We start from the raw sequence: 259,295 nt of genomic DNA, 5'->3' as shown, positions 1-259,295 counted from the left end.
GCAAAGGCGTGATCAAGCCTCAGGAAACCCCCTGTTCCCGAGCATCTAACCCCAAAACCAGAGTCTGTTTTATGCTCTCACCTATAACCGTTTCTCTCAGAGAAGGAGTAAACGTGCAGCTCCAAGGCGATAAAAATTCTTGGGCGTGACAAGAGTGTTTCAGCTTACGGACTCCTCTGAAGGTTATCTAGCCCACCTGTATAGGTTCGTCCGGCCACATGTGATTGTTTACAGCCTCCCAACCTGAGAGGCATGAGATGTTTTAGACTTATTAAAGGCGAATTCTTTTGGGGAGTTAGAAATTATTAGTATAATGGGTTGGTTAGGAATTATATTGGTGAAGGGTTCTTCATTTGTTGTGTCAATAATTGCTGCTAATTCCCTGCTCTGGGTGGGACAAGGATGTCTCAGGTCAAACCTCTCTGCTGACAGACTAGCTTGTGTGACAGGATTATCCATACTCCTGCCACATGATTGTTTACTACCTCTCAACCATAAACAGCAGAGAGAGTTTTGGAGTATTTTGAGAGTCTTAATTAGCATAGGGCTTTTCTCATTGTTGAGCCAATGATTGCCACCAGGCCTCCATATCCTTAGGCACCTGGGAATATATTAATCAATGTATTTGGAATATAGCAAAGGAAATATAGTAGTTTTTGATGTTAGCGATACTAGACTTTTTGAGTTAATGGATTTTCTCTTTTGTAGTAGATCACTGTACTTTGTTATATATCACTGTGTCCTTGCTATGTAAAAATGTAACTTTATCATATCTTAAGACTAAATAGATCTTAAGGGGAGCATTGGTGAAAGGATTTTCATTTGTTGGGCTGATGTTTGCTGCTAAATCTCCATGTTCCCTACCCTTATAATGAATATAACTAACATATAGAAGAAATAAGTATTAACCTTTAAGCATATAGGAGAAATAAGTATTAACCTTTAAGACTAATCATGTTAACCTTGGGTTAAATAAATTACTTTCTTGATTGTAACTCACTACACCCTCACCCTATAGGAATGCAACTTTATTTGGAGGGTGGTTCCTGGTTTAAGAAAAAACACCCTTGGAAGAAATAAGTTTTTTGGTTATCAGAAAGAAAGGATCATAAAATGTCAGCAGGTCTCACTCATGGCCAGAAGATGATGTACCTTTTTTATACATTTATGTGAAGCACCTGATTTTGATAAAGGTCAGGACTGCTGACCCCCACGTGACTCTGTATTCCTCCCTATGTGTAACAAAAGGTATATAAGCAAACTCAAAAATAAAGAAATCGGATCAGTTTCCGGAAAGACTGATTCCCCCATGTTGCTTCTTTCTTGCTCCCGTTTTTCTGGCTGAATTCCCATCTGGAGCATGGATGCTATTCCACGTAATCCAAATTATTCAGCCTCTTTTTCTCCACTAATCTTCCTACTACACTATCCATTTCTAATCTCTCTATACCTGTGATTAAATATGTATTTTTCCAAAGACGCCGACTCCGTCCCCACCTTCGAATCACCCTGGATCCACCAGGGCTGGACCCCGGCATGCAGCCCCGCTTGTCTAAGATGCAAGAGATGCTACTAACTTTGTAGTTGTAAGGATTAACACATGCAGGGCCTGGCAGAAAGAGATGTTCAGCAAATAACAGTTTTCTCTCTTTTAAGACTTTTGTCTCAGAAGGGGAATTCAGGCACAAAGGAGTAAATTAGGAACATTATGAAAAGGAAAGGGGTATCTATAGCTAGAAATTCACCTGAATTCCTGATTTTCTAAGACTCCAGGGAAAGGAGAAAATTAGATTCAGAACTGAGAAATGTGGAAGTGTGTGGCGGTTCTGTGGCCCCAACGACAAAAAGTCATTTAGAAGGGTACAGGGGCAGGATGCCCAGGGGCGCAGGGACGTGCTGCAGTCCATGGACTTCGCTGCACTACTGAGCGACTGAACTGAAGGGCAGAGAGTCAGGTGTTACCTAGAGAACAAAGACACTCTTGCCTACCTACTCATCAGTGCTTGAAATCGCTAAGAACAGGAAGCCTTTTATTCGAGTACTAGCATCTGGGAAATATCTTGCATATACTAGACCTCCAGTAAGCATTTGTTGAATTGGATTAGAACTGAAGCAGAGAGGGCAAACAGCCCTGGGAGAGGCAACACACTGACCTGACTCACTCAAGGGTGATGCCAGTTTCTCTTGTGAAAGTAGGCTTTGGGTATCAAAAGGAAATTTTGGCTTCCAAAAGGAAAGGGGCTCTACCGTTGAGAGACAACAAAATGAGGGTTGTGAAGACTACATTGCTTGGTAGCCAACTTCAACTGAAACCATCCTCATTTCATGATTTTTAAGTATTTTGTTCCAGTTCTTTCAAGAAGTGCACGATAGAGTCCTTTTCTTTCCAACCATAGCAGAGAACATATCATGAGTCCCTTTATGACAGTTAATTTAATTATCCTTTGTCTTCACTCTGTATAAAAAAGAGAGAGAAGATCCTTTCTGGTTGCTATTCCCAGAGATAACCCCGATCATGTGTAAATGTATGCAGCTGGCCTGGGTTTATTGTCGAGTTCGCTCCCAGGAACACGCTTCCAATGGGGAATCACCACCAACTGCAGTGTCCTTGGAGCACATACATTCCTGAGACTTCTTGTTGAATATTAAAACATGAATTTCTCATTGTTAAGGAATCATTCCGATGATGCGTTTTCGTTACTGCTATCTAGAGGCTTGTCTATCTGTATTTCAGAAGGAAAGCCATTTTCTCCCTTAATGCACTGGAATGTCCACTTTTCTTACTGACTTCCTTCTTTTTGTCTTACCTTGTCAGCTCAAAACTAAGACATGCTTTGCTGCAATAACTATTCATAGCCTATTTTTCTATTCGTCTCTTTAATTCCCTATATTACGCAGGTGGCTTTTATCCTTCTACTTTTATTTCATGGTTTAATCAAGCCTGTTTTTAACTAGATGAGTTTGAAGCTCTTTGGAAATAGAGACACAAATGAAATAAGCTATATATTATTATATACCATAATATATAGCCTAATACATATGCTCTATATGGGCTTCCCAGGTGGAGCTAGCAGTTAAAGAACCCACCTGCCAATGCAGGAGACATAAGAGATGCGGGTTCGATCTCTGGGTCAGGAAGATGCCCTGGAGAAGGAAATGGCATCCAACTCTAGACCTCTTGCCTGGAGAATCCCCTAGTCAGAGGACCCTGGTGGGCTACAGTCCGTAGTGTCACAGAGAATCAGATATGACCCAAGGCTTTTATTCTTCTCTTATTTAATGGTTTAATCAAGCCTATTTTTAATTAGATGAGTTTGAAGCTCCTTGGAAAAAGAGATACAAATGAAATAAGCTATATATTATTACATACCATAATATGTTATTACACACCATAATATATAGTCCAATACATATACTGTGTAGTTGATTGTATGTTATTACTTATTATTTTAAAACATTGTATTATTACATTTACACTTAATCTATATCTTTATAGATTACCATTGCTTTCATAATTTAGAGAATTTATGTTTTTCTGGCCATGCTCAGCTTTATGAATGAAAATTATCCAGTGAATGTAATGGAGACACCAAGAGGTAAAGGCCAAGATAATCTTTTCCCATTCAGTGGCTAATTATAAACATATTTTCATCTTTAATGTCCCTGAAGGATAAAAATGAAGGACATTTTTTAGGGGATTTTTTTAAGGTGTACCCTTCAGGGCAGAGAAAAGAAATGGAATTAAATGATGCTGGTTTTCATTTCAAAAGAAAATCCCCTAGGTTTTGGTGGGAACCTTGGGAATTTGAGCTATTGACTATATCTTAACCATTCTCCAATCAAAATACTGTAGCTTATTCATTTATCTAATAAATAGATGAAAAAATGGAACTTTAGAACTTGATGGTATTAAATGTTATGAAGTAATGGACTAATTTGCTGTTTGTCACTAGAGGGGGCTTTAGGAAAGTTTTAAACTGCGTCTCTGTGAGGAGGACAGCCAACCCACAGGAGACAATATTAACTTACAAATCTTACTCAAGGAGTGTAAGGAGTGAAAAGCATTTTGAAACGTGACTCGGAGGTAGAACTTCTCCAATAGTAGTGGCATGCATACCGAATTCTTTCCTGAGCACAGAAAGAAATTATTGTATTATCTAAGGGCCCTTCATGAATAAGAAACTGTCATCATCGTCAACCTATAACTTGATTTTTCTTAATTTATTTGTTAAAGCTAGAGAGAACAGTGACGACCATAATTCTCAATAAAGCAACATGACCCTAACAGAAAATAAAAAAGACAGGAAAGGGTGATAATAGGATAAACTGATCCCAAAAGACCATTTTGAGTTCCCGTGGGAAAAAGAACTCTGATATCTGAACACAAATATCAGCTTGTCCATAGAAAATTATTCTCAATTGTGTAACACTACACAGAGGTCACTGCACTTTTTATTATGCTCCATTCCACACTTAAGTTTTTATTTTCCTTACAGTTTATTTATTTTTAAAAGGTTTTTTTTTAAAGCTGATTCATGTATTTTACTGTTGGGTGTACTAGGTCTTTTTTGCCGCGGGCAGCCTTTCTCTCGTTGTGGGCGGGGGGCGGGGTGGCGGGGCTGCTCTCTGGCTGCGGCGCGGACGTCTCCTTGCGGTGCCTTCTCTTGTTGCAGCGCGTGGCTCAGTAGTTAGGGGCATAGACTTAGTTGCTCTGCGGGATGTGGCATGTGGCATGTGGGATCTTCCTAAACCAGGGGTTGAACCTGCACTGGCAGGTGGATTCTTAGCCACTGGACCACCAAGGAACTCCCTTCCTACAGTTTAAAAGAGCACAGGATTATGACTCTGGGGGGAGCTTAGCTGATTTCTTGCTACTAAGAAAAGAATCACTCGTAGAAGTGCATGTATTAAGCCCACTAGTAACTGTCATACGTCTCCATGTCTCCCAGGTGTGTTCCTTAAATCTTTTCATCCAATTAAGAGAAGTCTCCATGAACAGAACTTAATCATTCTGTGGTTACTAGGTAGGCTGTCCCTATAGCTTAAGAAGAGCATTTTCTCTCTTTTTCCACTGCCAGTCAGTTGCCACAATACATCAAAGATGATGCTTGACCTAAAGGTTTGGTTATCTCCACTTAATGCATTCTCTGTTTATAAGTGTCTTCAGTATTAAAAAGAAAGCAAAGCAAAAAGCATAACTGATGTGTTACTTTACCCTGATATTATTTTTTTCACTTAAAAAAATAGAGTCTGAAGTTTTAATGATTAGTGGATTTCTGGGAAGCTGCAATAAAGCTCCTCTAGGTGTACCTATGAATCACGAATAGCCACATGCAATCAAATAAAAAACCCTGAGTTTGTAAGCCACCAATGACAACCATCCCTTTTTAACGCCCTAAGGGATCTAATCTCCACTCGAAAGAAAATTAAGGACAGAAATGAAGGACATTCAGGACTATTTAAATTTAGACTGCATTAATTACTGCTTTATACTATTTGAGCAAGTAAGCAAACCTCTGGGAGATAGTGGAGGACAGAGGAACCTGGCATGCTGCAGTCCATGGGGTTGCAGAGTCAGACACGACTTAGCGACTGAACGATAATGAAGCTTAGATGCTGGAGATGAGACTGGGTTGCTGACTCCCCCAGACATGGTCAGTCTCTGCCTTTATTGACTGAAATATGGGTTTCTCTAACCTTCTCTGAGTCCTTTCATTTCCTATCTGCAACAATTTTTCAGTGTTCACTGTTTCATGTTTTTTTTTTTTTAAATCTAACTTTTCCAACAGTATGAAAATACATAATGAAAACAGCTCTTGTTACCTAATATTAAGTGTCCACTGAAATGTGTACCCATAGGAAACTTCAAATTAAAGAAAAGCGTTGTGAGTTAAAAAATATGTCCAGGAGACACAGCCTACAGTGAAGGCACAGTCTAGAAACTTTGGTCATGGTCTGGGCACAGAATGATTTCCTCCATATCATTTATAACATGCAGAGTAGATCCTTATATAGGATAACTGGACAAATAAGCTAAAGAACAGTGACGCTCTGAGCCTTATTAATTTACTTTCTAAACAAGGCTAACAGTAAACAAATACTTTCCCTTGTACGTCAGAAAATGTAGGGACCAGAAGGATGCCAGTAATCACCAAGCCAAAATCTTCATCTTGCAGAAAAGACTGCTGGAGCCCAGAGCACACCCTCAGCCCACACGACTCAGCTTTCTGACTCCCAATTTAGTGCTCATCCCACTAAGTCAGGAAACAGGCAGGGAGACAATTATCTCAGTGACATTTCATCATGTATGTTTAGTGTCTATGCATGTACCACCCCATAAAACAGAAATCTTATTTTACTGTGCAATCATGGACACATAAAATGGAAAAGGTAAATGAGAATTTGCTTAATTCCTTTGTCATAGGCAAACCTCTTTTTAAGCTGAGAGAAATATGTATAAAGTCATACATTTTTCTAAAAGACCAACTTATATGATTCTTTCAGAATGAGAGCAAGCCCAGTTGAGCCCAGTTTTTCTCCTGCCCTAGAGATGAGCATGAAAAGGCAAAAGATAAGGACACTGAAAGATGAACTCACCAGGTCAGTAGGTGCCTAATATGCTAAGGGAGATCAGTGGAGAAATAACTCCAGAAAGAATGAAGAGATGGAGCCAAAGCAAAAACAACACCCAGTTGTGGACGGGACTGGTGAAGGAAGCAAAGTCCAGTGCCGTAAAGAGCAATCTTGCATAGGAGCCTGGAATGTTAGGTCCATGAATCAAGGCAAGTTAAAGTGAAGTGGCTCAGTCGTGTCAGACTTTTTGCGACCCCATGGACTGCAGCCTCCCAGGTTCCTTCATCCATGGGATTTTCCAGGCAAGACTACTGGAGTGGGCTGCCATTTGGAGGTGGTCAAATAGGAGACGGCAAGAGTGAACATCAACATTTTAGGAATCAGTGAACTAAAATGGACCTGAATGGGTGAATTTAACTCAGATGACCATTATAACTACTGCTGTGGGCAAGAATCCCTTAGAAGAAATGGAGTAGCCATCATAGTCAACAAACGAGTCTGAAATGCAGTACTTGGATGCAGTCTCAAAAACAACAGAATGATCTCTGCTCGTTTCCAAGGCAAACCATTCAATATCATGGTAATCCAAGTCTGTGCCCCAACCAGTAATTCTGAAGAAGCTAAAGTTGAATGGTTCTAGGAACACTTACAAGACCTCCTAGAACTAATACACAAAAAAGATATCCTTTTCATTATAGGGGACTGGAATGCAAAAGTAGGAAGTCAAGAGATACCTGGAGTAACAGGCAAATTTGACCTTGGAGTAGCAAATGAAGCAGGGCAAAGGCTAACAGAGTTTTGCCAAGAGACTGCACTGGTCATAGCAACACCCTCTTCCAACAACAGAAGACTCTACACATGGACATCACCAGATGGTCAGTACCAAAATCAGATTGATTACATTCTTTGCAGCCAAAGATGGGGAAGCTCTATATAGTTAGCAAAAACAAGACCAGGAGCTGACTGTGGCTCAGATCATGAATTCCTTATTGCCAAATTCAGACTTCAATTGAAGAAAGTGGGGAAAATCACGAGACCATTCAGGTATGACCTAAATCAAATCCCTTATGATTATACAGTGGAAGTGGCAAATAGATTCAAGGGATTAGATTTGATAGATAGAGTGTCTGAAGAACTATGGACAGAAGTTCATGACACTTTACAAGAGGCATTGATCAAGACCATCCCCAAGAGAAAGGAATGCAAAAAGGCAAAACTGTTGTCTGAGGAGACCTTATAGATAGCTGTGAAAAGAAGAGAAGCGAAAGGCAAAGGAGAAAAGGAAAGATATAAGCATCTGAATGCAGAGTTTCAAAGAATAGCAAGAAGAGATAAAAAAATCTTCCTTAGTGATCAATGCAAAGAAATAGAGGAAAATAATAGAATGGGAAAGACTAGAGATCTCTTCAAGAAAATTAGAGATACCAAGGGAACATTTCATGCAAAGATGGACTCAATAAAGGACAGAAATGGTATGGACCTAACAGAAGCAGAAATATTAAGAAGAGGTGGCAAGAATACAGAGAAGAACTATACAAAAAAGATCTTCACCACCCAGATAACCACGATGGTGTGATTGCTCACCTAAAGCCAGACAACACAGAATGTGAAGTCAAGTGGGTCTTAGGAAGCATCACTATGAACAAAGCTAGTGGAGGTGATGGAATTCCAGTTGAACTATTTCAAATCCTGAAAGATGATGCGTGAAAGTGCTGCAGTCAATATGCTGGCAAATTTGGAAAACTCAGCAGTGGCCACAGGATTGGAAAAGGTCAGTTTTCATTCCAATCCCAAAGAAGAGTAATGCCAAAGAATGCTCAAACTACCAAACAATTGCACTCATCTCACATGCTAGCAAAGTAATGCTCAAAATTCTCCAAGCCAGGCTTCAACAGTACATGAACCATGAACTTTCAGATGTTCAAGCTGGATTTAGAAAACGCAGAGGAACCAGAGATAAAACTGCCAACATGTGTTGGATTATCGAAAAAGCAAGAGAGTTCCAGAAAAGCATCTACTTCTGCTTTATTGACTACACCAAAGCCTTTGACTATGTGAATCACAACAGACTGTAGGAAATTCCGAAAGAGATGGGAATACCAGGCCACCTGACCTGCCTCTTGAGAAATCTGTATGCAGGTCAAGAAGCAACAGTTAAAACCAGACATGGAACAACAGACTGGCTCCAAATCGGGAAAGGAGTACGTCAAGGCTGTATATTGTCACCCTGCTTATTTAACTTCTATGCAGAGTACATCACGTGAAATGCTGGGCTGGATGAAGCGCAAGCTGGAATCAAGATTGCCGGGAGAAATACCAATAACCCCAGATACTCAGATGACACCACCCTTATGGCAGAAAGCGAAGAAGAACTAAAGATCCTTTTGATGAAAATGAAAGAGAGAATGAAAAAGGTGGATAAAGCTCAACATTCAGAAAACAAAGATCATGGCATCTGGTCCCATCACTTCATGGCAAATAGATGGGGAAACAAATGGAAACAGTGACAGACTTTATTTTTGGGGCTCCAAAATCACTGCAGATGATGACTGCAGCCATGAAATTCAAAGGTTTTTGCTCCTTGGAAGAAAAGCTATGACCAACCTAAATGACATATTAAAAAGCAGACATTACTTTGTCAACAAAGGTCCATCTAGTCAAAGCTACGGTTTTTCCAGTAGTCATGTATGGATGTGTGAGTTGGACTATAAAGAAAGCTGAGCTCCAAAAAATGGATGCTTTTGAACTGTGGTGTTGGAGAAGACTCTTGTGAATCTGTTGGGCAGCAAGGAGATCCAACAAGGAAATGAGTCCTGAATATTCATTGGAAAGACTGATGCTGAAGCTGAAACTCCAATCTTTTGGCCACCTGATGTGAAGAACAGACTCATTTAAAAAGACCCTGATCCTGGGAAAGACTGAAGGCAGGAGGAGAAGGGGACAACAGAGGATGAGATGGTTAGATGGCATCACCGCCTCAATGGGCATGAGTTTGAGTAAGCTCGTGGATTTGGTGATGGACAGGGAGGCCTGGCACGGTGCAGTCCATGGGATGGCAAGGTTCAGACACGACTGAGCTACTAAACTGAATTGAACTGAGAAATGATCACTATACCATAATCCAGAAATAATCTGTCATTCACATTGAGTTTGGGAGCATTTTTCATTGGAGAATTAACCCCTCAGAAGGAGCAGCTTCTCTGGACTTCCCTGGTGATCCAGTGGTTAGGAATCCATCTGCCAATGCAGGGGACATGGGTTTAATCCCTGGTCTTGGAGCATCACACATGCTGGGAGGTAACTAAGCCCATGCGCCTCAACCGCTGAAGCCTGTGCATATAGAGCCCATGCTCTGCAACCAGAATGTGTGTGTGTGTGTGTGTGTGTTCAGCCATGTTTGACTCTTTGTGACCCCTTGGACTGTAGCCCACCAGGCTCCTCTGTCCATGGAAGGTTCCAGCAAGAATACTGGAGTGGGTTTCCATTTCCTCTCCCAGGGGATTTTCCCCACCCAGGGATCTAACCCATGTCTCCTGCGTCTCCTGCATTGTCAAGTGGATTCTTTACTGCTGAGCCACCTGGGAAGTCCAATACATATGACAAAATTTCGGTTAAAGTGTAAAAGAGAAGAGAGGCATGCAACACTAGGGATGTGTCCTTAAAGCTAGAAGTATGTCTTTCTTTTTCTCTTTCCTCCTTCCTCCGGGCTGGAAAGTGGATGTGATGGCAGGTCGTGCAGCAGCCATCTCAGACCATGAAGTGGCCCTGGGGATGAAGGCAGTGCTCAGCATAGCAACAAGTTAGAAGGATCCGGAGACCTTGATACCGTGGAGCTTCGTATCAATCCCGGAGTAGAGTCCAACCCTAGTAGAGTCCAACCCTGGGGTCACACTTTCATAAAAGTAAAAACTAAACTTCTGCAATTGTTTTTTTGGCTATGCTGTGTAGCATGTGGGGTCTTAGTTCCCTGACCAGGGATTCGACTCGTGCTCCTTGCAGTGGAAGCATGCAATTGGCTGCCAGGGAAGTGCCCGCATTTTCTATTCCTCACTATTATACATAATCCTAACCCAACATACGGAGAAGGCAATGGCACCCCACTCCAGTACTCTTGCCTGGAAAATCCCATGGACAGAGGAGCCTGGTAGGCTGCAGTCCATGGGGTCACAAAGAGTCAGACACGACGGAGCAACTTCACTTTCACTTTTCACTTTCATGCATTGGAGAAGGAAATGGCAACCCACTCCGGTGTTCTTGCCTGGAGAATCCCAGGGACGGGGGAGCCTGGTGGGCCACTGTCTATGGGATCGCACAGAGTCGGACACGACTGAAGCAACTTAGCAGCAGTAGCAGCAGCAACCAACATAGTCAGAATTTTTGTAGACTTCAAACTACACTGTAGAAATGGACACTTCTAGAAAGTAACTTTTTTGGCCACTTGGAATAGACAATCCAAAATATCTCCCCAAATTAGAAATTACAATAGATTTTTTTTTTACTGTTCTATATGGGTATTCTCATTATTTATAATAATAGCAACTTGAGAACTAACTTGAAATAAATCAAACTCATATTCAAATTTTATGTAAAGGTTGCCTTTCCCCACAGTATTGTCTGTTCTTGGCATTATGCCGAATAATTGTTCTAACAATTCTAAAAATTTCGCTTACAATAGCATGAAAATATTACAGGTTGAAGACTTACGAGATGGAAATCCTTGGGGTGCATGGTGCTGACTGGTTGTATGAACTTGTATGTGATACCTCCCTGAGCTTCTCTGAGCCTCAGTTTCTTGACCTTTAAAATAAAAGAGTCAAAATGCGATAAATGTTACTTCCAGTCCCTATTTGGTGAAAAACACCATGTATTTTCAAAAAGTAGCCTTTTCCTGGTGTTCTGATAAAGACCAAATTGCTAAAACTTTGGAGTTATTTTAGAACCCATGCTATCAAGCTGCTTATGGAAGATGGCAGATTTAGTGTTAGTGATTTCACTGGTATTTTGATCTTAGAAAATTATTCATGGTCTTAAATTATGTTTAAGCACACAGATTGTTGACACTAGCATCTTAAAAAAAATTGAAAAGTTTCAGGGTGAGGGAGTAAATTATTCTGCCTGGTATCTTCTTGACTGACTGGAGTGAGGCATCTTATATTAAACTGAAAAGAAATTGATTTCTTTTATCTTCTTCTCTGTTAAATATGTTTTTACATATTCCCTATACCATACTTCGGTATCCTCTAGTGGTTACAGTCTAAATCAGAAGTCAGGAAGGCCTGTGGTCAGTGGACAGTTGACGTAATGTGTGAGGATGATAGGCTCTTGGCCACAGGAACTGCTTTCTTTTCAACCACAGACATGATCAAAGGCATCTCCCAGCTGCACAGCACACATTAGCACCAGTTGGCATTTTGTTGTTCAGCTGAGAAGTTGTGTCGAACTCTTTGCGACCCCATGTCCTGCAGCATGCCAGACTCTTCTGTCCTACGCAGTCTCCCAGAGTTTGCTCAAATTCATCTCCATTGAGTCGGTGATAGTATCTAATCATCTCATCCTCTGCCACCCTCTTCTTTTGGCTTCAGTCTTTCTCAGCATCAGGGTCTTTTCCAGTGAGTCATTTCCTCACATCTGGTGGCCAAAGTTTTGGAGCTTCAGCATCAGTCCTTCCAATGAACATTCAGGGTTGATTTCCTTTAGGATTACTTCCTTTGATCTGCTTGCAGCCCAAGGGACTCTTAAGTCTTCTCCAGCACCACAATTCGAAAGTACCAATTGGAAAAAAAAAAAAAAAAGTACCAGTCGCTAAGTCATGATCTTTAGGTGTTGGAGGCCAAACCTGGCTGCTCATTAGCAATCTCCTGGGGAGCTTTTGAAAAATACTAATACCTAGGCCTCCCTCATAACAATTCTAATTTAATTCAATCAGGGTTGGGCTTGGTTGTTGATACACTCCAAAATTTTATACTTTGATCTTTGTTAAAACACTAGGAAAAAGCTACTTTTTAAAAATACATGGTGGGGACTGGATGAATTGGGAGATTGGAATTGACATATATACACTACTATGTATAAAATAGTTAACTAATGAGAACCTACTGTGTCTAATACTCAACACACTGTAGTGACCTAAATGGGAGGGGAGTCTGAAAAAGAGGGAACATATGTAAACATATAGCTGATTCACTTTGCTGTACAGCAGAAATTAACACAACATTGTAAAGCAACTCTACTCCAGTTAGAACAAATTAAGGGGTTTCACTGGCGGTTCAGTGGTTAGGACTCTAAGCTTCCACTGTGGGGCCTGGTTCAGTTGATCCCTGGTCAGGGAATGAAGGTCCTGCAGGCTCTGCAGTGTGGCCAAAAAGAGAGAAAAACCTTAACCATGCTTCTCAGGCATCTTCTGAGTTTAAAGATGAAGATACGGAGGCACGGACTATTCATTTTCTATAAATCAAATAAGAGCCATCTCTGGCATGGCAAATCAGTTCTGCTTGACTCAAACGCGTTCCTCTCTCATTAGGCAACTTATCCTTGAAGCCATGTTTTCCCAAGTAATTTGTAAGCCTATCGAGGGACAGGACTGTACCTTTTATGTTTGTCTTAATTCCAAGGTAGAGAGGAGGTTTGATGCCTTTGTATTCCCAGCACCCAGCGGAATGCCTCCTTCAGGGAACGTGTCCAACATGCATTTATTTGTTGGTTAGGATGGCATTTCTTTCTGCAACAATGCATGTTCTTCTCCATCTTCATAATGCCTTTTCCAATGTTCCTCCCTATCATGCTCAGGGTCAGTTATTAGAGAGCAAACAAGCAAACAGACAGGGAGGTCAAAGAAAAGGTGACCAGACAGGAGGTCAGAACAGGCCCGTTCAGAGCGAGCATGACGTCCTCTTTCTCTGGGCTCCTCCATGCTGTGATAGTCAGGGTAAGATAACTACTATAAGAAAACCGTCATCCCCTTCCTCCCACAGTTCAGGGGCCCTGGCAAATAGATGGGGAAACCGTGGAAACCGTGGCAGGCTTTATTTTTGGGGCTCCCAAATCACTGCAGATGGTAACTGTAGCCATGAAATACAAAGATGCTTGCTTCTTGGAAGGAAAGTTATGACCAACCTAGACAGCATGTTAAAAAGCAGAGACATTACTTTGTCAACAAAGGTCCATCTAGTCAAGACTATGGTTTTTCCAGTGGTCATGTATGGATGTGAGAGTTGGACCATAAAGAAGGCTGAGCACTGAAGAGTTGATGCTTTTGAACTGTGGTGTTGGAAAAGACTCTCGCGAGTCCCTTCAACTGCAAGGAAATCCAACCAGTTCATCCTAAAGGAAATTAGTCCTGAATATTCATTGGAAGGACTGATGTCGAAGCTGAAACTCCAATACTTTGGCCACTTGATGCCAAGAACCGACTCAACTGAAAGACCCTGATGATTGAAACCTGGAAGATTGAAGGCGGGAGGAGAAGGGGATGACAGAGGATGAGATGGTTGGATGGCATCACCGACTCGATAGACATGAGTTTGGGTAAACTCTGGGATTTGGTGATGGACAGGGAGGCCTGGCATGCTGCAGTCCGTGGGGTCGTAGAGTTGGACATGACTGAGTGACTGAACTAAACTGGTATTATAGATGTTTATATTTCCTTTTCGTAAATTCCAGTTGACAAGGGTCTTGGTATTAGCCAGCTGATCTTCAAACAATCGTTCAAGGCTCTGGCTCTGGAGGGGGTGTCACCATTTCCCCCACATGACTTCACGGTCACTTGGGCACAGCTCTCCAGCTGGCTGATGGGAGAAGAGAGAGGAGGATTATCCACGGAACATTTTGGGAGCCAGGACCGGAAGTGGTCCTCATAGCTTCCTTTCACATTCCATCCGGTTCTCAAGGGAGGCTAAGAAGCTGAGTCTGCCTCTGTGTACAGGAGGAAGAGGTTATGGATTTGGTTGTACACTTGGATATATATATTTAAATATTTACTTCTTTTGGTTGCACTGGGTCTTTGCTGCTGCACCTGGGCTCTGTCTAATTGTGGTGAGCGAGCTTCCGGTTAAGGTGGCTTCTCTTGTTGCTGAACATGGGCTTCAGGGCGTGTGGCCTTCAGTAGTTGTGGTGCTTGGGCTCAGTTGCACCAAGGCAGGTGGAATCTTCCTGAACTGGGGATCAAATTTGTATCCCCTGCATTAGCAGACGGATTCTTCACTTTTGGGCCACCAGGGAAGACCTATGCTTGTACGTCAGTGCCCAAACAGGAAGTCATTTGTAGGGACGTGTTGGGCTGGCTGAAATGATCGCAGCAGCAACTTCTAAAAGCAGAACTTTGGGCAGCCAGTCCGCCCTCCTCCGCACTAGCCAGAGAGAATGTCTCCCCTCTTAGCTGCTGCTCTCTCGTGTCATCTTTTGCTTTGCCCTCCCCCTGAGCAGTGACTGACAACAAACGCACGGGCATAAACAGACGTAAAAGAGAACAAAGCACCCATGTTCCGACAAACCCCAGCTGTCAGGACACATCTCTAATACCCCAAGCACTGATCCCAAGTGTGCCTTAGAACTGATCTCTTTAAGATAAATCAAGCCAGAATGCACTTAACATTCATCATCTCCGGCTTTTATGTCGCTCTGTAGTATGAGTTCTGCGGCATTTTGTCAGACCCTTTGTTGTTGAGTAATAACACTTTTGTTTGGGGAAAAAAGATGGCAAATGAGAAAGAAGAGCATGGGTCTATTGCAGCAAATATTATCGGCCCACTTTTATTTCTGGGATGGGCTATCATTGTGTGTCCTTATGCCATGGTGCTCTCGCTCACATAGAAAGGCTAATCTTAGAGGGGGGTAGGCCACTCACCAACGACACTTGTCATATCCAAGAACCTAGAAAAACCACAGGAACTGATTAAAATCAACATTTCTGCAGCTTATCCAAGGCACATGGAACACTTAGTCACTGTCTGGAAATATAGCCCAGCTTTATACACTAGGTGAGGTTTCTGTGAACTTCGCAATGGAAATGTGTATCTCTTTCCAGCTGTTGCTTGAGGATATTTAATCTGCAGAAACAGTTGAATTGCAGCTTGTCCTATATTTACCCAAATTAAAAAGCTGTTTCACACTATGTGAAATATTATTTCTTTGCAAGAATGGTTATGAAGAGTCAAGATCCCAGACCATCGTGAGTGCATCAGGCACTGACTTTTGGACCTGTTGACCACAAGTGAATGTAAGCAGTCAGAATTCAGCAACTTTGTGGTCCTCAGCCGTTGCTCATATTCTTTGTTAGCTCTCAGAACTAGTAACTAAGCTGGAGTAAGGGTGGTTGAGATGTGCCATTCTGAATTAACACTGAGCTGTAGAAAATGTGATAGAAGATATTAGTTACCCATGGCTAGTGGTGATTCTCGGAGAAGGCGATGGCACCCCACTCCAGTACTCTTGCTTGGAAAATCCCATGGATGGAGGAGCCTGGTAGGCTGCAGTCCATGGGGTTGTGAAGAGTCAGACATGACTGAGCGACTTTACTTTCACTTTTCACTTTCATGCATTGGAGAAGGAAATGGCAACCCACTCCAGTGTTCTTGCCTGGAGAATTCCAGGGATGGGGGAGCCTGGTGGGCTGCCATCTATGGGGTCGCACAGAGTCGGACACGACTGAAGCTGCCAGGCAACTGTCATATGGTAGAACCTCCCCGTCTACAGTGAGAACGTTTTAACCCTCCTGGACAAATAGGCAGGCAGATGGGGAGGGTCAGGGACATTATTTGTTGAGCATCTATAATCCATAAAGCGCCACTTTGAGTCCTAAGGGAATGATGCAAGGTGGTGATCGGGGTGGGTGGAGGAGGAAAAGGGCTTGACCTGAGTTATCAGGAGATATGACTTAAAATTCTTTTTATGTGAAAATGGTCTCTCCTGCACTTCCCACTCCTGCCTCAGCATAGACTGTATATTCCTGAAGGACAGGAACCCCAATAATATACAGCATGATAAAACCCTCAGCTTTCTAGTCAGATTACTCGCTCTGATTCTACATTTATTTAACTTTTCTGAACCTCCATATTTTTACTCTATAAAATGATCACTAAAACAAGCATCTGAAAAGGTTGTTTTCATAGACATTAGGCACTCACGGTTAGCTTCTCTTCCCCTGCGTTCTTGCTTATAATAGATGCTTAATAGAGAAATTAATTGAAGACATTCTGTATAATTATAGGGTGTTTAAACTGGAAGAACATTTCAAAATCATCTAGGCATCTAGATTTTAATTATATTTTTCCTTTTCTTCGATTTATGAATTGATGAGAGAAGAGCTGTTATCATCAACATGTAATAACATTGCGCCTACTAGATAGGAAAAGAGATATCCAATAGGATATTCCAATAGGAAAAGAATGAGATATCCAATATTGGTGAGGGTGTAGAGAAGCTTTACCCACATGCTTTGTTTATGTATACAATTTTCCAGGGTGCCGTCCTCACGATATGGACCAAACATTTAAACATGTACATATACCCTTTGACTTAGCAATTTCACATCTAGAAATTTATCCCGTGGAGATAATTGATCAGTAGCACAAAGATTTCATTGTAGTGTTGCTCATAAGAGAAAAATGCTGGACACACTAAATACTCCTAACTAGGGTGTTAGTTACATTAATCTGGGTATATCTCTGTGGTAGAATATCTGACAAATCTATACTAATCAGTATGGAGAGATCTTCACAGTGAATTGAGTGGGAAAGCAGGTCACAAAACATCATCCAGAATGCTCTTTATTCATATACATTTATTAAGGCATGCACGTATCCGTGCACAGAGGGATGTTGGGGGAGGGTCACCGCAGTTTTAAACAGTTACCTCTGTGTGTTGGGCTACTTTTTACTCTCTTCCTTTCTAAAATGCGTGGATTGTCTACTTGAGCATGTGTTTTGCAATCAGAAAAAAATCATAAAGCTATTTTCAGTTTGAAACAAAAGTCAGAAAAATAAATATTCCTTCATGTTCCACCAGTTAATCATGCTGCTTTGTGGATGCCACTGGGCAGAACTGAATTTTGTTTTTATTATTTAGCTAACTGCCAGACCGCTTGTTTTCTTCTCAGTTTCTCCATTTCCCATTTTGGAAGTTCTAGGACTTCCCATAGATCCTTTTTTTGGAATAAGGCAGTAAGTAAATAAATAAGTAAATAAAAACCACTCTGTCTCTCCCTAATTTTAAAGCTTATCCTGTCATAAATCCATTTTTCCCCCTAAATAAAAGCAGATGGTTGACCCTCCTATAGTGTAAATCTGTCGAGGGACAACCAAACAAAGCAGATTTCCTGTCTTGTGATTAAAGAATTTTAAGGACTGCCGGGTAAGATGCAGGACGTATACTGTGTACTGGTTGCCATGGTTTCAACTGAGGATGGGCTATTTAAGCTTATCCTTAATTTGGATAGACAGGAATCTCAGCTTTGTAGGGTTAAAAATGGTGCAAAGGCATGGCTATATTTAGATTGAATGGGAGCCTGACTGTAGTAACGGCTAAAAAAGTGGTCTCCATCTTTAACCCTTTGGCTACCAAACTGGAAAAAAAAGTGAATTGAATTTTCTTCAGAAAATAAAGCCGGCATGACAGAGAGAAGGCTAGTGTTTAAATATGTAGCATTTTTGAACTAACACCCTGATATTAAAAAAAAAAACCCTTCACTTAAAAGGCCTGTTTTAAGCTTGAAAATGAGCTAATCGATTCCCATGACACTTTTACGCTTGAAGGATTCTAGACTGTAACCAATTAAACATTTTTAGCAACTAATTTCTTTTTCTGTTTGCAAATAGCACTTGGGAGCAAACAGGCAGTGAAGCCTTAATAGTTTATCCTTGGTTCTGTTACCCATATTATTTCATGTAGCATGCTATGTGTTATTAAAAAAATGTATCAAGGGTTTTAACACTGAAATTAAAGGAAACTATAAAGGCATGTACTAATTTCAACTGAAGAGTCCCACCCCTCTTTTTGGAAACCACAGAGGCTCTTTATGGGCACCTGGTAGTTTGGAAAGTCCATCCAGATCAGAATCAGAAAACAGAGTTCCGGTTCCAGTCCTGCCCCTGGCTGGCTCTGGGATTTGGGGCAAATCAATCATTTAATCTGCCTGGCCTCAGTTTCCTTAACTGTCAACTCTTCCCTTTTGAGGATACTTCAGTCAGATGAGTTGTCTACTTAAAACTTTTTTCTTTTTAAATAATCACTTTATGGTTTCTTTAAATAAAACCCATGTGGAAGCTGATTGTGAAAACCAGAGAAGTGGGGTTAGTTGTTACTTGTTAATGTTGGTCCCGCCCTTCACATATTAAGTAGCAGCCCCAGGCCCCTAGGGCTTCCTAGAGCACCATTTGAGAACCACTGATCTGCATATCAAAGATATATTAAAGATAAACTTTCATATCTTATTCAATTTTAAAACTCAGGTTATGGTTCTGAGAAATCTCAAAAAATAATGTCATAAATTTTTAGAAGGTTAGACTCTCCATCCTACACCAACAAAAATAAAGCCTAGCAACTTCCAAAAGACAGGAATTATGATTTTTAGCATTATGGGTTATAAGCACCATGGTCTTGATTTTCCTGATACTTGACCTTCAGGGACACGGATGTGAGTCCTCTCCCCAAGGTTTATTTATTATTTTGTTGTTGTTCAGTCTCCAGGTCATGTCCAGCTCTGTGAGCCCGTGGACTGCAGCATGCCAGGCTCCCCAGTCCTTCACCGTTTCCCAGGGTTTGCTCAGATTCATGGCCTTTGAGTTGGTGACGCCATCCAACCATCTCATCCTGTGCTACTCCCTTCTCCTTTTGCCTTCAATCCTTCCCAGCATCAGGGTCTTTTCCAATGAGTCGGCTCTTCCCATCAGGTGGCCAAAGTATTGGAGTTTCACCTTCAGCATCAGTCCTTTCAATGAATATTCACCGTTGGTTTCCTTTAGGATGGACTGACTTGATCTTGCAATCCAAGGGGCTCTCAAGAGTCTTCTCCAGCACCACAATTTGAAAGCATCAATTATTTGATGCTCAGCCTTCTTCATGGACCAACTCTCATATCTGTATATGACTACTAGAAAAGCCATAGTTTTGATTATATGGAGTTTTATCAGCTTTTTAATATGTTGTCTAGGTTTGTCATAGCTTTCCTTCCAAGGAGCTAGGGTCTTATCAATTCCACGACTGCAGTCACCATCTGCAGTGATTTTTGAACCCAAGGAAAGAAAATCTGTCACTGCTTCCATTTTCCCCCCATATATTTGCCATGAAGTGATAGGACTGGATGCCATGATCTTAGTTTTTTAATGCTGTTTCAGGCCAGCTTTTTCACTCTCCTCTTTTACCCTCATCAAGAGGCTCTTTAGTTCTTCTTCACTTTCTGCCATTAGAATGGTATCATCTGCGTACTTGAGGTTGTTGAATATTTCTCCCAGCAATCTTGAGTCTAGTTTGTGATTCGTCGCTTCATCTAGTCCAGCATTTCACATGATATACTCTGTATATAAGTTAAATGAGCAGGATGACAATACGCATCCTTGTCATACACTTTTCCCAATTTTGAACCATCAGTTGTTTCATGTCTGGTTCTAACTGTTGCTTCTTGTCCTGCATACAGGTTTCTCAGGAGACAGGTAAGGTGGTCTGGTATTGCCATCTCTTTAAGAATTTTCTACATTTAGGTGTGATCCACACAGTCAAAGGCTTTAGCATAGTCAATGAAGCAGAAGTAGATGTTCTTCTGGAATTCTCTTGCTTTTTCTGTGATCCAACTGGATGTTGGTGATTTGATCTCTGGTTCCTCTGCCTTTTCTACATCCAGCTTGAACATCTGGAAGTTCATGGTTCATGTACTGTTGAAGCCTGGCTTGGAGAATTTTGAACATTACTAGCTTGAGAAGTGAGTGCAATTGTGTGGTAGTTTGAGCATTGTTTGGTGTTGCCTTTCTTTGGGATTGGAATGAAAACTGACCTTTTCCAGTCCTGTGGTCACTGCTGAGTTTTCCAAATTTGCTGGCATATTGAGTGCAGTACTTTAACAGCATCATTTTTAAGGATTTGAAATAGCTCAGCTGGAATTCCATCACCTCCAACAGCTTTGTTCACAGTGATTCTTCCTAAGGCCGACCTGACTTTGCACTCCAAGATGTCTGGCTCACAGAAGTAGAGGTTTTGGTAGAATGCCCTTGCTTTCTCTATGATCCAGTGAATGTTGGCAATTTGACCTCTGGTTCCTCTGCCTTTTCTAAAACCAGCTGTACATCTGGAAGTTCTCTGTTCACATACTGCTGAAGCCTAACCTGAAGGATTTTGAGCATAACCTTACTGAATGCGAAACGGGTGCAATTCTTAACTTACAAGAAAGTGATCAGCTGCTTGATGCATTCCCTTTGCTCTGTGTGTGTTTATTTTGATGCGTAAATATCTAGCCATTAACTCATCGTTTCATAATTTAAAAGTTTTTATATTCTTTTAGACTTTTTTATGGCTTTGGATAGCCCACCAACTCCATTATTCTGAACAACAGAATGCAGCTTTTAGGGGTAATGTGATTATTCTCAGTGTTAATCCAACCTCTGTCTGTATTTATGCAGAACTCTTTTGCTTTTATTTAGAGAGGACGTTGCAATGCTGAGAAAAGCTCTGGTTGGAGGAAAGACTTGAGGGCTCCTGTGGAGGAAGTTGGAGTTTGGACTCCAGAATGATTTTTATTAAAACCTGATAAAAATGATTTTTATTCCATTTCTACTAAACATAGATCACTACTGGGAAATAGTATGAAAAAGGACAGCAGATCTCAGAATTTCAGTATTTCAGACAAGATTTCAGGATCAACAATGAAGAGTTTATCTGATGCTTGTCTTAATGTCTCTTAATAGCTGTAATCTGCCTAGGAATCAAGTGTGGTACAATCTGCAGCTGAAAGTGTGGGTGCTTCCAGGTGCTGTGCTCCACAGATACAATAAAGCTGAGTAAAAGTACTGTGATTTATAGTGTGATCTCTATGAGAAAAATATATTGTACTTAAAACTAACATTTGCACTGTACTTCCAAAACCACTCTACAAACTATTTATAGGGAAATCACATCAACCACCCACCACGAACAGAGCAACTATGTTAACACTGAAAGTCAACTGATAAAACATCAAGGGAATTGGTAATGGAAGGAAATAGGCTGGAAATGACAGGCTGGAGACTTAACTTCCATTTTTAAATTTTTAACCTTTAAGGTGTATTTTGTATTCAGAGAAATGCACATAAATGTCACCTAGCTGAATGTTCACAAATGTAACATACTTGTGTAACTAGTACTCATAAGGAAACAGAATAGTCCCGAAAACCCCCAAGTCTTCAAGTCACTGCCTTTCTTCCAGGTCACTTTAACAGCCTCATTTTTTAGGATTTGAAAAAAGCTGCTATCTTGTCTTCTAACGTAGATTAGTTTAGGGTGGTCTTGACTTGTCTGTAAATGAAATGATACAATATGCGCTCTTTTGTGGCTGGGGTCTTTCATTTAACTTTATGTTTCTGACACTCAGTCCGTGTTCACTCCGCTGTAGAGTACTAAATTGTGAAGCTGTACGGTGTATTGATCCATCCCACTGTTGGTGGGCATTTCGATAGTGTTTGGGTTTTGACTGCTATCGACCCTGCTTCTAATGAACGTTGCTTTTACATAGACATGTAATTTTGTGTATTTGTCTTCGACTATGCAGGATCTTCACTGCTGCGAGAGCTTTTGCTCTGGTTGTGGCAAGCAAGGGCTCTTCTCTAGCTGCAGTGTGCGGGCTCCTCATTGTGGTGGCTTCTGCTGTTGTGGAACACAGGCCCTAGGGCGCCTGGGCTTCAAGAGTTGTGGGTCCCAGGCAGGCTTACTTGCGCCAATGCCTGTGGGATCTCCCAGATCAAACCCGTGTCTCCCAGATTTTCAGGTGAATTATTTACCACTGAGCCACCAGGGAAGGCCCTAATGAACATTCTTGATCATATCTTTTGAGTATACATTTAAGAGTGAAATTGCCATGTCATAGGACAAGCACATAATAGGTACTGCTAACTAATTTTCCAAATGGTTGTACCAGTTTGCACTCTCAACTCTGTGTGTGTATGTGTTAAGCCATTTCAGTCCTGTCCAACTCTTTGTGACCCAACTGACTGCAGTCCGCCAGGCTCCTCTGTCCATGGGATTCTCCAGGCAAGAATACTGGAGTGGGTTGCCATGCCCCCCTCCAGGGCATCTTCCCAACAGTAACTGATGAGAATCCTGGTGGCTGTCTTTTGGTATTTTTTGTTATTTGTTACTTCTGGTGGGTGAGTAGTGGTATCACATTATGCTTTTAATCTGCATTTACTTGATGACTAAAATTTTGAGCACTCTTTCACATGAGTATCGGTCATTTTGATAGCTGCTTTTGTGAAATGTCAGTCCAGAGCTTTTGCCCAATTTCCAGTTGGATGTCTATCTTTTCTTATTGATTTGTAGGAGTTCCTTAAATCTACTGGATAATTTCTTGATTTTCTTAAGTACAATCTAATTTTTTAGTGTTCGTATTTATGCTAGGGATTTCTTTGTTTTCAGGTATTCTGTTTACTATGAATCTTAGACTGATGTTTATTAAGACCTGGAAATCTTCTAATGACACTTGGCTAGAAAAAGTAACCTTATTCCAGGGATGGAGTCCCAAAATGTGCATTTGTAGCATGGACTTGGAACCTCACCTGGAGCCTGCTACTAGTCAAGTGAGTTATTCTGCAAATGCCAGGTCGCTCTGGCCCTGTCTCCTCCCTTATAAAGGGTGCTGAAATCAGTGATGAATCCATAGATTTAAGAGTGAATGAGTCTAGGATTCACTCATAGACACTGGCTCCCAGGAGACATAGGCAAGGAAACAGTACTTGTATCTTCCGGCTAGCCTCAACCCCCCCCCCCCACCCCCACCCCGCCACACACACACAAAAGAAATAAAACAATAACTAAAACAAAATTCATCGCTTTTAATGACAGAAGACAAAACAAAACAAACCTCATTAGTTATCTTTGGAGTATGATAGGGAGCAATTCCTTATTCTGAAAACTGGCTCATAAAGAGAAAAAATTGAACACTTTTTGGCGGAGAGGTCCTCTCCTGCTTGGACCATCTGAAGGTCTGAAAGTGTTAGTCGTGTCCAACTCTTTGTGACCTCATGGAGCCCACCAACCTCCTCTGTCCATGGAATTCTCCATACCTCAAAGTAATTAAATACTTTATGAGGAAATGATCTTTATACAACAGTTTCAGCTAACAAATGCAAAAAGAGGAAAAGAATTAGAACATCATCATTTTGCAACCCCAAATGATCACTTGAGGCAATAATCACAAGTGAACAGAAAACAGAGGAAAGCTACTGGGGAACTTTATAAGGGGAAGATGAGGTTGATGACACCCAGAACCATTGATCAGTCTCACCGTCACCCAGAAAGACACGGGGGCATTAATGCGATGCAATGCAAATCCAAAACCTCACTTATGAAGTGTCCCTGCTGAAACCAGTGAAGCTGACTCTGCTCGAGATCTAATTTCTCATTTACAGGAAACAGGGGAGATAGGGAACTATTGACGACACTCCAGGAATGGACTAAAATCCAAGGAACTCGACTGTGCAAAAGACCTGACAAGGTTCCTTCAGCAGATAAATTAGGAGGAAAAAGCAAAGATGGAAGAGCACTCACAGACCAGGAGGTGAGGGATCTGTGAGCCACAGACCGAAGGCAGGCGTGCCTGGATCCTGTTTCAACAGGCCACCCGAGAAAAGCAACCGTGTATGAGACGGTTGGGGCAAATTCGAATATTGACTAGATATCTGATATTTTTAGGAATATTGTGACATATGGCATTTTGCTTATGTCAAAAAGGAGTCATCTTTTAGAGGTTTATTAGGAAGTATTTTTATTTTAATTTTTAAAATAATTTTGTTTAATTAGTTCACTATTTCTGGGTGTGCTGAGTCTCTGTTGCTTTGTGCGGGCTTTCTCGAGTTGTGGCCAGCAGGCGTCTCACTGCGTGGCTTTTTTGGTTGACTGCATGCTCTATGGGAGAGCAGGCTTTATTTGCTGCACGTGAGCTCAGTGGTCGAGTGGCCTGTGCGCTCCGGGGCGCATGCCCAGTGGTTACAGCGCGCAGGCCTAGCTGCTTCTCCGCACGTGGGATTTTCCCAGATCAGGGGCTGAACCGCTGACCCCTGACCTGCAAGGCAGACTCTTCTTAACCACTGGTTCACCAGGGAAGCCCCAGGAAGTATTTTTAGTTGGAATAATACAGTGCCTGGGATTTGCTTTCGAGCAGTTCCGCTGCAGAGGGGCGTGTGCAAGAGAATTAAGATGGGCTTGGGGAGCGTGAAGATGCATTGTATTACTCTCCCTGCTTCTGTGTTATCTTTGAACATTTCCATGATTAAACGTTTTTTCCTAAATGGGAAAGAGTAATGAACACTTTGACCTAATTGATGAAACTGTATGCTTATGTGTTTTTAAAATTAGTTTCTTGTTGCTCTCCTAACAAATTACCACAAGCTGGGTTGCAGCAACAGAAACGTCTTCTCACAGTTCTGGAGTCCAGACGTCTGAAATCCCGCAGGGCTGAGCCCCTCCCACCCCGACCCCACCCCCAGCACCGCTAATGGAGAATCTACCTTTTGTCCAGCTTCTGGTGGCTGGTAGACTTGCTTCCCTAGTGGCTCACATGGCAGAGAATCCACCTGCAATGCAGGAGACCTGGGTTCGATCCCTGGGTTGGGAAGATCCCCTGGAGAAGGAAATGGCAACCCACTCCAGGATTCTTGCCTGGAGAATCCCATGGACAGAGGAGCCTGGTGGGCTACAGTCCATGAGGTTGCAAAGAGCTGGACACGACTGGGTGACTGACACGCACAGCCATGCTCACCTGGTGGCTGCATCACTCAGGTGTCTGCAGGCACTGTCAAGGTGTCTTCCCTTCCATCTGTCGTCTCCCTCTGTGTGTGATTCGCTCAGTCGTGTCCAACTCTCTGTGACTCCAGAGACTACAGCCTGCCAGTCTCCTGTGTCCATGGAATTCTCTCTGCCCCACTCTTAAAAGGACAATTGTCATTGGATTTAGGGCCCTCCCAGATAACCTTGGATGATCACATCTCAAGATCTTAAATTACATTGGCAAATACCCTTTTCCCAAACAAGGTAGCATTCACAGATTCCTGATATTGCAACGTGAGCATATCTTTTTAGGAGTCACCATTCAACCGACTGCAGTGACATACTTCAATACAAACATTTGAAAACTAATAACCAAAATGGTGATTTAGTCTTTCTAAATTTGATATTAAAGAATAACTGTCAGAGTTATTCCTAATTTCAAATGTATGAGACACCCTTGATTTCTTCCCTTCTACCTTACCACACCGGTAAGTCTTGCTGTTTCTACTTCCAAAATGTAAATAAAATCTTTCTGTTTGTTTCCAACAACTCTCAATGATTTAATCTCATCTGTTCTACAGCAGTCTCCTTTCTGATCTTCAAGGTTTCTAATCTTGACTCATTTCATTTCATTCTTTACAGAGAAACCAAAGTAATTACAACAAATTACTCTATTACAAGAAAACAAAAACTTCACAAATCTAGTCATCGCCTCTTTGCTGTCTCTGAAAGGTGGTCCACTTCCCTGGTGGCTCAGAGGGTAAAGCGTCTGTCTACAGTGCGGGAGACCTGGGTTCGATCCCTGGGTAGGGAAGATCCGCTGAAGAAGGAAATAGCAATCCACTCCAGTACTATTGCTTGGAAAATTCCATGGACAGAGGAGCCTGGTAGGCTACAGTCCATGGGGTTGCAAAGAGTCGGACACGACTGAGCGACTTCACTTCACTTCTGAAAGGTCGTCCATTGCTTTCAGGGTAAAATCCAAAGTCTTCACTGAGGCTTCAAAGCTGGGAGTAATTCAGACCCCAACTGTTTGTCTATACTTGCCTGGGGCCATTCACTCTCTTGCCCACCCCCCCCCCCCCCCACACACACAAAGAATCAGTAACTCATTTTGAATACAGGTACATTATAAAAGGCTGAGCACCGAAAAATTGATGCCTTTGAACTGAGTCTTCTCCAGCAAGAAGACTCTTGAGAGTCCTTTGGACTGCAAAGAGACCAAACCAGTCCATCCTAAAGGAAATCAATCCTGAACATTCATTGGAAGGACTGACGCTGAAGCTGAAACTCAGCTTTGGGCACGTGATGAGAAGAACTGACTCATTGGAAAAAACTCTGATGCTGGGAAAGATTGAGGGAAGGAGGAGAAGGGGACGACAGAGGATGAGATGGTTGGATGGCATCTCGGACTCAATGAATATATGAGTTTGAGCAAGCTCCGGGAAGTAGTGAAGGACAAGTCTGGCATGCTGCAGTCCATGGGGTTACAAAGAGTCAGACACAACTGAGCGACTGAACAACAACATTCAGTTCAATTCAGTCGCTCAGTCGTGTCCGACTCTTTGCGACCCCTTGAATCGCAGCACGCCAGGCCTCCCTGTTCATCACAAACTCCCGGAGTTCACTCAGACTCAAGTCCATCGAGTCCGTGATGCCATCCAGCCATCTCATCCTCGGTCGTCCCCTTCTCCTCCTGCCCCCAATCCCTCCCAGCATCAGAGTCTTTGCCAATGAGTCAACTCTTCACATGAGGTGGCCAAAGGACTGGAGTTTCAGCTTAAGCATCATTCCCTCCAAAGAAGTCCCAGGGCTGATCTCCTTCAGAATGGACTGGTTGGATCTCCTTGCAGTCCAAGGGACTCTCAAGAGTCTTCTCCAACACCACAGTTCAAAAGCATCAATTCTTCGGCGCTCAGGTTTCTTCACAGTCGAACTCTCACATCCATACATGACCACAGGAAAAACCATAGCCTTGACTAGACGGACCTTAGTCGGCAAAGCAATGTCTCTGCTTTTGAATATACTATCTAGGTTGGTCATAACTTTTCTTCCAAGGAGTAAGCGTCTTTTAATTTCATGACTGCAGTCACCATCTGCAGTGATTTTGGAGCCCCACAAAACAAACTCTGACACTGTTTCCACTGTTTCCCCATCTATTTCCCATGAAGTTATGGGACTGGATGCCATGATCTTCGTTTTCTGAATGTTGAACTTGAAGCCAACTTTTTCGCTCTCCTCTTTCACTTTCATCAAGAGGCTTTTTAGCTCCTCTTCACTTTCTGCCATAAGGGTGGTGTTATCTGCATATCTGAGGTTATTGATATTTCTCCCGGCAATCTTGATTCCAGCTTGTGTTTCTTCCAGTCCAGCGTTTCTCATGATGTATTCTTTACAGAAGTTAAATAAGCAGGGTGACAATATACAGCCTTGACATACTCCTTTTCTTATTTGGAACCAGTCTGTTGTTCCATGTCCAGTTCTAACTGTTGCCTCCTGACCTGCATACAGATTTCCCAAGAGGCAGGTTAGGTGGTCTAGTATTCCCATCTCTTTCAGAATTTTCCACAGTTTATTGTGATCCACACAGTCAAAGGCTTTGGCATAATCAATAAAGCAGAAATAGATGTTTTTCTGGAACTCTCTTGCTTTTTCCATGATCCAGCGGGTGTTGTCAATTTGTTCTCTGGTTCCTCTGCCTTTTCTAAAACCAGCTTGAACATCAGGGAGCTCACGGTTCATGTATTGCTGAAGCCTGGCTTGGAGAATTTTGAGCATTACTTTATTAGCATGTGAGATGAGTGCAATTGTGCGGTAGTTGGAGCATTCTTTGGCGTTGCCTTTCTTTGGGATTGGAATGAAAACTGACCTTTTCCAGTCCTGTGGCCACTGCTGAGTTTTCCAAATTTGCTAGCATATTGAGTGGAGCACTTTCACAGCATCATCTTTCAGGATTTGAAACAGCTCAACTGGAATTCCATCACCTCCACTAGCTTTGTTCGTGGTGATGCTTTCCAAGGCCCACCTGACTTCACTTTCCAAGATGTCTGGCTCTAGATTAGTGATCACATCATCATGATCATCTGGGTCGTGAAGATCTTTTTTGTACAGTTCTTCCGTGTATTCTTGCCACCTCTTCTTAATATCTTCTGCTTTTGTTAGGTCCAGACCATTTCTGTCCTTTATCGAGCCCATCTTTGCATGAAATGTTCCCTTGGTATCTCTAATTTTCTTGAAGAGATCTCTAGTCTTTCCCATTCTGTAGTTTTCCTCTATTTCTCTGCATTGATCGTTGAAGAAGGCTTTCTTATCTCTTCTTGCTATTCTTTGGAACTCTGCATTCAGATGCTTATATCTTTTCTTTTCTCCTTTGCTCTTCACCTCTCTTCTTTTCACAGCTATTTGTAAGGCCTCCCCAGACAGCCATTTTGCTTTTTTGCATTTCTTTTCCATGGGAATGGTCTTGATCCCTGTCTCCTGTACAATGTCATGAACCTCATCCCATAGTTCATCAGGCACTCTATCTGTCAGATCTAGGCCCTTAAATCTATTTCTCACTTCCACTGTATAATCATAAGGGATTTGATTTAGGTCATACCTGAATGGTTTAGCGGTTTTCCCTACTTTCTTCAATTTAAGTCTGAATATGGCAATAAGGAGTTCATGATCTGAGCCCCAGTCAGCTCCTGGTCTTGTTTTTGTTGACTGTGTAGAGCAACATTAGAACCCATGTAAACAACATGTAGACGCTCTCTCCCTATCTTCCCAACTACCTTAATCCTATAGGATTATGACATGTTGGTTGTGTCTTTTCAGAAAAAGGAGAGGACATAAACCAGCATGTCATTATTCAGTATATGCTTCTGTTGGTGTTCAGTTCCTCAGTCACGTCTGACTCTTTGAGAGCCCACGGACTGCAGCATGCCAGGCTTCCCTGTCCTTCACCATCTCCCAGAGCTTGCTCAGACTCATGTCCATCGAATCGGTGATGCCATCCAACCATCTCATCCTCTGTTGTCCCCTTCTCCTCCTGCCCTCAATCTTTCCCAGCATCAGGGTCTTTTCCAATGAGTTGGCTCTTCACTTCAGGTGGCCAAAGTATTGGAGCTTCAGCATCAGTCCTTCCAATGAATATTCAGGATTGATTTCCTTTAGGTTGGACTGGTTTGATCTCCTAGCATCCAAGAGACTCTCAGGAGTCTTCTCCAACATCACATTTCAAAATTATAATCTCTTTGGCACTCAGCCTTCTTTGTGGTCCAACTCTAACATCCATACATGACCACTGGAAAAACCATAGCTTTGACTACGTGGACCTTTGTTGGCAAGACAATGTCTCGGCTTTTTAATATGCTGCCTAGGATGGTCATAGCTTTTTTTCCAAGGATCAAGCGTCTTTTAATTTCATGACTGCAGTCACCATCTGCAGTGATTTTGGAGCCCCCCAAAATAAAGGCTCTGACTGTTTCCATTGTTTCCCATCTACTTGACACGAAGTGATGGGACTGGATGCCATGCTTATATATAATATATGCTTATATAACTTGCTTATATAACTGCTTTTCCTACATAACAATGAATTGAGAATCTGTTTTTATATTATTAAATATATAGCTTCATCATTATTTTTTAGGATTTGATCCATATTTCCAAATCGCCGTATCAAAGACTTGTACCAATTTACCAATACAGGAATGTGCTCTTGAGAGTCCCTTGAACTGCAAGGAGATTCAACCAGTCCATCCTAAAGGAAATCAGTCCTGGGTGTTCATTGGAAGGACTGATGTTGAAGCTGAAACTCCAATACTTTGACCACCTGATGTGAAGAGCTGACTCATTTGAAAAGACCCTGATGCTGGGAAAGATTGAGGGTGGGAGGAGAAGGGGACGACAGAGGATGAGATAGTTGGATGGTATCACTGACTCAATGGACATGAGTTTGGGTAAACTCCAGGATTTGGTGAAGGACAGGGAGGCCTGGCATGCTGTGGTTCATGGGGTCGCAAAGAGCTGGACACGACTGAGCTGAACTGAACTGAATGTGCTCATTTCCCCTTCATCCTTCGAAATCTTTTTAATCTCTGCCAACCCAAGGGATGGAAAACAGCATACCATTGTTTCAATTTACATTTCTTGGATGGCAGTGAAGTTGAGCTTTTTTGCTTCTGATACTCCTTACCTGTAGTTCTTCATAATTGTGCAGTTCAAAGTGTTTGCTTATATTTTAAACAGAAAAGGCAAATTTTCTAAGGAAGAGTTGTGTCAGTCTTTCAGCATGCACTGTAACAGCTCTATTATCATGCCGTGGTTAGAGTTCTATCAACCCCTTGATAAAAATGTTCACTCTTTTGTATTATCTGAGAATAGAGCCTGGACTTTATAGCTGTCACCAGAGGAGTCTTTATTTTCTTCTTGTAAGATATGAGTCGTAGAAAATCACCCATGATCAGTTTTAAAGCTTGTTGCTTGTATTTTCTGAAATATATATGGGGAAATAAAGAGGGAAGTTCAAATTTAGTATCTAAGTTTCAGACTGTGGTCCAGTAATTTACACTTGCCAGTGTCTGGAGTTTTGATCACCCTTAGGTTTCAGATTGGAGTTCAAATAACTTTATGCATCAGAATATCCAGTAATTATTTTTCCTGTTATGTTAATTTTGGAGAAAAATCAGAGGAAAGCATAGGGAAACAGTATCTGGCATTGCCACCCATTCTCTACATTATTTTTGGACATTCTCTTTGCTGTTGTGTCTCTGAAAAAAGGACGAGCAGTGTCTCACAGCACCTTGTCTGATGCGGCCCTCTAAATTTTCAGATGCACCACAAGCTTGTCTGTGGGGTGACACCAGGCATTGCGGCTTCCCCAGTGACTCAGCGGTAAAGAATCCACCTGCAGCGCAGGAGACACAGGAGACACGGATTCGATCCCTGGGTTGGGAAGATCCCTGGAGGAGGGCATGGAAACCCACTCCAGTATTCTCTCCTTGGGAATCCCATGGACAGAGGAGCCTGGTGGGCTACAGTCCATAGGGTTGCACAGAGTCGGACACGACTGAAACGTCTTCGTACGTACACACACACCAGGCATTACAGCAACAGTACTTTTGACTGTCCAAGGTCCTGAAATCTCACACGTTTTTATTCTACAATCTTGTTTATTATTTTGAACTCCAAGTGACCAGACATCATTTCCTTATTGTTATGCTCTCTTTGAGCAAGCTCCAGGAGATGGTGAAGGACAGGGAAGCCTGGCGTGCTGGAGTCCATGGGGTCACAAAGAGTTGGACACAACTTAGCAACTGAAAAACAGCAACATATCCTCTCTTATGTATGTTTAAAGTGAGTGCATTTGAATGTGGGTCAATGGACTGAACAGAGCATTTTTATATGTGATAGAGTGCCGTATGTTTTAAAAGCTACTCTTCTAAAAATAAATAGACAAATCATCAAAGCAAGCCAACATGCTTACGGTTGTGACTGTGAGACCAAGTAACCTAGACAAACCCGAAAGCATAAACGAGGGACTTCCCTGGCAGTCCAGTTGCTAAGACTCTGTGTTTCCACTTCAGGGGGCATAGGTTCGATGCCTGGTCAGGGAACCAAGATCCTGCATGCTGCATGGCATGGCTAAAAATAAAGCCCAGAAAAACTGCCCCCAAAACCATCAACCAATATGATCCAAACCACAGTGACTCTTTGTGACTGTTTGGACTGTAACATACCAGGTCCTTAGTCCATGGGATTCTGCAGGCAAAGACACTGGAGTGGGCGGCCATGCCTTCCTCCAGGGGATCTTCCCAACCCAGGGATCCAACCTGTGTCTCCTCCATTGGCAGGCAGGTTCTTTACCTGCTGAACCATCAGTCAATCCCTTAGAGACCTAATTGCAAATGGAAATTCTAAAGAAAGAGGTGATCAGATCAGATCATCAGGATTATGAATATAATGTATATTAATATATAGTATAATTATATCATATAGTATATGCCACACTATATGCTATACTTATCTCAAAAATCTGTAAGATACGAGAGACACATGGAAATAATGTTTTCGTGGCGAATATGAAGGCCCAGTCTACAGGAGGAGCCATTTCATGGGAAGGAATGGTGATACTGGAAAGACACTCAGTTTGTACTTTTTTGTTAAAATCTAATCTTTACCCCAAACAAAGGTCAGCCGTGGTCAGATATATGGCTCATGTTCATCTGTGACGGGAGGGGGAAAGCCAAGCCAGACCAAGAGGGGAAGCGTCAGTATCTATTGAATGACTGAGAACTCTAGGTAGCTTCATGAAATAGGCTCAGTGTAGGTAGAAAAATAAAATGAGAAAAGATGGTTCCCTCCTTTGTTAAAGAGATGGCACGTGCATATAGAAAGAAAGCTCAGGGTTCAATACTTTCACTGAACAATAGAAGCTCAGAAAGGCTAAGTGACTTGCTCAAGTGTGAAAGTGAAAGTGAAGTTGTTTAGTTGTGTCCGACTCTTTGCGACCCCATGGACTGTAGCCTACAAGGTTCCTCAGTCCAAGGGATTTTCCAGGCAATAGTCCTGGAGTGGGTTGCCATTTCCTTCTCCAGGGGATTTTCCCAACCCTGGGATCGAACCCTGGTTTCCTGCATTGTAGACAGACGCTTTACTGTCTGAGCCACCAGGGAAACTCCATGCTAGAGTTAGACACGGAAAACCAGAGAAATTGGGCAATAAATAAATGAAAGGATGATAAAGCTAATGGTATGGGGAGGAACTGTGCATGAAGAGACACACGCCTGGTTTGATAAAAGTGTTAAGGAGAAAAGACGACTGACCAAAGGCATGACGAGGACAGAGGTGATGATAGCTCCAAAGTTACCCATACGAAGGAAGCCCGGCAAAGCGCATGCAAGCATCTGGGGGCCAGTCAGAGAGAAGGCTTGCTGAAGGTGTTCAGCAAATAAACGACAAGGGTCTCACAAGTGCTTGATTAACCAGAACGCTCCTGAAATGAGGAGCTTCGGGTAACCGACATTTCTGACATGCGGCCGTGTGTGTGTTTCCCACAGTGCCCAGCCGCCCCCAGGTTGAAGCATTTCTCAGGTCGGCTAGTCCATTTCATGCGCCCCTTGAGGCCTGCTCAGGGTGTTTCTGATCCTGTGTCGACTCTGTCATGGACTAGCTGCTCGGAGTCTGGCGATTCATCTCACCTCTCAGGGCCTGATCAGTGTCTGTAAAACAAAGCATTCCAGGACATCAAAGACTTCCAGACTTCGCATGAAAGAATCACCAGGGGCTCTTAGTAAAGAAAGAAATCCCGCGGCCTTAGGCCTACTGAAACAGGGTCTCAAGAAGCAGCAGTTGGTCCTTGGACTCTGCTTCACGTCATCTGGAAAGTTGGGAGGCTTTCACCATATGATCTCTATAAAATCCCTTCTACTACTGATGGCATTCTACAATTCAGCTTTGTCACGGAAAGAAGCTCAAAGTTTCTAAAGCAACTGCATCTCTGTTTGGTGGACTGGGATCCCGGCAAATATCATATACATGACAAGGATCTGTAGCTTTCCATGGAAAAAGAGCTGGAGAATGGATAAATGCACTAACTGCAGGTTACTCTCTTGAATGTAAAATTTAATAGATGAGCTCTCTGATGTCACCTTTTAAAATTCTATTTGCCAGAAAAATAGTCAATGTGTCTGTATTACAAATAAAATCCTGCCACCAAAGAGGAAAATAATAGATGATGCTATCTTATAAGGAGAGAGTAGAGTAGCAGAAAACAAAACATCCCTGTAAACGTATGAGCTTCATATCATCTCAGGAGCTTTCCCAATAAAAGAATAAGTCACCCAGCTGGTCAGAGGTGGAGCATGGATTTTTCTCCCTAATATTTTAGAATTAAATTTATAATCTCCATCACTCATGGGTCAAAAGCAGCAGAGGCATCACTGTAATATTAAGTTCAAACCTAATTTTATTGATTTCAAGAAAGAACATGGTTGTGATGTTGCAAAGCCATGACATTTTGGTCTTCCTCTGAGAAAAATAAGGGAAACGAGAAGCGGGAAATGTTCAAAGACAAACATAATAATACATTTTATCCTACAAAACAAATCTAAAATTAATTTTAATTCATAAATGACAAAGTACTTAAAAATTTCCCCTGAACTGATCTGGAATCAGTGGAACCCATCCCTACTCCTGCTCGTTTATCCATCTATGTATCTTCTGTAAAGAACAGAAGCATGCGGTGGTGTGGTTTGTGCACCGTGTATGGGCACCCGGCTGATGGGTGGGTGGGGACGGAAACCCACTCCAAGTTCTGGACATACTGGGCTTCCTGGTGCCGGTGTGTCCTCCCCAGCCTCCACCCTCCACCCCTAAGGAGTGCCTTCTGGCTTGAACAAAGGCACTGTCTGCAAATCAAGCCTGTGACATGGTGCTTTTTCCACTGGAGGGAGTAGCTTTCCTTTAGCTGCCATATCACTGCAGATGGTGACTGCAACCATGAAATTCAAAGATGCTTGCTCCTTGGAAGAAGAGCTATGACTGACCTAGACAGTGTATTGAAAAGCAGAGACATTACTTTGTTGACAACGGTCCGTCTAGTCAAGGCTATTGTTTTACCAATGTCATGTATGGATGGGAGAGCTGGACCATAAAGAAAGCTGAGCACCGAAGAATTGATGCTTTTGAACTGTGGTGTTGGAGAAGACTCTTGAGAGTCCCTTGGTCTGCAAGGAGATCCAACCAGTCCATCCTAAAGGAGATCAATCCTGAATAATCATTGGAAGGACTGATGTCAAAGCTGAAACTCTAGTACTTTGGCCACCTGATGCGAAGAGCCAACTCACTAGAAAAGACCCTGATGCTGGGAAAGACTGAGGGCATGAGGAGAAGGGGGCGACAGAAGATGAGATGGTTGGATGGCATCACCGACTCATGAGTTTGGGCAAACTCTGGGAGCTGGTGAAGGACAGGGAAGCCTGGCGTGCTGTAGTCCATGGGGTCACAAAGAGTCTGGGATGACTGAGTGACTGAACAGCAATAACAACAAGTTGCCATAGAGGCCAGGAGGGGCCTTGTGCATGTAGGCTAGTGACCATTTGGATAGAAGTGTCCACCTAGACTTGCAATGACTTGTTTATATACTGAAAGTGAAAGTGAAGTCACTCAGTCGTGTCCCACTCTTTGTGACCCCATCGACTGTGGCCTACGAGACTCCTCCATCCATGGCATTTTCTGGGCAAGAGTACTGGAGTGGGTTGCCATTTCCTTTTCCAGGGGATCTTCCCGACCCAGGGATAGAACCCCGGTCTCCCTCATTGTGGGCTTTACCATCTGAGCGAACAGGGAAGCCCTAGCAAATGAAATATTTGACTGGTCCAGGGTGTTGCTGGGAGCAGATTTAACCTGGTAAGTTCTGACAAGCCCAGACTTTACTATGGAATGATTAGTGGCGCTCAATCCTCAGTCACTCAGTCATGTTCAACTTTGCAATTCTGTGAACTGTAGCCCGCCAGGCTCCTCTGTTCATGGAATTTTCCAGGCAAGAATACTGGGGCAGTTTGCCGTTTCCTACTCCAGGGGATCTTCCTGACTCAGAGACTGAATCCACATCTCTTGTGTCTCCTGCATTGACTGGCAGATTATTTACCACTGAGCTACCTGGGAAGCCTGTTATGATGAATAATGGGGTAATAATTGATGGAGGTTTTCTAAAAATGCTGAATTCTAACTAAAGGTTATGCTGCTGCTGCTGCTGCTAAGTCACTTCAGTCATGTCCGACTCTGTGCAACCCCAGAGACGGCAGCCCACCAGGCTCCCCCATTCCTGGGATTCACCAGGCAAGAACACTGGAGTGGGTTGCCATTTCCTTCTCCAATGCATGGAAGTGAAAAGTGAAAGTGAAGTCACTCAGTCATGTCCGACTCTCAGCGACCCCATGGACTGCAGCCTTCCAGGCTCCTCCGTCCATGGGATTTTTCAGGCAAGAGTACTGGAGTGGGGTGCCATTGCCTTCTGATCACTCAGCATTTTGAAACCTGGTAATACAGCCCTTTGGATTCCCTTACTGAAAAAATAATACCCCATATTTGGAAATGAAAAAAAATGATCTTCTATAAAAGATACAATAAGACTCCTAGAAATAGTTGTCAGCTTAACTTTAACTTTAATTCCTGATGAAGAGAGTGGTGTAGATCATTAATTATTTCACAGGTCCAAGTGGGTCCATATTTCAATGTGTGTCAGTAACATTAGAGGGCTATTTTAAATAGCATAATATCAGAATCTAAATATAGGAATACTGCATAAATTGGAAAGAGATCCTCTTTCTATAATCAGCATTATTAATCAACCACTGGAAGAGAAGAATGGCCCAGCAATATCATGTGGTCGTGGAGAACTGGGTAAGACCTAGCAAAGTCAAAGTAATACTAACAAGACTGCTTATCTGACTGAATTCTTCAAGATGGCCATGTGCCTGCTGTGATTGGGTGTGATTTCAGAGTCAAAATAAAGGCTTTCCCACCTCCTTCTGGAGAAGGCAATGGCACCCCACTCCAGTACTCTTGCCTGGAAAATCTCATGGACGGGGGAGCCTGGTAGGCTGCAGTCCATGGGGTCGCTATGAGTTGGATACGACTGAGCAACTTCACTTTCACTTTTCACTTTCATGCATTGGAGAAGGAAATAGCAATCCACTCCAGTGTTCTTGCCTGGAGAATCCCAGGGATGGGGGAGCCTGGTGGGCTGCCGTCTCTGGGGTTGCACAGAGTTGGACATGACTGAAGGGACTTAGCAGCAGCCACCTCCTTCCCTGCAGGTTTCCCTGGTGGCTCAGAGGTTAAAGCGTCTGCCTGCAATGCAGGAGACATGTGTTTGATCCCTGGGTCGGGAAGATCCCCTGGAGAAGGAAATGGCAACCCACTCCAGTACTCTTGCCTGGAGAATCCCATGGACGGAGGAGCCTGGTGGGCCACAGTCCACGGGGTCGCAAAGAGTCGGATACGACTGAGCGACTTCACTTCCCTTCTCACTGGCTTCCCTGGTGGCTCAGACAGTGCAGGAGACTCAGGTTTGATCCCTGGGTCGGGAAGATCCCCTGGAGAAGGAAATGGCAACCCACTCCAGGGTTCTTGCCTGGAGAATCCCATGGATGGAGGAGCCTGGTAGGCCACAGTCCACGAGGTCACAAAGAGTCGGACACGACTAAGCAGCTGCTACTTTCACTTTCCTTGCTCACTTCTTCCCCAACAGTTCATTTCTTTGATGATTCTAATGGTCTAAGATTCATATTCACTATTTTGGCTTAAAGGTTCACCTAGTGTTGAAATGCAAATGCTTCTGGGGTGGGAAGAACATCCTTCAGTTCTTTCAGAGGAGAGAGAGCACACTTTGGTAAGGCGGAGAATGCAAGAGACCCAGAAGGTGGGTAGATGCCAAGGAGATGGGAACAGGTAGAGACAGTTTCAGCTGCAATTTCAAGTAGAATTGACTCTACTCCGGAGATCAAAGTAACTTTATGTAATTAGTTCTGCGTAAGGAATGGTACTTGAATTTAGAAATGAGTGGAGGCCAAGTTCAATTTCTACCTTCTCTAACAAGGCACATTTACTTGGACAGGCCACTAGCCTTTCCAAGCTCCCACTTCCTCCTTGACAAAATATTTAGGCACCTAATGCATGTCCGGCATTGTTTTAAATGAAATCATGATGATAATAGGAACCATTTTCTAGGATTGTTATGAGAAATAAATGGAGTGATCTTTCAAAGTGCTCGCTGTGTGCTTGACATAGAAGTAGAAAAACTGTGGATCCAGGAATCGTAATAACGATCCCTTACATCTGTGAATTCTTGCACATTTCACAAAGCACTGTTATTATCTATTTTCCCCTTAAGCCACCCTGTAGGAACTACATTTGGTGTCGGACATTTAGTGTCCCATTTTACAGGTGAAGAGATGGAATGAAACTTGGCACAGTTCACTTGCTTACTTGTGCTTCCTACTGAAGAAGATTGGTGTTGGTTGGCCAAATATTTTGTATTAATACTTATTACTTATCCCTATTTTGTAGATGGAGAAACTCAGTAAGGCTTAGAGAGATATTGATTTTCTTTTCTGACACTTGTGGGAAAAAAGATGTTTTTAAGAAAAGTGAGTTGAACATCTTGGTAAAGGGGTAAAAAGAATGACTTGACATGAAGACAAGGTTGTTGGACAATTTGATCTCTAATAGATAAAAGTTATTGGGAGGGTCTTGCTGATCTTCACTTACGTACTGGAAGACTTAGGAAGGAAGAGATTTAGATTGGAAGCGAGAAAAGATTTGACTTCCCCAAAGCTGGCAGATTGGGGGGAAGTCTGTCAATACAGGATGCAGAATCTCTATCACTAGCTATATTCGGAAATCCTGTTGCTGATTAGTCACTCAGTTGTGTCCGACTCTTTGCACCTCTGCAGACTCCAGCGTGCCAGCCTCCCCGTCCTTTACGCTCTCCTTGAGTTTGCTCAAATTCATGTTCACTGAGTTGATGCTGCTGCTGAACCATCTCATCTTCTGCCCCTGCTTACCCCTTTAGCTTTCAATCTTTCCCAGCATCAGGGTCTTCACCAATGAGTGGCCAAAGTGTTGGAGCTTCAGCTTCAGCATCAGTGAACATTCAGGGTCGATTTCCTTTAGGACTGACTGGTTTCATCTCCTGCAGTCCAAGGGACTCTCAGGAGTCTTCTCCAACACCACAATTCGAAAGCATCAATTCTTTGGCGCTCAGCCTTCGGTATGGTCCGTTTCTCACATTGGTACATTGACTACTGGAAAAACCATAGCTTTGACTATGTGGACCTGATCTATAGAAGTCTTGGATGGTCATATAAACTGGAATCTTATTCAGAGGTGGAAAGGTGAACTAGGCAGTATCTTGCAATGACCTCTTCCAAATCTGGTTCTATGATTCATCAAACATTTAGATGACCTAGTGGTAGGAGAGGGAAATTCTAACATTACATTTGTTCCAATCATTTTCAACCAAACAAATACTTGTTTTAAAAGCAACAAAAATGAAATGAACATATATCAAACATTCCCAGTGGACCCTGCATCGATGTCCCATTCTCTACTGAGCAAAACTTTTTCTATTAGTCAGACTATCCCAAGTCTTTCACTGGCTGCTTGATAGAAGCACCTGTCACTATTTGGAGACAATAGATCCTCCTGCAGGATTTTCAACTTTTTGTCAAGCTTAAAGTCTCTGGGAATGACTTGCCCATAAATAAACAGGTTATTGAGAGTATGTATGCCTTCCACATGCCTTCAAATTTTGGTTCACATGAAAACCTTCCTAGAATGACGTGAAAATTATTCATTATGGTGTATAACCTTGCTGAGTTCTTGTTTTTAAATTCAGAAAAGTACCATATGTGCTTGTCAACTGGTGTGGATGCGTGAAAATGCTCGTTTATTCCTGAAACATGGTCAATTTGGGGATAAGAAACAAAAATAACTTCTTTGGCTAAGCCTAGGGCTAAGTCTAAGAGAGAGACTGGAGTGATTGAGGATGCAACTGCCTTCTGTTCCATAGATATTGGTGGAGTCACTGAATTCAACTAGAAGGTGTTGAGCTATTTTAATGACCTGCTGTGGTCATAAAATTGTTTGTGCTCTCCTTGACTCATCTTTAGCTGCATCATGACATTAAACATTGCCAGAAAGCAAATGAATTTGTTCTCTTAAAAAAAAATCAATGCCATAAAATAAGATGAAGGGAATTTTCTAGACTAAAGTATAGTAAATAGCAATAATAACTAAATGAAATCTTTGATTGGATTCTGGTTTTTATTGAACAACTATAACTTTTCTGTGTGTCTGAAAAATTTCAAAATAAGAATTTGAGGGGAAAACAAAACAAAACAAAACATCCAGCTTCATCTCTTTAAAAAAATTATCTTGGATTATGTTTTAGTGGTAACTCAGAGAGGGGGAATCTCGTTAAAACTTGTTTTATAATAAGCAGGATTATGGCTCTGTACTCTTTTTGGTAAAATGTTTGGTACAATGCCTTGCATGATCTTAAATAATATTCTCTAAAAATTTCAAAGAGTCCTGGGTGTGTAATATACAGCATGGTGACTATAGTTAATAATACTATATTGTACACTTAAAGGTTGTTAAGAGAGATGATTTTAAAAATTCTCATTGTAAGAAAAACAGTTTTGTAACTGTGTCTGGTGACGGGTGTTAGTTAACCAGACTTACTGTGTGATCATTTCACAGTGCATGCCAATTTGGAATCATTATGTTGTAAACCTGAGTGATATAATGTTACATGTCAATTATATTTCAATAAAAAAGGTTTTAAAGTAGAGAAGTTGAAAAGGGAAGCAGATGTGGTTCCTGGTTATGAAACCTGTTCCTCAGCCTGGGTGCTTTAGTTACAGCTTCCCCGGGGTTCACAGTACGCTGTCTTCATTAGCCCCCAATCAGAGGTCTGAGTCACCTGAATTGTCTGCAGGATTTGCCCACAGAGTTTACTGTTGAGCAGGATGATACAGGAAGCCCTCTTGCCCTTTAGTTGCTGGTGTGTCTCCAGCTTTTTCAAGCCAAAAGCACAGCCTCAGATTAGAGCAACATATATTTAAGGGTGTGTTTTTGCAGATGCTGGTTGGGACATGAAGACAAACGTAGGAATGATTACACGCTGAGAAGAAAGTGGAAACTTTGCTGGGGAAAGAAAACAGTGGAGCAGTTTAAGTTAACTTCAGCGCGTAATCCTATCAGTTTGACCACTGAGTGGGTGTGAAGGGGCCGAGGTCGGGGTGGGGGAACTATTTTCACAAAATGACCTGGAAATCTCTCTGCAGTTCTTTTGAGAAGAGGACTTGGACGTGTTTTGGGGTGGGGAAGATCACGGAAGATGGGGACCTCTTCAGGACCTCAAGGAGGAATGGGGAAACCAAAGGGAGATAATCCAAGGCAGAATAAGGAATGCGCTTTATTATCCGTGAATTCGAAGTAGATTCTAACCACATCCGTCCTCCTCCCCTTCCGCTGGCCGAACCCGCAGCGAGCGGCATCCCGCAAGCTGCGATTCGCTGTCCGGGACTGTCCCTGCGTCTCCCCGCATCCCGGGTCCTGCTCCTCGCTGGCGGAGCTGTCCTCTGCCCGGCGCTGGAGAGGCGGAGTCCCCGCGGCAGGCAGCGCCCCTCCGCCCTCAACCCGCCCGGGGCTGCGGCGGGAGGGGGAAAGGAGCCACCAACTCGCGGGAAACTTTCTCGCGGGAAATGACTGGGCTTTTCCAGCTTCCCTTCCACGCCGGGCCACACGGCATCCGGCATCCAATAAACCGCTGCCGTAACTATCGCAGGTTCTGAGCTGCAGCGACCCGGCGGCCCGCGGAAACGCGTCCCCGGGCAGGGACCAGCGCCCTTGACCCCCGAAGGCGCCCAGGGCGCGGGGGCCGCTGGCGGGGCTCAGCGGGTGCGGGGAGACCCGGCGCCACCATGCTTTGTTTTCCCAGCGCAGGGACCGCAGGCGGCCCCTTCCCACCAGACTTCACCCGCCCGCCGCAATAGCCGTGGAAGTTGCCGCGGAACCGAAGGCGAGGGAACCGCTTGGCACCGCACCTCTTTCGGATGCTTTTCCTCCGCATCGACCACTTCTTTCCTCCTTTTTGGGGTGAGTGTAATCGAGTCTGTAGTGACGAGGGGGAAGAACTGGAGGCGAAGGAAGGGAACCGCAGGAGCACAAACGGTTAATGCGCCAAGTTGCTCTTCTTGGGGGGGGGGGTGGCTCCCTTCCTGCGCCTCTCCGTTTCGGAACTCACCCCTCCCTCCTCTCCGTAGCCCCCGCCCCGCAGTCGGTTCCAAGTGCGCACTTTAGCGGTCGGGCTTGATTTCAGGCACCTTAGGAGGGGGTGCTGGGATGAATTCATGAATTCATTGATTTTGGTAGATGTTTTCTTCCCCTCAAAAACTTGTCTTTGTGTACTTTCTGAGAAGGGAGAATGAAAGTGGAGGTGAGCGAAGCCCCAGAGGTTGGGAAGGGGGAGATGGCGGGGGTGGGGGGCGGGGGGAGTGATTTAGCTGAGAGATGATTCTAAGAGCCGAAGACTAGTGGAAGTCTTTACCGACATCAGGAACTCCAGATCCCTGATTCTGCAACCTCACCCCAATATGTCCACCCCAAGCTGCTATCGTTCTGCTGATGCTTTTCCGGAGAAGATTCTCCAGGGGCCAAAATAACTTCAGATAAAAACCTGCCACCTGTATCGTACCTACGGGATGTTCAATGAATGTTTGTTGATTGACTGAACGAGGTACCCTAAGGCTGCATTTCGTGCCATGCAAATTTGCCTGGCAGTGAACTAATTCCCTGAAGTATGGATAGATCCCAAGGCACCAAGTTCGTCCAAGTCATTTTGCAAAGGCGGAGGGGCTGGAGTCTTAGAAACTTCCTGTATTCAGGTCTTCGTTATCCCAAAGTACCTGAATGACAGCTTTAGGGTCAGCTCACCTGTCCAGGGACCAGAAGAGTTCCCTTGGGTCTGAATCTGTGTTGTGACCTTGGGCGGGTTCCTGTATTTCTGGGGGTTTGGTCTTTTCATCTGCAAGGTGAGGCCAGTTGGAGGTGATGTAGGGAAGATGGAGAGAAGTGTGAGAAGGTGAAGTGGCAGTTGATAGATGTCAGTGTTGCCTCCCCCTCCCACCCCCTGGATTCAGGAGATAGACGATTTTTCTCCGTGGACACCTCTCTGACTCGGATGCAGGTAACGCACTGCAGTGACTGGGCTGGTGCCCTTCAGCCCATGAGCAGTGGAGGAGGCGAGGACAGAGGAGGCACTGCAGGCTGGCACAGGAGCTTAGAAGCAGCTCCCTTCGGGTTTCGGAGCAGAATTTACATATATACTGGTGTCTCTGGAGGCACGGGGTCGCAAAGACTCAGAGGTGATTGAGCAGGGCACACGCTGGAGGCAGAGCTGGGGAAGGGGCAAGTTTTCGTTGGTCTTATTTCCCAATCTCATGGATCCTCTCAGCCTTCTAGCAGAGGGGGGCAAAGTGTGGAAAGGGAGTTCCAGGGAAGGTGGCTCTGAAGCACCTAGGAAACTGCACCTGCCTGAAGGTCTGAGTCAGAGCAGTGCCATCAGATTGGTACCCGTTTCACTGAACTGGGTCTGCGGAGAGCTCCCCTGCGCCTGTCGGGTCAGTGACAAAGCACTTACCCACCCTTCCCATGGATGACAGTGAGCTCTGAGGATCTTGGCCTGGAACTCAGTAACCTGGAGGTTGACAGCAGGAGACGGATGATGAGAAAGAAGCTGCTGACACAGGGCTCCCCAGAAGCCTCAAGGTGCCCTAGAGAGGCATGCATTGCCAGAGCAAACGCTCAAGCAGGCAGTTAGTGCCACGGAAGGCAGGCTGGGGAATACGTCCATTTCTTTTTTAAGTAAAGGCCACAATGATCTAACCGGACTTCATGGCACTGGGCAGTAAGCCCTGTAAAGGCAGGGTCCATGTCAAGCTGGTTCTTTGTCATATCGCCAGCACCTAGCGTAGTGACGGCGCCTAGAAGGGCTCAAGACAGGCAGAATGGACGGTGAGTGCACAGGAACTTGAACTCCGTCCCGCTGCAGCACCGCTCCCTGCAGTTCAGGCCTTCATTTAGTATTTATTGAGCATCTACTGCGTGCAAGTCTCTGTCGCTAGGCATCCAAAGTAATTTGTAAACATTATCCATATCGGTACTTGGAGTAGCTCATTCAAGAGCATCCCAGCACCCCCAGGTTCTTCTGGAGACTTGAGGTCCCACCGCGAGCCCAGGGGCGGCTTCAAGGGGGGGGGGGGGGTGTTTGGGGGCAGGGGGAGGGCGCCAGGTTCAGCTTCTTTCCGGGAACAACCCTGGGGTTCCCTTGCCCCGGCCCTCGGGCTCCCGGGGCCGCCAGGTCTTGGCACCTCGGTTCTCCTCAGGGGCCCCGGCGCCTCCCTCTAGGCGCCCCTGCCCCCGCTCCTCCCGGGGCTCCGAGCCGCGGCCGCGGCCGGGCGGCAGGTAGCTGGGGCCGGGCCCGGCTGCGCCTGGGGAGCGAGCTTCCCCGGGCGGGGAGAGAGCGCGGCGGACGCCGGGCGGCCCCAGAACAAAAGGCTCGGGACTGGCACCGGCTTCCGCGGAGCGCGCCGGGGACGCGGGCTCGGGGTGCGGGCGGGGGGCCGGAGGGAACACCCGAAGTGAGGAGCGCAGCTGGGGGCGCGCCCGGGCTGGACGCGGCGACAGGCGGTCCCCGCCGAGCCCTCGGTCTGCGGAGCGGCCGCCGCGGCCCTGCCTCCGCCGCCTACAGCGCCTGCGGGGCGGCCGAGCGTGGCTCCCGCGGCGACTCTGCGGAGCGCGCCGGCCCGGCCAGTAAGTAGCCGCTCGCCCGCCGCCCGCTCCCCGTCGCCTCCGGGCGCCTCCCGCCGCCGGCCGCTGCCCCCGCCCGGGCGCCGGGCGCCTCCACCCGCGGCGCGCCCTCCCGCGTGGCGCGGCCTCTGCGGCGCGCGGCGGGGAGGCTCCCGGGCGCCGCGCGCGTCCTCTGCCCAATGGCTTTCGCCGGCCGGGGAGTGGGGGGCGTCGCCCGGGGGGCGCGGAGCCGCGGCCGGGGTGGGGCTTGTGCGCCCCGCGCGGCCGAGCGAGGCGGCCGTGCCCGCCCGAGCGCGCGGCCGGCCGAGTGTGTGCGAGTGTGCGTGTGCGCGCGCGTGCGGGAGTGTGTGAGCACACGCCTTCGGGGGGCCGGAGCGACACTGCAGTGGGCTTCTCCCTGGCGCCCGCCCTCCGGCGGCTCTGCCCCACGCCTGCCGGCCCCGCGATTGCGAAGCCGCGTGGCTCCCTCATCTGCCCGAGCCTCCCTGTCGGTCCACCCCTCTCCGGTCTTACTTTTCCTTTTCCCCGGGGCTGGGGGCTGCCGGCCGCCCCGCCACCGGCGCAAACACCCAGGCAGCCTCCCGTTCGCGCATCAGCCAAGAGTGCTCCGCTAGTCTTTCTCGGGGGTTCCTCCACGAGCCAGCCCGAGGCTCCCCCATCCTGGGAAATTGTTTTGCTGGACTGCCGTACCGAGGCTGGTAAAGCTCCAGGACTTTTATTATTATTTCGATTCTTTTCCTTTCTTTCCCCTCCCGGGCAACGGAGCAATGAAATTTCCAATCGAGACTCCAAGAAAACAGGTGAACTGGGATCCTAAAGGTTGGTATTTCCTACTTCTGGCCGCCCTGGCCCTGCCTCCATCCCCGGCGTGTGCGCGCGCATCCCGGAGTGCAAGCACCCAGGCTCCCGGCGGCGTGTGTCCGGAGGCTGGAAAACGCGCCTGGGGACTGCAGCGGGGTGGGCGGCGGGCGGAGGCCGCGCGGGTGCTGGGCCCGGATCGCGCCTGCCCTTACCCCTAACATTGTCCCTCCTTGACTGTCTCAACATCTATCTAAAGACACAGCAAGCGGGCTGTTTGGCTTGAGATTGCAGCAAGTGTCGGTGCTCGCTTCTGACTTGGTGTGTGTTAGTGTGTGCGTGTCTCCTTTGTTTCTGGTGATCTTTGTCTCTGCAAAGGTGGGTGGGGTGCCTTCCCCTGGACCTGGGCTCCCCGGCCAGCCCGGGGTGTCCCCAGCGGGAAGGGTTTCCAGGCAGCAAGTGAGGCTGCGCCTCGCAGCAGCAGCCCCTGCAGGTGGCCCTTCTCTGGGGCGCGCGGAAAAATGAAGCCCTTGGGGGCCTTCCCGATCTTTGCTTAGTCTTCTCACCAAACCAGGCGGCGGGTTTGGCTCCGGTGGGAGTAGAAGACAGCGGGAGGGGCTGGTTTTCCAGAGGGGTGGGGCTGCTGAGGGTTCGGGGAGGGGCGCTGTGTGTGCCCCCAGCCCGAGTAGTAGTGCAGCGTACAGGCTCTTATAAATGCTGGGCAGTGTTCCCTGGACTCAAAAGGGAGCGGTTTAGACAGATTTGTGTGTGCCCAGGGTCGGCCGCTGCGTCTCTAATCAGCATACGATGTAAGGCTGCTCCTGAGCGATCACTCTGCCAGCCGAACAAGTTGAAACCTCCTGTCCAGTTTTGACAAGAATGCTCTTGTTTTTCTCATGCCTTTGACGAACCTTTCTCTTAGTTCATCCGAAGGCTGAGTTGGGCAAGACAACGCCTCTGGGCAAGTTGGGGTTGAAATTTGCCTGATGTGTGTGTATCTGTGTGTGTGTGTTTATTACGAGTGCGTTTCTTCTTTTCTGTTTGGAAGAGAGGAAACCCACTCATTGTTGAGGACACGTCTTAGGAATTGACCAGCTTCTTGAAGACAGAGTGAGGAGATAATTGCCTGTTCTCAGCACCAGGGCTGTTCTATCTTGAATACAACCCAGACCTGCTATTTTCTCTCTCCATCTCTGGAAATACGGAATTGTGCCTTTTTCGGTCTGTTTGCTTTTTTGGGGGGGAGGAATCCTTTCAAACATATTCGTTGAATATCTACTACAAACCAAATGCTGTCGCAGGTGCAGGAAATACAGTCAGAATGGTACAGACAAAAAGCTCTGTCTTTTTGGAGTCTGTAGCGAGACTTAAATCAATCATTGCACAGGGCAGTACATAATTACAAGTTTATATACCGTTCCCTGTGTTTCGTGTAAAAGAGCGTCAAGGGTTTGAGAGAGCGTCGGATGGAAGAGTGACAAGAACCAGGGGAGATGGGTGGTCAGGGAAGATAGTCAGACATGTGTATTGAGACCTGCAGGATACGTGCGGATGAACTAGCTAATGAATAGGGCAACCTGCAGAAGAAGAAACGGCAAGCGCAAGGGCCCTGAGGCAGAGGGAGTGTGTGTGTTTGTGGAACTGACAGCAGGTTTCCACGGCGGGAGCAGAGACCAAGAGAGCGTGTGTTTTGAGGCGTGGCTGGTGAAACCATGGACCCAGATGCTGAAGTCTCGTGTTCTTGCAGGTAGGGGAGAATTGTGGGTTGCGGGGTTGGAGAGTATTTTTTATCTTAAGTCTCTGAAGTGTTTCAAGCTGAGAAGTGACGTGATCTGCAGTAAGTTTTGAAGCAAGTGTTATCTGGCTCTTGCGGGTGTGAGGGACCAGACACAGTAGTGGAGTGGGCCAGAGTGGTCGCTGTGGGGATGGAGCCGTGGATGGACTGGGGAGCTCGGGAGGGCACAGGCTTTGTGTGAATCAAGTGTGGAGTGGGGTGGCTGGGATGACTGGGAAGAGCGAGGGCAGGGCCAGTCTTGAGGGAGAACTCCTGAGTTCAGCCCAGGTCTTGCTGAGTGGGAGACATCCTTGAGTCATTCAGGAGGTGGGTCAAGTGGGCCGTCGTCTAAAATATCAGATCAGCGTTTTCAAGGAGCTCTGATAGGGAGGGCTGATTTTGTGAAGCTTGCCATGGCTTTTAAAATGCATTTCTATATAATCATCCTTTTACCTATTTATGTCACAGCGATAAACACAGATGAATCCCATATTTTACAGCCTGAAACAGTGAAGAAGCAAGCAAGTAGCACCTATGGTCACAACCAATGGTGCTAAAAACGAAAAGACCGCAATAAAAGTCACCGCATTCAATGAGCAATCATTGCATGCCAGGTGTTGGATGTACGGAATTTCACAGTTATGCTCACAATAGTTATCTGCTGGCACAGTGTTACTGTCCCCACTTGACACTTGATTGCCACTGGGACACCACTGAGCTGCCTTGCAATAGTATATTCTGACTTGAGGCACAGTTGTTCCTGAAGGTGTGGATGTCAGTCTTTCCTAGCCAGGGTGTAAAGGCAGGTGGAGAATTGGGCGTGACTCTCACACCAGTAGAGAACCAGTGCACATTTATTCATGGTTAATTAAATTGTTAATTAAATTATTTATTGTTGTTTAACCAGAAGATTCATTTATGCAGTCCTCTTTTTTACTCATAAAAGAAAGTTGTTGTCTACTTGCTGCCCTGTCTCTTTTGTGGCCCCAGGGACTGCGGCCTGCCAGGCTTCTCTGTCCATGGGATTTCCCAGGCAAGAATACTGGAGCGGGCTGCCATTTCATTCTTAAGGGGATCTTCCCAACCCAGGGATCAAACCCGAGCCCCCTGCATTGCAGGCAGATTCTTTACCACTGAGTCACCCAGGAAGCCCATAGAAGGGAGAGATGATCCTAATTTTATAGGTGAGGGAATGGAAAACAGAGAGGTTGAGTAACTTATCAGAGGTCACACAGCTAGTGGGTCAGATCAAAATATGAGCCCTTAAACACTCTTCCTGTCTGTCCCTCATATTACTGAGGCCTCTGTCTCCTACCTGGTGAGGATCCCAGAGTTCAGGGACTGGAGAAGCATCTTTCAAGGAAGAAGAGAAAAGAGGATGAGGGGGTCGAGGGGGAGGAGGAGGAAGGCAGGGAGGCAGTGAGTCAGTCTTGGTACCTTATCCCTTTCTCCATTAACCCATCTAACCATTCTCTCTCCATCCACCTCCGGGGGAGGGGGTTAGTCCCTGGTCACGGGACAGGCATTGGGTCTGTTCTTTGGAAGTTTGGGTTTCAGTTCAGTTCAGTTGCTCAGTTGTGTCTGACTCTGCGACCCCATGGACTGCAGCTGTCCAGGCTTCCCTGTCCATCACCAACTCCCGGAGTTTACTCAGACTCATGTCCATCGAGTCGGTGATGCCATCCCACCATCTCATCCTCTGTCGTCCTCTTCTCCTCCCACCTTCAATCCTTCCCAGCGTCAGGGTCTTTTCCAATGAGTTAGTTCTTTGCATGAGGTGGCCAAAGTACTGGAGTTTCAGCTTCAGCATCAGTCCTTCCAATGAACACTCAGGACTGATTTCCTTTAGAATGGACTGGTTGGATCTCCTTGCAGTCCAAGGGACTCTCAAGAGTCTTCTCCAACACCACAGTTCAAAAGCATTAATTTTTCGGCACTCAGCTTTCTTTATAGTCCAACTCTCACATCCATACATGACCACTGGAAAAACCATAGCCTTGACGAGACGGACCTTTGTTGGCAAAGTAATGTCTCTGCTTTTGAATATGCTGTCTAGGGTTTACATAGACCAAATGTGTTTAGCAAGGGGGAGATGAAGGTGAATCTAGCGTCATAATAGATATGAGGAGGGGAAGTTCCTTAGAAACAGGCAGTAAAGAGACCGCCTGCAATGCGGGAGATCTAGGTTTTATCCCTGGGTTGGGAAGGAAATGGCAACCCACTCCAGTATTCTTGCCTGAGAAATGCCATGGACAGAAGAGCCTGGCAGGCTACAGTCCTCGGGGTTGCAAGAGTTGGACATGACTTAGCAACTAAACCACCACCAGGGTATGAACAAGCTTGCACTTTCAGGTGGTTCTGCTCACAGATTTTGGAAGGAAGTTGTAATTATGTTTTGCTTACAGCCCTGTTACCTGACAACTTAATAGCACAAGATGAAGGTGGTTTGAGAACAGATTGGTTTTGATTGCACTTGGGTGAATTAAACAAAACACTGTCAAGAGGTTTAGGTGGAGAAATAAGACCTAAGTGTAAAACGATTATGCTCTGTTGAGCTTTTGGCCTTCCTCCATATTTGTAAAGCTAATGCTCGATATACCAGCAAATTTGGAAAACTCAGCAGTGGCCACAGGTCTGGAAAAGGTCAGTTTTCATGTCAATTCCAAAGAAAGGCAATGCCGAAGAATGCTCAAACTACCGCACAGTTGCACTCGTCTCACACGCTAGTAAAGTAATGCTCAAAATTCTCCAAGCCAGGCTTCAGCAACACGTGAACCGTGAACTTCCAGATGTTCAAGCTGGTTTTAGAAAAGGCAGAGGAACCAGAGATCAAATTGCCAACCTCTGCTGGATCATGGAAAAAGCAAGAGAGTGCCAGAAAAACATCTATTTCTTCTTTATTGACTATGCCAAAACCTTTGACTGTGTGGATCACAATAAACTGTTGAAAATTCTGAAAGAGATGGGAATTCCAGACCACCTGACCTGCCTCTTGAGAAAGCTATATGCAGTTCAGGAAGCAACAGTTAGAACTGGACATGGAACAACAGACTGGTTCCAAATAGGAAAAGGAGAACGTCAAGGCTGTATATTGTCACCCTGCTTATTTAACTTATATGCAGAGTACATCATGAGAAACACTGGGCTGGAAGAAACACAAGCTGGAATCAAGATTGCCGGGAGAAATATCAATAACCTCAGATATGCAGATGACACCACCCTTATGGCAGAAAGTGAAGAGGAGCTAAAAAGCCTCTTGATGAAAGTGAAAGAGGAGAGTGAAAAAGTTGGCTTCAAGCTCAACATTCAGAAAACGAAGATCATGGCATCTGGTCCCATCACTTCGTGGGAAATAGATGGGGAAACAGTGGAAACAGTGTCAGATTTTATTTTGGGGGGCTCCAAAATCACTGCAGATGGTGACTGCAGCCATGAAATCAAAAGACGCTTACTCCTTGGAAGGAAAGTTATGATCAACCTAGACAGCATATTCAGAAGCAGAGACATTACTTTGCTGACTAAGGTCCATCTAGTCAAGGCTATGGTTTTTCCTGTGGTCATGTATGGATGTGAGAGTTGGACTGTGAAGAAGGCTGAGCGCTGAAGAATTGATGCTTTTGAACTGTGGTGTTGGAGAAGACTCTTGAGAGTCCCTTGGACTGCAAGGAGATCCAACCAGTCCATTCTAAAGGAGATCAGCCCTGGGATTTCTTTGGAAGGAATGATGCTAAAGCTGAAACTCCAGTACTTTGGGCACCTCATGCGAAGAGTTGACTCATTGGCAAAGACTCTGATGCTGGGAGGGATTGGGGGCAGGAGGAAAAGGGGACGACAGACGATGAGATGACTGGTGGGCATCACCAACTCAATGGACTCGAGTGAACTCCGGGAGTTGGTGATGGACAGGGAGGCCTGGTGTGTAGCAATTCATGGGGTCGCAAAGAGTCGGACATGACTGAGCAACTGAACTGAGCTGATTTTAAGACACAGTGACTGTGGAGGACCTACCCAGAAGGAGATGGGCTCTAAGTCTTGGCTTTCAGAGTAGACCTTATGTACATTTTAAATTGTTGGGTTCTCTTCTTGATGATGTTCTTTTGAAAATTGGGATTGACTGGCTGCTTTTGTGTATGTTGAAGGCTTTTAAAAACCAACAAGATCAGCAAACACTATCTCTACAGCTTGAGGCAAGCATATCATAATGGTGTGAAAAACTGAGTTTTGGGGCAAAAGACTTAGTTTCTAAAAGAAGCTGTCGTAGTAATTAGCTGTGTGCCTTCGGGCTGCTCACTTGGCCTCTGTGCGCTGCACTTTCCGTCCAGGAGGCCCCTGACACGACCTCTTTGATCCTGTCTCTTCAACGTTCCCCTTGGTCTGACCGCTGGGCCCCCTGGCTTCCTTCCGTTCTGCAAGTAGATGAGATGAGTCCCCTGTCTCAGGGCCTTTCTTGCACTTTCCGTGGCTTATAAATGTATGTTGGCGTTGCTGGCTTCTTTCCATCCTCTCAACCTCAGTTCACACATCACCTTGTTAGCAGGGATTTCCCTGTTGCATCTAAAAACCTTGCCTCTGGTTCCCTGACCCTATCGCTTCCATTGTGTCTCCCGCTGAGTTGTCTTCCTGGTACCTGTTGTGAGCTGAAACCATCATGTGTCATGATGCCAGCCTCCTTGGCTAGTGGGTGGGCCCCACAGGTCGGAATGTTCCCTGCCCTGTTTGCTGTCCTAACCCCAGGCCCTGGGAGGTGCCCAGCACTTAGTGGATGCTCAGTAATCTTTTGCTGAATATATGTAGGGATACAGGGATGGATCAAAGAGGGTCTCTAAGGCTTCCAGTGATGAAGATTTCAGCGCTCTTTTCCTTTTTAATTGCAGTGTAGTTGGCTCACAATGTTGTGTAAGTTTCTGCTGCACAGCAAAGCGAAGCATCTATGCATATACACACATCTGCTCGTTTTTGGATTTCCTTCCCGTTTGGAGCACTGAGCAGAGTTCCCTGTGCGACACAGGAGGTTCTCGCTGGTTATCTATTTTATATGTAATCGAGCATACATGTCAGTTCCCACCTCCCTGTTCATGCCCTGCAGCCACGCTTGGCGTCTGTATGTTTGCTCTGTCCGTCTGAGTCTCCATTTCTGCTTTGTAAATAGGTTCATCCGTACCGTTTTTCTGGATTCCGCATGTATGTGTTATTATCCGATACTTGTTTTTCTCTTTCTGATTACTCTGTGTGAGTCTTTAGGTCCATGCACATCTCTGCGAATGGCACAGTTTTCTTCCTTTTCACGACTGAATAATATTCCACCGTCTACACCAGCCAGAACGTGGAAACAATCTGAATGCCCATCATCAGAGGAAAGGAAAAGACGATGTGGCCCATCGACGCCGTGGAAGATTCTCCAGCACTCTTGTAACCTACAGGTGGCAGAGGACAAGTACGATAGGATAGTAGTATCCCTAACTGAGGAGGCATCAGGAAGGACACTGATATTCCCACCTCCTGGCGAGAGCCCAGCTCTCCAGAGCCTCCAGCAAGCTGTTTCTGTCTGTTTGCCTTTTCACCAGGAGTGGGGATGGAAGGGGCAGGTGGGTGGGCAGATGTGGCCTGGCACAGATTCGGTTGGTGTCCCAGGAATAATTTAGCACATGTTGGCCATTGGCGTGCAGCTCTCTTTGGGTATTTAAATCGATTTGAGAAAGAAGCAGAGCTTCCCTGGTGGCTCAGTGGTAAAGAACTCACTTGCCAATGCAGGATGCTGGGGTTCGATCTCAGGGGTCGGGAAGATCCCCTGGAGAAGGAAACGGCAACCCATTCCAGCATTCTTGCCTGGAGAATCCCATGGACAGAGGAACCTGGCAGGCTACCGTCCATGAGGGTGGCAGAAGAGTCAGACACAATTTAGCCACTGAACAACAACAGTAACAACAAAGAAAGAAGTGAGGCCTTAGAGCCAGAGCTGGTTTTTTTTTTAAGCTGCATTTTTAGTGAATAGTTTAGTGCAAAATTCCAGAGAGGCCTGTATCGTATGTGTGTATTGCCTTTCAGTTTACAGAACACTTTTTACAAATGATCTCATTTGTTCGTTAAACAGCCCTATTTTTGTCAATATTGGAGCCTTAGATTTACTACTGACGGGAATAGAACAAGTCAGTGGCTTCTTTGGGGGCCCAAGGCTGCAAACGGGCAGTGCCAGCCCAGGCCTCCTCATGCCTATGTGCAGGGCAGTTCCCCTCACGCCTTCTTCTCTTCCAGGATTTTTGTCCATTCCACACTCTATCATTCTTTCTGATCCAAACAGATTTCTCGGAGATTTAGAGGCGGGAGGCTTTTGGCTGGTCAGTGAGCCCTTAGGGTTGATGGTGGTTTTCTGCAGGTTGTGCTTGCCCTAGCTGAGTTCTGCTGAACACCCTTTGTCCCATGAGTTCAAAGGAAGAGCCTTGGATCTCACTTCTGCGCTCTTGGTTCAAAAGAGATTTTGGTCCCTTGTGAATATGAGCCACACTCAACCTGTAAGACGGGTGGAGTGCAATCTTTATTAATGTGTTTCCAAACACACATTTGTATTGCTTAGATTTTCTGGAAAGAAAATAATCTGTGTTGAATTAATATCCAACTTTCAGGAGATCAGCTTTCCAAATGGGATTAGTAATATGCCAGAATCAGCACAATTATCCTAGAAAGTAAAGAGGGAAGATGTTCCAAAGCCGACGCGGGTCCAGGTTTGGCTCAGGCTCTTTTCCGGAGGAGCTGCACTCTCTTGCAGACTCTGTTGATCACTGGGTGGGATGAAGATGGGGTAGGTTCACTTTGCTGCACCACCCTGCTTCTGAAACATCTCCACTTTGGCTCCACGTGAGTCTGCTCAGGCCGTCATAGGAAAATATCCTAGACCGAGTGGCTGAAACAACAGAAATTTATTTTCTCACAGTTTTGAAGACTGGAAATCCGAGATCAAGGCAGTAGCTGGCTGATGTCTGGGGAGTGCTCCCTTCCAGGGCTGCAGGTGGCCACCTCCTTGCCAAGCCTTCCTGTGATGTAGCGTGCCCTGAGGCCTCTTCCTCTTCTTAAAGGGTACCAGCCCTGTTGAATGGGAGCCCCACCCTTAAGACCTCTCTTGATGTTAATTACCTCCTAAAGGCCCTACTGCTAGTTCAGTGGCATTTGGGATTTAGGTTTCAACATATGAATTTTTTTTCTTGGGGAAGGGGATGCAGTTCAGTCCATAGCAGGCTCTTCACGAGCATCATCTTAAATGAGATGCATTTAAAAAATACAAACTACATCTTGCCGCAAACTGGGAAATTTCACCACAGCCGAGATAATGGTTTTTAATGTCAGCCCAGTGCTAGGGACCCACTGTTGGTCAAAAAAGGTACATTGTACCATTAAAAAAAAACAAACTTGTTTTTAATTCTTATTTTTGTTTTTTACCTTTGTCTGTCTTTTTAAAAAGACAAACTTTTAGTTTCTATCAGAGTGTAACCTGATTTATCCCTAACAGTGTTGGGATAGTTTCAGGTGCACAGCACTTAGGCCTATATCCATTCTTCCTGAAACTCCCTTCCCATCCAGGCTGCCACAGAACAGAACTGAGCAGAGGTCCCTGTACTACATAGTACGTGCTTGCCGGTTATGCATTTAAAGTATAGCAGTGTATACATGTTGATCTCAAACTCCCTAACTATCCCTCCCCCTATAACTGTAAGTTCATTCTCTAAGTCTGTTAACACTTTAAAGAAATTATTTATTTTTGGCCATGCCACATGGCATGCAAGGATCTTACCTAGTTTCCTGACCAGACCTACGGCCCTCTGCAGTGAAAGTACAGATTCTTAACCACTGGACCACCAGTGAAGTCTCAAATATACTTTTTTTGAGGTAGTGGAATCATTTTCCTTTTAGTCCATGGGGAATTAGAGAGTTTAATGATGAAATAGAATGAAACTGTTTTACTGAAAGCCAATTAGGAAGTCTCAGTTTGGACATCTCCCTTGGCTGAAGCTGGAAGGTGGGTAAAGGTGACCGTCTTTGGCTCTGCTCAGGTTCTGTTATAAAGGGCGCTTTCTGGGTGAGCCGGCTGGGTTTAGACTTGGTTAGGGGCTCAGCTCTGCCTGGCTTGGCTATGCAATCTGCCCCAATGTGGCACCAGGAACATGTTGGTCTCCCCTTCCTGGCAGCTTTCCCACAGAGGTCAAAGGATCAGTCGCCCTGGGGCTCTGTTCCTAAAGGTCCTCTCCGTGGGCTCCTGACTGTGTCAGGCTCATTACTGGATGGAAAAACAAAATCCTCGTGTTTATGTCCTAAAACATCTATTTGTGGTTTGCAGGCACAGTTTGAAATTTTTCTTTTTTCCCCTTGTAAGTGTCTGGGACTGAGTACTGTCAATTGAAAATTGAAAGCTGGTGTCCTCGTCTTCCATGTCGAGCTGGCGTGGGGGTTGAGGGCCAGAACCATTGGCGCGGGGAGGGGTGGGCCCAGGGAAATGACACGCTCCTTTTCCTTCATTCCCAGAGCCAGGGAGGCAGATGGGGGTGGGCATAACAGGTGGTGTGAGGGGTAGGTGGGCAGGATTTCAGGGAACTCCAGTTTCTGTTCTACCAATGACTTTACTTTCTTTTTTCCATGGGGGGAACTTTGAAGCAAAGTGGAATGGTGGCGAAGTGTAGAATTTGTAGAGTCCACGTTGCCGTAACGTGTGATCACGGGAGCTCCCCCTTCCGCCTCCCCTTCTGTTCTTCCTTCATTCATTCTGCCTGCTCCACACCCCCACCTTGCCCTGTTTTCTGCAGAGCTCTGATCTCAACTGCTGTTTCTTTTGCGAAGGATTCTAGTCTTTATTCATCCAGTTACCCGATGTAGGAGCAACAGTAGTGTTTGCAGTTTAAAAAGAAATCCTGACGAGTCAGTGTAGATTTGCTCAAATGATAGAGAGTCTGAAAGTCACGGTGACCTTTCAGAATGGGCTAAAATGCCGATATTTGTAATTCTGTTGTACTGGTTAGCAACAACTTTACTACTGAGAAATCAGTTTCTAATGTGCAAGCAGCCCTGTGGGTCTCCCAGTTCAGTTCAGTTCAGTCGCTCAGTCGTGTCTGACACTTTGCGACCCCATGAATCGCAGCACGCCAGGCCTCCCTGTCCATCACCAACTCCCGGAGTTCACTCAGACTCACGTCCATCGAGTTGGTGATGCCATCCAGCCATTTCATCCTCTGTCGTCCCCTTCTCTTCCTGCCCCCAATCCCTCCCAGCATCAGAGTCTTTTCCAATGAGTCAAGTCTTTGCATGAGGTGGCCAAAGTACTGGAGTTTCAGCTTTAGAATCATTCCTTCCAAAGAAATCCCAGGGCTGATCTCCTTTAGAATGGACTGGTTGGATCTCCTTGCAGTCCAAGGGACTCTGAAGAGTCTTCTCCAACACCACAGTTCAAAAGCATCAATTCTTCCGCGCTCAGCTTTCTTCACAGTCGAACTCTCACATCCATACATGACCACAGGAAAAACCATAGCCTTGACTAGACGGACCTTTGTTGGCAAAGTAATGTCTCTGCTTTTGAATATGCTGTCTAGGTTGGTCATAACTTTCCTCCCAAGGAGTAAGTGTCTTTTGATTTCATGGCTGCAGTCACCATCTGCAGTGATTTTGGAGCCCTCCCAAAATAAAATCTGACACTGTTTCCACTGGTTCCCCATCTATTTCCCACGAAGTGATGGGACCAGATGCCATGATCTTCGTTTTCTGAATGTTGAGCTTGAAGCCAGCTTTTTCGCTCTCCTCTTTCACTTTCATCAGGAAGCTTTTTAGGTCCTCTTCACTTTCTGCCATAAGGGTGGTGTCATCTGCATATCTGAGGTTATTGATATTTCTCCCAGCAATCTTGATTCCAGCTTGTGCTTCTTCCAGCCCAGCGTTTCTCATGATGTACTCTGCATAGAAGTTAAATAAGCAGGGTGACAATATACAGCCTTGACGTACTCCTTTTCCTATTTGGAACCAGTCTGCTATTCCATGTCCATTTCTAACTGTTGCTTCCTGACCTGCATACAGGTTTCTCAAGAGGCAGGTCAGGTGGTCTGGTATTCCCATCTCTTTCAGAATTTTCCACAGCTTATTGTGATCCACACAGTCAAAGGCTTTGGCATAGTCAATAAAGCAGAAATAGATGTTTTTCTGGAACCCTCTTGGCTGTGCTGCATGCTAATTGCGGCACGTGGGATTTAGTTCCCCGACCAAGGTCGAACTGGGGCCCCCTGGATTGGACTGTGAAGTCTTAACCATGGGGCCACCAGGGAAGTCCCAAGGCTTTCATATTCTTATCCTGAGTTTAAAACACCTAGGCTGTTCTCACTGAACCAGAAAAAATAATAAAGGAAAAACATGGCTTGGAATCATAATACTCAGTCTGAGTTCTACCAATTTTAGTAGCTATGTGAACCTGGACAAGTCACTTAAGCTTTTGGAGACTTAGTTTTCTCCTGGGTAAAAAAAAAAAAAGAGAGAGCATAGTAACATTTGTGTCACATTTGCTGAGATGATCAAATGAGATGGTAAATGTGAACAAGATTTATAAACTTAAGTTGTCAGCCAACATTTCTCAAAGTGTGTTCGATGAGACACAAGTGATCTTTCCAGATGTTGCGTGGAAAAGCAAACGTTTTCTTGGCCGTGTGAGATTGCCGAGTGGCCTGTGCTCATTCCCTCCTGGAGAGTTAGTGTTGCTGTGTGACAAATGGCCCCAGCCTTTAGTGACTTAAGCCAGTGATCAGTGTTTATGATCTCTATCAGGAATTCAGGAACAGCGTAGCTGGGTTGTCTGGCTGGGGGTCACGTGCTGATTGTGGGCAGGTGTTGGCTGGGGCTGGCAGTCACCTGAGAGCTTGACTAGGGCTGGGAGACCTGCCTCTGAGGGGACTTGCTCATGTGGCTTGCAGATTGCCGCTGTCTTTGGGAGAGACCTCACGCCCTGCCGCTGTGAACCTCTCTGCAGGCTGCTTGAGTATCCTCACCACGTGGCCAACTTCCTCCAGAGTAAGCCCTTCAAGAGAGAGCACAGTTAGGCCTTTCATGACCCAACCTCAGAAACCTGTGTGCACACAATGGAACTGATAAAATAGTGAGTGAGAACAGACTAGATATGATTAAGACCTCTGAAACCCTGATGATAAACTCATTTTAATAGTTATTGAAAGAATGAAAGTATTTAAAATGATGCACAGTGTCCTAAGTCTTCCTAAATCAAGATTTTGGTTAGCATGCTTTTAGGAATATTAAAAGCAGAGTGAGTTTTTTTTTTTTAATAAATCATAAAATGGTTCTAAATATAAAGTCATGTAAAATTAAAAAAATAAATCATACATTGTTATTATTACCATAGTCTTTGTTTTTTCTTCTAGTTTTATTGAGATATAATTGACATAAACATGCATTTGTTTAGGTGTAAAACATAATGATTTGATACATTTATCTATTGTCAAATGATTCCCACAGTAAGTTTAGTCAACATCCATCATTTCACATTGTTAATTTTTTATGATGAGAAAACTTTTAGGGTCTACTCTCTGAGCAACTTTCAAATATATATCAGAGTCTTGTTAACTCTAATGAGCGTGCTGTCTGTTACATCCCTGGGACTTATCTATCTTATGGCTGGAAGTCTGTACCTTCTGATCACCTTTTCTCAGTTCGCCTACTCCCCACCCCACTGCCTTTGGTAGCCACCAGCCTCTTCTCTGTTTCTCTGAGTCTGGCTTTCTTAGATTCCACGTGTAAGGTGGATCACCCAGTATCTGTCTTTCTCTGACTTTTTTCCCTTAGCATAATGTTCTCAAGGTCCATCTGTGTGGCCGCAAACGGATTTGCTGCCTCCTTCTTTTCATGAGATGTGAGCCACCACGTTTGGGAGGAGGGATGATTAAATGCATTTTGGAAGGAGAGAGTGTCAAAGAACTTGAGGAAATATTGAAAAATCACCATAAGCATTTCCTGCTCAGCTTATTGAATACATACTGAGCGCCGGGCATTGTGCAAAGTGCTTGAGAGACATCATCTCATGTAGTCCTCTCTCTGGTCCAGAGAAACACATGAGATGATTATCCCTGCCTTCTGAATGAGGAGGCTGAGGCCTGCAGAGCTTAAGCAACTTGCCCAAAGTTACCTCGTAGCTCTGGGCTGAATGCTGGGGGTCTGTTAGCTCTGGAGTTCTTCCCTCCACCTTCTCCGCCTTCCCTGAGAAGCCTGCAGGGTGGAAACTGGGTTGATTGTATTTAACCCTGCATTTCCCACTTACGCTGCATTTCCCATTTACCCCTCTCATCACCCACTGCTCAAAAGGGTATTTGAGAAAGAGCGAGCCTGATGATGATTTGTATAAGATACGAATATGTGGTCTTACAGTAGGTTGCAGCATACCACCCAGCCCACGCAGACACAGATACAGATTTTTCTGGTACAAAGAGCCTGTCTGTGTGGGCACCATGCTACGTGTAGATCTAGTGAGTTCTCACCAAAAAGTAACACAGTGATGCACCCTAGTTCTTCTCACTGTGAAACCAGAGGTTGAGGGAGGCAGCTCGGGACCCACTTCTTTTCCAGATCATCCTTCTTGGACAGCCTTCTTTATAGGTTCATAGCCTGGCTTCCCCGGTGGCTCGGACAGTAAAGAATCTCCCTGCAATGCAGAAGACCCGGGTTCAATCCCTGCATCTGGAAGATCCCCTGTAGAAGGGAATTGTTACCCACTCAATGGCACCCCACTCCAGTACTCTTGCCTGGAAAATCCCATAGACGGAGGAGCCCGGTGGGCTGCAGTCCATGGGGTCACTAAGAGTTGGACACGACTGAGCGATGTCTCTTTCACTTTTCACTTTCATGCATTGGAGAAGAAAATGGCAACCCACTCCAATGTTCCTGCCTGGAGAATCCCAGGGACGGGGCAGCCTGGTGGGTTGCAGTCTCTGGGGTCGCACAGAGTCAGACATGACCGAAGTGACTTAGCAACAGCAGCAGCAGCCAGTGTTCTTGCCTGGATAATCCCATGGACAGAGGAGCCTGGTGGGCTACAGTCCATGGGGTCACAGGACTGAGCAACCAACACTTTCACTTTGGATAAAGCCAGGACAGGACATCCTTGAGGCTGGGCAGTGGAAGTCTCAGGGCATGGGTGTCTGATGTGTTTCTGTGTGTGTGAGGGAAGCACAAGTCAGAACGTAGCGAAGGTGCCGGGGACGGGGTGCTTGCGGGGATGGACCCGGCGCGCAGGGAGAAGTCGCTCTCGGACTTATTTGGAGTAAACATACTTTTTAATTTTTTTTAACCACCTTGTTTTCTCTGCACATTCTTGAAGGGAAAATGATTTCCAGGAAGCAGGATGCGTCTGATGGCTTTGAGATTCCCACGTTGCCGAACACCCGGGTTACTCCGAGGCACTTTGTATTCTGAGGACAGTTCTTGTGTGTCCGGGCAGAGGCGGGTGAGCGCCGAGTCTTTTGAGTGCTGCCGTAGGCTTTGTTGAGCCCGTCACTGCTTCCACAATAGGGCCAGGAGGGGCCCTGGACGGGGTGGGAGTGGATTGAATGAGGCTGCCTGAGGGGCCTGTCGTATTCCGGAGCCGACTCTCAGGGCGTCTGTAACCATAGCAACCGAGGGCTGGCCCGCTCTCAGGATGCAGACAGGCCGTAGTCGCGCTCCTGGCTCTGTTGGCTTCCGCTCCTTTCCTTCATCCAGGAACTGCCCCCACCCTCTGCCTCGAGCGCCCCAGGCTCGCCCCTGATCAGGGACTGACGTTCAGGGTGATTCTACACGGGTGATTTTAGCTTCCGTTGGACCCTTCGCATCCTCAGTCCCCACCTTCGACTACTGGACCTACAGCTGATTCGTTACGACCCAGACCAAGCCACACCAACATCATTTCCCCCTCCTTTCCACTTTTACTTTGAAAAATTAGGCAGAGTTATGTAGGGAACGTATTTTAGATTTCATTGCAGTCCTGCGTAATGATGGTGGCTCATGACACTGAGTGTTTTGAATAACGCTCACCTTCTGGTTTAGATCTTCGGTTTGGGGGGATGTGTTATAAAAGAACCGAGAAAGCCAGCGAGGCACAGTAGAAGGACCACTAGTCTCTGGCCAGGAGGCTTGGATCGTGATCCTGGTTAGAGTGTGAGGGGTGGCACGTGGGGGCGTGAGGATGGGTAGGGGGGTGGTGGCCGGGTTACGCAAGGGATAGTAGGTCCTGAGAAGGAAGTTTTCTTCTTGAGAATAATGGGAAGGCATGGAATAGTTTCAAGTAGGAGGAATGACAGGATCAGATTTGTATTTTTTTTAAACTTAAAAAAAAAATTTTGATGTGGGCCATTTTGAAGTCTTCGTGTTTTGGCTATGAGGCATGTGGATTTTATCTCCCCAGAGATTGAACCCACACCCCCTGCGCTGGAAGGCAAGGTCTTAACCTCTGGACCACCAGGGAAGTCCCCAGATTTGTATTTTTAAAGATTATTTAAATCACTTATAAATGAGTATCCTTTGTAATAGAATGATTGATTCAGCAAATGTTTGCAGAGGATCCTTGCTATGAGCTGGGCACGTAGGGTGGCGAACTTACACAGGGGACTCTGTCTTCTTATAGGTATCATGGGAATTTTTGAAAAACATTTAGATAGGAGAAAAGCTTTTCTTGGCCTCTTTGGTTTACGACAACTGATTCCTAACTTCTGCTTGCAAATGAGAAGGGTATCTTTTTCTATTTTTTTTTGGGTGGAGGATGTATTCTATCTTAAAGCAATGGCAGCTGCATTTTCAGTCTCTGTGAATGTAATCTTTTCCTGGGCTTTGTTACATGGCTTTTGATTCTGTGATCATTTACATATCTGGAGTCAGTGAATCAATACACCAGAAACTCACGCCACATTCAGTAGTTTGTACTTCAAACACCTTTTGGAAGCTTTCAGCCATCAGTTTAGCATAATGGGCCTAATAAAAATTGCCAGCATGTCCTCCTCACCCGCTGCCACTTTGTTCCTGGAGCGTGGGGGGCATCGTGACATTGGGGTATTTCTCCTTTGACTATAATGGGACCCCCTGCTTGGCAAATCCTTGTGGCCTCAGCTTGGAAGGCCTCCCCAAAGCCTGAATTAATGAGAGGCTATGAACAGGCAGGGTGAGAACGCAGCTTCTGCAGGGCATGAATGCCTGCTTCTCTGGCAATAATCCCTGCATTCAGACTCAGTTCTAAAGAGAAGTGAAGCCATCAGCCCCGGGGGGTGGGATTTGGGGAGCCCCTGAGTCCCTGTCTACAGCTGAGCCCCAGCACCGCTTTCCGTGACCAGCAGACTGCCTACAGACTCCACCTGCAATGCAGGAGACATAAGAGACATGAGTTCATTCCCTGGGTCGGGAAGACCCCCTGGAGGAGGGCATGGCGACCCACTCCAGTACTCTTGTCTGGAGAGTCCCATGGACAGAGGAGCCTGGCGGGCTGCAGTCCATGGGGTCACAAATGAGTTGGACACGAGGTAATGACCAAACATCAGGAACAAACTCTCTGCAGCTTCTCAAAGGAAAAGACAGGCATCCCAGAGAGGTCAGGTGATTTTCTCAGACAGCAAAGAGGAAACAAAGCGCGTGTTTGCATCCGTATCTTAACGTCCATTGTGCAACACCAGGGGAGGGGCTTTTGTTTCTCTCCTTTTGGGAAGAATAATTAATGGAGAGCTATAGGGACAGGGCTGAGCGATTGAACAGCAGCTAGGGCTTCCCTGGTGGTCAGATGGTAAAGAGCCTGCCTGCAGTGCAGAAGGCCTGGGTCGGGAAGACCCCCTGGAGAAGGCAATGGCAACCCACTCCCACAGATAGAGGCCTGGGGGGCTCCTGTCCACAGGACTGCAGAGTGGGACATGACTGAGCGACTGAACAATGGCAACACAGCTCTTCCAGAGCCTGGAGCATACTGGTTCTGAGATTTCAAGTTCAGTCCTCTGTAATCTATAACAAGTATGGACCTGGGTGTACATTCAGCCTCTTAGAGAAGACATCCATTCATTTATTCAGTGACATTTACTGGGCGCCTTCCTTGTGCCTGGCACTATTCCAGGCCTGGAGGTAAGAGATGAACTATGTAGATTTCCTGCCCTCCTGAAACTCACCACCTGGCCAGAGCGCCCAACCTTTCTTACAGACTCTCAGGTCAGTTCCCTGCACATTTCAGAAATCTCTCTCAGGCGCAAGTCAGAAGGGCTTAAAACTTTTTATGCTAAGGGTGAAAATGAGGTGTTTCTTTTATTTTTTTTATCTTTTTAATTGTGGTAAAAGTCACGTAATATAAAACATGCTATTTTAACCACATTTAACTGTAGAGCTCGGTGGTAGCAGGTACATTCATCATCTCCTGAGTTTTTCACTTTCTAAAACGGAAACTGTTGCCATGCCCCCTCCCCCTGCTCCCTGGCCCCCGGCAGCTACCAATGTTCTTTCTGACTGCGAATTCGACCAGTCTGCCGCCGCTGCGTCGCTTCAGTCGTGTCCGACTCTGTGCGACCCCATAGACGGCACCCCACCAGGCTCCCCCGTCCCTGGGATTCTCCAGGCAAGAACACCGGAGTGGGGTGCCATTTCCTTCTCCAATGCATGAAAGTGAAAAGTGAAAGTGAAGTCCAGCTCAGTGGTGTCTGACTCTTGGGGACCCCATGGACTGCAGCCTACCAGGCTCCTCCGCGCATGGGATTTTCCAGGCAAGAGCACTGGAGTGGGGTGGCATTGCCTTCTCTGTTGACTAATCTAGGTACCTCTTATAAGTGGAATCAAGCATTTTTTGGTTTATACCTACTGTATATTGGAATGCATTTTTATGGTTAACTTAATATATGTCCTGAAAACAGACTGGGCCTTCTTTTTTCACCCCTGTGCTATGCAGTAGGTTGAAAATAAGATCATTCTGATGTAACATTACTCTTTGAAAAAAATGTTTAGCTTGTTAATTTCCAAGGGAATGAGTGTTGATCCTGTAGAAGTCAGCAACATTTTATTAGAACATGCAGTGATTTCAAAGAGAGCCTTCGAGCTGCCTAGTTTGTATGGAAACTTTATTAAGAACAACTTTGTTAATTAGGGCTCTGTGGCTTGTGTGTGGATCCCTGGAACCTGACCTGAGTGAGTTTCCCCGGTGATGACGACACGTAAATTAATCTCAGAGGAACTGCAAGAGATTGAAATGTTCGATTCTTAAATAATCTCTCTTTCTCTCTGGCAGATGGGAACTTTTTGCTGCACATGATTTCCAAAGTATCTACATTTACATGTCTTCTGAAAAAAAGAGTGAAAATTAGTCACTCAGTTGTGGCTGACTCTTTGTGACCTCCAGGGTCCTCTGTTCATGGAATTCTCCAGGCAAGAGTACTGGAATGGGCTGCCTTTTCCTTCTCCAGGGGATCTTCCTGACCCAGGGACTAAACCCAGGTCTCCTGCATCTAGGCAGATTCTTTACTGTCTGAGCCACCGGGGAAGCCTGTGTCTTCTGAATGGGGGAAATTAGGGCTCTGGTTGGTTTGTTATGAGTTTGCGGCCGCTAATGGAGCTTTCTGCTCTGTTTTAAATCAGTTCTAGCGGCCCAGAGGTTAAAGCATCTGCCTGCAATGTGGGAGACCTGGGTTCGATCCCTGGGTTGGGAAGATTCCCTGGAGAAGGAAATGGCAACCCACTCCGGTATTCTTGCCTGGAGAATCCCATGGATGGAGGAGCCTGGTGGGCTGCAGTCCATGGGGTCGCAAAGAGTCAGACACAACTGAGCGACTTCACTCACTCACTCACTCAGCAGCAGCAGCAGCGATCGACAGAGCCCTGCCTGGTGATGTCTGGTGATGGTAACATGCTGCTGCTGGAGGTGAGGGGTGTGTGATGAGAACGTGTACGAGAGCTCAGACTTGCCCCGGCCCCAGCTCTGTGCCTGCTTGTCCACCTGAGAACCAGGAGGGTTCTGCCACCCATCCCCTCGGTCTTGGGAGACTTACATGAGATGATGTGCAGGAAGGGTGGAGCCCAGTGCCAGACGCACAAGAGGCAGCTAATCGATGGTGGTGATGGCGTGACTGGCAGCACCCGTCTGCTGAGGGTCTGCGTCAAGGGCAGCGCCTTGGTGTGTAGCAAATCCTTCGCTGCAGCCTGGGTCACTTTGCTCGTTTTTCTAGTTAACACCCTTGTGTGTGTGCGTGCTTAGTCGCTCAGTTGTGTCTGACTCTTTGCGACCCCGTGGACTGTAGCCCCGCCAGTCTCCACCGTCTGTGGGATTTCCTAGGCAAGAACACTAGAGTGGGTTGCCATTTCCTTCTCCAGGGGATCTGCTTGACCCAGGGATAGAATCTGAGTCTCCTGTAGCTCCTGCATTGGCAGATAGATTCTTAACCACTGAGCCACCAGGGAAGCCCCCCAGACCAGCTTTATTAAGACGTAATTTACACACCATAAAAATGACATCTAAATACAATTCAGTGGTTTTTATTCTGTTGTGCAATGGTTACCTCTATGATTTTCGGTTTTCTAAATCCCTCGAAAAAGAAGCCTCATGCCGTCAGCTGTCCCTCCCTAATTTCCCTCACTCTCTCCCAGTCCAAGGCGATCACTGACCTTCTTTCTGTCTCCGTGGATTTTGTATGAATCAGATCATATGACATGCGGCTTTTTGTGATCGGCTTCTTTCACAATGTAGTTTTTTCAAGATTCATTCGTGGCATCCCTGTCTACTTTTGAATGAATGTTGGTCATCTGAGACACGTAGTGTTAGGTCCATTTTAAAGATGCGGAAACCAAAGCTGCTCATGGCCACCCAAGTAGACGGAGCTTGAGCTGGGGCTTGCACCCAGGTCTGTGCTGCGTCCACAGCCGTCCTCTGCTCGTCCGCGTGCTGTCCTTTGACTGAGCGTCTGCATCATGCTCAACACTGTCTCCAGGGAGAGGCGTGTGTCCCGCCAAGGATGGAAGCCCTGGCCCCTGCTCCTTGCTGTGGTCGTGGGAGTCCCTCCTCCCAGGACTCAGCTATTCTTCACCCACCTGATGAAGGAAGACGTGATTTCACAGCTGAACACCCACTGGGTGGCTTCTTTGACTTGCGTTGGCCAGTCTAATTCTTTGGTCCATTTCTCAAGCGTTGTGACTTGAGCTGGGAAAGTTTTTGATGTGAAAACGAGGGGAGAAATGTATTTTCTGGATTCAGAGCCCAGCAACCCAGTCACCTGTTGGGAGGGAGGGAGGTCGTCTTTCTTGCCTCCTTGGATCGTAGAGGAGAGCCATCGAACCTCTCCCCTCCCCTCCCTGGGCTGTTGCTGAGCCGTGAGATGCTTGGCAGCACTGGGGTGGGGGGCAGAGATGTTTGTGGAAGGGTGAGGCCTTGTGCCAGCCGGCTCTGGGCAGGCCCGGGGGTTTCTGCCGCATGTTCCGTGGGGGCCCACCGAGTCTGTGGTGATGAGACAGCACACCCTGGGACGTGCAGGACCCCCATGTTTCCCCCAAACTGCTTGTCTTGCTGAACTCTCCCGTCCTAGTCTAGGGAAAGCCCCTGCGTGATCCCTGAAAGTACAAGCGAGTTTTCCATCTTGCTTCCTCCAGAGGAGAAGGAAAAGGGCCTTATGAATTACCGCCCAGTTCCTTTAGAAACACCATGAAACCTCATGTTGACTTAGGAGGATACCGTTTTCTACTTAGAAATTTGCCAAACGTGCCCGAGACCCCAGGACTCTCGGGGTGCTTGTTTGGTAGGTTTCTCTTGGAAGCGGCCCCACGCCAGTTTGGGGTGAGACTCTGAGCCTTGTGTGATGTGGCAGGCACATCAGTGCCCACCCTCACCCTTTCAGTGCAAATTGGATGACACGACTGCCAGCCCTCACGCTTTTGGCCTTTTCCCTTAACCGACTCAGTGGACACGGATTTGAGCAAACCCTGGGACCTCGTGAAGGATGGGGAGTCTGGCGTGCTGTAGTCCGTGGGGCTGCAAAGAGCTGGACACGACTGAGCGACTGAACAACGACAACAGCTTTATGAGCCTACTTATCGCTCCCATGGAAGGCAGAAAGTACAGGAGAGTCACAGCACCCCAAGAGCAGCCCTTGACCAGGGACGGATGGGAGATGTTAGGTAAAGACCGCAGTTCCCTCGGGCCTGGGTGGGGTAAATTGGGAGTGCATTCTGCATGGGGCTTCCTTGGTGGTGCAGTGGCTAAACCCCTCGCTCCCAATGCAAGGGGGCCCAGGTTTGATCCCTGGTCAGGGAACTGGATCCCACGCGCAGCAACTAAGGGTTTACATGCTGCAGTCAGAGGTTCTGCATTCCGCAGTGAGGATGGATCTCGGGTGCCTCAGCTGAGGCCTGGAGCAGCCAAATAAATAAGTTCTAAAAAAAAGGCTATGTTCTACAGTGGAAAAAATTCCATTCTTCCGTAGTGACAGCTGGCTTAATGCTGTACTTTCTATCGGTTTTCTTGGCTGCCTTCTCATCTCTGTCTCTCTGTTTTTCCATTTCCCAACTGGTGCTTTCTTCACCTCCCAACAACCACTGTGTTCACATCTTTTATCTTAGGATCAGCTTCTGGGGGAACCCACGTTAAGACATATGGCAGGGTTTTACCTTTCCCTTGCTTCTCTACCTGGTTCCCCAGCCAGCTGGCTTTGAGTGAGAAGGTAGGGTAAGGCCCCAAGGTGCTTCTCAGGCAAGCTGATGGCTCTCAGGGGACGTTGTCTACAGCTAATCAGCAGCCTTCTCTTTAGCGGCAAATCCTGGTGCTGGTGAGTAATCCAGAAAGCGTGAAAAGAGAGCTAAGGCTTGATGAGCCTCATCTCAGCCTCATCAGACCATTTTGTCTCCGTCACTCCCTTTCTCAGAAGATGGCAGAATGAAATACAGTTGGTTCTCGTTTGCAGTACTTGCGTTCTGTACAACCTCTGCAAGCACCGAATTAGTGAACATGGAGCCATTGCTTCTAGGGGAAATATAGGGTCAGGTTCCTGCAAGCCTCCGGTCACCACATTCTCATCCACTGATCTATGCGTGACTTTAAGTGTGTTTCTGTTTAAAGACGTCTCACTTAGTATATATCGTTGACTCATTCACTCTGAGCTCTCACCCCGTGGCGCTGTAACTCAGGGCTGGCGGAAGCTTACCTAGTACACATATTTTCTCTGCAAGGGCAATGCCAACCTTGCACTTAGGAACACTAGCCACACTTAGCAGTGTGCTTGAGTGCAACTGTAAACAATGAAATGACCAACGGAAAGCACAGAAATGTGAAAGAAGCGGCACTAAATAGACCACAAAAAGGACACTTGCTTGCAGAATGAGAACTGACACAGAGAAGGCAGAGGGTTGCCTTGTTTGACCTCAGTGGGGAACATGTGTGTTGCAAGACTCAGTTTTTTTTTTTTTTCTGCTCTGCGCCTGTCTATGAACGACTGTGAAAGTGCCGTGAATATTGATTGGGGAGTTATAAATATGTTTTAGCAAGTAGGAGAATTTGCCTGTGTGGAGTCTGTGACTAATAAGAGTTGACTTTCTTTTTTTACCCCAGTGCATTAAGACTCTCCTTCTATTCAGCATATTTATTAGACATGTGTGTCAGGCTCTGCGGTAGGTTCTGAGATGTTAAGAGATGCTTCCTGCCCTCCAGGAGTCTCCATTCTGGTGGCACAGGGGATTCAAACTATGACACCAGACAGGGCACATACTCCAGAAGAGACAGAGTCTCACGGGAGTTTGAAGGGGTGGGTTTGAGAATACAAGACAGGATGGACTTCACAGGGGAGGCCAAGCCTCCTTTGATCGGTCTAAAGAGGCATTTCACATTTGGGGCATTTGCTGCTGCTGCTGCTAAGTCGCTTCAGTCGTGTCCAACTCTGTGCGACCCTGTAGACAGCAGCCCACCAGGCTCCCCTGTCCCTGGGATTCTTCAGGTAAGAACACTGGAGTGGGTTGCTATTTCCTTCTTCAATGCATAAAAGTGAAAAGTGAAAGAGACGTCGCTCAGTCATGTCCGACTCTTAACGACCCCATGGACTGCAGCCCACCAGGCTCCTCCGTCCATGGGATTTTCCAGGCAAGAGTACTGGAGTGGGGTGCCATTGCCTTCTCCGTGGGGCGTTTGCTATATCACTGAAAAAAAGGAGAAGCAGTTGGTTGTCATTTCCCCCACCTGCACCTGTGCCTGCCTCCTTGCATTTATCCTTCCGTGCGTGAAGCGTGTCTCCTGTCTCAGGCCAACCCCTCCCTTTCTGCTGGGGCCCCTACCACTTACACTCTTTTGGTTCTCCTTTCTTCTCTTAAAGCCCGTCTTTCTCCCTGTCTGCTTGAACATTCCCGCTAACATAGAAACATACGTCAGAGTCCCCATCATCCCCTTGACCCCACGTCCCCTCCAGCCACCACCTAATTTCCTTTACACCCTTCACAGCAAAACTGCCGGAAAGAAGTGTGTGCAGTCAGGGGCTTGCCTCCTCACCTCTTCTTCTTTCTAACCATCGCCACATCACAGGGGCTGCCCTTCCTGGGGTTGCCAGTGGCTGTCTCATCTTCTTTCTGTTCTTTCATCTGAAGTGTCAGTGAGGTTGCTTTCAGCTACGTGTTGCAGAATGTCCCATGAAAAGAGGCTTAAACAGTATGGACATTGACTGTTAAAAGAGTTCTCATCTCAAGGGGGATGCTAGGAGCCTAGGGGGGCTCCTAAGTTGCTTTGTAATGGCTCTGAGAACCCAGGCTTGTCTAGCTTCCTGCCTTGCCTCCCTTCATCATGTTGGCAAAAGCTGCCTAATGGTGGTGAGAGGGCTGCAGATGCTCCAGCAGGCCTTATGTTGTTTAAACACAGCATAGGAAGTGGAGTGGTCTTCTTCCTTCTGTCTCTCTCTCTCTCTCTTTTTTTTTTTTTTATCACGGAGGATCTTTTCCCTTTAGGGACCCCACAACCTATTTCTCCTTACATCAATCCTTAAACATGCCAAAGGGAAATGATATTCTTACTATTGGCTTGGAGCAATTAAGATTTATCCCCTGCGTCGGGGGCCCACCTTTTTTGAATGTGTTTCCACTAAGCCAACATTTAAGTGAAACTGGGTCTGTTGGCACGGAAGGGGGAGGAGCTACCACCTCTTCCTTGACACCTCACAGCTGATTTGACAACGACCACTCCCTCCTTCAAGAAGCACGTCGCTTCTGTTGCTTGCTTTGGGGGCATCGTTCCCTCTGGGTTTGTTTTCACCTCCTCAGCTTCTCCGATGCTCTCCCTCCAAACGACCAGCTGCCCAGGCGCTTGGACTGGAGGGCCCTGGCCTCTGACTGGTTCTCCCCGGGTAGCATCAGTCGCCCGTCGTGCATCCCAGGGGGGCCCCTCCAGATTCTACATCCACCTGCCTCCTCGACATTTCCACTCATGTGTCTGTCTTCAGCTCTGGAGACTGAAAGAGGACCGTGGACTTCCCACCCCAAACCTCCGTGCCTCTGTGCCCTCCCCTCCACGTGGGGCTCCGCCGTGTACACAGTTGCCGAAGGATACATCTAGGCACGATGCGAGAGTCCTTTCTTTCGACCTCTGGGATTTCTCACTGTTTATCAGCAAGTCCAGTCAACGATGACCTCTGAAGTCCATCCAGAGTCTGTTTCTGCTTCTGCCTCATCTCTCTGGTTCTGGCAGCCTCCGCTGGATGGCTGACATGGTCCTCACACTGGTTTCCCTATGTACTCCTGCTGTCTATAATCCATTTCAACTTTCTTCGCAATATTGTGTCAGTTTCCACTGTACGACACAGGGAACCGGATACACGTATACATATGTCCCCTCCCTCTTGAGCCCCCCCAGCCCCGACCAGCGCCCCACCCTGCCCCTGTGGTCATCAGAGCACCGGGCTGAGCCCCGTGTTAAACAGCAGCGCCCTCGAGCTCTGATTTACACGGCGGTGTGTGTACCTCGGTGCCACCTCCCAACTCGCCCCGCCCTCCCCTTCCCCGCTGTGTCTACAAGTCATGTCTCTGTTCCTGCCCTGCGAATGGTCCTCTGAAGCCTTATCTTCGCTCCTTGAATAAACCAGGCGCTTCCTCACCCGGGGATTATTGTCGGGCTGCCTTCTCCTCCTGACGTCCGCTTCCCTGGGATTTTCCCGTGGTGGCCTCCTCCTCCCTTCTGCAATCTCAGCCCCAGTGCCCCCTTCCCGGAGATGCGTTTCTAACACCCGCTTGTGCAGGTCGCCCTCTGTCTCTGTTTTAATTCCCCATGTCCTGCCTATCAGCCACTAAAAGTTTTTCTCTCTGCTTATGAGCTTAATAAGTAAAAACAAAAAATGTCTAAACGGAGACCTGTAAAATGATATCTCCGTGAAGTCAAGGGGAGAGAGTTTTAAGAAGGAGAGCGTCCTGAGTCACGTTAGATGTTTTACAAGGACTGAAGATACTGTAGTGACAGTGACGGGCAACGCCTGTGTGTTTTCACTGTGAGCCTGGCAGAGGGCCCGGCTTTTGCCTACATTGTCCTGACAGTGTTTCTGCTTCAGGGAATGTTGTCATTCCTATTTTAATGAGGAGAATGTCCACTTACGGAGGCCAGTTGCTGTGCCTGACACATGGCGGCTTTCGATGCATATTTGCTATGTGAGTGAGTGAATTTCCCTGAGGTTTTGAGGCTCCACATGGTAAAGCTGAGAGTCTAACCCAGGTCTAACAGAAACCAGACTCCCTTAAGAATAGTTGGTGCCTCTTAATCCCCTGCCCCTGTGTTGGCCCTCCCCACTTCCCTATTCCCACTGGTAACCACTAGTTTGCATCTGTGAGTCTGATTTTTTTTTGTTATATTCACAAGTTTGTTTTATTTTAAATTCCACACATAACCGATACCATACAGTATTTGCCTTTCTTTGACTTATGTAAAAGTGAAAGTGAAAGTGAAGTCGCTCAGTTGTGTCTGACTCTCTGGGACCCCATGGACTGTAGCCCACCAGGCTCCTCCGTCCTTGGAATTTTCTAGGCAAGAATACTGGAGTGCGTTGCCATTTCCTTCTCCAGGGGATCTTCCTGACCCAAGAACTGAACCCGGGTCTCCCGCATTGCAGGCAGACGCTTTACCATCTGAGCCACCAGGGAAGCCCCTGTTATTTAACTTTAGCTTAGTACCCTCCAAGTGCATCCACGTTGTTGCAAATGGCAGGATTCCATTCTCTTTTAATGGCTGAGCAGTATTCCACCGTATGTGTATCCCACACCATCTTTATTTATTCCTGTTAATGGACACTTCGTTGTTGTTCAGTCAGTAAGTCATGCCCAACTCTTTGGGACCCCATGCACTGCAGCACACCAGGCTTCCCTGTCCTTTACCATCTCCCAGAGCTTGCTCAAACCCTTGTCCACTGAGTCGGTGACACCATCCAACCATCTCATCCTCTGTCGTCCCCTTCTTCTCCTGCCTTCAATCTTTCCCAGCATCAGGGTCTTTTCTGTGAGTCAGTTCTTTGCATCAGGTGGCCAAAGTATTGGAGCTTCAGCATCAGTCCTTCCAGTGAATATTCTGGGTTGGTCTCCTTGCAGTCCAAGGGGCTCTCGGGGTCTTCTCCAGCACCACAGTCTGAAAGCATCAGTTCTTCCGTGCTTGGCCTTCTTTATGGCCTAACTCTCACATCCGTACCTGACTGGAGAAACCATAGCCTTGACTATGCAGACCTTTTGCCAGCAAAGTGATGTCTCTGCTTTTTAATACACTGTCTAGGTTGGTCATAGCTTTTCTCCCAAGGAGCAAGCGTCTTTTAATTTCAGGGTTTCAGTCACCGTCCGCAGTGATTTTGGAGTCCAAGAAAAGAAACCCTGACACTGCTTCCACTTTTTCCCCCATCTCTTTGCCGTGAAGTGATGGGACTGGATGTCATGATCTTAGTTTTTTGAATGTTGAGTTTTAAGCCGGCTTTTGGTTGCTTCCATATCTGGCAGTTGTAAATATGCTACTGTAAACACTGGGAGTGGATATATTTTTTTGAATTCGTATTTTGGGTTTTTTTAAACACATAACCAGGAGTGGAGTTTGCTGGATTGTGTGGTAGTTCTGTTTTTTTTTTTTGAAACCCCCATACTGTTTTCCACGGTGGTTACGGTTTACACAGCCACCAACAGTGTACAAAGGTTCCCTTTCCCCCACAGAGTGACTTCCTTATTAAAACACCCCAGGGATGCGTTCTAATGTTAAGCCAGGTTCTTTGTGCAGGGAATTTTTAATACTCGGTCTTTGGTACGAGTGCAGTGAGAATCCCAGTTGGATGATGCTGTGGGTGGGCGCATTCTAAACCAGGTTCATGTTTGACAAACATGCGGAGTATCTGGTGTTCCATGCTCTCTGGATGTGTCAGTGTTTGGATTATTTTATTACAGGACCTATGCTTAGTGCTTGTGCTTTGCTTAGCACTCTCGTGGGTGGACTGAGACTTTACACAACATTGAGGACACACTGTCGGCCCTGGCCGACTTCGCAGCTTCATCGGGTCGATGGAACGTATGTGTGGACGAGGGCAAAGTCACGAGCGAGCACCTTACTGGGATGGATGAAACGTGTGCGGTACAAGGTGAATTGCGATAAGAGATGGAAAAAGGCAAATGGCTTTGAACCTTCCCTTTGGGGGAGGGATGCACGTGGCTCGTGGGAAGAAAGGGTGGGGGAGAGTATGCACGAATCTCAGCAAGACGGGGCCGTTTGCAGGATTTGCCCAACGGGCGGCACGCGTGTGTCTCCACCCGCGAGGATCAGAGTGGGCTGGGAGGAGAGGACTAGAGAACTGAGAGCTGTCAATGGGAGACAGGATGTGGCTGCGTGTCGGGAGCTCCTGGGGTTTCTGAGACCCGATGTGACATGAAGGGATGTCTGTCACAGGTCAATCTTGCAGTGGGCGTGGGGCATTTGAGAGCAGATCAGACCCGAACTGGGAATACTGGTGAGGCTGAGGGCTCTTAATTCCAGTCTTCCCTGTTCCACCTTTGCTTTTTAATTTTTCTGCTCCATTTAGATATTATCTGCACCACTGTTTATTTTTCTGTAAGTAGATTTCACTTTTAAAAACCTAAATTTACTGCCTTCAGTAGTAGCATCTACCACGGTTAATACTTTTCTCTGAGACCCTCATTTAAAAATTAAATAAATGTAGCCCTTCCCCCAGCAATTGTACGTACAACATCATAGATATTGTGATTAGTTCCATATTTTCCCTAGTGCGCACTATAGTAAACCTCCGGCCGTTGAGAAGGTTTCTTCTTAAGGTCAGAAGAGAGGTCACGTAAAGTGACACTGGAGTGTCACGGTTGTCTTGTCTCCCACCAGTGGTTCGTGTGCTGTGCTTTAGGGAACGCTCAGGGCCCTGCAGCTTTCTAGTTGTGGCATGATGGAACTGAATAAATGGAGATTAGTCTACACTTTGGAGAAGGCAATGGCACCCCACTCCAGTACTCTTGCCTGGAAAATCCCAGGGACGGAGGAGCCTGGTGGGCTGCAGTCCATGGGGTCACCAGGAGTCGGACACGACTGAGCGACTTCACTTTCATGCATTGGAGAAGGAAATGGCAACCCACTCCAGTGCTCTTGCCTGGAGAATCCCAGGGACGGGGGAGCCTGGTGGGCTGCCATCTATGCGGTCGCACAGAGTCAGATACGACTGAAGCGACTTAGCAGCAGCAGCAGCAGTCTACACTTATTCAACACTTACCTGCTGGCTGAAGGAGATGAAAATATGAATTACATACAGTTTTTGCTCTTAATGGATTTGGAGGAGACAGGGTGCGAATGGCATATCACAAAGAAGGGGTGATACAGGCTCGATGAATCCAATCCCAGCCTCGTGGGATGGGCAGAGGTCAAGCTAGAGGACCCAGTGGGGACGTGAGGAAGAAAGGTCTAGGCCGAGGGTCCGTGCAGAGGCCTGGGGATCCGCTGGCCATCGGCATACTGGACTCAGTCATTTTTCTTAAATTACAAGGAGAGCAGTGTTCCCCACGAGGTACGGAATATTGGGGAATATTGATTGAATGTAGCAGAAGGAAGACAATGATTGCGATTCTGGTATGTATGGGGGAGGGAAAGGATGTGTCCTGCAGAAAATGCTTTGCTGTGAAATAGCGGAAGCAGTGTAGGCTCTGTCCTCCTTTTATTTTGTCTTTAATTATGCACAAGGAGAAATAGCTGTATAATATAGGTGTGGATTTTGGAAGCATTTCTGTCAACCCTGGAAAAGGACGTTGCTGCTCTTCGCTTGGACATGGGTGAAATGTCCTTGGAAACTCGGATAAGTCATTTGAGTGGCTTGTTTTTATCCATATGGTAGTAATTTCCCTTGCAATCTATGTATATTTAGGGAACCTTACATGACAGGATTTTTCTCTTCCAACTCCTTATTTTCCACCTGAAAAGGATCTGATAGCGAGTGACTGTGGGTGCAGTTCTGCTTCTGCTTGGAGAGAAGTCTAATATAAATACGGTGAGACAAACCACGGATGAAGGGTTAACAAGAGCGGACTCGGATCGGTCATCATGTGCAGAGCAGAAGGGTGGCCGGCTGATGCTAGAGGTGACGGTCACCGGAAGATTTCCCCAGAGAACCTTTTAAATGTATGAGTCTCCAAAATCCATCCATTTTCGTTCAACCTTTGTCCCTACAGTTGCTGTTCGTCTCTCTATTTCGTATAATGCCCGTCCCTGTGGTGCCCAGAATGAAATGCACCAATTTTAATTGCAACAGATAGGACAGAGCGACTCTTGGGAGCTGCTTTGGACAGGAAGCGGAGGCTGAATTCTCCTAATGGGAACTGTGTAGGGAACCTGCTTCACTTGCCCTTATCCCCTTCACTCTTCAGGGACTGGTTGAGTTCCAAGGAGTCTAGAGCCAGTTTAATGATACAGAGGAAAGGAAAAGGCCCTCTTAAGTGGATCTGTATTCCCAGGTATCAGAGACGCCAGTGCCATCTCTGGGCTACCAGAAACCCGGAGTGTGCCCTGAGGATGATGCCAGGTGTTTCTAAATAGGTTCTAAGTTTTATGGTCCTGATACAGCACACTTAAAAATAGCATCTACCTTAAAAACTGGCAATTAGCCAGACACTAAACTTTTAGAATCATCACTGTATTTAGGCCTCCATTTTGCTGAAGAGGCAACAAACAGTTCAGAGTGAAGTTTGCCTATTTGTTTCAGTGAATTTAACTGGAAGGTTTGGTGACATGATGTATTTAATTTTTCACGCCATTTTCCTATTGCATCAAATTCTCTTTTTAAATGCTAGAACCTCATCATCATGCAGCTATTAGGAAGGGCATTCATTTGTTATAATGTAGCTGTTAGAAAAGGCATTCGTTCACGTATGTGTTTATTCATTTAACAAACATTTATTTACTATCTGCTAGGCTCTGTGCCCAGGACTCTTGAAAGTACGCACAAGAACCGTGTTTTGTACTTTTTAATGTTTCTCCAAGAGAAATGCTCTGTAGTACAACATTAATCCTAGGAAGCATTATTTTTTTTAAGTAACGTATCTGAAATCAGATTGTTATACATATCTGATTTGTTATACATATAGATATGTTATACATATCTGTTTTATTAATCTGAAATCAGATTCTGTCTTACTACCAAAGATATGCAATCCTTTACTGGCAATTTTAATTTTTCAGAAGTACATAAATAAGGATGTATTTTGTTACTGATGGCATATTAGATTTTATAGGCGATATTTACACAACACTGCTATTCATACCGTGCTTTGACCAAGATTATGGCCCCATCTGGGGCTTCCCTGGTGGTTCAGATGGTAAGGAATCCCCTTCCAATGCAGGAGACCCGGGTGTGATCCCTGGGTTGGGAAGATCCCTGGGAGAAGGAAATGGCTACGCACTCCAGTATTCTTGCCTGGAGAATCCCATGGACAGAGGAGTCTGGTGGGCTACAGTCCACGGGGTTCCAGACGTGATTGGGTGACTGGGCATACATGGACCCATCTGGAGTTCTGTATTATTGTTAAGCCTCTAGTTTTAGACACTGAAGCTGGTTCAGGGATGCCAGAACTCAGGTGTCTGGATGTCCACATCTAAGAGAGAAGAGTCGGAAGCTTTATGGAGGGTCAGGGTTCAAGTTGCAGAGGCAGTAACAGCAGGATGGGGAGAAATTCCCCAGCATCCTGTGTCTCTGCACCTTCTTCCCCTCTCTGCTCTGCTACATAAATCCAATGCACGAGGCACTGCCAGACAGAGCCGAGCCGGGGAAATGGGGACCAGCACTCAGGAGTGCGGCGTGGGAGACGGCAGCTTGCGCGGAGAGGCTGGGGTCAGCGTGTGCCTGGCGACTGTGGCATGAACAGGGGAGGTATAAGGATGGCAGCAGCGTTTATCAGGACCCTCCTTTCATCAGGGATCCTGTTAGTAACCGTTTAAATTAGCCCATGTATGTGGAATCTAGAAAAATGCTATGGACGATCTCATCAGGGAAGCAAAAGTAGGGACACAGATATAGAGAACAAACATGGATATCAGAGAGGAAAGGAGAAGGCGATGGCAGCCGCTCCAGTACTCCTGCCTGGAGAATCCCAGGGACAGAGAGCCTGGCGGGCTGCAGTCCATGGGGTCGCTGAGAGTCGGACACAGCTGAGCGACTTCACTTTCACTTTTCACTTTCATGCATTGGAGAAAGCAATGGCAACCCACTCCAGTGTTCTTGCCTGGAGAATCCCAGGGACAGAGGAGCCTGGTGGGCTGCCGTCTATGGGGTCGCACAGAGTTGGACACGACTGAAGCAACTTAGCAGCAGCAGAGTAAAGGAGAGTGGGGTGGGAGGAACTGGGAGGTTGAGAGTGACGTATATACGCTGTTGACACTTTGTATAAAATAGGTAACTGAGGGGAACGTATTGTATTGCTCAGGGTGCTCTACTTAATGAATGGTGGTGATGGGAATGGGAAGGAAGTCCAAAAGGGAGGGGATACTCGAGTGTATGTACGGCTGATTCATTTTGCCTTACAGTAGAAATGAGCATAACATTGTAAAGAAACTATGCTCCAATAAAAATCAATTAAAAAATATGCTTTTAAAATTTTTATTGAGCTATAATTGACAAATAAAATGATAATATGTTTAACGTGTACAATGTGATGATTTAATATGCGTATATACTGTGAAAGGATTCCCACCATTGAGTTAATTAAGACATCCATCTGCTAACATGTTTACCTTTTTTGCGTGTGAAAACACTTAAGTACTACTTTCTTAGTTTCAGTTATAGAATACAGTATCATCAAATCTTATCTTATATCCTTGTGCCCTTTTGATGGCCTCTCAGTATTTCCCCCACCCCCTGGCAACCACCACTCTACTCAGTTTGGAGTTTTACTTTTTAAAAATTTTGCTTCATCTCTAAGTAATACCATGCAGTATCTTTCCATGCCTGCCTTATTTCAACTACCATGATGCCTCCTAGTTTCGTACAAGTTGTTGCAAATGGCAGGATATTCTTTTTAAGGGCTAATAGTATATCTGCATCTGTATGTATCTGTACATGATGCTTTCTTTATACATTTATCAGCTGATGGACACTTAAGTTGTTCCCATACCTTGGCTATTGTGAACCAAGCTGCAATGAACATGGGTGCAGAGATATCTCTTCAAGATAATGATTTCATTTCCTTTGGATATATACCAAAACTTGGATTGCTGGATCCTATGGTAGCTCTATTTTTAATTTTTTGAGGCACTTCCATGCTGATTTCTGTAGTGGCTGCAATCGCTTACATTCCCAGCAATAGTGCAGAAAGGTTTCCTTTTCTTCATATCCTCACCTGCATCTGTTACCTCTTGTCTTTTTAATGATAGATATCCTAACAGTGTGAACTGCTCTTTCATTGTGGTTTTGAATCAAACACACTACTTAAAAACCAACAGTCCTGAGAGATAGGTATCCGTTGAGCATCACTGTTATCCTTGTTTCCTGTAGGAAACGGAGAGGCTCAGAGAGGGTAAGGGACTTGCCCAGCATTATATAGTGAGTAGGCGTAGAGCTGAGATACAGGCTTTGATCTATGGAGCGTTAGAGTCTGCTCCACTTCAACGTGCTTCATGCATCCAACGTCTCAGGACATGCAATGAATTTATGTCCAGTCGCGAGAGGTCCCGGAAGCCAACCAGGGTCAGAGCAGAACATGAACAGTGACGGGTAGTAGCGTCAGAATCCGAGATTAGGGCCACTGAGCAGGGTTCTCCTAGTGTCGTGGGACCTTCCTCGTTTGCAATAGCCCAGGTGCACGACCTGGCCGGGACTGGGAGGGGCCGGATGCCCAGCAGGCCCAGAAGAACCTGGAAGCTGGATGAGTGAAGTGCTGAGGTTCAAGTATGTGTTGCTTTATTCTAATCAAACCCCCAAAGAGCGAAAGTGCTGTTGTAGCTAAGATGCCAGAACTCAGTGATGGATATTTCAATAAAGCCCATGATCCCAAGGGAAGCTGGATCTAGGAATCAGCTCAGAGTCCATCATTGGGGGCATAATTAATAATTTTAATTATATTTCTAGTATCTGTGGAGATATTTTGTCATCATTGGATTCCTTTTAGGTTTGGATCCCATGTAGATAGATCTTGAGGAAATTTAAGATGTTTTGATTCATTATTTAAAATCACCATGTTATTTTGCTGAGAGGTATTGAATAGCCAAGAGGAATTTTACATATTATCAGAAAGAGTCCAGTCTTTCAAAAGCCAAGGGTAGCTATTCAAATCTGGGAACTGGGAAGAATTCAAAGGTGTTCACCGAAGTGTATTTCTAATTTTCTCTTATAAGTATGACAGAACATTGTAGCTGGTTATTAATATAGAGGAAATATCAGCCCTGAATGGTCAGAAAGTTGTCTTTCTAATGAAATAATGGAAACAGTGAGAGACTTTATTTTCAGTTCAGTTCAGTTCAGTCACTCAGTCGTGTCCGACTCTTTTCGACCCTGTGAATCGCAGCACGCCAGGCCTCCCTGTCCATCACCAACCCCTGGAGTTCACTCAGACTCACGTCCATTGAGTCAGTGATGCCATCCAACCATCTCATCCTCTGTTGTCCCCTTCTCCTCCTGCCCCCAATCCCTCCCAGGATCAGACTCTTTTCCAATGAGTCAACTCTTTGCATGAGGTGGCCAAAGTACTGGAGTTTCAGCTTTAGCATCATTCCTCCAAAGAACACCCAGGACTGCTCTCCTTTAGAATGGACTGGTTGGATCTCCTTGCAGTCCAAGGGACTCTCAAGAGTCTTCTCCAACACCACAGTTCAAAAGCATCAATTCTTTGGCGCTCGGCTTTCTTCACAGTCCAACTCTCACGTCCATACGTGACCACTGGAAAAACCATTTTGGGGAGGCTCCAAAATCACTGCAGATGGTGACTGCATCCATGAAACTGAAAGATGCTTGCTCCTTGGAAGAAAAGCTATGACAAACCTAGACAGCATATTAAAAAGCAGAGACATTACTTTGCCAACAAAATTCGGTCTAGTCAAAAATATGGTTTTTCCAGTAGTCATGTATGGGTGTGAGAGTTGGACTATAAAGAAAGCTGAGTGCCAAAGAATAGATGCTTTTGAACTGTGGTGTTGGAGAAGACTCTTGAGAGTCCCTTGGATTGCAAGGAGATCCAACCAGTCCATTCTAAAGAAAATCAGTCCTGAATATTCATTGGAAGGACTGATGTTGAAGCTGAAACTCCAATACTTTGGCCACCTGATGCGAAGAACTGACTCATTGGAAAAGACCCAGATGCTGGAAAAGATTGAAGGCTAGAGGAGAAGGGGATGACAGAGGATGAGATTGCTGGATGGCATCACTGATTCAATGGACATGAGTTTGAGTAAACTCTGGGAGTTGGTGATGGACAGGGAGGTCTGACTTGCTGCAGTCAGCAGCAAGTTGCAAAGAGTTGCACATGACTGAGTGACTGAACTGAACTGAAGAAGAGAAAGTTGGGACAGTATCCTTGAAGTGGCTTATTATGGAGAAGGAAAAGATCAGCAAATTCCTAGGTCAGGATTCGGTGCTAATGGCAACGTTGGGGCTGGAACTGATGTGGTGGAGACCAGTCAAACTCTCCTATGGGGTTTGTCTGTGTAGTGGGTATGAGGCCGTTTCCATGTCAGGATTGACTGAGTCCTAAGCTTCATGGGCATCAACACAGCTGCTGGATAATCCGATCTGTCTGTTAGGATCATTGTCTATTGCAGATGACCGAGAGCCTGGTCCCAGCGGAATCCAGCCCCAAAGTGGACTAGCGAGTCTTATAACTGAACAGTGAAGGCAGAGCTCAGTGTAGGACGAAATGCATCCAGGACTGAATGTTCCTTCTTTTCTTGATTTGTCTCCTTTGCATTGCTCCGTTCTTGGGTGGGTTCCTTCTTGGTGGTAATCAGATGGCTGCCACTGGCTCCCAGGCTTCATGCTTCCAGATTCATGTCCTTCAGGAAAAAATAAAATTCTCTAAGGCTGGAACAAAAGTCTCACGTCTCAATTTTCTTGGTTCTGATTGGCCTGTGTAGGGCCAGAATACTCATCTTTTAACCAATCATAGTGGGCAGGGCGGGGATCAAATGTGCTGATTGGCCTGGCCCTTTGTCATGTGCTTCAGTCCCAGAGGCTCGGCGTGAAGCCCAGGGAAGTCTAGCATAAGGGCTGAGAATTAGGCTGGAGCGGTCGCCCTAAAATCAAGGTGGGGAATCCCCTGGTGCACCAGTGGTTAGGACTCTTGGCCTTTCATTGCTGAGGGCGCAAGTTCCATCCCTGCCTCGGGACCTAAGAACCCTCAAACTGTGCAGCACAGCCAAAAAAAAAAATCAGAGTGATTTTGCTACAACATGTTGATTGTGGCTGTGGTAGGGAGAGGGCAGATGAGACTGGAAGCTGGGACATTAGTGGGTAGGATGTTGAAGTCCAGGCAAGGGATCCTGGTGGCTTGGATAAAGGGCAGCAGGTGAGATGGAGAGGGGTGGGCAGGTGTGATTCGTACTCTGGAGGCGGGATCCACAGAATTTGCTGATGGTTGTGTTGAGAGTTATTAGAAAAAGAATTAAACATGACAGCCAGGTTTGTGGACAGAGCAGCTTGGAAGAGCAGTTGTATTTTTTTTTAAGATTGGAAGACTTGAGGGTTTTCCTTTTATTTTGTTATTATTAATTTTTAATCAGCTGTGCTATTTCGGCTCCATGGCATTTGAAAACCTGTCAGAGGCCTGAGTGGAAATGTTAGCTAGACAGCTGGAGATGGGAGCCTGGGATTTCGAAGGTAGGGGTGGAAGTCGCAAGTGATGGACAGGTGAATCTGTAAGGAGAAGGGAGGGCTGCTCTTCTGCCAACCGCCTGATCTGCCTGAGCGGTTCTCTTGCTGCCCATCTGCCCCGTGCTCCCCCACCGTGGGATTTCTTCTGAGAGATGCCTTTTCTCCAATGAGAGCTTTCTTCTATGGGTCGGAGGTGGCAGGGGGTTTCTGAACTAGCTTTACCTCATCTGAGCAGTTTCTGCGTAGGTTAAGGGCTTGCAGCCTCAGTATGAATCCCAAGAAAGCAGGAAAGGCCCCACTTAACATTGCCTTTTTGCAGAGAAACCATTTCTTCAAGTAAAACCTTGCAGGGCTGTGCGCTGCATAAAGCAGACAGAGCTGGTGCCACAGTGGGCGGTCGGGCAGAGGGGGAGCTCAGTTTGGCTGCTGTGCAGGCTGAAACCAGTGTTTGTGGACAGCTGCCCTCCGTGTCCACCTCGGGGCGCGTTCCCCGCTCCTAACAGCTCTGAAGTGTTCATCCTGCTCAGGGCTTTCTGGTGAAAAACACAGCTTGTGTGCGTGATGTGGGGATGAAGGGCACCTCTGTGTTGCCCGTTTGGGCTGCAAAGGACCACCTCTCAGGCTGTGACAGAGGGCACCGTTCCGTCAGGCCATCACCTGCCTCTGGTCTGACACTGACCTAGAGGCTTCTGCATAAAGTGGCTTAGTGGGTGCCCTTTTTGTGAGTGAAAAGATTTGCCTCTGGCTCTGAAAATAGCAACTTCCCTCCTTGCAGAACCGATTTTGCTATTTTCTTGTGTCCATGTATTTTAGGGCTTTGTTCCCTTGTATGAAAGTCAGCTAGAATTTTCCAGTAAGGATTCTTTTTTTTCTGTAAAGGCTTTGTCGTTCACTCACAGTAGAGTGGAGCCTCCATCCTGAACAGCAGTGAGCTTTAATGAAAGCATACAAGACACACACAGCAGCTGGCCCAGCTCACTCACCCAGGACGAGTCACTGATCGTGCTTGTTCCTGGGCTTCCCAGGTGGCGTTGGTGGTGCAGAACCTGCCTGCCAGTGCAGGAGACTTAAGAGACGTGGGTTCGACCCCTGGGTTGGGAAGATCCCCTGGTGGAGGGCATGGCAACCCACTCCAGTATTTTTGCCTGGAGAATCCCACAGACAGAGGAGCCTGGAGGGCTACAGCCCATAGGGTCTCAAAGAGCCGGACATGATTGAGGCAACTTAGCACACGTGTACTCGTTGCTACTGTGACAAATGATTGCAGGCTGGATGGTTTAGGACAGCCCAGATTTGTGACCATATCTTTCTGCAGGTCAGACTTCCAAAGTGGCTTCTATGGGGTCAGTGTCAAGGTGTCCGCAGGGCCCTGCTCCTTCTGGATGCTCCGAGGGAGAATCCTTCCCGTGTCCTTTACGGCCTCCGAAGGCTGCCCTCACTCCTTGGCTCAGGGCCGCATCGCCCCGACCTCTGCCCTCGCTCTCACACGACTTCCTCCGTCTCTGGTCCCGCCTTGTAGGGACCTTGTGATGATGCTGTGATTACTGTGGGTCCATGCAGATAATCCAGGGTGATCTCCCTGTGCTGAGCTGTGCTTAGTCGCCCAGTCACATCCGACTCTCTGTGGCCCCGTGGACTGTAGCCTGCCAGGCTCCTCTGTCCATGGGGTTATCCCTGCAAGAAGTCTGGGGTGGGTTGCCGTTTCCTCAACTCCAGGGCATCTTCCCGACCCAGGGATTGAATCCATGTCTCCTGCACTGGCAGGCGGGTTCTTTACCACTGAACCACCTTGGATGCCCAGTCTCCTCATGTCAATATCCTTATCTTAATCACATCTGCAAAATCTCTACCATGTAAGGTTCCAGAGACCAGGACATGGACATCTTTAGGGGGTATTTTCTACTTTCTATGCACTGATTATTGTTATTTTTAATTTAGTTATTTTACTTTTGGCAGCACTGGGTCTTCCTTGCTCTGCGGGGACTCTTTCTAGGTGCGGTGCTCAGCTTCTCCAGTTGTGGAGCGTGGGCTCTAGAGCTCAGGCTAAGTAGGGGTTGCACGTGGGTTTAGTTGTCCCTCGGCGTGTGGGATCTTCCCAAACCAGGGATTGAACCCATGTCCCCTGAGTTGGCAGGAGGATTTTTAACCAGGGAAGTCTTCATCCTGATTATTTTTAAAGTTGGCAGTCCTGAATATTCATTGGAAGGACTGATGCTGAAGCTGAAACTCCAATACTTTGGCCACCTGATGTGAAGAGCTGACTCATTGGCAAAGACCCTGATGCTGGGAAAGATTGAAGGTTGGAGGAGAAAGGGACGACAGAGGATGAGATGGCTGGATGGCATCACCGACTCAATGGATGTGAGTTTGAGTAAACTCCAGGAGCTGGTGATGGACAGGGAGGCCTGGCGTGCTGCGGTCCATGGGGTGGCAAAGAATCAGGCGACTGAACTAAACGGAACTGGGGCATCTGCAGTGTGCCAGATCCTCTGCTTAGGGCTGGGCATAAAAAACCAATAAGATACAATGTTTATACCAAAATAGATATATGATAATGATGATGATAGTGTTAGAGATAACCACACTAATTGACATGTATTGAGTATTTACTACATGCTAGGTATTCTGGGAGACACTTCAAGTGAATTAACTTGCTGATGTCTCATCGTCACATTAAGGGAAAGGTGTTATTCTCATTTTAAGAATAAGATGCTTTAGAGAGTTTAAGTGCTTTTTCTAAAGCCACTAATAGCTAATCACTGTTAGCTAATCAGCCAAGAGTTGATGGCACGAGGTCCGTTCCCTCTGACTCTTGATTCCTGTGCTGTGTGCCCCTGGAGGGCTTCCCAGGTGGCTCAGTGGTAAAGAACCTGCCTGCCAATGCAGAAGATGGAGACGAGGGTTTCATCCCTGGGTTGGGAAGATCCCCTGGAGGAGGGCACAGCAACCCACTCCAGCATCCTTGCCTGGAGAATCCCATGGACAGAGGAACCTGGCAGGCTACAGTCCATGCGGTCACAAAGATGGACACAGCTGAGCGTGCACATGCATGCCCCTGGAAGGATGCTCGGGTGCACCTCTGGCTCCCTTCTTAGTCTGCATGTAAATAAAGGTTGAGCCAGCCGCAGCAGAGCAGATCATATGAGTGGGCAGCAGGCAGAACTCCCAGGGGAGGAAGGCACTCTATCTCTCCCAATTCTGCTAGGGCCCGAAGCTGCGAGCTCACGGCCCTGACCTTTGGGCATATGTTGCCTTGCCTTTCAGGAGAATCTAATAGCATATGTTAATCAGTCCACTGAACCTGTCCCTGCCCAGGGTCATCTAACACTCTGCTCACTGGGTCCTGCTTCAACCTGAGGTCGTGTGTGACAACCTCGAAGAGGCCAGAGACCAGAAAAGGAAGAGCCCAGCGACTTTCTCTCTAGTGACTCATGCAGAGACGGCCAGGGGATTCTATAGGGCAGAAAGAAGGTGCGTTTGGGCTCATCTGAAGGGGAACATTTGAAAACTAAAGGCACATTCTTCTCAATCTTCTGCAGAATTTCCTTCAGTGGCAATGGAAAATTTATGTGAAGGGCAGAGGTGAAGATTGACCTCCAGAATGAGTGGGGTTATAATGGGCTTCCCTGGTGACTCAGATGGTAAAGAATCCGCCTGCAATGCAGGAAACCCGGGTTCCATCCCTGGGTTGGGAAGATCCCCCAGAGAAGGGCATGGCAACCCACTCCAGTATTCTTGCCTGGAGAATCCCAGGGACAGAGGAGCCTGGTGGGCCACAGTCCATGGGGTCGCACGGGGTCGGACATGACCGAGCGACTAGTACTCCACTTCGTAATGTCCAAGCCAGCTGCTGGGTTGACCAGCGTGAGCTCCCTCAGGGCAGGTTAGAGGAGGGAGAAGGTTAGGAGGGCGCATCCAGAGTCTGGGATGGGCTGGGGACAGGAGAGAAGAGAGTGCTGTCTGCCCACGCCCCCCGCCCCCCCGACCCGGGCTGAGTTGATACCATGCATGCAGGTCCCTGGATTCTTTCCTGCGGGTAGGCAGGCGGTGTGGGGTTGGGCGGGGTCGCATTTTTTTTTTTAAGATTTAATTTTTTTACTTTACAATATTGTATTGGTTTTGCCATACGTCAACATGAATCCGCCACGGGTGTACACATGTTCCCCATCCTGAACCCCCCTCCCACCTCCATCCCTGTACCATCCCTCTGGGTCGTCCCAGTGCACCAGCATCCTGTATCCTGCATCGAACCTAGACTGGTGATTCGTTTCTTATATGATATTATACATGCTTCAATCATTTTACCCTTCTCGTTTTCCTTCCGGGACAACTCTCTCTCCACCCGTTTGACTACACCTTTGAGCTTAGGAGATCTAACATCATTTTAGACACATTCACAGATTGGCTAATAGAGAAAAAATGCTTTTTAAATTATGACAGAGAGATTTAGGGCATCCATACATTCTGACTTTTTAAGACAGCCTTGATTTTTTTCCTAAATATTTAAAAAAATCTTTATTGAATTTGTTACAGTGTTACTTCTTTTTATGTTTTGGTTTTCCGGTCAGGAGGTCTGCGGGATCCCAGCTCCCTGGCCAGAGATTGAATCCACAGTAAAAGGCGAAGTCCCAACCACTGGGTCACCAGGGAGGTCCCCACAGTCTTGATTTTGAGGAATTATTCTTCAATAATGATGATTGATTAAATGCATGTAGTGTGGGACTTAATTTTTGGATATTTGTCAAGCTTGACACGGATACAATCACAGGTCAGAAACGTTCAAGGCACAGTGTGGTTTCCTGCCTTCTTTTCTCTCTCCTCTCCCTCCCCACTGTCTTTCTTTCACTACCTACTGTGGGAAAGACATTGGGTTTAGAACTTGGGACTATTCCCTGACTGCCAGCGATTTATAGTCCCTTAACTGGATTCATTCATTTTATCCAACAAGTATTGAACATCCGTGATGTAGCAGGCACTAATCTAGGTGCTGGGATGCAGCAAGGAACAAACCAGATCGGATCTAATACCGTTGAAGGGGAGGTTCACCTTAGTGGGGGTGACATGTGGTAGCCAAGCCAATAAGGTCAGGAAGTGGGCCGGAGGGTGAGTGGTCCTTTGCGTCCAGAGGCGCCTTTCTGCAGTGGGGCAGTAGTATCCAGCAGGGTGCAGGGTGTTGAGGAGAAGCTTCCCTGCGAGGATCGGGGCGAGCCTGTTCCAGCCACAGCGCTCAGCAGCTGGGAAGCCCCAGAGGTGGGAGCTAACTTGGAAAAAACTGGAGGCTGGAGGGTTTGGGGTCGGAAGTAAGGTTGGAGAGAGAGAGGCGGGGAGCCAGGTGGCTACTTGGGAATCCTCAGGAGGGTTCTAAGCCGGGGGAGGTGGGGTTGAATTTGCATTTTAGAAAGAAGTCTCCTGGTTTGCCATGGGTGTGGGGAGTGGGCGGGAGCAGGGTCAGCAGGAGGAGGCTGACTGGTTAGGATGCTGTCTGCACCTTGGACCAGGCAGTGGGGTGAGGGTGGGGAGACGCGGTAAAAATCGAGATATTCTTGGAAGGAGTTGGCCAGACTGAATAGATGGCTAAATCTGCCAATTCTGGGTAAGGTCAGGACTGGGGATGAAGACACAGAAATCATCAGTTACATGAGCAAGGAGTGAAACAAAATGTGAGAGGTGTCATTTGGCTTAAGAAGGGCATCATTTTTGCGGTAGAAAATGTGGCAACTAAGTTACATCACTGGTGGAGAAGGAAGGAAGCAGTGTTCACTGAGCGCTGACTGCGTGACACGCACTGTGCTGGGCGCTTCTCATACGGTGTTTGCCACGGGACAGAAGGCTCAAGAAACACCCTACGGGCACTGCATAAGATTACCCACTCTGGAACCAGACTGCTGGATTGGAATCTTGGCTCTGCCTCTTACTAGTCCTTCTGTGCTTTGTTTACTAATCTGTAAGATGGGGTAATACTAGTACTTACTTCATAGAGGAATTTTAAATGAGTTAATATGTGTGATGTGAGTTGGACTATAAAGAAAGCTGAGCGCCGAAGAATCGATGCTTTTGAACTGTGGTGTTGGGGAAGACTCTTGAGAGTCCTTTGGACTGCAAGGAGATCCAACCAGTCCATCCTAAAGGAAATCAGTCCTGAATATTCACTGGAAGGACTGATGTTGAAGCTGAAACTCCAATACTTTGGCCACCTGATGCGAAGAACTGACTCATTGGAAAAGACCCTGATGCTGGGAGGGACGGGGCAGGAGGAGAAGGAGACGACAGAGGATGAGATGGTTGGATGGCATTGCTGACTCCGGGAGTTGGTGATGGACAGGGAGGCCTGGCGTGCTGCAGCCCGTGGGGTTGCAAAGAGTCGGACATGCCTGAGCGACTGGACTGGACTGAGCGTGTGTGAAGCATCTGGAGTAGTGCTTGGTACATACTGTGTGCGCTCAGTCATGTCGGACTCTTTGCAACCCCGCGGACTATAGCCTGCCCGGCTCCTCTGTCCCTGGGATTCTCGGGCAAGAATACTGGAGTGGGTTGCCATTTCCCTCTCCAGGGAATCTTCCTGACCCAGGGATTGAACCCACGTCTCTTACTTCTCCTGCATAAGCAGAGGGATTCTTTACCACTAGCGCCACCTGGGAATCCCTAATAATAATAAGCATACAACAAATGGTACGTAATAAACACGCAGTGAATGGTAGTGATTTTAATGTTGCTGTTTGCTGTGGTACATTCAACAGATAGAAGAGTCAGGTAAGGTGTGTCATATATACTAAGAGTATCATTTTAAAATCTTGTTTCAACTCGTCTGTTAGTCAGTGTATAGTGTATAAGATGCTTGGGTTCCGTTGCTAGTTTTTGCCATGGTTCAGTTTTATGAGCTTGTCCTCTTCTCTAGTATGGATCAAAGCCACTTTTCTGTTGCTATGGCTGTATAACCATGCCAACTCACTGGCATGAAACAAACATTTTATTATGTTCATAGTTTGCAAAATCATAAGGATGACTTGTCTCTACTCCACGATGGAACCCCACCTGGGGAGACTCAAAGGCTGAGGGTGTCAATGGCAGGAGGGCCGTGGTGGGGGCTGGAACCAGCCGGAAGCATCTTTGCTCCCGTGACTGGAGTAGATGCTGAGTCGCAGCTGAGATCTTAGCTTGGCTCTTGGCTGGAGCACTTCCAGAGGACCACTCTGCAGCCTCTCTCCACATGGCCTAGTTGGGGCTTGATGCTGAAGCTCCGATACGTTGGCCACCTGATGTGAAGAGCAGGCTCATTGGAAAAGACCCTGATGCTGGGAAAGATTGAGGGCAGGAGGAGAAGGGGGCGACAGAGGATGAGATGGTTGGATGGCATCACCGACTCCATGGACACGAGTTTGAACAAACTCCGGGAGTTGGTGAGGGACAGGGAGGCCTGGCGTGCTGCAGTCCACGGGGTCGCAAAGAGTCGGACACGACTTAGTGATGGACAACAAACAGCAGCGTGGCAGCTGGGCTCCTGCAGGGAGTGTCCGTGAAGGCCGGGAGAAGTGCCGCGATCCTCTAAGACAGCTTTGGAGGGCCCATGGCGTCCCTTCTGCCTTAGTCGCAAGCCTGTCTAGATTCCAGGAAAAGGAACATAGATTCCACCTTCAGAAAGGAGGATATCAAAGTCACAAAGTGAGAATTTTCGGGATGGGAGATGTGGCCCGTTTTGAAAAAAATACGGTCTGCCTTGAGGCTTAACCAGGAGGCCCGTGATGAGGCTGATTGGCTTAGAGGATCCAATACATTTCTAAAGTTTGGACATGCTCTGGAATCAGGGTCTCTTGTATTTATTAAAGGACTTGACTGCTCTTGACCGAAGTTGTGCTGGAGTTCGAGGGTTGACTCGTTATGACTCAGGAGCTCTCTTCAGTTAAGAAACAGTGATGGGAGACTGACTTTGCATAGGACCCTGTGCTAATCGCTGTGGGGACAACCTGAGATACCACAGGAAGCCACCAAGCTAAAAGGTGAAGATGAAAGCTTTTGGTTTTCAATGAAGTATTCTCTGGAGGGGGAGAAGTGACAATCCCTAATGACAGTTACAATGGAACTAGTCAAAACAAGACACAAAATGAGTTTAATGCAAACGTAGTCAGTTAGCACTGCATTCAGTGCCAGGACCACATTTCTCATTCTGTGGACCTTATTTGTTAATTAACTATTACTATAACCTGCAATTATTAAATACTTCCTATGGCCATTTAATTGGATCCCGGGCAGCCCTGGTGGTAAGGAAGCCGCCTGCCAAAGCAGGAGATGCGTAAGAGACAGAGGTTCGTTTCCTGGGTGGGGAAGATCCCCTGGAGGAGGGCATGGCAACCCACTCCAGTATTCTTGCCTGGAGAATCCCATGGACAGAGGAGCCTGGTGGGCTGCAGTCCATGGGGTCACACAGAGCTGGACACAACTGAGCAACTGAACACACACACACACCGGTGAAGAAGGCTTGTTGTTTAGTCACTAAGTACCCAGGTCTTCTGGCCCCACAGTAGATGCTGAAGGTGGCACGGCTGGTTGGTGCAAAGCCGGGAGTAGAACCCAAGCTCTGGATATTCTCGTTGGTGGTCTTTCTCCAGATTCTTTCCTCCAGGTTTGTGGTTTCCAATTGTGTTCCACGAATCTTCTGGTTCCCAAAGAGCTCTGGAGACCCCCTGAAGGAAGAGTTTTGTTCCAAAAGTTTGAGCACTTCTAATCTATTCCCAACTGCTTGCTCTTGGATATTTTTAGTTTAACGATTTGGTCGGTAAGTGGTATCGCTGTCATTATTCTAACTTCAGGCTCAAGAGCTCAGTCACTAGTTAAAATCTCTTCTGCTGGCAAAATCTGCATTCCCATCTGCTGCAGAAAATAACCTTTAAAGTGCTCATGCAAGCACAAACTCATAGAACCAAAAGGCATAGAAAGGGAGAGTTTATTCCATTTTTTAAAAGTTCAGTTTGATTGAGATCATCTGTCTGTCAGACGATCTTGACTGATGTAGTATGTAACTATGTCCCAGAAAGAGTGATCATATTGTGATCTTTGTTTTCAGTTTACTTTTTTCGTATTGGGTTTTCTTGATGGAAAGTGGTTTTTAAAATAACCTTAAAATGTGATGATCATCCTCTTTCTTCTTTAACAGACGGCAACGTGTGATAGCTGCATCCAGCAAGCGTTCACTTGTGATAAAAGGAAATTTGAAATTTCTGGCACAAGAATATTTCTAGCTCATGTCCACATTGTAGAGAGATGGAAAACTTGACAGAGCTGAAGTGCGCCTTGAGGGCTGGGGCTGCCACGCACAGCTGTGCAGGTTGCGTACTGAGCTTGGTAGGCAGTCATCAAATGCTGGTTTGAGAGACGCTGCGTTATGTGCAGTGTTGTTTGAATGGAAAGAAACTTACCCTTGTACTTGTGATGCTCCTTAGAGAACGCCATGGAGTGGGCTTCCCATGGAAGTTCTGAGTGAATTAAGTGGCGTGGTATTCCTGGCTGTACCTGAGGAACCAAGGACTTCACAACATAACCCACTTTAGCCCCAAGGCTGTGGAGCTTACGGCTTTGCTGAGGTCGGCATCTTGAAGTCAGAATAGCTTAAATACACCCGGCTCCTGAGAGGGCATTAAATGGTAGGGAACTCTTGGAAATGCCCACAAATTCCAAGAGAGCCGGGTCGAGCCATTTGCTATTTTAATTAATCAGACCACTTTTTACTCCTTCCTTTTTTTCCCCTGGGAGGTGGAGAAGTCATAACCACAAGACTGTATTTCAAATGACCTCTTCAGAGGCAGTTTCTAAGCATTTAAGTACAGGCTGAACCCAAAGCGTATGATGGATTAAATATCAGCTAGCATTTTCTGTGAAGATCCTATTCCTTGTTTAAAATGAGAACCCAAAGCCTGGATTTAACTCTCTATGAAATGTTTTTTTTTTTTCTTTCTCTGTGGTTTTCCCCAAGCTTTGCCACTTACAAGGTTCTCACACGCACAATGAACATTCCTTTATACGGCAAGCTGAAGGCGGCACTTACCTTCTAAATTGATTTATCAAGCCTGACTGTGTGCCAGTTTTCAATATCTAACTTTTGTTTGGTCATAGGGTTTTTAATAATGTCCCATGGTTCTTATAGCTGGGCAGTTCCTTTAAAGGAGGGGCTTCTGGGCTTCCCTAGTGGCTCAGAGGTTAAAGCGTCTGCCTCCAATGCGGGAGACCCGGGTTCAATCCCTGGATCCAATCCCTGGGTTGGGAAGATTCCCTGGAGAAGGGAAAGGTAACCCACTCCAGTATTCTTGCCTGGAGAATCCCATGGACGGAGAAGCCTGGTAGGCTACAGTCCACGGAGTCCCAAAGAGTTGGACACGACTTCACTTTCACTTTCACTTTCCTTGGTGGCTCAGATGGTAAAAAATCCGCTTGCAAAGCAGGAGACCTGGGTTCGATCTCTGGGTCAGGAAGATCCCCTGGAGAAGGATATGGCTACTCACTCCAGGATTCTGGCCTGGAGAATCCCATGGACAGAGGCGCCTGGTGGGCTGCGGTCCACGGGGTCACAGAGAGTCGGACAGGACTGAGCGGCTCACTCTCACTCTCACCCTCCTTTAAAGGAAGCGTGTTTGTGGTGGCTGCTTAGTTGTGGCTGACTCATCACGAAGAGAGTTTGCCTGGGTAACAGATTTGGGTCTGAGGGTCAATAAGAGGGTGGTCGTGTGGAAGAGTGACTTAAGCCTTGAAAATTATGTCAAAGCAAACTTTGCACACCTTTGGTTTTTTGTTTTTTTTAGTATTTATTTATTTGGCTGTGCCAGGTCTTAGCTGTGGCATGCAGGACCTAGCTCTCCGATCAGGGATCGAACCCCGGCCCCCTGCTCCGGGAGCTGGAGTCTTAGCTACTGGATCAGCAGGGAAGCCTCCACCCTTGTTTTATGACCTGTTTCTTGGGGAGCAGCTTATGGACCAGCATGGCAGCTTGGCAGATTTCTGTGTGACCCATACAAGGGTCCTTTTCCTCTCTGAGGTTTTGAACACCTCTAGATTTCTTGAGTGCTGAGCCTTTTCTGAATGACGTGGAAATGAAAGTGAAATAACCCTCACTCCCACTGCCCCCATTCACTCGTGTCTTTGCCTTGCTTAGCTCCTAGACGGCAGAATTCTTTTCCATCACCTTGTGCCCTCTCGTGCCTAAAGCACAACAGGCTTTGAGAAACATTTGTTAAATGCATTTCGTGTACGTAAGTTGAACACTCCTTGTGTGCTGCGCGCTGGGATTGGGACTGTGGACAATTCAGAGGTGGAAGGGTCCCTGTTCATTCGAGGGTCGTCTGGAGGCGTTTACCCTCTTGGGACACTGGGGTGGAGTGAGTATTGGTCTAGCAAGAAGGTCCAACCTACGTTTAGCAGCTCCCTGGAATGGAAGATTCCCCTGGAGGCTGGTTTAGCCCCAGGATTTCCCTGGCAGCACTCTTTCTTGCCTTCCTCAGACCCATTTTGCCCTCCCAAACCTGGGTTTATTGAAGATTCCCTTCTCCACTTTTTAAAGATCTCCCAGATTTTCAGTAAGTCTGCTGGTCCCTTGAAGACTTCACTAATGAGAGCTCTTAAAAATATTTCAAATCACTTCTTCAGAGCCCTGGATTGGCACGTTTTCCGCGTGGCTGTCTCCCAGCTCCTGGAGGACTAATTCTCTTCCCTTTCAGTTTCTCCCTCCCTCCCTCCCTCCCTCCCTCCCTCCCTCCCTCCCTCCCTCCCAGCCCCTGCTGGCTGCTTTTGCAGTAAATCCCCGAAATGTTGCTGACGTCAGCAGCACCGATCAGGCCTTAGAGGAGCCGCTTTAGAGGAAGTCATCCATCCACAAGACGATGCTGAAACGCAGAGCCATCTTGTCGGGTGTTCTGGAGAGACCGTTTTCTCCCTTTGACAGATCTCATTCATCTTTGCGACTTAGTAGGCAGAGTGAAGGAAGCCCCATCTAAAAAAAATTTTTTTTCCCCTGCCTAGGTTGTTTGTAGGAGGTTGTAGTGAGTGTGAAACAAGCTTCTTGGTCAGTGAAGACGGCTCAGGCAGCTTGCAAAGCAGAATGTACTGGGGGCGTCGAGACTTTGGCTCAGTGACCCCGGGAGAGGGGCTGAGGGAGGGCATACCTTATTCTACGTCAACTGTTTGTAAAAAGGGATGGCCATACACTGAAGCCCATTCTGGAGGCACGCAGAACTTGCTCTTTGCAGAAAATTGTTTTGGAAAGTCAACATCTACCTTGCAGAGGCATTTTCCTGTACAGCTCCAGGTTTGTCTATAGTCAGATAGGTAAGATACTCCCTACTGTCTTCATGACCTGTACCCTGACTGCCGTCTCTGAGCAAGGAGGCAGGCGACTTGCGAGCAGCCTCGAGAGCTGGGTGAGGGAGGACACACCTGGTGTAGACGGGCAGGCCTCCGCGGGCCGGGTCTGCTTCCCTGGCGGGGTTCAGCAGCCGGGATGCGGACCGGACCGCAGGCAAAGGACAGGAAGGAGGCTGAAGGCGGTGTGTCCAAGTAGCTCCAGGCAAGGATGGGGGGAAGGGAGCGGAGTCTGTGAGCGGAAGTGGGTAGCGTTGAGCCTGGCGTCTACACTGAGCAGGGCAGGGCGGAGGACTGGGGAGGCCCAGGAGTGGGCGGAAGAGGGAAGGCGGGTGAGGGCGGGAAGTTGAGGGAGAGAGCCGCAGACTCGGACTCTCAAGTCAGCAGTGGGCTCCTTGCTTGAGGATTCTGAGGTGGGGACGTTCCTCGGGACGTGCCCGGGAGGAGGCAGGGCCGTGGGTCCTGTCGATGCTCCGCGAGCCCGCCGGAGCGTTCTCCTGGCCCTGCGCACCCATCCTCCGGAGCCCCGGTGCTTCTTCCCTAGCAGCGCGGCCCCGCGGCCCCTTCAGACGACTTCCCTTGGTTGCCCCGCGCTCCTTCTCGGGAGGTTCGGGGACGTCTGTCCAGCCTAGGGTGTCTGTAGCTCGTGACCTGTCGTAGGCATGAACTCCCAGCCCCCTTGCCCCAGGGGCGGTAGATCTGGGGGTGGAGGACCGTAACTTACGCTGCAGACTCCCTCCCCAGGGCTCAGGCAGGGGTGGGGTGGGGGTTCACCTCTAATTCCCCCCGGGCTGGGCTTCTTTCCCTTCATTTTCCTCTTTCCCCACTCCCCTGGGGGCTCTTCTAGAAACACTGCTTAAATAAATTGCTGACAAGTCAATCTGTATCTCCGAATCTGCTTCTGGGTGGCGGTTGAGGTGGACCGCGATGGTAAGTGGTGCTGAAGTCAAGGAAACGGGAGGCGGGAGTATTGGGTAGGTTCTTTGTGGGGCATGAAAATCATTCAGGAGGGACGTCCCTGGCTGTCCAGTGGTTAAGACTTCATCTTCCAATGCGAGGGATGAGGGGTTTGATCCCTGGTTGGGGAGGTAAGATCCCACCTGACTCGCAGCCCCAAATCAGGACGTAAAGGCAGAAACAGTGTTGTAACAAATTCAATAAAGATTTTAAACATTGAAAAAAAAGAAAAATATGAAACCATTCAGGAGGAAAGTAGGACCTGGATGGTGGAAGGCTTCAGAAAGCAAGGGGAGAAGTCAGATCTGCCACTGGCGGGCACGAAGGGGGCCAGAGGCGCGTGGGTCTCAGAGGAACCGGGGCTTTGGCAAGAGGGGCGCAGTGTTGGTTTTCGGGGACAGCCTGGCCCCGAGACTGGGCGGCGGAGACTGAGCCGCCTCCCCCGGAAGGCCACTCTTTGAGTGCAGTGTCCTCAGGGGAAGCCCACGTGTCAGGGAAGAACGTGGAGGAAGCAGGGGAGGACTTCAGTTTCGTAGCAGCGGGTCCTGCAATATCTTTGGACAGGTTTGGAATGGGAGAGGAAGGGCAGATTGGATCAGAGCAGAGGAAGCGGGAGCAGAGGAGAGATCAAAGCTACAGGCGGAAGAGCAAAGCTACGGGGAGGCTTCGCTGGCTTTGCACGTCTCAAAAAAGCTGGTCCCTGCAACTTCCTGGGGGATGATGGCTCGGCAGCTTGGACACAGAGTGTGGAGTTTGTACTGTTCCTGGCACAGAGTTGGCATGCACTGGCTGAAAAAGTGGATGAAGGACACATCAAGGTTCTGAATACCTCTTCCGTTTTCGTCACTGTGAAACAGCAGCACACGCACTGCTTCCATGTACGTTACGCTCTGATGAATATGGACCTTAGTGGGGTGCCTCTCGCTGCCTCTGTCACCCTCACAAGGCGGGGTGCAAGGACCCCTAAGGCGAGAGAATTCGGGACAGCGTGGGCTGTGGACTTGAGTCAGAGACTCTCTCTCTCTGATGGATCAACACTATTTTTTGGTTCTCCTTTCTACTGTGAATCTGTAAAAAGAATCGGTTAGGTGAATACAGCTACTCAGGACCTCTGTGTTTGTGACTGCTGGTGCTAAAGGGGGGGTTTTTGAGGTTGGCGGACTGCTTGTGTAGGGTGTGTACGAGCTGGTGAAGTAGCAGGGACCCTGAGGCTATGTGAAGAGTCAAGAGATTTTCTCAGTAATTGCAGGGATTTAAGAAGGAGCTGGGGCTTCCCAGGTGGCCCCATGGTAAGAAACCCACTGCCAGTGCAGGAGACATAAGAGAGGTGGGTTCGATCTCTGGCTCAGGATATATCCCCTGGAGTAGGAAATGGCAACGCACTCCAGTACTCTTGCCTAGAGAATCCTTTGGACAGAGGAGCCTGGCGGGCTACAGTCCATAGGCTTGCAAAGAGTCAGACATGACTGAGGCAACTTAGCATGCATGCATCCAAAAAGGAGCTAGATTGGAATTTTAGAAGGATCACCTGGCTCCGGCCTGGTGGGGAGGGGTCCCCTGCAGAAAGCTGCGGGAGAGGTAACTGCTTTTGACATGACACCTGGGAGAGGCGAACCGCTCTGAAGGAGTGGGTCCAGACAATAGGATTTCAAGCACTTGGCCCAGGATAAAGGAGATATTTTGGGAACTGCAGCTGCTTATATTATTTTTAATCCTAAAGGGAGGGAAAAAAATCTTCCCTTTTAAAAGTGCTGTGAGTCAGTTGTAGTGAGATGGATGATCCTAGGGTCTGCCATGCGGAGTGAAGTCAGAGGGAAACAAGTGTCGCATATTAACACATATATACAGAATCTAGAAAAATGGTCCGGATGAACCTCTTTGCAGGGCAGGAGTAGAGACGCAGACGTAGACAAGGGGCTTGTGGACACTGCAGGGGGAGGGGAGGGTGGGACGAATGGAGGGAGTAGCTCTGACGTGTGTACCTGTCGTGCGTGAAGCAGAGCGCTCGAGGGGCACTGTTGCCCAGCACAGGGGGCTCGGTGCCCTGGGATGACCCAGGGGTGGTGTAGGGGTCGGGGGGGGGGGGTCATGCACACTTATGACTGATTCATGTTGTTGTATGGCAGAAACTAGCCTTGGAAAGCCATTATCCTCCAGTTAAAAAAAAAGAACAAATAAGTGCTCTAGCTAATTTAAATTGTGTGGGAAAAACTCAGGGCAGGAGACAAGTAACATGTGTTACTCAAGAAGCATTTCAGAACCAAAGAACCGCAGGCATGGCTGTGCACCTTTCAGCCTTGACCGTGGAGTCAAGAGAACTGAGTCTGGGGTCTGTTGGGAGAACCAGCAGGTAGGCAGCTCTGGCTCTCAAACGATGAGCAGGCCTGTGGGAGATGCCCAGGCTGGTCAGCTCAGCACGTGCAGGAAATAGCTCTGGTTCTCGGCTCTCTGTGCCGTGAGGCTGAGTGAGAGTTCATTTCCCTGCAGAAATAGAGGCACCCTGCCTGCTACCAGAAGTAACCTATGATGCCCAGGAATTCTGGAACAGAGGCTTTGTTGAAAAGAGCTTACTGGAAGCCAGGGAGAGAAAAATGGTCTATGAGAAGACCATTAATGAGCAGCAGGATAATAGTATGTGACAGTAATCAGCTCATTGAACACACGCTGGCTGAGACATCTTGCAGGCCAGGCTTCGGCAATGACGCTGGGAGGGGAATGGAAGCCGTGCCTTGGTGCTCCTCCTTTCCTCTCTGATTCTTTCTAGTTCTTCCTCTTGTTGTTCCGTCCCTCAGTCGTGTCCATTTCTTTGTGACCCCATGGACTGCAGCACACCAGCCCTCCCTGTCCATCACCATCTCCCAGAGCTTGCTCAAACTCATGTCTGTTGGGTTGGTGATGCCATGCAACCATCTCATCCTCTGTCATCCCCTTCTCCTCCCACCTTCAACCTTTCCCGGCATCAGAGTCTTTTCCAATGAGTTGGCTCTTCCCATCAGGTGGCCAGAGTATTGCACCTACAGCTTCAGCATCAGTCCTTCCAATGAGTCTTCAGGGTTGACTTCCTTTAGGATGGACTTGTTTGATCTACTTGCTGTCCGAGGGACTCTCAAGAGTCTTCTCCAGCACCACAGTTCAAAAGCATCAATCGTTTGGTGCTCAGCCTTCTTTATGGTTCAACTCTCACATCCATACATGATGACTGGAGAAACCATAGCTTTGACTGTTCGAACCTTTGTTGGCAAAGTGATGTCTCTGCTTTTTAGTACACTGTCTAGGTTGGTCATAGCTTTTCTTTCAAGGAGCAATGTCTTCTAATTTCCTGGCTGCAGTCACCATCTGCAGGAGATGGTTTTGGATTTTCTTTGGGGTTTTGATCCCCTTCCTCTGCTGTGCCTGACATGTTGCTCCCTCGAGCACCATCTTTTGTTCTCTTCTCATTCTGTGTCTCCCTCTGGACCATTGCATCCAGGTCTGTGTCTTCAATCCCACCTCTGTTCTCATCACTCTCAAACCTAGGCTTCCAGCTAGATTTTGCCCCGACTTCCAGTCTCTTCAGCCTAATGTCTACTGGATATGGTAACCTGGATATACCACAGAAGCCGCAGACAGGCCTTCTTCCTTTTCTGTGCTGGAGAACACCACACTCTTAAAACCAGGTGCCCGGGTGTTATCCTCAACCCCGCCTCCACAATCTCTGTCAATCACTAGGACCCATAGATTTTACTTCCTTACCTCTGAGCCCTGCCCTCCATCCCTTCTGCTCCTGCCTGAGTTGAGACCTCAATGCTAAGAGCCTCATTCTTCAGGCCTGTCTGCTGGTAAAGTTCCCTGACTTTGTGCCACTCCCGCTTATAAATACAACCAGAGATTTGGGGACGATCAGTAGAAAGCAATAGAACAGGAAAGACTAGAGATCTCTTCAAGAAAATTAGAGATACCAAGGGAACATTTCATGCAAAGATGGGTCCAATAAGGAAAGAAATAGTAGGGACCTAACAGAAGCAGAAGAGATTAAGAAGAGGTGAAAGAATACACAGAAGAACTGTACAAAAAAAGATCTTCACAACCCAGATAACCACGATGGTGTGATCATCCACCTAGAACCAGACATCCTGGCATGTGAAGTCAAGTGGGCCTTAGGAAGCATCACTACAAACAAAACTAGTGGAGATGATGGAATTCCAGTTGAGATATTTCAAATCCTAAAAGATGATGCTGTGAAAGTACTGCACTCAATATGCCAGCAAATTTGGAATACTCAGCAGTGGCCACAGGACTGGAAAAGGTCAGTTTTCATTCCAGTCCCGAAGAAAAGCAATGCCAAAGAATGCTCTAATCACCGCACAACTGCACTCATCTCACACACTAGTAAAGTAATGCTCAAAATTCTCCAAGCCAGGCTTCAACAGTACATAAACTGTGAACTTCCAGGTATTCAAGCTGGATTTAGAAAAGGCAGAGGAACCAGAGATCAAATTGCCAACATCTGCTGGATCATTGAAAAAGCAAGAGAGTTCCAGAAAAGCATCAACTTCTGCTTTATTGACTACACCAAAGCCTTTGACTGTGTGGATCACAATAAACTGTGGAAAATTCTGAAAGAGATGGGAATACCAGACCACCTGACCTGCCTCCTGAAAAATCTGTATGCAGGTCAAGAAGCAACAGTTAGAACTGGACATGGAACAACAGACTGGCTTCAAATTGGGAAAGGAGTACGTCAAGGCTGTATATTTTAACCCTGCTTATTTAACTTCTATGCAGAGTGTATCACGAGAAAAGCTTGGCTGGATGAAGCGCAAGCTGGCGTTAAGATTGCTGGGAGAAATATCAATAACCTCAGATATGCAGATGATACCACCCTTATGGCAGAAAGTGAAGAAGAACTAAAGACCCTCTTGATGAAAGTGAAAGAGGAGAGTGAAAAAGTTGGCTTAAAACTCAACATTCAGAAAACTAAGATCATGGCATCTGGTCCCATCAGTTCATGGGAAATAGATGGGGAAACAATGGAAACAGTGGCAGACTTAATTTTTGGGGGCTCCAAAATCACTGCAGATGGTGACTGCAGCCATGAAGATGCTACAAAGACGCTTGCTTTTTGGAAGAAAAGCTTTGAACAACCTAGACAGCACATTAAAAAAAGGAGAGATCACTTTGCTGACAAAGGTCCATCCAGTCAAAGCTCTGGCTTTTCCAATAGTCATGTATGGATGTGAGAGTTGGACCATAAAGAAAGCTAAATGCCGCAGATTTGATGCTTTTGAACTGTGGTGTTGGAGAAGACTCTTGAGAGTCCCTTGGACTGCAAGGAGATCCAATCAGTCCATCCTAAAGGAAATCAGTCCTGAATATTTGTTGGAAGGACTGATGCTGAAATTGAAATTCCAATACTTTGGCCACCTGATGCAAAAAAACTAACTCATTGAAAAAGACCCTGATGCTGGGAAAGATTGAAGGTGGGAGGACAAGGGGATGACAGAGGATGATATGGTTGGATGGCATCACCAACTCGATGAACATGAGTTTGAGCAAGCTCAGGGAGTTGGTGATTGACAGCGAAGCCTGGTGTGCTGCAGTCCATGGGGTTGTAAAGAGTCGGATACGACTGAGTGACTGAACTGATCTGAACTGCCTGGGGAGAAAGGATTTGCTGACTAGCCCTGAGAAGAAAGTCAGTGGTTTCTGAGCCCCAAATGAGTTTGGCAACCTTTGTTTTCTTCTCAGGCTGGGAGTGCACTACGGGGGCAGGGGTCGGTCTTTGAGTCCTGAAACCCGAATGTATGCTGTTTGGTCCTAGCCAGACAGCCCCAGGAAGGCTGACTGGAGAGAAATTCTGCCTGCCTGGTACCAGAGAGGTGATTCACCAAGGGTGATTCATGGCATTCAACAGGGTTTGTTGTTTTTAACCCCAAAAACATTTTGCATGCATGAATAGAAGAGAACCTTCTAGCCCTTAGTGAACAAGAAAGCTCAGCACTGAGCATTTGGAGCATGGTGAAGTGAATACTTCTCTGTCTCCCTTCTAGGCCTCCCTTGGCAATTGAACAAACCTTGAAGAGCTCTCCTTGGACTACTTGCTTTCTGAGAACTTGAGAAACTTGACTCAGAATGTGTGTCTGTGGGAATACAACCACCACCACCACCAGTCGTACCAAATTCAACGCACTCCACGGTTAAACTTTCTTTTGGGCACGTGTGTGAACTTGATGTCATAAATGCTGGCGTAAGGCAGATTTATGGATGAATGGATGAATGAATTTAGGAATGAGCAAGCTGTAACGTGGGGCCTTCCAGCTGTAGGTACGGTGCTAAACTCCACATTGAGATACAGAGAAAGTCTCAAGAGGAACGATTGGGGGCTGGGCAGTCAGGGAGGACTTCTTGGAGGTGGTGATGCATGAAGTGAGTGTTGAAGTGTGAGGAGCCGTTGGCCAGATAAAGAGTGGGGGAGAGAAAGGGATTGAGAAGCAAGACCTGTTCCTCTGGGCTTGGTGTGCAGGGGCCTGGGTGCTGCTGGATTTGACTGGGGGAAAGGTTGTTTGTAGGGTGTGGTAGCCAGAGTCTAGGGAGACAGGCAAGCACCAGGTCCCAGAGGGGAGCCTTCCTGCAAGCCACAGCGTCTGCATATTCTTCTGAAGCTCCGTGGTGCCTGGGGAGGAGCTTGGGTGTGCGGTGGACGTGATCAGAGCCACAACCCAGAGAGCGCCCCCTGGAGGACCGGAGGCTGCCGCTGGGGTTCAGGTGAGAGAAGGCAGGGACAGAGCTGAGTCAGAGTGGCAGCGGGTTCTTCCCTCCTTCTGCCTTCCCTTTTAGACCTTCTTCCTCTTGTCTTGGCTCCTGTCTCTAAAGGATCCCAATGTCACAACACCTTGGTCCCTTCCATCTGATAACACATACTGGAGTTTTCAAGAAGGACTAGAAGGAGAGGGCAGTGATTAGACCTGGGGTGAGACCCTTGTCTGGGGCAGCATTTTGGAGACATGGCTTGGTTCTTTAGTGTGTCTAGGCTGAGCATCACTGCCTTCTTTTTTAAAAAAAAATTTTTATTGGAGTATAGTTGATTTATAGCGTTGTGTTCATTTCTGCCGTACAGCAAAGTGAATCAGTTTTACATATACATATATCAACTTTTTCTTTAAGCTTCTTTCTCCATATGGGTCATTATAGAGCATTGAGCAGAGTTCCCTGTGCTCTAGAGTAGGTTCTTCTTAGTTATCTCTTTTATATATAGCAGTGTCTGTGTCCCCATCTCCCAGTTTATTCGTCCCCCTTCTTACCCTTGGTAATTATAAGTGTGTTTTCTACATCTGTACCTCTATTTCTGTTTTGCAGATAAGTTTGTTTGTACCCTTTTTAAAGACTCCACATATAGGTGATATCATATGATATCTGTCTTTCTCTGTCTGACTTAGTGCACTCAGGACGACAATCTCTGGGTCCGTTGATGTTGCTGCAAATGGCATGATTTCATTCTTTCCTTATGACTGAGTAATATTCCATCGCATATTTCTATCTTATCTCCATTCCTCCGCTGATGAATATTTAGGTTGCTTCCGTGTTCTGACTATTGTAAATAGCACTGCAATGAACATTAAGATGCATGTATCTTTTCAAGTGATGGTTTTCTCCACACATATGCCCAGCAGTGGAATTGCTGGGTCGTATGGTAGTTCTATGTTTAGTTTCTTTTAAGGAATCTCCACACTGTTCTCCATAGTGGCTGTACCAACTTACATCCCCACCAGCAGTGTCGGAGGGTTCCCTTTTCTCCATACCCTCCCCAGTATTTGCTCTTTGATTTTTTTGGTGATGGCCATTGTGACTGGGGGGAGGTTACACCTCACTGTAGTTTTGATCTGCATTTCTCGCGTAACTGCTAAGTCGCTTCAGTCGTGTCCGACTCTGTGCGAATCCATAGACGGCAGCCCACCAGGCTCTGCTGTCCCTGGGATTCTCCAGGCAAGAGCGCTAGAGTGGGTTGCCATTGCCTTCTCCAATGTATGAAAGTGAAAAAAGAAAGTGAAGTCACTCAGTCGTGTCTGACTCTTAGTGACCCCATGGACCGCAGTCTACCAGGCTCCTCCATCCATGGGATTTTCCAGGCAAGAGTACTGGAGTGGGGTGCCATTGCCCTCTCCTCTCTCGTAACTAGACTTTAAAGCCAAGACTGTTAGCGCGATCATCGCTGCGTTCTCACCAGGGCCAGCTGGATCATGTTTAAGGTGGAGCTGTCACGTGGGAACAGGACAAGCCAGGCTTGGCTGCCAGGGTGCCTGAGATTAGAGGCAGCACATGCATCCTGTCGGCTCTTCTCAGAGGCGGGTCACTGGCTGCTGTGACGGCTGCTCCTCCTCTCTCCTCCCCTCTGCCCGTCTCTCCCCTCTGGTGCAGCCAGGGAAGGCTTTCAGGGACTCGAGGCTCAGCTTTCCCCGGGGCTCTTTGGAAACTCTGAGCTGCCTGTGCCGATGGCCCTGGAGCAGAGCCAGGCCTGGCGGGGGTTGTGGTTGCAGAGGGGAAGCGGGTGTCCCCGGCCTGCACCTCGTGTGTTGCGATCACAGCTGCACTTTGCATGGGTTGCCAGGCACAGTCCTGTTGCTGCGTGATAGGGGTACTTCCCAGGTGGCTGTATTTTTTTTTTTTAATGCCGTGGGTGCCATTTGGCCCAGGTGCTGCAGAAGGGTGCAGGCACTGGGGGTTAGGGGTCTGAAGCTGGATCCCTGCTTACCAGCTTGTGACAGGCTCGTCGGCATCACCTCTCCTGGCCTCAGCTCCTCACCTGTCCATGGGGGATAGATCGTGACCCCTGCCCTGCACAGGTTTTGTGAGGGTGCGCTCAGTTCACTTGGGCATCAGATCTCTGTCCGCTCTCCCATTAGATCTGAAAGCAAGGAGGTGTCTTATTCATTTATCCATCCCCAGTGCCAAGCGTGGGGCCCGGCAGACTCACGTGTTTGTCGACTGAAACTATGAATGGATTATGCAGTTAAGTGTATGGGGCAAAGGGAAGCCTGAATAAAACAAAATTACTAAGAACTTGTTCAGACGAGGAGAGTCCCACGTGTGCCCCCACAAACTCCCACAGTTAGGTTAAAAAGATGGAATGAGCTACCATTTGTGAGGAAGCATTTTAACATGAAGATTAACTGCAGGGACACTGTCTTCCCACATTTTCTGTCTCATCAAGTCTAGACGGCACTTTTGTTGCCAAATCCCTTTCTGTTGAAGCGGTGACGTATGACTGGCGATGACTCTATATGTTAAGTGTCAGTGGCTCAGTTGTGTCTGACTCTTTGTGGCCCCGTGGACTGTAGCCCACCAGGCTCCTCTGTCCTTGGGATTCTCCAGGCCAGAACACTGGAGTGGGTTGTCAGTTCCTTCTGCAGGGCATCTTCCCGACCCAGGCATTGAAGCCGGGCCTCCTGCATCGCAAGTGGAAGCTTTACCACCGAGCCACCAGGGAAGCATCCATTATTGACACATTTTAGATGAAAGTGCTTTTTCCAACTGGAATTTCTTTTAATTTTTTAACCTTCCAATTTTATTGAGCTATAATTCACATATAGAACTGTGCTGGTTTAAGGTACACAACAAAATGATGGGACTTACATACATTATGAAGTGATTACCACGATAAGTTTAGTGAACATCCATCATCTCATGTAGATACAGCATAAAAGAAATAGAAAAAAAAAGTTTTTTTTTCCCCATATGATGAGAACTCTTAGGATTTACTCTTTCATGTATAATATAGGGTAGTGACTCACTTTTTAACATTAATTTTGTTTTCAGTTCAGTTCAGTTCAGTTGCTCAGTCGTGTCCGACTCTTTGCAACCCCGTGAATCACAGCACACCAGGCCTCCCTGTCCATCACCATCTCCCGGAGTTCATTCAAGCTCATGTCCATTGAGTCGGTGATGCCATCCAGCCATCTGATCCTCTGTTGTCCCCTTCTCCTCCTGCCCCCAATCCCTCCCAGCATCAGGGTCTTTTCCAATGAATCAACTTTTCACACGAGGTGGCCCAAGTGTTGGAGTTTCAGCTTCAGCATCACTCCTTCCAATGAACACCCAGGACTGGTCTCCTTTAGCATGGACTAGTTGGATCTCCTTGCAGTCCAAGGGACTCTCAAGAGTCTTCTCCAACACCACAGTTCGAAAGCATCAATTCTTCGGTGCTCAGCTTTCTTCACAGTCCAACTCTCACATCCATACATGACCACAGGAAAAACCATAGCCTTGACTAGACGGACCTTTGTTGGCAAAGTTAATATCTCTGCTTTTCAATATGGTCATAACTTTTCTTCCAAGGAGTAAGCATCTTTTAATTTCATGGCTGCAATCACCATCTGCAGTCATTTTGGAGCTCCAAAATAAAATCTGACACTGTTTCCACTGTTTCCCCATCTACTTCCCATGAAGTGATGGGACCAGATGCCATGATCTTCGTTTTCTGAATGTTGAGCTTTAAGCCAACTTTTTCACTCACCTCTTTCACTTTCATCAAGAGGCTTTTTAGTTCCTCTTCACTTTCTGCCATAAGGGTGGTGTTATCTGCATATCTGAGGTTATTGATATTTCTCCCAGCAATTTCTCTTGATTCCAGCTTGTGCTTCTTCCAGTCCAGCGTTTCTCATGATGTATTCTGCGTAGAAGTTAAATAAGCAGGGTGACAATTTTGTTTTAGAATTATGTAAACTGTTTACATGTTTCAAAGTGAAGTCTCTGACTTTCTTTTTTTTTTTTTTACTTTTTCCCTGGAATTTCCTTTTTTCCTAGCTTTCTGTTCCTACACTCCAGAGGAGAACTGACTTTGAGGTCAGGTTATTCTAACTTGAATCCTGGCTCTGCCACTGTCTAGCCACCTGACCTGGGCTTCGCTCTTTAAGCTGTCTGCGTCTCAGTTCCATTGTCTGTGACATGGGCATGCCTGATGACCGTGAGACCCCACTCAGGCCTCCAGCTGGAGGGCATATGACTGAGCAAGGGCCCGGTTGCTCTCTGACACACGCTGCGGGCCTGCCTCCTGTGGACTGCTTCCAGCCAGGGGTCAGGGCAGCAGGGACCCTAATGGAGGTCTCTTCTCAGGATGCAGGACCCTGAGGATGGCTGACTCGGGCTCAAGAGCTCCTTGTCAGCCGTGCTCAGCCTTCCTTAGGCCTCGGGTGCGTGCTCAGCCTTCCTTAGGCCTCGGGTGGTCCAGAACTCCCTCGCCCACCCTTCCTTCCCACTCTGCCTCAGCGGGATCAGACTCACAGTGTGTCTGCCGGCCCTCCTCGCCTCCTGACTGTGTTTCCCTTAATAAAATTCACGCCCATGTAATCCCCGCTTGGCATCTGCTTCTAGGAGGACCTGGGCTCACGCAGGGTGAGAGTACCGCATGGGACGATGTAAACAGTGTTCATCGGAGCGACGGGCGCAGAGCCAGGGTGCAGGAAGGGCCAGGGGCTCCTGCACCCGCGCCGCCACCGCCGCCGTCACCCACGTCTGGCCAGCTTAGCTTCTTTGGTGGCTCCGGGCACAGAGAGCTCCGGGGCAGGTCGCAGCTCACAAGGCAACTTAGAGCGAGAGCAGCTGTGGTTTCTGAGCAGAACAGGTGGGTTAATTACAACATCCTTTGTGGGTGTATGTATATATAGCCCAGGGCTTCCCAGGTGGCGCTAGCGGGAAAGATCCCGCCTGCCAATGCTGCAGACCTGAGATGCAGGTTTGAGCCCTGGGTTGGGAAGATCCCCTGGAGGAGGGCACAGCAACCCACTCCAGTACTCTTTCCTGGAGAATCCCAAGGACAGAGGAGCCTGGTGGGCTACAGTGCGTGGGGCCACACAGAGCCGGACACGACTGCAGCAACTTAGCACGCACACATATGTAGTCCATATGCAAAGCCATGATTTTTCGAGTAGTCGTGTATAGATGTGAGAGTTGGACTATAAAGAAAGCTGAGCACCGAAGAATTGAAGCTTTTGAACTGGGGTGTTGGAGAAGACTCTTGCAAGTCCCTTGGACTGCAAGGAGATTCAACCAGTCCATCCTAAAGAAGATCAGTCCTGAATATTCATCAGAAGGACTGATGCTGAAGCTGAAACTCCAATACTTTGACCACCTGATGCGAAGAGCTGACTCACTGGAAAAGATTGACGTTGGGAAAGATTGGGGGCAGGAGGAGAAGGGGACGACAGAGGATGAGATGGCTGGATGGCATCACCGACTCGATGGACATGAGTTTGAACAAATTCCGGGAGATGGTGATGGACAGGGAAGTCTGGTGTGCTGCAATTCATGGGTTGGACACGCAGAGTTGGACACGACTGAGCGACTGAACAACAGCAACAGTCTTTCCAACTCAAGGTCTTTAGCTTAATCATATCTGCAACGTTCCTTTTGCTACGTAAAGTAGTGTATTCATTGCTCCCAGGGATGCAAACAGGGGCATCTTTGGGGGCTATTATTTTATTGACCACAGAACAAGCAGGGGAGAAATAGAGGAGGTGCTTCAAGAAGTGATGTTGTTCCCACCAAATGTTGGCTTTCTCTGCCCATCAGTGCTGAACAAAAATTACTTATACAGAATTTGGAAGAAATAGAAAGATGACTTTAGGCCTCAGCTGGCAGAGGGGGAAACATAGCAGGCTAGTGCCTTAAGAACTGTGACCCCCTCCTGGGGGAACTGAGACACTGTATACAGCCTGGGTCTCATGGTTTCAGGGAAAACGATAAGGCTCAAAGTAATGAAGGTCTTACCTTCTTGTGTGCGAGCCAAGTTGCTTTAGTCACGCCTGACTCTTTGCAACCCCATGGACTCTAGTCCACCAGGCCCCTCTGTTCACGATTCTCCAGGCAAGAACGCTGGAGTGGGTTGCCATGCCCTCCTCCAGGGGATCTTCCCGACCCAGGGATTGAACTCATGTCTCTTGAGGCTCCCGAATTGCAGGCAGATTCTTTACTGCTGAGCCACTGGGGAAACCCCTTCTTCTGCTTGCTTTGTTTAAAATATCATAGCTGGTGTCAGCTAGTTGGGTTCGTTTGTCTCTGGTTTATTGTCCTGTGGCCTTCTTTCTGAAATGCAAAAAGCTACAAAGAGTGGTCTGCAAAGGGAGCGCAGGGAAGGCACAGGATGAAATCAGCATGGAGGTCAATGGTGGTCGGTGCAGGATGCAGCTAAACGCAGAGTTAGGCTAGTTTTGAGGAGAGCCAACTTAGTTATAGACTATAGATTAGGAACAAAGTAAAACCTAGGAGTGATGAGGCCTATTCTCTTTATATTCTTTGTCTTCAATAAAGGGAAAGAAAAGAAAGAAAATCTCATTTCTGAAAGCAAAACTCATTCCTCTTTCTTCCTTTTCATTGCAACAATATGGAACACCAGACTTATGGGTCAGGAGGTGGGTGAAAGTGGAAGCGAGGAGGTCACTGGTGAGGCGTCTGGATTGGATCGAGCAGGGTGTGACAGTGGCGTGGGTGAAGCTGTGGCCACGGCGATGGGGAGAGGTGCCAGGGACGGAGATACAGTGAGGAGGCCGAGTGAATGGGAGATGAGGGCAAGATGGAAAGAAAGCGGCCCCGGACAAGGCTGGGCATCTCTGTGGCAACAAGGGCAGGTGCAAATCTCAAATCTGAGTGTAATGTCTTTAGGGGAGGTTGCCTGTGTGCTGATTCGATTCAGTCATGTTGCACTCTTTGCGACCCCATGGACTGCAGCCCACCAGGCTCCTCTGTCCAAGGGATTTCCCAGGCAAGAACGCTGGAGTAGGTTGCCATTTCCTATTGCCAGGGGATCTTCCTGACCCAGGGGTCAAAGCCGCATCTCTCGTATCTCCTGCCTTGGCAGGTGGATTCTCTACCACTGGGCCACCTGAGAAGCCCCTCATTTAAGACCAGTGTTGCCTTACTGATTTTCTATCTGTATGATCTGTATATCAGTGTAGGTTAAAGCACCCTACTATTACAGTATTGTCAATTTCTCTTGTTACGTGCATTAATATTTGCTTTACATATTTAGATGCTCTTGTAGTGGGTACATGGATGTCCATGAGTGTAATGTCCTCTTCTTGTATTGATTCACTTATCATTCTGTAATGCCCTTCCTTGCCTTTTCCTACGACTTTGTTTTAAAGTATATTTCGTCTGACGTGGGTATTGCTGCCTCTACTTTTTGTTGCGATTAGCATGACATTTGTCTTTCACTCCCTCACTTTGAGTCTCTATCTCTCTTTGGTTCTGCAGTAAGTCTCTTGTAAGCAGCTTATAAATAGGTCTTGTTTTCTTATCCAATCAGTCACCCTGTATCTTTCAATTGGAGCATTTAGTTCACGGACATTTATAGTAACGATGTGTATGTACTCACTGTCATTTTATTGTTTGCTTTCTGGTTGTTTTGATCGTTCTTTCTCGTTCTTTTAGTTCCCTTGCTTGTTTGATGATTTTCTTTCCTGGTATGCGTGTGTTCTTTTCTCTCTTGTTTTTGTGTATGGTAAGTTTTGCCTTGTGGTTACCATGGGATTCTTGTATGTTGGCCTGCAACTGTGTCTATTAGTTTTAAACAGGTAGTCCTCTAAGTTCAAACGCAGCCTAAAAAACCTACATGTTTACTTCTCTTTCACACATTTTTTGTGGTTGTTGATGTAATATTTTGCATTTTCATGTTTATCCCTCTACTGATTATTGTAGTTATACTTGATTTTACAACTTTTTTTGTCCTTTAATCATCATACTAGCTTACTTAGGTGGTTGATCCTCACACTTTATTATGTACTTTCCTTTACTAATGAGATTCCCCCCCCCCCCCCTTATCTATAGATACTTCTTATTGTAGTATTTTCTTTTCTGCTTAGAGAAGACCCTTTAACCTTCCTTTTAGGGTTGGTTTAGTATTGATGAACTCTTTCAGTTTTTGCTTATCTGAGAAGTTCTTTGTCTCTCCTCCAATTCTAATTGATAATCTTGCTGGGTAGAGTGTTCTAGATTGCAGGTTTTTCCCTTCCTGCACTTTGAATATGCCATGACACTCCCTTCTTTCCTACAAAGTTTCTGCAGAAAAATCAGCCGATAGGCTTCTGGGGGATCCCTTGTCTATGACTGTTTTTTTTTTTTTTTTGCTTGCTGTCTTTAGAATTCTCTCTTTGTTTTGCTGTTTTAATTATGTTATATCTTGGTGTCTGTCTGTTTGGGTTCATCTTGTTTGAGACCCTCTGTTCTTCCTGCAGTTGGATGTATGTTTCCTTCTTTAGATTTGGAAAGTTTTCAGTCAGAATTTCATACAATGTATTTTCAGCCCCCCCTTCTCTCTGTCTCTTCCCAATGTGAACGTTGGGTACACTTGACGTTATCCCAGAGATCTCTCAGGCTGCTCTCATTTTAGAATGCGCTTTTCTTCGGCTGTTCTGGGTGACTCCCACTGTTCTGCCTTCCAGATCCCTTGTGCGTTTTTCTGTGCCACCCGGTCTGCTGTTAAGTCCTAGCCTGTTTTTATTTCAGTTATTGTTTTTCTTTGGTTCTGAGTGGTTTCCTTTTCACATTTTGTCATTCCCTGTTAAAATTCTCATTGTGTTTCATCTATTCTTTTCCCTAATTCAGTTAGTATTCTTATTACTCATGCTTTGAATTTTTCATTTGCTAAAATCATTTATTTTGGTTTCAGTAATTATTTTTTCAGGGGTTTTGCTCTTGCTCTTCCAGTGGAGACAAGCTCCCCTGCCCTCTCACTTTCCTTATCTCTCTATCTTTATGAAATTAGGGAAGGTAGTTACCCATTGCTGCTTGTGTTGGAGCGTTCCTGTTGGATCTGTGTCTGCCCAGTGGCTTGGGTGGAAGAGCTGGATGTGATGGGAACACAAGTGACATCTTTCCTCGGGTTGTGCTGACAGCTACCGCCTTGGTAGGAGGCGGGAGTGGATGGCGGAGGGGCTGGCCGGAACCGGTGTGCCCTGGGGCTCCTGTGCGAGTGCCCGCCGTCACTCCGTGGTGGGGCGCCGGGCAGGGGTCAGCCTCCGGGTTCTTAAAGCAGAGTCGCTGCGGGCTGAGCTGCCGGGCTAGCTCGGCTCGCTTCAAGGGTGCGCTCTCTCCCTCCTCACGCCGGCACCCTCACTCCGGGGGAGCGGTCGGGGGCTGTCCCGGCACCTGGTGAGGGCCGGGCTGCGGCCTGCGGGGGGTCCGGCTGCCGTCAGGGGTTCTGGGTGTGGCCCCGGTCGGTCGGGGAGAGCCATGGCCGCCTGCGCCCCTGCTCAGGCGCCGCTTCCAGGTTTTGCGCCCGCCTCGCTGTCTCAGCTGAGGTTCCTCCTTGGTCACAGCCGCTCCCGCCCCACCGCGGAGCTGTGGCCTGAGACAGGCGAGGCTGCAATGTTCCCCCGGCTCAGGCTGGCACACACGCCCAAGTAGCCGTGGTTAGCCCAAGTTGGCCACTGCTGCCTCTCCGCGCTGCTTCGGGACGAGCCCGCCCCAGCGCGCTCCTCTGGAGTGCAGTCCCGGCTTCCCACGGCTTCCTGTTAGCCCCGCCAGTCTTCCAGGGGAGCTCATTTTTCTGTAGAACTGCAGGGGTAGGGCCCCCCACTGTTGGGGTTTGAACCACTTCCCTTCCCAGGGAGAGTCTTCTCCCAGTTCAGTCTCCGTTCTCCTCTGAGCCCCCTCCCAGGGCACCGCTTCACAGGGGACGTGAGTTCCATGTCCTCCGCCTATTCCTGCATCTTGATCTGAGAGGCGCTGTGTGTGAGCTTGGACCCTTCTGCCGTATCATGGCACCCCACTCCAGTACTCTTGCCTGGAAAAATCCCGTGCGACGGAGGAGCCTGGTAGGCTGCAGTCCATGGGGTCCCAAAGAGTCCGAACACTGAGCGACTTCACTTTCAGCTTTCTTGCATTGGAGAAGGAAATGGCAACCCAACTCCAGTGTTCTTGCCTGGAGAATCCCCCAGAACCTGTTGGGCTGGCGTCTATGGGGTCGCACAGAGTTGGACATGACTGAAGCAACTTAGCAGCGCAGCAGCAGCCCTCAGTACTTGAGCAAATCTACTGGGTATCTTTTTCCTACTTATTTCCTGTCCAGATTGAACAGTACACTTTTCTTTGTCAAATAGGGTGGTTTGTTGTCTATCTTGAAAGTGAAAGTCACTCAGTGGTGTCTCTTTGCGACCCCACTCAGTCCATGGAATTCTCCAGGCCAGAATAGTTGGAGTGGGTAGCTGTTTCCTTCACTAGGGGGATCTTCCCAATCCAGGGATCACACCCAGGTCTCCCGCGTTGCAGGTGGATTCACTTACCAGCTGAGCCACAAGGGGAACCCCTAGGAACACTGGAGAGGGTAGCCTATCCGTCTCCAGTGGATCTTCCCCACCCAGGAATCGAATTGGTGTCTCCTGCATTGCAGGCAGATTCTTCACCAACTGAGCTATCAGGGAAGCCGTAGTCTATCTCACACGTTGCTTAACAAGAAAACTGAGGGAGGGAGCTGAACGATAAAAAAACAGAGACATGGCTTTCAGATTTGGACCCTTGTAGAGACATATACACATTTCAGACTCAATTATTATTATTGAAAACTGGAACCCCTGGTGCTCAGCTTTTATCATCCAAAGCAGACACCTAGCAACTGGTTGAATTCCCTCATTGCGGGCTTGGGGAACCCATGTTGAGCCCTCCCATTTGACAGCCGGCTTGAAAGACCTCTGCGCGGGTGACATGGTGTGGGGTGTGTGTTTATAAACGAACTCTCTTCTCCCTCTCGCCCGCCCCGTTTCCCAGTGGCCGTTCCTGCAGCAGCGCCCCCGGCGTGCCCGCCCAAGGCCGCCGCTAACGGGGGCTCCGCCGGCGCCTCGCCTCGCCGTGTCCTCCCGAGCCGCGGTCGTAGCCAGGATGGAAGGCGCGGCCCAGGGGGGGCCTGCAGACCGTCATGAAGTGGAAGACAGTGGTTGCCATCTTCGTGGTCGTGGTGGTCTACCTCGTCACGGGTGGTCTCGTCTTCCGGGCGTTGGAGCAGCCCTTTGAGAGCAGCCAAAAGAACACTATCGCCTTGGAGAAGGCGGAATTCCTGCGGGATCATATCTGTGTGAGCCCCCAGGAGCTGGAGACGCTGATCCAGGTGAGCCGGGAGGGAAGTGCGCCATCGCCTCGCCCGCGGGGGGAGAGGGCTGCCTGGACGTCTGTCTTTCTGGCTCACTGAGCCTTGCCTTTGGTCGAGATGCTTCTGGTGGTGAGGGGGGGACCTCTCTGGGAGGTGACGTTTGAGTGCAGACCTGTGACAGTGTGCGGGAGAGGGGTCCCCCAGACCACACAGCAGCAGGTGGCGTTCTGCGTCACCTGCTCCGGGATGCGGTGCTCAGCGGCCGCAGCAGGCTGAGGGGCTTTGGATTGTCACGTTCAAGGCCCCTTACGTAGGCTGATTAACCGTTACATCTGTGTGAGATGCTGGGTAAGAGGGTGGCCTGGAAGTCAGAGAGAGAATTTTAAGCAAGTAGGGATGTCTTAACCTGTCCCAGGTGAGTGAGAATGGAGCAAAGGCCACCAGAAGTGGGATGGGGAGGCCGCGAGAGACCTGGAGCGGTTTTGGTGGCTTTGTGAGGATGAAGCAGTAAGAACATCTATAACAGGGATGAGCAAGGCGCTTTTTCGAAAATTCACTGTGTGTCAGGCACCGTGCTGGGGCCTCTCTGTACTTTGGATAGGAAGGAAAAAATACTCAAAAAAAAAAAAAATGGAGGTGGAGAACTTTGGCCTCCTGCCTGCCAGGAAGAGGATGCAGAGGTGGGGTGGCGTTGGCAGGGGCGAAGTGAGGCTGGAAGGGAGTGTGGGGGACAGGGAATCATCTAAGGCGGTATGGTGGAGTGGGGAGAGGAAACAGGAGGCTTGAGAAGCACCTCAGGCGGAGAGGACCGAGTCTCAGGAAGAGGATGGGGGGCCGCTGAGAGCCCAGTTGGAGGGCTTCACTGTAGAGGTGATGGAGGGTGAAGCTTCTGAGCTGCGGTTTGGTTTCCAATCTGCACACCCTCCTGAACCATGAGGCGTAGAGGCTGGGGTTTGGTTTCCAACCTGCACACCCTCCTGAACCATAAGGCGTACTGGTGGAGGGTGGTGACACGGAAGCAAGGGAGAGCCCCATTTTTCTGGAGTTCTCAAGTTATGAAGGCAGAGGGATGGAGGAGACAGCTTTCATGGTTCCTTTTGGCCCTGGTGTGACCCACATTAAATTCTAACGGTAGGAGAATGCTGGAGTGTGTAGCCTATCCCTTCTCCAGCAGATCTTCCTGACCCAGGAATCGAACTGGGGTCTCCTGCATTGAAGGTGGATTCTTTACCAACTGAGCTACCTGTGAACCCCAAGAGAAAAACGAATATCATATATCAGTGCAGGTGGGCTTCCCAGGCAGCCCAGTGATAAAGAATCCACTTGCCAATGCAGGAGCTGTAAGAGACATAGCTTTGATCCCTGGGTCGGGAGGATCCCCCAGAGGAGGAAATGGCAACTCATGCCAGTATTCTTGCCGGGGAAATCGCATGGACAGAGGAGTCTGGCTGGCTATAGTCCATGGGGTCACAAACAGTCGGACACAACTTAGCGACTGGGGCATGAGCAGCATTTTAATGCGTGCATGTAGAATCCATTAATAGAAAAACGGTACAGATAAAGCTAGTTCCAGGCCAGGAATAGAGGTGCAGACCCAGCAGTGGGGAGCTGGCGGTGGGGGGTGGGATAGGAGAGGGGGGCAGAGTGGGAGGTTAGGATTGACATGCATGCACTACTGTGTGTGAAATCGATGTGGGAAGCTACTCTGTAACACAGGGAGCTCAACCCGGGGCTCTGTGATAGCCGGGGGGGGGGGGGGGGGGGGGCGCAGTGGGCGTATATATGCGTATAACGGAAACTGACACAGCATTGTAAAGCAAGCATAATTCAATAAAACATTCTAATGGTCACTACACATCAGTTTGCTATAGGAGTCACAAGTCTGGGCTGGCTTCTTTATCTATTTTCAGCTCCACTGATAGGTAGGGGAATTCTGGGGCCATGTATGATCTGACCCCTTTATTGTCATTGTATTCTTTTTTTTTGTTAGTATATAATCTTTCAAATGTTTCTGTAATCTGACTTGGTGGTGGTGGTTTAGTCACTAAGTTGTGTCTGACTCTTGCGAGCTCATGGACTGTAGCCCACCAAGCTCCTCTGTCCACGGGATTTCCAGCAAGATTATTGGAGTGGGTTGCCATTTCCTCCTCCAGGGGATCTTCCTGACTCACGGATTGAACCCACATCTCCTATATTGATAGGCGGATTCTTTACCACTGAGCCACCTCAGACTTGACTCTTAAGTTTAATAAAAATATACATTTTCCTTCTGGGAATGCATATGACTTCAGACTATGTCCCACAATTTTTATTAAAAAAAATAAAACCTTACAATTTAAAGAGATAAGGGCAGTGTTTCATACCACTCTTTCTTAGATGGCCCTGTCTTATTTTTTTTCTCCTTTCATGGAAACCTACTAACAGTTTTGTGATGATGAGAGTGTTGTGCTGATCTGTTTAGCACAGGTTTAAGGCTCGAATTGCTGTGAAGAATGGAGGACATAATTCTGGAGTAATTTTAAGTAAGGAATTATACATGCTGCATTGATATGTAATGAGACTCTTTTTATTTAGTTGCAGTACATGTAATAATCTAATAGGTGGCCTAGATTGAATTTGGACTCATGCCTGAATTTTCCTCCCTTAGACAGTGAGATACTGGGGAAAGGGATCATGTCTTATTATCTTTGCATCCACATGTAGCCTCTGCATGGCTTTGCATCTGATTATTACCCAAGAGAGAAACACTTTTGGAATGAGATATCAAATGAAATCTCTAACACTGGTGATGCCACGAGGTATCTGAGCTTATTTGTGCATTTCTTTATCAGCTCAGTAGTTCCCTATTGTCCGTTCTTTGGTCTTTTCCTTTGTGAAAGAATTCAGAGGTAGAATGAAGGACAGGATGACAGAGAGTAGTTCTGGTGTTGCCGTTAAGACCTATCCTTTGACTTCAAAGTTCCTCTGTGAAATGAGGGGTGTGTGTGTGTGTGTGCCCATGAGATCATTTTTATAACAATTTTAAAACCTACCCTTTGTTAGGTATCCATTGTGAGTTAGGCACCTTCCATTCATCTTCTCATTTAATCTCTCCAATAACATTCTAAGTTGGTACTACTATACCCATTTCACAAAGAAACTGATGCTAAAAGAGGCTGAATACCTTTCCAACCATCAAAGTGGCAGAGCTGAGATTCAAAGTGAGCTTTGCCTGACTCTTCCTTGCCTCACCCAATGAGTCTTTAGCCCTTTAAGTAGTTCTTGCTTGATGATTAGCTTAATTCTCTCTTAAACATTTGCTTCATGTTTAACGCTTTACAGAATTTTAGCAGAGTCAAAAAGCGTTGGATTTCCTTGCTCTCTAACAGAAAACATTTCTTCTTTTCCCCCTCTTTATATGCATAGACTGTCAGTCCTGGATATGGGACACTTTAAGAGTTCCATCTACTGTGGTGTAAGGGTTTATACCTGTGTTTATCTGCAGTTTTTGAAGGCTAAGTAGTTAAAATGCTGAACCCATGTCAATTAAGAATCACATTACTGGGGCTTCCCTGGTGGCTCTGTGGTAAAGAATCTGCCTGCCAGTGCAGGGGACATGGGTTCAGTCCCTGGTCCAGGAAGATCCCACATGCTGTGGAGCAACTAAGCCCGTGTCCCACAACCTGGGACCACGATTCCTGAGCCTTTGCAAGACAACTGCTGAAGCCCGTGCTCTGCTGCAAGAGAAGCCCCCGTGTCCCAGTTAGGAGGCCTGGCCTGCCGCAGCTAGAGAGAAGCCCACACAGCCATGGAGACCCAGCGCAGCCAATAATGATAACAATAGAGAACCTAATTATTACGCGCTGTCCTTCGGTTCACTGCTTCCTTCATAGGCCGTAAGTGGCAACACCTTTGGACCAGGGAGCACCCTCTCACTTTAGGGCGTCCTCTGGGCAGCGCTCTCTGGAGTGCTCATAAGAAGCACGCTGTTTAGGAGGGTTTTCAGGATGCTGGAAAAATAGTATTATTGTATCTCAGCGATACTTTTATCTAATAGGTAAAAGGTTAGATTGATGGTATTTATCTGGTGGTGTCGGGACTCTTGGCTGAATTGAGTGAACCACTCATAGAGCTAATTCGGAAGGTGTAATTCATATTATTGATAATAACAAACGCAGAGTAGTTGGGACAGTTTGAGTGGCAGTCGCTCAGTCGTGCCTGACTCTGTGTTCTCCCGTGGACTGTAGCCCTTCAGGCCTCTCTCTCCATGGGATTCTCCAGGCAAGAGTCCTGGAGTGGAGATGCCAGTCATTGGGATCTTCCCAACCCAGGGATTGTACCTGGGTCTCCTGCATTTCAGGCAGATTCTTTACCGTCTGAGCCACTGGGATAGCCTAACACCCATGAAATACCTGGACAGCTTAAAAGAGCTATAGCTGGGGAGGGGAGTTTTTTGGAGGTACCGGGGGACTGCAGAGGAGACAGATGGGTCACCATCCCTGACCTCGATGCTGTTATGGAGGAGACTGTCTGATTAATAGATTCATCTGTGCATTCTTTACACTGCTACTGAACTTCTGTTATATCAGGTAACAGGCTAGATGTTGAGGATAGGAAACAGGAGAATAAAATGCACCTTGAGCAAGTTACAAACCTCTCCATGCTTCTGTTTCATTATCAATAAAGTGTGCCGAAAACCCCTCACCCTTAGGGCATTGAGAGGATTAAATTCTGTGACTCAGGAGAAGGGCTTTGAACTGTGCTTGGCATATGGTGAGTACTCAAAAAAAAAAAAAAGTAGATATTGCTACTGCTGCTGTTTATCGAGTTATTCAAGGAGCTCAGAATTGTAAGCAGTGGTTCCTAATGGGGAGTAGGTTGCTTCTGGGCAGGGGGCTCATCTGACAATGTCTGGAGACATTTTCTGTGTCACCGCTGGAGAGATGGTGCAGGAGGTTAGTGGGAAGAGGCCGGGGATGCTGCTAAAGACCCAGCCCACTCATCACGACGGATCATCCAGTCTCACATGGCAGGAGACTGAGCAACCGTGGAGGGAGAGGTGTGTCAGCCAGCACCTGGAGCTCCCTGGAGAGGAGGTATCCCCCCAGTTTTATTGAGATATAGTTAGCGTATATCCCTGAGTAACTTCAAGGTGTGCAGCGTAAAGGTTTGAGTATTTATTGCGAAGTGACTCCTGTAAAAAGTTGAGCGGGCATCCATCATCTCATATAGGAGAGAAACTTTTTTCCTTGTGGTGAGACCTCTTAGATTTCCTTTCTTACAGCTCTCATCTATACCGAATCGCAGTGTTCACTGCAGCCATCAAACTGTACCTTCCCGAGGACTTACAACTGGAAGTCTGCAGCTTTCCAGCACCTTCCCCCAACTCCGCTTCCCCCACCCCCATCTCTAATATTTTTCTCTATGAGTTTTTAAAAAAAAACACATTTCACACATAAGTGAAGTCATGCAAATATTTCTCTTCTCCATCTGACGTATTTAACTCAGTGTAACATCCTTAAGGTCCATCTGTGTCTGCGCAAATGGCAGGGCTCCCTCGTCTTTTGATGGCTGAATAATATTCCGTGATATCTGCATCTGTCTGTGTGGACTTCGGCATCCATTCATCTATCTGGCCGCTTAGATTGCTTCCACGTCTCGTTGCTTGTAAATGATGCTAGGAGCGTGGGGGTGCAGACATCTTTGCTGGTTAGTGTTTGTGTTTCCTTTGGATGCATTCCCAGAAGTGGAATTGCTGGATCATATGGTAATTCTATTTTTGATTTCTGAGGAAACTCATACTGTTTTCTGTGGCGGCTGTACCAGTTTCCGAGCCCGTGAACAGTGCCCGAGATTCCCTCTTCTCTGCATTCCTGCCAGCATTGTCATCTCACCTTTTGGGTGATGGCTGGCTGGAGTCCTGTGAAATGTGTGCACAGTGGGAGCCCAGGGGAGCCAGCAGAGGTCAGGAAGGACTTGGTGGTATTTGTCTCTTTTAGTCCCTATGGTGATCGTATGAGGATTGTCTGTCGTGCCGCTTCCAGAGCAGGACTCTGAGGCAGCCCGAGGTGCAGCTGACGCTCGAGTGAGTTGGAGGAGCCCAGATTTACTCCTGGCAGTCTGACCTGTGTGCCATTCTCTCATACCCAGTGTGTTGGAGCAGAGACGTGGAATGTGGGAAGGATCCGTTCAGAACTTGCCCCGAGGGCATCTTGCCAGCCTGGGGGCCCCTTGAGGGGGCTGCAGGTGGTCCGCATGCCTTGAGTGGGGAGGTGTGGGAGAGCTGGCGAGGACGGGGTTGGACCTGAGAGGTGGTCAGAGAGGCTTGCCAAGGAGTTCGGGCTTCCTGCTACAGGCAGTGGAAAGTGAAGTTGCTCAGTCATGTCCAACTCTTTGTGACCCCATGGACTGTAGCCTACCAGGCTCCTCTGTCCGTGGGATTTTCCAGGCAATAGTACTGGACTGGATTGCCATTTCCTTCTCCAGGGGATCTTCCCGACCCAGGGATCGAACCCGGGTCTCTCTCATTTTAGACAGGTGCTTTACCATCTGAGCCACCAGGGAAGTGGGAACTCGCTGAAAGATTCAAGAAAGTTGCGACATGACGGATGTTTTCTGTTGGAGAGATAGCTCTTTTGGCCATGATGTTGGGTTGGAGGAAGGAGAAGCTGGAGGAAGGAGTCGTTTGGAAGAATACTGGGCCCTCACAGGTGGGCCGTGCCGAGATGACAGTGGATGAGGCCGTATTTAAGGGAGTCTGACAAGGCCGACTTGAAAACGACTCATTTCTCATTCAGCCATGGTCTAGAGGGCCTGCCCTGAGCCCGCATCCCTGCCTCTCCAAGTGGAGGCCACGCAGACCGCCTGGCTCGGCAGGCAGCACCCACACTCAAGTCACTCTCCCGTGTTAAGGCTTTCTTTCTGCTCACGGGCTGTGTGACCTGGGTGAGAGATGGCATCACCGCAGCCTTAGCTTCTCTTTCTGTAGAATGACGATGGTGAAGATAGCGTCCGCCTGTTAGGGAGGTCTGAGGAGTAAACAGAAAAGCTCAGCTACTCTGAGCTACAGTGACCGCTACTATTTATTTCTTAGGGAAGGCAGGAAAAAAGAAGTTTAGAAAGCCCCTCAACCACGTGCATCTGGGGGTTTTCTGTTCAAGGAAAAGAGAAGAAAGCTCTTGAAACACCCTGTGGGGCTTCAAATCCTAAATTTCCTAACTGACCAGTGTTGATTTGCTTCGCTTGTTCATGTGTCAAGTCCGCGTCGCAGAGACGACTCTCCCGAGCGCTGAGCTGGGCTGCTGAGTCCATTTGCTGAGTCTCTGTGGCCGGAGCCCAGGGAAGCTGCCTAGCAGCTTTGTGTGTCCTCCTGGGGACTTACCCCGCCCCCAAGATCATCACTTTTCCCCGCAGCTTTGGTGGGGTCGCTTGGCCTCAGGTGATTCAGTAGACACCAGGCTGGCTTTGTGGCCTTGGTTTCCCCTGACTGTTCCCCTGTGGGGCTCGGGACACGCGTGGGAGAACCTCAGGGCCGGGAGACGGAGGCAGCCCCAGGGAGCGGGTCACCGGGACAGTGGGCTGACCGGTGACTGCAGAGTTGCTGGTCCTGAGTGAGAGCCGTGGTCCTCTGGGCCTGACAGCTGTTCGTCCCTCAGGGAGAAGCGTCCACCTTCTAGTTTGTGCCCCGGGGCAAGGCTGTTAACCCGAGCTGGGCCTCAGCAGCTCAGTCTGCAGAGCACACAGAAGACCCGTCCATCTGTGGACTCCTGCCCTTGAGACCCGGTGAGAGGGTCTGCAGACGACAGTATCGGAAGGTTTCCTGCGGAGCTGTGGTCACCATAAAAAATAGCTACCGTTTATTGGTGGTTTCCCTTTCTCTCGGCTTGTTCTAAGTGCTTTAATCCTTAAACCCTTGCACCAGACCTCCAGGTAGGATCTATCATCATCATTCAATTTCCTGGATGAGCAAATAAATTCTGAGAAGTTAAGCAACTTGCCCAAGGCCACCCAGCAAATAAGTGGTTAAACTGGGATTTGAGCCTCGGAATGCCGGGCTCCAGAGACCAGACGTCTAACCACTGTGCTAGACTGCTCACTTGTCAACGGTCTGCGTCCTCCATACTATGTCTGCGCTTTTTCTTAAACCTTTTGCTCCAAGGAAAAGACTGGAGGGAGAAGGAGATATTTTCAGCTGGCGTGGCTCTGCGGTCCAGTTGCTGACATGTCGGCTCTGTGCCGCCCCATGAACTGCAGCACTGCCCTGTGCTGCCTCCCGGAGTCTGCTCAGATTCTTGTCCATCCAACCATCTCAGCCTCTGTCGTCCCCTTCTCCTCCTGCCCTCAGTCTTTCCCAGCATCAGGGTCTTCTCAAATGAGTCAGTTCTTCACATCAGGTGGCCAAAGTATTGGCGCTTCAGTGTCAGCATCAACCCTTCCAAGGAACACCCAGGACTGATTTCCTTTAGGATGGACTGGTTGGATCTCCTTGCAGTCCAAGGGACTCTCAAGAGTCTTCTCCAACACCACAGTTCAAAAGCCTCAGTTTTTCAGCACTCAGCCTTCTTTATGGTCCAACTCTCACCTCTGTACACGACTATTGGAAAAACTATAGCTTTGACTATATGGGCCTTTGTTGGCAAAATGACGTCTTTGCTTTTTAAAACACTGTCTGGGTTTGTCCTAACTTTCCTTTCAAGCAGCAAGCATTTTTTAATTTCATGACTGTGGTCACTGTCTGCAGTGATTTTGGAGCCCAAGAAAAGAATATCTGTCACTGCTTCCACTTTTTGCCCTTTTATTTTCTGTGAGTTGATGGGACCAGTTGCCATGATCTTAGTTTTTTGAATGTTGAGTTTCAGGCCAGCTTTTTCACCCTCCTCTTTCGTCCTCATCAAGAGGCTCTTCATTCCTCTTCTGCCGTTAGAGTGGTATCATCTGTATGTTTGAGGTTGCTGATATTTCTCCTGGCAATCTTGATTCCAGCTTGTGCTTCAGCCAACCCAGCATTTCGAATGATGTGCTCTGTATAGAAGTTAAATAAGCAGGGTGACAATGTACAGCCTTCTCCTACACCTTTCCCGAGTTTGAACCAGTCAGTCACAGGACTGTAGCACTCCACATGTGGCCTGTTGTGTGTTCAAAGAAGGAGGCGTCAAGGAAGGAAAAGGCCATGAGCCCCTTTTACCCCATTAAACCTAGAACTACTTTTCCTGTTACAGGGCTGGGGCCGCTCCTCCTCATTTGGAGTATTGGGAGGAGGGGGTGAGATAACCCACACAGGTGCTCAGCAGACCTCCCAGCACAGAGTTGGCATTTAGGAAACAGTATTTCCTCCCCCCTGTTCCAGCTTTCGTCTCCAAGGCCAAGTGCAGGGAATGGAACTGCGAATGATAAGCGCACCTGGAGGGCTTGCCTTGCTTTGGCAGGTAAATAGATACATTGAGCAGGTCTTTGAAGTCGTGGTTCCCACCAGCTCGGTTGGAGAGTCACTTCATTGCAGGAGCATCTTACCCTCTGTGCTCTCGCACACCACCAGTGCTTACTTCCCTGCCTCCAGCAGAGTTGTTTTGGAAGCTTCCCCTCGTGACTTGTCGGGAAGGAAGCAGTGGAACATCCATCCTCTAGAGCCATCAAGGCGCAGAATCATGGAGCGACTTCCCTGCCCGACGGGAGGGAGCTCCGGCCTGCATGGGTGAGGGTCTGCAGTGGTCACGTTTCAGGCCGTGAATTCATAGACTTTTACAGACTTCGAGTGTCTTCAGCGTGTCTGGTGTGGTCACGGGGCTGCGGTTTCTCCTGGAAGTGGCCCTGCTGGAGGGGGCGGTGTTTCATGGGAGTGGGTTTAGTGTTGGATGACTCAGACGGTCAAGAATCTGCCTGCAGTGCAGGAGACCTGGGTTCGATCCCTGGGCTAGGAAGATCCCCTGGAGAAGGAAATGACAACCCGTTCCAGAATTCTTGCCTGGAGAATCCCATGGACAGAGGAGCCTGGCAGGCTACAGTCTATGGGTCGCAAAGAGTCAGACATGACTGAGGGGCTAACTGAGGTGCTCACAGGGAGGACCTAGGAGTTTCCTGGTCGTGGCACAAGCAAGAAAGATCCGTCTCTCTCTGGAGAGTGTCCTGACGGCTACTTGTGTGAATCCCACCCCCAGTGGGCAGGTTACCTCGCTGTCCAGAAGGCTGACTTCTGTCCCCGGCACTCTTCAGTCCTCGTCTTGTCGAGTTGCTTCACCCTCAGAATCCTCATGGCCTTCTCTGCATGCTGGTTCTTTGTCTGAAGAAAGACGGAAGCTTCCCATGGCCTGCCGCGGGCTGGCCCTGGAATTTCCAGAAGTGGGAACCTCGGGGGTGGGTCCCTCCTTGTCCTGCTGGGTGTCCCCCTCCTGGGCTGGTTCAGTGCCTTTTTCTGTTGGTGAGGGATCCTTGCCACTGGGTTTCACTTTGTGGTTGCGGAGGGTCTTTTATCCTTTGGTAATAAATGCCTAGAGCCTTGGCTTGTTTCCTCAGTACTGAGGCCTCAGGCTCGTTTTGGTGGCTACTGTTTGACACCATTGGTGAGGCCCTGACTGTGCGCAGGCTCGCGGCCAGGCTGTTCCTAACCTCGTATTTTCACTCCTTTTTATCCCAAGGAGTAGCTACTGTTAGCGCCCACATTTACTGACGCTACGGGCCCTGGTTAAGTCCTCTCAACTAGCTAGTGTCAAAAGTGGGTATGGAATCCAGATTTTCTGACTCCAGAGCCCACGCTTTCTCTCTCTCTCTTAATTTTATTTATTTTTTTAATTGATGGAAGCCTGCTTTACAATGTTGTTTTGGTTTCTGCTGTACAACAATGAGAATCAGTCATCACTATATACACAGACACGTATCTCTTCCCTCCCGAGCCTCCTGCCATCCTGCCCTCTGGGTTGTCGCTGAGCACCAGGCTGGGCTCCCTGGCTTATTTAGCAACTCCCCACTAACTGGTTTACACACGATACTGTACGGGTATCGATGCTACTTTCTCAGTTTCTCCCACGCTCACCTTCCCCAACAGCTGTGTCCTCAGATCCATCCTCTACTAGGTTCATCAGTACCATTTTTCTAGGTTCCATAGACATGTGTTAATATATGCTTGTTTTTCTCTTACTGACTCACTTCACTCTGTATAAGAGGCTCTAGGTTCATCCATCTCCCTACAACTGACTCAAATTTGTTCCTTTTAATGGCTGAGTAATAATATTCCATTTTTATAAATGCCCTACAGCCTCTCTATCCATTCATCTGTTGATGGACATCTAGGTGGCTGCCACGTCCTGGCTGTTGTAAGTACTGTTGCAGTGAACATTCGGTTCAGGTCAGTTGCTCAGTTGTGTCCAACTCTTTGCAACCCCATGGACTGCAGCACGCCAGGCCTCCCTGTCCATCACCAACTCCTGGAGTTTACTCAAACTCATGTCCATTGAGTCGGTGATGCCATCCAACCATCTCACTCTCTGTTGTCCCCTTCTCCTCCCGCCTTCAATCTTTCCCAGCATCTGGGTCTTTTCCAGTAAGTCAGTTCTTCCATCAGGTGGCCAAAGTATTGGAGTTTCAGCTTCAGCATCAGTCCTTTCAAAGAACACGCAGGACTGATTTACTTTAGGATGGACTGGTTGGATCTCCTTGCAGTCCAAGGGATTCTCAAGAGTCTTCTCCAACACCACAGTTCAAAAGCATCAAATCTTCGGCACTCAGCTTTCTTTATAGTCCAACTCTCACATCCATACATGACTACTGGAAAAACCGTAACTTTGACTAGACAGACCTTTGTTGGCAAAATAATATCTTTGCATTTCAATATGCTGTCTAGGTTGGTCATAGCTTTTCTTCCAAGGAGTAAGTGTCTTTTAATTTCATGGCCGCAGTCACCATCTGCAGTGATTTTGGAGCCCAAGAAAATAAAGTCTGACACTGTTTCCACTGTTTCCCTATCTATTTTCCATGAAGTGATGGGACCAGATGACATTATCTTAGTTTTCTGAATGTTGAGCTTGAAGCCAACTTTTTCACTCTCCTCTTTCACTTTCATCAAGAGGCTCTTTAGTTCTTCGCTTTCTGCCCTAAAGGTGGTGTCATCTGTATATCTGAGGGTATTGGTATTTCTCCTCGCAATCTTGATTCCAGCTCATGCTTGGGGTACATGTATCTTTTAGAATTGTGGTTTTCTTATATTATATACCCAGTAATGGAATTTCTGGGTCATATGGTTGATTTATTCCTAGTTTTTTAAAGTAATCTCCATGCTGCTCTCCAGAGTGGCTGTATCAGTTTACATTCCTACCGGCAGTGCAGAAGGTTCCCTTTTCTCCATGTCCTCCCCAGCATTTATTGTTTGTAGACTTTTTGAAGATGGCCATTCTGACTAGTGTGAGGTAATACCTCACTGTAGTTCTGATTTGCATTTTTCTAATGATGAGTGATGTTGAGCATGTTTTCATGGGTTTATTGGCCATCTGTATGTCTTCTTTGAAGAAATGCCTGTTTAGGTCTTCTGCCCATTTTTTGATTGGGTTGTTTGATTTTCCTGATATTGAACTATGGGAGCTGCTTATATATTGTGTAGATTAACCCTTTGTCAGTTGCTTCATTTGCAATTATTTTCTCCCATTCTAGGGGTTGTCTTTTTGTCTTTTTTATGGCTTCCTTTGGTATTTGAAAACTTTTAAGTTTTATTAGGTCCCATTTGTTTATTTTTGTTTTTATTTCCATTAATCTAGGAGGTGGAGAAGGCAATGGCACCCCACTCCAGTACTCTTGCCTGGAGAATCCCATGGACGGAGGAGCCTGGTGGGCTGCAGTCCGCGGGGTTGCTGAGGGTCGGAGACGACTGAGCGACTTCACTTTGACTTTTCACGTTCATGCATTGGAGAGGGAGATGGCAACCCACTCCAGTGTTCTTGCCTGGAGAATCCCAGGGACGGCGGAGCCTGGTGGGCTGCTGTCTATGGGGTTGCACAGAGTCGGACACGACTGAAGCGACTTAGTAGTAGGAGGAGGAGGAGGAGGAGGTGGATCAGAGAGAACCTAGCAGCGATTTATGTCGAAGAGTGTGCTGCCTATGTTTCCCTCTAAGTGTTATAGTTTCTGCTCTTACATTTAGGTCTGTAATACATTTTGAGTTCCTTTTTGTCTATGGTGTTGGGAAGGGTTCTAATTTCATCCTAGTACACGTAGCTGTCTGGTTTTCCCAGCACCACTGACTGAAGAGGCTCTTTTTTCTCCACTGTATATTCTTGCCTCCTTTGTCAAAGATAAGGTCCCCATAGGTGAGCCCATGCTCTTCTAATCAGGTCCTATCCTTGACTTGACCTAGTGGGGTTGAAGAATGTGTAATTGTATCAGGAGAAATTCCTCCTGACTAAGGGAAAACCCACGTAAGCCACAGGATCAGAGAGCTCTTTCCTGAGAGTCAGGGCTTGCCTTCCGACCCAGAGCTCCCTCCCAACATACAGAGAGCATCCGTGCCAGGGCCAGGGGCGGGGCTGTGGGCTCTGGTCGAGGAGGAGTTAATCTGTGGTGTGAGCAGCTGCAGGAGAGACTGGGCAGGATGCTGTGGTCCTGGGCACGGACCTTTGACGTTGTCATGGTGACTGAAGCTGCTAGTCTGCAGACAGAAGGCCAGAGATCTTGAGCTGTCAAACTTTCTCCCACAAGCAGGAGCTGTTGGTTAATCTGCATGACCCATGAACATTCCCCAGGGCTGTGACATTTATCATTCTCTTCTGCCCCAAATCACTCACTCACTCACTCATTCATTAATTCAACAAATCTTTTGATTGCCTGCTGTATGCCAGACTCAATGCTAAGTACTGGTGACATGACAGTGAATAAAAGGCAGACATGATCCCTGATGTCTTGGAGCTTATAACTAGGATGGCCAAACATCTCAGCTTTTGTAGCCCTGGAATAATTGTGAATAGCACCCCTTTTCCTTTCAAAAGTTTCTCTGTTCGAAAGATAAATTACATGGTCACCCTGCTGATTGGTAATGGGAGAGGCCAACCTTATGCCAATAGTCACACAGATAGGTGTAAATAAAAACAGATAGAAATCGACTCTGAATGTTCACTGGAAGGACTGATGCTGAAGCTGAAACTCCAATACTTTGTCCACCTGATGCAAAGAGCCGACTCATTGGAAAAGACCCTGATGCTGGGAAAGATTGAAGGCAGGAGGAGAAGGGGGCGACAGAGGATGAGATGGCTGGATGGCATCACCGATTCAATGGACAAGAGTTTGAGCAAACTCCAAGAGACGGTGAAGGACCGGGAAGCCTGGTGTGCTGCAGACGATTAGGTTGCAAAGAGTCGGACAGGATGGAGTGACTGAACAACAACACAAACCAGATGTAGGCTGCAGAAGCAAAGCGGCTGGAGCTGGGAGGCATGTGAGCAGAGCTGACTCAGCAGACGGGAGGCGGGAGCTGAAGGTTGGCCCCAATGGGGGAAGGAGGCCAGGATGTCTGGGAACTCGGGAGGAGGGGAGTGCTGTGGCCAGAGTTCTGTTGGCAACGGGAGACGGGCACCAGAGACAGGTAGCGGCGAAACCCCACAGGGCCTGATGTTGGATTTTATCGTGAGAGCCTTGACTGTTGTGGGCAGCAGGTGACACGACCCAGTCAATCAGTCCATTGCCGTTCTGGCCCCTCATATAAAACCGGAGCATAGCGGCCACAGTAATGAGCCAGATTTTAGTCGTCCGGTCATCCATTCACCAGCTAAACATTTACGGAGTGCCCCCTATGGCACTTTGCTAAGTGTTCTGCTCTGGATTTCTGAACTGTTTTATCCTCAGAGGTGAGAAAACTTAGGTCCGAGGAGAACCCTTCACGAACCCCCATGGTGGTAGTACCCTGCTTGGCCTGGAAGCATCAGATACTCACATTTGCCTCTGTGCTAGACTATGGGTCTTCCCTGGTGGCTCAGACAGTAAAGAATCTGTCTGCAGTGCAGGAGACCTGGGTTCAAGCCCTGGGTCGAGAAGAAGTCCTGCAGAAGGGGCTGGCTACCCGCTTCAGTATCCTTTTCTGGAGAATCCCGCGGACAGAGGAGCCTGGCGGGCTGAAGTCCCTGGGATCACGAAGAGTGCCCAACACTTAGAGATTCTATTGGCTCGTCATCATTTTCCCACCGGCCTCTTCTCCAGGTCTGTGAGCTTTTCGAGGCGGAGGCTATGTCTTTTATCCATACATCCCTTATGCCTGGCGCAGTGGCTGGTCCATGGCAGATGCTTGCGGTTGAACGAGTGGTGCTTATGTATCTCTTTTGGAGACCAAGAGCCCTTCATTTAGGACCTTCCCAGAAGCGAATTTCTTTCTGTGCACTCAGAGACCTTTCCTTCCAGTCAGGTTGTCCAGAGTACATGTTTGTGTTCTTTATGCATGAGCAGACTCCTTGGTGTTGAAAGCCCCAGAGTTTTACATACTTAGGAACATGACGGTTTTAGGGAAAGAATGACTCCTGAGACAGGCACTCAGCGGCCTGTGGAAATCCTTGCCGTGAGCCGAGTTCACAGCAGGATCAGCCTTCTCCTTCCGTGACCTGGGCTATCCCTTCTTCCAAGTGGCCGTTTTTTTTTTTTTTTTAATTGGAGGGTAATTACTTTAGGGCATTGTGTTCGTTTCTGCTGTCCAGTAGCGTGAATCAGCTGTGTGCATCTGTGCATCTCCTCCCTGTTGAGCCTCCTTCCCATGCCATCCCACCCCTCCGGGTCATTACCCAAGCAGCCTTTTGTGCAGGGTGCCTGGACCACAGCCAAGGCAGCAGGTGACCTCTGGTGAGTGCAGGATTGGGTTCTTTGAGCCCAAAGATGCAGCTCGAGTGAGCTGAAGCCACTCTCCCAGCCATTGCCCTGAAGTCAGAAGGCACTGCCCTTTCTCCAGCCACACAGCCATGCGGAAGATTGTTCACCGTTTGCAAGAAGGGCCTGCAGCCTCCGGCCTGTCTCTGCAGGCTCCCACTTCATTACTATTATTGTTTATATCCCTGGGGTTGTTGATTCCATCACGGTTTAGTGAAGAAGATCTAAAGCTTTTAAGCCAGAAATTAAAGAGCTAATGGCAATTGGCATGACGCTAGGAACTGAATTTGCAAATGCGAAGTGTTCTAAAAACACTCTCATAAAAATAAAACAAAACCCAGAAATGAATGCTGTAGTATCCACATTATCTACAGATGTGCACGTGTTTGTTCCTTGTTTAAAGTGAAGCAAAAATCTCACTTAACAAGGTTAAAAAAAATGTTGTAATTAAAAAAAATTTTAGTGGCCTATAGTTAAGTTTCTCTGCCTTTTCTAAACCTAGCTTGTACACCAGGAAGTTCTTGGTTCACATACAGCTGAAGCCTGGCTTGAAGGATTTTGAGCATTACTTTGCTAGTATGTGAAATAAGTGCAATTGTACGGTAGTTTGAACACTTTTTGGCATTGTTCTCCTTTGGGATTGGAATGAAAACTGACCTTTTCTAGTCCTGTGGCCACTGATGAGTTTTCCAAATTTGCTGGGATATTCAGTGTGGCACTTTAGCTGAGTCATCTTTTAGGATTTGAAATAGCTCAGCTGGAATTCCATCACCTCCACTTGCTTTTTTTGTAGTGATGCTTCCTAAGGCCCACTTGACTTCACACTCAACATCTACTTCTGCTTCACTGACTAGGCTGTATGGATCAGAAAAAACCATGGGAAATTCTGAAAGAGATGGGAATACCGGACCGCTTTACTCATCTCCCGAAAATCTAGTGTGCAGGCCAAGAGGGACAGTTGGAACCTTACACGGAACACCTGACAGGCTCAAATTTGGGAAAGGAGTATGACAAGACTAGATACTGTCACCTTGCTTGTTTAACTTCTCTGCAGAGTACATCATGTGAAATGCTCGGCTGGATGAACCATGAGATGGAATCAAGACTGTCAGGAGAAATATCAACAACCTCAGATATATGGAGAAGTGATACACAAGTGAGACACCGTATGTATCACTGTAAGTGTAAGTGATAAGTGAGACATACAGTGACACCACTCTGATGGCAGAAAGCAAAGAGGAATGAAAGAGCTTCTTGATGAGGGTAAAGAGGATGGTGAAAAAGCTGGCTTAAAACTCAACATTCAAAGAACCCAAATCATGGCATCCAGTCCCATCACTCATGGCAAATAGGTGGGGGAAAAGTAGAGGCAGGGACAAATTTTATTTTCTGGGGCTCCATAATCACTGTACGCAGTGACTGCAGCCATGAAGTCTGAAGACACTTGCTTCTTGGAAGGAAAGCTCTGACAAACCTAGACAACATATTAAAAAGCAGAGATGTTACTTTGCTGACAAAGATCCATACAGTCAAAGCTATGGTTTTTCCAGTAGTGTGTGAAATGGATGTGAGAGTTGGACCCTAAGGACAATGAGCGCTGAAGAATTGATGCTTTTGAACTGTGGTTGTTGGAGAAGACTCTTGTGAGTCCCTTGGACAGCAAGGAAATCCAACCAGTCCATCCTAAAGGAGATCAGTCCTGGGTGTTCATTGGAAAGACTGATGTTGAAGATGAAACTCCAATACTTTGGCCACCTGATGCGAAGAGCTGACTCATCGGAAAAGATCCTGATGCTGGGAAAGACTGAGGGCAGGAGGAGAAGGGGGAGGCAGAGGGAGAAATGGCTAGATAGCATCACTGACTCAGAGGATGTGAATTTGCAGGTGCTGTGTTAGACTCTGACGATTAGAAAAATAAAAGATGATGCAAGATGCCTGCGCCCTGTTCTTCAGGAGCTTCTAGCCCAGACTTCATTGTCTCACTAGCTCACTTACATGGTATTACTGTGGCCACATATGCTCTAAAGTTCTGTTGTCATTTAGCCTTTACAGTGATCGTTTGAGGTTAGGGGTAAGCAACTGAGGAGCAGAGGAGTTAGATAATTTGCCCAAGCTTAAGAGGCAGGTAGAACTGTGCTCTGGACAGAGGCAGTCTGACTCCAAAACCCCTGCCTTTTCACCAGGATGGTCTGCCCCTGTTGGGGAAACTGAGGTGGCTTGAGGCTGGTCGTTAAGAGTCCAGTATAATTGGTGCTGGAAGGTAAGGAAGTGCTCAGGCCCCTATTCACAGAGCAGGAGTCTCCAGCTCAACCTGGGGAAGCCCCAGAAGGACCTCATTCTCCTGTGAGAAGAGCACGGAAAGGAATGATTATCTGTTGGTCATGCTGTCAAGGCACATGGCCTTGCATGTGCACATAAGGATGTTGGGCTGAGTCAACAGATTCTATTTAAGAACCACAGAACTCAATGTATCATTTAAGTATGAAGTTGAGGGTTGCTTATCCACATGCATTTTCCCTCCCTTCTTGGTAGAAATGAGCAGAAGAGATGCAAAGCTGGTTGATGAGCATTAGCTTTATCGAGGAAGGTAGGGTTTAGCCTTTTGTCTTGTGAAACAGGAGGATCAGAGATACAATTCTCCATACTTCTCCATGCTGCCCTTTTTCAGGTAGAAGAAGGTGATGTCTCAGACACGCTTTAGGAAAGAGGTTTGCGAGGTGGGCAGAGAGTTGTCTGTGGGAGACAGGAGAAGGCCAGAGTCAAAGGCAGACTTGCAACCATGGCCAGCTCTGTTGCCTGCTAACTACTACAAAGTGGGCACGTTTCTTTATTTCTATCACTTCATTTATAAACAATGGGAATGACAATAGGATTTGTTATTACAGGGGTTTTGTTCGGGTTGAATAAGCTAAGGAGGCATATTGTAGATCCTGGCTCCTATGAATGTTTTCATGAACGTTCTTGAGCTTTCTTCAGAGGCTCTGGGGCTGTTTCTGTTCCCTGTCTGCCCACACATCAAGCCGCTCATCCGAGAGAGGTGCCGGTAAGCGCTGATTCATTTTCTAAGGGGCACAGGAAATGAAATATTAATTGGTGATTAATATTGAGCACTCAAGAGTAAGAAAGAGTCCAGGCAGAAAACTGTCGACTTAAAAAGTAGTCGCAACCTAGAAGTTGAGAGTTATGCTTTATTTGGTGGGAATTTTTAGGACGTCAAGCCCAGGAGACGGCATCTCAAGTAACTCCAAGAGAACTGTTCCAAAGAGGTGGGAGAGGAGTCAGGTTACGTAGAAGTTTGCAGCAGGGGGCAGGTAGTCTGAACACTGAAAGATTATCGCTAATTTAGGAAAACGAGGTATCTCATAAAGAAGACCGAGTGCTGAAGAATCGATGCTTTTGAACTGTGGTGTTGGAGAGGACTCTTGAGAGTCCCTTGAACTGCAAGGAGATCCAACCAGTCCATTCTAAAGGAAATGAGCCCTGAATGTTCATTGGAAGGTTTGATGCTGAAGCTGAAGCTCCAATACTTTGGCCACCTGATGCGAAGAACTGACTCACTGGGAAAGACCCTGATGCTGGGCGAGATTGAAGGCGGGAGGAGAAGGGGACGACAGAGGATGAGATGGTTGGATGGCATCAGCGACTCAATGGACTTGAGTTTGAGTAAACTCTGGGAGTTGGTGATGGACAGGGAAGCCTGGACAGCTGCAGTCCACGGGGTCTCAAAGAGTCGTGCATGACTGAGTGACTGAACAAAAACAAGATATCTCAAGTTAAGGAATTTAGCACTTTTCTGTGTATGGGAAGATACAAGAGTCTGGGGGTACTGAAATCATTCCTTTCATGTGCCTCTCAGCTCTCTGGGGCCAGCATCCTGGGATCTGATCGTTCACACCCTTAGTTCCTTGCTCACCTTAGGGAGTGGTGGCAGCTTGTGGCAGCTTGATGGCTGCCTGACAGCAAGCATGGTTCTCCCTGGGTTCAGAAAGTCATCTGTGGAGGGCTGGAATCAAGGATGCCTGTGACATCCTTGTTTATTGGTATGGCAGGAAGCACTCCATTCACAAAGCTACAATGAGTGCAAGATAGCAGAAGCATCCCTTTCTCATGACGTGATTAATCGTCTGTTAAATCTCAAGCTCTCTCCAGTGCAGTGGTGATGGAAGGAGTAATCCTCTTGGATTTTGGTCACACAGCCATGAATCAGAATTCTAGGAGCTGCTTTTCTAGCCCAGTGGGAAAAAATATATATTTTTTTCCCCCAGAAATTGGGTAGACTCATCTTTGATAGGAATAATCTCAACTGCAGAGAGTGGGGCATGCTTCAGACATTGTCCTTAGGACCAGAGTGATTTTTCAACGTCACTTGGCAAATTTGTTTCTCAGTCTGTAGAGGCTGAGTCCAAACTGAGATGAAAGAGTGACAGTTAGTTCGTCTGAAAGTTTATTGATCTTTTCAGAGCAGACACATGTATCTCTGCCTCCTTAGGGTACTGGATGCTTTCAGATTTTTCTTATTTCATCCTTGCATGTAGTCAAAGAAAGAAAACTAATTCTATGTGGTAAGGCACAATTTGAAAGGTAAAAGGGCTCCTCCCAATATATCTTGGTCCCACATGACAGTGTTTGACTAGGTGAGTCATCAATATATTCCCAGGTGCTAAGGAACCGAGTTATAGAACTTCCCCAAAAGAAATAATTAGTAGTGCTAGCAAGGAAAGCTCGCTTGCTCAGACCGTAGCTCTGGATGGGCTGTTCAGCGCACGTTGAGTTTCTCTTGTTCTTCAAACAGATTCTCGGCTCCTGCTGCCCAGTCTGCAGGTGGCCCTCTCTCTACATTTATAACCAGGCTGTAAATAAAGCGCTGATGAAAGCCTGCTGCCTGGATCCCCTGGGGACTCGAGGAAAGGCTAATATTTGTGCACAACTGGATACTCAGGGCAGAAGGGAAATAAACAGCACCCTCATATCGCCCATGGTGCTGAAGGCGCTCGCGCTGCCTTTTTATGCGCTGGCCTGGTTCCTGGGTGGGAAGATCCCCAGGAGGAGGCTACCCACTCCAGCATTCTTGCCTGGAGAATCCCATGGACAGAGGAGCCTGGTGGGCTTCAGCCCGTGGGGTTGCACAGAGTCGGACATGACTGATGGAGCGTGCGGCACACGCAGGTCTTGGGGAAGGTTTATTGATGGGAGACACTGAGGATGGCTGGTCTGCTCGGCCAGCACAGGTCCGTCTGCTGCACTGGCCATCTGCCCGGGTGGGAGGTGGGGACCGTGTCCCTCAGTCTCCCTCTCCCATGACCTCTTGTAGACCTTTGGGGTGTCTTCTCCTGGAAGGCGGGGGCAGCCTGCTCTCTAGAGGTAGGGAAATGGGCTAAGAGGGTCTGCGATAGGGAGAAAGAGGCCCACAGAGGATGGGGGGAAGCTGCCTTCCTGGCATTTAGGGTGATGATCCTCCAGGTGCCAAGGCTGAGCATCCGCTTGCTGGCTTGGCCAGGCAGATGTCCGATCATGGGCAAGATCCTCGTTCCTGTCTCATGTGTCCCTGGGGGATGCCTATGTCACAGGTCACCATGAGGGTGACTGAAGGGGAAGTACGAAATTAATCTGTTCGCCACGGTGGCTTTTTATTTCTCCTGCTTCAGGAGGGTTCACTGAATTAATCTATGCACTGGCAAGTACTTAGGATTCCTATTTTTATTAATATCATTGGGTACGAGATGACAGGGAAGGCTGTCTGAAGTCATATATCCATCAGAAAGTTCTGACAGCAGCCCTGGAAGGCAGGGTCCCTTATTTAAAAACCTTTAATAGACGTATGTGACTGTGCTGGGTCTTAGTTGCCGCTTGCGGGATCTTTCGTTGCAACATGCAAACTCCTGGTTGCAGCACGTGGGTGCTAGTTCCCCGACCAGGAATTGAACCCAGGGCCTCCCCCCCCCCCCCCCCCCACTGGGAGCACAGAGTCCTAGCCACTGGCCCACCAGGGAAGCCCCTCCTTCATTTTAAAGACGAGAAAACCGAGGCTCGGGCAAGCCGAGTACCTTGCACGGGCTAGACGTGTGCACTTTACCCATAAACTTTCCCCGTTGCAAGAGGAATATACGAAGTGCTTATACTCTTTTTCTGCGCTGAGGACTTCTTGGAATCAAGAGGTGCCTCGCTGGGAGGTGGCTCCAGTGCTCCTCTCTGATACCCCCCTGTGCTGTTGCTTGAAGGACCTTTGTGGTGTGGTTCTGCCCTGGGATGTGAAGCAGCCTTTCCGTTCACTTCTGCTGCTGAAATATTGATATGTGAAATGCTTCTGAAGCAGGAGAAATAAAAAGCCACCGCGGCGAACAGATTAATTTCGTACTTCCCCTTCTCACCCGGGGCCCCTCCGCCGCAGTTGTGCGAGGCACTGGGAGGATGCTGTACCCTGTTGTGGGGCTTGGAGTCATTAGGGCGCTTCTGAGCTGTGATGACTCTGGGTACCCACCGCCTTTCTCCATCTCCCAGGGCTTGTGGCTTTCCTTCTCTCCACTAATGGCTGAAAGCATGCCTGCTCTGAGGACATTTATGAAACCGCTTCCCACCCCCCCATCTTGCCTCGATCCCTGGCTGCATATCTCCTTCCTAAATCCCTTTGCTGACTGTGCCCCCCTGACATGAAGAACGTGGAAGGCCTGGAGCCGCCCTGTGCCCTGGGACGAGGTCCTTTCCTTTTGTCCCAGAGCTGTAAGCATCAGTAAGAAGACCGCGTGTCCTGCAGTCCGGGCTGACTCATGAACCAAGCCACCTTCCCTCTGCGAGTGTGGACACTAAATCAAACTGTCCCCACGGTCCTTGGCATCGGTGCGGATGCCTCCAATTGGTCGCCTTCCTCAGTCTCAGACAAGCCGAGTGATTATTGCTCCACCTCTGTTTGTCTTCCTCCCGGTGCCACGTGAGGAAACAGAGAACAGATGATCTCACGGGGGCACAGATCACAGGAGAAAAGCCGCAGACAGTTAGTGGTCCCCTGAGGGCCGTGGTTCATCCCGGAGCAGCACTAAAGCTCACGATGGTATCGCGGACTGCCTGAAACTCTGACTTCTGCAGCCTGGCCTTGCCCCGTGGGACACCGGCGCGGGGGAGCCTGGTGGAGCGCCTCCGGGGGCTCCTCACGCCCCCTTCCTTCCCGTCAGCCTCAGACCTGCCTCCTCTGTGAGAGGCTGCAGTCTCCCTGTCCCCCCTTTCTGGGGGTCCTGATGTAGGAGAGGCGGCAGGAAGGGAGGAGATTCTTTACTCACTTGTTTTCCAGTTTCATTGAGATTAAATTGACATTTTAACGTTGTGGAAGTTGAAGGTATTCCATGTATTTATTTGATACACGAATTTATTGTGAAATGATGACCACCGTGGCATTAGCTAACATCTCTGTTGCACACTATATATATGTGTGTAATACACTATATTGTGTGTGTAATACATTACACACTATGTATGAAATATACACTGTATAGTATACATATACACTAGTGTATATATGAATATTCTGTAATAACTTCTATGGGAAAAGAATCTGAAAAAGAATGGCGATAAGGAGATATGTTTATTATTATATATGTAATATATATATGGACTTTCCAGGTAGCTCTGTGGTAAAGAATCTGCTTGTTGATGCAGGAGATCCAGGAAAGGTGGGTTCGATCCCTGTTGGAAAGATCCCCTGGAGAAGGAAAGGGCAACCCACTCCACTATTCTTGCCTGAAAAATCCCATGGACGGAGGAGCCTATTGGGCTTGAAGTGAAGTGAAGTCACTCAGTCATGTCTGACTCTTTGTGACCACATGGACTGTAGCCTACTACGCTCCTCCGTCCATGGGATTTTCCAAGCAAGAGTGCTGGAGTGGGTTTCCCTTTCCTTCTCCAGAGGATCTTCCTGACCCAAGGATTGAACCCAGGTCTCCCGCACCGTAGGCAGACGCTTTACCGTCTGAGCCACCAGGGAAGTCGTGAGTTGGGCGTCACTGAGCACTCATATCTGTGCACAGTGCTATACATGCCTCTGATCCACCTTGCTGGGAATCACGAATCTCCATTCTTTTCCAGATTCTTTTCCCATATAGGTTATGACAGAATATTGAGCAGCCTTCCTGTGCTGTCCACTAAGTCCTTATTGATTCTTTTATATATACAGTAGTGTGTATATGTTAATCCCAAGCTCCTAATTTATCCCCTCTCCCCAGGCTTCCCCTTTGGGAACCTTAAGTTTGATTCCCGAATCTGTGAGTATGTTTCTGTTTTGTAAATAAGTTAGAAACAGATTCTTTTAGATCCGTACGTGTTCATGTTCAGTCGTGTCTGACTCTCTGTGACCCCATGGACTGTAGCCCACCAGGCTCCTCTGCCCATGGGATTCTCCAGGCAAGAACACTGGAGTGGGTTGTCACTTCCTACTCCATGGGATCCTCCCGATCCAGGGATCGAACCCGCGTCTCTCACATCTCCCGACTGGCAGACGGATCCTGCACCATTTTCCTTCTTTCACGTTAGCACACTAACCACTGTCATCACCTCTTCATTCACCTGCTTTTTAAACACAGAACAAACATTATATTTCTTGGTGTTGGGTTGCTTTCTTATGTTTGTCTGTATTACAAAGAAATAAATTGCTTTCCTTTCACACTGCTGGGAATACCATGTGCCTACATTTATTACTGTAGTTTGTTCACTCATTTCTTATTGACTGAAGCATTCATTTATGAATCCCTTACTGGGTGGGTATTGGAAATTCTAACTTACAGGCTATAAAGGAAATTAAAAAAGACGTAGAATTAAATCTTAAAGTGATGCCTTCTAATTTATAGTATGCTTTCCTTGAAACTCTCACATCCCATCTAGTATAATTATCTCCTTGTGATTTTCAGAAGACCTCTCTGAACTTGGCTGTGGGTGAACTTGTGAACACATGACGCTCCTTGAGTCTGAGATTTGTGGCTTTAAATGATGCTGATGGGGCTTGTACCTCTAACCTATAACTGATCTTTCAAGCCAGACTGTGGCTCAGTTTTGTCATTTCATTAGCAACATGCTTGGACATTTCTAATGAGCTGGCTTATCTTCACTTTTGCAGCCTGAATGGAGAGGGTAAAAAACTTAAAAGCAAATGCTTTTCATTTTAATAGCCTTTACTTGAGTTCAAACAACTAAGATTATTAGAAAATACTTTAGAAATTTAATAAAGTTAGAATTATGAATTCAGTCAGTAATATGGAGTTAAAAATGATGCTGTTGATTCAAGTGATAGCAGTCCGTTTGCACTGGTTTCCCTGTAGGTATATAACCTACAGACTGTGGATTCCTTTTAATCCTGGTTGTTTGCTGGAGTCTTTCTGATCTAGACAGTATCACACCTCATTCCTGGGCTGGGGGATCCTCTAGTCTTACCAAGAGCTTGGTGACTTGTGAGAGGCCTTCTTTTTCTCCTTCTTGCTTCTGGTTGTAAATCATATTCCAGCCCCCTGTACCCTTATATTTAAACTCACTTCCCCAAGGCATCTGCTTGTAGAGCCCACTTTACTGAAGACTTGGGGGCACAAGAGAGGGATTTACATCCGAGATCTGAAGCAGGTTAAGCTTGGTTACAGGATGGACCTGCTTTATTTAGACAGTTATTTGCCTGTTCCTGACTGTGCTGGGCCCTTGCTGCCATGCGGGTTTTCTCTGGTGGAGCAAGGGCTACTCTGTTCCGGTTCGTGGGCTTCTCACTGCAGCGGCTTCTCCTATTGCAGAGAAGCTCTTGGAGGGTGGGGCTTCAGCAGTCGCAGCCTGTGGCTCAGTGCCTGTGGCGCACAGGCTTAGCTGCTTGCTGGCATGTGGGGCCCTTTCAGATCAGGGATCGAACCCACGTCTCCTGTGTTGCCAGGCGGATGCCCTACCACTGAGCTGCCAGGAAAGGACCTGCTTGTTAGAAGTCTTGGGCATGGCAGCAACTGAGCTCAGCTGACACTTGTCTCTTTTGCTTTCCTCTTTTCCTTTTTTATTCCCCCAGTGCTTCCTCTCTCTTTCCTCTGTTCCCTCTCAGGCTCTAAAACCCACTTTTCCCAGTTTTTATTTATTCTTTAAATTTTTAACGCTGAGCCGTGGAGCTGCCATCCGCTGCAGCAGTCCCGTCAAGTCTGATGCCTCTGTCGACGTGTGCAAGGAGGCAGTCTAGTCAGAAACGACTGCTTGGGGCTTCCTTGCTGGCCCAGTGGTTGGGACTCCTCGCTTGCAGGGCAAGGGTCACGGGTTCAATCCTCGGTCAGTAAACCAAGATCCCACAAGCCACGCAGTGCAGCCAGAAAAGAAGAAAGAAACGACCCCTCGTGAGGTCCTTCTGCCTAAATTCTTGGACAGTGACAAGCCTCCTCCCTCCTCTGTGCCTGGACGTGAGCACACGGTCGATGAGTGTGATTGTGTTCGGGGTACCATATGCAGAGGAAAGGGCAAAACCAGGGCTTTGGATCAGTCTGGGCTTGAATTCTGAACCCTCCTCTTCCTGGCTGTGTGACCGCAGACGGGGGAGTTGACATTTCTGAGCCTGTTTCCGTATCTTGAAAGAGAGAGGTAATATGACGTGCTTGCAAGTGTAGAAAGAATGGAATAGAATAACACACAGGTTGTGGCAGGGATTAAAGGGAAGAACACTTCTAGAGCACCTGCCTCAACGCAGACACTCAACCAGTGTTAATTTCCTTTCCTTTCAACTGATAGATCCTTTCCTTGAGGGTTACATATGTAAACATTAAATATTTATCAATTGCATAATTCAGAGAAAAGAAACTTGAAAAAGAATCTTGTGTTGGATTTTTTTTTGATGAAGCCAGTAATTACCCACGCTTGTCTTTGCTGCAAATCTGTCTGTACGCAGCTCTGGGTCTGCTTTGGATGTCAGCGTGCCGTCCTTAGCACAGAGAGGATGGATTGAACCCAAACTCTTTTCACAGCTTCATAGAGGTTGTACATATTAGGTATTGATGGTGTGATCTGAGGCCACTCAAGTGACTAGGTTCTAGAGCTATCCCCTGAGGTGGGCCCATCAGAGCTGAATCGATGATGAAGAGATAAACAAAGGTTAAGGCCTGTGGTTGGTCTGATGGCACTCACAGGAGGGTGAAAATGGGTATTTTACCAGCAGAAAGGACTCACCCTCTGTCTTCTGTCTGAAGCAGAGGATTGCAGAGCCACCAGTGAAGAAGTGATCTTTGTAGATTAAGCTGATTTAAACCACGAGCAAAGACACGTTCCATGCAGCTGGATTTTAAATTCTGGGCTGCCAGGTTTATGTTAGAAGCAGTGGCTGGTGTAATAGTTCATGTTCTTAGAGGCAGGAAGGAGCAAAGACTTGAACAAAAGAGCTTTTTTTCTTTTGTCAGTTGTCTAGTGAAGTGTGAAGTGAAAGTCACTCAGTCGTGTCCGACTCTGTGATCCCATGGAATAGTCCATAGGATTCTCCAGGCCAGAATACTGGAGTGGGTAGCCTTTCCCTTCTCCAGGGGATCGTCCCAACCCAGGGATAGACAATTTGCCAAATCCAGTCAGTAGCCTGTTTATGAACAACTGTGAGCTAAGAATGGTTTTGCATATTTAAAGGGCTATAAAAAGGAAAATTACACAGCAGAAACCACATGTGGCCCCCAAAACCGGAAATATTTACTGTCTGGCTTTTTCTGGAAACGTGTTGATCCCTGGTCTAAAGAGTTGGAAATATCTCAGATCAATGAAGGCAAAATGAAACTAACAATGGCTGACTTTTCCAGTTGTCATCTAATTTGTGGCAACCACTGTCTGCCCATTTTAACAAAGCTTGCTGCTGCTAAGCTGCTGCTAAGTTGCTCCAGTCATGTCCGACTCTGTGCGACCCCATAGACGGCAGCCCACCAGGCTCCTCTGTCCCTGGGATTCTCCAGGCAAGAACACTGGAGTGGGCTGCCGTTTCCTTCTCCAATGCAGGAAAGTGAAAAGTGAAAAGTGAAAGTGAAGTCACTCAGTCGTGTCCGACTCTTAGCCACCCCATGGACTGCAGCCCACCAGGCTCCTCCATCCATGGGATTTTCCAGGCAAGAGTACTGGAGTGGGGTGCCACTGCCTTCTCTGTTAACAAAGCTTAATGGCCATTATTTAGGATGAATATAATCACATCTCAATGTTAATTGCATCTGGCACTATCCACGAGGGATTATTACAGTTTTCTGCAGAGAGTGGAGTCTTTCTTCCTTTCTAGATACTTCTAGACAGTATCTTATGTTTCTACCACCTCCCTCTGAAGCCCCCAGCTGTCCCTTCTCCACCGCGGCTCACCTGGTTGAAATCTCCTTCTCCCCTCTCCCCTGGCTTGAAAGAGGTTGGCAGGGCCCACTCAGGAAGAGCTGCGGAGGAACTGTCCACCTTGTTCTGTGCACGCTGAGACTCTGGAAGGATCTAAAGCAGCGGTTGCATGATCAATGACCTGTGACGTGTATGTGATGAGGAGGTATAAGTCTTGGGCCTAGGCCGTCCGTGGGGGCTGAACCTGAACAAATAACCTCCTGGAAGAATTGGGGCCCAGATTAGACCCTGAAGGAGGGGCACCTTTATGGGAGAGCAAAGCAGAGGTTCAGGAGTACGAGGCGATGTCTCCTAGAGTGTTCTGCCCAGGGCTGGAGGCTTTTCCAGTCATGTGAGCTGCAGTTGGAGCATCAGTATGGCCAAGTCATTGGGAATTTTAAAGTGTATGAAATTCCAAATCCAGTAGCCAGTAAGGAGTCACTGTCATTTATTTTAAAAAGGAGGTGTGTGTGTGTGTGTGTGTGTGTGTGTGTGTGTGTGTTGAGGGGACAGTGAAATAACAGTCACACAATTGGCAGCTCTTTGTTAAGCCTCGCTCCAATGCTGGGTACCCGGTTAAGCGTGTTACATTGATCATCTAATTTCATCCTCACAATAACTCTGTGGGGGGAGGAATTATCACCTCCAGTTTGCAGATGAGGAAATCTAGGCTAAGAGGGGTGAACATAACTTGCCCGAGGTTCTGAGGTCCCAGCTCTCAACTCCCGAAATCAGCTCAGGGTAAACCAGTCTGACAAAACAGGCAAGAGCAGAAAGGAACTGAAATCCCATCTTCCAAGAACAACCGCTTTGGGGGCCAGTCCTCACAGACCGCTTTCCATGGATACGCAAGACCTATGTGTTCTGCGTAACCTGTGCCAGGACGGGTTAAGTCCTGTGTGCATGCTAAGTTGCTTCACTCATGTCCTTTGCAACCTTTGTGATCCTATGGGCCATAGCCCACTGGGCTCCTCTGTCTGTGGGATTCTCCAGGCAAGAATACCGAGTGGGTTGCCATGCCCTTCTCTGGGGGATCTTCCTGACCAGGGACCGAACCCGTGTCTCTTACGTCTCCTGCACTGGCAGATGGATTCTTTACCACTGAGCCACCTGGGAATCCTACATCTGCAAATTTTACATGAATGACAATATAGTATATATCAGGTTCCCCTCCCATTTAAAACTAATTTTTTACTTTTAATAAGTGAGTGTATAGTGCTATAAAAAAATTCTGCTAGGTAGATTTGAAGATCTAATTGGCTTTACTCAATGATTCATGAATTGGGCAGATCTCATCTAGCATCTGGAGGTATGCTTCCAGGGTCTGTACAAAATGGACGGTTTTTATAGGACAAGATAACTATTATGAAAAAAAATGTCATATTTAGTGAAATAACTCAGACAGAGAAAGACAAATAGCACACGTCATTTATGTGTGTGTGCTAAGTAGCTTCAGCTGTGTCTGACTCTTTGTGACCCTAGGGACTGTAGCCCGCCAGGCTCCTCTGTCTGTGGGATTCTCCAGGCAAGAAGACTGAAGTGGGTTGCTCTTTCTTTCTTCAGGAGCTCTTCCCGACCAGGAATTGAATTTGCATCTCCTGTGTCTCCTGCATTGGCAGACGGGTTCTTTACCACTAGCACCACCTGAAAAGCCCGATATCATTTATATGTGGAATCTAAAGATGATACAAAAGAGTCTATATATAAGGCAGAAATAGACTCACAGACACAGAAAGCAGACTTGTGGTTACCGAAGGGCCAAATGAGGAGTGTGGGGTTAACCGATGCGGACTACTCTGCATAAAATAGATGAGCAGAGGGATTTAGCACGTGGAGCTGTATTCTTGTAATGACCTGTAATGGAATACAATAAAAAAAAGACTGAATCGCCTTGCTGTATACCTGAAACTAACATAGTATTGTAAATCAATGACACTTCACTGAAAGAAAAGAATAAGTATTAAAAAGATCACGTTTCTGGAGCAGGTTGGAGCTGCAGTAAAGTCAGGTGTTAAGCGCAGGTTTGGTACCGTGCGGTCCGGCACAGGCGGTGCGGTCCCAGGCCGTGCTTTCCTCTCTAACATAGTATTTCACTTTGTGACCGTACTTTTGTCCACGTAACCTGTTGTCTAGAGATCACGGCAGGTTCTTGAGCAAGGACGTCTTGATAAACTCCTTAACTGAGTCTCACGCTTTCTCACTTTCCTTGCAGCACGCTCTTGACGCCGACAACGCGGGAGTGAGCCCAGTAGGAAACTCTTCCAACAACAGCAGTCACTGGGACCTTGGAAGTGCCTTTTTCTTTGCTGGAACGGTCATCACCACCATAGGTACCCATGTGTTTGCAAGTATCTTTTCCCCGGCAGGCCCTCCTGAATAATGGCACTAAAATCTACAGATCGTCCCCATAGAATCCATGACTGCTGGGGGTTCAGAGGAGGCTTCCCAAACACTGTCGAATTATCGCAGTACTTGTGTGGTGGCTTTCAATAAAAGGCAAAGTAGAATGCACTGCTTCAGTTTTCAAAATGAAAGTCTAGGGGACCTTTAGTTTAAATGAACCTCACGGGAAGGTTAACGTGAAAAAAATCAATCTCTGAATTGGTCATCGAACTCAGATTGCTCAGCTGAGTTGAAATTCCTTCTTAAAAACTGTACTTATTAGAGTTATTCATGAAGGAACCAAACTGTTCTACAAAGTTTGTTATGAAAAACAGCAGTCTGCGCCCTTCTCTCTCTTTTTAACCTCCCCTGGATACATTGCTTTCATCTCTTTTGCTTGATTATTTTGATATTCATCTCCGTGTCTGTAAATATCACATTTGTGCTGCACTTCCCGAATTTTATTTTAATGATGATTTCTTGACTTCCCCCGGAGGAAGATGAGGAATTAATTCCCTTTCTTCATCCCTGCCCACCGTGGAGGCTCTCTTCCCGTCCTCCTTCCTTCCCTGTGGTTTGATTAGATCAAAAGTAAATGTTTGCATTACTTTGCTGGGTAAATGCTCTTCACAGCTGATCATAAGGTGAGCTCTGATTACTTACTTCCTGCACCAATTTTTGTTCTCATTGTGTTTCTCTGTGTCTTTTATCTGATCCTTGGGGAGTCTTGTATTTTTGTCCTAGGTGTTAAATGGTTTGTCATAGGGGTTAACTTTATAATTATAATCGCATATAATAACCTTAGGGTGCAAATCTTTAAGCAGTATTAATTAGCCCTCTGTTATAGGTGATGACATCTCTTTCTCCACCACACAGTTTTAGTTGAGGCCATCCTATCAGTGTTTACTTTTACATTATTAAATATGCTTGAGCTTCTGTCAGACGACTTGCCCACTTTAAATAATCACTCTTGGCTCTCAGTGGTCATATATACTGCAGTCAGGGAACTTACTCAGCATCTCAGCTCCTTTTCCTCTTCCGGTGTCAGTTACTGCTCACTGTTGTTCTGTAACATCAGGGTGTATATTTCACATCTGTTCTGCTGCCTGGGCACTCCCGCTTGTGTTGGTCGTAGTTCTACGGCTAAATATCGTCAGTGCTCATCTCTAGCCATGGTGCACATCATGGTTTTCCCACTGCTTTCGTCAATCTTCACTTGCTTGGCTGAAACTTAAAAATGGCTCCTGGGAGCACTATTCCCTGGGTGTCTGTACTGTCGGATGGTAGCCCTACCCTTGAAGGGCAGTTTGGCTGGAAATGAAATCCGTGACTCACATTGTTTTTTAAGGATCTTGCTGGTTTACTCTGTTTCCCCCTCTGCTTATGCAGTGGTGGAGAAACCTAATGCCAGGCAATTTCCCCCCTTTTATCAGTATAAGTGACTTGATCTTTTTGCTCAGCTACTCAAAAGATTATTTCTTTATCATCTGTCTGATAAAGCTACTAGGCTTTGTCCCTTTTATTTCAGGAAAGCTGCCTTGGTTGTCATTTTGAAACATTTTCTCGGCCGTATGGTTTTGGTTCTGTTCTTTAGAGATTCCAGTCATACATCCATCATTCGTTCTTTCCATGTCTTCTATGCTAGTATTTCCCCTCCATTCCTTTTTAACCCTTAAAATTGGCTTTCAATGTCTTTTTAAAAAATTTTAAATTATTTATTTTAACTGGAGGCTAATTACTTGACCATATTGTGATGTTTTTTGCCATTTATCGCCATGAACCAGCCATGGGTGCACGTGTCCGCCATCCTGAATGCCCTCACCTCTCTCTCCACCCCCTCAGGGTCATCCTAGTACACCTGCTTTGAGTGCCCAGCTTCATGCATTGAACTTGCACTGGCCATGTGTTTCACATATGATGATATGCATGTTTCAGTGCTATTCTCTCAAATCATCCCACCCTCGCCTTTTCCCACAGAGTCCAATAGGCTGTTCTATACATCTGTGTCTCCTTCGCTGTCCCGCATATAAGGTTATTGTCTTTCTAAATTCCATATATATGTGTTAATATACTGTATTATATATTATACAATATATTATATTGTTTTTCTTTCTGACTTACTCCACTCTGTATAATAGGCTCCAGTTTCATCCATCTCATTAGAACTGACTCAAATGCATTCTTTTTAATGGCTGAGTAATACTCCATTGTGTATATGTACCACAGCTTTCTTATCCATTCATCTGCTGATGGACATCTAGGTTGTTTCCATGTCCTGGCGATTATAAACAGTGCTGTGATGAACATTGGGGTACACATGTCTCTTTCAATTCTGGTTTCCTCGGTGTGTATGCCCAGCAGTGGGATTGCTGGGTCATATGGCAGTTCTATTTTCAGTTTTTTAAGGAATCTCCACACTGTTCTCCATAGTGGCTGTACCAGTTTGCATTCCCACCAACAGTGAAAGAGGGTTCCCTTTTTTCCACACCCTCTCCAGCATTTATTGCTTGTAGACATTTTGATGGCAGCCATTCTGACTGGCATGAGATGGTACCTCATTGTGGTTTTGATTTGCATTTCTCTGATAATGAGTGACGTTGAACATCTTTTCATGTGTTTGTTAGCCATCTGTATGTCTTCTTTGGAGAAGTGTCCGTTTAGTTCTTTGGCCCATTTTTTGATTGGGTCGTTTATTTTTTTGGAGTTGAGCTGCATGTCTATTTTGGAGACGAATTTTTTGTCAGTTGTTTCATTTGCTATTATTTTCTCCCATTCTGAAGGCTGCCTTTTCACCTTGCTTTTAGTGTCCTTCATTGTGCAAAAGTTTTTAAGTTTAATTAGGTCCCCTTTGTTCATTTTTTTACTTCCATTACTCTGGGAGGTGGGTCATATCACTTGCTTGATTTCATCCTCTCTCTGTTTTGTGCGTGTGTGTTTTCACAGAGCTTACCTCCTCCGTGCGCGCCTTCCAATTTTACTCTCATTACTGTGATCATTAGGGGACTCTTTTCTTTGCTGTTTTTCCCCTGAATTCCATTAGCTTAGCTCACATCTCATCTACACTTGTTACCTCGTCATCTTCTCCCGGATGTCCTGCATCTCTGTGGTTTCTCTGCGATGATTCTGAGAGGCGACTACTTCATGGCTGTTTACAGTTTTGTCTGGTTGGGGCAGTGTCTTTCTGCCGAGTATCTTTCATTCACTGGTAAGTTCTGCTGCTCTTTCACTTTTTTTTTTTTTAATGGAAGCTTTATCTTCATGCCGAGGCAGTTTCTTTTGATGCCGAACACCCTGGATATGCCTGGACTAGCTGTCTGCTGAACTTTTCCGGGGGCTGGAAGAGGAGAGCAGGGAGAAGCTGGTAACCGTTCTGGCCGCACATGCCAAGACGCCCCTCTTTTCTGCTAGTGAGGCAGGGCGCCTCCTGCAGACCTGGCCCACCTGTGCTCCTCTCTGCATAGCGCTGCCTCTTCTGTTTTTCTGGACCAGGTCAAGCTCAGGAAGGCTTCTGTGGCTCTTCCTGTTCACACTGTGTTTCACACTTGGTGCAAACAGGAAGTATCTTTTGAAGTTCAAGGGGAGACCCTCACTTTCATAGTTGGATTTTTACTGACACTTTCTGAGCTTTGCCACCAATGGGCCCTTTAATTATTCTCTGTGCTTCTCTGTATTCTTTCCCATGTTGCCTCTGCAATCTCCGCTTCTGGGTAACCCTAACATATATGGTGGAATCTGTAGATTGCATCCCTCTCCCAGCTCTGCTGAAAAAGAGTTTGAGAGTTATTTGCCCTTGTTTAGTAGTGAAGTCACATTGCAATAAAAGCTCTCATTCAGAAGAATGGGAGACACACAGCCATCACCAGTTCATAGCATTGATGGCCAAACAGAGGGAGACTCTTCTGTACTCAGTGGGAGGATTCTTGCATTGACATTTGTTTATATTCTGTGGGAGGAAATCTCTCTCACAGTTCAAATCTCTCAAATCTCATAACTCTCTGAGGCCTTCTGTGAGGTTTTTCCTCCTACTTCTCATAGCCACACATTAGCTGGGTGGTGGAGGGTGTGCCTTTTTGGGGGGAATGCATCTTTGGTGATTGTCTTCCTATTGGTGCAAGTTTCAGAAGCTGTGGGTTGTTTTAGAGGCACAGGTTTTTGTCTGTGGTTATAGACCTCATCTTCAGAGCCTGTATGATTTTTACCTTGTTGCATTCAAGAAAGTTATGTGCAATAAGGAAACTTGGAGTGAGAGAGAATTGTCATTCCTTTTTGGAAAGTCTCATAATATAATTTCTGGCATACTAGGTTTGCACGTACAAATCTGCAAGTGTATTAAGACAACTATTCCAAGTAAAAGAGGTATAGATTATGCCTGGAAGTCTGGGGTCTAGAAGCCTTTCAGACACTCCAGACCGGATTAGATCATATTTGTCCTCAATCCCGTAGCATCCAACAAAGGATCCAGGATTACATGGCACCATTTGATGTGAGGGCGAAAAGCGCCATCCAGCTCAGCACCCCCCGAGGGCATTGCTGAAGCAGACCAGAGAAGACCAACGTCAGGTTCAACTGTGTGCAGCGGTCTGGATGTTAAGATGGGGAAAGGTGTCATGTGTCGCTGGGGGATTTACGGTGAAGTAAGTCAGAAGGAGAAAGACAAATACCGTATGATGTCACTTACACGTGGAATCAAATATACGGCACAAAGGAACCTACAAGACAGAAACAGACACACAGAGAAAAGACATGTGGTTGCCAAGCGGGGAGGGGAGGGGGAGGGAGTTTGGGGTCAGTAGATACAGGCTATTATATATAGAATGGGGGAGCAACAAGGTCCTGTATAGCACAGAGCTCTATTCCATATCCTCTGGTAAACCATAATGGAAAAGAATATAAAAAAATGTGTGTATATATATGTATGTATAACTGAATCACTTGGCTGTACAGCAGAAATCAACACCTTATAAGTAACTATAGCAAAAGCAAAGCAAAGTGAAGTCGCTCAGTTGTGCCCGACTCTTTGTGACCCCATGGACTGTAGCCTACCAGGCTCCTCCGTCCATGGGATTTTCCAGGCAAGACTACTGGAGTGGGGTGCCATTTGCTTCTCCAGGGGATCTCCCCAACCCAGGGGTCGAACCCAGGTCTCCCACATTGTAGGCAGACATTTTTACCATCTGAGCCACCAGGGGAGACTCATAAGTAACTGTACTTAAATTTAAAAATTAAAATTAAATTAGAACCATAAAAAAAGAAAGAAATCCAGTAATGCGCATGTGCATGGCCACAGTCCTGAGTTCAGGGATGGACAGGCTTCCTGGATTAGGCCAGTAAGTGAGTGGATTCCTGCCGGGGTCTTTTGCGTGAGTTTTGGAGGAAATGACTTCTTTTTCTTACTGGAGGTAAATCGGGGAAAAGGTAAGTCCAGGACCCTGCTGTCCATTTCCTTCCCTTGAGGGGTTTTCCTGCCTAGAGTTCAGCTGATAGTGAAGAAGCTGAGTAACAGAAGAGGAGCCGTAAGTGAGGTCCCGCTTGCCCTCTCTGAGCTGGGGTGAAGCCGCCCATAGAGAGTTAATACATGTTAAACATCCTGCGCTGGGCTCTATCGTGCTTTGAGTTTTCTCTCACCTAATGAAAAATCCTAACAAATGCACACTTATGGCTCAGAGATCACAGAGGGCCACTAAGTGTCCTCTGACCTCAGAGCCCGGGCTGGACCCTGCTGGCCACTGTGGCTGCCTCTTCCTCCTGTGGGCTCCTCGCTCTTGGTTTCAAGTCTTAGGTGGAGCTTCCTATTGGATAAGCCCCTAGGTTTCCGCGTGCTGGTGTCCTGGCAACCTGGGATGCTGTTGCCTCTATAGCGGGAGGATGGACGCTGTGTCACACTTGGGCAAAAGACAGGGACCTTTCCCAGAATCTGAGGGAAGATGGAGCCTGAACAGGAAACTACTGCACAACAAGCAGGAGACAAAAACAGACAAAAATTAAAGCCAACCCAGACCCCAAGGCCCCTTCAGGCTCACGGCGCAGTGTGCACATGAGGGATCGCGTTCGTTTCTATTCAACAGAAAAAATGCCTTTTTTTTTTTTTTTTCTCGCACTCTGTCTTAATTGAAAAATAATGTGTTGTGAGTTGAACACCATTTAGCTGTCTAAATTTTGACTGCGGGGTGGAAGGTTTTAGAAAGTCACACCATTAGAAATTTCTAAAGAAAACAGGAGTACACTATGAGAAAGAATAATAAGGTGAGGAGATGATGTTTTCTCGTAATTATTTAGTGGCAAATTCATTCATTACAAGTGGTAGCAAGGCTCATAAGAACAGTCAGTTCAGTTCAGTTCAGTCGCTCAGTCGTGTCCGACTCTTTGCGACCCCATGAATCGCAGCACGCCAGGCCTCCCTGTCCATCACCAACTCCCAGAGTTCACTCAGATTCACGTCCATCGCGTCCGTGATGCCATCCAGCCATCTCATCCTCTGGCATCCCTTTCTCCTCCTGCCCCCAATCCCTCCCAGCATCAGAGTCTTTTCCAATGAGTCAACTCTTCGCACGAGGTGGCCAAAGTACTGGAGTTTCAGCTTTAGCATCATTCCTTCCAAAGAAATCCCTACGAGCCTGCTAATTTTTCTTCTTCTTTCTGAGACATTTTCCATTATTTAGAACTCAGGCAGTAGGGCAGTTGGAGCCGAGGAGCTTTTTTTATTACTTGTGAAATACGCACACATTAGCATGCGTGCTTGAGTTCACACAATGTGCTGCGTAATCCTGTAAACATTGCCCCATATTACTAAGGTTCTTTGGAAAAACATCATCTTTGATGGGTTCTTTGGATCTACCATCAATCTTGTAATCACATGCTGTTGCAGGCTTAAGTGGTTTTTACTTCTGTGATAGTGTGATATCACAGTGAAAACCTTAGTTCTAGAAGGACGATCTTCATCTCTGCTTGTTTTCTTGGCAAGATCCCCCAGGGGATGCTGTGTCAAAGGGCCTGAACCTTTTCAAGGCTTGCCAAGTTGCTCTCCAGAAAGACTCTCCTGAGCCACGTGAGGTTATGTGCTATTCAGACACAAAAAATGTGCTCATTATGTAGAATGCATATACAGAGATCTTAGGAATAATAGATTTTTCCTGAAAAGCAGTGATACTACTCAGTAACAGAGGTCCCTTTTATCTGAAGATATCAAAGCACTTTTTTTCTTTTTTGACAAGATTTTCTTGCGCTCAGCTATACAGGAAGATCTACACATGTGCGGCGAAAGGGGAACACGGTCAAGCTCGTCTCCAAACCAGGAGTCACGTCAGGAGAAGACTAGACTGCTGTCCTGTTTGAGGTCACCTTGCACCCTGTCCCCTTTCTCAGTAACTAATTCTCATTTGTTGACTGTGCGGGTGGATCTCCAGGAAGTTTACTTTTCCTCACCTGGAGGAAGCTGTCTGCAGATTCTTCCCACAAAACCTCATTTGTGGAAGGACAGAAAATGATTTGAGTTCTCACCAACAGCTCTAGAAACCAGTTAGATTTCCTCTTTGAAGCTTTTTTTTGTCCTTGCCACTCGGCATTTGGGATCTTATTTCCTTGACCATAGATCGAATCCATGCCCCTTGCAGGGAAAGCACACAGTCCTAACCACTGGACCACCAGGAAATTCCCCATTTGAGGCATTTTTGGATTAGGTCACTTGACTCGACCCTCATCCTAGAGAGCCCCTCTTCAGGTCCCAGGTGGTAACCAGTAACCATGTCCCTCTCCTGGAACTCAATTAAGAGTTGTCGGACTTCCCTGGTGGTACAGTGGATAAGAATCCGCCTGCCAGTGGGACGGCAGCCATGAAATTAAAAGATGCTTGCTCCTTGGAAGAAAAGTTATGACCAACCCAGAGAGCATTTAAAAAGCAGAGACATTACTTTGCCAACAAAGGTCCATCTAGTCAAGGCTATGGTTTTTCCAGTAGTTATGTATGGATATGAGAGTTGGACTATAAAGAAAGCTGAGTGCTGAAGAACTGATGCTTTTGAACTGTGGTGTTTGAGGAGACTCTTGAGAGTCTCTTGGACTGCAAGGAGATCCAACCAGTCCATCCTAAAGGAAATCAGTCCTGAATATTCATTGGAAGGACTGATACTGAAGCTGAAACTCCAATGCTTTGGCCATCTGATGGGAAGAACTGACTCATTTGAAAAGACCCTGATGCTGGGAAAGACTGAAGGCAGGAGGAGAAGGGGACGACAGAGGATGAGATGGTTGGATGGCATCACTGACTCAATGGACATGAGTTTGGTTAAAGCCCGGGAGCTGGTGATGGACAGGGAAGCCTGGAGGGCTGCGGTCCACGGGGTCACAGAGAGTCGGACGCAGCTTGGTGACTGCACGGCAGCAGTAGGTGCAGGAACTGTGCTCCGCATGTATTATCTCACTTAGTTTCACAGTAACTCTCATTTGCCTCATTTTACTAACGAGAGGACTGAGACCCAGAGATGTTAAGTAGCTCGTCTAATATCTCAAGGTTAGTAAGCCACAGAGCCCCACTTTATCCACCAGGATCAGCTACATAAGCACAAAGCCTATTGTCAAGTGAAAATGCAATCTCTTGTTAAAAAACAAAAAAATGATTAAGAGCCTCAAAATGACAACAGCGGAGCATTAACCCAAGAGAGAGGCTCTTTAAAGTGGGGAACGCTGCATGCCTGCCACACACCCATGAACGCACAGCCTGGCTTGAGAACGTTTGCTCTAACCCAAACCCCAGAGCTGAACAGCACACGGTTCGGCCAAGATTTGACTTCGGCACATAAATAGCAAATGGGAGGTTTCCGTGTGTGCTGCTCAGGCCCGCGTCCTGTGTAAACACCAGCTTTGTCTTCAGAAAGGACTCGGGTTCTTTTCTAGCCAGCGGGTGACCGGCGCCGAGCGTTGCTGCAGGCTTTCTCATTCACAGCGGAGCGTTCTCGCCAGGCTGGTCTCCTCCGGCCAAGCGTCATCAGAAGCCAGCTGGTGGAGGATCCCTGGAGCCTTCCGCTTTAGGAAGTCCATTTGTAATGCTCTGGGCGCCGTCTGCCTGACTCACAGCTTCTCACCCCCCAGCCTTTGCTGCCCCAAGGACCCACACCCCAAGTCCCGCCATGGGCCCCCTGTGCCACCCAGCCGGTCCAGCCTGGGGCACAGGCGTCGTGTTAGTTGCCTCGGTGCTGTGGGAGCACGGTGGAGTTTCTGGGGAGAAAATGGGAAGCAGCTCTTTTTCCTCCCGGGACGTAGTTTTGCTGGAGACACAAAGTGATTTCTTCCCGCAGAAAACCCAGGCAAGGTGATAACTGCAGATCCTTACTGAATGCTTACTCTGGGCCTCCTGTTTCACTGTGGATTTAATCTCCAAAGGGTCCTCAGGCTTCACATGTAGCTCTTGAAGCTGTAAGGTAGGTGCTATTCATAGCCCCCTCATTCAGACCAGGAAAGTGAGCCAGAAAGGTACATTGCCCAAGATCTGAGAGTTAGCAAGTGGAAGGATCAGAATAGAATTTTAACTTCCTGAGCTCTCAGGCCCTGTGACACCTTACTTCAAAGTTCTATCAAGCCTTCAGGAAGAAGGGGCAGGGAAGTCTTGAGGGCCCAGTACAAACAGAGGCAAAAATCCAGGAATGTGTCCTTCCTGTTGCCTCAGAGCAAAATTCCGAAAAGTAACTCATGCAATTTTCTTAGAGCAACAGGGTTGAGTGTCAGACTGGAGAACAGCCTCTCCATATAGTTCATCAGAGGCAGGGGACACACATAAAATACAGCATAACTCAAAAATGGCGATTACTTTACATCCAAAGTGAAGTGATGGCCTTAAACAGGCTATTCGAGGCTTGAAAGTGAAAGCCGCTCAGTTGTGTCTGACCCTTTGCGACCCCATAGACTATGAGTCCATGGAACTCTCCAGGCCAGAATACTGGAGTGGGTAGCTGTTCCCTTCTCAAGGAGATCTTCCCAACCCAGGAATCGAACCCAGGTCTCCCTCATTGTAGGCAGATTCTTTACCAGCTGAGCTACCAGGGAAGCTGAAGAATACTGAAATGGGTAGCCTATCCCTTCTCCAGGGGGTCTTCCCGACCCAGGAAACAAGCTGGGGTCTCCTGCATTGCAGGCAGATTCTTTACCAACTGAGCTATCAGGGAAGCCCCTCAGTTCAGTTCAGTCACTCAGTCGTGTCCGACTCTTTGTGACCGAATGGACTGCAGCATGCCAGGCCTCTCTGTCCACCACTAACTCCTGGAGTTTACTCAGACTCACGTCCATTGAGTGGGTGACACCATCCAACCATCTCATCCTCTGTCATCCCCTTCTCCTCCTGCCTTCAGTCTTTCCCAGCATCAGGGTCTTTTCCAGTGAGTCAGTTCTTCACATCAGGTGGCCAAAGTATCCCCTATTCAAGGCTCATTTGCATATCACTTCTTGAGTGCCTGAGAGCTTTGCTCTAACTTTAGTGTCCTAGCCTTTGAAACCCAGAAGAAGGAGCCCACTGTAATAAGATCCACACTACTGCTTATACTTTGCTTTGGAAGCATACAGCCAACTGGTTTCCCCACATTTTCCCTGAGCCTCTCCAGAGCCAGGCTTGGCGATGTTCAGTGAGTCTCAGGGTGACCAGGTGAAGGTGGTGGCGTTGGAGTGGAGCCTCCTCTTCCTGCTTCGCTCTCAGGCTCTTTAGATGATGGAAACGTCCCCTAAGCACAGTCCTGACCCAAGAGTTGGAACGGATCCTCTCTTAAAGCTGGCGGAAGGGGTGCAGCACTTGTTAAGGTTCATAAGATGCCAGCTCTGCAGATTCAAGGCCTCAGTGTGTTTCCCTGTGCCTGCAATGTGCTTCTTCCTGAGATATTCAAACTGAAAGATAATCGGCTTCCTTGACAGTAATCAGGCAATTGGGAGACAGTAAATTTATGGCCAGAGCCATAAACGTTTCCATAAATTACCAGAATATTTCCAGGTGTCACCATAATCCTCCAGGAATTGGAGCTGTATAGGCACCTTTATTCCTTTTTACCAGGGCTGTGTTAATGTAAATTAGATTATTCTGGAGGGAAATGCTGACAGAATGATTTTGTCCAAGTTCCTGAAAACACCCAAAAAAAGTTGAGAGCCTTTTTTTTTTTTCACAATTAAATAAAAATCATGGTGAGTCAAACAAAAAAAAGCAAGATTAGAAGACTTACCTGAACAGTCATTTAAAAAATAGAAGCTACATAATTTAGATGATTTGTGATAAGAGGTTTGAATGATTCTGACTTGGAAAACTGAACAGGAAAATAACCGGGTGACTCAGCACCCAGAGGCAGGAAGCAAGAGTGAGTCCTCCAGGCCCACAGGAAGCTGAGCGACAGACCGGCCGTCAGCAGTATCGTTCCTGTGACGCATTCCCCGCGTGCTAATAACCATGAGCCCAATAGCTCACTTGCTGCGTGGGTTAGAGATAGACTCCCCTTCAGCTGTGTTGTGTGAAAGAATGTTAAGTTAGGTGACTAGCTAGACACTAGTTAGCGTAATGTTGCAACACTCACTGGTGTGACTACAAGTAATTTAGAGTCTCGTCTCTGTATAATGTGTGTTAATGCTATATGCCTTTTTCTTCCAGCACCACTGTCTTCAGTCCTGTCAGAGAGAGTAAGCCAAATATTCACTAGTTACTTATCTAACTGCAGAACTCTCGAGAATGCGGATGTGGGTGTTTCTGAAGCACTATTTGAAACAAGTGACTAGATCGGGCTATTAGAGGATTGTTTTGTATTTACACATCCATTCCACCACCAAACCTTTAGTTCGCACCTGAATCCAAGAATCCTTGGATTCTTGGTGCAAGAAGCGTGTGGGTCGGGGTGGGCAGGACTCTGGTGGCGTGGAGGTGCCAAGGAAGAGAAAGAGAGACCCGGGCAGAGCTCAGCATCCTGGTCCACGTGAGAAGGAGCACTCAGCCTCTCCTCCTCCACTCCTGACTGTTTTCAGGCTTCTCAGGGCAGGGCTGTATGATCCAGGGGTCCTTTCTGAATTTGTCCTAGACCACCCATCCTCCTTAATGTGGAACACCCATCACCCTAAGAAGGCAAATGCAGGAGACAGCCACAGTCCAACCCGTGGAGGGGATGGCCACAGGACGAGGCTGGATAGGAGAAGCTCTTTCCAAATCTAAAAAAGTAGTGGTAAACCCTCCTCAGGTGCCCAGTGTCCCTAAACCAGACATGCCGAAGATGTCTGATGTTTCTGAAACGGGTGGTACCATTTTCCACCAGAAACGCAATTCTAGATGACCACAGATCTCCTAAAATGTCATCTAATGAAATACATGTCATCTTATCAGATCCTGGAAACCTGGACCCTCTTGACTGTATACAGGGAGAGAAAGAAGAGTTGCGATGGAACGATGTTCTCAATTTTGTAGGGCCTTTAGAATGGAGCTCTCCTAAAACTCCTGAGGTTCAGGGTGGGGATGAAGCAGCCCTCTAGGAAGTCAGGTTCTTTGGTTCCGTGCTCTAATTTCTCTGCCGCTTCACCACTCTCCCTCTCTCTTTTTAATATTTCTCACCAGGGTATGGGAATATTGCTCCAAGCACTGAAGGAGGCAAAATCTTTTGTATTTTATATGCCATCTTTGGAATTCCACTCTTTGGTTTCTTATTGGCTGGAATTGGAGACCAACTTGGAACCATCTTTGGGAAAAGCATTGCAAGAGTGGAGAAGGTCTTTCGAGTGAGTACTGCGTCTGTTTAAACCCTAACGTCTGTGATCCAATTGGCTTTAGCCTGACAGGATCCAGAAGAAATTACCAGGGATTCATGCTGCCATTCTGATTTACAATGGGATAGTTCAATGTTGTGGTCATATTTTTAAATTTCGACCCATGGTAGTCACAGGTATGGTTCCTAATTCTTGTCTGTTGTCAGGAATCACAACACAAGAGGGTTAAGTGTGGATTTTCCAACACATATTTTGGAGGCATGTGGCATACTCAGCTTCTTGTTAAAGAAGGAAGATGTGTTTTTTAGTGTACTGGCAATAAAGTGGTGCTCGGGCACTCAGTTGTGTCCAACTCTTTGCGACCCCAGGGACTATAGCCTGCCAGGCTCCTCTGTCCATGGGATTCTCCAGGCAAGAACACTGGAGTCGGTTGCCATTTCCTTCTCCAGGGGATCTTCCTGAACCAGGGATCAAACCCGCGTCTCCTGCGCCTCTTGCATTGGCAGGCAGATTCTTTACCGCTGTGCCACCTGGGAAGCCTGGCAATAAAGTAGAGAATTGTAAGCCCATCCGTTCTGTTGTTGAAGCTCCTTCTCTCTGTTTTATTTCCAAGCCTGGCGTCTTAGGCTGATCCTGGCTTCTACGACCTCTCCCAGACGCCTGCAGTTTCCAGACGCTGCTTTGTGTTTTGCCTCTGTCTCCTCACGGCCCTTCCTCTCTCTCCTCCCGCAGCTGAGTGCTCCCTCAGCAATAGTCTGCACACATACTAACTCATACTAAGGTGTTGATGATTGCTGTTGCCTTAGCGAGTTTTTCTTTTTGAGAATACTCACCTTGAAACGAGGGACAGAAGTCTCAGTGCAAGGGATTTGTTTACTAGACGTGGCATTCCTAGTATCAGTGACAGGCATGTGGACTGGGGTTTCCACTGTCCTTTAGCTCATACCTGATCATGTAATTTAACAGAACACTTGTTTAGGAGTAAGATCATTTCTGCTCTCTTTCTCATCTCTTTATCTAATTCTCAAGTCTTTCAAACTTCCTTCAGGGAATTATTTCTTATGATGCCTTCGTATTTAAAAATGACAATTTGAGCTCTTTATCAGAATCTGGAAATGATGGGCAGAAATAGGTCAGTGATCCGTTCTAAGGCTGCGCTTGTTTTCCCCTCTGAGACAAGAAATCATGACATAAACTTCTCTTTAGAAGAATGTAAGGGAGTGTGCCCCTTGAGCAGTTTCATAAATTCTTACTGAGCTGAGTGGAGGAACGAGGCACTAGAACTGGCTTGGAGATGTCTTCTGTAAGCTCAGGGACTTTGGATGAGCTGCCTCAGTTTGCATGTGTGCTTGCTAACTCGCTTCAGTCATGTCTGACTCTTTGCCACCCCATGGACTGCAGCCTGCCAGGCTCCTCTGTCCATGGGGATTCTCCAGGCAAGAATACTGGAGTGGATTGCCATGCCCTCCTCCAGCGGATCTTCCAGACCCAGGGATCAAACTTATGTCTCCTGCACTGCAGGCGGATTCTTTACCACTGAGCCACCATGGAAGCCCTTGCCTCAGTTTACTTATCTGCAAAATGGGGTGGAATTCGAATTTACTTTGTAAGGTCTTGGTGATGGTGAAATGGAATAACGTACGGAAAAGAGCTTGGCACAGGGCCGGACACAGAGTTCAGTGCCGCTGAGTGTTTGTCTCCTGAAGGGGGCACTTGTTGGCAAGCAGGCCACCGTTAGAATTTCATGAGTGGCTCGGTGACATGGGGGTCTTCCTGGAACGTTCCACAACTTTTGGTCTGAGTTCCAGCCAGCCTCATTAGAGTGTGCACCTGGGCTCCATGGTCACCATGGAAACCATCAGATGCTCTGGTCTTCCTACCAGACATGGCAACCTTGTTTCCAAGGGCTGTTTTGAACATGGCCTCATGGCTTCTGAGTTAGGGGAAAATGAATCTTGTGGCTTGAACACTCAGAAGAACAGAATTCAAGAGGAGAAATGTCTGATCTGGTGTTTTTATTTTTATATTGCTTTTCTAGATCTGAGTTTATTTGTGGAAAGGAAAGATCAGACTGCAAGCTTTTGAAATTCCCCCTTAGCAAAAATAAAATTTGGAAACTGTATTCTAAATGAGGGAAGAGGTTGCAATCATTTTGACGGCATCTGCTCCTGAATTTGGGGACTTAGTCCCCTAATGAATTTCTTACTGCAAGTAGAGACAACGGTTCTCCTTCCCCTTAAAGCTGCATCTCAAATGGATCATTACCAGGACTCTGGGACAGAGCCTTCAGAATCTCATGTTTCATTTTATGCTGATGGCCTTCTCACTTCCTTGCGGTGCCATCAAAGATCGGGAGTCTTTCAGGAAGGAGCTGGCGGTATATTACTGAATTGGCAGCACACGATGTATGCTTTTGCAGAACATTGGAAGGTGCTGTGGATGGGTGTCTGAGTTCCAGGAAGACTGTGAGCACACTTCCTCAATCTACAAACAAGTGATTCTGCCTCAGGTCGCTTGCTGTGTGCAGTTTTGGTAGAAAGTCTCAAAGCTTGGCTATTCATTTGAACTACGTCTAAAACGCCACTTACTCTCGAAAAGTGGAAGTGCTGGTTGCTCAGTCGTGTCTTACTCTTTGCGATCCCATGGACTGCAACCCGCCAGGCTCCTCGGTCCATGGGATTTCCCAGGCAGGACTACTGGAGTTTGGTAGCCATTTGTTTCTCCAGGGGATCTTCCCTGCCCAGGGCTTGAACCTGGGTCTCCTGCACTGCACGTGGATTCTTTGCCATCTGAGCCACCAGGGAAGCCTACTTTGAGAACTAAAAATTGTATACAGCAGCAAAGCTTGGGGGTGTGAAGTTTTGGTTCCCACGAGGGTGACCTATTTATTTTTCACTTCTTGGTGATGTAGCCTTTTCCTTCACCTGTGGAAACAGAGGATTTTTAGTGGAGTAAAGGTAAGATATACAATCTAGGAGCCTAGATTCTGAGGTGACATGGTTTGGATTCTTTTATCCCATTCCAGGTCTGAGCCTCATTTTAAAGAACTGTTGAGAGTTATTGTATTAATATTATGTAGAAATGCCGAAAGTATTCTTAAATATCCGACTGTTGGGGGTTTTATGGGGTGAATAAATGAAAACTCTTTCTTCCCCCTTTGGCGTTATGAACTAATTGAGAAATAGATACAGAAGTCAGATGGAGATTAAGAGGCCAGCTTTCGTGCTAATAAGCTCATCAGAGAATGTAGTTTTAGCTTTGATGCCAGGAGGACTTACTAACCATTTTCACCCTGATTTAGAAGGATTTCCATGCCCTATTAGTTTTATATCGCCATGTAACGGATTAGTGGGCACTTAAGGCTGCACTGGTTTATCACATCATTGTTGTGTAGGTAAGACATCAGGATGGGCGTGGCAAAGGTTCTTGATCAGGATATCAAAGGCTAAAAAGTCAGAGTGTCGACCAGGACTGTGTTCTGGATCTGGGGAAGAGTCTGCCTACACACTCATTCAAGTCTTGGCAAAGCATAAGTTCCCTGTGGTTGCAGGGCTGAGACTCCAGTTTCCTTGCTGGTCATAGGGTGGGGGCCAGTCTCACCTCCGAGGTGGCATACCTCCCTTGGCACAGGTCCCCTCATCTGTGAAGACAGCATGGACCCCTTCTTCTATCTCAGTGACTTCCGCTCTGCACTCTCCTGTCAGCTGGATAAAGCACTGTGGATTAAGAGCTCACGTGATTAGATGTGTGTGTGTGTGTGTGTGTGTGTGTGTGCGTGTGCGTTAGTTGCTCAGTTATGTCCTCCTCTTTGTAACCCCACGGACTGTAGCCTGCCAGGCTTCTCTGTCCATGGAATTCTTCAGGCACGAATACTGGGGTGGGTCGCCATTCTCTTTTCCAGGGACTCTTCCCAACCCAGGGATCGAACCCCGGTTCTTCTGCACTGCAGGCAGATTCTTTACCATCTGAGCCAGCAGAGAAGCCCACAGCTGGATGAGAGATGAGATATCTCACCTTATCTCTGAAGGTCAGCTGTGCCATGTAAGCTAAGTCACGGGAGTGATCGCTCATCGTGGTCCAGGTTCTGGGGCTCAGGGTGCTGTGTCTCTGGCCATTTTAGAGACCCTGCGCCCCCACCCCATCTTGGTCTTTGGTGGCACAGGCCTCCTTGGTGAGGGCAGGGTCTGCTCTACTCGCTACACCAGAGAGAGCGAAGCAGAGTGCAGTTCCCTTGAAGAAAGGTTTCAAACAAAAGAAATCTTTGAAGAAGGTTTCAAACAAGAGAGAAAAGGGGCCGAGCCGAGCCGAGGGAACTCAGTCCCTTCTGCCGAGTCTACCGGGCGAGGGAACTCGGTGCCCCCCACCGAGCCTGCCCGATGAGGGCACTCGGTCCCTTCTGCCGAGCCCACCAGGTGAGGGGACCCGGTGCCTGCTGCCGAGCCCGCCGGGTGAGCCCCTGCCCAGCTGCACGTGGCGCGAGGAGGTGCAGGAATGTTACTCTGGCTGGCGTTCTTCTGTGTGGAACGCGAGGCCAGGAAAATGGGCCTTGCCCCCGTGCTGATTTACAGAGGGTTAAGAATTCGAGACAGCTTTCATAGGGAGAATCCTGGAGCGAGGTTGCTTCAGGCTTCAGGCATCCTTTCCCAGTAACACGCTAAGGATTCTGGTGCGAGTTCCAGAGTGTGGATTTTTTTCCCCCATATGGAGTTCTCTGACACCACCTCGATGTCTTTCAATTCAACCCAAGTCTGGCACTGTCTGCCTGGAATCAGCATCAGGTCCCACAGGCCTGCTCAGCGTGTTAGATGGAGCAAGTCCAGCTTCTTTCTGTGTTTCTGATGAGTGGAGGTTCATGAATCAGAGGTTCCCCCAACCCCTTCCTTCCTTGGGTTCAGATAGTTTGTTAAAGTGGCTCAGAGAACTCAGGAGGCCCGCTTACTCACTAGACGACTGCTTTATCACCAGGAGTGTTTAAGGGTGTGGATCAAAAGTGAGACGCAGAGCTACACGGTGCAAGGCCCCAAAGCAGCAGTGCTTCCCCAGGGGATCTGGGGCCTGGCCTGCTGGCATGTGCAGTGATCTGGTTTACCAACCTGGAAGCCTTCTGTAACTCCTCCATTTTGAATTTTTATGGCGGTTTCATCCCATTGGTGTGATTGATTGAGTCGTTGGCCATTGGTGATTGATTCAATTTCCAGCCCCTCTCCCAGCCCTACTGGAAATTAGGGGTTGGGGGGTGCAGTGAGGGTGTGGCTGAAAGTTCGGCACTCTGTTCCTGGTTGGTTTCTGGTTTCCCTGGTAACCAACTCCCATCCTTAGATGACCCCAAAGCCACTTCATTAATGTAACAGAAGCTTTATGGCTCTTGGGAAATTCCAGGGGTGTTAGGAGCCCTGTGCCAGGAAAGTGAAAGTGAAGTCGTTCAGTCATGTCCGACTCTTTGCGACCCAATAGACTGTGGCCTACCGGGCTCCTCTGTCTGTCCATGGGATTTTCCAGGCAAGAGTACTGGGGTGGGTTGCCATTTCCTTCTCTAGGGGGATCTTCCCGACCCAGGGATCGAACCTGGGCCTCCCGCATTGTAGGCAGAGCCACCAGGGAAGTCCATAAGACCATGACCAAATACATCTTTCTTATTCTGAATCACAGTATTACACATATACACCCAGGTTTGCTCTCTTTCTGCTCTAGTTTCCTTGGTACATTAGCTTTTCATCCACAGACTTATTACCACATGGTCTGCAAGATGGCTGTCTCAGGACCAGATAGCATGTTTTCACTCAATCACATTTAAACATTTATTTTTTGAGGTATAGTCAATATTGTTGTTGTTTAGTCGCTAAGGTGTGTCTGACTCTGCGACCCCATGGACTGTAGCCTGCCAGGCTCCTCTGTCCATCGGGTTTTCCAGGCAGGAATACTGGAGTGGGTTGTCACTTCCCTCTCTGGGGGATCTTCCTGACCCAGGGATCAAACCCATGTCTCCTGCATTGCAGGCAGATTCTTTACCACTGAGCCACCTGGGAAGCCCCTTGACCCTGTCAGAGGAGGTTAGTTTACGTACGATGGTCACAAACACCAGCAGCTTACTCTTACCCCCTCTGAGGCTGCTGCTGCCTGGGCATTTCTCCAGACGTGAGGGTTTTTTTAGGGGAACAGACAGGACATTGCTCTTCAGAGCTTTGGCCTCCAGTCACAACCCTGCCCCACCCAGTGGAAGAGGGCCTGGAATGCACTGTTTGATCTCCAGGAAGGCGAGGGGGTGGGTAAATTGATGAGTCATGTCACGTGCAGATTCCCCCGGACTACCTGTTGGCTCCGTAGGATGACAGGCATCCCTGGGATTTAGATGCAGGTGGCCTACGACTTGCTCTTTGGGGACCACATCTCTAGTGATGCTCATATTGCATCCAACAAAGATGGAGCCCGTGATTTGTTAAGTGACTTGCCTAAAACCACAAAGAGTTGAGTGAGTGAGCCTGGACTTGGGACGATTTGTAAATATTTATATAACACAAGGAAAGCCCGGCGGTTCAGCGGTAAAGAATCCGCCTGCCAATGCAGGAGACATGGGTTCCATCCCTGGGTCGGGAAGATCCCCTGGAGAAGGAAATGGCACCCCACTCCAGTCCTCTTGCCTGGAGAATCCCACGGACAGAGGAGCCTGGTGGACTGCCGTCCCTGGGGCTGCAAAAGAGCCGACCACGACTGAGCGACTAAACGACACATAGCGTAAAAGTAACTCTTCCTCGGTTTCCAGCAGGAAATGTGAGCAGTTAGCAAGGAAGGGTAATTACTTGGGACTGAGCAGGGCTGACCTTGGTTCCAAAGGAGCTTTTGGAAGTGGGCAGCCTTTCCCTTCCCAGAGGTGGGCTGGCTCTTGCTGGGCTGGGCTGACTGTCACTTGATAGGACGGTGTAGGAAACTTGGTCAGATTTTGGACTGGATCTCATTTTCTTGCTCTGAGTTGGACTTTGGCCCCTGGTAAAGAGCAGCTGCCTCTTTTCATCTGGCGGATCCACTGGCTTTCTGATAGTGCCTCTAAAACCAAGGGACACTTTTCTTCTTTGGCCTTTCCCTCCCAAGGAAACAGCAGAAATGTTTATTTGTCTTTGGAACCAAAGGAACTTGGCTGTAGCTGACAAATAACGTTACCCTAGGCTTATCAGTATTGGAGAAGGAAATGGCAACCCACTGCAGTGTTCTTGCCTGGAGAATCCCAGGGACGGGGGAGCCTGATGGGCTGCCGTCTATGGGGTCGCACAGAGTCGGACACGACTGAAGCGACTTAGCAGCAGCAGCAGGAATAATTTAGGAGAAGGCAGTGGCACCCCATTCCAGTACTCTTGCCTGGAAAATCCCATGGACGGAGGAGCCTAGTGGGCTGCAGTCCATGGGGTCGCTAAGAGTCTGACATGACTGAGCGACTTCACTTTCACTTTTCACTTTCATGCATTGGAGAAGGAAATGGCAACCCATTCCAGTGTTTTTGCCTGGAGAATCCCAGGGACGGGGGAGCCTTGTGGCTACCGTCTATGGGGTCGCACAGAGTCGGACACGACTGAATCGACTTAGCAGCAGCTTAGCAGCAGGCTTATCAATGCGGTGATCACTTGGGGACTTTCTCAGAGGTTAAAGCGTCTGCCTGCAATGCGGGAGACTTGGGTTCGATCCCTGGGTTGGGAAGATCCCCTGCAGAAGGAAATGGCAACCCACTCCAGTATTCTTGCCTGGAGAATCCCATGGATGGAAGATCCTGGTGGGCTACAGTCTAAGGGGTCGCAAAGAGTCGGACACGACTGGGCGGGACTTTAGAACCTGCTAAATGCTTAAGACAGGGTGATGACAGTCTCAGGCTGGCAATGATGTTCAGTTTGTGGGCGAATTAGTTACTTTGGGTTGGAGAAAAGGGCTGGTGGTGAAAGCCAAGGGCTCCAGAGACCTCTGCCGTGTGCCTGGAATGAATCAAGGAAGGGTTTTAAAGAGCGCCTTTGGCAGGAGGGCTTTTGTTTCTCACCGGGTGTCTTTGAGCTAGTCCCCACAGCAGTGGGGTGAGCAAAATAATTACTATTGCAAGAAGATAAAAGCTCTTGTTTTGGGAACTGCATGTTATTCTCAGCTCTGTGGCTTCAACTATGATCTCCAGCTCTAAGCATTACTGGTGAAGGTCAGTGGGGTACTAGTCATGCGCACCAGCCTCTTGCCTGAATAGTCAGGGGAGCGGGGGAGGGCCAGATGGTGGGCTGAGAGTGCCTGACGGTGTGTGGGTGTTTGTGTGTGTGAACGTGTGTCTGTCCGCCTCTGTGACATGCCTGTACTAGTGCATACCGTGTGCACAGTGCAGTCCTGGGAAGTAACCCAGCAGGACTGATGTTACACTCATGCAGTGCCCCGCAGTGCTTAGTTGCTCAGTCGTGTCCGAATCTTTGTGACCCCGTGGACGGCAGCTCGCCAGGCCCCTCTGTCCAAGGGATTCTCCAGGCCAGAGTACTGGACTGAGTTGCCATTCCCTCCCCCAGGGGATCTTCCCAACTTAGGGAAGGTCCCCCACATTGCAGGCAGATTCTCCCCTGTCTGAGCCACCTGTTACATGGATTTTGATCAGAGAGAAGACCCTGGTTTTAATGTGAACCGTTTGCTTTCTTACTTTTCCTAAGGGGCTGGAAGGGGATGGGAGCTAAATGTGTTTTGGGATTTGTTGATTTACTTACGGATGCCCTAGGTCGTCGCTGCTGCCTTTCTCTAGCTGTGGTGGGCGGGGCTGCTCTCCGCTGCGGTGCCCGGGCTTCTCATTGCGGTGGCTTCTCCTGCTGCAGACCAGGGGCTCCAAAGCGCGTGTGGCTCACGGGCTTAGTTGCTCTGCGGCATGTGGGATCTTTCTGGACTTGGGATCAAATCAGTGTCTCCTGCATTGACAGGCGGACTCTTTACCCACCGGGGAAATGCTGGTAACTGTTTTTAAATGCAGAGAAGGCATATATTTTTAAAGCTTTCTTGATTAGGTTCAGAACAGCTGAAATCATTTAAGAATATTGTCCCTAATGTTCACTGGGCACAAACTATAAAAGTGACACCCACCAAACAGACTACACAGCATCCCTTAATGACAGCTGTGACACAGTTTGCCCATGATGAAAGAAAGTGAAAGTCGCTCAGTTGGGTCCGACTCTTTGCAACCCCATGGACTGTACAGTCTGTGGCATTCTCCAGGCCAGAATACTGGAGGGGGTAGCCGTTCCCTTCTCCAGGGGATCTTCCCAACCCAGGGATCACACCCGGTCTCCCACATTGCAGGCGGATTCTTTACCAGCTGAGCTACAAGGGAAGCCCAAGAATACTGGAGTGGGTAGCCGTTCCCTTCTCCAGGGGATCTTCCCAACCCAGGAATCGAACCGGGGTCTCCTGCACTGCAGGCAGATACTCTACCGGCTGAGCTAACAGGGGAGCCCTTGTCCATGATGGTCGGATGGTCCTTCTTTTCTCCCTTCCTCTGATGCAGTCTTGCCCAGCCTCAGCTCTGTGGACATTTGGGCTGGAGATTGTCTTGAGATCTGTTCTGTGCATTGTGGGCTGTTTAGCAGCTTCCCCGGCCTCACTAGATGGCAGTATCATCAGTGTCTCCCGTGTGAGAGCCAATAATGTATCCAGACATTATTAAATGTCTCCTCGAGGGCAAAACTGTCCCAGTTAAGAAACTTGACTCTGCTGGATTTAAGGGGTCGGTTGTGCCGCAGGTCCCAAGGGGCACGTCCTGGTCCCCTGGCTGAATCTTCCTCACAAGCTCTTCAGGGCCAGTGCTGTTGCCACTCAGAATTCTCTTCTCTCAGATGGGTCCTTAAAGAGGGCTTTAGAAACTGTATACTCTGCAAATGAGATTGTTGTCTGTGTGCTGAGTCATGTCTGACTCTTTGAGACCCCAGGTGTTGTAGCCTGCCAGGCTCCCCTGTCCATGGGATTCTCCAGGCAAGAATACTGGAGTGGGTTGCCATGCCCTCCTCCAGGGAATCTTCTCAACCCAGGGATTGAACCCAGGTCTCCTGCTCGGCAGGTGGGCTCTTTACCACTGGCATCACCTGGGAAGCCCAGAAATAAGATCATTCTAGCTAATAAGGGAACATTCCTGGAGGCTTGATTCTGATGATATACCCAAAGATAGTTGGTTCCACTATTCTTCAGCAGCAGACCATCTTAGCACTATCTCTAGCTAGCCCACTGGGGATTAATCTAATGTATGATTTTTCCTCTTTCTTGTCAATCTTTTATAACTGGCCAGTGTCCCTTAGGTGTCTCCTGTTGCCATCTGAGATGAATATTTTAATGGCCTTTAAGATGCATCTTCCCAGTTTCCGAAAACAGCAAGACTATCAAATTGCCTAAAATATAACTACTTAAAATACTGCCTGGATAATGTTTACCTTTTAAACATTTTTAAGGTAGCTTTAACAGAGTCTCTTTTTGTCTTTCTGGCAAACTTTGATCACAGGAAGCTTCTGGGAATCTGACTGCTACTTTGGGATGGGCATTCACTTACAAACTTCTATATGCAAGGATCTTTGTAGGGAGACTTGTCATTTGTCCAGTGGGATTTGGTTGAGGCAGGCTGAGTATTGTGGGACTCAGAATGGAAGTCTGAAAATAAGATACGCGTGTGTTTTGAGAATTTACTGTTTGCTGGACACTGGGCTGTGGGCTTCACCTAGAGTATGTTCTCAAGGTCTCAGAGTAAGCTCTATGGTTTCTCCAGTGGTCATGTATGGATGTCAGAGTTGGACCATAAGGAAAGCTGAGCACTGAAGAATTGATGCTTTTGAACTGTGGTGTTGGAGAAGACTCTTGAGAGTCCTTTGGACTGCAAGGATATCAATCAGTCCTGAATATTCACTGGAAGGATAGATGCTGAAGCTCCAATACTTTCGCCAACTGATGCAAAGAACTGACTCACTGGAAAAGACCCTGATGCTGGGAAAGGTTGAAGGCAGGAGGAGAAGGGGACGGCAGAGGATGAGATGGTTGGGTGGCATCGCTGACGTGATGGACATGAGTTTGAGCAGGCTCCAGGAGTTGGTGATAGACAGGGAATTCTGGCGTGCTGCAGCCCATGGGGTCGCACAGAGTCAGACATGAGTGAGTGACTGAACTGAACTGAAGCGAAGCTCTCAAGGGACCATTCTTACCTTCTTAATTGTGAGATTGGAAAGCTTGACCTGGTTCTGTGAGCTCTCCAGGATCACTCAGTCTATAAGTGACAACAGAGATTCCGAACCAAATCTCCCATCCCAATGAGCACACGTAGACTTCGCTTTCCCACCATCCTTCCTTCCCTCTTTCTCTTGTAAGGCAGGGATAGTGTCTGATGGTTCAGAAGAGTCTTTCATGAAAGCTTTAGTAAGACCTGGGGACATACAAAGATGGCTAGTTGAGAAAAAACCCTAATATTGGCCCTGTCTTTATCTGCAATCAAAGGGTTTTGGTTTTCCAGCTGTATCTCATCTGTGGACACTTTGACTTGGCCTGTTGTCTCAGATTCTTCTCTCTGCACTGGCTCTAGCTCCCGAACCTGGCTCTTTATTGTCAGACATCTCTTGCTTGGCGTTCTCTTCTCCTGCAGCTTAATCTAGGGCTGAAGCCCCCTTGCTCGTGTCTGCTGTGTGATTAATGTGGAGGTGAACTTGTAGAAGAGGGCCTTGTACTGTCCTGGCGGCTGACTCGTCTGGGCCCGCCTCTGCGAGCGGAGTTGCCAGGCAGACTACGTTCCCCACTCTTCCATTCATTTCTGTCCTGTGTGCAACCCACTCGATGTTGACAGTAAGAGGAACACCCAGCTCTAAGCCCAGCTTCTTGGCAGATGGTCTTGTCTTCCTAAGGCAACTCTCCTTTTTCTGGATTCAGCAGATTGCCTCAGTGGTTTTGAGAAGCTGGGGGTTTGAGGGCATTAATGTCAAGATTTTGATTCCCACTGGGGATTTAACTCAGTCTTAAACTCATGGAAGGGCTTCCCTGATGGCTCAGTGGTAAAGAATCTGCCTGCAAATGCAGGAGATGCAGGAGACATGGGTTTGATCCCTGGTTTGGGAAAGTTCCCTGGAGAGGGAAATGGCAGCCCACTCCAGGATTCTTGCCTGGAGAATCCCATGGACAGAGGAGCCTGGTGGGCTATAGTCCATGTGGTCGCTGAAGAGTCAGACATGACTTAGTGACTAAATAACAAGGACAAACTCCAGGAGAGTGGTGGAAGAAGCTCTTCCTAAACCACCCTCCAACTGAGGAAAGTCTCTGGAATGTTTGTATGGGTATTCCTTACCTGCTGGGTCATGCTCATGAAAGAGATGGCTGCTTCCTAGAATCCCAGGGATTTGGGGAAGAAAACATTGTATTATTTGTTTATTTTCTTGGCTAAGTCATGCAGCATGTGGGATCCTAGTTCCCCGACCAAGCATTGAACCTGGCTCCCCTCCGCCCCCGCATTGGATGCATGGAGTCTTAACCTCTGGGACACCAGGAAAGTCCCACAGAAACATTTTATATCTTTGCATTTTGAAAGTACTGACAGTCCAGTAGTGCCTTAGTGTGTATGGTAACTGGTTTTTAAAACTTCCAGGCACTTCTGAGTTATGAATTTAATCCAAGAATTTTATCAGTACTCATATTTTTATTAGTATCATAAAAGCAGCCGAATAGGTGGATGATTTCCCATGTTCACCCTTCATCACCAATTTTCACAGGATGGTTTGGGTCTTTGGAGGACATTTATATAATAGAATAATAATCCTTTACCCTTTTATGGAATTCTCTTTTTTAATATTACATTTATCAATATTAAAAAAACCCACATTTTTTTCTTTTACACTTAGCCTCATGCTGGTTCTGTGAACCAAGCAAGTAATAAAACACTCTGGAATAGCCTCTGACAAGTTGTTGTTCAGTCACCAAGTCATGTCTGACTCTTTACAACCCCGTGGACTGCAGCACGCCAGGCTTCTCTGTCCCTCACTACCTCCCGGAGTTTGCCCAAGTTCATGTCCGTTGAATCGGTGATGCCATCCAGCCATCTCATCCTCTGTTGCCCTCTTCTCCTTCTGCCTTCAGTCCTTCACAGCATCAGGGTCTCTGACAAATTAGGCTCCTAAAAATTGAGGGATGCCATGGTTGACCTGAGTCTGCCCAGTGCAGAGCAGGGTGTGTGGTCTGTGACTGGTATGTCAGTAGTCATTGATAAATTCCAAGCCACTTCTGAACTTCTTGTTTTAGGAGAGGGAGAGTGTTTAGGATACGTCATTACTGAGAGGTGTGCCGGTGCTTTGAACTTAACCCCAAAGAGGCTGTTCCCTTGGGGGTGACAGCAGGCTAGCTCTGGTGTGGTCACCCTGCTGAGCAGGCTCTGATGGCTTTGAGTAAGAAAGGACTGCCTGAATTCATGGAGCATTCTTGTTAGAGGAACATTCTTGTTAGAGGAAGTACACTTTATTTCGGGGGAGAAGATACTTGAATTTTATTGATATTTTCTGAGAAGAGCTGCATTTATGCATTGTAGCATTTTGACTTAATGATTTTGCACTGTACCTTGAAAGTTTACTGCTGAGTTTAGTCTCTTCTTAAGACAGAGCTGTGGTTCTCACCCTGTGGATGCAGTTCCCTGAATCTTTCCTTGCATCAAGCATTGTTGGTAGACAGAATAATGCTGTGCACAGGTGCTCAATCGTGTCCAACTCTTTGAGAATCCATGGGCTGTAGCCCTCCAGGCTCCTCTGTCCATGGAGACTCTCCAGGCAAGAATGCTGGAGTGGGTTGCCATGCCCTTCTCCAGGGGATCTTCCCAAGCCAGGGATCGAACCCAGGTCTCTGGCATTGCAGGCGGATTCTTTACCAGCTGAGCCACCAGGGAAGCCCAAGAATACTGGAGTGGGTAGCCTATCCCTTCTCCAGGGGATCTTCCCAACCCAAGGACTAAGCCCTGGTCTCCTGCTTAGCAGGCAGATTCTTTACCATCACCAGGAAATCAGGCAATCATCAGTAATCCACTTAAGTTCATTTAAAAATATGATTCCTGGATTCATGGTTCCTTTTTTTTCTTTATATGTTTTCATAATCAGTGGCACCTCAGTTCAGTTCAGTTCAGTTCAGTCACTCAGTCGTGTCCGACTCTTTGCGACCCCATGAATCACAGCACGCCAGGCCTCCTTGTCCATCACCAACTCCCGGAGTTCACCCAAACTCATGTCCATCGAGTTGGTGATGCCATCCAGCCATCTCATCAGTGGCACCTAATGTCCTATTTTAATGTGTGGGAATTGAGGATTTTTTTTTAATGTTTACAAGGGATTTCCGTCATCAGAAAAGCTGACTATAAAAGTAGAGAGCAAGCCTGTCTTTTCAGATCAGCACGTTTCTATAGAATTAACAGTTTTGTCCTGGCCATAGTCACTGTTTCAGAGAAGGTGTTTCTTCATTTAAGGTGACCCCAGGAGTATGTCGGATTCTTTAGCGCCTCCTTTAACTTTTTCTTTATGCCTGTTTTGTTCTGGTGTGGTAAATTATACATAACGTAAAATTTGCCATTTTAACCATTTTTAAAAATTGATTAAAAAATGTCTATTGGCCACACCACACAACATTAGGGGGATCTTAGTTCCCTGACCAGGGATTGCGCCCGTGCCCCGTGCTGGGGAAGCTCAGAGTCTTAACTGCCAGGCTGCAGTGGAAGTCCCGCATTCCAACCATCTCTAATGGGCGCTGCAGTGGCATTAAGTGCCTTGGCGTGGTGGTGCAGTCGGCATCACCATCTGTCTCCACTGTAACCGAAACTCTGCCCGCTGATCAGTAGCTCCTCCTTCTCCCCAACCCCCAGCAGTCTCTACTGCACTTTCTTTCTCTATGAGTTTGGCTGCTCTAGAAACTCCCAAGGGACTCACACAGTACTTGTCCTTTCCTGATCGGCTTATTTCACATAACACGATATCTGTAAGGATTTGCACATGTTGTGGTGGGCGTCAGCCTTACCTTCCTTTTTAAGGCTGAATGTGTTCCCCGGTAGATATGGACCACGTTCTGCTTTTCCAGTCATCCGTCTGTCGATAGGCTCTGGGGTTGCTTGGCCTTTCAACATTTGGGAACAACGCCACTCAGACTGTGGGTGTGCAAGTGTCTGTTCGAGGCCCTGTTTTTAATTCCTTTGGGGGTACAGCCAGGAATGGGATGGCCGGAGCATACGGGGATTCTGCTTTATTTTGCGAGGAGCTGCACTCTTTTCCCTTCCCGCCAGCGATGCAGAAGGCTGCCAGCCGCTGCACATCTTCACCAGCCCTTGTTCTTTCCTTTTCCTTTAACTTTCATAGGCCGCAGAGACTGACGTGCTGGCTGTCCCCTTCAGTCGTGGGGGACAGAGTGGACAGGCTGCCCACCCTCCCCTCCAGCCGAGTCTCCACCACCCTCCCCTCCGGCCGAGTCTCCATCCCCAGGCGTGCCCCACCCGGTGCCCCTGGCCCTGGCCCGCCCGCCTGGGCCTCTGCGGGCTGCTGACGCCTGGTTCCTGCCCGGCCCTGCTGCTCTGAAAGCCCTGCCTTCGCCTTGTAGGGATTCAGTCTCCAGCTGCCCACTGTGCCTGCTCGTTCATACCTGTCCCCAGGTCGGCTGCCTAGTCAGTAATCAAATAAGGCCTCCTGTGTTCTCCACACGGCGGGGGTATATGACAGTGAAGACAGACAGTCCCTTCTCCCAAGGAGGAAACAGACTTGATGAAGACCAGTGTCCATCGTGAGGCCTGGGTCGGGCAGATGGCCTCGGAAGTCATTCAGCCTCAGGGCATAAGCCTTGAGCTGTCACTCACCAGCCATGTGACCCCGGGCGATGCCTCAGGTTCCTTGTTTGAAAAATGGAGATTAAAAACAGGAGCTACTGCCTTGGGCACTTAGTTGATCATGAGAGCAATGCCTGGCATCCGAGTAGCACCTAGTAGATGTTACTTACTGTTTAGCTTCGGGAGCTCAGGCTGGGGCCTTGTGAATTCCAGCTTGTGTATTTGACGTGACACGTCTTCAGTGATGCACCTGTCTTATGTAGCTAATGGATTATTCTCTTTAATTAAAACATGAAGGCTTTGAAGCTAAGGGATACTCTGCCTTTCGTTTACTTTTCTTCTTTTTCTGCGAGATCTTTGCTTCCTAACCAGGGATTGCACCCAGGCGCCCTGCAGTGGAAGTGCAGAGTTCTAACCACTGGACTGGCAGAGGATTCTCCTCAGCCTTTCTTTTCCTGTCTGCCTCTGGCACCTGCTGAGCCAAGTGCTTTGCCCACGTAGTCACTCAGTCACATCCAACTCTTTGTGAGCCCGTGGACTGTGGCCCACCAGACTCCTCTGTCCATGGGATTCTCCAGGCAAGAAGGTAGCTGTTTCTTTCTCCAGGGCATCTTCCTGACCCGGGGATTGAGCCCGGGTCTCCTGCACTGCAGGTGGATTCGGAGTGGGTTGCCATTTCTCTCTCCAGGGTATCTTCCCAAACCCAGGGATTGAACCCTCATCTCTTGCATCTTCTGAACTGGCAGGCGGACTCTTTACCACTGAGCCACCTGGGAAGTGCTTCTGAGGCATTCAGTAAGTACATATTGATGGTGAATTGGAAAGAGAAACAGATTCCTTTCCACACACCCAACATGTGCAGGCTATGCAGCGGCCCCAGGGAACCCGACTGAAGAAGGGATGCTTACTAAGGCAGCCTTCGGTGCTACCCTTTGAGGGACGGACGTGGAGGTGGGTGGGGCTGGGGAAAAGAAGTGGCTGAGCAGTAACAGACAAAGGGACTCTGATGGACAGGAGGAGTTGGGCCTGGGACGGAGTTCCAGCATCAGTTATTACCTTAGGAGGAAAAGATGCACTGGGCATATGAATCGGCAAAGGAAGAATCCGGAAGGTCTGAGCGAGCTCCTGCCGTTCGTCTGAGCCAGAGGGGAGGTTGTGCCTTTCATTAGTTGCAGCTGCTTAGGCAGATGTGTCCATGGTGTTCCACCGCGGAGCACGGAGAGAGTCCATGGTGTTCCACCGCGGAGCACGGAGAGATGCGGGGGAAAAGAAAGTGAAAGGGGGAAAACGAATTTATGTCAGTTACACATTGGTCGCCTCTTCACTCGCATGTGCTCTTACCAGATCTGGGACACACAGGGCCGTACATATGTTTTATAAAGCAGCAAGGAGTTCCAAGACTTTACTCCCCAAAGATGCCTGGCTCCTCAAATGTCACCTGGGGACCCCCCTGGAAGATGGATTTTGCTGTGCAGCTGTTCAGAGACTGCGTTCTTGCCACCAGGGCTCCACTTAGACTGAGCAATGTCCCTTGGGTTCGTTTTTTTCCAATCCTTGGCAGAAGTAAATTTTACTGTAAACAACATCAACACCATTTCTACCTGAGCCTGGGGAATGGTTGAAGGGCTTGTGTTAGATTGTTATTATTCATATTTGGCTGTCTCCCCATCCACATTCCGCACCCACCTCGCTTCTGTCTCAGGTTAAATAGATACAGATGAACGTGATCGGCATCTCGTATCAGTTACCGGGGTCTTCCCTTGCAATTCGATCAACGCTTTGCACTTTAGTTTGAACACTTAGAAACAGGAATCTAGAGCTTGCAGTTAAGAAAAAAAAAGCAAAGGAATTTATGTGTGATTTTTAAGGATAGCACAGGATAGCACAGAAGCTTCTGTGTGATTTTTTTTTTTTCAAAATGAATTTTATCAAGGACGGTAACAGAGTTGGCACCAAAACTAACAAGAAAGCAAACATCAACATTTGAAACGGAACGCATGCCATCTAAGGGCCATATGGCGTGCTGGCAGTGTTATCACCATTTTCTTTTTGGCTTTCATCCTTTTCCTGACATCGCTATCAGCTTCTTGCCTCTGTTACTCTTTAAAAACAAGTCTCAGTCGTCCTTATCCCTTTGATTCTGTATGTCCGGTGGGTGTCTTTTTCTCCTACCTTCCCTTTGGAGGCCTGTCAACTTTTCCTCCAGGGAAGAAGGGGAAGAATACCTGTCCAGATGGCTGGATAAACATGTGACACCTGCTTCTAGGAGCCTCTCCGGGGGGTAGTTGGAGGCTTAGATGAGACCGCTCTCTGCCTGAAAAATGGGCATGTTGCTTCTGTCTCTTTTCTAGTGTTTTAAAAAAGTGATCACGTCGTTAGCTTTAATAATATTTTGAGAAATGTCTTGAATTCAGATTCTCTCCAGTTATTAGGGAAACAGCAACAGAAAAAGAACTCACCAACCGGATGAGGAAAGTTCATCTTGGTCAAATTGTTTTAAACAATGGGTGGAATAGGTGTGGGAGACTAAGGTACGAAACTCTGCTTCCAGACTAAGAGTCATGGAGATGAAATGTACAGCGGGGGGAATACAGTCAGTAATACTGGAATGTCTCCACGTGGTGACAGATGGTAACTAGATGTGGTGCAGTGACCCCTTTGTAATATACAGAAATATCAAACCACTGTATTCTGCATCGGGAACTAATGTAAGTGTTGTAGGTCAACTATGCTTCAAAAATTCATTATAATTTTTTTTTTTTTAAAGCTTTTCACAGTTAACATCCTTTCTTAGAGTAAGATCCTTAATGATAGTGTTTGGGGAGAAATCTCTGCGGAAGGGGAAATTCCAAAGGCCTGTGAATTTGGCCCAAAGGGCAGCCCTCTTTCATCTCCAGATTTCTGCGTGTTTGTGCGCGCGCTCGGTCGCTCAGTGGCGTCAGACTCTCTGCGACCCCACAGACTGTAGCCTGCAGGGCTCCTCTGTCCAAGGAATTTTCCAGGCAAGAATACTGGAGTGGGTTGCCATTTCCTACTCTAGGGATCTTCCCAAACCCAGGGGTTGAACCCCGTCTCCTGTGTCTCCAGCATTGGCAGGTGGATTCTTTACCACTGAGCCACCTGGGAAGCCTCCTACACAGTTCAGTAAACCCAATACTGAATCAGACCTCTCCTTCTTCAAAGTGCTAGGCAATATTCTTACTGCCTTTATTTCACCTTCAATCGCCCAACACCCCCTTTTAGAACAACGATTTATGACCGTTCCTTTACTACATGCAAACGAATTTCATACGTAGTACAACTTAACCTACACACCATTTTCTAACTGCAAGATGAAGGAAAAATAAAAGCAAGGTAATTTATAATAAAGGAATCATATTTTTGTAAGAGGTGCTTGGTCATGAATCCCTGGGAGACACACGGATGTGGTTAGACCTTGCATCTATTAATACATGTCAGATGCAGAGGCCGGGCCAGGTGTGTTACATCAGTGACTAAGCTGCCACGGGGACTTTCTTGCCAGGACTGTGGTTTTCCAAGATAGAGAGCAGTTGTTGGCAAGGGTCCAACCTGTCAAAATTCAGCCTTCTTGCTGGATTTTACGTTGGAGTCATAGTCTTAGGAAATTCAGCCTGTATCAAAACTGTGCAAAAAGAACTGTGTGTGCGAATGTTTGTTTACCTAGAAGGGAGTTATGTTCTCAGCTCCTGAATTTTCCTCGGTGGTCATTCACGTTAAATTTGAGATAATCCTTTGACTTAAGACCCTAACTCCTCACCCATTATGTGCCAGGAGGGCCCAATCCAGTGGTGACCACCACAAACATCCTCACAGATTTACTAGTCACCTGCTGCTGCTGCTGCTAAGTCACTTCAGTCGTGTCCGACTCTGTGCCACCCCATAGACAGCAGCCCACCAGCCTCCCCCGTCCCTGGGATTCTCCAGGCAAGAACCCTGGAGCGGGTTGCCATTGCTTTCTCCAACGCATGAAAGTGAAAAGGGAAAGTGAAGTCGCTCAGTCATGTCCGAGTCTTAGCGACCCCAATGGACTGCAGCCTACCAGGCTCCTCCGTCCATGGGATTCTCCAGGCAAGAACACTGGAGTGGGGTGCCATTGCCTTCTCCGAGTCACCTCCTAGGGTGTTATAAAGCAAATGGGGTTATAAAACAATTTTCAGGAAGTGCCTGTATAACTTGCAGGAATATACACAGTTGCTTTTCCCTTTTCTCCAGGTGCTAAGAAACAGGGAGCGAGCGTAGAAAAAGACACCTTGCAGGGCCCCCTGGATGCGGGGTTAGGGGGGCAACAAGCAGGAAGACGGCAGTTCGGGGAGACAGGGGAACGTGCAAGGAAGGCGGATGGCAGGGAGCAGGGCTCGGTAACGGAGCCGGCGGAGGCGGCCTGTGGCGTTCGGCGGGGTAAACGGGGCTCTGCCAGCCTGAAAGGGGAAGGAGATCCCAGCGGATGGGACAGCCTGGAAAAAGACACAGGAGCGCGGGCAGGTGCAGGGTTTGGGCACCGATAGGTGATCAGCCCCTTGGAGGGTAAGATACAGGAAGACGCGGAGTGTGGACCCGCTCAGGGGGCGGCGTGTGTGTGCCAGGCGCGGGGCTGCCCAGCGGCTCTGCTCGGGAAGGGCTCGCCGCACCCCGCGTCCCGGGGAACAGGAGGCGGTGCAGGCGGGGCGGTTACTGCTCTGGAGCAAGGCCGCGTCCTCGCAGGTTCGGCGGCCGCCTCCGCAGCGGTGCCGGGGTTCGGAAGGCCGTCTCAGAGGGGCCCGTCTCTCTTACTTTGCCTTGGGCCGAAGCTACTGCCCCTGCTCTTTCTGGTGTTCCCGCCAAGGCAGGGTCCTCGCCCGCTTCCCCCAAGAGAGGAAGACACAGCGCACGGTTTCCAGGGCCTTCGTGCAGTTTCTCTGGGGACGGCTAGAGCACAGTCGTCTGTAGCATGGGGGTCCCTTCCTCTCTCTCCCTCTGCCCCCTCCTCTCGCTGTCCCCCTCGTTCTCTCCACCTCGCCTCCTTTCCTTTCACTGCAAAGATGACAAAAGAGGTAGACGGTCGCTGGAGAGACGTTGGAAACACGGAAGGGTACTAAGGAGGGGAAAAAAATCACGTCAAATTCTGTTGTCCAAAGAGACCATCAGGAACATGTGGATGATGGTTCTTCCGAGGCTTGTCTCTTTGCATTTCTGTGTCGCCTCGACGCCTGGTGCCCCAGCAGGCCCCTCCCTAGCTCTGTTTTCTTCTGGTCCTTGCAAGGATCTTCGCTCTTGTGTGGCGCTGTCGGGGCTTCCCAGGTGGTGCTAGTGGTAAAGAACCGGCCTGCCAATGCAGGCAGAGGTAAGAGGCAGGTTCGATCCCTGAGTTGGGAAGGGCCCCTGGAGGAGGGCATGGCAACCCTCCCCAGTCTTCTTGCCTGGTGAATTCCATGGACCGAGGAGCCTGGCGGGCTACAGGCGATAGGGTCACAAAGAATCAGACTTGACTGAAGCAACTGAGCACACGAGTGCCCTTGTCTGTCCTGGCCACAGCCTGATCCTCTCCGTCAGCTCCTCCGGATTACATTTTTCCTCTCACCCTGGACCTCTCTTGGCAATGCTGCTGGCCCCTCCTGCAGGTGGCAGACCCCTCTGCCTTGGTTGGTACTTGCTCCTGCCCCACAGGTCTGGAGGCTGGCACCATGCTTCCCGTAACTATCCATCTGAGGAGTGGATAGAGCCTCTTCTACACCACAGTTGAAACTTTTTCTTTTTTTTTTTAAGATTTAGGAATGTCAGAGGGATATTACCTAAAGCAGTTAAATCACATCTGATTGTAGTTCTGCCTGATCTTAAGAGTCCAGGATTCCAGTGGGGAACCCATTCCAGGCCACATCCCTGACCTGCCTCCAAGTGGCTGAAGCCAGCTTACCCTGACCTCCAGGAGTGGCAGTTTAGCTGAATCAAGAGACACCAAAAATGGCTGCTTTAAACAAAAAATAAAAACAAAAACAAATTTAAAGCTATTGTATAGCTACTGAATTCCTGAGATGGATGGAGACCTAGATTTGGGAGGCACCCAGGCAAGAGCCGTGACCCAGTCATGCCGCGGAACTAGACCTGTAAGAAGCCATGACTGTGTCTGCTGGGCAGACAGCACCAAGCCCTGCTGCCCCCTGATTCTGGGCCCCCGATGCTGCTGCACCTGCCTTTGTGACCATCCCTGGAAATGGGATATAATACCACCGTTGGGGCCACCAGTCCCAGAACGGAGTCCGCATGGTCCGTGCCTCTGTCTGTAACACCAGTAGCGGTGTGCTGCCTGCTGCCTGCCCCGCCCTCCTGCCCCTCGACCTCATGGAAGCACCCGTCTGGTCCTATTCAGCTCCGCCTTGATCTTGGCAAGGCTCTCGCTCCTCGTCTTGACCCCACCCAGTGTCTCGGTCCCCCAGTCTTCGCTGAAGAGACACAGGAGGATCCAGGACTCATCGGGGTGGGCTGTGCGCAGGTGGTGAAGCAGGCGGTCCCGCCCCAGGGGAGAGCTCTGCATCAGACCCCTGCCTCCCTGCCTCTGGTCCTGCACTCTGGGGGTCCTGCCTGGCAGAACCTAGGGAGGCTCAGTCCCTCTCAGCTTCCTTCCTCTCCAGGCTGAGTGGACATTCTACCCCTTCTCTGGGTCCATCCCTAGCTAAGTCTTATCCAGTCTCTGGGAGACGAAGAAGTGGTTACATGCCTCTGAGAATCTTCACCTCTCATTTAAGAATGGCCTTTGGGATTCCAGAGGGGGAGGACACAGGAAACAGCCTTCAGATGAGCACTTCAGGACCCGCTCTGCCACACCTGCTCACTACTGCCTGGTTCAGGGTCTGGCTTCTGTCTCTCTGGCTGGATGAGCTGGGGTTGCATGCTTCTGTCCTTGCAGTAGGGAGACCAGGGAAGTGAGTCGCTGGCATTCTTCAGCTTCTGTGCTGGGAAGAGGCCTCTGTCTTTCACTAGACCAAAGAAGAGGGCTCAGATGATGGGCAGACAAAAAGGAGTGACCGGTACCCTCTAATGTGGTCATGTCCTAGGATCTGATTCCATCACGATGTGATAGTAGGGTGGTTAGTTGGCCTTCAACAGAGTCACGATGGTCTTGAAGAGCACACTTCCAGCTGGGTGTCACCAGGGTGGGTCCAGGTCCATTTTCTAGTCTTTTTCAACATAAGGAGAACATCAGAAGGCCTGGATGTCTTTTTTTTAACATTGTCTTTGGCGGCTGCGGGGGGGTTGTCTCCATTTCTGGTTCTCTCAGGAGAATTATTCACATAAGAGCATGCACATCTCTGTTCAACATTTGACAGGATTGAAGTCATCTAAAACTGTATGTGAAGGAGAATATGTTTCTAAAGAAATTGTCATCTGCAGAGACGCAGCCCCTACCTAAGCATGGACCACTATGTATTACTTTTTCGTACAGAGCATGTGATGTTCACGCCTGCTATCATTTGCATAGCTAAACAGCCTCATCATTTCATGAATTATGAAGGAATTTATATGCTTTTGTCATTACATTAAGCTCCATTAAAGGGTTTGTATATAACTTAATTCTCTTAAAAGGAAAAGCTATGCGAATGAACTAACAACAGGAACATTTATTGTGTGTGTTCACTTAGTAATACAAATAGGATTCTGACTGGTCGTGTCTAATCAAATCCGCATTCTAATGGAATCCATTCTAATCAAGTTAAAGAACAATGCTACTTTTTAATAATTGTGGGAGAATGGTCGATGCATAAGTAGAGGTGAATTATGAATTTATTTGCCCACAATGCATGCACACTTGGGAGGTCCTTGAGGCATTTGTGTAAATTTTGATACAAAGAGGACAAATCTATCAGGGAGTCAGGATACCCACCTTGGATGATTGCCATGAGGTTGTCAATGAAAACGTCATTAGGAGCGGGAACCAACCAAAGTATGTCACGTCTGAGTTCATTAGTGCCTCCTGGGCCTCCTTTGGGGCCGCCTGTGTCCAGCACCAGTCTGCTGCCTTGAATCACTTGCAGTAGCCCCCTTCACTACCATGGTGGTTTTAGTCACGTCTGACTCTTTGCAACCCCATCGACTCCTCCCCATGGAGCCTGCCAGGCTCCTCTGTCCATGGGATTCCCCAGGCAAGAATACTGGAATGGGTTGCCATTCCCTTTTCCAGGGGAACTTCCTGACCCAGGATCAAACCCGAGTCTCCCGCATTGCAGGCAGATTCTTTACTGACTCAAGTCACAAGGGAAGCCTCGTTACTACCATGGGTGAATCTTTTTCTTGAATTTTTATCAGGGTATAGAAGGAAATGGCAACCTACTCCAGTGTTCTTGCCTGGAGAATCCCATGGACAGAGGAGCCTGGCGGGCTATAGTCCATGGGGTTGCAAGAGTTGGACACAGCTTAGTGACCAAACCACCAACCACGGTTGCTCTGCAATGCTGTGTTGGCTTCTGCTGTGCAGCAGAGTGCGTCAGCCATACATATACCTCCATCCCCTCTTTCTTGGGTTTCCTTCTTGCGCAGGTCGCCACAGATTGCTGACTAGGTTCCCTGTGCTGCACAGCAGTCAGTGATTTATTTTTATACATAGTTGTGTGTCAATCCCAACCTCCCAATTCATCCCCCCCACATATCTACAGATTTGTTCTCTATGTCTGTCTCTCTATTCCTGCCCTGGAAATAGGTTCATCTATACCATTATTCTAGATTCCACATATATGTGTTAATAATATACAATATTTTTTTTTCTCTTGGGTAGATCTTTTTAAAAAACTTTTCATTTTATATTGAAGTATAGCCGATTAACAATGTGATAGTTTCCAGTAGACAGCAAAGAGACTCAGCCATATATATGCATGTAACCATTCTCCCCCAATCTCCCCTCCCATCCAGGCTGCCATATAACATTGAGCAGAGTTCCCTGTGCTATGCAGTAGGTCCTCACTGGTTATCCATTTTAAATAAAGCAGTGTGCACATGTCCATCCTGAGCTCCCTACCTGTCCCTTCCCCTTGTACTTCCCTCTTGGGTGATCTCGGGCTGTGTATGTGGGAGGATGGGACAGACCTATAGCATCACCTGGTCTCCATACTGTGGTTTGGTGAGTGCTGTTTGCTTCGCTCAAGCTGTGATGATCTGTTTGCTTCTGTGATTGTTTAATGCTTGTCTTGGCTCCACTAGGTCTGTGAGGCTGGTGGCCGTTCTGTTTTGCTCACCTGTGGATTTATCTCTATAACAGATGGAAGAGTAGTGCCTGATAAATATTTATTGAATGAAAGAATAGAAAAGTTATAGGATTCGACTTCATTCACAGCTTGAGAAATATTCTGCTAAAGACAAATTCTCAGCTCTGGATGCTTCTGTCAAATTCCCTCAGCACAGGGCTTCCCAGTTTAAGATTTATTTCTGTGTGACTTTCTATGAAACTGTGTTCCATTCTTATTTAAACTTCTCTGTTCTCAGTCTAACTAGAAAGATCAAGCATCTCTCTCTCCTCTGTTTTCTTTCTGTCTCTCAAACAGAGAGGTACAAACCCAGCTGAAAGCCTTCTTATACCTCCAAGAAAATTCTAGACCCCTAAAACCATTATTCCGTCTTGCTTTCTAAACCCTTAAGTCATTTTCTCTATTATGCTCATCCTTCTCAAAGACTTTCTTAATTTTTCTTGCTTCTCATTGCCTCCTTTCTCATTCACACATCTTTCCCTTATATGATTTTTTAATGCTTGTTTCATTATTTTTGTAGATGCATATGGGTGGGCATTCCTACGAGATTTCATTAAAAAGTGTCTAAAAAGAAAGAAGGAAAGAAAGAGTGTAACTAATGAGAAGGGGATCGCTCACTACTTGCCCGATAAAACCCAGGAATTTTTACAGTTATTGATGCAATAATACTCAGGTGCTTTTTAAGGTGTTAACCTAAATCTGGTTAATCTTGGGGGCTTTCTTCAGATCTTCCAACAGGTAAGATAAACGAGGCCACAGAAAACACATGCTTGTTTGTCACTTATCTTGATTCCTGGACATGTAGACAGTTATTTCAGAAAGCTCACAAATGCCTTCTCCCTGGGCTACACACACCCAAGGTGGGGGCATTTGAAGGCTTTCTTCTCTCCCATCCCCTTTAGATGCCCTTGGATGCTGGTTCCAGGCAACAGTGACATGGCTGAGAGACGCCAGAAAAGGCGAGAAAGACTGAAGAGCTCCTTCATGAGCCACAGTGGGGCACAGGACCACTGGGCTGACCCACTGTGCTAGGCGGCTGCCTTCTGACCACTGATCCCAGCTCCCCCCTCACCAAACCTGCCCCCCACCCCAGTCCCTGGGCGAGGTTCTTGTCTCTCCTTGACAGCTCCAGCCAGGACTGGTCTTTCCCAATTCCTTATCTCCTTTCAGGAAAGCATTCTCAGCAAAAGGCTCACAGTAATCTCCTTCTTTTCCTTTTTTGTTACATGTGTTCCTTCCTGGTGAGGGGCCACAATCTAAAGTAGGGAATTCACCTTCCATTGAAAAGAATTTGCTGCATACTACATGATCTGACCTCTTTCTCTGCCTTATCAGTTCAGTTCAGTTCAGTCGCTCAGTCGTGTCTGACTCTGTGCGACCCCATGTATCGCAGCCCGCCAGGCCTCCCTGTCCATTACCAACTCCCGGAGTTCACTCAGACTCACGTCCATTGAGTCGGTGATGCCATCCAGCCATCTCATCCTCTGTCGTCCCCTTCTCCTCCTGACCCCAATCCCTCCCAGCATCAGAGTCTTTTCCAATGAGTCAGCTCTTCGCATGAGGTGGCCAGCTATCACCAAAATTAAAACAAATAAACAAACACATGGTATCAGGGGCACTGGAGGAGGGAGACTTGAGATGATTGGGGTCTTTGAAAGAAGCAAGTAAATGGCATCCCCTTTTTTCCACCCAAGGTATGAGCCAACTGAGAAATAAGGCGAACCAGATGACAGATTGAAATCCAGTGTTGTTGCATCCCCTCAATACTGGAGAATTTGGCTTATGTCTGAGGAAAAAAGGGCTTCTTCATACAATCTGAGAATTAGACAGGAGATCATAAGTGGGTGTGCCTTGAGGGCAGCTGTTTCCCAAAAAGAAGAAGAGAGGAAGACGCTGGGTTCTCAGGTCCTGTGTCAGAGTGAGAGGCTAGAGAGGGGTCACGTGTGTTACAGCACGTGGAGCCCCGTGGACAAGGGCAGAAGCATCAGGGACGGGAAGGAACATTTATTCCGTTCGGGTGCTCTTCTGTCTTGACTGCTGTGGCCTGCTTGGCTGATGCACTGTGACCTTGAACCCTTGTTAGCAAGAGAAGAGCACATCCACCTTTCAGCTGTCTGTAGCGTTGTTTCCATAGCATTATTATTGTCTGCTTGTGCACGTGATGGTGGAGAGGGCATTGTGGGGTGGGAACATTGTTTGTTTTGCTGCTGATATCTGGGTAAAGCAAACTCAGAAGCTGGCTAGGTGAGCAGCTGGGTGTGGCGTCTGTCGGGATTGCCAGCAGTTAGGCTGTTGGTGCGGCTCATCAGGAAGTGGCCCTGTCCTCCCCTTTCCATGGGCCTGCCTTTCATACCTCAACTAAAGAGGAGGACCTCTCTTCAGCCAGGGTTACATCTGCACTGGTGTGATCACTTACTTGTTCTGATTTCTAGGACATAGCTTCTGAGGGCTTAGCTAACAAAGATCCATATATCTTCTATTATAGGTACACTGTTGTTGTTTTTTTTTAAATTCTAGGATTTATTATTTAGACAATGTGTAAGGTTTTACAGACACTGAATCATTTGCAAGCAACAGTCAACCTGCGGCATATCTGTGATTTTCTTCCCCAAACTTAGATGCACCGTACTGATTTTCCTTGAACTTAAGACAAATCACAACTTGTACAAAGTTTTGCTTTTGGTTTGGTATCAAAGCTCCTGTTGTTTTTCAGTTGCTCAGTCGTGTCTGACTCTTTGTGACCCCATGGACTGCAGCAGGCCCAGTCTTCCCTGTCCTTCACTATCTTCCTGAGTTTGCTCAGACTCATGTCTATCGAGTCAGTGATGCCACCCAACCGTCTCATCCTCTGTCGTTCCCTTCTCCTCCTGCCGAGAAGGGAACGACATGCTATGCCAGAATAAATATGCTAGAGTTTGGCCTATAGCTTAGTGGGTTCCAATAAAATCTGGCTTGAAGTGATTGCTGATATAGTTCTTTCAAATGTATTTTGCTGTTGCTTCTTTTTTATTTAAATTTTTACAATGTTGTGTTTGGTTTTGGCATACGACAATGCAAATCAGCCATAATTATTTGTATTTCACTTGCAATAGCTACAAGATTAATCACTGGGATGTCATTAGGTAAAAACTTTTCCTTCAATGGCGAGACCAGGGCTGGGCACCATGGACAGCGCCATAAAGACTTCAGCCAAAGACTCAGATGTTCCCAGCCTGCCCCAGCCAGCTAGACTTTGTGTGCACGGGGAAGGGAACTTCTTTCTCTCTCTCTTTTTAACTGCTATATCCCTTGCAATTAGAACAACCTTTGATATGTAAAAGGTTGTTAGTAATTATGTGCTGAATGAATTACCTGGTTGAGTTTTGAGTGCAAAATCTTGTGTTCCAATAGAGTATTTTCTTCAAATGTGGAAAGGCACAGAATTTTTGAAAAGAAAACTTTCAAAGGTTTTAATTAAAGTGATCTTGGAGTGGAGCTGCGGAGAATTTTTTATTATTTCTGGATTTTGTCTCCATCCCAGGTGCACCTGGGACGCGGTGATAAAATCCAGTGAAACAGTGATAAAATCCAGGTCTGAAACTGTGATGAAAACCATTTAATTGCATATACCAGAAGCCTTTTCTAAAACTTTGCCTGGTGATACCAGCAAAGCACTGAACTGACCAAAAATCTGTTGGACGCTGCAGTGTGGCTCAGAGGCAGATGCTAGATACAACCGTTTTGGGCGTTAGATACTATCCATTTGTGTAATCTGTATCCACTTTTTTTTTTTTTGGTGTAGATACTCTCCTGCTATTGCACGGGACATTTTCAGGAGGCTCCATGGAGATTTTACTGCACGATTCTCACTAATGTGTGTTTATACTATCTCTGCCATGGAGATTATAGGCAAATGGTGTTTAAAAGCTCTCCTCATAGTTTATACAATTGCTGGTACTACATGGTTATTTGTTGTGATGGTGAAACCATTAGTTAGAACTGGACTTTTAGAAAGGAGTCTTTGTGGAAAACATAATAATATCAGAAAATAAAGTTGGCTCTTTTGTGAGGCAGCTTCTATTATCTTTCCATTTTGAGAAATCATTTTCAGCTCAAGCGTATTACCATGGTGATGTGTTTGCATTTCAACAAAACAAACCTGAACCATAAACTAGAGCTCTGCCTGTCTAGCTCCCGTCCTAGGATTTTTATTGCAGTATCTTTATTATTCAGTGAAATCTCCAATGTCCGTGGCTAAAAATCACAGCAAATAAAGTTTCTCAGAACAATCGGATCACTAATCTCAGAATTGTAAGAAATCGCATAAAAGCAAAAAAAAGAGTAGATGTTAGAGAGGGGTAAAAAAATAAAAAAAGAAATAGCCCACAGATGAATGGAAATATACTTGTTCTCCAAAATGAGATTGTGGAAATAAACAAGCATGGTAGGGCATCGTGCTTAATGGGAACTGGGTGTGTGGCTTCGCCCTCTGAGGTCTGAAGCAGGTAAACGCTGTCAGAATTGCTAGTATGTACATCCTGTCTCGAAGGAGCGCTCTGAGAACTGGCTCCCCTGTCTCCTGTGTGTGAAGCTTATTTTGCTTTTTGGAATAATTGCACATAATTTTGACAACTAAAAGAACTCTACAGGAGGTGAGGTTTGAGTTCCTCAAAAATTCCTACACTTAGCGCCAGCCAGCGGGAAATAGTTGTGCATAATGTCATTTGCATATGGAGAAAGAAAGACCACATCATCTAATCCACAAAGTGAGAAAACAAGATTTGGACAGATACATCCAAGTATTCTATCACTTCTGCCCAAATATTGTATCAAACCATCTCTTCCCAAATAACAGTTTTGTTAGCCTAGGAACACATTAACTCAGTCAGATCTGGGCTTTCACAAAGCTTTATGGTAACTGCTCTGCTTACTGGTAAATAAGCAAGGGGATTTTTGCCTAGCAACCCCACCGTGGAAACACAGCTTGACTCTCTAAGTGGCAGGGGAGTTGGGAGGGGCAAGGAACACAAGGGCGGTGCCTTTTAGGGACTCTCTGCAGCTGGTCCCTGACACCCCAAACATTATCTGCAATTCTTGTCAGTTTCAGAAGGATGATGAAAAAAGCTGGAGGGGCGGCGGGAGAAACTAACTGAAAGGAAAACAGAAAAGCTTCCAAGAGTGTGAGCTGAGACTGTCTGAGGGCTCAATCCTGGGTCAGCACAGAAGAACCAAGAGAAAACGAGGACTTGTTTCTTATTGAAAAAGGAGGTCATCATACGAGACAACGTATCCGGGAAGGGAAACCCAGCAGTGACCACCCGAAGCTAGACAGAGATTATCTTAAAGCCAGATGTGAGGGAATGTTCCTCCATAGCAGAGGGCAACGTTCAATGTGGGACTGCCCACATCTAAGGAAAGACTCGAACTTTTCCATCAGACAAGATCGGTAACAGTCATTAAGCATTTAGCGGGCACTGAGCTAAGCTTTCACACACTTATTTAATCTTCCAAACACTCCCGTGAGGCGGACTCTCTTATCTCCATTTTTAGAGGAAGAAACTGGTGCCCAGAGAAGTCGAGAAACTTGCCCAAGGTCGCTCAGTCACTTAGCAGTGGGGATGGAGTGTGTCAGGCAAGCTGCCCCAAGACTCCAACTTCTTACGCACCATTTTACAGTAGTGGTGAATGGGTGCAGAGCTAGGGGGGATGAGAAACCCAAAGATCTCTGGATGATGCGTTTGTGGTTCCACCGTGGAAGCTGCAGTTGAAAATGTTCAGTTAGGGCAACCGTTTTAAGTGTCTAGAGGACAGCATAAATGTGGGTCTCCAGAATAACACATACTATCAAAACCTTATGCCCATACCTCTTCCTTTTATAGTGAAGTACGGGTACACACAATTTCATACACCTACACACACACGCAAGACACTTGATTTTGTAAGTCCCTAAAATACCCTGATGATTTAAGCCTCTGGGGATTTGCTGAGCATCACCCTAGGATATCTGGAGGAAGTGGTCCAGGGACAGGCTGATTGGCTTGGGCAGTGAGCAGTGGTGAAATGCGAACTTGCGGATAAACTCTCTGACAGATAACGCCATTAAAATGCCACGCTCTAGCCTCTGTTGCACACCTCCCTTTGCCACCAAACAAATGCTGCCCGGTGCCATCATCTCTTTTGCCCACCTCCTGGAGCCTGGGAATGGCTCCAGCTTCCCACGCACTTGCCACTCTCCTCTGCCAGCCTCAGCCTCATTTGGATTGCACTTGCGTTCACATCCTAATTTCTGACTTAACAAGTGTCCTGCAAACATTTAATTCACTTTAATTTCATTATGCATTTGAAGAGGATGATTTATTGAGGGGGGAAATGATGTTCCGTTGCCAGCAATTAGATTAACTTAATGATCTATGATAAAAATTTCCTTTTGGGCTTTGGCTTTTGTCCGTGTTTACAGACAAAAGTAGGCTAATAATAATAATAACGAAGTTCCTGGATTCTCAGAGGGGTCTTAACTCCCCCTCCAAGTTCTACAAGATCTAATATGGAAATGCATGAAATGGGTAAAACATTCTTTGTGGTTCTCAGGTAGTTTGTCTTGTCACAGTACTTTCATTTGTGGGAAAAAATGTGTATTTTCATATGCAAAAATATCAATAAATTATCTTTGTTTTGATGGCTTTCCTGAGGAGATGGGAACTATACAACAGCATGGATCAGTTTATCTCTTCCTGTTCCCACTGTGTATCCTGAGTACTCTCTTAGAAGTCAGAGAACTTGACTCCTTTTTATGAAGGATTGTATTTCTTTAGCTTTTCCTATGAATATTCAGGGACTAGCTTTCCTGATGGCTCAGATGGTTAAAGAATCTGCCTACAATGTGGGAGACCCACATTCGATCCCTGAGTCAAGAAGATCCCCTGGAGGAGGGCATGGCAACCCACTCCAGGATTCTTGCCTGGAGAATCCCATGGACAGAGGAGCCTGGGGGGGCTACAGTCCATGGGGTCACAAAGAGTCAGACACGACTTGGTGACTAACACTTTCATTTCGCTTATACTGATCTCAGTGCGGATTGAGATCTATGCAGATAAATATTTTCCACTATAACTCTTTTTTGTCACTTACCTGCCCACAGTTCCACCATATTGAACACACCCGGGACTCAGGGCCCTCGGCAGGTGGGACTGGTGCTTGTGAGTCTCGATTGCAGAGGACAGCAGCCTCCCACCACCCTTTCCCAGCTCTCATGTCCCTTCGCATTTCCCAGAGAAGAGGCGGTTCTGAGGTTTGTCTCTGTAAGTCAGGAAGGAAGAGGGGAGTGGGAGGAAGAGAAAGAGGGTCATAACCAACCTTCCTGTCTGGAGAACATGGTCATTTCCTGTCTGAGCTGTGTGGTCGGTCATAGGAGAATCTCTCTTGGCCTGGAAAACCTGGCTGGGGTGTCCCTGCCGTGAGGAAAGGTTAGGATTTCCAGGATGGTGACAGGATCGCCCAGTGACGAGGTTTTATTCTCAGCCTTCCTTCCTCAAAGGGGAAACAGGGTGGCCTGTTCTTCACGGAGGTTAGTCCGGTTTCTTTCCTTAGAGGAGTGCTCTGGCGACTCTGAACTGGTGAACTGTTGAGTAATTTGAAAAGCGGTTTCCATCCCTGCGCGCTGGACTGAGAGCTAATCACGGCTGCATTCTCCTCTCAGCTCTGCCTGATTAGCAGCATCTTATGCAAGCTCCTTCTGCGTCCATAAAATGCGGTGTCTGGATGCCAAATGCGCTCTGTACTCTGGACCTGCTCTTCCCCCTAATTCACCGGGAAGCGATGACTGGAAAATATTAATAGATCCATGGTAGAGATTTCCATATCGATTCCCTGAATGTGTGCTTTGCAGGGATTCAATCCAGGCAGTGTACAAAAGTCCGGGCACTCTGGTGTTAAACAGACATTTATGAGATGTTGAGTTTTTGGTCGAGTAATGGTGCCAGGGTCCCCTGATGACAGTCTCCAGTGGCAACCTGGGAGCTTTGAGAAGACCTAAACAGACTGTTCAGTTCGGAGGCGATGCCAGCGTTGTCTTGAGTGTCATTCAAGGGGACACCAGCACCTCCAGTCTGCCTCTGGTGCCCCATAGGTATGACTCCTTTGCCGCAATATCAGGGTCATTCCCAGTCTAGGTGCCTCTTCACCTCTTAGCTACTGAATCCTTCAGAAGCTGACTGGAGGTGGAGCTTCCGTTATTCGTTGTAGACACAGAGCCTGCCATTCAACGTGGACTCCTGTCCTGTCCCCTGATGCTTATACAGCCAGCAAACATGACGAGCACAGCACTGACTCAAACACACGCGTTTTAAAAGAAGAATGTGATATAAATGTACCGTCTCGGCGAGGGGCACGGGAAGGTGAAGAAGCACCCAGGCAGATGGTTGGAGTTCTGTCCCAACCGAGGGTGGGGTCAGGTCAGCTGTGTTTTTCTTTTCGTCCTAACCTTCTGGTCTGTCTCAGGAGCCACTTTTTCCAGCATGTGCCCTTTGACTTGAGGGAAGCCAGGTGCAAATCCATCACCACCACTGTGGAAGGAACCCCCAAACCTGTGCCTCCTGCAGAGGGTCAGTGAAGCCATGTGAGAAATGGCGGCAAAAATGGCCTTCTTGGGAAGCAGTCTCGTTTACACCAGTGAGGGGGTTAGAAAGTCAGCATTTGGGCTGCAGTCAGGGAACCACGCAAAGGATATTCAAGGGTTCTCTTGCCCAAGGACCACCGAGACCAGCTGGAAACTGCGGTCTGCACGTTTTTCTAGGAGAGGATCCACAGCTTTCATCAGATACCCCCCCAGCTGCCCACCAACAAGGAAAGGCCCAAAGCCACTGACATTTTTTTTCTCTCTCTCTACCTCTTGTCTTCCGAATCCAGGGTGATGGAGCTGACTTCCCTGTCTTTCTTTCTCCTTTGCTCTTCTTTAGAAAAAGCAAGTGAGTCAGACCAAGATCCGGGTCATCTCAACCATCCTGTTCATCTTGGCTGGCTGTGTCGTGTTTGTAACAATCCCTGCTGTCATCTTCAAATACATCGAGGGGTGGACGGCCCTGGAGTCCATTTACTTTGTGGTGGTCACCCTCACCACGGTGGGCTTTGGTGATTTTGTAGCAGGTAAGCACTCTGGAATATCCCAGTCACCGGGGCCCTGGTGGGGAAAGCATTTACTGTGGTCAGTGCTTTTCCAAACCACGAGGAAAGATGGAGCAACAAATGGGAAGGGCTCGGCATCACTGCTGCTGGGCACAGGCTTGCTCCAAACCTGCAGTCCCCTGTGGGGGGAACAGCAGCCGGCTGCTGTCTTGGGAGGAAGCCACTCTCTCTCCTCCCCGACTCAGGAGGCAGGCTATCTTCATCATCGTATGAATTATGACTTGCTGAGGTCCAGCCCCGGTGGATCCAGGGTAATTCGAAGCGGGGACAGTGTGGCGAGAGAGATATATAGATTTAGAGAGAGATAAGGAAAGAGTTTGCAGTTAAGAGGATAGAGGAGAGAAAGAGGCTGTATTCCTCGGTTTACATAGAAAGCCAATAAAGCCCAGAGACAAGGGACTTGAACCGTCTACGTAGGGCCACAGGCGCCCGCTTGAATAGCGGAGGGTGCCCTGCCTTGGGCTCCCTTTCATGTGGGTCTTAGAAGCCCAGGCAAATAAGTAGACATGGCGAGCCTCTATGCCCCAGATGGGAATCAGCCAGAAAATAGAGTAAGAAAGAAAAGAAGAGACGGGGGAACCAGTCTTTCCAGGAACTGGCCTATCCTTTATTGTCTAGAAAAGCTTTTATACTTTTGGTTATACATAGAGATCAATGGATAATACAAAATCATACAGTGTCAGCAGCCCTGACTCTTATTGAGACTAGGCTTTCTCCCTGCATACCTAGCTGTATCCACAAGTCTTAGGTGATTTACATCATCTTCTGGCCAGGAGGCCTATTAGCATTTTACGACCCTTTTCTGATAAGGGTCTGTCAACCAGAAAACTTATTTGGCTTACAAGTGTTGTTCTTTCCAAAGTCTGGTGCCACTCTCAGAAAGCACCAAATAAAGTTACATTCTTACATAACAAGGACACAACTATTTATAACAAAGAAAGAGGAATACAGTGATTTATAACAAAGAGAAAGTTCATTAACTCGAAAGTCTAGTGTTGCTAACATCAAAACTACTATATTCCTTTTTCTATATCCAATTACATTGATTAATATCCTTCAGGTGCCTAAAAGATAAAGAATATGGAGGCCTGGCAGCAGTCATTGACTCAACAGTGAAACCCATCACCAATATAATTTTTAGCTTTTTAGAAAAGGCTCTATGTCTTTAAGATGCTTTAAGCTTCGTGCCTGTCGAGGTTGGGAGCCGTAAACAATTCACATGCGTAGTTGTAAAAATCCAGACAGACTGGTCAGGTAAGTTAGAAAGCTATCAGAGGGGTTTAAGCGGAGACATTCTTTTTATGCCCAGGAGACTTATTAACTGGAGCTCTAAGTTAATTCTAAAAGAGGAAGGTGGTGGGGGACAGCCCCTGTTAATGTCAGAAGCATAAGTGAAAAGCTGGTTTTGGGGTTAGATGCTCGAGAAATTCCAGCGAGGCTGCCTTAAGGCCGGACTCGCCTTTGCCTGTTGGACCCCTTAACCTCATGACCTTTGCCACAGGCGGGACTCCTTGTGCTGGCTCCTGGCATCGACTGAAATGAATTTCTCATTGGATTTCAGGCTTCTGAATTGTATTAAGGCTCCTTGCACCAACTGATAAAGGCTATTTTAGCAAGTGGCAAAAATGAAGCTCTGGAGAGATGAGCATTGAGTTTAGCCTGCAGGGACCTGCAGATGAAGCTTCCTGATGCTGAAGGCAGAGTCACCATCCCTGGAAAAGTTGCTCCAGGCATGTCCAGATGCAGGACTAAAGACCCAGGTGGCCACCTGGAGTTGGAAACTGCCCCAAGGGAATTTAATATTATAATGGATCCTGCATGAATCTAGATAGACACCACAGCCTTCATTCTCAAAATAAATGCCAGTGAACCATGCTTAAGGAAGAAAAAGAAATCACCATCAAATTCTTCTAGGGACAGGGAGCTTAGAAACTGAAATGAAACCTGGCGTTTTACGTGTTTCGCTCTCCCAGTGTGGTGGGAAGGTAGGGATAGAAGGAGGAGGCCACCGCTCTCTTTCTGGATGGATTAGCTCTGGGTGGTCAGACAAATGCTCAGCTTCTACTCCCAGAAGTGAGCACTCTGACCCAGTAACTCTGTCATAACTTAATATATTTAAAGAGGCCAGGGATCCCCTCTTCTGGAATCTGGAGAAAGGGTAAATTCTGGAAAGGATGTTGAAGGTTGCTGTCTCCATGGTAATTCTAAGGAAACAGGCAACCGGAAGAGTAGTTTTGCAGCTATTCCAGCTAGGAAGGTGAAGGCCGAAGTTGCCTTTGTAGAAACAGCAGTTTTAATGTTTTCTTCCTTTTGACTGTCTTAAGGACTAAGAACTCACCAAGTCAGAGTGACTGAGAATTGCTTACACAGAGCCCAAGGCCTGGGGCCCCTCCCGCCTTGGCTTGTCCTCGATGCTCAGCTGCTGAGCAGCTCCCCAGCTTGGGCAGGAGGTCGCTTGGTGCCACTTGAGGAGAGGCCTGAATCTCTGGACAGACAGCGCACAGAGACAGGAGGACAGTACCAAGAGCGACTGTCCGGTCAATTCCTTAGCATCATCTGTAGCTGCTCTGTGGGGAAACTCATTGAGGTTCCAATCCCAGCTGCAGTTTGGAGCTATTTCACCGACATCTTTAAGTTCCCCAAAGTATCGTCTGCACTCTGCCGTAACTGCAGAGAGTCCTCTGTGCTAACTCTGGCCTGTCCAGAGGACTGTCTTCTGGAGGACACGTGGGGCAAACCCTGCTCTCTAATTGGTTGCTCCGTTCAGTCTGTTAATCTGGGTCACAAATAGCACAGCCTGGGGAACAGGAGATTCAAAAAACTGCTTATGATTTAAGTTTATTATTTATCCTTATGAGCCACGATGGGCCGTGAGCGCTTAGCACACACTGGCACTTGGCCTGATGTTTACTTACCTGGAAAGGCCGTGACCTCCACAGCCACAGACATAGCATGGCTTTGTTCTTTTGTTTTTTAGTGATCTTTAGCGATGGAAGATTGTAATGAATCTAATGGCCAAGTGTATAGATAAATACAAAGAACTGTTAGAAAGTTTTAAAGTCTATTTTGGTTGTAATTGGGTGAGAGGAAATGGACATGCTTTCCCGTGGGTTTTGGTAACAGTAACCACTGTACATGTAAATATGTCTCCTGCAGAGTACCTTTCTTTTTAAAAAGTTTTTTAAAATTTCTATTGAAATATAGTTGATTTACAATGTTGTGTTAGTGTCCGGTGTACAGCAAAGCGATTCAGTCATACACATATATGTTTCTATTCTTTTCCCATTCAGGTTATCACAGAATGTTGAGCTGCATAGTACTGTTTTAACTGCCTCACCTACCTCTGATTGCAGAACCATATTTCCTCTGCCCCGTAGTCTCTGCAGACTTGGGTCTGTTCTAATTCATGGTGCTGACCGCAATTGGACCAGGCCCTTCTAAGCTGCCATTTCCATAGCCTACAGAGACCAATCTGAAGCACTGCTGCCTTGGAACCCTGGAAGTGTGTCAATTAACAAGATACATTAACAAGAGCTGATGGTTGCTGTGATTTGACAAGGCATCAGCTTGGAAACAGAATCAGAACATCAATCACCATGCAGGATTAAGTGCTGGTTTATTTTGTAGCTGACTCACTTTAGGACAGTCTAACAACCCAACAAGCATTTTGCAACCCTGACTGACAGCACTTGAATTCCAGGCCAGCAGCTGATAAACGAACAGGCAGAAGGGTGTTTCCTGCCTTGTTTGCTAGCGCGTCCTAGTGACAATCTTTTGTGGACGATGGTGATTGGTTGGTAAATATTTACTTTCAGAGAGCTCCCAGGAAAAAGTGGCAGAGTTCTCCTGCCTAGTGCAGAGATGAAATGAACCTCAAGACTCACTTCATGTTGCAGAAAGTCCAGCAGTATCCTAGAGAAAGCTAGGGAGAGGGCAAGAATTGCCTGAAAGGGAAAAGCAAGGCAGTTAAACCAAACCAAGTGGGGTTTACCACAGAGCCCTCTAGCAAAGTTTGGAATTCTAATTTTCAGAAGTGGCGGTAGCTATGGAGACCTTGTGGGCTCTGTTGCAAACTGAGAAGTACCACAAGCCACAGAGCCTGCCCAGCCACCTTTGGGAGGTATTACTGATACCATAAGAGCTCAGTGCAGACTCAAAGGTGCTACGTGAGGTTACAACCACAACCCAGCGGGAAAGTCCAGTGACCATTCACCATTTGGCACAGTAATTACCAATCCATGGCTAATGTCGATTTTCTTAGAAATGGCCACAAGCCGGCTTCATTGGAAAATGACATCTCACAGACAGGTATTTCGTGAAGTGTCTTCACTTCTTTATGAGAGGGGGCTGGGCTTAGAATCTCTCTGTTGCTTGGCTACCTTGGGCAGGCTTGTAGAAGGTCTAGAATAAATAGGCTATTTACTTGGAATAAACGACTGGTCTTTTCAATGGAACAGCCAGCCAGTCAATGCAGTCAGGCAACTAGTCAATTTGGTTTGATGGATTTTTTTACTATAATCCCTATTTGTAAAATAAAGGGATTGAACTAGCTGGCCTTGAAGGTCCCTTTTTATTCTCACACAGTGATTCGAATTGACTCGGTCTAATTGACCCTATGGATCAGCATTATGTAAACACCATCCTTTGGTCAGCCTTAAATCACTATTGCCTGGGTCTCAGTCTCAGGGATACCATCAAGTCTAATTTTACTTCCACACACCTACTTCTCTCTTGGTAAATGCATATGTGCTTAAGGAGGAGATGGTGCCAAGAGTTCCAAACCATTTGAAATTATTTAACGGTCTTTTATTTTTTATTAAATTTAAGGCAGTTTAAGAAAAACTTGACAAAATCAACTACACCCCAATAAGAAAATTTAAAAAAAACCAAAACACAGAACTTGAAACTGGGCCTGCTCTGTTGTCCTCTAATTCAAGCCATTCATTGTCAAGCTCAAGTTTAAACTGGATGGATCAGGCTGGTCACTGACATATTTTTTGTTATTATGTATTGTGTGTTAAGGGCTTCCCTGGTAGCTCAGCTAGTAAAGAATCGGCCTGCAAGGCAAGAGACCCCATTTCGATTCCTGGGTTGGGAAAATCCTGTGGAGAAGGGATAGGCTACCCACTCCAGTATTCTCGCCAGGAGAATCCCATGGACAGAGGAGCCTGGCGGGTTACAGTCCATGGGGTCGCAAAGAGTCGAACAAGACTGAGCAACTAATCACAGCACATGATGTATTGAGATTATTGGTCAAGATTCAAAATAAGTGAAGCCACAGGTCAGGCTCCTTTGGGGAAGAGACACGACTTTTCCTTGCCCTCCCACCCTGCCACATCGCGTCTACAGCTGTTGGCCTCGACAGCTGAGTGTTGGATGGTGATGCGACCGCATCTCTGCTACACGGACTGGGATGCGTTTGCTTTGCGACGACCGTTTGCCGGATCCTGGTTAAAGTTGCACTTGTTTTCAGGGGGAAACGCCGGCATCAATTACCGGGAGTGGTACAAGCCCCTGGTGTGGTTCTGGATCCTCGTTGGCCTTGCCTACTTTGCTGCTGTCCTCAGCATGATCGGAGATTGGCTACGCGTTTTATCTAAAAAGACAAAAGAGGAGGTAGGATTCCTTTCAGATTCTCTGAATGTTCCTGAGGTCAGGAACATTCTCATCTCAAGAATTACCTGTCTCTATTCTATGGGCTAGACTATCTTCTACCAAGTGGAGGCCTCCTAGACGTCCTTGTTTGGAATCCTTGAATGGTTTTAAACGCCACGTTAAATGGGATAGCAGTTATTTCTGGATTCTTTCTTAGCAGGTGAGAAAAATCTGGTGACTCACTTACCAGCCCACAGCTCCTGGAAAAACTAGTAAATGGCAACTTATTTTTAAAAAAGGAAGTGAAAAAAAAAAAAATACCCAGACATAGTCAGCATAGGTAGACTGTAGTTGGGGGAGGTGTGCAGTTGCCCCCAATCAGCAAACGTGTCCATCTTCCTCAATTCCATATGAGACTGAGTTATTGAACTGTGGCCGGCCGTGGGGGGTGAGCTCACGGGCTCCCTTTCACTCATGTCCCCTCTGGGTTGTCAGATCTGTAGAAACAAATATACGTCTGCGGCCAGCGGCACACACACAACGGCCCTGCCTTCCTCAAAGCAATGTGCGTGGAAGCCTACACACAGGCAAGAAAAGGAATGGCTAGGGAGCAAATGTAGATTTTGTGATTAAAAAAAAAAAGAATGTCCATGTAGTTCTTCTGGAAAGAGAGGAAAAGAGATAAGAAAGAAGAAGGGTAAAGAGAAGAAAAGCAATAAAGAAAGGAAAGGAGATAAAACCTAAAGAAACAGAGGGACAGCCTGTTTAAGGGCGACCGTTCCCTGCCCAGGGTGCAGACATTCCCAGCGGAGTGTCCTGGGAGAGCCTCCTTAGTTGGCGCCATCTCCCACACCATTCCTGGGGGCAGAGGTTTAATTTTCCTGGCTTGCAGCAGTCTCCAGTCTGACTCCCCAGAGAGCTAACTGACCTGCTGAAAATCAGCCATAACAAAAGAGAACACTCAACAACATAAGTATTGACATTTCTCAGTGCAAAAATCCGAGTTACTCCTCTGCATAGGAAGCATGTTCAGTTCAGTTCAGTCGCTCAGTCGAGTCTTGTACTAACAGTCCTGCTGCAATAAAGCCTAGAGAGTTGGTCTTGATCCTCATGCAAGACTTTGCTCTGAGAAAGCACACGTTCTGTGGGCTTTGGCAGATGTCCCCTCCCTGCACCCTGAACATGGAAACTTGGTTATCAGGTACCCTGCGTGGGGGTGGGGGAGTGGTCTTAAACCAGCACAAGCCAGATAGCACAAGGTCATAGACAGCACTGCCTAGATATGGGGCGACACAGGACTTTCCTTTTTAGCACTAGGCCATTTTCAGGCTAATGGGGACGGGTGGAGCACTCTAACCCAGACAGAGGTCTTGGAGGGACAGGGCAGGGCAGGGGACCTGCTGGATACTGCTTTGTGCCCAGGGCCGAGCTAGGTGCCCGGCTACCTCACGTAACAGGAAAAGCTCTGAGCTAGACAAGACTGCCTCCCAGTTATGCAGCAGGAATGAAGCCGGACCACGGAAGGGTGAACCCAACAGACGCTAAGTCAGGTCCGTCCCCGAATCCAGGTGTCTGGCGGCGGTCGGGTTGCCCAGCACGTGCGCCTCTCGGAGGCACCTTAGTCCTGAGCGGGAAGGGCGAGGGTGGAAGTAGCCTCTCCTTCCCTTGGCGGGGCGGACGCAAAGCCACCGCCTCTGGGCCTCCTTCCCTCGAGGACCCCCGAGGGCTGCGGGCACGGGAGGGTGGTGGCGATGGGGGGCTGGTGGCAGTGGAAGGTCGTGGCGATTGGGGAATGGGTGCGATGCGGGGTGGGGGCGTTGGGGGGTGGGGGCGATGAAGGGGTGGGGGGATGGGGCGGTGGTAGCGATGGAGGGGGGTGCGATGGGGGCGGGGGCGGGCGGAGGCGGGTGCCCTGGCGCGGGGGGATGGCGGCGATGGGGGGCCAGTGGCGGGCGCCCGGGCGCGGGGCGTGGGGCGGGGGGCAGTGTCTCAGCGCCCGGTGGTCGCCCCGTCTCTCCGCCAGGTGGGCGAGATCAAGGCGCACGCGGCCGAGTGGAAGGCTAACGTGACGGCCGAGTTCCGGGAGACGCGGCGGCGGCTGAGCGTGGAGATCCATGACAAGCTGCAGCGCGCCGCCACCATCCGCAGCATGGAGCGCCGGCGCCTGGGCCTGGACCAGCGGGCGCACTCGCTCGACATGCTCTCGCCCGAGAAGCGCTCGGTGTTCGCCGCGCTCGACGCGGGCCGCTGCAAGGCCTCGTCCCAGGAGAGCATCGACCACCGGCCCAACAACCTGCGGCTGCAGGCGTCCGAGCCGCTGCAGAAGCGCGGGCAGGGCGCCTCCGAGGACAACATCGTCAACAAGCTGGGCTCCGCCTCCAGGCTCACCAAGAGAAAGAACCGCGACCTCCGGAAGGCCCTGCCCGAGGACGTGCACAGGTTCTACAGGACCCTCCGCCACTACTCCCTGGACGAGGAGAAGAAGGAGGAGGACACGGACAAGGGGTGCGGCTCGGGCCACTCCAGCACCGCCGTGCTCACCGACTGTGCCCAGCCGCCGGCCGGCGCGGGGGACAGCGTGGGACCCGCCGACGCCCAAGACGCGGAGCGTGACAGCAGCGCGCTGCTCGAAGCCAGAAACTAAGCGGGGAGGACGCAGTGGACGTGACCCAGCCTTGTCTTTTGTTTGTTTGTTTTTAAATAGATTCACCCTGAGACACGTGCCTTAAAACAAGACTTCTCGTTAGTCCGAAATTACATAGCGTCGAAGAAGATACTTCACTGTGCCATAAACGACCGAGAAAGCAAGCTCGCTCTGCCAAAAGGGAATCGAAAGAACAAGGACTTGGCTTTTGATCACAGCCGCAGCACACCCAGGGCGCCTTCGCGGGAGAGGGAGGTCATGGCCGCCGAGGTCCAGGGCACATGCCGGCGATGGATGCGGTCGCCCTGGGCAGCGCCACCGCGCTCTGAAGGGCGCGAAAGGGCAGCTATCCCGTAGACCAGCCGTCTGAAAGGAGCAGGTGTGTCTTTAAAAGGAAGTCGTTTCCTGAACCCACTGTCAGTAATGTGTGCATGCACGCACAAGGGGCCTGGATTGGGAGGTGGACTGGTCCTTGTCACTTGGGGTCAGAGTGGACATGCTAGAATGTTGCTCTGAGCTCCGATTTTGAGACAAAACCGTTCAGTGCATCCCTAGTCTTTTCTAAGCTCCAGATGAATGTCCCTGGGACCCAAGAGCACCTAGAATTTGTTGGAAGCAGATGAGAGCACACGTATCAAAAGGTGCAATTGCTTTCCTCATTACAAGAGAAAAAAAAGTCACATCACACTGTGGATATCACCTTAACCAATGACAGAAGCCTGCTGAATTTTGTCTTTTTCACAGGTCCAATCCAACTCGCAAGCATTGGTGAACACTCAACCTCAGCCGCTGCGTGATGACAGGCAAAAACCAAACCTCAGTGCACGGTGCACTGAAAAGGCACCGAAAGGGTGCAATGGTGAAAACAAACTGGTTTTGAAATGTTCATGTTCACTTTTCTAGTGGAACTTCTGTTACAATTGGTTTTGATAAAAGGGGGGAAAATACCAAAACTATTGCCTTGCATGATGCCAGTGGCTTACTGTCCTGTCTAGCTGATCCTAAATGTTTGTAAACATAGACATCCTGCATGTCTGAGACATACCAAGGAGGACCATGGCATCGTTCCTTCTCAGGGCTTCTCGTCCCTTTGGGTGTCTTAGGGTAGACACAGTGACACCAGGTCCTATCCTGCTATTTGCAAACAAAAGGAAAAGGACTCCCTCAAACCAACCCTTGTACGAGAAGATTGAATTGTTTTCATTGCTTGCAGCTTAAGTGCCATTACTGCCATTTTTAAAAAAAATAATACTTAAAAGAAGTATTTGAAAGACTTCACTTTTATGTTTGGGTGTTCCTTTATTCTGAAAGCATCCCTCCTTTTCCTTGATCATTTCTTGTACCTGCTAGCCACTAAAGTTACAATGCTACTGTGATTGATTGTTTCTAGGAGAACAGTAACCAACATGTGGTGATAATTATGATTTTCTTTTTCACGAGGTTAGAACACCAGGTGAAGGAAAGTGGGGGTCTGACGGGTCATAGGTTTGGGGAGGAAGACTCTAAGTGGATTTTTAGCAGCAAGGAAAGAGTACGTACTACGCCAAGCATCCCACAGGTGCCTCAGCCTTTTTCAGAGTTGGCTGGCCATTATCCTGGTTCAAACCTAGCTATTTGTGCCACATACTTCAGTGTTTGGACCTGGCAACACCCGAAAGTTGCTGCTTATGGGCCTCCTGGGCTCAGTACCACTGTTTGGGGATGTCACATAGCTAACAGGCAGGGTGGATTTGTCAAAAGATCACAGGACTAGCAGAGACTTCCAGAAACCATCGAATGCTTTTCTGACTTCCAGGGAAAAATGATGGCCACCGCGTCCTTGACTGCTTCTACCGTGGCAGACTTTTTGCTGCTGTTTCCCCCAAATGCACAGCTCTCATTTGTCTAGAGCACAGGCAGCCCCCGTGTGCCACCCCCGTCATTGTAAGCTCTGATTAAAGCACTGGCATTGCTTTTGGGAAGGAGCCAAATAAGAATCAAGTCTGATTAGTGCCCCCTGCCCCATCCAAGGTATGTTTGGGTTAATGCTGCCACAGGGCTGTGGCTCACGGGTGACATCCTGTGTCCACAGAGTAACAGACAGACGCTTGGGCAATGACGTATATGCAGGGGTGTAGGCCTTGGTTCTTACTACGGGAGTCATTCCAGTCTGACAAAGTGTGTGCTAAGGAATTGGTAGGTTAACTGGGCTTCCCTGGTGGCTCAGACAGTAAAGAATCCGCTTGCATTGCGGGAGACCTGGGTTCGATCCCTGGGTTGGGAAGATCCCCTGGAGCAGGGCCTGGCAACCCACTCCAGTATTCTTGCCTGGAGAATCCCATGGAGAGAGGAGCCTGGTGGGCTACAGTGCATGGCGTCACAGAGAGTCTGACTAAAGCACAGCACGGCACAGCACGGGGAACTGGGACTTTCTTATTCTGACAAGTTGAAAGCTTCCTGATTGAACTGTCCAGGGATCTCATTCATTTGGGTTTCTATCCTCTGTTACTCGGTACTTCCTCTATAATAGTGGGTTAAAATTCTAGACTCTACAGGCAGAGCTGGCCAAGAGGCTTCCCTGTCGTAGATGTGGCACTTTAGGGGCTTGGGCTCACTGAACTGCCCCAGCAACGCTCTGCGGGAAGTGTTTGCAAACCCATTATACACGTGATGACACAGAGGCTCAGGGAAGCCAAATGAGTAACTTAGCTAAGAGCACACAGCAGGAAGGCGGCAGAGCTAGTGACCAGAGTCTATTTGACCACAGTCTGCTTTTGACTTTGCTGCAGTGTCCATGCCACGCACCTTGTGTGTGTGTGTCTGTGTGCACACGTGCATGTGTGTCTTTCTAGTTTCCTGGACGTGGCATACAGAGGTAGGGGGAACCTCTTTACTGCCAAGATGGGATGAGGTCTTTGTGAATGTGGCCTAACACACTGTCCTTACAGATGATCATTGCACATTGCTTTGGTTTTGGTTTTGGGAATGCGCCTCCTGGCACCCTTTCTGTACTGTTAAAAATGCCCTTTCAAAGCACCTTTTTGCACTTTACTTGCTTGTCCTGGAGAAACTCGGCATACAGGTGGAATAAAACAGTTCAAAACTCTAAGCTGCACACTCTACCAAATGGAACCACACTCTACCATATACCAGATGTTGGTATATGTGTGTGTAGACACTCAGTTGCGCTGATTCTTTACCACTGAACCCCTGGGAAGCCCAGACCCACGGCCAGAAGAGTCAGGTCCCGGTCACACAGAGGGAGCGAGAATAGCCCTTGCCCGGGAGTTCCCCAAATACAGATGGGACTGAGGCCCTGACGAATACAATCAGAGAAGAGCTCTCTCTTCGTGGAGATTGATCCATTAGACGTGTGGGCACAGTGTCTGACAAGCTATAGCCTACCCTCCAGGCTTCCCAGGTGGCACCAGTAGTAAAGAACCCACCTGTCAGTGCAGGAGACACAAGAGATGCAGGTTCCATCCCTGGGTTGGGAAGATGCCCTGGAGGAGGGCATGGCAACCCACTCCAGCATTCTTGCCTGGAGAATCCCATGGGCTGCAGTGCCTAGGGTCACAAAGAGTCAAGAGGTGACTGAACTGACTTAGCCTGTCCGCACGCATGCAACCTACTCTCCAGAGGAGAGGCTTGGGAGGGCATCCGGGGGTTGGGCTCCACTTCATGTGTACAAGCTGAGATTTGGGAAGAGGAGGCCAATTGTTTTGGAGTTGTTTGAAAGCTACCTTTTAAAAATGGGGTCCAGTAACACGGGAATTCACATGGATAAGGCAAACTTGCTACAAATTCTACACACACATCAGAACAGCCCCTCCCCTGCCCGCACTTCCCACCCCACCATAAACCTGGAGAAAACGTTTTGATTTTGCCCATGGATAGACCACAGGGACAGTGGCTTTGGGGGGCAGTGTCCGTTGTTTCTCTTGGTAACTGGGTGTTGAATGTTTACTCCACAGCGGATCTGGGAGTTTTTACTGGCAAGAACCAAAGGACAATTTGGAGAGACTTCAGCTCGATGCCCGGTTGGAACCCGGTGGCGACCCTAGGACTTTACTGCTTTGGGGCAAAGCCTTATGTGTGTGTAGGTAGGGCTGTTCTGACCTGCAGCTGAGGTGACTGGGACTGTCTGTGCTTCCCTGACCCGGCCCGTGACCTTGGGCCTCTCAGACCCTGTGCCTGCATTTCTGTTCCCTCATCAGCACATCAAGGGAGTGGAACCCGAGAGTCAATCTTGAAGGTCCCTCTTAGTTCTGCAGTGCTCTGACTGAACGCTAAGCGGTCCATGAGTTAAGCACGCTAAGAATTTCACTAGCTGGATTTGTAAATGCCGATGGATGGGCCCCGCTTCCTTTAGGCAAGATGAGTGCTTCGTCTCTTGCCCCTTGGGATTTGTTTCCTGGGTGATGGATGGAGACCAGATATATTTGGGAGCCTGGTGTCCAAATGAGGGTCCTGCCCTGTGTGGCTCATTGTCACCTTACCTCACACTATCACCTGTGTTTGGGGGGGAGGCGGTGGCTCATCCCATACGGGCATTTTTTTGCATGGTGTTTAGACTAAAGAATTTTAAGCTATTACAGTCTGCAGTCAATTGCAGTAAAGGTTTCATTTGATTACTTTATGAATTCTTACACTATAAACAGGTTATTTCTTACTCAGATCCCTACACACACAGACACACAGACAGACAGAACGCGTACAGAGGCAATGGCTGCTTTGGGTTCTTTGGGGATGGTTCCGTGCTGAAAGTTCTAGCTGGGCTAGGTGTTAGCAAACCACCCCTTCCCTCCCCCTGAGATGGTGCTTCTTGGCTGAGTCGATGCTGCTCGTGTATTTGGATGCTGCTCGTGTATTTGGACGCTTAGCTTCGGGGGTTAGCGAGAATGTGGCCGGAATTTGGGTAGGGCAGGTTTTTGCCCACTGTACTGGGTAAGAATGTAGAGCATTCCAATGCGTACGACGGTGTCCAAACCGTGAAAGCAAACAAACATGCAGAGGCTCTCTTAAACTTTTTTTTAAAAGCCAGTACTGCATCTCATGTCTGTGCTTCCTACATCCCCCTTAGGTTTTAAGGGGACGCGGGTGATCCCTCCTCGAGGTTCCCATGCAGTTGTGTGCAAAGGCAGTAACAGCAGGAGCAGAGGGAGCTTCTGGCGGCAGAGTGTTAAGAGGTAGCTAGTAAATGGCCTTAAAAATAAAAATGGCAGCTCTCGGAAACGAAGGTGATTTTTGATTTGGCTTTGTGGCTGCTATGAACGCTGCGTACGGAAACTCTGGAGTAGCATGCCAACTCCAGGGCTGTAAATAAAGTCCCGTCCTCCGTCGCTGGGCGAGGAACCCGCTGCTGCGTGCTTGCTTTACCCCCAGCCTGCAGTCCACCTCCCACCCAAACCCAGCGGTCCCCGGGTCACGTGACGTCAGTGCTGTGGCGCGGAGGAGAAATAAGGGGTGTCTCTGATTTTACCGAAAGCGATTTATTTCACAGGTGCCTAGGAGTTCTGGAAACTTTCTCTTCTCGGTTCTTAAGTGAAAAATCTCAAATAGTTCCGTATGCATTACAAACCCCCCTTCCCCCCAAAAAAGGCAACAAAACTCCTTGCGAGCACTTCCACCCCATCTGCACGGCAGTCCCGTGCTGTCTGGGACAACGGCGAAGCGAAGCGTTCCCTGGGCTACCAGGGCGCCGAGCTTGAAGTGAAACGCGCAGCTGCGGTGCCTAGAAGCGTTATGCAAAAAGCCACCATCACGCCAGCCTCCGACTTCTTACCTACCCCAGCGTCATAGGCAGGGGACCCCGTGACAATGATAAACACGTGTGGAGGTGTTTCACCTATTTCTCTCTCTGTAGGATTTCATGGTGCTTTAAAAAAAAAAAAAGGCATTTTACAGAAAAAAAGCAGGGTGGGGGGAGGAGGGAATTTCGTAATGTTCTTATTAGGAAAAGTACAAAAGCAACTTTGCTTGTAACATTTCAATAAGCTGTGCTGCTACTGTCTTTGGTGATGTAAGTTTTTTTGTTTTTGTTTTTTATTTTTAAACAATGGAGAAAATTGCAACAAAGACCTTCTGGAAGATCTAATACAAAGTCTCTCCTGTTTTCCTTTATTTGTGGGGCCAAACGTGGTTTATCGAGACTGGGTTGGGAGGTATGCTAAGGACCACAGGTCATCCGGAGCTAGGCTTCTGGCCTGGCTGGCGTTCATCAGCAGAGAGCCAGTGCAAACTTAACTGTCTGGCAGGTGGGGGAGCCCACAGCAACCCAAGAGGAGGAAACTTGACTCAGTATGGTTACTGCATATTTGCTTTCACTTTCTTGTTTTTATCTGATCCTGATTGCACGTTGCTGGGAATTGGACAGCATGTCACCATTTCTAGGTAAGACACTGAATTTGGGCATTGTGCCATGTCTGCCCATATGAAATGGACAACTGCTTGGGTATCCAGATTTCAAGCTGTATTTGGTTTTGCACTTAACTTTGTGTTCACTAACCATGGGCTTGTCAAAATGGGTAGAGATAAAATGCCCACCACTTTTGAGCACCAGCTTAGTAGTAGCAGTAGTTCAGTTGCTAAGTCATGTCCTACTCTTGCGACCCCACAGATCGTAGGCTCGTTGTCCATGGGATTCTCCAGGCAAGAACACTGGAGTGGGTTGCCATTTCCTTCTCCAGGGGATCTTCCCGACCCTGGAATCGAACCCAGGTCTCCTGCATCGCAGGCAGACTGATTACTGACTGAGCTACGAGGGAAGGTACCTGGTAACGTACGATGTACTCTGCTAGGCAGTTTGCAAACATGCCACTGGGTCTTCTAAAGTTGGGTTTCTTCATTTTGTCCATGAAGACTTTGAGGCTCAGAGATGATGAGAAACTTCCAACCCTAGTCAATCAGCTCCAAGCCCGAGTCTCTTTCACCAGATCACACAGCTGCATGGAACGTGTGCTTTTCGCACTTGTCTAGTAAAGGGGTTGTGGTTCTTTCTGATTTGTCTGCACTGTCTCGCCCACCCTGCTTGTGAGAGAGGTGTGCCCTGAGGTCAAGGGTGAGTTTCTGGCTGCAGGACCGAGCAAGGCCAAGTGACTTCCATTCTTAGCCGAAGCCAAGAATGCGCCCAGGCTAACCCAGTGCGACTACTGGTTGTGGGCTGGCCAGGGACAGATCTGGTTCCTATTTTTATTGGGTTCACTTGCATGCATGGTGGTAGAGTGCATGGCACATGGCAGGAATTCAAAGCGACTTTTCCAAAATGCAAATTGGCCCATGGATCTCCTTGGCCTTCGGGATAAAAACCCCATAGCCCTAGTCTTGGTCAGGCCCCATGTGGATTTCTGCCTCATCGCACACCAACCTCGGCCGCCACCACTTTGGATTTCTCGCCGGCTCTGCCGGTGGTCCATGATTTCTTCTGCTATCTCCAGGTCTCTGCACGTGCTGTCCCTTTTGGGAGGCTTCCCCGCCTTAGGAGCCACCTCCTCCATCCCACGACCACCTGGCCCCCTCATGTCTTTCAGTATTGAGCTGAAGAGCGGCCTGTGTGGGGAACCTTCCCTCCCTCGTCCCCTCCCCTGACTGTGAGTTAGCTGCCTTCTACACAGCAGGCTTCCCTCAACTCGAGCACCCGCTATACGGCTCTACGGTTTAGCGGCTGGTTGCCTTGTCTGTCGAAGCAGGAGATAAGCTCCTCGGTGCAACAACTCAGCCTCTCATTTCTCTTAGGACTGAGCACTGTGCCTGATAGACAATATAGATACATTAATGGTGGAATGGTTTTAGTGCCCTTCTTGACAGCACATTTGTATCCTTCAAGGGAGATTTAATTTTTTGTGAATTCAAAGTCATTCAGAACCCAAGACTATCCAATTCCTGAGTATCCTCTTGGTCAAACTCAAGTTTGCCTCGTACTAATAATAAAGAATTTCTGTGTTTGGTGTTTACAGAGAGCTCTGAAATTTTGATCACAGTGATAGTTAAAGTAACTAGACTCTAAAGATGACAACTTTGATGGAAAGCTCTCATTTGGAGGTACAGATAAGGGAATATTTATTTTAAAACCATTCTTAATATTACTGATAGTTTGAATGTATATGACCTTAGGAAATATTATTTTTGTGGGGATGTCAAACATGACAAACGGGCCACACTCCTTACACCTATGTCCAAGGCAGATACTGTCATCAGTCATAGAATACCTTCCCTCTTGATCCAGGTACATTCTCAGAATTCACTGTAAGACTGTACTCAAGACCCACAGTTCTCAAAGTATTCTCCAATGACCTTCTTACATCCTTGAGATTCTCTCATGGTATCCACAAGGTTAGAACTGCTTCCCAGAATAGTACTAAGACATCATTTGCCCACGTTCTTTCATGAGGGCATAGCACTTAGAATTGAGTAGCCTTAGTCACTTAGAGAGGGGTTTCCCAGGTAGAGCTAGGGGTAAAGAACCTGCCTGCCAATGGAGGAGACACGAGAGATGTTCAATCCCTGGATGGGGAAGATCCCCTGGAGGAGGGCGTGGCAATCCACTCCGGTGCTCTTGCCTGGAGAATTCCACAGAGGAGCCTGGCAGGCTATAGTTCATAGCGTCGCAAAGAGACGGACACAGCTGAATCGACTTAGCACGCATGCACACATGCGGTCACTTAGAGAACACAGGCAAGGTAACAAGAAACCTTCATTGAAGACTAAGAATTTTCCAAAATGCTAGCAAATGAGCTTGCATTTCTTAGAGAACCCCAAAGTAGCTAGCTATGATTTTATTGAAAAGGGCTTTCTGCCTGGCCTCACAGGAATGGATCATGGCAACAGCTGTACAACAATATTCCTGTGGGCTGGGCTTGCTGCCCTGTGGGCTCCAGCTCCTCAAATTCCTTCCAGTTAGCCCTGCGAATCCCCGAAGTCTCACGGACACTCAATTTCTTGGCCACTGTGCTGTGGGGATCACTTCTCTATTAAACAGAAAGCTCCTTGCCTCTCCGGGGCTGGACGACGCGGCTGTCTGTTGATCCCCTGGTAGCAGCAGCCTCTCCGTTTGGGTAACTGTCTCTCTTCCCCACACTGGGAGCCCCTCGACAGAGATCTTACCTTCTTGTTTTCATGGGCCTGTCACAGAGCCTGGAACACGGTCAAAGATCGAAAGGTGTTTGTTGAATAAATATCAAATCCAAGAACGTGGAGTTGAGTAAGGGCCTCTGCAGAGAGTAGGGGCAAAGGAAGAGAGCCCAAAGCTGGGGTGAGCTGGAGGGGAAGTTGGAAGGATGCAGTGTGTAAGGAGAGCCAGGGCAAAGGGCGGCAGGCCAGGCAAATGGAAGATGTCTAGAGACAGTACTGACCCCAGGGGCAGCTTCTACCTCATCACTTCTGTGAATTTACATGAAGGGCAGGAACCAGAGTGAGGCACACAACTTCAGTGCAAAACTATTCAGTTAAAATGCTAGTGCATACATGGTGGTGTGAATTTGAGACAGCACACAGGTCAACAGACATCCATTGTATCTTTATGGATGACTTGTTCCAAGGAATACATTTAAAAATATATTGCAAGACTCTAAAAAAGTTTTTTTAAAAATGTCTCACACAACCCATTTGAAAGAGTTATGTTTATTAAATGCATCTTAAAGGTCGTTTAAAGATTCATCACTTGGAATCATTCAGGATAAGAAAAGATTTTTTTTTTCCCCTCAGTTGGAAAGCGGTAACTTTAAAATGTTCTCCAATATTGTAATCTGTTATCTACAAGCTGCGTGTATCAACAGCTCTTTGGAATCTGCAGACACCTGAGGCAAAGAACAAGTGCAAGGCCTCAGTGAGACAGAAATTTGTTTTAAAATAAAGAAACTTGGAGGACTCCAATATTATAGAATCAAAAGCATGTGTTGCAAATGTATGAAACAGAAACACACATGATGCTAGCATAATCTATGGCTCTCAGTTTCAACATTTTATGTAGAACAGTAATCTATGCCTTAAAGAACATTCTGTGGTTGCCTGATTCCATAGAAAGAAGAAAAGTAATGGGCTGTTTCTTTCCATGAGTGAATGCAAATTTGAAACAATTTTCCCACTGAATTGGTGGTGGTGGGGGGTGGGGGGGTGGTGGTGGTGGTGAAGAATAGCTAATGGTGGCTCAGACAGTAAAGCCATCTGCCTGCAATGTGGAAGACCTGGGTTTGATCCCTGGGTTGGGAAGATCTCCTGGAGAAGGAAATGGCAAGCCACTCCAGCACTCTTGCCTAGAAAATCCCATGGATGGAGGAGCCTGCTAGGCTACAGTCCACTGGGTTGCAAAGTCGGCCACGACTGAGCGATTTCACTTTTTCAGTGGTGACAGTAACTGGTTAAGACTGTGCAATCCATCAATCTGTTCCATCCATCCATCCATTTAATAAGTATTTATGGAGCCCGCCTCTGTGTGAGGTGCTGGGAGAGCTGCGGGGTGTGGCGGAGCCTTGATCCCTGCCCTCAGCCATCTCAGGTTGCAGTTAGTAGCCCTGTGCCCACTGTGCTGTGGGGTGGCAAAATCCTGCCATCTGGTTGGAGGGAGAACCATAATAGGACTGTGTGTGATTCTGTTCAAAAGTACAAGAAATTACCCCCAAAGGGCTAGGAATTCAGACAGTGTGAGGATTGGCACACACGGTGACAGTCAAAACAGGCTTCCTGTAAGAGGTGGCATCTTTAAGAAGGCTTAGTAGACTGGTTAGGGAACGGGAGAACAGGAATGACTCCCAAGCATATGAATCCATTTCTCCCAAGGACACCACAAATGAGTCTTCACTTGGGGCTACTTTAATACATTTTCTGAAATAAACCACAAACTCGAAGCCAAACTTAAAGATGAACAGAACGTAAGCTCTACAGGCCACCACCAATTGCAACAGGAATTGTAACTCCTTCTGAAAGTAGGCGTGACTGAGGAACGCACAGTAGATAAAGCAGCTTCTCTGCCTTCTCCCCTGTCTCCCCCTCCCTCTGTCTCATCTCCAGGGGCTCCCAGGTTCTAGTCTCCTTTTCTCAAGCCGAGGGATACAATGGCCACAGGATTCCTGGCTTCTTTGTTTCGAAAGTCACACCCACGGGAGCACTTTCATTCAGCGCAGGCTTGGGAATGAGGTTTCCCCAAGTCAAAAGACACTTTCTTAGGCTGGGGAACGAACAGTTTGGAGTTGCATATAGGGGATGAGAGGCTTCAGCAGAGGCGCCCTGGGGCAGCCCTGCCAGAAGGGCTGGGGGTGTGATGCGCAGGTGTGGGGTGGGGTGGGGGCGGGGGCGGGGCCGGTGCCCAGGATCCCAGCCCACACCAGCAACCCAAGGAGAGATTTTCCACATTCCTGGTAGGATGGATCTTAAAACTGAATTGGGACTGATCTTTAGAGAAAATAAAAGGCGTCTTTCTTGCACACGTAAACATTTTTTTCCCCTTGTTCTAAATGAAACTTCTTGGTTTGAACCTTCATCATCATCATCTCTCTCTCCTTCTGACTTGTGCTCTTTTAAAAAGATTTTATTGAAGGTCTTTATAAGGCAATATGCAAACTCCAGATCCGGCGGCCAAAGGAGACCCTATGCTGGTGTGGGTACCCAGCTGGGGTATGGCAGGTGGCTCTCTGCCTTCCCACCCCTCTGGTTCCAAGGTGAGGGTGGTGGTGGCTTCCAGTCACCTTTGGGTTCCACAGTGCTCCTGTGACCGGGCAGGGGCCGTCTGGGCCGGTTTTACCAGCCGGGCCCTAAGGCCGGCGTGACCTTTCCCTCCATGCCCAGCACACCCTGTCTGCGGGGCACAGGGTGCCGGCGCTGTCAACACAGGGAGTGAACAGGGTCCCCACTGCGGCTCGTCAGGCCATCCACAGACTTCACGGTGGCTTTAGCCCTCTGTCCTCAGAGTCCTCCCAGACACGGCGACCTTGCAGCCTCTGGCCCCGCTCTCCATGGTGACCCGCAGCACAGCAAGGCCTTCCAGGAGGGAACGCAGACCCTCGGGCTGGGCGCACAGACCCTCTTTGGCCTTCTTCTCGGCACAGCGCTCTGCACTGCCCTGGAGAAGCCAGGTCTCTTCGGAACCGCGCACACGGCCCCCACCGGCCCTTCTCACCGAGAACATCCCGTTTCTTCGCGGCCAGGAGGGTGAGCTCGGTCCCGCTTGGTGTGTGACTCAGGCCGCAGCCCCGGGGCACCCATCTCTGAGGCGCCCTCGGTTGGGCTCTGAGGGCGCCGCGCCGGCCACACGCCGCCTCTTCCTGCGGCGCCGCCATCTTGCCGCAAGGGCTGCTGGGAGCGGAGGGCGCCGTCTGGCGTCTCAGGCGAGGGCGGAGGGTTTGTGCGAGACCCCGAGGCCGGGAACGCTTCGTGTGCACGTGTGCGCGTGCGCCAGCGCCTGGGGCTGGACCATCTCTCTTTGGAGAATGGGGTGAAGTGGGTGGCTCCCTCTGAGGAGAGGTGGGGAATGCCCTCGGCCGAGCTCGGGTTTTCCGCTCCCTGCCTGCCCGGGTGGGTGGCCGGGGGGGGGGCTGAGCAGAGTTTGTCTCCTCCCTCAGGGAAAGAGGAGGCCGGGGGGCACAGGGACAGAATTGAGGGTCCCCCTGTGAGGAGAGCGGGAGCCAGACAGCTCCGTGGCCAAACCAGGTCACGGAACGCCACTCCAGACCTCCCCAGGCCCACACACGACCCCCGCACCCGGACAGTCTATACAGTGGCCCTGGGCTGTCTGTGTCTCCGTCACTTAGCACGGTGGGATCTGGGATCCAGGGCCAGTTTTCCAGCCACCGTGAGGGGTGACTTACCCCAGAAAATAGGCGTGTGTGTATGTCAAGGAGAGGAAGGGGCCATGCCTCCCCACTCCCTCCCACCTTCCTTCCCAGAGCTTTAGAGGGAGCTCCTAGAAGAAAGAACTTTATTGCCCCAAACTGACTGCTTGTTATGACTGAAGCTGCATGGCTCTTCTGCAGTATAAACATTTTTCTCTCTTCTTAAATTTTCCTCTTTCTTCTCCTCAGTCTGGCCCCTGTGCACCACCCCCCTCCTCCACTGCCCCAATTCGAGCAAGAGGAGGATTCGACAGAGACGGAAGCAGAAAGAACCTCGTGTTTCCCCTGACTTTTTAATATTCTAAAAATTCTGAATCCTTGGAGGGGATGACCAATAGAATAATGAACACTGTTAAAGATGAAAAGGTATGGGGATACAGTCAAAAATATCTTCCGAAAACAAAGAGAATAATTTTATTCATTCTGGGGGTGGGGTGGGGGGGAAGACTCCTCTAACCTGAGGAAAGGAGAAGGAAAAAAGCAAAGAGGACGTGGCAAGAGTGGGAGAGGGTTGCCTGCAAAGTGTATCTGGGCAGTGGGACCAAGGGTCTGCTTCCTGGTAGAGGCATGGGGGTCATATTCCGGGGCCTCTAGGGATGGAGTGACAGGGGAGAACCAAACCTCCTGGGGGCTGAGGGGACCCTCACCCTGTCCGAAGCACAGAGGCAGGTCAACAAGCTAAAGGTAGCCTCGGGCTGGAAGGGGACCAGACACTAAACGGGTGACAAGTTTTGGAAAAATAATCCCAGAAAAGGTCTAGAGCCAGAAGAGGTGACCCGAGGCCATAAAAAAAGGACCCAAAGGGAACTGAGCAGAAGGGATGAGGGAGGGCCTTTGAGATCGAGTTGGGCAGGGGGCCTGGCCCTGGAGACGGTTTTCTCCCAGGAACTCTGCCGCTGCCCTGGTACTGTGATTCCCCCCTCAACAGTTGAGGCGGTTTCATGGGACTGGCTGTTCCTAGGGGCCTGGACAATGTGTTTAAAACAAAACAATTCATCCAGCATCATCTGAAAACATGTGCCAAAAGCACCTGCCTGCGACCAGGGGATCTTTGGGGGAGATCTGAGGCCAGACACTGAGAACGCTTGGCTTCATCTCAGGTCAGTGTGAGGACCCAGGGGTTGTTGGGCACTGACTTGCACACCAAGCCCAAGCTGTGAGTTTAGGTTTGTGCCTTTGCACAAGCAGCTCCATCTGTCAAAGGGGAGGCGAACAGATGTGTTGATGGTTACAGAAGAGGTAAACACATATCTGGAAGCACCAGGGGACTTTGCTACCCAGGTCTTGTGCCCTGTGGTGCCTTGCCAGGGGCTGGTTTAGAGTGGAGAACCAGCAGACACACAGAGCAGAGAAGCACACGGGATCCCTCCTAAACGAAAACAGCGTTCTGTGCTCTTGGCCACGGGGATCTGATGAGAGACCGAGAAGATGTCCCAAATGCGTTCAGAGCAAAGCCAGAGGTGGCCTCTTACAAAGACTGAGGAAAGAAAAAAATCAGAATTTTCTGAGTTCAACGTCCCAGGGCAACTGTGTCCAAAAGAATCTTATTGATCTGGTGGAAAAAACATCTGAACCAGCGTTTGGGTCTTGGCTACTCTTTCTTTTCAGGAGTCTGTTTCCCCTTATCAACGTCTTTTTATTTATGTTTTAGACCTAAGAGAAACTGGAGCGCCTTTCAGCAGTTGCTGGCTTGTCAGGCCCTTCGAGAAACTCAAGCTTGACGGTCTCCCTGGTCTGTGGTAAAGAAATGTGGTTCCTGTTTGCCTCGGGGTGGACTTGCCCAAGGTGACAGCTACCCCCGGCAGGCAGATGACGGGTGGCATATAAGATCAGGAAGAGCTTAGCTCCAGATCCCAGTTCCTCCTTGGCTCCTCCCTGCAGGGAAGCTTTTCATGCAAACGTGAAAGCCGCACCATAGTAGAGGTCATGGAGCCCTGGGAGATGCCACTTCTTTGTCAAAGGCATTGTGGATGGGCCAGGGCGCCTCATCTCTTCCCACAGTCACCGGCGTGAGTTTCCTAAGGCAAGGCCCTGGGGATTTGGGGACTGAGACCCCTGGGTTGGAAGATTGAGCAGCAAACCACAGGGCTGCTGTCTGCCATGGAGACCTCCTCCCCAGGGTTTCCCCTCTCCCCCCCACCATTTATTTCTCTGTGTCTCAGCTAAAGCACTGAATTGGCGGCCCCCTCCATCTTAGGGGAGGGAGCAGAGGGAGAGCTTGGGGAGGGGCCACCTGTGACCCCACCAGGGAATGTCAGAAAATTCTCTGGTTGTCAGAAAGTGTGCCAGGCCGTCCAGCATAGGTACACGTACAGAATGGAAAAGACCAGGGGTGTCTTCACCTTCCTCTTTTTCTGTCTCCCTCTCCTGTTGTGCTGAGTTCTGTTGCCCCTCCCCCGGCCTGAGTGGCCTGGTTCTCCTTCCTTGTTGACGGTAGGGCGGTTTCTATCCATTTCCTCTGTTTTCCTGTGAACTCCAATAGGTAATCAAAAATGCCTCTTGGCCTTTAGAGTTCATTTTACCTTGGACAAACGAACCTTCTTCCCTCCAGCCTTCATAGGCCTGGAAGGCTGGTGTGGGGAAGGGGAGGGAGCTTGGGGCTGTTAACACTGTTGGTGTGGAGTTCAGTCTCTCTCTCAGACAGTTCCAGGTTTTTTTTTTTTTTTTTTTTTATGAAAAGTTTTGTCCCATGAGCCAGGTGAGGTCTAGGGGGCTGGGTGGTGATGTTGGGGCAGAGATGGGTGCGGTATGGAAGAGGCTGCAGGCTCCAGCAGGGCTGTGTAGAACGGTGGCATCCTGTTGCCCTACCATGCACAGAATTTGACCGCTACTCTCCTGCCCGCCACCCCCCCCCGCCCCCTGACCCCAGGCCTGGCACAGTGCTCAGAGGCCCCATATCCTGGACCTGGACCCATGTGGGTCCGGAAAACCTGTCCTGACAGTCACTGGATAATTATGAGAAGAGGCAGCTTTGCCTTCTCTTGCCCCTATGGATGTTGTCCTCTGTCCTTCGCAGCTGTCAGGCGGTGGATTTCTCGCCCCTCGCCAGCCCCCAGGCAGGCTTCTGCTGCCACAGCACGATGCAGGCTGCCTTCTGGGCTTGGAGTTGTCATTTCTATTCACTCCCAAACGTCTCTTCAGGAGTCATCTTAGTCCAGTAGTTCTGAATGCAACAAGACTATGGGAGACTGCCCACTTCGCTGGGGGTTAGAACAGCAGCAGTGACCACAAAACAATATCCTTCTGGTGCTGACCACTCCCCACTGCTGCCCTGTGGGGCTCCAGCCCCTCAAGTTGCTCTCAAATCCCTCTCACGGTCCCTGAGAGTGACTCTCGCACGCAGTACTCATCCTTGTCCTCTTCACCTGAGGGATCTGAGCTTCTGCCAATATTCAGACTGGCAGATCAGTTCTGGGAGGTTCCAGAAGGTTCTAGAGCTAGTGCTGAACCACATATATCCAAGTCAAGGCCCAGGGAGGTGCTTGGGCCAAAGGCACTGAAACATGGAGCCTGATGCTGCCAACACTGCCCCGACTAACCAGGGAGCAGTGGCATTTTGGTTAACTGTCTTTCTCTGTGACTCTGACTTTCTCTTTCCTTTTCATAGGTTAGACCTTGAAAGAATCTGGGGGAGGAGAAGAACCAGACTTTTCTTGGACCGGGCCAGGACAAGGGCCATGCAGGCCTTTGGAGACACCCTTCCCCACCTGCCACCCTCGGTCCCCTTACTCGGGGAGGAAGTGGTAGGGGGCTGAGACAGCAGGTCTGAATCACGCCCCAATCCCAGTTTCCCCAAACTGCACTCAAAGATTGAGACCTGCCAGTACAGGGAATGTTGAGGTCACGTAGTCCAACTGTGCAGAGCCCACGTCCCCTCTGCAGTCACCCTGACAGATGGCCCCTGTGGCTGCTATTTGCCCACTTCCAGCACGATTGGGGACGAGTCCAGGATTTCCTTGGTTCACTCAAAAGTAGAAAGCGCTGTCTCCTGGCCATGCACTTTGGGTCCCTGGGAATAGATTTCAGGGAGGTCTCTGCCTTCCAGCACCTCCCGCTGACCCAGGCCACCTCTGGGGTTTGATGCTTTCTGGTTGTGTCACTGGTGCCAGACTTCCAGCCGTGCATGCTCCTTGGCACCTGGGAGCTGGCATGCCGTTAAAGTGACAAAGGGGAATAAGGGAGAAATGAGAGGGCACGAGGAGGAAACGGGCAAAAATGATGCGCCTGCCGGGAGGACGGTGGGAGGGCCTCACAAGCAGAGTGGCTTCAGACGTAGTTTTTCAATCTCCTCAAGGACATTTGGGTCTCAAGTGCAGGGAGAAGGTGATCGTTGATTCATTCACCCCTTCACCCAACAAACATTGATTGAATGCCTACTGTGTACCTGGCTTGGGGCTCTAAGGTGGAGATCCAGTGACAGAGGGGAGACAGTGTTTCTGCACAAAAGACCTCAACGTCTAGGGTGGGTGAAACCCACGAGGCCAATAAACATCATAGAAAGTGGCCAGTGCCATGAAAGAGTCATACCCAGAGGAAGGGGTCCCACTCACCGCCACCTGGCAGCGGGGTCACAGCAGGGTCCAGGAAGAGGCCTGTGTAGCGGTTGGTTTGGGGGTGGGGACAGGTGAGTGTTCAGGGCAGAGCAGAACCATGAGCCAAAGCACAGAGATGGGCAGGTCCTAGGGTGGGTGGGGGTGGGGTTCAAGGATGATGCGCACTGTCCTAGAATGGAAAGACTGCATGAGGGCGGGAGGGGGCCAGACCCAGAAAGACCTCAAATACCATGTTGAGGAACTTGGACTTTATCCTCCAGGCTTTGAGGGTGTGTGAGCAACAGCCAGGCCTAAGAGAAGGGCCCAGCGGAAGTGTGGTCTAGGAACACAAACCCAGAAACACGAGAAGGGACGGTTCTGTGCAGTGACAGGAAGCTTCCAGCCCTCTGAAGTCAAGAAAAGCAGGAGCTCACACATTGGACAGTCTGGCTAAAGGGACTGCTTCACCCAGCTAGAAAGCAGCAGCACTGAAACCCGAATCCCGTCGTTTAGAAATGTGATCCACTGGCTTCCTTCTCAGAAGCGAATTCAGCAAAAATAGGAGACTTTTAGCTGTGAACTCAAGACAGGGATGCTTCGAATTTCAGTGTTTGTTTCGTCTGCATTCGTATTTCGCCCTTCCTTCCCTCTGTCCTTCCCACCTTTCCTCCTTCCTTCCTCCCTTGTCCTCTCTCCTTCCCTCTTTCCTTCTGTACTGATTGACTGATCTTCAGGAATGCAGGCAAAAACTCACATGAAGTCTCCCCTCCTGTGGCCTGCAGGTTAAGGCACAGAAGAATTTCCCTAAATCGTTCAGCCTTAGGAAGCGCCAGCCAGGCTCAGCTCCTTCGTCAGTAAGAATAGAAGGGAGTGGAATGAAGAATGGGAATATGCCTGATGCTGGGAGCTAGCCCTTCTCTAAGTTACAGGGTGTGGAGGGCTCCAGTGCGGGGACAAGGTGGAACAGAGTTCTGCAGCGAAGCCCATCAATCAAATGGGTCATCAAGAGGCGGTTTCTGTGCCTTGACTCTTCCCACGAGATAGTATCTGCTGCCGTCAATGGGCACAGTGTTCTTCCTTGGAGAAAACAGGAAAAGTGGTTCAGTCAGTAGTCCGGGGAGTTCCTCAAGCTGGAACTTGAGGTTACTTCCCAGGGTCAAGTGAGGTGATGTCCCAAGGTCAGGCTTTTGCTTCTGCCTCGTTCTGTCCTTCAAAATGCAGTTTTATCCTTCTCTTTTTTTGCTAGGCCCAGCCATGGGGGTGTCAGAGGGACCTGCCTGAAATGAGAGGTCTGAAAAAGGCAGGGTCCCAGAATGTCAGAGCTGGAAGGGGCCTTGTAAATGAGCTTCACATTTATTCAACATAGTTTTTTGGGAACACCTGTTTCCCTGTTTGCCAGGCTCTGTGCTCACTTCTGGGCCTGGCCCTCAGGGGAACAAAGAGTAGGGGCCCCTGTCTCTGTACCCCTTCCTCATCCTCAGGCTTTCCTGTCTTGGCCACTGGAGCAGTTTTGGACCTCTTCTCCACTGAGCTGAGCCCACTGAATTTTTCAGAGATTCCACCAAATTTTCTGGGTCTTGCAGCTGTCCACTTGAGCCTGGTCCTGCTGCTCATTTTCAGTTCTTGTTTCACTTGGGTCTGTATGTAGGCTTCTCAGCTATCTTACCTTCTCTCCCACCTCCCCCCTTCCTCTCTTTCCTTCCATTCTTCCATAGTCATTGGCGTCTCAGGATGTCCCAGGTTTGGGCTGATGCTCTGAGATAAATTAAGTGGCTTATAATCAGGTGGGAGAGGAACAAGAGTCGTGAGTTCACTTGGAATATAAGAGCAGGCACAGTCTGAACCCCTTCCCGCAAAGGCCCTCTCCGAGACTGGAGGGTTGCTGTGGAACCTTCGCCAAGGTTCTGTTCAGTTAAACTGCCCTGGGGGCTGCTCCTGTCCACACTTGGAGTTCTTCAGAGACCCAGCACAGTCTTCTCTCTGTGCTTGTCTGACTGCACCTTGAATCTCAAGGTTAAGATCCAATTTCTTCAACTTCCACCAGTTTTTCCCCTTCTCCACATGATTTTTAATGGGGTCTGCTCCATTCTTCAGTATGATTTTCACGATGACTTGGGGGCCAAAGATTTTCCAGGGGAACAGGTAGCCTGCTCTATAATACAAGCTTGAGAGGACAGCTTTTTTGAGGAGTTGGCACAAATGTGGGTGAATCCGCTAGGCAAATTCTGGTTGAACAGGGCCTGGAGAGGTAGTGCTGGGACCATGGTTCTGGCTCTGTAGATGACCAAGATTTTGAGTCTAGTTGGATGCATGTATTAGACAATGAGAAAAACGAGGACATCAGCACAGTGCCCTTTAGTTAAGTAATATTTGAAAGACTCTTGCACTGCAGAGATGTTTCTTAACTAGCTAACTGAAGCTAAATTTAGAAGTCAAACAAGTATTTGGACTAATGCCCATTGATCAAGATCATTTTCCCTGTTTCACTCTGATAAAGAGAGTGCTGGCTTTTAAAATTCCCTGGGGGGATGATAACCTTGCAAGACAGGTGGTTTTCAGTGGTCATGCCTTCAGCCCACCTTCAATAGGCAAATATGCATACGTGCACGTCACATGCCCCCACTAACCATCCAGTGTAGTTTTTGCTGATGTACACAGTATTCCCAAAGCTAAGAAAAAGGGAAGGATCATTGTCTTGGCTGATAGGAAATCCTAATAAAGTTAGAAAAAAAAATCCAAGGAGATACATGGATTGCTTATCCATCTTCCCCTTCCACCTTCCCACAAGAGCCCAATCAAATTATAGAAATGGTTAATATTTTTGAAAAGTCAATGAGGGTGAAAGGCAGCAACTAAGCCTCAGGAAAATGTATCCAAGCTCCCAGGGAATATCTGTTGAGTGTTTGAATGCCCAGGGTGCCAAGATCTAAACAAAGCCTACAAAATTCCTCATCACCATAGGTGATGGGGGAGAAAAGATGAGATCGGAGGAGGAAAGACAGTTAAAAGTCAGCAGATAAGGCGCAAAGCATTGACAATATAAGTAGACCACAAATCAGGCTTAACACATTTAAAAAAACATCAGCTGAAAGGGAAATCTGTTGAGCCTGATGACTATAGCATTTTATGGAGAAAGGGAGATGGGGTGATGGGAAGATGTAGGGAAATAGTCTACTAGGTTTTTGAGTTTATTCAATTTCGTGACATTTTTTCTTTCTATTCATATTCAGAAACTTGTCAAACTTCGCAATTTTCTTTCTCTCTGGGATCCTTGTTTTATTTCTCTCATGCCTGAGGGACAGTGACTTTGGAGACACCTGGCTTGAATTTAAGTCTTGACTTTGGCACTTACTAGCTTTGTGACCTTGGGCAAATTAATGAACCTTGTTTTGCGTTTAGTTTTTCTTCTAATAAAACTGGAATGATATTCCTAATCTCGTAAGATTGTTACGAGTGTGAACTGAGCCAAATGCTTGCTCCTTGTTGGCACCTACAGGTGGCGCTCAATAAATACGAAGCTCTCAGAGGAACAAGTGCTATTTCTAAAGCTAAGCTCTCTACTGGCACCCTCAACAATCACCTTCTTTCCTGATTTTGTGGAGACCTTCCTTTTGTCTTTTGCATCTCCAAACTTTCTCACTGTGGGAAACCCTTTCTTTTATGGAGGCACCCGGATTTAGTGGGTCTCTCTTTGTACTTGGAAGTTGTGGGAAAGGAAAACTCAGTCAGGAAATGAGGTACCTGTGGGTTCTTTGGAAAACTGGGACCAGGAGGCAGTGAGGAAAGGACTTGGTGACTCTGGGTCCACTTGTCCAGGCAGGGGATAAGGCCATGAGGACGGGTAAGAGCCCTCTCAGTACTAAGCACATGGAGTGAAAAGCCTTGGGGCTTGCCGAAGGAGGAAGGGAAACCAACAGCCCGGGGGTCAAGCCGGGGTCAGGGGAGAGAAGCAGAAGGGGTGTGGGGATCCCAGAAGCCAGGGCCTGGGCTGGGGCAGGGCAAGAGAGAAAGCGGCAGGGCGTTCACACATCACAGGACCTGCACGATGTCCACTGAGCCTCGTTGTGTATTTAAGAGGAGCCTAAAACTTCGGCCAGACCCTTTCCAACGGTGCAGCGGTGGGAGGCGTGACTGCAGAGCTAGAGGAGATCAAGCATGAAGGGAAAAGCATGGTGGATTTATTTGACGAGCTTGGCAGGGAAGACAGAACCAGCTGTAAGAGAAAAGACTGCTTCTGGTGGGCTGGGGGCATAGAGCGGTACCCAAGGAACCCTACGACAGAGGTTGAGAAAGCAGGGGAGTGGGGAAGCCCAGGGGAGGATCTGGGCCAGGGAGAGAGGGGTGGGGGATGTGCGTGCAGGGCATTGATGGTGGGAAGGCCCCTGATGGAAGAACAGAGAAGGTTCTCTGAGGGAGAAGGAGTGGGTGGTATGTGGGGGTTTGTAGACTTGGATGCATTCACAGGCAGCGAGGAGCTTGCGTGGTTCTTTGGGAGGGCTTTGTCTTCCTAGGGTAAGTAGGAGGTGGGCCCATCTGTGGAACGCAGGGAGTTGGTGAGAGGGGACCTTGGTGAGGGAGTGGTGAAGGCTGGGAACAGCCGCGGTAGAGGGTAGGGCAGGGCCTCAGTGTGACTCTGTCAAGCAGTGCTCAGCAGCACAGAGGTAGGAGGCGCCCCAGCGGCGGAGGAGAATGTTTGGACCGATCCAAGGTTGGGAATAGGGCAAGGTGGGGTTGAGGGGCGAGGACGCAAGGGCGTCTGAAGGGGACGGGAGAAGCTTTTCCCTGTGTGCGTCTTCACGGTGGGTTCTTCCAAAACTGGAAGAGAAGCTATGAAGAGGGACTGGCTGGGAGGAGTCAGGGAGAGAAGGCGCAGGCAGGGAGCCGCCCTATCCATGAGGCTGAAGAGCTGGTATCAGCCCCCCACCCCCACCCCGCCTCCCCGCCCCAGCTCCCCCAAATCCCTTTTGACAGTGGAGGTAAGGGGCACATCGAACAGTCAGACACGCATTCTTCCCCTAACTTTTAGGGTTCTGAGTCCCTTTGTCTTTCTTCTCTTCCTTTTACGACATTGAGTAGATTTTTTTTTTTTAAAGATCACCCTAACAATTACAAGGAGTTTTAGGGACCATACATAGCTGACAGTTCTCCCCTCTACCTTAAATCTTGGCTTCTTGCCCAAGTGGGCAGGTCCAAGTTTTGGTTTTGTTGATGGTAACTGGGGCAATGGAAAGGGTTGGCTTCAAGTAGAAGCAGGGATTCAGAGGTCCGTCCCTCATCCACCATGGGGACCTGTTGCTTGCCCCCCACCTCCCGTCCCCAGGACTGTGGTTCATAGCTGGATCCTCAGCTTCTGCACCTCTTTCAGGAATCTTCTGTTCTCTATGAGCAGTCGCAGCGGAGGCAGGATACATTCTTGTGAACATTTCCCTCTTGAGCCTTTTGCTCTTTGCTTAAAGCTTGTAAATTGGAAATGCCAAGGAGCTATAAATGAATTCTGAATTTGGGCCAAACGGAATCCACACACTCTAGACTGTATGGAGCTTCTCTGATTCCTCCACGAGTGACTTCCCCTTTCCAGATCTGGTAGAATATTCCTTCAACTGGAAGTTGGACTTGGACAAGTCACTGTGGGCCTCAGGGTCATCTGTGGATTTGAACGTCTGGGTCTCTTCTACCCTTGGTGCATCGTGGGTATGGGGACATCCGAGAACACCTGTACACTCTTATTACCCATTTTATTATGTAAATGAAAATGGTGCAGAAATGGGCATCTTTGATAGACTCAAAGAAAGTGCAGGTGCAAATGCTTCGTTAGGAAGGAAGTCAGTGTATCCTTCCCAGGGTACTTAATTCATGTACTTCCTATATGTCACAAAACACTGGAAATTAGGACGGAAGGAGCCTCCTTACCATAACCTATACAGTTAGTCTGTCTTGTAGTTCATTTGTTTGTCCAATTGCATTTCTAGTGTTGAATGAAGAAAGAGCCTCATCACTGGTTTCCTAAAGCTGTCAACAGGCATCAGTCACGGAGGCAACAGCAACATGACTCCCTTTTCTTCCTGAAAATCCTTCCCATTTTGGATTCCAAGAGGAGGTAGTTAAGAAAATCAGGAGCTCTGTGTCGGACGTGCTCTGGCTCCGTTTCTGGAGCTGGCCTGGTGCCTCCTTCTCTTTCTGGGTCAGTGGAGAGTGTGCTGGGCCCCCCTCTTGGGCCCCATTAGCTCCTGGAGGGGCCGTGGCTATGTGCTGTCTCCCTCACGTCGTCCTGCCATATTTGGCTGAATGTTCAGAGCACACAGACACTGGACTTCCTCCCTGATATTCCCTGGTCAGGGGTAAACCCTTTACCCCAGATTAAGTTTCGCTTATCTTGGGTCATCAGGCTAGGTTGGTTTCAGTGAATTATCTCAGCCAGTGGAATGCAGAAGATGCCAAGATTAGAAAGGCCTGGGTCCCAAAGTATGGACTGTGAGCCAGTCATATCATGAGCATCATGTGAGAACTTGTTAGAAATTCTAGGTCCCAAGACCAGACCTAAGGATCCGTGTTTTACCAAGATCTCCAGGTGATTCAGACACCCAGTAAAGATTGAAAAGCGCTTGTTGAGGTGGCATGTTAAGAGAAGCCGACTGGCTCAAGTACTATCTTACCTTTCACTCTGAGGGTTAAACTATCTCAGAGGCTGCTTGGTTTTTAGGTTTTTTCATTCAGAAAATGAAAGTATTAGTTGCTCAGTTGTGTCTGACTCTGCGACCCCCATGAACTATAGCCCGCCAGACTCCTCTGATGGGATTCCCCAGGCAAGAATACTGGAGTGGGTTGCCGTTTCCCTCGCCAGGGAATCTTCTGGACCCAGGGATTGAACCTGAGTCTCCCACATTGCAGGAGGATTCTTTACCAGAGAGGGAGACAAATGGAGACCCTTTAGGAGTCTGTTGAAGGCCCAAGGGATGTTGAAAGTTTTATACCTGTTGGAGGTACTAGCATTATGGAAATTTGTCCCCTCTGCTTGGCGCACCAGTCTGTTATGCTGCTGCTAATCTCTTGTGAGCTTAGGACGGCACTGTATTCCAAGACGAGAAAACCACGTGGTAGGTAGAAGAGGAAAAAATATGACAGCCATCTTCTGTTCTAAGACTTGGAGGCAAGATGAAGCCCGATAATGGTCATTACCAGTGGGTCGGTCATTACCTGCTGTGGTTTTGTAAGTCCTGTAAGTTTCGGCAGCTCCATTGTGAACAGTAGTGGAAGGGGAGCCTTTGAGAGAAATCACTGTGTTTTGTGGCGTTCTGGCTGCCGGCAGGGCATTGCCTGTCTGTGGTCCCCTGCTGAGGGCCTGGGTGAGTGATGCCTGGTATGGAAACAGGGGCTGCCTTTCACCAGGAAGCCTTCTCTTCTGCACTGCAAAGCAGTGTGGTGAGATGCATTCGCTGCAACTGCTTATATGATTTGGAAGTTGAGGAAATAGGGGATTCATCATCTAAATGAAATATACATCTCTTTGGCAGCCATAAACTTAGATAGTTCTTGTAGGTGACTAAGTGTTTGGGGAAACCTGTGAGAATACACACAAAGCTTGGATCAAATGTTTTGGAACTATTTATCTTTTGTCCTTTTATGTAGGCATCCATCACTTTCCATCCCACTCGAGCTAGATGAGTTGAATCACTTGTGGAAATGCCTGGATTCTTTCTTTCTCAGAGAGACACCCTAAAAAGTTACCTACATTGGCAAGTAGTGGAGGACTGGTAACCACTTTAAATCAACCACGGGCTTCTTTTGACCCTTGCTATGATGAGATAGCTTAGAAAGAGAAAGGAAAAGGACTCAGGAATCTCCTCTAATTGAAACTGTAATCCTTTGGTCTTAACCCAAATTTCTATGCAATTAAAAAAAACACAATTCCTTATTAGTTTAAAAATACATGCTAAATATTATTAAACTTGAAGGGTATTAAGGGAAAGAAAAGCAACAAAAAATCACCTGAAGTCAGCTTCATGCAAAGAAAACCAAATATTTTGGTTTATAGTTTCTCTGCCTCTCAGACTTACATATAAACGTATAAGCGCAGAATATTAAGTGCAGTATTTATATAGCTTTAACAAAAATGCTGCCATACTGTCCTTTTGCATTTAGCAGTGCACATTTTCTCTCATTAATACTCTTTTTCTATATGATTTTTCAGTGGCTTCCTCCTGTGTGGTTTAGTTCCTCTAAGAAATGGGCATAACTGTAGTTACCGGTCTAATCAAATAGGGAACAAGAGCAACAATAACAGAAAAGCCTTAGTTCCAGGAGCACTGAGGTGGGATCCCATCTCCATGGGGGAACCGTGTGACTGGACAGCAATTTGGTTTCATTTCTGTGTGTTCTATGACTTGCACACACTTGACTCAAGCTCTCATTTTTTAAAATGGTCTGGGGCCCCAGATGTTTTCTTGTTCTAAGAGTCTCAGATGTCTCTCCATCTGCCTCTGGAAATACCTTATGAGTCCAGACCAGAGCTTCGATAAATAAGCTAATATGGAGTTAGGGAGAGAAGCTAACGAAGGAAAACAGAATTAGTTCTTCCTTCTCTGTAAAAACATACCAGCCCTTCTTCTGTCTGCATTCATTTTGGAAAAGGGTCTGTAGGTGATGATGAAAGTTTGAAACTGTATAGCTGTTAGGATCTGCCTTAAGAACCTTCCAGAAGTGCAGCTGCTATTGTGAATCTGCCCCTGCAGAGTGACTCCTACTAGCTTCTCATTGGAGAAATTTCAAAATCCTTGGCCCCGCACGTTATGGCCCCACCCTGCCACTCTACTCTTAAATTCATGGTGCTTGCCTGTATTTATCTGACATGCAAATGGGTCTGTTCACATCCAGAGACTGGCTCCTCTGCCTCATGCGTGACGTGCTTCCTCCTCCGACAGCAGCCTCCTGGAGTTTTCTTCCCCTTGGAAATCCCACCCTACCCTTACTCAAGACTCAGTTCTCTGTGGAGTTGCAGCCCTCTGGGCTTCCTCGCTCAAGAAGCTTACTGACACAGATGGCCTCCCAGCTGATGTTTCTCATGCGTTTCAGCCGCGTGATAATGTGTTCATGTGCTCATACTTACTTGGTTACGCACCTATGTGTGTGAACGCATCCCCGCTTAAAGCGATAACCCTTTTCTATGTACAAATCAGATTTCCCATCAGTTGACAAAAAAGATGTATTTCTTTTGCTTTCATTTCATAGAAAGCCACACCCAAACCTCACAAATCACAGATGGGAATGGATTTTAAATCTTTTGAATCGGCCATGACTGGCCACAAAATTAGGATCTCTGTTTTCTTATGTCTTCAGAATGACTTGTACCTTCCTTTGAACTGTAATCTCCAATCATAATGAAAATGCAATAACAGGTTGCGCAGGGGTTGATGGGGAGAGAATAGCACACAAACCTCAGAAGTAACATAAGCTGATGAAGAGTCAGATGATTCAGAAACATGAGGCTGGAAGCCCTCCCCTCCTCCCTCTCTCTCCTTGGTTTTCTTCTATGCTCAAGACTACTCTGTTTGAAAGGCATAATTTTACCCATCTCTTAAATTGTAGTCAGTGTCTTCAGGAACCATTTGTGGAAGGGGAAATTTGCCCATGGCTATTTCACAACCTGGGGACCATCTGTAGAGTTAAATTGTGAGACCCTACTAAATAGGACCCTGCTGTTTATTTCCTATTTTCCCCAGTAGTGACTGGGACTAAGTCCCTTTGCATGGAAGCTGCCCAATGCCTTTGAGGCATTAGGAACAATACCTCATGAGTGTCTTTTTCCAGTATGCTTCCAGTGGTATAGGCCTAGTAATTATGTATACCTATGTGTGGAAAGTGCATGGAATTCTCCAGGCCTTAATACTGGAGTGGGTTGCCTTTCCCTCCTCTGGGGGATCTTCCCAACCTAGGGATTGAACCCAGGTCTCTCACATTGCAGGCGGATTCTTTACCAGCTGAGCCACAAGGGGAGTCCGTGTATGTGCCTGCCAGAGTTTCTGCCTTCTTTAATAAGGTGGGCACAGGGGACAGTCATTGGGAGACCCTTGCCGGCAAAGGCTCCGTCATAGGAGCAGGAACATAGGGCCAAGCCCCCTTGACAACCTTGAGTAAGCCTTGTGGTAGCGCTGGTTGTGTGTGCAAATAAACTGATGTCTCTATTTGAGATGCTGCCTGTCTTCTTACCCGCGCCCCTCCAGGCTGCCCGCCCTCCACCCTCACCTTCCCCAGCAGAGGACTTGGTTTCTCTCGCCCGTGGCCCCCGCCGCAAACCCATTTCTGAGCATCAAGTACTAGCCAATAAGAACTATTTCACTATTTCTGTGAACCCAAAATCATTCCCCAGCTCCACTGTCCGCCCCCCGCCCCCCCGCCCACCCAGATGTAGATAAGAGAATAAGCTCGGAAAAGAAGAGCTTCCTGTTTCTCTGTCCCCTGCCTGGTCTCGGTTTTGTTTGGTGACTCCCTGGAGGCTCACACCCCAAAGGCCGGGGCCCCCGCCATCGCCGCCCCCTGCCCGCCTCGCCCTGGGCGGGAACACACGGAGGCAGGAGTCTTGTCTGCAGATCCCTGTGGACTCACACTGAGCTGAAACACAGGCCGATGGGTGGCGTGTTACCTTGGCAATACGGGCATCACCTGAGTTATCCAGACAGCCCTTAGTTTTGCCACGTTATTTGGAATGCTATCCAGGCAAAGCTTTATGTGGCATATCTACATGTACCTATGCTATCTTGTCTCAAAATGCTTCCAGTTCAACAGAACAGATGCCCCTCACCCCACCCCCCACCCTGCCCCGCCCTTGCTTTCTGAAGATGACCATATCGGTTTTACACAGCAGAGCAGCTCTGGGCGTTCGTTTGTTTCACGGCCTTTCGCTGTCTGAAGTGTGAACCTCACGGATGGGACGGGGCAGTGCTTGCCCTGTTGTGCAACCCTCGGCTCGCCCCCCACGCCGCTGCTAAAGCAGTCCGCAGTGGTGCTGGCCCCTTTTCCCCTCTGGCTCTCCATCATCTACCCCCTGCCTGGGAGGCTGCAACCGCCCCTGCTCCTGCTGTTCCCCAGGGCTCCCGGGCTCCAGTCCTGTCAAAGTTCTTTTCCTTTCCAAATGAATCCTGCTGTTTCACCTGCTGGGAACTTGCATTTGCTTTCCTTTCTTTTTTTTTCCCTCAAACGACCTGCCCAACTCTCTGCCCTTAGAGAACCTGCCTTTTCCTTTCATATGAGTGAATGTTTCTGCTTCTGGGGAAACCTTTCTGAACTTTGTTTTTTCTTCTACTTGAAATATTTAGTCCTGTTGCTATCATTATGAGAGGGTAACAGGCAGGAAGGCCAGGGGTCTCCAAATGGAGGGAGTAGCCTGCAAGTGTCAGACATTTTTATCTCCCTTAAGCGGCAGGAAGAAACAAGCTAGCGATATTTTTTTTCCTTCTCTATACAAATTTAAAAGGAGGTTTCTCTTAAAATTCTGTGTTGCCATGACACCTGGTTTCACCTGAAGTTAACCAATGCCTTTTTCTTATGGAAATGTTTATCTTAAGCTATGCCACTGTACTATGCATTTACCCCAAACTCTGTCTTCAAGTCGGTTCCGCCTTTTGGCTCAGAACCTACTTGATAAACCAGCATGTTATACTCCGATATTGTTCCTCTAATCTACGTAAATGACACTATTTGTATGGTGCTCTGCCCTTCTTCAAGATTCAAGTTAATCCTTTTATGGCCCAGGATGAACCATTTGGAACCAAGATTATCCCAAAATATATCTTGTGGGCGAGGGGCCTGGTGCCATTCTAAGTTTTGAGACATTCCTTTCTTTCATTAACAGACTGCTGATGACTATATAACACCCAGCTGAAGACTAGCAGAGGGGTACTCTTTCTGCCCCCTTCCGATGCCTGTGTCAGAAGCTTTCTCTATCTCCTTTATACTTTAATAAAACTTTGTTACACAAAAGCTCTGAGCGATCAAGCCTCGTCTCTGGCCCCGGATTGAATTCTTCTCCTCCAGGGGCCAAGAATCCCGGCGTCGTAATTCAACAACAACCTTTCAATTATTTGTGGACATGTTTGTTTTCCTTAAGAGCGTAGAACTTCGTGAGGACAGAGACCACTTGTTTAATTCATGCTTCTGTCCCACATTTCCCTCACTGCCCCTCACCCCAGGGTCCAAGAAAAACAGGTGATTGAGAAACACTTGGTGAAGTGACCCTCATGAGTCCCCTGCATGGCGCATTGCCTTTCAGCTGGGTGGATGTTAACTTGTGACATGTTTGCTTAAGAAAAACCTAGTCCAGGATTCCTCATTATGATTGAGTCTATGAACAGCTTGACTCTCCCAATTTTCATGGACTACTTAAATTTCCCAGGGCTCCAAAGAGGTCTAAACTTGTATTTGCATTCTGCCTACCTGAAAAGGACTTGTTGTTTCGGTTAAGCCGCTCCTTTTCCAGGAGGGGGTAATGGCCCACCTCAGCTGACACAGACAAAAAGTATCATGGTGGCTTGAAGCAGACAGCTCGGATGACATATTAGAAGCTCACTGGAAACACAGGTGGCGCTCCAGGAAGTGTTGCCAATAGAGGATAAGCTTCCATATGCTAGAAGATAAGCTCACATGTTGACTGCCGGACATTTGCAGGTATAATGACCTCTCCTTACCTGTGTATCCAAGGATGGAGTTGAATGTGACATTTTAGAGATGAAAATGGCCAAGAAAAAAGGCAGAGAGAAAAAGGCAAAGCTGATTCCCAATCATTCTTTCACCAACATTAGATGGTCCTCATGTCAAAGGATAAAGAGTGCAACCTGGTCAGCTGAGAAGAGGGAGGGAGGTGAAGGGAAAGGCAGTCAGCTTCCTGAAGGATCCACTCTTTGCTTGATACTCAGCTCAGTACTTGACCTACATGACATAATTTAACTTTCCTAAGAACTTTGCCAGGTAGAGTAATTATTTCCACTTTACAGATGCAGAAACTGATGCTCAGAGAAAACAGATGGACTTGCCCAAGGTAAACACGACCAGTGAGTGGCAGAGTTCCAGCCTAGCTGGCACCAGGAAGCAGAGGGGCAGCTTCACACACTCTGACGTTGCTTCTGTGTCCTGACTAGGGAGGTAAAAATAGCATGCTGGGTTGTGGGGCTGAGGGAAGCAAATGGGCATTTTGCAAGAGCAGGCTTTAGGCAGGGCCCTGTGGGGCTTTCCAGTTTTTCCTGACACTTAACCATGTTTTTCTGGCCTGACTCCTGTGGGGTCTGTCCTGCATAGATGGATCAGAATATTTAGAGGTGACAGCCTTAGAAACTAATTCAGGATACAGCTGGGGTAGGCTGGTAAGATATGCGCAGCAAGACAAAATGTAGTATATACTTTGCATTAGAAAGCAGTACAAGTCAGGGTGAGCTGGTGACCCATGGCATCAGCCAGTCTGCAGGCACTACGCTTGCCCGACTGTTGAATGTCTAAGGGACAGAGCTTTAGAAGGACAAAGATGGATGACTGTGTCAGGCACACCCCTCTACAAACTCTAAAAGAAAGTCTGCATTGGACATCTTATGAGGAATCATCTTCTATGCTTTCACCACTTAATAGATCTGGGAGAAGATATGACGTCCATGCCAATGAAAGTCTTTCTGACTGAACTGCATTGAACAGAGCAGCTGTAAAAGGGCATTGGGAGGGGTCAGCTTCTCTGCGCTGTTTCCAGTGAGTTTGTTAGGAGAGGAGAGTGAGGGAATGAAGGGAAGAAGAGGGCGTTTTCTCCAGGGGAGCCGCAGCGTCGAGCACAGAATCATAAGGTGGATACTCCAGACATGGGAAATGGGGCGAGTGCTAGAGACGGTGACAGAGACCACGTCTGGAAAGCGCAATAAACAGAGCCAGCTTCTGGCTGGGCTGGAGGCTGAGTGGCTTCTGACGGACGGGAGGGCGGCTGGGAGGGTCTGGCCTGAGACGGGCAGTGAGAGAGCTACGTGGCAGCTCCCCTCTTTTCTGCGGATGCACGCCCTGCGTCCTTCCTGTCTCCCCAGATCTGGGCTCGCTCCTTTAGTAGCTGCACACCGCCAGATCAGGGCTTCCGTGGTGGCTCAGACGGTAAAGACTTCCCCTGCAATGCCGGAGGCCTGGGTTTGATCGCTGGAGGGGAGGGCATGGCCACCTACTCTGGTATTCTGGCCTGGAGAGCCCCCCTGGACAGAGGAGCCTCATGGGCTATGGTCCATGGGGTCGCAGAGTGGGACACGACTGAGGCACTAAGCACAGCACAGCCACCAGGTCAGAGTCCGCGCTCTGAGGGGTCTGCTGTTCTCCCAAATACGTCCAAGGATGCTCTCTGGGCCTTGAATTTCTTGGGTTCTTTCCTTTTTCCATTTTCATGTGCCTACTGACTGCCCTTCTTCACTCTTCCCAGCCTCTTGGAACTCTTCTCTTTCTGCCTTAGGATGAATGAAACGTAGCCCCTTTTCTTTGTGTATCTGAAGGCTGGGGTTAGTGGGGATTTTAGCACTGCCTAGTAGAGGAGACAAAGTTCACCAGCTCTCCCTGGCTCTGGGGGCCTTCCTGCCGGTCCCTCTCCCCTTACTCCTCTTCCTCCGCCATCCGCCCCTTCCCGGCAATCGCTGCCAAGTACCTTACTTAGTCTCCATTTCTTCCAAGTCCCCAGCCCTCTCCCTAGTGGTATCTGCACCTGAGGGCTCCAAGACTCTCTGGGTGCTTTATTAAAGCAAAGCCATTTAGGTCTCTCAGGCTCAGGCTGGACACACTTAATGAAGCTCAGCGGCCTCACTCCCCAGTCATCTCAACAGAAAGACGACCCACCTCAGCAAAGAGGTGGATCATGCCATTTCCTAGCGGGCAGAAGTTGTAACTCCTGGGTGTTTGCAACACACGCCTTTTCCCTTCCTCCAGTGTTGAGAGCATGCAGGACAGAGTCAAGGTGTTACAGAGGCCGGAGACACCTGCACACCCTGCTCCCAGCTCTGCCGACAGCAGAGGAGCCTTGAATGGCTTGCATCAGGTTTGCTGCTGCCTTTACTTCTTGCCTCAGTCCTGGGAGAGGCCAGTGGCTTGGCGGTGGTGTACTCCTCACTGAAGAGAAAACTTGGGCGGCTGAGAGGAGTTAGTGATCCAAGATCTCAGGGCCAACCCTCAGTGACCTTGGGCGAGTCCTAGACAAACAGGACAAATGGAAGCACGGCAGCCTGCCCTTGATAATGACTGCCCTGTTTGCAGGGGGTTGCCCTCGCCCTCGGACGGCACAGCTGGACCGGCCACCTCTCTGCCTCTGAAACACAGTGTGTGCACTGGGCGAAGGAGGCGACAGGACAGTCTCTTCCCAAGAGCCGAAAGGACAGAATGCGGGGCTGCTTCCAAGTTTGGGTTTTGCTTTTCTTCTTTGTGGCCTTGCTTTCCCCTCACTACTCATAACTCCTTACTGGAAGCCAGGTGGTCCCACATCCCCACCCACACTCCCCACCAGCCACCCAGTCAGAATCCAGTCTATTAAGTTGTCCAGTTCAGAGAGCCAATCACTCCCTGCTGGAAAGGACCATGTAGTGTGGCTAGACTGGAAGGGCTCATGTCAAGGGCGATTGTCTTTTCCCGATGCATAATTTAACAGAGTCTCTGAGAGGGGACAGAATTTTAGTCCATCCGATTCCATCTGTGGTACACATGGCTTTAGAAAAATCAGTAGATTAAGGATTGAGCTAGAGAGGGTCCCTCCAGGCTTCACGCCTGTCATCACGCATGCTGTTGGTTCATCGCACTGTATCGTGTTTCTTTCCTCAAGAAATAAATACAAGGAGAAATCATTGCTTATCAGGGATTGGCAGAAAGCTGCTAAGGCTTCTCATGGTCTCTGGGTGAAGAAGGGCTCTGTCACCTTTGAGGGGACTCTTGGCTTTTTGGTGGCCCAGCTTTCCCACCCAGAAAATGCTGGAACACTTAAGGCACGGACTACAGCTGCGTCTGTTCAAATCTGTGTACTTTTGGATTTAGACGACATTTTCTGAATCCACGGTTTGACACTCTTGGGTGCCCACAGGGGGTGTGAAATGTCCAGAGGTCACTGCCCATTGTGGCTGTCTTCATTTTGCACAAGTTGTAACTAAGGCCCCGAGGTTTTGTGAACAGGCTTGCACAGGCTGACCCTGGCCTTGGGTCCGGGACTCCGAGTGCTGGCTCTTGCCCCACGTCTGCCTTTCTGACCAGAGGGCAAAGCAGATTGTGCATGACTCTTCCTGCTGAGTGAAAGGTGGGCAGTGTCCTCATGGTCGAAAGGTGAAGAAGACATAATCAGCTTTGCAAGTCTTGATTTATGAGGCATAGATCTTTGCTGTCTTCATTCTGTAAAATCGCAGAGGGCCAGCGTTTCCAGCAACAGAGTAAAGAGTCAGGATGCCTCTGCTCTCATCTTCTCCCTTCCTTTACCCAGTGCATCCCTCCTTTCCCTCCCAGACTTCTCTGGATGGATCTGCCCTTGAACGTTGTCTGAAGAGGAGGAGAGGGGGAAGGAAATGAGAAGGGTTGAGCCCAAGGGGCAGGAGGGAAAGGAGGCAAGGGGCGGTGGTGTCCAGGAGAGGGGCAGCCAGGCTGGAAGGAGCCCTGTGGGGTTCCCTCCTCTGCTCAGATTCCTGGGGAGATGGGGCCATTGGGGCCAATCTCATCACTCCATGGGGTGGGCAAACCCTACCACAGAGGGTCAGAGGGTGCCCAGCCGAAAAGACCCATTTCCCTACCCAAATACCAACAATACTCTCTAGTTTATCTAGGAGCTCGAGTCCAGATGGATCTGTTTTTGGATGATTCTCAGGAACGAAAGACTGGAAGATTGCCTCCAGGGAGTATGCAGGTCAGGACCATGGACAGCACCCTGGGGGCGGCGGCACTCGCCCTCCTGGCTTCCCAGGATGCGGCAGGCAACGTCGCAAGGGGTCACACTGCAGGGCCACAAAATACTTCACAAGAAACTTCCTCCCAGCCCCCTGAACCAACAAGCCCACCTGGCAAATAAGTAATAACCTTTACGGTGAGGTCTGGCCAGCTAGGCAGTCGAGAATGCAGGAGAAAGGAAGGCTTTCCCCTTGTTGTGGCTTCATTTGTGATGGCAAGGGAGCATCTGAACATCTTCCCAGTGAGGACCAGGGCTCCACTTTCTATCAGAGAAGAGGGAAAAGTGATGCTTCAGCACAGTACTCAGTTTCTTTGCTTTTAGAAATTTCAAAGAACAAAACGTGGACAAATTGACTTCCTGGAGCCCTGGTTGAAATGCCCTTCTTTCCTCCAAGGCTCTGCAAAACTGGTAAATATGAGAAACTCTTCGGGGAACCTCCATAGGCAGATCTGAGGAGATGAGAAGTGGAAAGTGAGGGAGTGTAGCCAGACTGGGAAGGAGAAGCTCTCTATGGCCAAAGGGTTAGCATATTCTTTCTTGATGAGGGCCAGAACCAGGGCATCAGGTAAAAAGCAAGAGCTGAACAAGTCATTGAGCCAAAGAAGTTGACTGAACCGGGTCTCTCCTGAAATCAAGAGCCACAGGAAGTAGTGGGAAATGCATAGTCAGGTAGTTCCTGGCAGGATAGAGCAGTGGTTCTGGGAGAACCACTCGTGGGGTACCCTTGCTTGTAATGACCTTCTACCTGTACTCGATAGAGGAGAGCAGAGGTGTGCTTGGTTGCATTTAAGCATTCAGGGACAAGCCAGACCCCCCATCCCAAACCTTTGGGTGCCCTTTCTACTGCTAGATGACAAGAGACAGTTTCCAAGACCCCCTGATAGAATGGTGTGCTGAAGGTGGGGAAAGGGAACACCTAGAAATTGCTCTCCTGGTTTGTGCCCTTCCTGGTGGAAATAGGTACTGAAGCTGACCATGGTGGCCATGGCGACCAGTGCTTCCTTAGTGATGAGCTCTGGGACCCCAGACTGAGTCACCTCAATGTGTGGGCCGTGAGCAGAGACTTGGGGGGTCAGTCATGGTCGAAACCAGGGAGACTTGGGGTACAGGCCTGGGGAAAGAGGTTGACAGAACAGGAGGATTATGGCTCTGGTTTAAAAGTCAAATATGGCTCCTGCCAGTGGTTTTCTAGGTTTGGCGTAGGAAAATGGCATGTTTTCCATTTTGTACCAGATGACGGTTCTTACTTGCCTGGAACATACCTTAGAGCAGTGAAGTTTAACGTCACTTGGGTCATGGATTTCTCTGGGAGCTGACGAAAGTCATATTTGCAGAAAGACAACATTACACATAATTCCAGTGTGTTTATGGACCCCTTGGTGACAGCCCCCAGACCCCTTCTCCCTCCCACCCCAGACCCTGATTTAAAAACCACTGCTTTTGTCTGTTTTTCTTTTTGCACACCAGAGAGTGTATAGGAATTCTGTAAGGCATTGGCCAGGTGCCAAAGTAAAGATGGGAATATTGGGATGTGACCTGAGCTTATGCCAAAGGGGATTTTCTGGGTGGAGGGATACAGTGAGCTTTGTGAGCCTCCTCTTCATGGAAAGACTGTTTTCCATAGGACATGTGGCAAGATTCTATTTTTTCCCCAGATTACATTCATCTCTCCTCTGCGCTGTGGCTGGAAGACAATGGATAGATTGGACAGACTGAAGGATACCTGTCTTTAATAGCTGTTCCAACACTCTACCACCTACTGGATGCTAGGCTTGGGGATGTGCTAGCTGTGTGGCGAATGCAGACTGGAGACTCTGTGAATGGCAGTGGCTGGTGCCAACTTAGCAGCAAACTCACCCTGACAAAATGGATGGAAGGTGGATCGCCTCTTCCCTAGCCGTGAGGCAGCCACACGCATGAGGGGAAGATGACACAGCTGAGGGGAGCTCCTGCAAAGTCAGAGGCTTATATGCAAATGCTAACAGTATCAGATAGATGGCTAGAGAAGATGGACCGTGATGACACAGACAATGCCAAAGTACCGTGGACTCTGATAAGGACTTTGATAAGGACTCTGATAGGCAGTCCACCAAGGAAGAGACGGGAGCAGTCCCATGCTTCTCCAGAGTGCCATTAGGCCTCCCCACTGCCTGGGGGACCTGATTTGGAAACTCTGTGGGTACATTCTGTTGTAGAGTCTAGTGGTCCACACTCGCGATGCACTTGATCCCAACTGATCCGAAAGAGGCTGTTAGTGGCCCCAGGAAGGCAGCACCACAGGAGTTGTCAGGAACTGCAGTTCTCAATGCCTGGGGTCTCTCCCAGTTTCCCACCTCATTGGACAAGCCTTGTCTCCGGAGAAAATCCTCTGCCCACCTTCTGCAGGTGTGTGGGGCTCTTTCTGGAATATTCTGTGTTTTAATACCCTCCCCACCCTTGCCAGAGGGTGGCATGGTCTGCAGACTCTCTGATGATTCTCATAGAGGCTTGAGAAGCTCCTTTCTGATCTATCCAGTGACAGGGCTACACACCAAGTGCCCAGGACATGCAGTTTGGATAAATGTTGAAATCACATTTGTACAACAGGACTGCATATTTGAAATCAGGACTGTTCTGGAAAGTCCAGCATGGTCGGGGGAGGGTCCCACACCTCGGTCCCAGGGGCCCTCCAAATCTCACCGCCCCCCCCAGTGGAATGGGCTCTTTTTGACCTGAGTCTCCTGAATATTTATCTGTGTACTCTCATGAGGCGCTGGGACAAACAACACAGGAGACTCCGAAGCTTGCCAGCAGTCATGGTTGAATGCAGGTTCTCTCTGTGTTGATATTCAGTGAATTTCGAGAGGTTGTTCTTTGGGTAAATTATAAAAATGGCCCCTCCTTGCTTTCCCTGTCTTCTCTTCCATAGCCTCTTCCATCCTTTGTGGTTTCTGAAACATTAGCTGGCTTCCTGCAGGAATATTCTTTAAGAATAGACAGGAGTTAATGCTGTTCTAAAAATGGTAACAGTTTAAGCCACCACTTAAAAGGGTGCTGAGCTACAGAATTTTAGTGTGGCCAGACCATTGGCTTTCTGTGAGACATGGTCAAAGTAAGGAGGGCTGGGGGCCGGCTCTAGACATGCTGCCCCCCACATCTCCGCTGGGCTGGGGTGGCCCCTGGGGCGCTGAGCCCGGCCACGGCCCCCACATCTGAGACCGGCCAGGTGGGTGGGGCTGCTTAGTCTTCTGGGTGGTCTAGCGAACTCTCATCACAAAGCTGGACCCAGGTCGTGAAAATTCGCGGGGGGTGCAGAGAAAGTCAGCTGGGCTGGCTGCTCTCCACAAGAAGACTCATTTCCGCATTCATCCATCCAAAATTCTTTTAACTGGCACACCTTTTGTTTTCTCTCTGTGTTAGGCAACATATTTGCACTTTTATGTGGCATCCCTGGTTATACGGAAATGGTAAAAACCTCATCTCTAACTTTAAGGTCACAGCTCCTAGAAGAGGCAGTCAAGTTGTAGTGGAACACAACAGAACACAAAAGCAGGATCCTGGAGAGAAGCGACGATGGGGGAGGGGCTCTGAAACCGCAGGGCGACGCCCTTCACCCTGCTGGGCTGTGGCGGTCGGGACAGGCATCCAGAGAAGGGGGGTTCTGCTTTCGGTCTGGATCCCGCCCAAGTGGGGGCTGGAGAACCCGAGTGAAGGTCGTTTTCCAGAAGAGGGTGCCCACCGCTGGGCTGGAGAAGCCTGACTTGGTTGTGATTAGGGCTCAGGGCTTCGATCTGGAAAACTGGAACAGCAGACTCAGAGGACCAGATTGGAGCATCCAACACAGGACCTGGGCACCCAGGATACAAGGCAGAAGCCCGGCTCTGTGACCTGGGGCCCAAGGGGATCGATTTGGGAGCTCTGTGCAGGATGAGAAGTCTTGACTGTGTGGTCACCAGCTGGGGGTGGGGGTGGGGAGTGACTTGCCCTCGGGGATGTGTGGGAGCCTGGGGATCAGTCCTGAGGCTTCGAGGTCAGGACAGCTGCCTGAGTGGGTCCAGACATGGAGCTGTGTGGCCCAGTGACCTAGCCATTGAGTGTGGGCACCCCTCCCCTGTCAGTCTGCAGGCAGGGGACCCTGAAACTAAGCCCGGCCAGATGGGCAGCGGGGTAGGAAGGGCAAGGCCAGGGCGGGGGTCGGGAGAAGGGTCGGGAGGGAAGAGAACTGAAGCGACTCCACCGTTTCCTTCCTGGGGCCTGGCTTGGCTTGGACCCAGACCGGGGTGAGGTAACAGCATGTGCAGGGCCCAGCTGTGGCGGGGGTACAGGGGAGCGGGGCTTGGCATGCAGGGGGCCTCATAGCTGGACGCTGTGCAGAGCTGGGCGCCATCTGGGTTGAGAGTCGCATGGTATGAAAACCGTCCCCTGCAGACAGACGCTTAGCCCTGTGGTGGCTGGTGATAGAGTTGACTTGTCAGGGGAGTTAGCTGATCACACCTCGGACCGGGGCGGACCCTCCATCCTTCTGATGCCAGGCTGTCTGCGACCCAGCTGCTCAGCACAGCGCCTGGGAGGTGACGGGAGTTGACACACTTTGGGCCCACAATCGTTGGCCCCTCTATCTTGATTCAATCCAACCCAGCCCATTCAGGGAGGACGTTTCTGCCTGTGCCTTGTGCGCCTTGCAGCCTGGGAGCTGATCCAGAGCCTTGACGCCAAGCGTTCTCGTTTCCCACCCTGGCTGCCCTTTGATCTGCGTCTGTATGCCTGTCCCTACAAGGAGCTTGGTCCTGGACTGACCCCAGCTTGACCCAGTCTGTCTCTGATCCAAACTGTGCTCTTGGCTCTAGCTTCATCAGTGGCATGTTTCAAAGCCAACGTCAAGAGCACAGTCTTGTATTCCTGGCCTCTTTGAGGAACTTAGGATGAACAGAGAGTTTTAAGGATAATAACTGTGCCTCTAGGGTGAGATTTACAGCTTGGGGTCAGAGCGTTTTCGTTTGAAACCATGGATATGTTTTCTATGTGCAGAAGCACAGACAAAGAGGGGTAAGAGAGGTATCAGGTTCTTGAAGTCTCCATAAAATCTGGCTCACTGGGGCAAGTGAAACTGGTCTGAACTGGCATTTGTCTTCGTGTTCTGAGACTCCAGCGGCCTCTTCCTTGTTTACTTCCTTGCAAGGCCAATATCTCTGCTAGCCTCAGATTACGTACTTCAGGGTTTTCTGAGCAAATTGGAAACTGTGCCCAGTACTCTTGTCATGTGATTGCTCTTTCACCCTTATTCTTTGATGCAACAGCTTTCCTCTTATGATACCCCAGAAAAGCCCACAAAAATGCTGAATTAAATGAGAAATGCCCTCACTCTCTGATAAGGCCATTCATCCAGTAGTACAAGTATTGAATTTCTCTCCTTTGGCAGTCATGGGCCTTTAGGGTTATTCAACTACTTTGACTAAATATTTATGTGTGTATGTGTGTATATATATATATTTCAGCCTAAAGCTTCAAAAGTGATTAAAAAAAACACCCATGGCTAAAGCAGAGGTTTATAACGGCAGGTTTGCAACTGATTTAAACACATTTTGCTTTACCAATTCAGTAGTAAAAGATAATTCAAGAGATTCATGAAAAACATTTTTTGGAGGGAAGAGAAATTAGTGTTTCTTAAATATGTTCAATTCAGCTCAGTTCGGCAGATGTTTGCGTCTCCCCAGTGAATACCCTGTGAGGCCTGGGCTGTTGGGATGATCCTTGTCTTTTGCTGGCAGCCCCAGGGAATGCCAGAAATAGATAGCACATCTATATTTAAAATATATCTGGAGTATATTTATCCTGTAACGGAGAGAGGAGCGGAGCTGTTCCCTGAGATGACTGCCAGCTACTGTTGATGGTACTTTCAGCTCCCTAACACCTCTGGGTGGGCTTTTATTTCCAGGAAATTGGTGTCTTAATGGTTGGTGACACCTGACTTTGCCCATGAAAATAGAATTGATGTTTAGGCATCTTTATCTGATGTGGCTTCTCTCTCAGATGCCAATGGGTCTACTTTATTTGGAAAGGAAGAGGACAGCTGGCCCAGCCCCGTTGGGGCGGCGGCCAAGGACAGTCGGTGAGAGCCGGCTTACTTCTTCCCGGCCACTGGACGCGGAAGCAGCCCTCGTTCAGAGGGCCGGGTTGCCCTGGAATTTCCTAGTTGTTCACGTGGCAACATGGAGAGGGCTTGTCCTTTGGAAGGGGCGTGATTTCAGAAAGATACACATGTTGAAATTTATGCACGGAGATGTTTATTTATCGGGGGTGGGGGTGGGGAGGACATTGCCCAAGTGTAAAAGAGAACCTCAACGGCCCCCCAGCGCTGCATACAGACCCCCCCCCCCAACATAGGCACGACCCTTCTTGCTCCCACACAGGCAGGTTTTCCCCTCTGTGAGTGAGGAGGGGTTGGTCCAGCTGTAGACGGGGTTGAGGCTCTCGAAGGACACAAGGATTGACGTAGAAGAACAGCCGTGGGCCTTCTATGCGGGTCTACGCATTTCTCCATCCCCACTTCGGGCTCCTTCTGTGAGAGGTGCCCACCAGCCCTCCTGGGATGATCGTTTACTGTTGGAATCCGTTCTGATTGCCTGGAGCCCGTACCCTACCGGTTGTTAAATATTTTGAACATCAGCTCGGCCCGGCTCAGAAGGGAACTGGGAAGGGAAGGAAGAGCAGTTTAAAGGATGTGAATGGGTCAGAGGTGACACTCTCAGATGGGAACAGTCCCAGCTGTGACAGCCCTCAGTGGGAGGTGGATAGGATGGTGAGGGGGGAATTGACTGGACTGCCCCGAGCAGGCGTCAGAGAGCTGAACCTTTAAGCGCCTTTCTGGAAGCGTCCAAAGGTGGAAGACACATTGACCCACGAGACCTAGGGAACAGGAGTGGGCTGGAAAGGGAGGTGAGGCCAGGGTTCCGGAGTTCACAGGAACGGTGAAGCCAGGAGGGTGCTGGAGGGGACACTGGGAGCAGAGCTGGAGCGTGAGTGGCTTGCCGCGATCGACCCGCGTCTGATGGCCTGTGGGGCCAGCTGCCCTGGAGGCCCCGGGGGGCGGCAGATGCGCCCGAGTGCCCAGCCCTCTCAGCTGCCCTCCACCCCACCCCAACTCCTTTCTAGCGCTAATACTGGAGAGCTGGCCCAGACTGGACTGCTTCCTAGGGCTGTGCCCTGGCTGAGAAGCCCAGCCCCGCCCCCTTTCCTGCTCATCTCCTCCTCTGCATGGCCCCCATTCCTCCTCTGAGCATTCAGCGTGGACCCCAGAGGAAATGACTTTGTGCACTTTGCTTTGTCAGTGCTGGGAACTCAGAAGGACGAAAGGTCGAACCTGCGTTGGACCGGTGATCCCTCACGTCTTTCACTCTCCTTGCCATCCGCTTTGATGTGTAAAAAAATCCAAGCCTGTGCATGTTTTGCGTTTTCCTATCACATTCACTGGGTTACTTGCAGACAATGTTAAGAGAATTTCTATAAACAATCTGCGTTTGACTTTAGGATGTTCTATGTGTTTTTTCCCCCCTGAGCAAAATGGACTGTCTCCTTGCCTTCGGGGGAGTGATATTACCTTATGTTTTGTTTTGTGATGTCACAGCAACACAAGAGGAAGGTGAGAGGTGCTTAAGTTGAGCCTGGTTGAGATGAGCATTTTCCTGTCCATCAACTGCAAGTGGGGAACTGAAAGGGGTGCTAATTGTAAAGCTCCGTCTGATCACTTATCTTTGGGTGTGCCTTGGGTTGGCAACTTCTGATGGTGTCCTTTGTTCAAAGAAACAATTCATGTTTAATGAGCTATCATATGCTGCTGGTTAAGGCTTTTCAATTTTTCACGTGTAAGTAGCCAGTTCTCCCAGTAAGATGCTTCAGTGCCTTAGGGGGAAGTAAAGGCTGAAGACACATCCAGGTGTCTGAAGGCTCCTTGAAAGTTGGTTAGTGAGCCTTTGGGGGGAAGGAAAACTAACCTCCTGAACAGGAGTCCAAGTTCATAACACTGGGGCTGAGCATGTGACTTTGAGCAGAGGGTCAGTGCTGAGGACTCCGGCATAGCCAAAGAGACGCCCAGGGGAGGTGGGGAGGTGGGGAGACACCTGGAGTGAGCACGTCACTGTCACCTCATGCTTGTTTTTGTCTTAGTAGAAGTCGGCCTCGTTCACAAAGAGGCAGAATCTGTGAAATGACCTATGAAAAGAGACCTCTCTCTGCACTGGAATCTCAGCTAAAGCCTTAAAGTTGAGGGCAGTGGGCTAAATAAATAACTTCACATTCACTCAGAATTTACCAAAGAGGACTCATCTTTGAACACCTGCACCCATAAACCAGCTCCATCCATCTTATTGGAAGATTGGCATTTATTGTGAATTATTTTGAAGGGATATTTGTAGGAGTAACCCAGCTTTGAGTCTTCTCCTCAGGGAAGGGAAAAGAGGAGAAAGTGTCACTGCTTTTGCTCTCATTCATGAGCCAAATGAAGAAGCCTCAATAAAACCACCAGAAGTTCTGCTAGACTTCAGTGTTACCTGCTGGAAGGGGTGACCATGTCACATTTCCTTGCTGAACATTGGTTGGGATTCAGAAACTTGTTATCTTACTTGTCTGAGCACAGAACTCTCTAGAAAGATTGACAGGTGTCTCCTGGAGGAGTCTAGAGGTAGGAGGCTGGCTGAGGGTAGCTTACAGGAACAAGTTCAGTGGCTGAGCAAGCTGTACTTGCACTGATTGCTTTGAGGGGCAAGAACGCATTCCCAAGGCATCAGGCAGACATGTAAGCAAATCTGGGCTTCAGTTGTCTTGAAGGGATCCTGTCCAAGAAGCCTATTTTCCTGGGTCAGCAGACCCCAGAGATACACTGCCAGGGCAGGAGCTAATGAGTCTGGGGTCCTAGGGGCTCAGCCAGGGGGAGAACAGCTTGCTCCAAGGAGGAGCCCTAGGTGTGGTCTTAAGTACATACACCCTGACCTGCTTGCTGTCTGCAAAATAAAGTCAGCACTTAGGTGATGGAAGCACATCAAGGCACTGAAACAGCACCAATTAAGTAAAAATTCCTTTGATCTTTTCCTTCTCATCCTTTTTGTACCTGGAGAACCAAAGAGCAGGTGCCAGGCATGTTGAGCTGCTGGGGCAGGAGGTATTGTTGCGAGAGAAGGCCAGGCAATGACCCCTCCACAGGGGCTGATCCCCAAGCCTGAACTCAAGACTGAGCTGAGTGGAGAAGTTTTAAGTGAACTCAAGTTTAAAGCCTTGACTTAGAATGGTCTGGATTAGAGTTTAAAATTTCTGAATATGGGATCAGATTTTAATGGCTGAAACTGACTTAAAAGTGATGGAATCTGACCCAGGCATTGGTGGGGGAAAAAACAATTTCTTGATTGTATCATATACCCACTTAAACCCTGTATAAAAAAAGAATGAAAACAGAAAACCAAAAAGTCCCTGTATTTCAGATGTATCCCAGATGTGCAGCTTGCTATATAGCTTACTGTTAGCTACACTGGCTTTATTTTCAAGACTAACCAAGAGAGTGGTTAGTTTCAGGTGGGAAATGTCTGTCTCCATCTGGTATTTAAGGGCAGGCAAGAATTTGCCCAAGGGGAAGAGACTGCAGTGCTTTCCAAGGCAAGAGTATCACAGGGAAGACCCATTCCAGACCACACTACCCTCTCGAGAGCCAGGAGAAGACACTTTTTGGGATCGACTGAACTTTTCCCAAGATAATTTTCAGCTCTTCTCCATGGACTCACTTGCGGCACCTCCCTCCCTCCCCCAACTCCCTCTGCCTCGGCCCCCTTGCCAGCATTAGGATGAAAAATTCAGTGCTTGCCAAGTCTGTTTTCTCTACAGGAAGGATTCACTCTGAAGGGTCAAAAGGATCAAACTGAGCTCCTATGACAGACAAGAGCCACTGATGCCTTTGGGAACTTTTCTGACACCTTCCACTTAAAACCCCTCAAGAAGAATCCAGAAACTCTCTTTCATTATCTGTATTCATATTAAGAATCAGAAGCAGGCAGGGTGTTTTCTCCTCTGTGCCAAGAGCATGTTCTTCTCTGAGTTCACTTTAGGAACCTCATACTTAAGCACACGCAAACAAGAAATATGGAAGCCTCAACATCATGGAAGCTTCCTCTGTGAAAGATAGATCAATCATTTATGTTAATGGTCCTGGTTGATTGATCTCTCTTCCCTATATTGCTCTCCTTGACCATATCCCAACCTGAAGACCATTTTTTTTGTGTGGGTGTGCTGGCAACTCCATATTAAAGACTCAAGGGAATGTTTTCCAAAGAATACTAAGGCATTGCTAAGGTCCTCAAGGACTGTTTGTGGGGCTGTTCTTCTTTAGTCTTGTCTTCTGTGGATGACAAAGCATCGCTTGAGTCACGCTTCCTCACTGCAGAGGCAGAGGCAGGACACACAGGTGAATAGGGTTTCAGGAGCGAGGGGTCCGGGCTTCTCTTTCCAGGGCTGCCGTGGACTTCCAACAAAAGTTGGAAGGCTCAAAGCTGAATTTATTATTAGGTGATTTAAAACCAGAGAGACCTGCTACATGGAGGGTATTAGAGCCTTTCTGGAAGCTATGTTTATGTTGCCTTTTGTTTCAGAAGGAGACAGGCCCTAACACCCAAATTCTAGTCCATAACATCTTTTTCCTTAATTTCAAACTCAACCATTAAAATGTGGCTTTTGTTCATTTTACTGTTTTTTTCCTCTGGAGCGAGACGGATCCCTCATTACTAACCTCATATTGTAAATTGCTTTTAGATTGAACTGAACTTTTTGGGGGGTCTGTTTTGATGGTATGAGAAAAGCACGGGAGACGTGCTCTGGGCTCCCAAGAGTAGAAAAAGGTAGCAACTGGAGGAAGCACAGCAGTGTGTGTCCAGTGAAGACAGTGGAGGAGGCCCAGTGGGTATCTTGTTTGGAGGTCCCTGGTTTTGTAGGAGCTGTAGTACAAAACCTGTAAAAGCTTTTTATTTTTTTGTAACTGGAATTTCCTACTGAGGATTCAGTTCTGTTTTTCTCTCATCCTGGAGAAAACTCAGACACGGTTCTAAGAGGCTAGGTTGACCAAACTTATACCTAGCTTTGACTCACAGTTGATACCCAGAATTTCCATAGCAACGGTCCCAAATTAATGAATCACCGTGACTTTTAAAGGCAGGGAGTCAGGACCATCACTTCCATTTTAAGCAACTGACAATGAAGGAGAAGTCAAAACGCATGGCTTTGGTGAGGTGTTTTGAACAGCGATGTCTCAAATGGCCACAAAGTCAGGGCAAAAGGTCCCTGGAGACAGCTGTCAAGCTGGATTCATGCTTGAGCTCCCTTGGTCGCCTTACCAGGATCAGAATCTTGCCCCAGCCCTCAAAGTTGCTTGGCCAGAGGACGACTTTCTCAGATACTTTTATTCTTCCAGGGGGATATATGCTGCTTGGCGCGTCTTTAAACGCTCACTAGAGCGGCCCACTTCAACAGTAGCCTGCGCAGACTCGCTGCTCTGTGAGTCGCCGCGCTCTCTGGGAGCATCTTCCCAGCAGGCCTGACAGCCGCGAGGACTGAGTGCTGGTGGACGACTTTGCTGGATTCATACTGTGCCCTTCTACTGGCTGTAGCTGGGCTGGTGGCTGAGGCCCCTTTGCTCTTGTTACAGGGATCTCTGCCCTCACTAGCCCGTGGCTGAACTATGCAGTATGCCTCAGTGTTGCTCACGTCAGAGTAATGACACGTAAGGGACACGTCCAGAAGGAAATATTTAGTGAACAGTAATTTTTGAGAGCTCAGAAATTTTTCTATCAGATAGATGGTCCTTAGCACTAGGAATCACAAGAAGTCTGCGCAGGAGCAGAATTTCAGCTATTTTGATTATGTACCTTTGAGACTGTCTCACACCATGCTGAAGCAACCAGTCAGTACAATTAGCCACTCTTTAGCAGGAAGCACACAGACATGATCACGCCTTAAGCAGCCCAGTGACAGTGTCACTTGTTTTCTGTCAGCGAAGGGGAGGGAGAGATTCAGCGACATCTCAAAATAACATCTGTTGGCATAGATCTTTAAGATTTTACAATTCAGTGCAGGGCAGTTGAACAAATATTTATTGAATTTCTACTACAAGCAAGGAATTAGGCTAAACATTGTATGAGACTTAAGGATGAATGAAGCAGAATGATAAGATACAGTGAAAGGAAATGATGTCAAAAACTTAAAAAAAAACCCAAACTGAATGAACCTGAGAAGGCTATATATATATCCTCCTCAGATATGAGGGGAAACTGCAGCAGAATTCTTGAATAAAAGCATAAGAATAAACATTCCTTATGAAACTCCTCTGGTTATATACTTGGCGCTGAGAGTGTCAGTGAAATATCCAAAAGGAGGGGAAGAGCCACAGTGGCTGTGAGAATGTCAGGCATCACAGGAGCGCCTCAAGTAGGGAAGGAGGCAGGAGCACACTTGTGGCTCCAGTCGGCGGCTCGGACAGACGTGCCTAACCTTGCTCTCTGCTGAAACGTCTGTGATGTCTGTGGAGCCCCAGAGCAAGAGTGCGGAGGGCTATGTCACATGTTTAAATATGGAAAAGTTTATAAGTCAAGCTAACAAACTGTTCTAGTTTATCCTTCTGCCTTGACAAATATACCCTCATAGTGACAAAATTGAAATGTATTTGTATATTCACGCCAAATGGCCTCAAAGTGCAGTGTCAAAATTCATTTCGCTTTGGTCAAAGCCGCGGCTTGCTCTGAGACGAGGCAGTAGTGCACGCCTGTGAGCGCATCTGGCCCCATACTCAGCCTTTGCAAAGAGCCTTTTCTTGGCATCCCTCATGTCTAGGGTGAGCACATTAGCAGCGCCACCTGCTGGGCCGACCCAGAAGCGAACCCAGGCAGGTCCTAGACATGTTCTGGGGCTACTTGGAAAGGGAATCTGGGGGCCTTGTATGCCCAGAATGTGATCCCACAGGGGATGGTAAAGGCCCTGGGTGAGCATACTGCTTGCTCTTCTCTCTTTGGGATGGGAGGTGCTCAGAGTCAGTCTCCCTCTTGCCCAGATCTGAGGCAATACTGATGGGGATGAACCGGAGAAGAGCCCAGAGGAACAAAAGTTCTGAAACTGGAAAACAAGATGAATAAGCAGTAACAGATTTAGCAGACACAGGAAGCCTCACTCTTTAACCAACAGCAGGGAAAAGGAGGAATCAACCTGGTTGAACTATGAAATCCCCCAAAAGGTTTGAAATTGAAAGGTTCAGGGACTTCCGGAGGTGAAGACGACCTATAAGAAAGAGGAATTGTCTAAGAGCTGGTGAGACCCCTGTATTCTTTCTTCTGTTCCATACTTCTGAGATAACCACCCTTCTCTCACTCAGGAAATAGACCACCCTTCTTAACTTGAATGGGAAAAAAGTAGGTCTGTGGACCAGGAACAGCCAGGTGTCAGTGAAGGCAGGATGCCAAACTGAAAAATTCAAGGTTTTACTGAAATATGTCTATGGGATGTAGATCCCTGTCCCACCTCCAGGTGTCTACCCCCATTCTGCTTAGGAATACTGGAATTCAGGCCAAAAAAAAAAAAGGAGTATTTTCTGTGAAAAATATGATTGAATCTTCATAGTCAATAGATTCCTTCATGGGGGCACTTCTTCTAGGTAGCCATTTAGTTCTGCATGGGAGCAGACAACCAACAACTAGCAGATGCTGGACAAAGACTTGCAATAGTAAAAGCAAAAAGAAGCCTTCTGGAAAAGAAACCAATTGTGCATGAAAAACTTCAAGCAAATACCATTCTTGAAAAAGTTTTTTAGGAAAAGATATAGTACTATCCATGGCTGAAGAACAGTCTTCCATAAATTAATATACTGAGACTATGAAAGAGCTTCTGGAAATAAAAACTTAATAGTGAAAAAGAAGATTTGATAATCCGGTTAGAAGATGACATTAAAGAAACCTCTTCAGTCCCATACAAAAGAATCAGAATGATGAGACTCTTCTCAAAGACACACAAATATAGGAAATTGTAAGATACTAGAGCAAAGGCTACAAAATTCTGGAGGAAACCAAAAATTTCAATAAAAAGTTTTATACCCAACCATGCTATTAATGTGAGGCTATAAGAAAGCAATTTTCAGACGTTGGAGTTCCCCCCAAATCTTGCCTCTCTATAATGCTTCTCAAGAATTTATTGGAGAATGGGTTCCATTAAAAAAAAAATTAATCAGAAGACATGGTGTGTCAGTCAGTGCTATGTGCTCACGGTACCATTTCCTCTTCCCAACACACAGGAAGATTACATATCCCAGCATCCCTTGAGGTTGTGTTGGAGCCATGTGAACGAATCCTGGACAGTGGAAGGTGGGAAGAAGGGATGTCACCTCTCCGGGCATAGGAATGTCCAGAATGGTCTGGTCGCTTTCCTTTCGGTGGTTATTGCTCTGAGGCTTTTTGAGTTCTGGGTGGGTTTTTACGGGGTGGAGAGCCCCTTGATCTGCACTGGACAGACATGAATGAGTGAGAAATTAAAAACTGTGTTGAGCTATTGAGATTTTAATTTTGTCTATTGTAGCAACTAGTGTGGCTTTCTCACTCTCGGAGAAAGTGAATGCCAATGTAACACAAACTGTGTGGTGTTTGCGCAGTGGCTCAGTGCCCTGTGGTGGTCAGCAAAGGAATTAACAGAAATTGAGAAGATGGGGACCCAAGCTATGCAGTGACAAACATTTGAAAAAGTATCACTTGCTGTAATGTGGAATACAGCAGCCCAAACTAATTTATTAATTTGGTTGAAAAGAAGTTCAAAGTTGAAAGTGAGTGTGGTGGTACCATTCAGGTTTAATAGGCTCCATGTGGTTGTCATTAAATTGGGAGAAAGATGTGGAGGGGAGGAGGAGGCAATGAAATAAGTCTGTATCTAGAAGGCAGGGCTATGCTTAGAAAAGAATTTTGTGTATGGTTTGTGTCTACGAATTTGGTCAAAAAACAAGTACATTAAAAACTTTGGCTTTTGATGGAAGGAATTATATTGGCAGTGAGTTGGTGGCTCCGATGGTAAAGAATCTGCCTGCAATGCAGGAGACCCGGGTTTGATCCCACTCCAGTCTTCTTGCCTGGGGAATCCTATGGACAGAGGAGACTGGCAGGCTACAGCCCATGGGTCACAGAGTTGGACACTACTGAACACTAACGCTTTTCACTTTCACTTGCTTTAAAAAAAACCTCAGTTTGTGAACTAAAATAACCTCTGCAGCACAAACTTCACAACCAGAAAAGAGGACTCAAGGGCTCCCAAAGGGACACGCTTGACAACCCTCTTGTCAGATACGACCAAGGAGAATAAAAATCAAGAGTCTCCCAAAGAGCAGAGGAAAGGGCCACAGAGGCTATTGCTAAAGGAGTTCCTTCCGGAGGTGGAGCCACAGGGCTCCAGGCAGGAGCTCCCCTCTCCCCAGGGTTGGGCCCTTCCCGTGTAGGAATGGATTTCAGAATTGGTAAGGGGCGGTGACTGTCTGAGGTCTGCTTTTCCACACTTTTGCTAAAAGTGCTTTTTGTCTGTAAGCTAAATTTCTAGTTTGTGTTTATACAACTGATGAGTTTTGATTTTAGTTCATTAACAAACCAAGGGGGTTGGAACCAATGGAGATTATTGCTTTAGACTGTCTTCAGTACACACATTGGAAGAAAAATGAAATGCCTTGGTGATAAGTTGGGTAGATTTGGCAGACATAATGCTAGACGTTCCATATACCACTTTTCCGGACACACGGAAGAATACCCAATACCCCATAGGTTGAGGTCTTATAACTTGAGTTCTGGCCAATGGAAGGTGGGTAGAGGTAATGTAAACCATTTCCAGGCCTGGCCCTTAACAGTCCTCCAGCCGTCTCTTCTTCATAGGCAACTTCGGGGGGGGCCCTTGTTACGCATGGCCTACTTAATGGAGACCAAGCATAAGATACATGGCTACAGCTGACTGTGAGAAGCTTTCTTCCTGTAACGAAATGTAGTATAAAAACTGGGAGATGCAATATGGCAGTAAAGCATGCAAAACCCCCAGGATGAATGCAGTGGACCAAGCATGTGGGTCTCCAGTCTAGACAGGACAGGTCTGAAGGTTCTGGGAGAGACTCCCCCAGTGAGACGAAACTGATGGAATAACCAGTGTGGTGGATACATGCCATAAGGTCCTGCTAGGAAATCTGAAGTTGAGTTACTGATACGAACATGAAAACAAAGGGGTGGAAGGAAGACAATAATTAGCTCCAGGAAAAAGCAAGATGGGTTTCAGAAAAGAAAAAAAAAAAAACAAGTTGAGTTTGCTGCGTGTCTTACTTATCAATAGCATATAGACTCATATGTTTATAAGCAGGGCCGTAACCGTGTTGAGCAGGAGAAGACGGGGATGGAGAATGTGCAGGTGTTGGTGGGGGAAGGGGAAGGGAGGAGGAGACTTCGTTATCGTATTAGGAAGCCCATCAGCTCAGCTCAGTTCAGTTCAGTTCAGTTGCTCAGTGTGTCTGACTCTTTGTGACCCCATGAATCGCAGCACGGCAGGCCTCCCTGTCCACCAACTCCCGGAGTTCACTCAGACTCACGTCCATAGAGTTGGTGATGCCATCCAGCCATCTCATCCTCGATCGTCCCCGTTTCCTCCTGCCCCCAATCCCTCCCAGCATCAAAGTCTTTTCCAAAGAGTCAACTCTTCACATGAGGTGGCCAAAGTACTGGAGTTTCAGCTTTAGCATCATTCCTTCCAAAGAACACCCAGAGCTGATCTCCTTTAGGATGGACTGGTTGGATCTCCCTGCAGTCCAAGGGACTCTCAAGAGTCTTCTCCAACACCACAGTTCAAACGCATCAATTCTTCTGCGCTCAGCCTTCTTCACAGTCCAACTCTCACATCCATACATGACCACAGGAAAAACCATAGCCTTGACTAGATGGACCTTTGCTGGCAAAGTAATGTCTCTGCTTTTGAATATGCTATCTAGATTGGTGATAACTTTCCTTCCAAGGAGTAAGCATCTTTTAATTTCATGGCTGCAGTCACCATCTGCAGTACATTGCCTAAAACAAAGCAAAAATAATAATAACAGCACGTTATTCATAGATATGCACATTTTCCTACTGAAAGACTCAGCTCAAAACAACCATTTCTGACAAAGAATTTTAAGCCCAACCAGTTTCAGTGGTGAATTTCTTGTAATAGTTGCCTTGATAATGGGTGTTCTTCAGCCAAGCTATTAAGAGATATGAGCCTGGTTGTGGTGGAGGCCTTAAAATGTCCTGACAATCAAATGACTCATGACCCTGTTTATCTGCATTGTCCTTTTTGCCTCCTGCAATCTCTGACTTTTGCAGCTGGCTCAAAAAACTGACGTCCCTCTCAATCATTTCTTCTCAAATAAACCCCAAATCACAACTATCGTTCTTTGCTTGCTCTCTGGACAATGATGTAAAACCAGTCACGGTGTCTCAGCACATACGAATCATTGTTGCTGTAGAGATCTTGCTCCCTGGTTTTCTTTCTCTTTCTACTTTTATTAAGTTGGGTGAACATATTATGGTGCATGGGTCAAATCTGGCCCATCACTTCTGGTGTGTGGTCTGCAAGGTGAGAATAGTTTCATATTGACCTCTCCTCAATTCATATATACATACATGAAGCAAAAACAGGGGCAGTAAGGCCAGAATCAGAGAGACTGTAAATAAAGGGGACCCAGGAATTTAGTCTATAAATGTATAGAAAGCGAAAGTGAAGTAGCTCCGTTGTGTCTGATTCTTTGCGACCCCATGGATGGTAGCCCACCAGGCTCCGTGGTCCATGGGATTTTCCAGGCAAGAGTACTGGAGTGGGCTACCATTTCCTTCTCCAGGGGATCTTCCCAACCCAGGGATCGAACCCAGGTCTCCTGCATTGCAGACAGACGCTCTACCCTCTGAGCCACTATAGAGCCAAGTGCTAATCGATTAGTTTCTCCGAGACACAGTTGTGTTGACGATTTCCCTCCAGTATCTAGTGCAGCGCCTGTCACAGGGTCAGTGACAGTGAGCGCTTGTTGGCTTGATTGCCATATAGCACCTGGTATGCAACAACAGGTTCTTGGCAAATGCGTGCATGAATAAATAATGGGGTGAACAACAAGTAGTTATTCAGTTCAGTCAGTCAGTCGAGTCCAGTTCTTTGCAGCCCCATGGACTGCAGCATGCCAGGCTTCCCTGTCCATCACCAACTCCCAAAGCTTGCTCAAACTCATGTCCATCGAGTCGGTGATGCCTTCCAATCATCTCATCCTCTATCGTCCACTTCTTCTCCTGCCTTCAATCTTTCCCAGCCTCAGTGTTATTTCCAACGATTAGTTGTTTGCATCAGGTAGCCAAAGTATTGGAACTTCAGGATTGATAGATTCAGGATTGATTTCCTTTAGGATTGACTGGTTTGATCTCCTTGCCGTCCAAGGGACTCTCAAGAGTCTCCTCCAACGCCACAGTTCAAAAGCATCAATTCTTTGGTGCTCAGTTTTCTTTATGGTCCAGCTCTCACATCCATACTTGACTATTGGAAAAACCATAGCTTTGCCTATATGGACCTTTGTCAGCAAAGTAATGCCACTGCTTTTTAATATGCTGTCTAGGTTGGTCATAGCTTTTCTTCCAAGGAAACAGTTATTAGTGGTTCCTTATTACATATGCAGAACCATGGGGGATAGAGTAGAAGAAATGGTCCTGAGCTCTTCATGGGGGTCCCCAACTCTTAACACTTAATGATGATAACATCAGTAAACAATTATCAGCTGAACTGTGAATTACGGAGAGAAGTACCTTTCTAACTGGGCTATCAGAGCCCTGGGGTCCTCTTTCCTATCATCAGGAGAGTTGTCCTTTCCCGGTTCCCCCCTTTTATAGCCCATCTCTTGCTTTGTCTAAGAAAGGCATACACTTGACATTTTTCAGTTCTTACTGTGGTCCTTGGCTCTGGCCTCTAAACACCCCCTCCCCGCAGGGCACAGTCAATTTGAAATACTGACTTGAGGGAAGAGTCTTTTAGTTGGAGACATCAAGAACCTCCCCCAACCCCGATCTTTCTTTCCTTTCCTATCTTGTACATCTTTGTGTTAAAGATGAAGCATGACGCTGAAAATGAAGATATTTTGGCCCTTGCTGGTGTGTCCTGAAATAGACTGACAGTAGACCATGGGTCTAGTTTGTATTTCATGACCTTCCCTTTCATCCCTTGTTGTGGTCCTTTAATGGACCAGAGCCTGGCGGTCTGGAGTCGACGATAAGAAAGTGATAGAAAGAGAGAGAGAGAGACAGAAAGAAAGAAAGACAGGGGGAGCCAAGCTGCGATGGAGCAAGGGTGCTTTATTAGCAGAAATGCAGGCTTGTGTATCTTCAGTAAGATGGTTACTCAGCTATTACACTGCATGGAATCTTACCAATGGCCACAACATGGATAGTCTAGGGCACACAAGGCCGCTGACGCCGAAAAAAGTCACCGCATGCCTCAACCTGTGACCTCAGTCCTGAGAACTGTGTGCAGCTCTACTCATTCTCGGAGTAGGAACCGATAAGGAGCAGGGAATCCTTGAGAAATAGAAAGCTTCATGCAGGAATCCTCCTGATAAATGTTCCCTGACAATCCCCGACTATTATCAAGAAATGCACAGCTCTTGCGAGTTTGATGAAGTTAAGGCAAGTATTGATAAATAAGGAAAACTAAAAATGGGCCTCCCCCTTGGAGCCCTCACCATCGACATCTTTCACATAAGTGATCCTTTTTACCTGTTGTTAATGCTTGTCTCTGTGAGGAAGTAAAACCCCTGTGAGGCGCACAAGTAGAGTAGGTTTTTGTTCAGTTACTAGGTCGTGCCCAACTCTGTGGACAGGTTAAATAAAGATGGGTCGTGTGAAAATTGTAACTGGAACATTTTCAGGAACTGTTGAGTTTTCAAGTTACCTTGGAAAAGCCTGTTGATAAAAATTTTGTGTGATTCTGTATAGTTTAAATCTGCATTATAATCATAATGGTAAATAGATGCTTAAACTACAGAAAATCTTCATCTTACTTCACCTTACATTTTAATTTTATCTACTTCCTAATAGAAAATAGAAACATCATGATGAAAAGTTTATAAACCACAGTGTTTAAAAATTTTTTTATTAAAACATTTTTAAAAATTGAAATATAGTTGATTCAGGGCTCCTCTGGTACCTCAGCTAGTGAAGAATCCACCTGTGATGCCAGAGACCCCAGATTCTATTCCTGGGTCTGAAAGATCCCCTGGAAAAGGGATAGGCTACCCACTCCAGTCTTCTTGGGCTTCCCTGGTGGTCCAGATGGTAAAAGAATCTGCCTGCAACGTGGGAGACCTGGGTCCGATCCCTTGGTGGGGAAGATCCCCTGGAGGAGAACACGGCAACCCCCTCCAGTATTCTCGCCTGGAGAATCCCACAGGCAGAGGAGCCTGGTGGGCTACGGTCCAAAGAGTGGGACATGCCTGACTAAGCACAGCGCATATTCAATTTACAAATGCTATGTTACTTTCAGGTGTACAGCAAAGTGACTCAGCTGTGTATATAGACACACACTTTTATATTATTTTCTATTATAGGTTACAAGATACTGAATGTGGTCCTGTGTGCTTTACAGTAGGTCCTTGTTGTTCATCTGCTTTGTATATAGTAGGGTGGCTCTATTAATCCTAAACTCCTAGTTGAGCGGTTTGTGACTCCTCCGCCCCTTCCCCTTTGGTAACCATAAGTTTGTTCTCTATGTTCGCGTTTCTGTTTTGTAACTAAGTTCATTTGTGTCTTCTCTTTTAGAGCCCACCTACACGTGATGTGTGGTATTTCTTTTCTCTGACTTACTGCACTTCGTATGATTGTCTCTAGGCCCCTCCATGTTGCTGCCAAAGGCGTTATTGCATTCTTCCTTACGGCTGAGTAGCATTCCATTGTATATTGGTACCACATCTTCTTTATCCATTTAGATATTTTCAGTGGACATTTAGAATCCCACATAGTCTTTTGAGATTTGTAACTTTAGCTACATAAAACATGTTTGATCACAAAGTCTAAGGAAAGTCCTCTCATGAAATAATGGGTGCTGTTTCTTACCCTTCTACATTATTCTTATTTAACTTTTGCTGTAACATGTTTTCAATATTATTTGGGAACATTCAGTTCTTTTATAAAAAGCAAGACAACAAATGGGATAAATAAAATTCATAAGAAGTGTTAAGCATAGTAAGAAAGCTAGTAACTTATGAACTACAGGCAAAATTGACAGGACATGCTTGGGATAAACAATGGTCAAACAAGTAGCTTGTGAGACACAGGCAGAATACATGTGTTGAATATAGATAGTAAGTAACCTGTGAGACAGGTTGAAGATGGGATAGATGAAATGTGTAATGAAACAAATAACAGGGTTACTTATAGGTTCAAAGACATGGAAAAGCCATCCTAAAATAAGCTGATGGCACTTCTGAGCATCCTTAAATTGGTGGTCCATTGGAGGCTCCTGCTATGGCCTTATTCGGGGCCTACATGCCCACTGCCTAAGAAGCTCGTGAAGACCCAGGGCTATGGAGCAGGCTAGTTGCCAGGCTGTTTCTATGCCCAGGCTTCCTTGGTCTGAGTCTCTTGGATAAAGCTAGTGTTTGTGTTGGCTCCAGGCACTTTGTCTGTAAAGCCCTGTGTTCAAACCTCAGTCATCACTGCAGAATGTTACTGCAGGAAACATGGGTGGTGTGGTCATCCCATTGTGTACTGCAAGACACCTGCCCTGTACCCTGAGCATTTGGGTTTTCCTTCTGGGACCTTTTCTTCCATTGAGAAGTATTAAAAATTGCATGTGCTACTACATTGGTATAAAGACGAATACAATCCAGGCTGGATGAGTTTTTTTCTTTCTGGTAAAAGAAGTTAAAACAGTTTTGTGGACTTCTAAAAGTGCCATGGACCCTGGGTACTGAATCTGCAGTTCCTGATGGAAAATTGTGCTGGTTCCATCTGCTTGTATCCTATCCTATGTGTGTTAGCCTACTTCTTCTCTTTCCCTGGCTTCTTGCTGTGCTTTAAATTGATTAAATAACCTGTGTAATTCAAATATTTTGATTTGGTTGGTGAACCTTTGTGTTCTATAACTTTTGAGAGAGCTTACCTGAGAGTGTAGGTGGAAGTGACCATTGCATCAAGGTAACTGTCTCCTCAGCATCCCCCAAAGCCAAACACTGGCATTAGTGTACACACACATGTGCCCAGCTGGCTGAATGGCACCCTGCCTTTCATCCTAAGCCTCCTTTTCCAAAAACTGTGCAACTTTAACCAGACATTAACTAGTTGAATACAACAAAAAGATTTATGGTTGATTTTGTAACTTAGAAAAAGTTTATAGTTTTATGATAATAGATCTGTGTCATTTTAATCTTGACAACTTTTTGCAGCTTATTTTACAGTCTTATAAACTTACCATTGTGATTTGTATCTTTTTTTTCAGTGGATTTGTGGATTTTATAATTCATTACTTTGGGTAAAGGTCCGAGGTCTTTTTATTTTTTTCTGATGGTAGGACTAGCTCTGCTAAGTAGGTTATGTGCTAGATATTTTTCATAAATTGAATGAGCTAAATATGAAGCTCCAAGGCTTTGATTATATGCGTGCGTGCTGAGTTGCCTCAGGCATGTTCGGTAGTCCGCCAGGCGCCTCTGTCCATGGGATTCTCCAGATAAGAATACTGGAAGGCATTGCCATGCCCTCCTCCAGGGGCTCTTCCTGGGCCAGGAATTGAACCTGGTCTCTTCCCTCTCCTGCGTTGGCAGGTGGGTTCTTTACCACCAGTGTCACCTGGGAAGCCGTTTGACTACATATATACGTATACATATATTCTAAATGTATATCACGTATTTATATGCAATCAGAAAAAATATATTGAAATCAACAAATTTATTTTTGTAACATTTTCCTTTGTACTGAAGTAAGATAACTCGAGAACAAATCCCACGTGAAAGTGGCATCAGTCTTGGCCAGAAATGCCCTCTTCTCTGCACTTGGCTGTGTCTCCGGCAGTCGGCAGAATGGTCCTCCAAGATGTCTATGCCTTGATCCCTGGAATCTGTGAATATGTTACATTACATGGTAAAAGCCATTTTGCAAATGTAATTGAGGTAGCGGACCTTGAGAGAGCGAGGGTATCCTGGATTGTCCAGGTGGGCCGGATCTAATCACACAAGCGTTTAAAAGCAGTGACCTTTCTCTCACTGGAGATGGAGGAAGGTGGCAGGTGGAGAAGGCGGGGGTTTTTTAAGCACCTTTAAGCACCGGAAGCATTTCACTCCTTGTTGGTGACTCTAAAAATGGAGAGAGCTGATTCAGTTTGTCGAAGCTGAGACAGCCTCTGGCTGAGAGCCCCCGAGGATGTAGGGACCTCAGTCACACTCCAAGGAAAAGGAACTGAATTCTACCAACAACCTGAATGGGCCCAGAAGCACCTTTTTTCCAGAATGTCCACAGAATTGCTGTGGCTGGCCAACACTTTGATTTTGGCCCTAAGACCCAGGAGGAGAGGAGAAACCAGGTGAGCCCACCCTACCTGCAGAACTGTGACGGAATGAACTTTTTGTTGCTTCCAGTCGCCAAATGGGTGGCCATTTGTCACAGCAACAATAGACAAGGAGTCTATGCCCTCCTAGCTTCCAGGACCGCGCTACACCTGCAGCTGACTTACGCTCTTGTTGCCTTTTGATTTTCCTCCCTCTGGAAAAGTAGTCCTTACAGCAAGAAGTGTGACCACTGTGTGTGTTTCAGTCACATTGGCTTAGGTATACATACTTCAGAGATATTGCAGGTTTAGTTCCAGACCACCGCAGTGAAGCAACTATTGCAGTGAAGCGAGCCACCTGGAGTTTCTGGTTTCCCAGTGCATATAACAGTTATGTTTACACTGTGCAGTAGTCTGTCAAGGATACAATAGCGCTGTGTCTAAAGAAAACAACGTGCATGTCTTAATTTAAAAATGTTGCTAAAAAACGCTCTCTGAGCCTGCAGCAAGTCCCAGTTCTTTTGCTGGCGACGGGTTTTGCCTCCATGTTGACTGCTGGCTGATCAGGGTTGTGGCTGCTGAAGGTGGGGTGGGCTGTGGCAGTTTCTTAATGAAATTTGCTACTTCGATTGACTCTTGTTTTCATAGATGATTTCTCTGTGGCGTGCAATGCTCTTTGATAGTGTTTTACCCACAGTAGAAATTCTTTCAAAATTGGAGTCAATCCTTTCAAACTCTGCTGCTGATTTGTCAACAAAATCTATGTAATATTCTAAATCCTTTGTTGTTTTACGACAAAGATTGCTGCTCAACAAAGAAGATTGTTGTCCAACAATCTTCACACCATCTTTACCAGGGATGGAGTCCGTCTCAAGAAACTGCTTTCTCCTCATCTGTAAAGCAAGCCCTCATCCACTGGAGCTTTGTCATAAGATTGCCGCAATTCAGTCACATGTTCAGGCTCCACTTCTATTCTTGCTATTTGCTCAATATCTGAACTTGCCTCCTCTGCAAAGTCATTCACGAGGGTTGGAATCAACTTCTTCCAAATTCCTATTGATGTTGATATTTTGACCTCTTCCCATGAATTGCAAGTGTTTTTAATGTTATCTAGAATGGTGATTTCCTTTCTAGAAAGTTTTCAATTTATTTTGCCCAGATCTAATCAGAGGAATCACTCTCTCTCCACGGCAGCTATAATTGTACAAAATGTATTTCTAAATAAGACTTGGAAGTTGCAGATCTCTGAGTTGCAGAATGGATATTGTGTTAGCAGGCATGAAAACATTAATCTCATACATCTTCATTATAGCCCTTAGGTGATCAGGTGCATTGTTAATGAGTCGCAGTATTTTGAAAAATGTGTTTCTGAGCATTAGGTTTCAACGATGGGCTTAAATTATTCAGTAACAACCATGTTGTAAGCTGATGAGCTGTCATCTGAGCTTTGTCATTCCATTCACAGAACACAGGTAGAGTTTTAAGGACTCTGGGATTTTCAGAATGGTAAATAAATATAACCTTCAACTGAAAATTGCCAGCTGCATTAGCCTCTAACAAGAGTGTCAGCCTGTTCTTTCAAGCTTTGAAGTTTGTTGACTTCTCTCCAGCTGGATGATATCTTCTTCCATTACAAATCCGTTTCATCTACACTGAAAGTCTGTTGCTTAGTGTAGCCACCTTCATTATCTTTCTGGTGACTCAGATGGTAAAGAATATGCCTGTCATGCAGGAGACCTGGGTTCAATCCCTGAGTCGGGAAGATCCCCTTGAGAAGGAAATGACAACCCACTCTAGAATTGTTGCCTGGAGAATTCCATGGGCAGAGGAGACTGGC

The 259,295-nt window shown here is 47.6% G+C and overlaps 1 protein-coding gene across 1 annotated transcript; it reads left to right on the top strand.

The window, feature by feature from the left end:
* Positions 1–45,644: 45,644 nt before the first annotated feature.
* KCNK10 (potassium two pore domain channel subfamily K member 10) lies at positions 45,645–199,676 on the top strand. The gene is given in 9 exon segments (XM_052646954.1): positions 45,645–45,696; positions 113,734–113,786; positions 113,788–113,862; positions 113,864–114,070; positions 144,378–144,495; positions 157,107–157,267; positions 191,212–191,398; positions 196,911–197,053; positions 199,056–199,676. Coding segments are annotated over 9 exon segments (1,617 nt in total).
* The last annotated feature ends 59,619 nt before the right edge of the window (positions 199,677–259,295 follow it).

This window comes from Budorcas taxicolor, chromosome 10 (genome assembly GCF_023091745.1).
Source record: "Budorcas taxicolor isolate Tak-1 chromosome 10, Takin1.1, whole genome shotgun sequence".
NCBI classification, from domain to species: domain Eukaryota; kingdom Metazoa; phylum Chordata; class Mammalia; order Artiodactyla; family Bovidae; genus Budorcas; species Budorcas taxicolor.
The sequence above is the reverse complement of the archived record's forward strand: the minus strand, read 5'-3'. Positions and strand labels throughout refer to the sequence as shown.